General features: G+C 41.7%; 4 protein-coding genes across 6 annotated transcripts; all 4 read right to left on the reverse strand.

Moving 5' to 3' along the window:
- Window positions 1–21,246: 21,246 nt before the first annotated feature.
- pappab (pregnancy-associated plasma protein A, pappalysin 1b) lies at window positions 21,247–161,884 on the reverse strand. Of its 2 annotated transcripts, none has more exons than XM_056236508.1 (22): window positions 161,297–161,884; window positions 154,869–155,940; window positions 142,916–143,061; window positions 135,261–135,554; window positions 134,121–134,313; window positions 125,491–125,612; window positions 119,879–120,380; window positions 110,467–110,595; window positions 110,178–110,269; window positions 103,615–103,811; window positions 98,957–99,064; window positions 95,704–95,839; window positions 95,366–95,579; window positions 92,879–93,047; window positions 76,638–76,821; window positions 76,214–76,421; window positions 69,009–69,201; window positions 68,470–68,617; window positions 67,467–67,582; window positions 54,688–54,759; window positions 52,674–52,772; window positions 21,247–22,498 (listed from the first exon to the last, which is right to left on the reverse strand). In XM_056236508.1, the coding sequence occupies exons 1-22, from the start codon at window positions 161,676–161,678 to the stop codon at window positions 22,394–22,396; spliced, it is 4,881 nt and encodes a 1,626-aa protein (XP_056092483.1). In that variant the 5' UTR covers window positions 161,679–161,884; the 3' UTR covers window positions 21,247–22,393. The 2 variants fall into 2 exon arrangements, with proteins under 2 accessions (XP_056092483.1, XP_056092478.1); XM_056236503.1 differs by having other exon boundaries at window positions 68,982–69,201.
- A 43,270-nt stretch (window positions 161,885–205,154) lies between these two features.
- Window positions 205,155–206,107, reverse strand: cmlc1 (cardiac myosin light chain-1). The gene has a single exon (XM_056236751.1). It carries the CDS (start codon window positions 205,874–205,876, stop codon window positions 205,286–205,288), a length of 591 nt encoding a protein of 196 aa, XP_056092726.1. The 5' UTR covers window positions 205,877–206,107; the 3' UTR covers window positions 205,155–205,285.
- Window positions 206,108–207,889: 1,782 nt separating this feature from the next.
- Window positions 207,890–221,080, reverse strand: ak5l (adenylate kinase 5, like). Its single transcript, XM_056236676.1, has 9 exons — window positions 220,836–221,080; window positions 211,583–211,769; window positions 210,692–210,871; window positions 210,314–210,486; window positions 209,689–209,802; window positions 209,200–209,391; window positions 208,976–209,062; window positions 208,627–208,888; window positions 207,890–208,105 (listed from the first exon to the last, which is right to left on the reverse strand). The coding sequence occupies exons 1-8, from the start codon at window positions 220,893–220,895 to the stop codon at window positions 208,868–208,870; spliced, it is 1,014 nt and encodes a 337-aa protein (XP_056092651.1). The 5' UTR covers window positions 220,896–221,080; the 3' UTR covers window positions 207,890–208,105; window positions 208,627–208,867.
- A 6,648-nt stretch (window positions 221,081–227,728) lies between these two features.
- On the reverse strand, window positions 227,729–230,709 carry gpsm1a (G protein signaling modulator 1a). Of its 2 annotated transcripts, none has more exons than XM_056236772.1 (3): window positions 229,704–230,709; window positions 228,762–229,092; window positions 227,729–228,643 (listed from the first exon to the last, which is right to left on the reverse strand). In XM_056236772.1, exons 2-3 carry the CDS (start codon window positions 229,071–229,073, stop codon window positions 228,458–228,460), a joined length of 498 nt encoding a protein of 165 aa, XP_056092747.1. In that variant the 5' UTR covers window positions 229,074–229,092; window positions 229,704–230,709; the 3' UTR covers window positions 227,729–228,457. The 2 variants fall into 2 exon arrangements, with proteins under 2 accessions (XP_056092747.1, XP_056092738.1); XM_056236763.1 differs by having other exon boundaries at window positions 228,762–229,141; window positions 229,704–230,706.
- Between the last annotated feature and the right edge of the window lie 57,649 nt (window positions 230,710–288,358).

Consider the following 288,358-nt stretch of genomic DNA (forward strand, 5'->3'; position numbering starts at 1 on the left):
ACACCTAAGGGAAAGAGCTCTGAGGCTTCACCCAAGAGCTTATCCATGGTTCCAGTCCAGTTTGTGGAGGTAGCAGAACCTGCATGCCTCTCAGTTCTCTGTTCTTTGCATCCCGGCCACAAGTGCACCTTCAGAGAGAACATTCAGCCTTTGTGGTTGGATTTTGGAGGAGAGATGTAGGCCCAGTTTGTGGAGGCAGCAGAACATTCATGTGCCATAACTAGGACCATCATTACAGTACAGAGCTCTGAGGGGGTATCACCATAGAGCCTACCTATCCATGGTCCCAGCGCAGTTTGAGAAGTCAAACAGAGAAGGGAGCAGAATCATCCCAATCCCTGATTTGCCTCCCGTCTAAGACCATCAAACAAATACCAAAGATCTATAATATGTACAACAAATTTTGTATTTCTGAAATAAAAATTTAAATGTAAAAATGCTCAATGTAAAATTATTTATTTATGAAGGAGAATATACATGAACTTCATTGTTATATGCATGTGCTAGGTCGAATGGATGAATGTTAATGAATTACATTCTATATGCCAGAAATACAATCTAAAGCAGATCGCATTTAATGTGATAAAGCAGATCACATTTAATGTGATCACATGTTTTTTTTTTTTTTTTTTTACTACAAATAAAATAAAACCCATGTAGCCCATTTAATTTAATTTTATAGCAAAGAAAAAAAAATCTAGGAAGACATTTTTTTTTAAACTTTCTCATAAAAACACTTTATTCCCCCCCAACCCCCCCCCCCCCCCCCCCCCCTGCTTTTTATCAGATGGAAGTATATTCTCCTCGTGGGTAAAACCAACTGACCAAAGATAGAGTACGTCAATGTGTAAATATTACAACAGAAAGACAGTGAAAGACGATTGTGAAATGCACACCCTTCGCATGAGTTGTGTGTCTGGTGCGTTCAAGTCATCTCGTAGATCGTATTTACGAGATTAACGCACTTGAACGCCACCACAATGTCGTAAATACCAGTGGGGAGCTCGGGATTTTCTCTAAGCCCCGATCTTTCCGAATTGTGGGCGTGTCACTGAGAAACATGGCGGAATACCACAATACTTAAATATTATGCAGTGAAATTGTCAAGGTTTTCTATTTACAGCGCAGTTAAGCTTGCACAGAATATGATGGCATTATAATATAACAATGCAACATGTAACGATAAAGTTGGCAGTGGCTTCATAAATTAATTAAAAACATTAAAAAACAAAGTAGCCTACATCTGATGCACATTTCTTTGTTCTTCATTTTCTAGAACATGAGTTTAAGAACCTTACTGTATTTTTGTGTAATTAATTAAGAGAAAGTACTCCGCCATCTTACTCCGACGAAAGTGACTTGAACGCGCATGCCGTCGTAAACACGACTTCCCAGTACGTACGAACTTCCCAGGAGGACTTGAACGCATCATAAGTTACACAGACATTAAACTTCATTGCAGGGAAAATAAGTAAAATCAAGCCAGGGTAGTTTCTATAGGGTGGTTTACTGTAAAGCAATATGTGACTTCTGCAATTTACAGAACAAATATGATATTGTAGAAATTGTTTTATGTAATTTAATGTACAGACAAAGACCGGAGGTCTTTAACCCTCCTCCTGGTTACTCACTGCCCCGCAGAGTATAGTTCCAACCCCAATCAAACACACCTGAAACGGCTAATCAAGCTCTTCAGGGTCGCTTGAAACCACACAGGCAGGTGTGCAGAGGTAGGTTGGAAATAAACCTTGCAGGACAGTGGGTCCCCAGGAGCCACATTGAAGACCTCTGACATTTATCTATAATATGAAAACTTTGAAGCATCAATTAAAGTATTCACTTGTTTTGTAATAATTTCATGAGTTAAATAAAAATTCTTAAATTTACTAACTGTTGCGATGTTCTTACTGAAAAGGAAATGCCAGACATCTGCCAATACACAGTTATAGAAATGACCATGTTTCTTTTGCCTGTTAGATAGATTGATTTGTTTTAAGGTTCTAAGTGTCACAAACCCACAACTTATCTTTGTCCATATAGGTACTGATAATAGGGATCAATAATAGTCTTTATTGATTTGAATTAGTCAAGAGCAATTAGTCAAGAACGCTCGCTGCTAAGGGGCATATCTTGTGCACATTGTATATGTTAACCCAGTCACCCCCCCCCCCCCCCCCCTTTATTTTGGAAAAAATGATTAAAAGAAAATATCTTGCAGTGAAAAAGGACCTAAATCCAGATGTCTGTTTCAATCAAAGCCGCCCCAAACACAGCGATAACTTTTACAGTATCATAACATGATACAAAACAGTTTTGTAAAACATAATGACCAAAATCCTTGAGCTTGTCTTGATAAATTAAAGCAAAGTCTTAATTTATGGTATGCCGTCTCGCTCACTTTGTCATTGTTTGTGATTTTAAAGATGTGTAAAGAATCCCAAACGGATGTTGGAAAAACTAATTGCTATAAGTGATCCCTATTGAACAGCTCTAATAAGTTTCATGGAATTGTTTATGATTCATTAATGTAAAGCTTAAAGGAAAGCACCCAAAAATGTGTCCTTTGACAGCCCCTGGTCCACATCCATTTTCACTCTAAGATAGCAGTTCAGACATTTTGCTTAACATCTCCTTACAGTGTGCATTCCATGGAATAAAGTCATACAGATTTGGAATGGCATGTGGATGAGTAAATGATGACAGAACTGTAATAACTTTAATATGTGCATCAGATATTGAAATGCTTGTTCTTTACCCGTCTGTCAGTCATGGGCTGATTTCATGAATTTGAGACTTTTTAACAGGTTGGCAGCAAAGGGTCAAGAGGAATGAGTCTTCTCAGATACACTTTATACATCTATTGGATCTCCACAGGGTTGTGTGCTGTCATCTATTCTCTTCATACTTTATACAAACGAATGCCGAAGTACTCAGGATAATTGTCATGTCATTAAATACGCGGATGGCACTGGTTTCCTATCCCTGCTATCAAGTTCAAAGTGTGATGATAGTCAGGCACTTAATGAGTTTATTATGTGGTGCAGTGGAGAAGAGTTGCTGCCTGGGTGTGATAGTTTCTGCTATTTGACTTTTTTTTAAGGGTCTCGCAGGGCTAAACATGTCTATGGGGATTAAGGAGAGCAGCGAGTGATGAGGTGGTTATGATGCTGGAAAAATATGAGCTGGTAGGGCTCATTTTTGCTTTAACATTAATGCTAAAATTATACAGGGAGAACTATTTAGCAACTATGCGGGGATAATGGCCCTGTGTCTTCATCGAGTGCCAGACGAATTCTGGAAAGTAACACAATCCGCTGCAGTCCTCACAGCAGACCTGCGTTGTATTTGGGCTATTTTTCAGCAGCAGTGAATTCTGCGGGTGTAAGCATAGGCCCATAAAAACATCATATATAGGCCCTGGGTACATTTTGTACCATAAACATTATATTTCACAAATGGGGAAGAGCTGGTGCCATAGTTTTTTCTTCTTCTTGCTTTTCATTTTCACAGCCTTCATTACCTCAAACTATTACAGATTTAGAGTTTATATTTTCATCAGTGAATGTGCATTAATTCAAGAGACAGCCTCAAAGTATTAATGTTTCCATACAGTGTAAGGATCACAAGAATCTAACATGCTATTCCTGAAGCTCTCTCTCAGCATCTTACACTTAAAGCATTCTTTCTAAACATCTTTCAGTTCCCTTTCGTTGTCACTCCGAGTTCCGTCGGATGACGACGAATGGGGTTTCGCTTAGAAAGCCAATCGACTTCGAGTACTACAAAACGAGCCAATGGCAAAGAAATGCCATGGGTCTGCGGAATTTGCATAGCGTAACTCCGCCTCACCTCGTGGGTATTTAAGGAGAACGCTGGCAGCAAATGGGCATGTTTTCGCTTCGGAGCCAAGGTGATCCTTCGTTCCACAAGCCATTCCTGTACTGTCAGTTCTTCAAGACGAGCGAGATTCTCTGGTGTTGGTGTGACGCGATCTCCGGCGAGCGCGCACTTCCTGCTTATCTGTCTGTGGTTTGACAGCGAGTGTGTTTCTCCCCGGGCGCTTCAACACAGTCAGAGTTTCTTTTCTCTCACAAAAGAGCTTGCACGCGGCACGTCTTTTTAAAGATGCCTCGCCCGTGCACTTCTGGTTGCGGTAGACTCGTTGCCGACTCTGATGGGCACGAGCGTTGCATAGTGTGTTTGGGCATTGATCACGATAGAGCAGCGCTCGTGGATGACTCATGTTCTCTCTGCGGGAACATGACCATCGCAGCACTACGATCAAGACTCAGTGATCTCGCAAGAGTGAGAGCCCCCTCATCCACACCCCGATCTACTGACTCTAGAAATAGAGCTAGTACTTCGGCTGGTGGCCAGGGTGATCTGAGGGTGACGGTTTGGAACAAAGCGCCGACTATCAGTCCCTGCCCAGCCGCACCCTCTCCAGTGTTGCAACCCGTGAGTGCTCAGGGGATTCCTGCGGGATCATCTTCGGGTGTCCCGCGGGTTTCCTTTGGCGCTCCAGAGGAGGACGCGATGTCTATCGCGGCATCACAAGGTGGGTCTGAATCTTCTGGAAGTGAAGACTCATCACAGCTGCCACCTTCGGGTGTGAGCACAGTTGTGTCAGAGTCTGATCCGGAGATGACGGCCATGCTGTCTCGAGCCGCCGCGAGCATCGGGTTAGAGTGGACCCCTCCGCCCTGTCCCGAGCGCTCGCGGCTGGATGATTGGTATTTGGGTCAGGCTGCGGACCCCCGTCTGCGTCAGGCCCCGACACCTTTCTTCCCGGACGTGCATGATGAGATCTCGAAGTCCTGGAAGACCCCCATGTCTTCCCGTGACCGCTCGATGATCTCATCCGCCTTTCCTCCCCTCGATGAGGCCGCTGCCCGTGGGTACACTGGGCTCCCCCCGGTTGAACGCTCTGTTGCGATGCAACTGTGTCCTCAGAGCGCTTCTTCTCGTGGTGAGCCTAAGCACCCATCCAAAGCCTGTAGGTACTCGTCTACGTTAGTGGCGAAGTCTTACAGAGCTGCGGGACAGGCAGCCACCTCTTTGCATGCCATGGCCATTCTGCAGGTTTACCAGGCCCAGATGCTCAGGGACATGCACGAGGGCAGGACAGACCCAGGGCTCTTCAATGAGCTGCGCGCCGCCACCGACCTTGCTCTCCGAGCGACGAAGGTGACCGCACGCTCCCTGGGTTTGGTGATGTCCACAGCCGTGGTCCAGGAGAGACACCTCTGGCTGAACCTTGCTGATATGAAGGATGCCGAGCGGTCCCGGCTGACATATCCATATCCCATATCACAAGACGGCCTTTTCGGCGGTGCAGTCGAGGATTTTGCCCAACAGTTCTCGACTGCTCAGAAACAGACTGAGGCTATTAAGCATATTCTGCCCCGACGGCCCGCTGCTGCCTCCACCCAGCCGACCGGGCAGAATACTCAGTCTGTTCGCCGCCGAGGGCGCCCTCCTACGGCTCCCGCCCCTCCCGCCCGGCCCAAGCAGCAGCCTTCACCTGGGCCCGGTCGCGGAGGAAGCCGTAAGAAGGCGCCCCAGCCCTCTCCAGCCCCGCCCCCCGCTAAACGCCGGGCCAAGCAGCGCTCCTGAGACGGGCTGCTCAGGGATGATGTGCACTTCTCAGGAGATGGTAGCAGGACCACTCCTTCCCCCGGTGGAGGGCCGGGGGAGAATCTTTTGTTCTCCACTCCCTGCTGCTCACCCTCGGGTGGGCAGCACCCTAATGTGGTTAAAGAAAGAAGTGACACATTCATCCCTGAGCACACAGAGTTCTCGGACGACACGGTGCGCCGCCCCCGGGCCGTGCACCCCTCGTCCTCCTCTGTCCCAGAGCCGGATGACAGTGCGCGCCGTCCCCGGACCGTGCCGCTCTCATCCTCCTCTGTCGCCAGACCCCTGGCAGAGCAGACCCCCGTGGAACGTTCGTCCTTCCCTGGTCTCCTCTGTCAGGTCGTGGTCTATGACTGTGCCCCCACACCGGGCCACTATGCCGTCCACGTCCGGGCCAGTCATACCGCCTCGCTGCCCCACTCACGGGAAGTCTGTGGTTCGCATGACCCCGCTGGTACAGTCCTTGGGAGCCTGGCTAGAGCTTCCCAACCTGTCCCGCTGGGTCGCACGAACGATCAGGCTCGGCTACGCGATTCAGTTCGCGCGGTCTCCTCCCCGCTTCAGGGGAGTGCGCTCCACTATGGTCGGTGGCAATGCCCCTATCATGAGAGCGGAGGTTGCCACCCTGCTGGCGAAGGGTGCGATCGAGACTGTCCCTCCAGCCGAAATGAGGACCGGCTTCTACAGCCCGTATTTCATTGTCCCGAAGAAAACCGGTCGGTTACGGCCAATCCTGGACCTGCGCGTTCTGAACCACTCCCTTCACAGGCTGCCGTTCAAGATGCTCACCGCCAAACGCGTTTTCGAATGTGTGCGGCACCAGGATTGGTTTGCAGCGATCGACCTGAAGGACGCCTACTTTCATGTCTCCATCCTCCCTCGACACAGACCGTTCCTGCGGTTTGCTTTCGAGGGGCAGGCATATCAGTACGCAGTTCTCCCATTCGGGCTAGCCCTGTCTCCTCGCGTCTTCACGAAGGTCGTCGAGGCAGCCCTTGTTCCCCTCCGGGAACACGGGGTTGGCATTCTGAATTACCTCGACGACTGGCTAATTCTAGCTCACTCTCGAGATCAGCTTTGCGAACACAGGGACTTGGTGCTCCGCCATGTAGCCCGTCTGAGCCTTCGGGTCAACTGGGAGAAGAGCAAACTTTGCCCCGTGCAGAGGATCTCTTTTCTCGGTATGGAGATCGACTCGGTCGCCATGTCCGCGCAGCTTACGAGCGAGCGCGCGCAGTCACTGCTGACTTGCCTGAGACAGTTCGAGGGCAAGAGTGCGGTTCCACTGAAACTTTTTCAGAGGCTCCTGGGGCATATGGCATCCGCAGCCGTGGCAACACCGCTCGGATTACTTCATATGAGACCGCTTCAGCTTTGGCTTCGCGACCGAGTCCCGAGGTGGGCATGGCAACACGGCACTCTCCGAGTACCAGTTACTCCGACCTGCCGTCAGACCTTCACCCCGTGGTCGAACCTCAGTTTTCTACGGGCCGGAGTGCCCCTGGAACGAGCTTCCCGGCATATTGTCGTAACGACAGATGCCTCTACCACGGGCTGGGGTGCCATGTGCAATGAACGTGCTGCCGCGGGCTCCTGGACAGGACCCCACCGCCTATGGCACGTCAATTGCCTCGAGTTGCTGGCTGTACAGCTCGCCTTGCGCCGCTTCCGAGCCGTGCTCAGGGGCCAGCATGTACTAGTCCGTTCAGACAATACCGCCACTGTAGCGTACATCAACCGTCAAGGTGGTCTACGCCCCCGCCGTATGTCGCAACTCGCCCGCCACCTCCTCTTATGGAGTCAGAAGCATCTTAGGTCGCTTCGTGCCATCTACATCCCCGGAGCCCTGAACTGTGGAGCCGACGAGCTCTCACGGCTTCAGCCCCTCCCGAGAGATTGGCGACTCCATCCCCAGTCGGTTCAGCTGATTTGGGACCAGTTCGGGGACGCACAGATAGATCTGTTTGCCTCTCACGACTCGACCCATTGCGCCCTGTATTATTCCCTGACCGAGGGCACGCTCGGCACGGATGCACTGGCGCACAGCTGGCCGCAGGGCCGCAAATATGCGTTTCCCCCAGTGAGCCTTCTTGCGCAATTCCTGCGCAAGGTCAGGGAGGACGAGGAGCAGGTCACTCTGGTCGCGCCGTACTGGCCCACCCGGACCTGGTTCTCCGAACTCATACTCCTCGCGACAGCACCTCCTTGGCCGATTCCTCTGAGGAAGGACCTCCTTTCTCAGGGACGGGGCACCCTGTGGTACCCTCGTCCCGATCTTTGGAACCTCCACGTGTGGCTCCTGGACGGGACGAGGCAGGTTTGAGTACCCTACCACCAGCGGTGGTGGCTACCATCACTTCCGCTAGAGCGTCGTCCACGAGACACGTCTATGCGTTGAAGTGGAACCTCTTCGTCAACTGGTGCTCTTCTCACCGAGAAGACCCCCGGAGATGTTCGATCAGTGTTCTGCTTTCCTTTCTTCAAGAAGGGTTGGAGCGAAGGCTGTCTCCCTCCACCCTCAAGGTCTATGTTGCCGCACATCATGACCCAATAGAAGGTAAGTCCGTGAGGAAGCATGACCTGTTCGTCAGGTTCCTGAGAGGAGCGAGGAGACTGAATCCTCCTCGCTCTCCTCTCGTACCCTCTTGGGACTTCGCAGCTTAACTGCCCTGCGCAGCGCTCCCTTTGAGCCTTTGCAGTCGGTCGAGCTTACTTCCTGTCAATGAAGACAGCGCTTCTGACTGCACTGGCCTCCTACAAGAGGGTCGGGGACCTGCACGCATTCTCCGTTGACGAAGCGTGCTTGGAATTCGGGCCGGGTTACTCTCACGTGATCCTGAGACCCCGGCCTGGATATGTGCCCAAGGTTCCTACCACTCCCTTCCGGGACCAGGTGGTGAACCTGCAAGCGCTGCCCCCGGAGGAGGCAGACCCAGCCTTGGCACTGCTCTGTCCAGTACGTGCTCTTCGCATCTATGTAGACAGAACGCAGTGTTTCAGGACCTCAGACCAGCTCTTTGTCTGTTATGGTGGGAAGCTGAAGGGAAAGGCTCTCTCCAAGCAGAGGTTGTCTCACTGGATAGTGGACACCATTGCTTTGGCATACCAGCAGCAAGGTCGACCGTGCCCCCTTGGTGTGACCGCACACTCCACCCGGAGTGTCGCGTCCTCTTGGGCTTTAGCGCATGGCGCCTCGCTAACAGACATCTGCAGAGCTGCAGGCTGGGCGACACCTAACACATTCACCAGATTTTACAATCTCCGAGTGGAGCCAGTCTCCTCCCATGTACTGTCTTTTTCAAGCTAACATGGGACCCGTTAGGTGTCTTCGCTTGCTCGCCATTCCACTCCACGGACTGGATACTTGCGATATTTCCTCAGGTGAGCTTCCCCGAAAGCCCTGAGCTCCTCCAGCACTGCTGACGCTGGCGCCAGTGTCTATTGCCTGCGCGTCGGCTAGGTGCCTTCCGTGTGCATGGTACCTCATCTGAGCTACCCCCACATGTGTATTTCCACTGTAAGCCTCTCTGAGCATGTGTCTTTCCCTCGGCAAGCCACCTTGCCACCCCTGGGGTTGAAATATTCCACCTGCGGCTGGACACCCCAGTGATTCCCCATATGCATCCCTCGGGTCATATGTGTATTCTTAAGTCCCCCCCCCTCTGGGTTGGCAGTAATTGCATACTTCCCTAAAATCTGGGATATGCTCCCCAGTGTACCTTGGTATTCCTGTGCTAAATAGGAGTCCTTCGTCTGTGCTAGTTCACGACAGGGATCTCAGATTTACGCAGGGCACTGGTAGACAGCTGAGAAGGTGGCGTGATTAGACTGGTATCCCCATTCGTCGTCATCCGACGGAACTCGGAGTGACAACGAAAGGGAACGTCTCGGTTACGGATGTAACCCTCGTTCCCTGAGTAGGGAACGGAGACGTTCCGTCTTCCTGCCACTTTCCGCTGTACCGCGGGGATCGCCTGAGCTCAGTCTTGGCTCCTCAGCGAAGAAACATGCCCATTTGCTGCCAGCGTTCTCCTTAAATACCCACGAGGTGAGGCGGAGTTACGCTATGCAAATTCCGCAGACCCATGGCATTTCTTTGCCATTGGCTCGTTTTGTAGTACTCGAAGTCGATTGGCTTTCTAAGCGAAACCCCATTCGTCGTCATCCGACGGAACGTCTCCGTTCCCTACTCAGGGAACGAGGGTTACATCCGTAACCAAGACGATTTCTTTATTGGCATTGTACAAACATGCAACGCAATTATGGACTTGCCAAATACAGTTAAAAAATAATCAAATGCACATTACAAACGAAGGCCATATTGGACGTAAATGAAATAAAGGGCTCATAATGTTTTTGCACATAAAAACAACAACAATGAAATATAGTGCTCATATTGTTATTGCACATGAATTAAGGTGCTCATAATGTTCTTGCATATAAATAATTATAGCATGTCAAGGATGTTTTGTAGTTGGATGGTGTATTTTCAGTTCAAAGTTCAGTATGGTGACAGCTTCAGGATAAAAAACCTGAGCTCTAAAACACTGTGCACCCACTCAACTAAACCAAACTGAAACAAATAATAAATAAAATAATAAAAAATCATAGTGTAAATTATGCCTGAACTGAGGAAAAACTGTAATTTGCATATAAATGGAAATAAAAATGGAAAATCAACACAATTAATATTGAAATTGAAATTTTTTCACTCTGATTAAAATATTATAGTTAATATTAATCAATAAAATAAATAAATAAATAATAATCAATAAATAAAAATTTAATGACATAATTCTTATATTTTAATACTGTAAAATAATAAAACAAATGAACAAATTAAATAGATAAGACATTTAATATATATACACTACCGTTCAAAAGTTTGGGGTCGGTACGATTTTAAATACTTTTAAAAGAATTCTCTTCTGCTAACCATGGCTGCGCTTATTTGATTAAAAATACAACAAAAATCAGTTATAGTATTAAATATTATTCCAGTGTAAATCAGCTGTTTTCTGTGTGAATATATAGTAAAGTGTAATTTATTCCTGTGATCAAAGCTGAATTTTCAGCATCACCAGTGTCAGTGTCTTCAGTGTCAAATGATCCTTCACAAATCAGTATAATATGAGGATTTGATGCTCAAGAAACATTTATTATTATTATCAATGTTGAAACAGTTGTTGGTCTGTCAGTTGTACAGTTTTTATTTTTTTTATTTTTTTTGGATTCTTTGATGAATAGGAAGTTCAAAAGACTTTTGTAACATTATAAATGTCTTTACTGTCACTTTCGATCAAATTAATTATTCCTTGATAAATAAAAGTATTGATTTCTTTCCTCCAAAAAATAAAACTAAAATTCTCACTGACCCCAAACTTTTGAACGGTAGTATATATATATATATATATATATATATATATATATATATATATATATATATATATATATATTAATAAGTTTGTGTTCTCTGGAACTATTATTTGGTCATATCTAATTATGGATTATTTAGATACTGGTTCCAGCTTCACTATAGGCAAGGACTTTTCTGCCCACGTGTCTATAACAGATTATTTACCATGATTCAGATATCAAGATCATTTCTGGGTATGTAAAGTTAAATAATGACACTGTTGCACAGCAGTCATAATGTGGGCGTAAAATCCTCACGAGGTTCCAGTTTGATAAACAACCTGATGCAAATAAAGAAACAGCTACTTATTCTCATATCCTGTGGGATTGTTTAAGTTGTATTTTCACGCTAACCACCAGTCTTTAGCAGATGCAATTCCACCAGTTCCTCCAATTTATCCCAGAATAGAGCTAAAAAATAACAAGCTACACTGCTCGGTATAATTGTTCACCACCATTGCCTGAGGTCAAGTGCATTTCCAAAACTGATTTGCGCTTCAGTTTTTCCTCTTTTGTGGAATCCGGGGGAAAATCCCTCAGTGAAAGAGGGACACCTGCTCGGATTTCAGACGTCCTCTCTTCTGCAGTCGGGACTCTGGGTGACCTCGTGAGGCTGGGACTAAACTGGCTGCTCTTAAAACCACAAAGCCACAGTTGTCTCGTTCAAGCCAGTTTTACTGCCTACTCAGAGTATCCTCCGATCTCAGGAAAACACAAACACAGTTGGCTGGTGTGGCTGGGGCAAATGTGTTTAACACACTTACAACGGCCAACTGAAAAAGGATGCGTTGCAGTTTGACTGTTAATTCTACAGCAATGTAAAATGTGCCTTTTTAGGTCACAAGGACCAGCTCTCTCTCTCTATCTGAAGCATTATTTGATCTCAAGTTTCACTTACTGAACAAACTCTGCTATCAGTTCTGTTTGGACCCCAGTAGCTTGTCTGATGAAAGGGAACATTATGGCATGACACACTCTTTAAAAACAGAACAAGATCAATGGATGCCACGGTAAAAACACATCCTGTAATATCCTCGTCACCATGACAAGTAAACGGTTCTTCTGAGCGTATAACACTTGTAATAGCCACTGTTTCTGGCTAATTCGTCACCTGCTGCTGTGTCTTAATTCACACATAATCTATTCTAGCTTGCAAAATTACAGTCATAGTATCATAGTTGCCCAGAGGAAAAAATGATTGCTCAGTGGTTGCTTTCCCTAAGCTCAGAAGACTTATTTGTGATTCTCATATATCTCTCGTATGCGTTGGCATTTCAGATGTTTCTCTAAAATTCCTTAGGAGTAATAAAAATAGACACAAATGAGACATGAGAAATATTTGAGAGAAAAAGAGTCAAAACTGAGAATGTGCTGTGAGAAACATAGAACATCTCTTTACTGTCTTGCTGCAATCTCTTTCAAGACTCCATTATAGGAGTATTTTATTGCTCAGAGGTTGCTCTTTTTAAGTTTAGGAGACTTCTCTCATTTTAGTATCAACAGTGTCTCAGTTATTTCTCCTAATATTCCTTTGGAGAAATAAAAGTAGGCACAAATGAGACATAAGAAAGTTCTGAGAGAAAGGAGTCCAAAATGAGAATGTGCTCTGAGAAACATGGGAGATCTCTTTATTGCCTTGCAAAGGTTGCTCTTTTTTATTATTATTGTTATTTTTTTCAGCTTTAATGGACAGGCCAGTAGGAGGAGAGACAGGAAACAATGGTAAAGGCAATAAGGGAACAGGAGCAGGACAGTACCTTTAGCTGGGACTCGAAGTTGTGCTGTCTGTTGTGTCTCGATGTCGATGTGCTGCCCACAAGGCTATGACTCTGACAGAGGTTTCTCTAAGCTCAGGATTCTCTTATATGTCTCATTTAGGTATCAGTTTTGTCTTAAGATGTCTTCAATTTTATTTTAGGAGAAACATGTTAAATTAAAAAATATATATATTTCTAATATTGTAAATACTGAAAATATCATTTAAAAACCATTATACATTTCAGAATATTAAGGATTACTAATTAAAATGTATATTGAATGCCCAGCATTGTATATGCAGCACATTTTCCAAAAACATAAATGAGGTTACATTAACAAAAAAACAAAAAAAACTTTTGCTTGAGTCTCCTGCTTCTCACGTCACCTGAGACAAAAACTCTTAACACTCTCCTTTAAAGTTTTGGCAGAGACCTCAACATCACACACTGTGCTCAGATTTTTCTCCTCAGCTAGAGAAACTGCAGCTCTTATAGGTGTCTCTTTTAAAGTTTAGAAGAGGAGATGTCATTAGGAAGCATGGCATTAGTTTTCACTGTTATGCTGATGATGATGTTATGCTTTCACGCCCTGACGAAACTTACCAATTCACAAAATTAACGGAATGCATAGCTGAAACTGGATGACTAGTAATTTCCTACTACTTAATTCTGAAAAAACAGAGATTCTAATTATTGGACAAAAAACGTCCTCACGTAATAACCTAGAATACTGTCTAACACTTGATGGCTGCTCTGTCAAGTCCTCGTCGTCGGTTAGGAACCTGGGTGTGCTCTTTGATACCAATCTTTCATTTGAAAGTTATCAAATAATGTATATTCATTTGAATAGTATCAGAAAAAAACACATTTTTCCATCTTAAAAATATATCCAAATTACGTCATATGCTCTCATTGACGAATGCGGAACAATTAGTTCATGCTTTCATGACATCAAGGCTAGATTATTGTAATGCTCTACTGGGTGGTTGCCCTGCACGCTTAATAAATAAACTACAGCTGATCCAAAACGCAGCAGCTAGAGTTCCTACCAGAACCATGAAGTATGACCATATTAGCCGGTTCTGTCAACACTGCACTGGCTGCCTATTAAACATCGTATAAATTTTAAAATATCGCTAATTACTTACAAAGCACTAAATGGTTTTGCTCCCCAGTACTTGAGCGAGCTCTTAACGCATTATAGTCTTCACGTCTATTGTGATCTCAAAATTCCGGCCAGTTGATAATACTGTACCTAGAATATCAAAATCAACTGCTGGCGGAAGATCCTTTTCCTATTTAGCACCAAAACTTTGGAACAGTCTTCCTAACATTGTCCGGGAAGCAGACACACTCTGTCAGTTCAAAGCTAGGCTAAAAACACATCTCTTTGACCTTGCATTCACATAACACACTATAGACTTCTATAATTCAATGTTAGGCTGCATAGATTAGGTCAGCCGGAACCGGGAATACTTCCCATAAATCCTGATGTACTCGTTACATCATAAGAAGAATGGCATCTACGCTAATATTAGTCTCTCTGTTTATCCCGAGGTTTACCACAGTCCGCCGGATACATGTCTGGACGTGACGACAACACAGTCCTGAAGTGTCACCTCCATGTGAAGGCCTCCTTCCCTTTACCTCTGTACAGATAATCATTGTCGGGATAATTCTGGTACACGTGGCTACGCCGAAGCGATACAATTCTGTATTATAAATTTTAAGACCAGACAAGTAGTTTGTTGAGGGTTGTTTTTTTAGGGAAGGACTACATGCCTGCGCACATATATTCAAACGTGCAAGAATGAACTCTTAATAAGCATGCGCACGCCATCAGCGTTCTCACAGTTTCGCGTTTTTGAAGTTTGCGTAGAGTGAACTTAAGAGTTTTCTGTTAAAACGGTATCGTGTTAGCGGCCCCTAAGTTAATAACTAATGATCGTTGCGACGGAAGTGAATCAATTAAAACTAACTTTAGCTGGAAAATAACTTTATTCTAGAGCTGTCATAAAGCCAAAACAATCTATGTTACTTTAATTTCTTATTATCACTGTAAAGCAGCTTTGGAACAATCTGCATTGTTAAAAGCGCTATATAAATGAAGATGACTTGACTTGACTTGACAAGAGATCTCAACAACATCACACACTGTGTTTCTCTTAAACTAAAGACCCTGGTGGTCATATAATTGTCTCCCAAAAAGTTTCAGACATGAACTCAACAACATCACTGTCACGATCCCTGTACTGTCTTGTGTTTTGTAGGACTTTTATGTTGAAGTATATTCTTAGTTCCCCATTGTTTCTGTGTTCACTTTCTGTGTTTGGTTCCTGTTTTTCCTTGTACCTTGTTTGTCACCATAGCTACCCTCATTAGTTCCCATGACATCCGTCACACACACCTGTCTCTCGCCAGCCCCTTGTTAACCAGTCTATTTAAACCTCTGTGCTTCAGTTGTTTGTCGGTTGTTACTGCTGTTTGTGTATTCCTGTCGTTGTTCTCCAGTCTTCTCTTTGTGGATTTTACCTTTGTTCCTGGATTATTTTGCGTTTATGTTTGTCTATTAACTTGTGTTTGCATCTGGATTCCCTCTCTGCCTCGTCCCTGTTTACATGTTACAATCACACACTGTGCTCAGATTTTAGCTTAGCTAGAGACACTGGATATTCTCTGTTCTCTTAATGTGTGTCAGCATTTTAGAGTAACAATAACTTTATTTCTGCATAACTTCACTCCTAATATAAACTTTGAATTTATGGATTTTTTTGTTACTTTAGTGCTTTTCAAGTACTTGACCTGGTGCACAATTTGTTGTTCAGGTCTTTTCTAAACTTTAAAAGAGATAAATTTGAGAGCTCCTCTAGCTGAGAAAAATCTGAGCCGACGACAGTATGTGTGATGTTGTTGAGATCTTGTCTGAAACTTTGGAGAAAATTATGTGACCACCAGTGTCTTTAGTTTAGAGAAAAATCTGAGCACAGTGTGTGATGTTGTTGAGATCTCTTTTAAATTTTTGAGGAGACAAATGTGAGACCACCAATATCTCTAGCTAAGGAGAAACACGAGCACAGTGTGTGATGTTGCGGTGATCTCTTCTAAACTTTAGAGGAGACTGTTGTGAGAGTGTTATTGTTTTTGTCTCAGGAGATAAGTGTGAGAAGCAGGAGACTCAAGCAAAAGTCTCCATTTGATATTAAAGTTACCTCATTTTTGTCTAGGAGAAACATTTGAGATGTTAAAGAGATCTCATTTTTTATTTTTATTTCCTCTGGGTGGTTTCAAAACAGTACGACAAAGTTATCCAGATTGTATATTAAAGAAGCAGACACACTCTGTCAGTTTAAATCTAGACTAAAAACACATGTCTTTGACCTAGTATACACAACACATTATCAATTTTTATAATTCAATGTTAGGCTGCATAGATTAGGTCAGCCGGAACCGGGAACACTTCCCATAAATCCTGATGTACTCGTTACATCATAAGAAGAATGGCATCTACGCTAATATTAGTCTATCTGTTTATGCCGAGGTTTACCGCAGTCCGCCGGATCCAGGCCGTATCCAGATGTGATGAAGGACCAGCGCCTGGACGCGACAACAACACAGTCCTGAAGTGTCAACTATCTCTCCCCTGTGAAGACCTCCTTCCCTTTACCTCTGTACAGATAAAATGTTGTCAAATGATTCCAGTTCACATGGATACACGGAAGCGATAAAGATTCTGTATTATGAATTTTTAAGGCCAGACAAGTAATTTGTTGAGGTCAATTTGTAAAGAAAGACTACTATATTCAAACGCGCATACCTAAAGACTAAACACGTAATACGCATGTGCACGCCGTCAGCGTTTTCACAAAATCGCGTTTTTGAGGTTTACGCGGAGATACATTTTTCAAAATATTTCAGCGCTTGCACCTTGGAACCTATTTCACGGTTTGCGTTCTCAAGCCACCAGCCACTGCTGTTGTGCGAATTAAGGGTTTTCTGTTAGAACGGTGTCGTGTTAGTTAAGTTAATAACTAATGATCTTTGTAACGGAAGTGAATCAGTCAAAACTAACTTTAGCTGGACAATAACTTGATTCTAGAGCTGCTGTAAAGCCAAAACAATCTCTGTTACTTTAATTTCCTATTATCACTGTAAAGCTGCTTTGAAACAATCTATATTGTTGAAAGCACTATATAAATGAAGGTGACATGACTTGACTATGTAATACAATGTTACTTTTTTTTCTTCTTCTGTGTATTAACTTGCACGGATCCCTGGTCTCCTATTCTTTCCATTACAATGTTTAAAGAATATTTCAGAAATATACTTACAGGAAGAGCAATATTATGACAAGTACCTGCATCAGGGTTTATAAAGCAATTAAACACAAGCGGTACAATTACATTTCATTAACCAGTGTTTATTCTAAATAATACATATCAGGAAAAATAACATTGATGTATTTACTGTTAATAATGCTTGAGGATTTCATGAAAATATACAGTACACTAGTCTGCTCTGTGACAAATAATATCACAATATTATATATAAAAACAAACAAACAAACAAACAAAAACAACAGTGGCAAACTGCTCACATCCGAGATAATCATGAAAAATGGTACAAATCAATTGGTTATTAAAATAAGATTGTGGTAAGTGCCCAAAACAGTGCATTAAGTATATGGAGACCATCAGTGTAAGAGGTCAAGCCTTTTAGGTTTGTATTTGAGATACACCAGGAAAAAAACAACAAGTTTGTCATCATGTCTGGTGTTGATTTTTATGTCAGTGCAGTCGCAGAATTATTAGCAAATATGGAGACCAAACAATGACACAATATGTAGCAGGGCATTGAAAAGAAACATTCTCAGGAAAAAAACAAATATATATATTTCAAATAACATGTAACATAGTTGATTTAGATGTAGGTTTTGAAAAGAACAATAAAAACACACAGAATGAATATTCAAATGACATGTATGGGGTAAGATATTTCTCTCACTGCAATACATTTTGCTATACTACTCTGATGAAAGTAGCACACGATCAAATTATTACACCTCAGACTTTGGGAACACGGTTTTGATCATGCAACTGGGTATGAGATTTGAGAAAAACATGCTTGCTGAACTAGAGGAATATTGTGCAGTCATGTTACTGAGAGCTCTGTACAAAACCTACACAGCTGTGTGGAAATACAGAAGCTATAAAACGAAAAGTGAAATTACTGCAAAAGTCGAAGCCGCTAATCTCAGGATGCAAAGTGACCTTGGGGGAGTTTGCTCTACAAATAATAAAATGCAATATACACTGAAAACGGGTTATTCTTCAAGCAAACGCAACACTAGGGAAATCTGAAATATCACAAAACAGGACATTAATTTGCTGAGGTACAACTTTCTTTGTATTTATGGACATGAGGACGTGCCTCTTTCTGCGGTGAGGATGAAAATGTAGGGACACACATAGGATTATAGAAGGAATCTATACATGAGGCTTTCTATACGTGGCCAAACATCAGCAGCTGAGCCACCACAAGCAGTCTTTCAGTTTCTCTCACCTATTCTACTATTTACACAAAACCACACGAGCCCCGCGGCTCCAGACCGGTTCAATGTATCTACTCAGCAATTGGAAACGGAACCTCTCTGACCAATTTCCCTAGAATACACAAACATATGGAACCTAAAACATGGGTGGAAGTCAATATGGCAAAGGAACACTTTGAACGATTTTCCAAAGGTGACATTTCTATAACATTTTCCTTGTGCATTAGAGACTTTTATTTATTACTCATACAAATTGAGTGGCTGGGAAAACAGGTCATTTCTTACACCAGACTGTTGCTTTCTAACCGGAACAGAGGGACCGACAGAGAAATAAACAGTAAGGGAAAAAAAGACTTTTGATCACACCAAGTAACACTAGAGACATACAAAAATAACTTAGATGAACTGTGTAAATATAAATAAAAAAGACAACATTCTTAATAAATAATTATATTATTTACAACATTGTATATTGCTAAGAGATTTAAATTAATAAAATACTGAATAAGTAAGCAGCAAACATTACAGGCATGAGGTACAGCAAAAAAAAAAAAGAAAAAAAAAAAATCCTGTTATGCTTACAGTAGACGGTTTCACCAAACTTCATTTGATTTGATCTTGTTTTTCATGGCTTCAGAAAAAAAGGTAACGTTAGAATGCATTGAGCTTTTCTTAACATTTCCAGGGAAAAAAAGGACAGTAAAGGTGATCACTGTTTGTGTACAAAACCCCAAGATAAAACTTTATGTAAAGCTCAGTAATGGTCCATTTTCAGTGATGTCTGAAACCGGTCATGATACTGGTTCATAAGATTGCACATATATTGGTATTTGTTCTAGGCACTCTTTCCAAGTGATAATTGAATAAAAGCAGCAGTATTTTAGCATTTACTATGCAATAATAACATACAGTTTAATACTAGGAACAAAGACGTCAATAGAGACTAAATATGACATGATCTTTACATGGAAATAAATGACAACAGAGCTACTTGTGTACATGAATAAATAAGTCATCAGTGACTGTGACGACCTGCTCTGTCCTCACATGTTTATTGTTGCCATGTCTCTCGTAGGTTCGTTTTTTTTCCTTTGGATATGCTTTGATGGTAGCTGTGTTTTTAACGTCTTGCATTTTTAATTGGACTACACACATCTCTCTTTTATTCTAAATGTCTCAACCAAAGGTGGTGAAAAGAGAAGAAAATAACAATACACAGTATAAAGTACTATTCAATGATGTCATACACTAAACGACTATTTCATTTAACAATTATGATAACCTGTCTGACCATAGCAGCTTTTTTATGGTAAACCTTTTTCTTTTTTTCTATTTCATCTACAAAAGAACGGTACAAAGACAAGTGCAGCAACTGTGGTCAAACATATTAATTGACAGAGATACAGTTGAACAAAACCACCACATATAAATATACACACAAGGCCCTTCCTACCCTAAACTCTTCACTTCTGCAAAACATAATATTTATCTTCAGGCATTAATGCCATAGAAATAACCTCTTATTATGGGCTGTGACAACCATGTTGGGATGATAAAGTAGCCTGCTAAAAGTTATCACAACAGTTGCTGTTGTTGTTGTTTCCATGCTACATCGCTAATGTAATGAGAAAGACGCCATTTAGATGTATTTTTGAAGAGCTCAGAGAGATTGTGAGGGTGGCTAAAATGCTTCAAAGCCATTTTGACGTTTCTTAGATGGCAACTTTGCAGATATTAAAAGATCATGTGTTTTATGGGGTCATGCTGACTGCCATAAACTACCACACCATGGACTATAATCTCCAGTTTTACACTGGTTTTTTACAAATATAAAACTTAACAATGCCTGTTATTACACTTACTACAAAATAGCATATTTGGTGTTGTGTTGAACTACAAGCCAGTCGTTACATACACCGCTATTATCCACTAATGATGTTGTGATAGTTTAGTTTAGTTATGAGCACCTCAAAAAAGGGGAGCGCTGATGGCATAATCGAAAAAACAAGATGAAAATGGACAGAATAATGTTCTACATAGCTTAACTGCTCTTTTCTTTACACATATAATGCTACACCAGATTGAGCTAGCACAAACACCTTGTGAATGCTAAATGCTTATATTCAACAATGAAGCCTAAATTACATTCTTTGTGTCAATAAATAACTTTTTTTTTAAATTAATTTGGCAGTACTTTTGAATAGTTCTTCATCAACAAGCAAACTCAGACTGACTGTCCATTTTATTTGAATGGTTAATTATGTCTGGTATGTGCCATTCCAGCCTGTACATAATTGTATTACTCTTTTAGTCAATCATTTCAGATGCCATTGTAGTTCTAGTAGGGCTGTCAATCTATTAAAATGATTAATCTCATTATTTTTGTCAAAGTTATAATGCATAGCATTAAAGCATTGTCTATTTGAGTTTGGCAACATGGATGGCAATATCAACATAATGACACCGGATAGAGCTAAATTTATGCAACCATGCTCCTTACTCGCCTCAAAAATAAATTCTATATTCAATCTAATGTTTAATAATCATTATATTTAACAAACTGTAGTAAATGCGCAGACATGAAATGCAAAACTGTGAAAATTGAATAGCACTTTATGGACTTTGCTAATAGTTAAATTTCACCAAGAATGCAAATGATATTTGTTAAACGCTCTTTTCGGGATTGATAAATAAATTATCCATTAAGAACATCTTCCATCATTTACTGATAAAAACATGCTCTGCTGGGAACACGCAATCCATTTCAATTAGCTCAGAATGATCCAAAGTTTTTCGAAAATCTCAAAGAACAGACTGAAACAGTTATGTCATTTAGTGCATTAACTTTGACAGCCCTAATGTCTATTAAAAAAAATATGCAGAGGGGAATCTGTTAGTAGATTTACAATCATAAATCTGTTTGCACGTATATGAATGTGTTTTCATGTAAAGTTGGTCTAACTGCATTTTGACCAGAGGTCAAATCTATGGCAGACTGCACTTACATTAAACTACAAACTGTCCATAGACAGAATTGGCTTGTACGGCCACAGCAGCAAAACTAGCAGCAACAGCTGTGCTAACACAACTTCTTTCACAATCTCTCTCTCACTCTCTGCTGGGGATGTAACTCACTGATTCAACACCTCCTCTGATGATTTTTCGCCATCAGATTTGTGCATTTCTTACTGATATACAGGATTTTGTGATTTAGGGCCACAGCAGCTGCACTCGTACATCTTCCTATGCACTGTGAAACATTCCCATCATCCCTCGATGTTTCATGCAGGCGCTGAGGTCGTCAGCCAGATATATATATATATATATTAGTGAGTAACAGCAGCTCAAACAAACATTCAGAGGAGTTCAAGCCATCCGTGTGACAAATTTGGATTTGTTATTAAGGTCCATTTGTATATTTTCTCTTTGATATTTGAATTGATAAATATAAGAACACAGTGAACATTTGATATACGAGGACACATTGAATGGCTAAACTGTCATCGAAACAGTCTTGGAGGTCAGACATGAGGGGGCATCATGAAAACATCAGCGGTCCTCTCGTTCATCGATTCACTTTAGTTTGGTGGTCTTGATTTGACTCAATTTATCATCCCATTCTGACAACAGTCAAACATTAACAGCTGCATTTTTTCCTTTCCCCCTTTTTTCCTCTGGCTCTACATGGAAACAACATTGCCATGGTTGCGCTTTACAAATAATGATCAATGAAAGCAAACATAAAACAACAAAACTGTCAGTCCAGGCTTGTTTGAGCCTTAGTTTGACAACATCTATGGTTGCTATTGCCATAAGTCATTCATAAAACTTCCACTTCATATCCTTTGCAAAACCTGTTGTTGATGTGTTTGGTTGGTTGTTTGTTTTTGAGTGTCATACCCTCTTAAGTTGTTGTTTGATGAGGAAACAAGGGCATGTCGGAGTGAGGTGTGAGTGGAAAGGCCCTCTTATAAGCAGCATGTAGAGAATAATGGTTTCCCAGCAGGCCCCCTGGGTGCCACAGGGGGTACAAAGCTCAGCCAATGGACCGGTGGCGGACTCCTTTGTTGTTCTCCTGGGCATCGGGGTCTCGACATGCACAGTCTTCTCGAATGTCACATGACATTGGAAATGGAATCACCTGGCACAGACAACATATCAAGTGAGTTGAGTTCAAGAGCTTGAGATGAGCACATTTGTCATAATACAACACCGTCATGATGACAGAAGGTGTTCTATTAATTACATTTCAGAGATTCTGATCCAAGAGTGGCTTTAAAGTGACAGTTCACCAAAAAATAACATGTTTGTCAGCATTTATGACTATATTTCTTCTATGGAACATAAAAGATGTATTGAAGAATGTTTGGTCTAAACAACATTGGTCCCCATTGACAGTGTTATAATGTTGTGTGTGTGTTCCACAAGTCAAACTAGTTTTGAACTACATGAGGGTGCAAATGATGACAGAATTTTCATTTTTTGGTGAACTATCCTATTAAGTCATTAAGACGGTGTATTTACAACCAAAGCATGTTCTCAATTCCAAAGCATTATTTTCCAATTGAAAGCGTGCACCATCATTAAAATCTCTGATGACAATATTTTTCAACAAGAATTATATAAATAATCTGTAAATGAGTAGATGGAAATGTCATCAAGGACTACAAACAGTTCAAAGAACGAAAACAATGGAAACAAACTTATGTTTGTTTAAGTTCTAAATTTAGTTTTGTTTAGTCCTTTTATTTAGTTCTAAATGTTCTACATTTGGGAAAAAGAGGATGCGGAACACTGGAGCTGGAGCATATTGTTTTTGGTCAGAATGAACCAAATAGTTTGTAATTCCTGTTTGTCAGTGAGAACACCCCATGTGTCCAAACATGTCTAAGGAATAGAACTCATTTTTGAGAATCTGATCCACACCTGAGCTTCTATTTTACATGAACCAACATCAATAGTCATCTCATCTCAGCTTGTTTTTACCTTGCTGTTAAACAGAAAGTGCAGTCTTTTTATTCCCTGTTCGCTATATGTGTGCACTGTCAGATCAGTGCGAGCGCAGAGTGAAAAAAGAGAAAATGCTAGAGCATATATGCGTACAGAGGAACAAGGGAACTCTTGTGTTCGGAGCACTGAGGGAAGGAATGCCCTCTCATTGCCCCTGTGAAATACACAGGCCTTTCCTTTTGGTGTCCCCATCCACTGTAGGGGATTTTCCCAACTGTAAATCTAGTCCATTCATAGTGCCCACAAACTCTGGCTGACAACATTCCCTCCATTGCCACACTCCACATTATAACCAACCAACACTTATCCAGTTGTTAAGTGTGCGTGTGTATGTGTCTTCAAAATGTTTTCGTTGCCCTTAGCCATCCCTGAATTGTTTCCAGGGAAAACAAACAAAACACTGCAAAACAAAAATCTTTCTTGAAAATACTGTGCACCAACACTACAGTGCAAACGCAAAACGTAGTCACTGAACATTTCATCAGAATTGAGTTATAGCTGAAATCACGTGTCTTACAGTAGATCAGAGGATGCCAAGGAGCAGGGTTATTATAGTTAACTAAAACTAAAACTATTCAAAAATATATTTTCATTACTTGAAATAAATAAACATTAACAGACATAAAGTAAAATAAAAAATGTTCTTTTTTTTTAATCTAGTTGTTAAGGCGACATTTATCATTTTCAATTAGTTTAACTTTTTTTAATAAAACCAAAAACTAATAAAACACAAAACACAAAACTACATTATTACAATTCTAACTAAAATGAAAATGAAATGGAAAATATAAACTAATTCTCTATATATAAATAAAGATACTGAAATAAGACAGCAAGGACCTTAAAATATGATTTCCTATGTATTCCTATCAAGGGGTTCTTCATAAAAAATAATGGCAGCTCTATATTTTCATTTATAAATAGTGTATGAGAAATATTCCGCATGATATTATTAAGAAAACAACATTATAATTAGTGCTGGGCAACGATTAAAAAATTTAATCGCGATTAATCGCATGATCTTCTTGCGATTAATCGCGATTAATCGCATTGTTACGCGCAAAATTGAATAATGAATTCTAAAGTAGTGTATTGCGCACTTTTGATTTAAATGTACTGCTACAAAAGTGCAATAAATGTGGTTTGCAAAAACTTTAAACAAATAAGGTGCTTTTATATCAGCAGTATTCCCTTTACACAGTATCAATAAAATATTTCTTGTAAATCTCAACTTAAACATTAACGTAATCAAATAAAATATTTAAACAAAGCTATTTGCCACTGCCAGGGCATTATCTTTTATCTAGCTTGTTAAAACGAGTCTTATTGTTTTTTTTTTCTGAACAGGTATCTTGTATCAGGTAGCAGCAGAAACAGTCTATGTAGTCAAAGGGTCATGATCACTACAGATATAAGTCGACCAACGTTACTTCTCTGATAGCAGCTTAGGTTTGGTCATGGCATGCCATGGTTTCCCACGTAAGATTACATTAAACAGAGGTAAAGCCCAATTTATACTTCTGCGTCGAACTCACGCCGCAGCTGTGTAGCGCGCGTACCCTGACGTGCATCTCTCCAAAAATGTAACGTCAATTCTACGCGTACCGCAAGCGCTGTGATTGCTAGAACCGCTCGCCGGGTTTCACACTCTCCCTCTGCATGTGTAATTGCGCGTCAACGCGGACAACGACGCAGATATATAAATGAAAACCAACGCGTAGTCTATAGCGTAGAGGCTCCGGCTTAGGTCTGACGCAGAAGTATAAATCAGCCTAGAGTGAGGTGAAGTGGTCGAGCACAGGTGCAGCGACAAGCGGGTGCGTTCCTGTGAAACTGTTGCGGTCATGCTCGCCTCACGCACGCGCCCGCGCGTTGCCGAAGTGGAATTGTCTAACTTTTTGTACACGACGCGCAGCACAAATCATTGGAAGAGAGACTGATCCTCGGCTCGCTGTTTGTGAGTTTCCAGAATCTAAATAGTTATCAGGACATCAACAGGAGGGAATTCACATGGCAGAGCATCCCCGCTAAACTAAACGCAGGCTTATCAGGTAAAGTTATGTATAATTTTTATTTAAGTTAAAAAGGCTACAGCTGCGTAGCGCACAGAAGCCGTTGCCATGGTTACTATCCATAGAGCGCCTGTCATTCACTCGCGGAGCGCTGTCTCCCTTTCTGTTCACCTGAGATAACCTGCCAAAGCCTCTCCATTGCTTGTTTGAGTGGGTTATTTGCTGGCTGACCAACATCCCACCCCTCCTGTGATCATGGTTTGACTGTAGGCCTATGTGTATTCAGAGCCAGTGAGCAACGGACTTTCAAAATAATAATAAAAAAAACTCTGCGTTAACGCGCGATAAAAAAATTGTCGGCATTAATTAATAAATGCGTTAACGCGATAATAACGCGTTAACTTGCCCAGCACTAATTATAATACAACATTTTTTTTTATATAATATTATTATAAAAAAAAAAAAAAAAAAAAAAAAGCTTTTACAGATATTTTCATTGCACTAAAGCCAAAAGGAGTAATTAAAATAATATCTGAAAAATATTTATTCATATGTTCTTAAATGCATTTCATTTTACTTTAACATTGTTTTAAACTATTTTTCTTTTCACACTATTTCTAAAATAGAAATATTAAACAAAAATAATATTAAGTTCACAAAAAGAATGTAATAGCACACCTCAACAAACTGCACACATCATTTAAAATCAGTGCAGGATGCAGATGTTTAATACTAAAGGTATCAGAGTACACATTTGTCCAGCTACAGTAACTATGTTGTTTGCTTCCAAATAAATGACTTCTAAACTGACGTTAGGTGACGCCAATGCAAGCAAACTTACTTTTAATGTTCAGTTCATGCCCCTGAGACTATGACATCTGGATAGTATAAATATCAGCATTTCACGAGAGTCAGACAAACTCTGACATAAGCTTGAAAGAAGTGAGGTTGAGAAGTCTGCAGGAAGCTTTTGACAGTAAGCTGAGCTGTCAGTGCACTTTTACTTCAGCAAACCTTGCAACCGCTGAATGTTCTCACAACATCTGACCTTTTCTGTATTGATGTCATTGGGACGGTAGTAGAGGTACTGCGATTCCTCCAGTAGCCTCAGTAGGAATAAAAGCAGATTTGAGCCATCGCCCACAACGATGAAAGGAGACTCATTCAAAAATAATTTTTTTGTTTGTGGTCACACAAACATGCCAGGTTGTACAACCATGAAGTTCAGCGGTTCTCAACTGATTTTGCTTCAAAATTAAAATGTTACACTGAATATTAACTAATATACACTCACCGGCCACTTTATTAGGTACCCCATGCTAGTAACGGGTTGGACCCCCTTTTGCCTTCAGAACTGCCTCAATTCTTCGTGGCATAGATTCAACAAGGTGCTGGAAGCATTCCTCAGGGAGTTTGGTCCATATTGACATGATGGCATCACACAGTTGCCGCAGATTTGTCGGCTGCACATCCATGATGCGAATCTCCCGTTCCACCACATCCCAAAGATGCTCTATTGGGTTGAGATCTGGTGACTGTGGAGGCCATTTTAGTACAGTGAACTCATTGTCATGTTCAAGAAACCAATTTGAAATGATTAGAGCTTTGTGACATGGTGGAAGTAGCCATCAGAGGATGGGTACATGGTGGCCATAAAGGGATGGACATGGTCAGAAACAATGCTCAGGTAGGCCGTGGCATTTAAACGATGCCCAATTGGCACTAAGGGGCCTAAAGTGTGCCAGGAAAACATCCCCCACACCATTACACCACCACCACCAGCCTGCACAGTGGTAACAAGGCATGATGGTTCCATGTTCTCATTCTGTTTACGCCAAATTCTGACTCTAACATCTGAATGTCTCAACAGAAATCGAGACTCATCAGACCAGGCAACATTTTTCCAGTCTTCAACTGTTCAATTTTGGTGAGCTCTTGCAAATTGTAGCCTCTTTTTCCTATTTGTAGTGGAGATGAGTGGTACCCGGTGGAGTCTTCTGCTGTTGTAGCCCATCCGGCTCAAGGTTGTGCGTGTTGTGGCTTCACAAATGCTTTGCTGCATACCTCGGTTGTAACGAGTGGTTATTTCGGTCACTGTTGCCCTTCTATCAGCTCGAACCAGTCTGGCCATTCTCCTCTGACCTCTGGCATCAACAAGGCATTTCCGCCCACAGAACTGCCGCTCACTGGATGTTTTTTCTTTTCCGGACCATTCTCTGTAAACCCTAGAGATGGTTGTGCGTGAAAATCCCAGTAGATTAGCAGTTTCTGAAATACTCAGACCAGCCCTTCTGGCACCAACAATCATGCCACGTTCAAAGTCACTCAAATCAACTTTCTTCCCCATACTGATGCTCGGTTTGAACTGCAGGAGATTGTCTTGACCATGTCTACATGCCTAAATGCACTGAGTTGCCGCCATGTGATTGGCTGCTTAGAAATTAAGTGTTAACGAGCAGTTGGACAGGTGTACCTAATAAAGTGGCCGGTGAGTGTATATTATTATAAAGTTGCCAGTCACCGCCCACGTTTTTGATCATTTTCTCAAACATTTCATATCCCCCAGAATATTTTGTTGTATGAATATCTAAACATGCAATATATCAAAGGAAAGAACAGACCCTCTTTAAAAAAAAAAAAAAAAAAAATTCTTATTCTTATTCTGGCTTCATGCATTGTTTTTTCTCAACACTTGAACGTGGGTAAGTTTCATAAAAAAAGCAACATTTTGAGCAAAAAGCTGAGAAAAATCGCGTTTTTGTCAAAGACTACGTCTGGATCGGATTCAGAACTATGATCAAAACATAGATCGAGTAGATCAAGTCCATCAACACCCCCAACGTTTGCACAGTCCTATAGCTCGTCCTGGGTCGACATTTCATTCAGTAACATTTGGTTTCGATTTATATGCTGTTTAATGTTGATGATCACTTTATTTTACATATGCAAAGCCTTTTGGGGGCCCTAAGCAGAATTTGATTTGGGGGCCCCCTCCCACTACGCAGAGTCACCTGTGCTTGATGATTATTGACACAAATATCACGCAATAATGATACATTATAAATTAATACAGTGAGGTTATGTATTAATACAAAATAAATACTTAATAAAAAATAGATAGCCTACTTAAATAAAAAAGTTTTAACTTTTACTTTACTCTATTAGTAACTCTTTGAAACTTCTTAAAACAAACTGTCTCAAAACATATCAAATAAATTATTTGCTAAAATAATGACAAAACTGAGAAATCAGAAAGATAATAAGAGCAAGGTTTCAACAATGACAATTATTGTTGAAAACTGTAAAAATATTATTTTTTCTCAACTGTCTCAATACAGTGTAACTGTCCTCAAAATCTTTTTTTTATTATTATTGTAACAGACTTTGTTGGATTGTACATGACAGAATCCAACAAAGTCTGTTACTATAATACCGGTAATGATGTACTGACACTCGTTGTATATGTGTGTATGCAATGTATTTTTCCCCTCGGGGCTTGCCGTAGATAGGAATGGGTCATTTGCTGCACAAAACATATCGTAAATAATCATGCAAACGTACTTTTATCTTGCTCTTTTTTCTCCTCCTCTGTCATTTTCTTCTTTCTATTTTCGGCACCAGAGGGATACGTCCTTTTTTGTGACATGGCTTAACATTACCGTGACTATGCGCAGTTGCGCACGAATTGTCTATGCACGCGCGAGGTGTCTAGATTATGCACATGACTTAAACGCTGGCAGACACAGCAGCAGTTGTAGGCAGGTATATTGATCATGAAATCAGAATTCTTGTCTTGAATTATTCATTCATTCATTCATTCATTCATTTACGTCACTTGTTTAAGTCATCTAAAAAAATGTTCTATTTTTCGACTCGATTGGGGGGCCCCCTGGTGGCCAAGGGGCCCTAAGCAGCCGCTTAGTTCGCTTATGCCTCGGGCTGGCCCTGTACATATGCATATGATTACACATGATATCTGATATGATTTCTGCAACCTCTGCACGTGTTTTGATCAAGAGATTCAGTAGTCTTTAAGAAGATGCGTAATAGTGCACCCTACCGCATAACAGTGAAAACACGGAAAGCCAGAAAATTCTGTCAATGCTACCGAAATTGTTTGAGACACAAATGAAACCAGTAAATGGCCTTAAAGGGATAGTTCACCCAATTTTTTTTATTTTGTCATCATTTACTCTACTCACCCTCATGTTGTTCCAAACCTTTATGAATTTCTTTCTTCATTCTTTCAACATAAAATAATATATTTGGTAACCAGACAGTTTCCTGTAACCATTGACTTCCATAGCATTTTTTTTCCTTCTATGGAACTCAATGGGCGCTGCCAATTTTCTGGCTTCCAAATATCTTCTTTGGAAGATACCTGAGGAACAACCTGAGGGTGGGTAAGTAATGACAACATTTTTGGGTGAACTATCCTTTTAAAATCAAACACTGAAATATATTCCTATTCAACTGCACATTGACTTTATAGTTAGAGTGTTTGGTTTATAAATGTCTTCTCTGCACAAACAAAGCCTTTTTAGCAATGTAGTCTGCACTTGGGTTGCGACCCACCAGTTCAGATCCTACAACTGACCTACAACAATTTTCCCCAAATCCCATTTCCATATTGCTCATCTGTGCCCTTTACACAATGTAAGGCAATGTAGTTTCATGTATAGGGTGCAATTTTGCAGTTAAGTTTAGGATTTACGTATATTGGGGCATGCATTAGATCTGCGTTCAACAGAAATCTGGAGAACTTTTGTAGAAAATTGTTTACCGTCTCCACTAAACACATCAACTGGGAGCAAATTTAGTTCTCCCGTCATGACCTCACCTCTAAAATGGAAGACCTCATCATTACAAGGCATGGATTCAAATTCTGGTCATCCTCAAGTCCAACAAACTAATAGGATGCTTTGTGTCAATGTTGCTTTTCTGTCTGCTTGTAGCACGTCAGAGGCCCGGGTTAGTTTTTCCTAATTGCTCTGTGGAGCTTGTGAGGGCAGTTATCCTCTATTGATGATGCATTAGGGAGGAAAAGACGTTGGCTGACAACAGCTCTGACAAATACAAGCAATGCATACTAGGAGATATTGGAACACTGGATTGAAAAACACACAGTCCTTCCAAAAAAAACAATGAAAACAGCCTACCAAAGACCCCAGAAAATGACACAATTACACAGAATTCCAGTGGAAGCGTCTCAGTAAGCATACCAAATGTTGTTGTTTTCTAAATCCAATGAACCACCAAAAGGGGGAAGGATTTAAAACATCATTACAGTGCTGTCTGTAATGACCTGATATGCCCCAGATCTACAGATCTTCTTTCACGTCATTTTGATATCGTCATATCTTTGTCACACAAAATAAAACCAAAATACAGGTATATGCCAAAGAAGGAAATAAAAAGTATATTTTTATTAGTATACTAAAAATGTAAAAAGTGTAACTTTAGCAGAGAATAGCCTAAACAAGGCTTATTGCTTTGAATATATTGGAAGGTTGAAATATTCGTCTTAAAAATGCTACCTGACCATGCTACTAGCAACTGTAACCATATGCTACTTTCTCAGACAAGCTTAACTTTTCTAATGTACACTATTGTTAAAAATGTGGGGGTTGGTAAGATATGTTAATGTTTTTGAAAGAATTCTCTTGCAGTCCAAGGCTGCATTTATTTGATAAAAAAATACAGTAAAAAAAGGGAATATTGTGAAATTGAAATAACTGTTTTAATATTTTTTTTTAAATGCAATTAATTCCTGTATAGGCCAATCTGAATTTTCAGTAACAATTACTCCAGTATTTAGTGTCACATGATCCTTCAGAAATCATTCTGATATGCTGATTTTCTGCTTAAGAAACATTTGTTATTATGATCAATGTTGAAAAAGTCTCAGGTTACGACTGAAACGTCTCGGTTACGTATGTAACCCTCGTTCCCCTTCAGTCGCTCACGTTCGACGTGACGTCGACGTGACGACGTTAGGGGATCACTTCAGGGAGCCCTATCAACTTCGAGTATCTAAGAACAAGCCAATGAACGTTGGCGTGCGTGAACGCGTCACGCGCCCCCGCCCCGCAGCGCGGGTATAAAACAGGAAGCGGGCGCGAGCACCCACCGTCTTTCATTTCGCAGCGCGAGTTTCCTGTGACTGATGTCTAAAGATTCAACGCCTTTGAAGACTTCAAGGAAGATCTCTCTGTTCCAGTGTTGGTGTGACGGCGCGATCAGCGGTGGCCGCGAGCAGTGCAGCTCTCAACTGCTGTTCTCACAGCACTATTGTTTGTGTGTGTGTGTGTGTCCACACAGTGGCTACCCCTGGGCGCTTTAGCACTGTGAGAGTAATTTCCTTTTTTATTTTTACTAAAAGAGCAACACAAGCGGACCCTGCGTCTTTTTCAAGATGTCATTCCGCTTGTGCGTTTCTGGATGCAGTCGTTCCCTGGCGCCAGCAGATGGCCACAATAGCTGCATCTCGTGTTTGGGCATTCGGCATGCTGAAGCAGCTTTTGTGGATAGTTCATGTTCCCATTGCGGGAATATGACTATCACAGCACTTAGATCGAGACTTGCTTACCTCAAGGGAGGTGCAGTCCCCGCGCCTATGCCCCGATCTAGTGCTTATTCTGCCCCGCAGAATAGGCCTACTTCGGCGCATGACCAGGGTGATCTGAGAATTACCGTGAGGGCTTCCCCGCCGAGGCAATCTCCCTTGGTTTCTCGGGGCGGGCCGTGCTGGTTCTCAGTGCGCCGCCCCGGTACCTTTCTTTCCGGAGGTGCATGAGGAGCTTTCTAAGACGTGGAAGGCACCGTATAGTGCCCGAAGCCGTCCTAGTGGCTCCTCTCCCCTCGCCACCCTCGACGGCGGGGCAGCTAAGGGGTATGTGGGGATCCCCCCAGTGGAGCGGGCTGTCGCGATGCAGTTGTGTCCGGCATCCGCCTCCTCCTGGCGGGGTGACCCACGCCTCCCGTCCAAGGCCTGTAAGTTCTCGTCCGGTCTAACGGCGAGGGCTTACAAGGCCTGTGGACAGGCTGCTTCCGCTTTTCATGCCATGGCGCTCTTGCAGGTCCACCAGGCCCAGGCGCTCATGGACATGAACGAGGGTGGTTCTGACCCAGAGCTCCTCCGGGAGCTCTGTGTGTGAACCGACCTCGCCCTCCGGGCGACGAAGGAAACCGCACGTTCAGTCGGTCAGGCGATGTCCACCTTGGTGGTCCAGGAGCGCCACCTTTGGCTCAACCTGGCGGACATGAGGGACACCGATAAGTACCGGTTCCTGGATGCCCCTCTCTCCCAGGTTGGGTTGTTCGGCGACGCGGTCGAGAGCTTTGCCCAGCAGTTCTCGGCCGCACAGAAGCAGACGGAGGCCATCCGACACATCCTGCCCCGGCGGACCGCTGCTGCTCCCACCCGCCCGCCGGCCGCAGCTCCTCCGTCTACTCGTAGCCGAGGTCGGCCTCCTGCGGCGTCCTCCGCTCCCGCTAGGCCCCAGCAGCAGCCATCATCCAGGTCTCAGCATGGAGCAAGCCGCAGGAAGTCGACCCCGCCCGTCCAGGCCGCTGCCAAGCCAGGAGGCAAGCGCCGGTGCAAACATCCCTGAGACGGGCGGCCCAGAGGTGGATCAAGTTGCTCTTCAGGAGATGGCGGACGTGCCACTCCTTCCCCCGGTGGAGGGCCGGGTGGAGAATCCTTTGTTTCCTTTTCTTTTTGTTCCGCCCCACCTTTTCAAAGAAAGAGCAATTTCTGAAACCTCTGGGCCCCAAGAGGGCGCGCTTGGCAGTCGACGACGCTATGCCTTGTCACTCCCGAGCCCCTCTTCCATCGCCAGCGGGCAGCAGTGGCTGTGTCCTGGACGCACTGTCGCCTCCGCACACTCACTCTGCCCTCCGACGGAAGCAGGTACGTCTTGCACCACACGTTCAGACCCCACTCCGGGCCGCTATGCCGCCCGAGTCGGGTCCCTGCATTCCGTCACGCTGCCCCACTCCGGGTACGTCTGTGGTGCCGTTGGTCCCGCTTGCTCGGTCTCTGGGAGCTTGGCTAACGCTTCCCAGTCCGTCTCGCTGGCTCATCCGTACTGTCAGACTCGGCTATGCGATTCAGTTCGCCCGGCGCCCCCCTGTTTTCAGGGGCATCCTGTTCACCCGTGTTCTGGCGGACAGTGCCCCTGTTCTCAGAGCTACTGGCGAAGGACGCAATCGAGCCGGTCCCTCCAGCCGATATGAAGACCGGCTTCTACAGCCCGTACTTCATTGTACCCAAGAAAGGAGGTGGGTTACGGCCAATCTTGGACCTGCGCGTCCTGAATCGGTCCCTTCACAGGCTACCATTCAAGATGCTTACGCAGAAACGCATTTTCAAATGCATCCGTCCCCAAGATTGGTTTGCAGCGATCGACCTGAAGGACGCGTACTTTCATGTCTCGATTCTCCCTCGACACAGACCGTTTCTTCGCTTTGCGTTCGAGGGATGGGCATATCAGTACAAAGTCTTACCCTTCGGGCTGGCCCTGTCGCCCCGCGTCTTCACGAAAGTTGCGGAGGCGGCCATTGCTCCCATGTGCGAGCGTGGTGTTCGCATTCTCAACTATCTCGACGACTGGCTTATTCTCGCCCAGTCGAGAGAGCAGTTGTGCGAACACAGGGATTTGGTGCTCAGTCACCTCAGCCACCTAGGGCTTCGGGTCAACTGGGAGAAGAGCAAACTCACCCCCGGGCAGAGGATCTCTTTTCTCGGTATGGAGTTGGACTCGATCAACATGACAGCGCGTCTCACCGAGGCCCGCGTCCAGTCAGTGTTGAACTGCGTGAGTACGCTCAGACGCAGAAAAGCGGCACCACTGAAACTGTTTCAGAGGCTCCTGGGGCATATGGCATCTGCAGCCGCGGTAACGCCGCTCGGATTGCTTCATATGAGACCGCTCCAACACTGGCTTCACGATCGAGTCCCGAGATGGGCGTGGCAGAGCGGCTCGTGCCGGGTTCCAGTAACCCTGCACTGTCGCCAAACTCTCAGCTTGTGGTCGGACCCCTCGTTCCTGCGGGCAGGTGTTCCCCTAGAACAAGTGTCCAGGCACTCTGTGGTCTCCACGGATGCCTCTATCACCGGCTGGGGGGCCACGTACAACGGGCATGCAGCTTCAGGTCTGTGGACGGGGCCTCAACTGCATTGGCACATCAACTGCCTCGAGTTGTTAGCAGTACATCTTGCGCTGGGCCGCTTCAAAACGTCGCTACAAGGCAAGCATGTACTGGTCCGTACGGACAACACTGCGACCGTTGCGTACATCAACCGTCAGGGTGGTCTACGCTCCCGCCGCATGTCACAACTCGCCCGCCATCTCCTCCTTTGGAGTCAGAAGCATCTGAGGTCGCTTCGTGCCGTTTACATTCCGGGCCTGCTCAACTGTGCAGCCGACGAGCTCTCACGGCAGCAGGTGCTACCGGGAGAATGGCGACTCCATCCCCAGGTGGTCCAGCTGATTTTCAGGCGCTTCGGGACCGCACAGATAGATCTGTTTGCCGCCCCGGACACTTCTCACTGCCAGTTGTTCTATTCCCTGACCGAGGGGACCCTCGGCACGGATGCTCTGGCACACAGCTGGCCCCGGGGTCTTCGCAAGTATGCGTTTCCCCCAGTGAGCCTTCTGGCACAGACCTTGTGCAAAGTCAGGGAGGACGAAGAGCAGGTCTTGTTAGTTGCGCCGTATTGGCCCAACCGGACCTGGTTCCCGGAACTAGTGCTCCTCGCGACAGCCCCTCCCTGGCCCATCCCTCTGAGAGAGGACCTGCTCTCTCAGAGACGGGGCACCCTGTGGCACCCGCGTCCAGACCTCTGGAAGCTTCATGTCTGGTCCCTGGACGGGACGCGGAGGTTCTAGGTGACCTACCCCCAGCGGTAGTTGACACCATCACTTCCGCTAGAGCCCCCTCTACGAGGCGCCTCTATGCATTGAAGTGGAACCTATTCGTTGAATGGTGTTCTTCTCACGAGGAGAACCCCCGATCATGCTCGATCAGAGCCGTGCTTTCCTTCCTGCAAGATGGGTTGGAGCGAAGGCTGTCTCCCTCCACCCTTAAAGTGTACGTTGCCGCTATTGCCGCACATCACGATGCTGTTGATGGTAAGTCCTTGGGGAAGCACGACCTGATCGTTAGGTTCCTGAGGGGTTCCTCTGGAATCAGCTGAGTTAAAAATCTTGTCCTGTAAGACAGTTCTCCTGGTTGCATTGGCCTCTATCAAGAGGGTAGGGGACCTACATGCATTTTCGGTCGACGAATCGTGCCTGGAATTCGGCCCGGATAACTCTCACGTGATCCTGAGACCCCGGCCCGGATACGTGCCCAAGGTTCCTACCACTCCCTTCCGGGACCAGGTGGTGAACCTGCAAGCGCTGCCTTTGGAGGAGGCAGACCCAGCCCTGGCTTTTCTCTGTCCCGTCCGCGCTCTGCGTTTGTACGTGGACAGAACGCAAAGCCTCAGGACCTCAGATCAGCTCTTCGTCTGTTACGGAGGCCAGCAGAAGGGAAAGGCTGTCTCCAAGCAGAGGATGGCCCACTGGATAGTGGATGCCATCGCCTTGGCTTACGAAGCCCAAGGCGTGCCTTGTCCGCCCGGGTTGAGAGCCCACTCCACACACGGCGCCTCGCTGACAGATATCTGTAGAGCTGCGGGTTGGGCGACACCTAACACGTTCGCTAGGTTCTATAGCCTACGTGTTGAGCCGGTTTCTTCCTGTGTGCTCGCTTCAACCAGCCGGTAACACCGAAGTTCCCGCTCTAGTGTCGGCTTGCTGCGCCACTCCCCACTACGGAGCGGATACGTGCGCTCTTTTGCTCCAGTCGAGTTCCCCACCCAGGTGAACCCTGTGAGTTCCTCCACACCCCTTCGGCAGTTGGACGTTGCGGAGCGTCCGACGCCAGGCCTAGTGCTCGTATGCTTGTGTAACTTGTGCTAGGCTGGGTTCCGTATGTGTGATCCCTGCGGCGATCCCATATGAGTATTTTTCCACGATCAGCTCCCTGCGGTGAGCCCGTGTCTTTCCCTTGGCAGAGCTCGCTCTGCTGTCACTGTCTGGTGTAGCCTCCCCCTCCTTAGGTGGAGCCACCCCAGTGACATTCCATATGTTGCACTGCCCCAACCGGCCAGTCCATATGTGTATTCTCCACATGGTACCTCCCTTCGGGCAGGATGTGGCTCCGCAGCGTCCCTCTCCCCTGGAGAGGCACGCTTCCCAGTGTTATTCAAGAGTTCACTGCGTGGGTATGTGGAACAGCAGGTTCTCCCTCTACGCAGGTCTTCCGCCCCAGCATTGGGGGTCTGAGAGTCTTGCGTAGGGCACTGGATGTGGCAGCAACCGATGGCGTTTTCCATGGGATCCCCTAACGTCGTCACGTCGACGTCACGTCGAACGTGAGCGACTGAAGGGGAACGTCTCGGTTACTGATGTAACCCTCGTTCCCCGAAGGAGGGAACGGGAGACGTGACGTCCCGCCGCCACAGTTGCTGACCATCGCTGTACGGCCGTCATTAAACTCGGCTCCTCAGTGAAAAACGGTGGGTGCTCGCGCCCGCTTCCTGTTTTATACCCGCGCTGCGGGGCGGGGGGCGCGTGACGCGTTCACGCACGCCAACGTTCATTGGCTTGTTCTTAGATACTCGAAGTTGATAGGGCTCCCTGAAGTGATCCCCTAACGTCGTCACGTCGACGTCACGTCTCCCGTTCCCTCCTTCGGGGAACGAGGGTTACATCAGTAACCGAGACGTTCCCTGAGTAGGGAACGGAGACGTTACGTCGAAATGACGACGAAATGGGGGTTTCGCTTAGAAGACTATCACCTTCGAGTGTTAAAAAACGAGCCAGTGGCAAAGAAATGCCATGGGTCTGCGGAATTTGCATAGCGTAACTCCGCCCCACCTCGTGGGTATATAAGGAAGAAACGCTGGCAGAATGTTTCCCTGCTGAGGAGCCAAGACTGAGCTCGACGTTCCAGCGGAACAGCGGAAGTGGTAGGAAGACGTAACGTCTCCGTTCCCTACTCAGGGAACGAGGGTTACATACGTAACCGAGACGTTCCCTTTCGTAGTCACTTCGAGTTACGTCGAAATGACGATGAAATGGGGGTACCAGTCGAATCACGCCACCTCTCGGCTGTCTTCCAGTGCCCTGCGTAAGTGTGAGCTCCCTGTCGTAAGACTGGCACGGACGAAGTACTCCCACTTAACACAGGAATACCAAGGTACACTGGGGAGCATATCTCAGTGAAAGTATGCAAACCATGCCCGCCCGAAGGGAGGTCTTAGGAATACACGTATGGCCCGAGAGAGGGTAGCATACGGAAGAACACTGGAGTGTCCAGCCCGTAGGGTGGAAACTTTCAACTCCAGGAGTGGCAAGGTAGCTTGCCGAGGGAAAGACACATGCTCAAGGAGGCTTACAGTGGAAATACACACATGTGGGTCACTCAGCGGGGGGACCACGCACATGGAGGCACCTAGCCAACTGTGAAAGCTGCCGGGGGCATAACCTTGGCGTTGACGTCAACAGTGCTGGAGGAACCCAGGGCTTCTCGGGGAAACTCACCTGAGGAAAATATCGCACGTATCCAGTCCGTGGAGTGGAATGGCGAGCAAGCGAAGACACCTGAGCGGATCCTAGTTACTGGCTAGTTGAAGCGAGTACACGAGAGGACACTGGCTCCACTCGGAGATTATAGTATCTCGCGAATGTGTTAGGTGTCACCCAGCCTGCAGCTCTGCAGATGTCTGTTAGCGAGGCGCCATGTGCTAGAGCCCAAGAGGAAGCCACACTCCAGGTGGAGTGGGCTTTCACACCAAGGGGGCAAGGTCGACCTTGCTGCTGGTATGCCAAAGCATTGGCGTCCACTATCCAGTGAGACAACCTTTGCTTGGAGAGAGCCTTCCCCTTCAGCTTCCCACCATGACAGACAAAGAGCTGGTCTGAGGTCCTGAAACACTGCGTCCTGTCTACGTAGGCACGGAGAGCGCGTACTGGACAGAGCAGTGCCAAGGCTGGGTCTGCCTCCTCTGAGGGCAGCGCTTGCAGGTTCACCACCTGGTCCCGAAAGGGAGTGGTAGGAACCTTGGGCACATATCCAGGCCGGGGTCTCAGGATCACGTGAGAGTTAGCCGGCCCGAATTTCAGGCACGCTTCGTCAACGGAAAATGCCTGCAGGTCCCCTACCCTCATGATGGAGGCCAATGCAACCAGGAGCGCTGTCTTCATCGTCAGGAACTTAAGCTCCACTGATTGCAAGGGCTCGCAGGGAGCACTCCGCAGGGCAGTTAACACCACTGAGAGGTGCCAAGAGGGTACGAGAGGAGGACGAGGAGGATTCAGTCTCCTCGCTCCTCTCAGGAACCTGATGACCAGGTCGTGCTTCCCAATGGACTTACCCTCTACTGCAACATGATGTGCGGCGATAGCGGCAACATAAACTTTCAGGGTGGAGGGAGACAGCCTTCGCTCCAACCCTTCTTGCAGGAAGGAAAGCACGACACTGATCGGGCATATCGTGGGGTCTTCTCGGTGAGAAGAGCACCAGTTGACGAAGAGGTTACACTTCAACGCATAGGCATGTCTCGTGGACGATGCTCTAGCGGAAGTGATGGTAGCCACCACCGCTGGTGGTAGGTACTCAAACCTACCTCGTCCCATCCAGGAGCCACACGTGGAGGTTCCAAAGATCGGGTCGAGGGTGCCATAGGGTGCCCCGTCCCTGAGAAAGGAGGTCTTTCCTCAGAGGAATTGGCCAGGGAGGTGCTGTCGCGAGGAGTACGAGTTCGGAGAACCAGGTCCGGGTGGGCCAGTGGGGCACAACCAAAATGACCTGCTCCTCGTCCTCCCTGATCTTGCACAGGGTCTGTGCGAGAAGGCTCACTGGGGGAAACGCATACTTGCGGAGGCCCTGCGGCCAGCTATGCGCCAGTGCATCCGTGCCGAGAGTGCTCTCGGTCAGGGAATAAAACAGGCTGCAATGGGAAGAGTCGTGGGAGGCAAACAGATCTACCTGAGCGTCCCCGAACTGTTCCCAAATCAGCTGAACCGACTGGGGATGGAGTCGCCATTCGCCGGAGAGAGGCTGAATCCTTGAGAGCTCGTCGGCTGCACAGTTCAGGTCTCCTGGAATGTAAATAGCACGAAGCGACCTCAGATGCTTCTGACTCCATAAGAGGATGTGGCGAGCGAGTTGCGACATACGGCGGGAGCGTAGACCACCCTGACGGTTGATGTACGCTACTGTCGTGGTATTGTCTGAACAGACGTGCTGGTCTTTGAGCAACGCATGGAAGCGCTGCAGAGCCAATCGTACTGCCAGCAACTCGAGGCAATTGACATGCAGAAGGCGCTGGGGTCCTGTCCAGGAGCCCGCGGCAGCATGTCCATTGCACATGGCACCCCAACCTGCGGTGGCGGCATCTGTTGAGACAACAACATGCCTGGAAACTCGATCTAGGGGCACACCGGCCCGTAGGAAGCTGAGGTTCGACCACGGGGTGAAGGTTCGACGGCAGGTCGGAGTAACTGGTACTCGGAGCGTGCCTTGTTGCCATGCCCACCTCGGGACTCGATCGCGAAGCCAGTGCTGAAGCGGTCTCATATGAAGCAACCCGAGTGGTGTGGCTGCCGCTGCGGATGCCATATGCTCCAGGAGCCTCTGAAAAGCCTCTGAGCGCTCAACAGGGGGAACTCCAGTGTACCCTTTCACCGCGGCCTCATCAAGGGAAGAGAAGGCGGAGGAGGCACCGAACGATCCCGGGAAGACAACGGGGCCTTCCAGGATCTCGTGATCTCCTTATGCACCTCAGGGAAGAATGGAACTGGGGGGGGGGGGGGGGGGTGCGCTGACGAGAGTCAGCGCGTGCAGCCCCCAAGAACCAATCATCCAACCGCGAGCACTCAGGGCAGGGTGGAGGATTCCACGCTAACCCGATGCTCGCGGCGGCCCGGGAGAGCATAGCTGTCAGTTCTGGATCGGACTCGGACAATGCTGGGACCCCGGAGGGCGGCAGCACAGCTGAATCTTCATCCCCAGAAGATTCTAGTTCGCCTTGCGATTCGGCGATCGACATCAAATCCTCCTCTGGAGCCCCGAAATGAGATGCGAGGCACATCCGAAGACGGCCCCGCGGCTGCACCCAAGAAACTCACGGGTTGCTGCGCTGGTGAGGGGGGTGTGGCCCGAGGAAGCATTTCACACCGTGACCCTCAGATCACCCTGGCCACCAGCCGAAGTACCAGCTCTCGAGGAGGGGGTAGATCGGGATGTGGCAGAGGGAACTCTTGGTCATGGAGTCTTGATCTCAGCGCAGCGATGATACATGGAGAACATGATTCATCCATGAAAGCTGCCTTAGCGTGTTCTAAGCCCAAACACACAAGACAGCGATCATGCCCATCAGAGGGAGAAATGGCACGACCGCACCCAGAAATACACGGGCGAGACATCCTGAAAAAGACGTGCCCGTGCAAGCTCTTTTGTGAGAGGATGCTCAGCAGCCTGCGCTGAAGCGGCCAGGGAGAAACACACACGCTGGATGCAGACCACTGCACAGATCAGCAGGCAGGAATGTGAATCTCGCTGGAAATCGCCTTTGCACCAACGCAGATTGGAGAGCTGCTCGTCTCGAAGACACTCGATGACAGTCAGAGAAAATCAGGCTTGCAGGAGTGAAGAGGATCTCTTGGCTCCGAAGCAGAAACATGTCTGCATTCTGCCAGCGTTCTTCCTTATATACCCACGAGGTGGGGCGGAGTTACGCTATGCAAATTCTGCAGACCCATGGCATTTCTTTGCCATTGGCTCGTTTTTTAACACTCGAAGGTGATAGGCTTCTAAGCGAAACCCCCATTTCGTCGTCATTTCGACGTAACTCGAAGTGACAACGAAAGGGAACCCTGGTTCCCTGAAAAGGAAACGAGACGCTGTGGGAACGCCTCTGCGTGATTACATCGTGAAGCACAAGTGCAATCAGTTCAATGGCGTTGGTGATGTCATCGACCAGGAAACTATAAAGCATACCTGGGAACAAATCTGGGAACTAGCTTCTGAAGCAAGTCGATCACAGGCATGCAGGGAGTATAGATCCAGGTAATAAAACTTGACAAAAGTGTGCGGTGAGGACCAGCCTGTCGCATCACAAATGTCACGAAGGAAAACTCCTGAAAGCAAAGCTTAGAAGCGACAATACTCCTGGTGGAGGCAGACCGGCCGACTCATAAGCAAGTGAGACAGCCTCGACTACCCACTTACTCATCCTCTGCTTAGATGCTGGGCACCCTTTCGTGGGTGACCCAAAACAGACGAATAACTGGTCTGACTTATGCCACAGAGCAGCACTGAGGACGTAAGCCTCTAAAGTCCTGACTGGGTACGGCATATTAACTTTCTTCTGGTCTGAAGTTTGAAAGGGTGGAGGACAGAAGGCCTGCAGTACAATGGGTCCCGGAATATTGGTGGGGACCTTAGTAACATAACCCGGCCTAGGGTGAAGAAAGGTGCTGGTGCTCTCTTGCGCTGGGCAGGTCTCAGTCTCAAGGTGCCACGGAGGAAATGAGTAACCAGTGGGTCTCCCCCTAAAGATACACAACACAAAGGAGTATGGTAAACAGCTATGGTCACCACATACACCTTCAAGGTGGAGGGGGATAACCCTGCTGAGAAACGCTGCTGCAGGAACTCAAGCACTGTACCAACAGGGCAGTTAAATGGGTCCAGCTAGCGCTCTTCGCCCCATAAGGTGAACACTCTCCAATTCAGCGCATACAGTTTCCTCGTGGAGGGAGCTCTGGATTGGAGTATGGTCTCAACAACCTCGGTTAAGAGACCTGCATCTATGAGCTGAGTCCCCTCAGGGGCCAGGCCCACAGTTTCCATAACTCCAGATGAGGGTGAAAGATCGTGCCCCCTTCTTGGGACAACAGTTCCCTCCTGACCAGAATCTTGCAAGGAGAGCCGTCAAGGAGACACAAGGTCCGAGAACCATATTGGGCCAGCCAGAACAGGGCTACTAGCAGAAGACGGGCCCTCTCCAGAACTCCTGTGAGCAGTGTGATCGGGGGAAATGCATACAGACGTAGCCTCGGCCATGTCTGTACCATAGCATCCAACCCAAGAGGAGCTAGATGCGTGAGGGAGAACCACAGTGGACAGTGTGTCGTCTCTAGAGATGCAAACAGATCTACCACAGCTCGACCAAACCAGGCGTCAGCGCTAGCTACCTCACTTTCATCAATGTCTCTAAGCAGGTCAGCCTGATATGCCTGAAGGATAGACATGGTATGTAGACATGCCGCAGCCTGACCTGCTGACGAATACGCTTTACCCACCAGTGCTGAAGTGGCTCTTAGTGGCTTGGTGGGTAACATCGGAGATTTCAGGAATGATGCTGAATCAGGGGAGAGATAGCTCGCAAGCTTCTCTTCATCCCTGGGCATCACTCCATAGCCATTTTGTTACAGCTCCAGGATGTTATAATAGTTGGAGGTTTGAGGGATGATAAGAAACGGGTTTCTTCCACAACCTTGACATGACACCTCGGTGTGGAGGTCAGGAAAAAATGTCAATCCCAAATTAAGAGGTTGTGAACTAGATGATACAAATCTTTCATCTAGCTTGCTCTTTTGCTGAACCTACTGTTTCTCAGCTGGCCATTCAATGCTCAGTTTCTTTTTTATTATTATTATAAAAAATAATAATAGTTCAGTTCAGTTTCTTTTTTATTAGTATTATTTGCATGCTCCCACTCCCATACAAACAACACAGAGCTTGTGTGTATCCCCACCCGTGAGAAACCGAGGGCAGGGAGATACACGCCATTATATTGTCACATTTTTACTACGATGCAGCTCGAGTTCCCTTGAAAGAGAACAGTTTTTAATTTTTTTTGTAACATTATGTGGCGAGCAGGACGAGGTCGAGGGCCGTGGGAGGACGGCGTGAGGCCGGTGGTGTGATTGATAATGAGCGACACCTGTGCGACGCACCGGTCTCGTATCTCTCACTGACGAGTGGAAGCATAAAAGGAGGAGCGACCACATGGAGATCGAGAGAGGACAGGCCTGACCTTATGTTGTGTTTTGTTTTATTATATGTGACAGCAGTTGTCCGTGAGGGGCTGCTGTCTTTTACTTTAGTTTTGTATTAGTTTATCTTATTATTAAATTGTGTGTGGAATGTTTGCCGGTTCCCACCTCCTTCTTCCCACAACATCTAACCTCGTTACACATTACAAATGTCTTTACTGTCAATTTTGATCAATATAATGCATCCCTGCTGAATAAAAGTATTGATTTATTTTGAAAAAAGTGTAAGTCTATGGAGAATATGTGTGTTTGGGCAGTTTTGGGACATTTTCACATCTAGTTCTTTTTAGTTCAATTGTTTTTATTTTTTAAATCTTAATCTTAAGTTCAGCTAATTGAAATATGTCTCACCTTTATTGGCAAATGAACATGGAGAATATCTGTACGACGAACACCTACTTTTGCTCCAAGGGAAATTAATGTTATTAACGTCTTTCCTTTTATGTAATTATCGAGATCATTGAAGTATTGATAGTAATTAGTTCACAGTACCATAGTGAATGTATTGTAGAAACGTTAGGAACAGTTCTGTGTACTTACAGTAATAACTTTCGAATGAGTCTTTTCCCTTTTCAGTTGACTGTGAGAAGTGTTTGTCTCAGTTCTGATTTTCAATCGCTATATCATGTTACTTGCATAGTTTCTTTGAAAAAAAATACAGACAAAAAAGCTTTTCAATGTCACAATTAATTTATGATCACATAAGAAAAATATCCAATCATGACGCTCCATAAAAATGATGATTCTACAATCGATGGTATCTCAGTGAAAGAGACTGTAAGGTATCTGGGTATTTATTAAACAACATTTTTTGCAGCTAGACAACAGTTTAGTTTTTCTGGTATAGGATCAAAAAAAACCCAAAGCATCTTTAACCTTTGGCTTCAAAGAGACCTTTCCCTTTATGGGAGGGTTCTTTTGTCCAAAGCAGAAGGGTTATCTTGTTTTGTATATCCTTCTCTTTCTCTTTTTGTTAATGACTGCTAAAGGAATTAACAATATTTTTCTAGACTTCATATGGAAAAACACACTTCATAAACTCAAAAAAGAAGAAGAAAAAACAGTCCTTTCAAATAGTCAGAAAGAAGGTGGACCTAAAGTGTTAGACTATAGACTGAATCATATCTTTACAAAAATAGGTATTAATCCTATTCCCTTTATTCCTACTTCCCTTTATATTAAAATGTAATTACTTGCCTAATAGATTGCCTAAATGTCATCAGCAGGCTCTTCTTGCCTGGAAGTTACTGTTACACAATCTTTCACCACATAAAACCTTTCTATGGAAACCAACTCAGATATAATGATTACGAATAAATATATTTTTCTCTCTACATGGTTTAACAGGAATATAATAGGAATTCTTTAATTTTTTGATAAATCTGGCAAAATTTTGTCTTATGAAAAATGTATGTTTGTTCATAATTTCTTCTGTTCTTGCTCATTTATTGGGAATAAGGATGAAACACTGATCCATTTAATTTGTCAATGTGAAAAGATTTCATATAGGTAAGCACCTTGGTTCTTCCAGATCCTTTCAGTTAAAATATATAATCTGTTACTATAAAGTTACAACTAATACTCCAATGAATTACATTATTTACATTGTACATTGTTAATTTCTTATTTTGTTTGCATAAGCATAAGCAAAAACTCTCGCAACCTACTTTTTCAAATTTTTTAATTGAAATTAAAGCTTTTTTTTTAATCTCTTAGGTTGTTTAAAACGAGAAAAGTGATAGATTTTTGAAATATGATAATAATTTTTAATACCACTGATGCATAATGGTTTCCTCTGTATATGTTTATAATTTTCTTTTTTTTGTGTGTAACTTTACATGAAGATTTTTTTTGTAATTGAATTCCCATAGAGGTTCTATCTGTTCGGTCTTTTCTGTTTGTTTATTGTTTGATGCATTATAATAATAATAATAATAATAAATTAAAGCTGCAAGCAGCATTTAGCGGTGTTCAAGCAGTTAAGGCCTTTAAGGCCGTTAAGCACAAAATCATCAAAAGACATTAAGTTTTATGTAGCAAGCATTATTTACCATGATATACTACATTTCAGTGTGATTTTTCATGATTTACCATGTTCCAGTATGATTTACCATGAATCTAACATGATTTTCCATAGTTTACCTTGATATACCATGTTATAGGATGATTTACCATGATATAGCACATTCTAGAATAATTTACCAGGATTCTAGCATGATTTACCTTTTTTACTATGATTTACCATGTTTCTGGCGTTATTTATTATGATTTACCACGTTGATAGCAATTATATGAAGCATAAGAACAATTGAAGTGATAAACTCTGACAAAATATGAATGTGTTATAATAGTAATTGTTATATAAGTGATTTTATAGTGTCTATATACATATAAATGCAAAAGCACATGTGAAAAGACTATTAATAAGAAGAGTGGCCAGCAGAGGGCAGTAGAAGACCACTTATTGGCTCACTTTCATTTTCAGCTACTTTGTTTCTCCAGTATTCTCCACTGAAGCAAACAATTTTTTTCATGTTAACTCCATAATGCATGCTTACACACACACACACACATTTTTGGGATATGTTATTGTGAAAATCTGTTTTAATGGTATATGAGCATTTCACATATTTCTTTGCAATGTAATAATATAAAAGTAATTAAAGAAAATGCTTTAAGCATTTGTTTGTTAGCCAATGCTGAAAGCTGATAAAAAAGATTAAAAATGTCTAATGCTGCTGCTCCATCTAGTGGACAACAGTGCTATTACAGCCTACTTATACAATAGGCCATGTTTTTCATATCATTTAATCTACACACGCTCATTCTGATGTAGATAGAGACATTTGGAACTTCAGGAGCCAATGTGACTCAATTGTCACTTCAATAGACGATTTTTGACTAAATGTTATTGTAAATGTTAAAATAGTGAATTTATAAAGTCTAAATATTAATTATAGTTGAGTAGTGTGACAAAATGACTTTTTTTAAACAGCAGGGGGCAGTAAAATACCACTTATTGGCTGTTAGCCTTTTTCAAGCTGTTATAGCTGTTCTTGACCTTATTTTAAGAAGCTATGAGCATTTATTGAAAAGATATTGGCTTTCGGTCAAGGCTACATATTGATGTGACCCTATTATAGTCATCCAAATGAAGAAGTTATACATTTTCCTATAATTATTGTTCTAGAGAGTACAGAGCAATAGATGAATTTTGACAAAATGTGATTGTAAATGTTAAAATAATGATTTAATAAAGTCTAAATATCAATTATATATAAAAATATTAGAGAGTAGTATGATGAAATGACAGCAGGGGCAGTAAAATACCACTTATTGGCTGTTATAGCCATCCAAGCTGTTATAGCTGTTATAGCCATCCGATTTACACTCTATTATAGCCATCCAAATGAAGTAATTATACCTTTTCTGATAATTATTGATCTAGAGAGTCCAGATAATTGTACTGCACTGGTTTTAAACATTAATATATGAAAAATATAAGATCATAGATGGAAAAGACCATTTACAGCCAATACAGGCAATTTACCATAGGAAATGTATGGTTTTAAAGCTTTTCAACAGTTATAGCGCCACCTATTGTCCGATCTCCATGAAACTTTGCATGCTTCTTCAGCATGGTATGACACATATGCTCATCAATTTTTGTGAAGTTCTGAGTTTTTATTTATGATTTATAGGCTTTTGAGTGTGTTTTGACACACCCCTTTTATAAATGACCCTGTTATAGCAAAGCGAAGGGCAAAGTTCAACTTTTTTTCAATAATTATTGATCTAGAGAGTCCAGAGAATTGTCCTAGACTGGTCTGGTTCCGATCGGGCGAAAAACCAGGGACTAGTTCGCAAAAGTAGGTTTTTAACATATTCATGAATATTTAATGAACGGTTTGATTGACAGCAATGGTTCTAGAGGCAAAGTTGTTCAACATGAGGAGATCTATCAAATGATATGCATATTTTGGGGATGTGTGCAACACCACGTGATTACAGAGCCGTAAAACTCGTTAGCGCCAACTAGTGGCCGATTTCTTTCAAAACTCTTACAGACCTCTTGGGCCATGAGTCGAACATGCCCATCGAGTTTCGTTCCGATTGGCCTCCGTTAACCTCGTCTCAACTTCATTGGTCGATGGCGGCCATGTTTTTTGAGATACGCCAATGTCCTCTTACACATACATGGGGCCTTGGACCAAGACACTGCATACCAATTTTCAGGTCAATCGGACTAACGGTCAGCCCTTTATATGTTTTTTCCATGTTATAGCGCCACCTAGTGTTCGATCGTTGCGATTTTTTTACTGTGACCTCAGATTGAACTCATTCACATGTGTACCAAGTTTGGTGAAGCTATCTCATTTCCTTATCGAGTTATAGCCATTTTAGTAAAATAGGCTCCTCCCACAATGTTAATTTTGCGCCCCCTAGCGACCGAAAATCGAAATTTCAACTTTTTTTCGATAATTATTAACATTCAGACTCCAAAGAACATTTCTGCACTGGTTTGGTTCCGATCGGACAAAAAACCAGGGACTAGTTCGCAAAAGTAGTTTTTTGACAAAATTCAAAATGGAGGAAAATCTATATTGGCGGAAATTAAATCGGAGATATACGTTTTTTTCGTCAGGTGACCAGCTTTCCAGTGATATAAGACACTTGAGTCTACGACTTACGGTCTAGGAGTTATGAGCAGTTTTGTGCAATTGGTTGCTATAGCGCCACCTATGGGCCAATCGGGCTCATAATTTGATAACCTCTCCTCGATTTTTGTACTACCTACTGGCCAAGTTTCAAGTCTCTAGCACTTACGGTTTGGGCTGCACGATGCGTTTTACGGCGGAAGAAAAATAATAATAATAATAATAATTAAAGCTGCTAGCAGCATTTAGCGGTGTTCAAGCATTTAAGCCCTTTTAGCACATAAGCATTAAAGACATTTAGCAAGCATGTAACCACTGACATATTAGATGGAAAACCATTTACCATGATTCTAGCATGATTTACCATCGTTTTACCATGCTTTACCATACTTTTACCATGATTTACCATGTTCTAGTATGATTTACCATGAATCTAGCATGATTTACCATAGTTTTACCATGATATTCCATGTTGTGGTATGCTTTACATGATTTACCCTGTTCTAGCATGATTTACCATTGTTTACTGCGTTCTAGTATGATTTACCATGCATCTAGCATGTGTCAGTACAAATAAAGTGTTACACTCTGACAAAATATGATTGTGTTATAATAGTAATTGTTATATAATGGATTTTATAGTAAGCATGGATAATTTTGTTGAAACTCAAGGCTGTTAAAATGAAAGTGAGCCAATAAGTGGTCTTCTACTGCCCTCTGCTGGCCACTCTACTTATTAATAAAGTCTTTTTGCATTCATATCTAGACACACACACACACACACAAGTCATTATGAAAATATATGAAATGCTTATAGACCATTAAAATATATGTCTTTGCAAGCTATTAATCAGATTATTCAGGATTTATTCAAAAACATGGGACTACACACACACATTCTGTTGTAGATAAAGTGATCTGAACTGTGTGTCTCATTCAGGATTAACATTTATCTGTGACACAATGCTTCAATAGATGAATTTTGACAAAATGTGAGTGTAAATGTTAAAATAGTGATTTTATAAACTCTAAATAAGAATAATAGAATATTAGTAGTTAGTAGCATGACAAAATGACTATTTTAAACAGCAGGGGGCAGTAGAATACAACTTATTGGCTTAATATGCCATTATGTTATAACTTTAACCTTTTAAACTGTTATAGATGCATCATTTCTTATCTTATTTAGAGTAACATGTTCTGACTTGTTTTTAAGAAGATCTGAGCATTCATTGAAGAGATATAGGCTTTCTTGGTCAAGGCTACATATTGAAGTGACCCTATTATAGCCATCCAAATGAAGAAGTTATAACTTTTCTGATAATTATTTATCTAGAGAGTCCAGAGAATTGTACTGCCCTGATTTTGAACATTATGATATAAATATTGTATGATCATAAATGGAACACACCATTTACAGCCAATACAGGCAGTTTACCATAGGAAATACATGGTTTTAAAGCTTTTCAACAGTTATAGCGCCACCTATTGTCCGATCTCCATAAAACTTTGCATGCGTGTTCATGATGTTATGGCACATATGCTCACCAATTTTTGTGAAGTTCTGAGTTTTTATTTATGATTTATAGGCTTTTGAGTGTGTTTTGACACGCCCCTTTTTATAAATGATCCTGTTATAATGAACCAAATGGCAAAGTTCAACTTTTTTTCGATAATTATTGATCTAGAGAGTCCAGAGAATTGTACTGCACTGATTTTGAACATTATGATATGAAAATTATATGACCATAGATGGAAAAGACCATTTACAGCCAATACAAGCAATTTACCATAGGAAATACATGGTTTTAAACCTTTTTAACAGTTATAGCGCCAACTATTGTCCGATCTCCATAAAACTTTGCATGCTTGTTCATGATGTTATGTCACATATGCTCACCAATTTTTGTGAAGATCTGAGTTTTTTTTAATGATTTATAGGCTTTTGAGTGTGTTTTGACAAGCCCCTTTTTATAAATGATCATGTTATAGCAAAGCAAAGGGCAAATTTCAACTTTTTTTCAATAATTATTGATCTAGAGAGTCCAGAGAATTGTCCTAGACTGGTCTGGTTCCGATCGGGCGAAAAACCAGGGACTAGTTCGCAAAAGTAGGTTTTTAACATATTCATGAATATTTAATGAACGGTTTGATTGACAGCAATGGTTCTAGAGGCAAAGTTGTTCAGCATGAGGAGATCTATCCAATGATATGCATGTTGTGGCGATATGTGCAACACCACGTGATTACAGAGCCGTAAAACTCGTTAGCGCCAACTAGTGGCCGATTTCTTTCAAAACTCTTACAGACCTCTTGGGCCATGAGTCGAACATGCCCATCGAGTTTCGTTCCGATTGGCCTCCGTTAACCTCGTCTCAACTTCATTGGTCGATGGCGGCCATGTTTTTTGAGATACGCCAATGTCCTCTTACACATACATGGGGCCTTGGACCAAGACACTGCATACCAATTTTCAGGTCAATCGGACTAACGGTCAGCCCTTTATAAGTTTTTTTCATGTTATAGCGCCACCTAGTGTTCGATCGTTGCGATTTTTTTACTGTGACCTCAGATTGAACTCATTCACATGTGTACCCAGTTTGGTGAAGCTATCTCATTTCCTTATCGAGTTATAGCCATTTTAGTAAAATAGGCTCCTCCCACAATGTTCATTTTGCGCCCCCTAGCGACCGAAAATCGAAATTTCAACTTTTTTTCAATAATTATTAACATTCAGACTCCAAAGAACATTTCTGCACTGGTTTGGTTCCGATCGGACAAAAAACCAGGGACTAGTTCGCAAAAGTAGTTTTTTGATAAAATTTAAAATGGCGGAAAATCTATATTGGCGGAAATTAAATCGGAGATATACGTTTTTTTCGTCAGGTGACCAGCTTTCCAGTGATATAAGACACTTGAGTCTACGACTTACGGTCTAGGAGTTATGAGCAGTTTTGTGCAATTGGTTGCTATAGCGCCACCTATGGGCCAATCGGGCTCATAATTTGATAACCTCTCCTCGATTTTTGTACTACCTACTGGCCAAGTTTCAAGTCTCTAGCACTTACGGTTTGGGCTGCACGATGCGTTTTACGGCGGAAGAAAAATAATAATAATAATAATAATAATAATAATAAAAATCAGTACAAATACAATAGGTTTTCAGCACTTCGTGCTTGAACACCTAATAATAATAATAATAAAAATCAGTACAAATACAATAGGTTTTCAGCACTTCGTGCTTGAACACCTAAAAAGAAACATATCCAATCAATTTGTAGCATTTCATAAATACATTTTACTGACAAACAAGCTATTAACAAATCTCCGAAAAGCTTGTCTGAGTTAGCGACAGTAGCCAAGAGAGGTGGAGCTTAGTGCAGGGTCATCTGGATGGATGTGATAGCCATTAGATAATGAAAGAATTTACATTATTATCCCCTAAAACTCTTTAAAATGACATGACAAAGATGAAAATTATGCATTTATTGGCTCTTTAAATACAAAAATTACACAGGGTAGAAGCACTTACCCTGTGGAGGAGCTTTTGCTTTTGGCAGCTACCTTTCAGAATTCATACAAGAATATTGTAAAAGTTTATTTTGTTCTCAACTTACAAAGAAGCTGAAACTCCTTTTTTACAGCCCCTTATTAACACAATTCAGGATTGACAATGTATTGGTCAGCAGCTCAGTCTCCAAGAGGAGGATGAGCAGTTCGTTTTATTATTTGCTTGGGTAATCCTCTGGCGTGACAAAGCAAACGGCCCCCTGAATTTATACGTTTCTATATGATTTACAGCTGTATTTAAATGTTAAGAGTCCAGTTCCAACTGACGTTTCTAGACCTTTCACAACAAGTAGTGTATTCTGCCGGGAAATGCGTCATCACGCTTGCCAACATTTTTTTTTTTTGGCACTGTGCGTGGGTATAGCGATCCAGAGTTCGCTGTTGTAACTTTGGAGAAGTTACTTCATTCTTTGTCTGTCAAAAGAGAAGTTCACTTTCTCTGGCAGCCAGGAAAACTTGCTCAAGGAAAAAGCAAGGGAGGATCAAGTGAAAGAGGATGACAAGTCCATTGGAAAAAGAACAGTACACAAGCATGCAGAAAAAGCCTTTCTAGGGCTATTTACCACCCTCGAGATTAAACTCACGAATCTTTGTCTTTGTTGGAAAGTGAGGTGAACGTCCATATGGAAATGCTATATGCAACCGTTTGTTGCCATGGCTTTGGAAAAACACCCAAACATATATGTGCGTGCTTCACGTGTCTACAATGCATTGTGGATAGGGTTCACAGAGTTTCCCTCACTCGTGTGGGTGTCCTTAAAATTTTCCCTCCAAGGAGATAATTATTACAACGCAAGCCATATTTGCCCTGTCTGAATATGTAGTAACAATGCAGATTACACACTTTACAACTTTTTACTTATTTATGTACTAGTTCTTAAAGCGCAAACAAGGTATTTAACTAATTAAATGTCTAATGTCTAAGAATAATAATAAAAAAAACATACCTTTTTGGTTTTAACAGTAGAATGACAGCAGTCTCCACCATCGTAGTTGCAAAACGCTCGGTTGTTGATGGCATCGCAGTAATTATCACCAATGAACGGCTGGTGGAAAACAGATCAAATCTGCTTAATAACATGAATTAACTAAATATATATACACCAATAACATCAGTGATGAACATAATGTTATATAAATAAACTCTTCATTTGGTCGTCAAATAATAATCTGTTCCACCTCCCCATCAATAAATTAACTTGAAAGAAAGAAAGAAAGAAAGAAAGAAAGAAAGAAAGAAAGAAAGAAAGAAAGAAAGAAAGAAAAAGACAGTCATTCACACTTGCATACATCCACAACTGTGTAAAAATAGACACACAGACTTGAGTCTGTTGCAATTATGTTGCCCTGGAAAAATTGAGTTAGTATTCCCGGGCTTGTGGATGGTGGAGGCCGCTTTTAATGGGGAAACTGAAGCCCTATTAAACTTATATGTGTCTCCCTTGGGAGTTACTACACATTTCCATCTTGACAGGCACAAAAGGTTGCCCAACACACCTGTGACCTTTTCCAGTTTGGAATCATCTCTCTGGCCCAACCCAAAAGCTTTCAGGGGGCTGCTAATTAACACCCATTGAAACTGGGTCAGGATGAGTTGGGTTCAAAAGTCTGCAGCTCTGACCCGAATAAAAAATGGACTGGTCATATCACTGCGACATTAGAGCAAGACTTGTTATAAATGAGAGTGAGGTGCAGATTAATCGCACATCTTCATACTGAGCTGGAGAACACTTTCAGAGTAGCAGTGCAGTCTTTGGCAAGTAAAGTCAAACAAATATGTAGAAATTTTGGTTCACTCTTTTCAATGGCAAATAATTTTTCTAGTAGCTGTTTTTTTTATTCTCGCCTTTCCACTGCACACGACAAACGACAGCCGTCGGACCGGAAGTCATTCCTTTCCATTGGAGAGTCGTATGGGAGCTGCAGGGAGTTCCGATCATATGCGTATGCGGAAATTTCGGATCCGATTTGAGCTTTGGATCCGTTGAAATATCTGAACTTCTGCGAATAGACCGCAACTCCCTTTGCAACTCTTTAATGTTATTCTGTAAACGCTATTTCTGTAAAATGTCGGTTATTAATAATTATGGCATTAAAAAATATTTTATAATTATTAAATCAATATTTATATTGATTAGCTCTATAAAATCTACTATGTTTTTATTTTAGATGTATTGAGGGTCATTTGTTTTGTGTGGATATATTCATGCATGCATTACATTCATTAAAATCATTCATTTTACCATTGTGAATAGCCGAGGATAACGGTTGCTTCACGACCAATTTCAAAGATCTTTGCTACTGACACTAAGTGGGCAAAATGCGACAATCGTATGTAAATGTCGTGTGCAGTGGAAAGGCGGCTTCACTCAGTGATTTGAGGAAGTTGGGAACATGATACCCTCTAAATGAGGTTTCCAGGTTCTTCTAAAATGCAAAAAGAAAACAAATTGCCCTCAAAAACAAAAGTGGTAACAAATCCCTCTTGTCTGTTTTTGTTGGCCCTGTTAAACCTGACTCGGATTAGACTAGACTGGCCCAAAGAGAAAAGGAGAGGAAGACACTATAAGCACAGCATGTTTATTTATGTATTAGACTTCAAAGAGCGTGAGAAGATGGCAGAAACAACTGTTCAAGGCCAGGTTCCAGAGAACAGACCTCCGTGACTGTATAGAGCTTAAAGCTGTGGCTGGGAGATTACCTTGAAATAACTAACATGGGCATAATGTTGTTATCATGCAAACTTACAACAGAGTTCAGCTATGGTGAACAGACAAGTAATTGAATAATTAAAATAAATTCATCAAAAACAAATAAATATAATAACAAATAGACACATACTAATTAAATGCTAAAAAAATAAATACAAATATTGAAAATAAACAATAATATTAAATAATATCTTAATGAAATGAAATGAAAAAAAAAAATCTACGTAGAAAAAAGTGAGGTAGGTCTTACCTCGCATCCCTTTATGCAATGGAGGGCCTCTGGGTTAGGGTACCACTTGAGTCCCATGGTGCATACAATATTCTGTAGAAGAGAAAATTACAGAATAACAAAGTTAACAAAGTTCAACCGTTTCAGATCCATTAGTTACATTAGAGTGAATTAACTAAACAAAAAGCAGCCAATGTGAAGATAATATTTTACAACAAGATGTCAAGAGCTAGATGGCAGCCTAAAGAACAACTAATAAACTAGACTAACTACAATACATTTCAAATATTATTAAAGACAAGTACACAGTCAGAAATACAATGCACAGAAATTGAAATCAGATGTAAAATAACACTGCATTGTTATCTTTTTGTAAATAAAATATAAATTATCCTTATTAAAGCTACAAAAGTTATTCAGTCAATATCAGTGAGGGATTTTCTTTGTCCTTTGTTCTTTGTTTAACAGTAATAACACAGATGGCAGCAGGCTTATTAGGCTACTGTCACTTTAAGACCTAATGCACGGATCCAATACAGTTTGCTGTTACACAGTTCCCCTTCAGGGACTACCGCTGCGTGTAATCGCAGTGGGAACGCCCTCAGGGTGACGCGTCTGAAGCATGAATGAAATCAGTCAATGGAGAGAATGAGCGTACGGCGAGTGACGTCATCGACCAGGAAGCTATAAATATCCCCTGAGTACACAAGACGGCAGCTTTTAGTTTACTTCAGCAGCTCTGTGTGTGTCTGAATCTGTCGATTGTGTTTGTCTGTTTTGTCAGGAGTTTTCACTATATATATTTTATATAAAAAAACCAAATATGAGCGAGCAGTATAAGAAGTATGTGTGGCTTGTTTGGGAGTGCAGCAATGCCCAGTCGGCTCTCGAGGGAGTCGATTGTCAGCATTGCGAGCGTTTTCCCTTGAGAACTCTGCGCTCGCGGCGATCGCTCTTCGAGGAGAGTGATTTGTTGCGAGCTCCCCGAGGCTCGGGTCCCGCTTCTGTTGAGGCAGAGCGGCGGCGCTTGTCTTGGGGCTCGCAGATGGATCTCGCTGGCGACGTTGAGACGGGCTCCGCCCTATCTCAGCTATCTCCGACGAGATCTAGTGCCTCTCACCCGGCTCTGGAAGCACGCGCTGCGGCGGTTACTTCTGCCCGGGTGGAGGCACATGATGATGTTGAATTGAGATTTTCCAGTTCTGAGGAGCTGGATGTCGAAAGTTTTGCATCAGAGAAAACTAGTTTATCACATTATACTGCAAATGAAGAAGGTTTGATGGATGTATTATCTCGGGCTGTTGAAAAGCTAAAAAAAAAAAAAAAAAAAAACAGTATCGAGTGGCCAGCTGATAGACAGGTTTCTAGAATTAAAAGCAATCTAGATGATAGATTTCTGTCTGCACGACCTCAACCTTCTCGCCGGTGCTTACCGTTCTTCCCAGATCTTCATGCTGAGGTTTCAAAAACCTGGGTTAGACCGGTTTCAAGCAGAATTTACACAAATCAGTCCAATGCTTATGGTAACATTGTTGGTGCTAAATCTGCTGGTTATGTGACGATACTGTAGGCGGAGGAGACGCTCGCGAGCTATCTCGCTCCTGCTTCATCGTCTTCACTTAAAGCACCGGCTCTTCCACCAAAAAAAAAAATATATATATAAATAAATAAATATATATACCTCTGTGCTGGTGGGGAAGGCTTACTCTGTGGCTGGGCAGGCGGCTGCATGTTTGCATACGATGACTTTTATGCAGGCTTTTCAGGCCGACCTGCTCAAAGGAAAATCTGAGGGGGGTCCCCGCCGAGAGAGACTTGCGTTCACCTCCCTTAAGGGTGCCCTGTCTCTCCCGGCGCCCTCAGGGGCCCGTCCTACTAACCCTGCCGAAACAGGGCGTAGAAGGGTCTGGCGAGTGCTTTCCCGAGGGACGCTCGCCGCCTCTAAGGAGGGTTCTGGTGTGTTCAGACCAGCCGTTCCCTGCTGGTGCGCCGTTACAGGGCACTGTGTCTGTCACGCAGAATGTTCAACCAGAGCAAAGTTTTTCGTCGAGTTCGTCTTCCAAAAGAGCGCAGCAGAAGCGGAGTGTCACGTCTCGTGCCCCCCTGCAGAGAAACTGGAGGGACGAGGCGGGGCGCTCTCCGGCGCGGCCTTCTCGGGGCAGGACTGATCTGAGGACAGTCATTGTCGCCAGAAAGGCCGCGTCGAAAAAGTCCTGACGGGCTGAACGTCAGGACTCTGAGGGTGGTCCCCATCGGGAAAAACTTGAGTTCACCGCACAAAGACACGGTGCCCTGTCTTTCTCGATGCCCTCAGGGGTCTGTTCTACTAACCCTGCCTATACAAGGCGTAGAGAGACTCGGCGAGCGATTTCCCGAGGGACGCTCGCCCCCTCCAAGGAGGGTTGTGGAGTGCTCAGACCAGCTGTTTCCTGCCAGTATGTTACAGGGCGCTGTGTCTGTCACTCGGGATGTTCATCCGGAGGCCAGCCTCGAGAGGCTGGTTCCCTTAGTAGAGTTCCTGGCGGAATGGGTCCCCCACCCAGCAGGGAGTTAGGATACTACTTCATCGGAAAAAAAAAAAAATCCTGACGTGCTGAACGTCAGGACTCTGAGGGTGGTCCCTATCGTGAAAGACCTGAGTTCACTGCACAAGAACACGGTGCCCTGTCTTTTCCGATGCCCTCAGGGGTCTGCTCTACTAACCCTGCCTTCACAGGGCGTAGAGAGACTCGGCGAGCGATTTCCCGAGGGACGCTCGCCCCCTCCGAGGAGGGTTGTGGAGTGCCCAGACCAGCTGTTCCCTGCCAGTACGTTACAGGGCGCTGTGTCTGTCACTGGGGATGTTCAAATCAGATCCGAGGACTGGTTTGTCATGATAGATCTAAAGGACGTTTACTTCCATGTATCTATCCTCCCTCAACACAGGAAGTTCCTGAGGTTCGCTTTCGGGGGCGAAGCGTACCAATATCGGGTTCTTCCGTTCGGCCTAGCACTGTCACCCCGAACATTTACGAAGTGTATGGATGCTGCTATAGCCCCACTGTGGTTACAGGGCATCCGCTTTCTGTACTAATTAGACGATTGCTTGATTCTAGCTCAATCGGAACAACAGGCGGTTCGGCACCGAGATGTCGTTCTTGCTCATATCAAGTGACTGGGGCTGAGGCTCAACGCCAAAAAGAGTGTTCTTTCTCCATTACAGAGAACCACTTTTCTAGGTGTAGTGTGGGATTCAACGACGATGCAGGCACGATTGTCTCCTGCTCGTATTGCTTTGATTCTCGCTGCAGTAGATCAGGTCAAGCTAGGCCAGTCATCCACTGTAAAACAGTTCCAGAGACTGTTAGGTCTCATGGCAGCTGCGTCCAACGTGATACCTCTTGGCCTCTTGCACATGAGACTGTTACAGTGGTGGCTCAGGACCAAGGGATTCTCCCCGAGGGGAAATCCGCTTCGCATGATCGTGAGTTCGCGACGGTGTCATCACGCCCTGATCATGTGGAAAGATCCTTGGTTTCTGTCCCAAGGCCCTGTGTTAGGAGCTCCTTGTCATCGCGTTATGCTAATGACAGATGCCTCTATCACGGGTTGGGGGGCGATCATGGATGGTCGCCCGGCTCAGGGTCTGTGGGAGGACCATCATCGTCAGTGGCACTTAAACTGCCTAGAGATGTTGGCGGTGTTTCAGGCTCTGAAACACTTCCTCCCAGACCTAAGTGGCCACCATGTTCTTGTCCGGACAGACAACACATCGGTGGTTTCTTATATAAACCATCAGGGGGGTTTGCGTTCTCGCCCGCTTTACAAACTGGCACGTCAGATCCTTCTATGGTCCCAGGGGAAAATTCTTTCTCTGAGAGCTATTTATCTCCCGGGGTATTTAAATCAGGGGGCAGACATCCTGTCAAGACAGGGGCCGAGGCCCGGGGAATGGAGTCTTCACCCCGAGGTGGTGGAACTCCTATGGAAACTTTTCGGTCTTGCCGAGGTAGACCTATTTGCTTCTCGAGAAACATCACACTGCCCGCTGTGGTTCTCTCTCAGCCATCCAGCCCCGCTGGGGTTGGATGCGATGGTACATCCGTGGCCGAGGTCACGCTTGTACGCTTTTCCCCCGATCGCTCTGCTCCCAGGAGTTCTGGAGAGGGTTCGCCGGGACGGGCTCAGTCTCCTGCTAATAGCCCAGCCCAGTTCTGGTCGGCCCGGGTATGGTTTGCGGACCTAGTGTCTCTCCTCGACGGCTCTCCCCTAGAGATACCGATCAGGAGAGATCTGCTCTCTCAGGCGAGTGGGTTGATCCTTCACCCCCGTCTAGAGCTATGGAGGCTGTGGGCTTGGCCTCTGAGGGGGCCCAGCTCATAGATTCTGGTCTCTCGGCTGAGGTCGTTGAGACCATCCTCCGATCCAGAGCTCCCTCCATGAGGAAGTTATATGCCGCGAGGTGGAAACTTTTCACCTCTTGGTGTGGAGAGCGCCAGCAGGACCCAGTTAACTGCCCGGTTGGTACAGTGCTGGATTTCCTGCAGGACCGTCTCTCCACAGGGTTATCCCACTCCACACTGAAGGTGTATGTGGCGGCCTTAGCTGCTTACCACACCCCTTCAAGTGGAGGTTCCCTCGGGAAACACCCACTAATGTCTCGCTTCCTTCGTGGCACCTTGAGGCTGAGGCCTGCAGTTCGCACGAGGGTACCAGCTTGGGATCTGGCCATCATCTTAGAAGGTCTCTCCCTTGCTCCTTTCGAGCCCATCGAGGAAGTTTCGGAAAAGTTTCTTACTCTAAAGACCTTCTTCTCGCTATCTCATCTCTGAAAAGAATTGGAGATATTCAAGCACTTTCGGTTGCTCCCTCGTGCCTGGAATTTGCTCCTGGTTGGTTAAGGCCTTTCTCTTTCCGAGACCAGGTTATGTTCCTAAGGTTCCAACTGTTTCTGTTAGACCTACAGTTCTGCAGGTTTTCTGTCCTCCGCCTTTTCTGACGTCAGACCAGGAGAAACTTAATTTGCTGTGCCCAGTTTGGGTTTTAGATGCTTACGTCCACAGAGCTGCCCTGTGGAGGAGATCGGAACAACTGTTCGTCTGTTTGGGTCACCTAAGAAAGGGTGTCCTGCATCTAGGCAAAGGATGAGCAAGTGGGTGGTCGAGGCCATCTCACTTGCCTATGGTTCGGCCCATCAGCCGTCACCTTTGGCTGTAAGGGCTCATTCCACCCGGAGTATGGCTGCTTCTACAGCTCTTCTTTCAGGAGCTTCTCTTCAGGACGTTTGTGATGCGGCAGGCTGGTCCTCACCGCACACTTTCGTTAGATTTTATTCCCTCGATCTTAGCTCCACTCCCGGGGCTCAGGTTCTCTCGTCGGTTTGTGTCTCCTAATGACACACGACGGGGATTTGGTCGTATGGGGATGTGGGTATTTCGTTCCCACTGCGATTACACGCAGCGGTAGTCCCTGAAGGGGAACGTCCCGGGTTACGTATGTAACCCTAGTTCCCCGAAGGGACGGACGCTGCGTGTCCTGCCATACTCTCGGCATCCCCTTGGGTCGCTGCTTCAGTAACTTTTAAGCTGCCGTCTTGTGTACTCAGGGGATATTTATAGCTTCCTGGTCGATGACGTCACTCGCCGTACGCTCATTCTCTCCATTGACTGATTTCATTCATGCTTCAGACGCGTCACCCTGAGGGCGTTCCCACTGCGATTACACGCAGCGTCCGTCCCTTCGGGGAACTAGGGTTACATACGTAACCCGGGACGTTTTCTTAAACAACTGTTTACATTCACTTAAGACATAACCGACTGTGTTTACGAGGATATTTTGACATAACTTTGTTTGTATTTGTCCGTTCAAGTGCAAGAAGACACGAAAGAGAACTCAATTCAGTATTTGTGCACTATATGAGAGGTGGTAAAACCACATTAAAATGCGCACACAGGCATCGATAAGCAGAATCGAAATTTTTATTTTATAACAAGTATACGAATCCAGAATTAGTTACTTACATGTCAGACCTCCAAGTCTCCAAATCTCAACATTTTAAATGTACATCTAATTGATTTTTTTCAACCGTTTCAGCAAGCCAAAAACTGAAGTTTTTGAAAAGAAAAGTAACAGCACAGCTTCCTTTAAAAAGCCTCATGATTTGAGGTATCACAGATGTCTATAGCATGTTCAGGATGAGTTAAGAGCTAAGGTTCAGCACACTGGGTCAGGGGTTTGTTCAAATCCTTAGCTGGCAAGGAATTCAGTTTGAATGTGGAGAACCTTTGCTCTGTTTGTTGACAGATTTCTTTGCCTAACACACAGAACACAAACAAATAAAATCCTCTATGAGCCCAGTGTTCCGGTGGTGATGCTTAAATCAGCTCGGAATCAATGAAAGAGCTCGCCTTGAAGGATTACAGTCTTAAGAGTTTGGCTAAGTAGGGGACTCATTAAACTCCATGAGTGCTACCCAGCTCCCACCCCTGCTGAGGAGAACGAAAGGGAGGCGGCGGACCCCGGCAGCTCAGCCTCCTGGGTCAGCACAGGTAGAGAGGATGTTTGGAGAGGTGAAATGACGTGGTCTGGGGGAACTCCAGATGCAATGAGGAATGGAAAGGGTGAGCGTAAACAGAACATTTCCAAGAAAGCAAGCGTTCGCCCTGCTGGCCAACTGTGGCCATGCACACACACATACACACGCTTAGTATTCAGTGTCACACCAAAGACCCAAGCAGCTTGTTTACTCAAGGCCTAATTTAAACCGTCTGCTCCTGAACTTGTGCTTGTTTTTATAGTTTCTCCACAGGCCCAAGCTACATGAGTGCTACCTGCCTTTAATTAAATAGACTTTGTATCAGAGACTGCTTTAAATTTTTTCAGGCCTTTCATATTTTCTGTTCTATATGGTCAAGGCAACATTTCCTGATGGCTCTCAAGCTTGCACCCCGATATACATAAAGTGAAATCGAAGAGCAAATTTGGTGTGACGTCATTTCAAACAAAATCGGGCCAAATCTCAGTTCGTTTGGAGTTCAAACCGCTTGCCAAAGCAACATTTCCACTTCAAACACCTTTGAAGTACCATTGGTCCGTGGCAATTACGCTATAGGTAGGTGTGTTCTGAGGCTCCACCTTCTTTGACGTGGAAAACTTCTAAGGTTAATTTCTTCTGTTCAGTCTGTCAAGGTCAGACGCAAATAAAAACATTAACACACTGGAACGCTGACATGTTTAATACTGTAAAGCTGCTTGCATTAAAGCAACCTATTGTATAATAAAGTGCTAAATAAATAAACGTGACAACTTGACTGGAGTGGCAAATTGCAGAGCTCCATGATCCGGTACTTTCTTAACTTTCTTAACACAGAAACGCATTTCTGTGGTGTGATTATTTTGTTTTTAAGAGGAAAGCAGCACACATTAACATATTCATCTAAATGCATATTATATTATATTAAACGCATATTTATTCATACAGCTGCTGAGGTAATTCAAACTTCTTTTTACGCCTAAGTGAAGAATGAAAAAGAACTTTGCCATGAGTTTTTTTGCGGTGTTGTTAGGAGGACGAGATGTGTACATACAGCAGGATTTTATTCCAAGTCTCATAAAAAATATATTAAAATTGATGGAAATAATTGATCTCCATCAAATTCCATGAATAAACTCAAAAGACCTTGTCGGGTCAATCCCCCTGCACGGCTGATTTATCCTCAAGAAAACCTATAATGTGGAGGATTAGGCCTGGAGGAAGCTATAGTGGTAAATTGGTGGTAAATTTGTTTGTGCTTCCTAAAGCTCCACTACAGCTTAAACAATCAAGTAAAGAACCACATGGCACAGACCACATCGAAAAAGAATGAAAAGCATGACCACACCAAAGAACGTCCACTATAGTACAGAGGAGGAAATGCAAATATGGAATGAATAATCCAGACAACCTCATAACCACTGGCGGGCATGACGTCACCCAAAAATGTCATTCAGTAGTCCATGTATAAATGAATGACATGGTAAACGTGGAAATGGATATTCCTTGAGACCTGTCTGGCCTCTGTGACCCTAGCCGCAGCTATTGATATACTGTCATATGAAATCACTAGTTTCCACAAAGATATAGAAAAATAAGCCACACTTTTTACTCTTTCCATGAGTTTCAACGAGTCGCAAGCTGTTTTGTGGTCGCCGTCTGTCAGTAGGACACAAAGCAAAGACCTTACTGTTGAGATAAAATCACTTCTTTCTCATCGTACAGACTCGGAGGACTGTGAGAGCAAGTGTTGGTGAAAGAAAAGACCCATTCACAGGGGCGTAGCAACCGGGGGGGACGGGGGGGACACGTCCCCCCCACTTTTAGAAACAGGTGATTCTGTCCCCCGCATTTTTTTTACTCAGCGCCAATATTTCCGCCCGTGTTCTCTGATTTGTTACTTAGACTTGAGTGAGCTAACATTCAGCCAATCACAGCGCGAAGCATCTATTGGGCGCGTCTGCCATGAGCTTCAAATCTGTTGTTGCTCTTGCGAATTTTCGTGTTTGTTTCGCTTTGCTGCTTGGCCGTCTAATGCACCCCAGAAAAAAAAGCAGAGGACTACATCATTTTTTTTCAAACACACACTATTACAGTATGTCGCGATGACATGAATCACAGGTAAAGTTTCCTTATTATGATTTAACCTACTGTAACGCTGTAAGAAGTGTAAGACAACAGAACCCGTATGGACCTCGTCACGTCGCGCCGGATTGTGCCGAGTGTGTGTTAAATGCTCTCCTACTTGTTGCTTTGGATAAAAGCGTCTGTTAAATGAGGCATAACAGATTATTCCCAGCAGGCACACAACGTCATAAGACGTTGATATTTGGTTAAATTTTGGTTGCGACGTCGGGTGACCAAAATTCAATGTAAATTCAACATCTAATGTCAATGTTAAATTGATGTCCAAAACCGAATACATTGATTTAGGTTTTATTGATATATTTTTATAAAATGTCTGTTGTATAAAATTACTGTAGGCTATGATGTAATCTGTTATGTACTCATTGAACACTTTTTTTGGCCCAACTGTTAGTAAGATAAAAGTTATTGTTCAAGTGTAGTTTAACTGAAATATTGTAAATATCATAAAATATCTTTATTTCATAAAAATAAAGTATAGATGTCCACAGTTGTCTGAAAGTCCCAAGTCCTGCAATATTTTTTTATTTCGAGTATGATTTCACAAAAATAGGTGCTGTAAACTGGCATGTTCCCAAAATTGGCACTAGGGTGCTGTAAAATGCCAATTGCTATTCCATCTAGAATTTATTATTATGAACATCACCTTTCAGTCCCTCCAGAAAAACGCGATTATGCGATCGCATGATTCAATAATCAGCCAAAGTCTGCATATTTATGCGGGGGCATTTTTTCAAATACGCCGCACTTTTGCCGTATAAATTGCCGATTTCCACGCAAAATATGCGGGGCTTGTATGATTTCATAATCCCCGCATTTTTGTTGCAAAAAAAGTCACATATATCTTAGCAGAAAGTTGAAAAATGTTGCGTTTGCTTCACACGAGAGCAGCCGTTTCCCCCTGTTGCCATGGGAACGTTATGAAGTGACGTAATTACGCGACATGAACATCATTGAAAAAACAAAACTGTAAAACATGAAACATTTTTTTCATATTTTATTTATTCATTTTTACAGAAGTTGTAGCATATTCCTTTTGTAAAGCTACAGAACTTGTTTGACTCATCAATGTTTTGTAAGTTTGAGCCATGTGTTTATTAAGGTCTGAAATAAAACAAGATTAAATATTCCAGCACTTTCTGTGATGTAGTATGTTTGCTTATCATAGGAAGTAATAAGAAATAGCTCTTTACATTAAGGTAGTAGCCTAGTGCGAACAGGGTGTTGGGGAATCACTTTTTCTCTCTTTTTCATCAAACCGCAGTTTTTGCAAGTTCCCGCAATTTCATCACATAAAATTGCAAATATCCTGCATATTCCATCGCCGCATAATCAAGGATTTTTGCCCGCAACAATCACAAAAAAACTCCGCATTTTTCTGGAAGGACTGACCTTTGGGTCACATCACCACACAATTTTGTCCCCCCCACTTTTATAATGGCTGCTACGCCCCTGCCCATTCAAACGTTACAACCCACGGCCATCTGGACTATGACAATGGTTTAAACAGTCACCATGTTGTAAAGGTTAAGCATTTTTTGGTCACCAGTACTGACCACAGTTTAAGGTGTGGAGAATAACATTTGGTTTGCCTGTTCATCATACTCATTGTTTACTCCAGGTCTAGTCTGTGATGCTCTCAGGAAATCAGTAAAGGAAATATGCGTTATTACTGTCTAAAGCTTTTGTTTGTCTCTACTACATATTTTGTGACAAAAGCTTCCTGAGGGGAAGTGCCCGAGTATTAGCGATGTCCAAACACATAAATGCAGTCACATGGTCATGCTGTTATTGTACAGACGGGATATTTGTTTGTGAGTCTGACAATTATTTGCTTTGGAGCAAAATCTCCATCTTTCCTTTCTTCCTCCTCCCTCCAGTCATGCTGTATTCAAGAAATCAGGTTATGCGGGTCAGGCAACAGAAATCAGGTAACATGCAACCTTCGGTTACAAAACCTATGGAAACTTTTATATTATTATATTCTAATTGTTCGGCTTCCTAAAACACCAGTGTGAATGTAATGTAGACTGAGATACTATATAACAACTAAAAAGAGGGTTGAGTCCCGTTAAAGTTCAGGTACAAGTCAATTCACCATAATAAATAATAAATCACTATTAAAGCATAAAGCACTGTTTATTTTATTTGACTATAATTTGATTTTATTTCATACAATGTGGATCTGCATTGAAAAGGGCCTTTTTTTTGCAGTGGGACATTTTCTATATAATGATTTTCTATGATAAAAAATACACATGCAATACAACAAATGTGGTAGGAAAATGGCTAAAAAGCCATTATCATACTGCAAAGAATTAATTAAATCTTTTATTTACATTAATCTTTCGTTTTTATACATTATTTATATATTTAGAATCAAACAAACAATATAATTAATGTTCACTGAAATAAAAATTAAAAGATTAAAAAATTATTGCACAGCCACCCAGTAGGTGGCGATATGCACTAAGAATGTAAATCACCATTATAGAGATGGGATTTATGGCTCTTTGAGGAGATCCGGATCTTTGCGATCCGTTCCTTTCAAAGAGCCGTTCAAAAGAACGGCTCTTTTGGCTCTTTTTAAATATTTAGTCAGTTTAAAGAAGCCAGCTTGGGGGAATCTCAGTTTATCCTGGAAATAATCACTGGGAGGAATGATGAGGTGAGATTTGTAGTCAATTAATTAAAACTCAGATATCACACACCAATATCTGAGTTTGAATTATTCTGAAATATTGATTATTACCTCATTTGTCATGTGTGGACTATATTCCATAGGGTTGCACAACATCCCTCTGCTTAGAAAGTGATATCACTATTTTGGATTTACCTTTAGTACAAAGTATGTGTATGTGTAAAGCTATGTTGACTTATGTTATTCATACAATACCACAAGAACTTTTTGATAAAAAACAAAAACTATTTAAAGTTGTAAATATATACTGTAGATACAATAACATGAACACAAAATGCAATGTAAATAAATACAAAGCAGTTCCTTTGTATTTATTTACAAAGGAACTTAGTGTTACTTTAGTGGTTTTTTTTTTTTTTTTTTTAACTGGAGTAACCATGTGACGGCATAAGTCATTGGCTCTGCTCCTACCCAATGACAGCACGTAGGGTTTTTTCCCACTGGAGTACTCACGTAAAGGATGCAAGCGCGTGCACAACTATCATCATGCTGTTAGGCAGTAGCACCCCTGCGCTGGGTGCGCCCCTTCCCCTATAACTGAGGAGCTAATTTGTGTGCATCTGTGTGAAACACGCATGAAAAAAGAACGACAGAAAGAACGGTTCCCCTCCAGCCGCGACTCGGCTCCCATCGTTCATGTTTATGAGCCGTTCAAAAGAATCGGTTCGTTCGCGAACGTCACAACTCTACACCATTAAACCAAAGAAGAAGAAGGGAGAAATATGGTGATTTCTGGATATGGCACTCTGTTGAGAATGTTTTGTGTGTTCACTGTGAACACTGAGTTGACTGAACTTACTCCCCGCCATGTTTTTGGAACTGATAACCGATAAAGTAAGAAAGATTTGGGTTAATCGACTGAGAGCTCAGGGTTTATATTATAAATTAGCCCTGCTTTCTGGAATACCCCCTTTCTGAGGCACAGGCAAAAGGGCAAATGTCACCACTGTAAATGAGCATGTGTGTGTGGTCCAGTCTATTTCAGTTAGGTAAACATAATGATGCATTGGATTTTATAACAGCATTTATCATCCCCATTTTTGTTGTTAATGATCAATCTGAGCATTAATCTCAAAGCTTTAAGTAACAACTGCCGACTACGCTGGTATGCTTACATCTTAAGGTGTTTATTTTGACTACTTTTAGTGTTAGTTACAACCCTGCACTGACCTTTCACACAGCGGATTATTTCTGAGAAGGTACGTTATAATCGTGTGTTAAACCGCACTGCATGGTGTTAAATAATGTTACTGAATTACAGACATGTTTGAAGCTTCAGCTTCTATTATGACCAGGTCTCAAACATTTACCAATCATATTCAGTGTAACATTAATCAAAAATATGGCAAAGTTTGAAATCTGAGATAAAACTAAGAAGACAAAACATTTATAATAGTTAAGTAAAGTGAGCCCACCCAAATCTTACAACGTCTGTGCTCTCACCTTAACTTCGGGTGGGTTCCACCAGTGGTCTTTGATCACAGCTGCAACGCTCATGTTGCTGGCCAAGAGGACCACACGGTTAATTTCAGCGCTGCAGGTCACCTCACACTCCTTTCCTGTTGGGCATCACAAAGAGGTGTTATTTATCAAAACAGACCTTCAAATTCTTCAAATGTCTATCCCATTTTATTCAGGTACACCACCCTTTCAATGAAAAATACAGTATATTATAAATATTACAATTTAAAACAACTGTCTTCCAATTTAATATATTTTAAAATGTAATTTATTTCTGTGATGGCAACGCTGAATTTTCAGCAGCTATTACTCATGTCTTCAGTGTCACATGATCCTTCAGAAATCATTCTAATAGGCTGATTTGGTGTTCAAGAAACATGTCTTATTGTTATTGATGCTGAAAACAGTTGTGCTGCTTAATATTTTTGGGAAAACCGTGAAACATTTTACATACAGAGATGCACAGAAATCTTTTGTAACATTATAAATGTCTTTACTGTCACTTTTGATAATTTTAATGGGCCCTTGCTGAATAAAAGTATTAATTTCACAAAAAAAATCTTACTGACCCCAAACTTTTGAACAGTGCTGTATAGATAGCTACAAATATGCGGACATAACTTGCTCAGATTCTCTATAAACTCAAGACAGTAGCTGACCTGAATGATGAAATTTACTATATGAGAATGCAGTTTATGTTATGGTTACATAATACTGCCCCAAAAAGACTATTTTACATTAAATTTATATTTAGTCAAAGCTAAGTTATTACAAAAATCAGCTCTCCTATGTGACAGACGGGTTTAAATATATTATTTTCTGATTCAGAGACAAGAGAATGTGAAATGCATATGAAATCAATCAAAATCCAATTAAAAACATGTTGTAGTTTCAGTGGCCCTTGTGGCAATTTTGAGAATGCAGTGCATACGTGTGTGCAATGTATGTTTTGGGCCTAAGAAGTGAAAAGCAGAAAGGCAGAGACCTATGGCATGTCCATCCTTGCAGCTGAGAACGATATTTGGGCTGAGATTCTGCGGGAGGGAACACTGGCCTGTCAGGTTGGGGCAGAGACGGAAGGAGCCGGTCCAATTCCCGTCCTTTCTGCATCGGATTACATTGGTGGAAAGACCCTGCAGCAAAGACCAACATTTCTATTAATCATCATAAAGGAAGCTTACTAACCATCACAACAAACATATGTGGTTTCATGAAAGGGTGAAGGCCAAAGATAGGCATGACCTTACGGTTCTGTTTGTCCAAGTATTAGAAGCTGTGAAACTGACGAATGAAACAAAGCAAATGTAATATCTGTCAGTCTACCAGTCATGCTGCTGATGAACAGCCAGAGGGACGACACAGAAATATTGCAATGCTTAAAAGTGATTGATAGGGTGCGCATGATGAATGGAAAGTGCCAGTAATGGGAGGGGATGGACTGAGACGTCGACGGAAGAGAAGAGAAAACGAGGAGAAGAGAGAGAGAGCACGACAGACCTGCTTGCAGCGGCTGTGCTGTCTCACCGTGTGGTTAGCCCTGTTGCAGTCGATCCAGCAGTCGCTGTTGAACTGAAAGCCGTTTGTGCACTTGTAGGTACCGTGGAAAATGGGAGGAGGTGGCTCACATGTGACTGCCACACACTCACCCGACTGCCAGGTTCCATCCTCCGTACACTGCCGCTTAAACGCACGTCTGTGGTAAGTCACAGGCACTGACCTGCGACACATTCATTAACACAAAGATGCATAGATTCAGCAGAATTCTGCGCCATATTTTTTTGAAAGTGTAAAAGCTGGAATACACTACAAGACTTTTGTGTATGATGCCTAGTTCCAGACTAAAATGCATGTTTGAGCTGTTTTAACTGAAAGCAACTTGGACTGGCATATATCTTAAAATATGTCAGTGGTATTGTTTTGTCTCAAGATGCACACCAATAATGTCCCCCCCCCCCCCCCCCCCCCCAAGGCACGTTAATAAAAGCTACTGTGATGTCCTAATTGAACTAAGGTCCAATCTTAACTTAATCTAAGCCATGTCTGTGAAACCAAGCCCTAGTGTTTTAAAATTCGTAGTGCAGGTTTCCTCAAATATTGCCCTGGAAGGCCAATGCACTGCAGAGTTTAGCTCCAACCCTGATCAAACTCACCTAGGCAAGCCAATCAAGTTCTTCAGGGTCACTAGAAAATTGCTGGTAGGTGAGTTTGAGGGTTTGAGCTAAACTCTGCAGGGTAGTGGCCCTCCTTGACCGGATTTGAGGAACCCTGTTGTAGCGTATTCCAGCCATAAAACAGCTTTTAATAATTGACTGTTCTCAGAATGAAAGGTTCATGGACCACCCACAGTCTGTTCATTGACCGTCTGATGAATATTGCACATAAAACTGGCAAGTATTTAGACAAGCAAAATTACACACATGACAAGCTCAAATCTGATTGGCTGCCTTTCCACTAGTGGAAGTCATGGTCCACAGGATTTTATCAGTCTGTCCAGGAATATAGTTGTTTTGTTTGACCAAGTAAATATCCATCCATCCATCCATCCATGCATCCTTCCATCCATCTTCCAAACATCTTGTCCTATATAGTGTCGCAGGCCATAAATATCCAAAGTAAAATATATAATGACTGTATGTTGCACTCTTTTCTGAATTAAATATTTGGTATTTATTACTTTTGAACGGACAGAAATTCTCATCATAAAGTCACTAATTTTTCTGAGTAAAATGCCATGTAAAAAACAAACTAACTATGGTTGGTTTCTTTACACGTTGATTACACACTCGCTTCCTGTCTAAATGGGTTGTTTTTGGCTAGAATAATCTGAATTTGACATTTAAAGTGGACCAGATTTATGACTATAGTCTAATATCTGGCTACACGTGGCTATGTGAGTAATTGACCAACAGGGTATGGCTACAAATTTATCCAAGCTTTCAAACAATTGATACAGCCCTGAGTAGTCAATTGCCACAACATGATTAACTAAATCTGCAATGCAATGAAGTTAATGGTCAAATTTAACAATAAGGTTATATTTGTTAACATTAGTTTTTTTTTTTAATACTCTATTTTTTGAGATACAACTTATGCCAGTATAATACAACAATATCATACATTAAAAAGTTAGATCTCTTTTACGTAATAATAAAAAATTAAATATACATTAAAAAATAAAAGAAAATGGAAAACAAAAAAAAAGATAAAAAAAAACAAAAAAAAAACAGGCACAGATCAATTAGGATAGCTACACCTTAAGAAGAGTTGGTAATAATCATGCATACAAGAGATACATATGACATCTTGGGGGTAATTTAGTAAAAATAGTAAATGATTAAATGACTAATGATTTAGTAGTAATAACATGCGAGTGAAAATAGGTTGAGAATCAAGTTATCTTACCTCTTTCTAGCTCATTCATTATATTACTAAAATCAGAATTTGAAATAAAGGATATAAAGGCTTTCCAAATTGTCTTAAAAAAAGACAATTTACCTTTCAAAATATATGTAATCTTTTCCATTGACAAACAAAAGGACATATTATTGATCCACTGTACAATAGGTGGCTTTTCCACTTTCTTCCAATACATAGCTATTAAATGCTTTGCTTGAAGTATACATATGTCAATGAACCTACGAGTGCTACTACAATGTACCATATTATCAATCCTCAAAATAAAAATTTCTGGTCTCATTGGGAGATTGACAGTTACCATCTGAGAAATTAGTAAAATTACCTCTTTCCAAAACTCCTGTACCTTAGGACAATTCCACATGCAGTGCAACAGTGTGCCTTTATCAGTTGAGCATTTAATGCATGTGTCTGGAAAATTCTGATTAATTTTATTTAACCTAACTGGAGTAAAATACGTTCTCATAATCCAGTTGTGCTGTATTAATTTGAGATTACTGTTAATAGTTTGCGAATGAGCAGTCATACATATATTTTCCCATATATCTAAGGAATAGTTCATTTTTAAATCTTCTCTCCAGAGGACCAATTTGGATTCTGAAGATTCTTTAGAGCATGACTCTAACAATTTATAAAACATCGATATTAAGCAGTGGCGTCATGCCCATTCAAAGTGAGGGGGCACGTGCCCCCTCAGATTTTTCCTCCCTGATAATTTTTTTTAAATTACTTGTTATAATCAGATTCAGCACGTTGTTCATCTTCAATCCGCAGCGGCGCCGAGCAGAGCGCACGTCAGAAACAGAGGACACAGGACAGGGTGTGTGTGTGCGCGCGTGTGTGTTCATCTGAGCCTCATTGGTCTGTCACTGCTCGTCAATGTCAGAATATTTGAGATGGCCAATGAAATCAAAGGAGGCGGGCTTTATGCTCACAGAAGCTTAGCGCGAATTTTAGACTCACTCGACGCTTCAGTCAGTGTACAGTCAAGTGCGAGATGTAAGTTGCTAAAGTAAACATTTCATATTTGACAGTTTTTTTAGTTCATAAATGTTAAACGAATGACGAAAATAATCAGGCACACGAATATACTTTTGTCTAATTTCGCCATTTTGAACTGAAAATAGGCCTATGTAACGTGACTCGTAATGGCTAATAATTAGTTTACTGTCATTGTGAGGGGAAAAGCCGTTTTCCTTGTCAGGCACAAGATTAATAATGAATGTATACATATTGAGAATTAATATAGTACAATTTGTAGCCTTAAGTAAATTAAAAAAGCTCAGCTTTAGGAGGGGAAGGCAAGATCAGGAGACTGAGAGAAAAATAAAGAGTGATGGATAAGAAGTGAGAGCAGGTATTGACAAATAATCTACTGTCCGCTGACATGGTTTTAAGGCTATTTCTTATCCTTTTTTTGGCCTTCAAACGTCTTGAAATGCACATATCAGAGAAATAAAAATTTGAACCCCCTACCCACCTCAAATTTAGGACCTCTTTGATTATAAAGCCCTGTCTACGGCCCTGTATTAGGTATAAGATCAATAATGAATATGTACTGTGAATGAATTTAATAAACTTAGTTAGGCTACCTAGCTTTCCTAGTAGCTTTCAGTAACTCGTCTGAGAAAATGATTCATAAATCAACCTATCAGTTGACCCTATGTTTACTTTCTTCACTGACAGACAAAAATGGAAAGCCTATCAGTCAAAGTTCAACTTTAGGAGGGGAAGAGACAGGGCAAGAGAAAAACAAAGAGAAAAAGTGTGATGGAGATGAGGAGAGAAAAATAATCAGCTGCGTGACATGGTTTTAAAGCTGTTTGTATCCAGTTTTTTTGGCCTTCAAAACATCTTATAATGCACAGATACACATACTTTAACTTAGTCCTCAGATAGAGGAGGGTTGCTGCTAGCTCCGTTAAGGTATTTCTGTCCCTCCCAAACTGCATTGAAATAGTATGTTTCGCAGCCAGAATTAAAAAAAATTCAGGGGGAGAAACCCCCCTGACCCCTCCTAACATGATCCATATCACCCGTCAGAAAACAATTGCAACGTCTCAGATTGTGCCCCCCCAGAATTTTGGCTTGCATGACGCCCCTGATATTAAGCCTTTAGATTGGAAGACTTTGATAGTAAAATCTCAAAAGAATACTTAGTAGGTATTGTAAGCTTTGTACCTTGGTAGGAAGAAACATAGCTCCTAAACTGAAGGAATTTAAATAAATGTTTTTTGGGAATATCAAACTTCGCTACAATCTCCGCAAAAGACATTAAGTCATTTCCTTTATAAAAATCCTCAATTTTTTGTAGCCCTTTATCATACCATAGCTTAAATCCTGGATCTGATGTAGCTGGTTTGAAACTCTCATTACCCCATATTGGGGTAAAAAAAACATGATAAAGTATTTGACTGGCCTAAATAATTATGCACATCGCACCAGACTTTAATTGTATCAATGAGAATAGGGTTATGAGATATAATATCTTTGCCTTTTCTGAGAGTTTTGATATTTGTCGGATAAAGATAAAGATTAAGTGGTAATTTTGACTTTATAAAGAAAGATTCAATGTCCAGCCATGATGGTGGAGGCTTCAGAAGAAAAATAGTATAAAGTAGATCGCAATTGTGCTGCCCAATAATACCACTGTAAGTTAGGAAATTGGAGACCACCTTTATTGTATGGTAAATATAACAATGACAGACGAACACGCGGACGTCTGTAAAGTATCTCAATCCATTTAGAAAAAAATTCCCCAAACCCAAATCTTTTCAGGACCTCAAATAGATAAGGCCATTCCACCCTATCGAAGGCCTTTTCAGCGTCCAGGGATAGAATGGCTGTATCAGAAGCTCCCTTTTTAAGATATAAAATGTTAAGCAAAGTTCTAACATTGTGAAGACCTTGCCTACCCTTAATAAATCCGTTTTGATCTCGATATATTATATCGGGTAAAAGTGCCTCCAACCTCCTTGCCAGAATTTGACTCAATATCTTAACATCTGTATTGAGAGTGAGGAGTCACGTGCCGATTTGGCGCCGGTCGGCCATGATGGTAGGAGACGCTATCGGTTGCCAAGGGCAACGCCTTCAGAACTTCACAGAGGCGCGACTAAACATTCCAGAAATAGCAAAAGAGAGACAGCGCAGCTTAGTATTTGTTTACATTTTAGCGATACGCCGCAGTTTCTTTGGAAGATATGGAGAAGGAAGAGAAATGAAAGGGGTTCTATCGGGAGAGACTAAAGAACAATGCTAGCCAGCTTTATTTAGAGAAACTGCTTGTCAATAAACTGACAGCAGCAACAGCGAGCAAAGAATGATTTCAAAAGCAACACATTTCAGCACAGTTCGCCTTTTATTTAACACAAACGAACGAAATTAATACTCTGTTTTTCAACTAGAGTTGTTTAATTTGTTATAACTTAGATATATCTGTCCAGCGAAATGTTTTAAAAAGACACTTTTTTTAATGACGTACGACTCGCATTGACAGGGGAATGTCCGATCTGTCCGCTTAACGTTGCACGGCAGGTGCAAATGCCCGTATGTCCCTGGCAAATCGTTTTGGCTCAGGGCAAAGTGAAGTTTCATAACTTTATATTTTGGCTATTTTAACGTTGTATCCTGCTGTGTCTGAATGGTTTACTTTATTTATTGTCTTGTATAACTTATTATACCTTTTAGGCTACTTATACTGTTATAATGTCTCTTACTGATCAATAAAACTGAAATTTAACAAAAATAGACAGGGTTGTGTCATTTTATTTTATATAGCCTATATTTACGGTATACGGTATCTGATACATATCAGATTTATTTCCACATATGAATGAGGCCTGAAAAATAAAGTATGACTGAACTCTCGCAGTTTAACGTTACAGGTTTGGGGGTTTCTAAGTCTTGCACCCAGCCGCAGCAGAATTGTTCATAAGCTTCAGATGACTTAAAGTTTCTGAACTCTTGCATTGTGTAGGCAGTAACGTTAGGCACTGATACCATAAACCAGGTAATTGACTATGTCAGGGTATGTGAAAGGTGGTAGTGCTTTGGGTCTTTCGTCCATTCTGTAGCAGGTCGTACGAGTCCATGTTGTTGATGTTTCTCTAAATAACGCTGCTTGGTGTTGTTATTTAGTCTCTCCCGATAGAGCCCCTTTCCTTTTGCTTCCCCCTTCTTCATTTATTCCCAAGAAACTGTGCCTTATCGCAAAAATGCAAACAAATATCAAGCTACTCTCTCTCTCTCTGTCCCTATTTCTCTCGGTCTCACTGTCTAAGTAACCATGACAACGGATAGCGTATCCTTCCAAGATGTCGACGCCTTCCCACAATGCAATGCATGTGACGTCACATTCTCATTCTCAATTAAGTAATGAAATCGCCCTGAATGATTCGCATTTGGTATTTATTTTATTAGGTTTAGGAATTAACGTAATGAGAGCGTTTCTTAAGGAGTCTGGGAGCACACCATTTCCAAAAGATTCTTTAAACATGTCTAAAATTGGTGGAACCAATTTTCTTTTACATTTTTTGTAAAAGTCTACATTAAGACCGTCTGGCCCCGGTGATCGACCCGCTGTTAAACTATCCATAATTTCTTCTTCCGTTATATCCTTGTCCAGAGGCATTTTTGCCTCTTCAGGAATGAAAGGTATGGACAAATTATCCAGAAAGGCTGTTTGTGCACCCTTGTTTGAATATTCAGAGGTGTATAAAGTCTCGAAAAAGCATTTAAAAGTATCGTTTATTTTAACCAGGTCACTTGTGATATTGCCATTATTATCTTCAATAGAATTTATTGTTCTTTCAGATTGATTTTGTTTAATTCTCCAAGCTAGCAATTTTCCAGCTTTCTCACCTTGGTCATACTAATTTTGCCTTAACATCATAAGACTGGCAGCCGCTTTTTTGGCAGATACTTCATTGTATTTAGTTCTGAGAGTTAACAATTCTTGATGAATGGTTAAATCACCTTTATATGATTTTTGTGTCAAGTGCATTTGTTAACATTAGTTAACTACATTAGTTAACATGAACTAACAATGAAAAATTCTTCTAAAGTAATCTTAGCTAATGTTAATTTTAACATTTACTGATACATAATTAAAATTAAAAGTTGTATCTGTTAATATTACTTAATGGACTTGAACTAACATGAACTAACAATGAATAGTAACAAATGTATTGCTCATTGTTAATGTGAGTTTATGCATTAAATTATATAATGAAATGGGACCTTATTGGAAACGTTGCTAAGTTATTTAATGTAAGTCATAATTATGCATCCAAGTTGGTTTAGTGGTCTCTCACCTTTTAGGCTTGTCTATGTGGGGCACATGGTAGCCAGGCTTGCACTTGTACTTGCAGAAAGACCCAACTTTGAGGCCTGTTGCATTGCAGCGTTTGGTCTGCAGGACAGCGTTGGGTACAGGAGGAGGGACCGGACAGCGCAGCTCACACAGAGCTTCGGGGAAAGACCACATGCCATCCTCCATACACGTCAGCACGTTATTACCGCCTGCGGAGATGAAAGGACAAAGGAACAGGACAAGTTGACTTGTGAAGATCCAAAGTGAACCTACTTCAATTTGATGTCATATATAGCACTGTTATTTTCAATGTGTATTGGTTTTTTTGTGGGGGGTTGGTGTCAAAACCACATTTGGCATTTTACACAGCTGACCTCTCAATCCCTAGGGCTTTTTTTATTTAGGACCGGTCATGGTCTACCTACCCACAAGCTGAGCTGGCTCCCGACACTGAAAAGTGCACTTCTTGCCGTAGGTGGTACCCTCAGAGAACTCAAAGACAGCCGGGTGCACATGGTACTTGTCAGGCCGCCCACAGTCCACAGGTTCACAGGTCACCTGCTTGTTCCATTTCCCATCCGCACAGGTGAGGGTCACCGTGGATTCAGACTGTTTAGAGGAAAAAGCATTAAGGCAAGAGTTTAGACATGGGAAAAGAACATTTTGTTTTCTCTGTTAATTCACTGCAACCGCAACAATCCGTCAGACCAGACCATATCAAATAATACACATCTGTTTCAATAACACTTTACAAACTATACATAGACAAAATAATACAGCTAAATTAAATATATGTAGGTATCTCTTGGTAATAGAAAGCAGTGGGAAGCTAACAGTCTGAGTTGGTGATAATAAATAGCTCAGGTATAGCATATAAAGCTGTCAGAACTGAAGGCAGGGTGAGTCAGAGGTCATTTCTGCTGTTTTACTAAGTCATGTCAGACCTGTGTGATGTCTGCAAATACATCTGTGCTAGTAGCAGAGCCACGAACCGCACACATCCCGGACCACCATAAGAACAAAACAATTAAACTTACAGGGCCGAGTTCTTTTTCAGAAAATTCTGTCGATCACTGCCTGACATAACGGGACTTTGTTTAATGTTTCATTAGTGATTTCAAACTGATTTTCTGTCGAAAAAATAATGAACGCGCCCAAGTGCGCCAAGCCCAGCGCCATTAAAATGAGACTGACGAATCAGATCCTCGTTTTCACATGAGAGTAAAGTTACAAATCGTCATGAATTCGTGATTGATCATACACTTACGGTAAATTACAATAACCTTTGTGCTGAACGCTAACATTTATAATATACCAGCTGGTGTTTTTAAGGTAATGTTAGTAGTAGTAGTATTTCCCGCTCCTGTTCATCCACTAGCAATTTTATTTGATCTATTACAAACAGGATAGATTAATTTATTCCAGCATGGGAAATGAACCAGCCATTCTGCATAGAGAGTATGACTTTCCTCTAACCAAAATAGACACCACATATTTCAAAATGTGCATGAGAACATGCAAAAAAAATATATGCAAAATTAGCAAGTGTGAGTGTTTCTTACTTAGTCTCCTTTTCTCTGTAGTGGCAATTCCACTGTATCTCCTCTTACTATTTCCAAATGCAATCCAACAATGAAGACTTGTCTGCCTATAGTTTATTTGGACTATTTGGTTATTCTTCTCTCTTGAGTAACATGAGGGGACATTTACTGACCTATTATTGACTCGATACATAAATCACTGCAAATCAAACTTTACTGTGTACAAAGCAGAAATAACAGTCGTGAATTTGTCACCAGGAGAAAACACTGTATTCTTCTATTAGCTCCTCAATGAATCTTCAAACGTGTGAACCACGGAGAAGGGTTTATGCTTTTATGGCACGACAGACTTTTCACAGCCAAAAATATTATTTTCATCTAGCATGTGGGTTATAAGATTGTTGTACTTTTTGTGTGTGGTATTAAGTATGTATTAATGAAAAAAGTGATGTTTAACATAAACCATACCCAGCGGATTGGACACAGGCTGTAGGTGGGTATAGAGTCCAGACTGTTTCAGTGAAGAACAGAGTAAAACATGCACTTCTCCACAGAGTTTTCCTTTTGTTTATGACAAGTGATGAAAGCTGGTTGGTAAAAAAAATAAAATAAAAAGATGTCAGCTTTGTTTATTGAAACAATTTCTGTGAAGCCAAACAGTTTTTGCTGGCAAGGCACAGATTATTGTGGCAAATGTTCTTTAACTTGCATCCACAAAACAAAACATCAAGATGCATGAATAGTGTTTTTGTTGCTGCTTTACTGTGACCCAGGCCACTTTTCTTCTCTCGTCTCCTTTCTCTTTATTTGAAATTGCAGATTTAAATGGGCTGGAATGTGGTGAGCTTATCTAATGTTCTGTACCCTCTCAGGAAATGTACCAGCACCTAAAACTGAGCAAAGCAGCGGGAAGCATTTGAAATGCAATCCAGACACAGTTACAAAACACTTTTTGCCCCCTTCTTTCCCTCTTCCTTTTTTTTGCACTGAAGCTCTTATTGAAAACAGCTCACCATGGAAGTGTGAGTCTTGAATATTTGAGGTGAATATCTGAAAAACACAACAAAACAAAACAAAACAACAAAGGGAGGGAGGGGGCGATCAAAAACAAAGTAAGCACAACAATAAAACTAAGCAAATCAAAACAAAACAAAGAAAAACAAAACAAAATATGTAAGAAAGGTGTAACAAAATTAAACTTAGGAAAGCTAAAGTTAAACTAAGCAAAACAAAAAGAAAAAACAACAAATAAAAGACAAAAACAAAACTAAATTAAAATAAACTTAAGCGAAGCAAAAGCTAAAATTAAACTAAGCATAACAAAGTAAAACAAAAACAAAACCAAAAAAATGAAGCAGAAGCAAAAGATAAAAGTAAAAAAGTACAGGCAAAACAAACAAAGCAAAATGAAGCAAAGCAAAAAAACTTATTAGGTAAACAACTTACACAATACAAAACAAACAAATAAACTAAATAAAAAAAAAACAGAAAAACAAAAACTAAACTTAAGTACAAGACAAAAGCCAAAAAAGGACAAAATAAATGAAGTGAAGCAAAAGCTTACAAATCAAAATAAATGATAACAGAACAACTGTTTATAAAAAAAGGTATCCATTTCACTTCTTCATGTGAGGGCAGCAGTGTAATAAAATACTTTCTTTTTTTTTTTTACCTCATATCACTGGCTTAATAAAATCCCAAACAGATCAGCAGTCACAATCTACTCAACATCTCCCCCTAGGGTCAGAGAGGCTGCCGTCTATGTCATAATGCCATAGAGCGTGTTAGTGCACATACCTGCCTTCTTTATAAAACCTGTGAGAGGCTACAGAAGTACATAAAAGCATCATCTAATTTTCCCTGCCCAGACATCTCTGGCTCTCTCAAAGCCATTTCAAAGCTCAATAGCAGTTTAGACACAAGGTTTATTAGCCGACACTGGCTGCATTACAGGAGCAGTAAAAGAAATGACCACAGTTGCTTGCAGGGGCTGTGTGGGACGAAAAGGAAAACATAAACTGTTGTGGTTGAACTGAAGAAACACACACATGCAGGGGGCTGTTTAAATGCCCACCTGTATGGCATATAATCCGTGTCACATGCACAAACGAAAACACACACAAATACACGTTGCTCCTGCTTGAAGTTATATCACGACAGGCCGTTCTGGTTTACATAGAGAAGGGGACTGCCGTCACATTGGGGGGTGGCAAGTTGCGGAGGGGGGTGTCTGCGTGCGGAGTTTCCTTCTTTTAAAACTTTACAGCTGCTGATTCCTCCTCCACTGAGTATTTAACTACCACTGACTACTGTGCCTAATTCAACACAGATGCCTCTGTTGGCTTTTCTTCTACACCCCTGCCCCATCCTGTGTTTCTCTCCCCACGTGCGCACACACACGAATGCATAGTACACACATAAGCAAACACGCTTGAAACACACATACGCACAAACACGCAGAAGCGCTGAAAAAAACAAAAACAGGGGGTAAAGCAAACCTCAAACTCTCCGTTTCCCTTTGCACTGTTGAAATGTTGTTTGCCTAACAGTGATTTCAGGACATGCTCTGCTTTCAATAACACCTTGGCAAAAACAAGGGGCCGGCGGCCAGGAAGCTGCGGACACAAAGACATGACACTGTAGTGGTGGTTGTTGCTGTAGTTATCTGCTCACAAAACTGTCCTACGTTCATAATGGGTTGCGAGATCTTAACCCTCGATGCTGGGCTTGGCTCACAATCTTATAAACACATCTATCTCTGTCTATCTGTCTTTTTTTTTTTTTTTTTTTTTTATAGGACCATATTGGCATCCTCTCAATGATGTTACGGTAACAGGTTAATGATGAAATGGCTAATTTGTCTCTGACTAAAGCCTTTAGGAACACATATTATGAGCTCCCTGGAGATGACTGATAAGCTGTAATGACTGTGCTAGGATCAGCGCTTTTGCTATGTAAAGGTACGAGGGCTCCCTTGCCTTGTCGTCATCATCTCTCTAGCTCACACGCAAGCTTAATATGATCACATTTTGTAGGGTAAACACTGAAACTGTCATGACACAATTTTCTAAATGCCCATTTACTATTAGACATTATTTCATAGGCACACCCACACAGTCCAGATATTATTAATCTTTATTATTATTATTTATTTATTTATTTATTTATTTAATTTGTGCACTGAAAATAGTTTCAAAGAAGCCAAGGCAGGATCAACTGTTGGTTGTCTATGAAATTAGCACTCCTGGAACACTGTTCAGCCAATCTGATATAAAAACTGAATCTAAAATCTAAATAATACTCTTTAAAAGGGAAAATAAAAACAAGAATAAAGAATATATCTTTGACTGAAAGAGACTGAATTGAGAATTACTATATATTATTTTTTTTTATTTTTATTTTTAACAAATGTACATATGTATATGTTTCCTTTGTATTTTTTAGTGTGTGGGGATAAACATATACATATATGTAGTAAATTGTAAATAATGTATTAAGATGATGTAATTATAAAGCCAATCTGATGATTATTAACAAGTAGTGGAGAAGTGCATCTTCCAACTCCTTTTCGGACATGTACAAGTTAATATTGTTTTGTTTTTTGTTTAATTTAAAAAAAAAATGTGTCTTTGTTTTTGTCTATTAGCTTTTATTGTAGTATTTTTACATGTTCGAAATAAAGCCATTCATTCATTAATTCATTCACTATACAATGTTTTAATCTTCTAAAAATACATGTAATGAATGTATTATTATTATTATTAATTATAAAAAATCTGGATAAATTATTCAGCTAATGTTTTTTTGTTGTATTTTTTATTTTTAGCACAAAATGTTTGTCACATATACAGGTCCACGAAGAAGACTAGGATGCGATTAGCTAGTAAACAGCACAATAACTTTATTAAACCAATCAAAAAGAGAATAATCCAACATGAGTAGAATAATCAAAACCATAGAAGGCAATGTGGATTGAAGGCATAAACAACCAGAGCCGGACAGTAACGGAGTACATTTACTTGAGTACAGTACTTGAGTACAATTTTGAGGGATCTGCACTTTACTCAAGTATCATTTTTGGGGATTACTCATGACTTTACTCAAGTACATTTGAGAGGCAAATATTGTACTCTTTACTCCACTACATTTCTATCCATAACCGTGAGTACCCGTTACTTCTAAAAAAAAAAAAAAAAAAGGAAAAAAGAAAAATCTCGGAAACCCTCAATTTGTTGTTTCCCTCTCAAACGTGATTGGATTGTGCAGGCGCCACTGATTGGGACAGCCTATCAGCAATCACCTTCAGCTTTCCGCCAAAGTCAACTCCATGGTCAGATTTAGATGAGAGACGAAACAGGTTCAAATGTGGGTGCAAAAAATCCATTAAAACTCTAGCAGAGGTTTGTCAGAGCGTTGCCATTGTGCATTGCTTTGTGGGCAAGTGAGAAATGTTAAATAAAGCAACATGGTAAAAAGATGAAAATGACTTCCAATTCCTTTTAGATTATCAAAGGTATTAACATTAACATTTTTCATAACTCCATGTAGGACGTTTCTGTACATAAATGTAAGCACGGTTCGCGTACCTACCCCGAAGTGATAAAATAAAATTCTGCATCAAATTTATAGGCAAAGACAAGTAGTTTGTTTAGGCATGGTTTGTAGGGAATTACAAACCTGCACACATATATTCGAACACATAACTATAGAATCAATTCTTAACGCGCATGTGAACGCCATCAGCGTTTATCACAGGTTCAGTTTGAAGTCTATTTAGAGAGAACGGTGTCGTCTTAGCGGCCCCTAATTTAATAACAAATGATCATTTCGACGGAAGTGAATCAATCAAAACTAAGTTTAGCTGGAAATAACATTATTCAAGAACCGCTATAAAACCAAAACAATCTCTGTTACCTTAAATTATATGTTTATCTCTGTAAAGCTGCTTTGAAACAATCTACATTGTTAAAAGCGCTATATAAATGAAGATGACTTGACTTGACACTGTGGCAGTAGTAATGCAATATTTAGAAAATTTACTCTTGTACTCTTGATACTCAAGTACTTTTAAAAACAAGTACTTCAGTACTTTTACTTAAGTAGACAACTGACTGTAGTACTTTTACTTGTACTTGAGTAAAATTTAGCAAGGGGTATCTGTACTTTTACTCAAGTAACGAAGCTGTGTACTCTGTCCGCCTCTGTAAACAACACCAGACAAAGAACTGAGGAAACTGAAGGACTTAAATACATATGAACTAAAAGGCCAACAGGTGTGATCTAATTACTAACACAATGAATCACCATAGCAACAAATGATGAGCGGGATGTTCGGGAACACAAGACAAAGGAAGCAGGAAAACAAAGAGAAGCAAAGTAAGAGTCATTGAAAACTAAACAAAAACACAATTAAAAATGTGACATTGTTGGTACAAATTTTAGTGCAACATATCTACAAATTTTTATCTATAAATGTATATATTTAGATCTATATCTAGGCTAGAATAGGCTTATTTCACGCCGCCGTTATTTTGAATTCGAAAGCGAGGCTCCGGTGGGAAGAAAACCGGAAGTGCCGCCTTTAATCACACGAGAGTCGCGAATGCGATGGCGTATTGTTGTGTTTAATGTAGAAATGAGTTATTCTAAAACTGTACATACATTTCTTTCATACTTTAGACTATATACAGTGAAAATCATTTATAAATATTTTTTTTTTATATATATAATTCCGAAAGTAAAAAAAAGAAGCAGGAACGAACTATATACATATCCTATATTGGATATTAACATCCAATAGTGTAAATCGCGGGAGCAGCTTCAGGTTGGTAGTCCAAGGCATTGTTGTTTATCTTTACTTCCAGGGTTCTTCCCACTGGAGCCTCACTTTCGATTTCAAAATGGCGGCTGCGTGATATAAGCGAATAAACAACCAAACTATACCATCACTGCAGAAGGGCATCAAGTCAGTGTTGTTATCATTAACTAAAACAAAAACTATTAGAAATATTTTTTGTTAATTGAAATTAAGCTGAAATAAAAAAATATAAATATTAGATCTTACGTCTCAGATGACTGTAACCCTGTTTCCCTGAGAAGGGAAATGAGATGTGGTGTCTGGAGTCGACGCTATGGGGAACACCCTCAGCGTGATCGGTGTCTGAACATGTGTACTAAACACACCAATCAATTGGCCAATGGCAGTCAATGATGTCATGAGTGGATTACCCTCAAGTACAAGTGGGTGTCTGCAAAATATCTCATCAACTCTTTTGTCTGAAGCAGACGTGCAGGCAACCTGATGCATGCAACGAGATGCTGTGTCTTGATCCCCCTTCTTAGGGAGCCAGGGTTACAGTCGTAACCTGAGACATTCCCTTTCGAAGTGGAACTTTGACACGGCGTCTGGAGTTGATGCTATGGGGAACACATATCCACTCCACCATGCTGAGGAGGTGCCTGCCTCACTAGGCTGAGTATACAGACCATAGTGGGCATTAAAATAATTTGACAATACAGGTCAATCAGATATAGTGAAGGCACGTCAAGCCCCAGGCGCAAAAGTGCGAGCCATACCCCTTATTTATACTGCACATGTCTGCGGTGCATTATGGCTCCGCCAACTCACACCAGGAGCATTTCAGAAGCAAAGCAACTGGATTCGCGAGACCATGAGAATCGCCTGTCCGACGTTGTGAGTTTTTTCTTAATTTTTTGGAGTTTTTTCTTAATTTTTGGGGTTCTACCATGGTAAAGTTGGCTAAACAGTTATGTTTGTCCTGTTTAATTGTTTTTATTGTTATGTTTATTGCTATGTCCTACTTTGTTGTTAATACACTTAAAACTCCATTTCAGTTATGAACGACAAGGATAAAAGATTTGTAGCTGTGTTTTAGTCGTTTAAAATACATCCTCAACATACATCTTTTATCTATATTTCACATACAGTGCCAGTGCAGCTTGGACGCGGCGTCCGTCAAAAATAGACCAGGCACCTATCTTTAGCCAAGCAGCGGGGAGAGCCGCGGTGCGGCTGTTATAAACACAAGAATTGACTAGAGCGGTCACAATCAGCTCTGGTGGCCGTGTTGGAGCTGTAATGTGCCATAGACATGTGCAGTGTAAATAAGGGGATAGACTGCTTAGTGAAGCCACTCCCTAAGTTTTAATTTCTCTAATAGCATCAGAAAAATTCAGCTTCAATGCGCTATTGAAAGGGAAGTCCCGGCCTTATGACCTTTCCCTCCCTCGCAGGGCAGGTAAAACCTAAATGTACCAAAAGCAGAGCTCTAACACTTATCCAAAGCGAGAACTCGACTACAACCTTTGATTTACCACTACTTCTCAGGGGGAGAAAAAGGCTCTCACTTCATCAAAAGGCATGAGAATACATGAGGAGCATAGAGGAAGGGCTCTTGCCACTTCAACTCAATCCCCAAGGAAACTGCAGGGGAGCTAAATCTCTACTTATGTACCAAGTTGTCTCGTGGGCCTACACAGAGACCTACAGTACAAGCACTAAATGAGCAACTGCTGTCATAAAAAGCCATGAATCCATAGGCTGACTGCCCAAACTTGCCAGGTCCTCTAAGCATAGGTCGAGTAGAATCGTAAGCAATACCTGTAGGGGAGCGTAAAGGCCCGGGTATACTTCATCTTCCACGTTTCACTCCGTCTTGTGCACAGTTGAGCATGTAATCATTTCAAAGTATACTCTTTTGGCTGTGAGAGCGGAAAGACAAGTTCGGCGCATACACATTAACTAGTGGACGGGGTGTGCGGACGTCCATGGACCCTCCTGATGACGAAAATTACCTCACACGGACAGTGCGTGGATGGCCGAAGTACATTTTGGGCTTAACGTCCTACCTCAGGACCCAACCATTGTTGTGGAGGAACAGATGGAACTGGATTAATTAAAATTCCGTTTATCCTGCTCTAACTAAAAAGGATATCGTCAGAGCAGCGCAACGACAGCGAGCATGATTCTAAGAGGCTTTCAACCCTCAGTAACAGTTTTTAACTTTTTTTTTAATGCCGCTTTACCAAGGGGGAGCCAATCCTTACTACAATTTAGGGAAGGAGTGACATGAGAGCAATACAACATTGTTTCCTATTCTTAATACCCAGGCTCAATACCCCAAGGAGGCCGCAGGGGAGCCATGCCCTGCTTAAAGACCCCAGATAACTGGGGGAGAGCAGCTCATACCCTGCCTATGGCAAAGGCAAAATACCTAAAGAACACCCTCCCAAAGGGAAGCGCATTCCTTTCTTAAAGCTACAACTAATGGAGAGGGAGATAAATGAAGAAGTCATGCGAGTTACCCTTCCTAGATCCATTCTTCCTGCTCTACCCTAAGGGGTAAGAATGGGAGGCTCCTAAATAGCCTACAGACTACAACCTTACAACTGCTGCCCTACAGGGGGAGCCTAAGGGAAACAACAGTACAGCATTTAATAGGCATTCTACTCTATCACCACAACTCTATCACCACTCTATCACAAAACCTTGAGGGGACCACAGGGGAGCTTATATTTTACTTTAAGACCCCAACATGATTGGGGGAGATTAGCTCAATGCTGACATCAGTAAAGACACTCTATCTAGGTCCAACATATGCCTACTTATAATAACTGGAGAGGGAAATAAACAAAAAACCAAATGAATCCTATGAGTTCATCAGTATGGTTCTGTTCATCCAACTCAAATCTATGGGGTGTTTCAAGAGCAGACCAAAGCCTTATCAATTAGCCACCAGGCTACAACCTTCCTATTGCTGCCCATACAAGGGGAAGCCTACTCCTTACTCTTCTGTGGGGAAGGAGGGTGACTAAGCGCAGGGCCTCAAACCGTCTGCCCAATACACTTACCACTTTGGCTAACCACCATGAACCAAGGTGAAGACTGCATTCCCATTTTTAATAAGGAAAGAGGGAGATGCAATCAGGCAGAAGCACAACAGTTAACTCTCTGGGGTCGGCGGTCTCGCCGGCGATACCAGCTCACTTTTTTCCTTATCAGTGCAAAAGAGACTCAAATTACTCTGTTAATTTTGATCTTACATATAAGTGTTGTACATCATTCGATCCTGTTAAGTTTGTATTTTTTTTGTGGAACCTCATAATAAAAACAAAGTGTTGTGCTTTTCGCCTAATAAAGAAAAATAAACATGATGCGCGTTCTGCGTTCTCTCTGTCAGTGAAGTCCATTCTGAAACGCGTCCGAAAAATCATCTGTAACTCTGCAAATACTCAGTCAAACAGGTATACAGGCACACAGGCATGAAGCCTGAATTATCTTCTTTTAAATGAAGTAATTTATATAAAAAAAAATTGTTCTCATTTTATGTAATCTGTACGAAAAGAGAGAGATGATAGTCGTTCTCGTCTCAGCTCATTAAAGTTAATTTGACCACGCCCACGGAGCGCGCGCTCTATTCAAACACAAATGCTCTGAGGCGATCCACGCCCACATCAGCTGGATAATAACCCACCGAAAGAGACTCAGATTTACGACGCTGTGAGGAATAATAGTACTATCTTAATAATAATCCTGGAAAAAATTACCTCAGAAGTAGGCTACAGGTAGTTTCATTTGGAGGAGCAATGGATCCAGCCGAGGAAATAGGTACATTCTTTATTTTCAAGTGCTTTGTGCTAATCGCGATATGGAATAGTGTCTGTAAACAAAAAGACTGTTTGAATCGCGTTTTTGTGTGTGAATGAATGAACAGCTTTTACCTAACTATATTCCAATACTGAGATGAGTAAAAATCGACTGAAATATGTTGAAATAAAATATTTTTGTATAAGCAACGTATTAAACTGCAAATTAACATTTATATGTCCAAATCATAAAAAAACGATATGTTACATATGAAAGACAAGATGTCGTTTTTACTGTAAAATACTGCCACATCAAATAAGCTTGTTTGCTATAAGATGTTATTATAGTGTTTGTTCGATTGTAAGCTATATTCAAACTAATTAATCCGCAACTGTGAAATATGTATGATAAAATGTATACTTTAGTATATAATACAAAGAAAGATTACATTTGAAATATAGTTAAAATTTTAATTGTTGTTGTAATTGTAACCTTTTTATTAAAATAGCAAAAATATATGTAGGCTACATATAAATAAATCTTAGGTAAATCTTAAAAGCTCAATATAAGCCTCCTCTTTAAATTATTTGTATTGTGTTTTATTAGTGACACATTTGGGATACATTCCCAAACTTTCTGTAAAAACAGTATGATAATTAACTGCACAATTACTAGAAATTTTTACATTTGATATACAATTTGCAAGCACAATTTGCAAAATAAATAAATAATTGGAACTGTGAACCAATTTTGTATTATATAGGCATATATATATATATATATATATATATATATATATATATATATATATATTGTCATTGCATTCTTGTGGCTCAGTGACACACCTGAATGAAAGGGTCATTAGTATGCAGCCCCATTATGCGCTCATTATGCGGGCCCATTGTCTTCTCAGGTGTGAATCACAGCAGGTCACACCCCTGCGTATATTGCCTTTCCAAACATCATTTTTAAATTTAAACCAATCTATTGTTTTATGTGAATGATAAGACAGGATGATTTTCAGATCATTTTGAAGAAAAAACTCTAGGCGACAACATCCATTAGTCAAAAGTCTTGTGGACAGATATTTAGTATGTGTTTTGTGGCCTTATTTCAGAAACTTTAAGTTTTAGTTTTTTCAATAACTACGCATAAACAATATTCTCTCAAAAATACAAAAATGTACATACATGTTGATAACACATTATGGTAGCCCTGTGTGTGCTAAATAGAGTGTAATTACACCTTTGCCAGTAATATGTTTATAAGCAACTGAAAAAAGCACAAATGTCAGAGTATGTCAAAACATCTCAAGGACCCCAAAAACACCTTGGACCCCAGAGGGTTAATAGATTTTGAGCCAGGCTTAACCAGGACTCTTCAAACCCTATTCAGAGCCAAAGTACCTTACTCACGTTCATTTGGCAAATAAATGTGAGTAGAGCGCTTCCCAAGAGAGATACTCTTGCTTCCAGACCCAAAAGTGAATAGGGAGGGAAGATAAAAGAGATTCAGGGAGTAAGGTGCCTTAGTCTCATTTATTTTGCTCTTACTCTAAAGGTAGGCCAATATGCTACACTGACTCTGGAAGGCAAATGAAAGCAGGGCATGTAAAGGTGTGCCCAAGCTAACATCACCTAGGCCTCTAAAGAGGATGCTTCTACAGAGCACCACCGGCCTGGCCTGCTGCCACATACGCCTTACATACAAGCCACGTGGTGGTTTGGCACAGCTTTGAGGGCAAGGCTGGAGCCTTAAGTGAAGACGGCTTACTCAACCCTGGAAAGGAAAGGCACGAGCCAAGTATGGTTACTTCCAAGACTTTTCTACCTCAGTATGAAGGTCTGGCGCCAGCAACATGCTTTCTGCATGATCAGAAGAACCCACTGAGTGAGCTTCTAAATCAAGAAGATCACTTGAACTCGTCTAACGAGATTGGTAAATATTCACTACTTCGCCGAATTCCTCGGCCAGCTCAAATTGCAATCCCTACGAGTGTAGTCGTCATGCTGCCTCAGCAGCAGCAGGGCCAGAACAGCGAGGCACAGCCAGGCAATTGTTTCTCCCCCCCACCCCCTCCCCCTCCTCGAAAAGTGAGACAAACGCAATCATAGCTTTTTTACCGTGAACTTGTCACAGTGGGCACATCCAGCTCCCTCAAAAGCTGCTCGTGCTTGCTCAGGGTAGAGACAGATAACACAAAGCTTGTGTGAGTCCTCTGGTGTAAGGTAGCGCCTACATGGAGGAACACACTGACGAAAACTCTTACATCCACGTGTTCAAAACCATACCAGGCTAATTTTCATCTGTAGTCCCTGGGAGGTCGATGGTAAAGAAAAATCCACAAGTCCATAAAACATTTTAAAAAATCATGTAAAAACACATTCCAGCAAACATAAGCATAATCAGAGCATATTAACACAAATACAAAATTACTTTAAATATAAGACAGAAACAAGATACTAATCCAAATCATGAGGACCTTATTGATTATCTAATAACCACGTTTTATAGATGCAGAAAAAAGAACTAGAAGATGTAAAATGTCTTAATTCTGTAGGTATTGTATTCCAGTTATGTGCAACTCTATAATAAAAGGCTGACTGCCCAAAAGCACTTCTTCTATGGTATTAAACAATCCCCTCTAGTAGTGGCTCTAGTAGATGAGTTATAATTTTGTCTAATAAACTCATTAAGTGGAGGTGGGGCCATACCATGCAAAATGTTAAACACAAGTAAAATATCTGCAAGTTTAATCATATTTTCCCTAGTAAAAAATAAATATACTAGAACTATTAAGAGATGAAATTATCATAATGTACTTTAGAATTAGTTATCTAAAATTCAAAATAGGAGCATTACAATTTATAGGTGTAACTAAATAATTTAAACCAGGTACTTTATGAATCAAAGACTTATAAAATAATTAATAAATGCTTCTGCCACTTGTCAAATGCTTGACACTGGTCAAGCTGAGGGCGTTCCCCATAGCGTCGAAGTTCCACTTCGAAAGGGAACTTAAAAAACGTAATTGAAAATTAGAAATGTTGTTTTGGCAACTAACTGAAAAGAAGTTTAAGTACTAAAATTTCTAAAACTGAAATAAAAATAAATGAAAGCTAAATAGAAATATTTAAAAAAATATATATGGGTGGGATCATGAGTGCATTTTAAAAAGATACAGTAAGTGATGGAGAAAGCAGTGCAATGTTATTTCAGAACTCTTTTTTCTTTTAATTTTACAGTGTAGTGTTGTAAATGTAGCACTACTACAGTTCCTGTAACAGCCGTGGCCATCTTTATGAAAACTATCCCCTCTTACCTTACATAACCGGACTAAACATTTCCCCAATGGCCCCTGAAGCCCCCAGCCCTGGACCCCAATGTGCACCGCTGTTAAATAAGCTGAGCCCTCCCAAAAGCAGAGAAAAACTGCCTGCTGGCTTTCCTTCCAAATGCGTAATAACTCACAGGCCAAGCTTCTCAGTCGACTGCGGCTTCTGGCAGAAACCCACCCAACATACAGTAGAGCCCAAGTGCTTACAAAGAACACACAGCACTTTCTCGTCTTTTTTTTAACGTTAGTATTTTCCCCTTTCTTTCTTCCCCTTGTTCTCCTTCTGTCAATATCACAAGAGAACAAGCGCTGGAAAACAGAACAGAGTTGCTTGAGCAGCAAATGGCCCAAAACGTTCTTTGTTAATGGGTGGGGTGAAGGATGGCTGGGGGCTTGTGGAGTTAGTACAGTGCGAAACACTTGGCCAGGTGGAGTGGGGTAAAGGATTGCCATTGCCACCACTGGCCTTTTGTGTGGAGGACCGAGGTCAACGGGTTGCAGTAATCGCTGCCCGTTGCTTAGCAAGAGCGTACTGGGCTGGCAGATCTGCAGTGCCACTGATCCGTGGCTGTGCCTTAAAGTCTTCGGGGAGAGTGGTGGCGGTTGAGCATGGCGCTCCACTATTTTGATGTCAAATAGACTCGAACAAATTGCATCCTGACTGACTACACTCTGACACTTTCTTCACACGTTCAAACAGCGGTGAACCAGAAAATGTAAGCTCAATTAACAGATGTGCAAGGCACACACACGCAAAACACAAGCATACCCTCATGAACAGGTATGCAGAAACAAGACAGAGCCTTATGGGACTTGTGAATGGACACCAATGATTTGCTAGACATTTTTATGACATCAGAAGACAAAAATAATTAACTAGTAAACTGTTCTACGGCACCTGGTCTGGCAAAATATACCTAATTAAATGGCTGAATTCAGTGGGTGAAATCAAACTGAATTGGTTAAACTGATTGTCCTCAACTCAATGAATCACACTTTCTGACTAATAAATGAGCTGAGAGTTCTGTTTAACAAGGATTTTCTGACTGGTATTACAGTACACAAGTGTTCAAAAGTTTAGGGTCATTAAGATTTTTTTAATAGACATTAATACTTTTATTCAAAAATAAAAGACATAAATACTTTTATTCAAAAATAACACATTACATTGATCAAAAGTGACTATTTACAAGTAAATATATTTATGTTACAAAAAAATTATGTTTATGTTAAATTAAATACAATTCTTTTGAAACTTCTATTTATCCAAAAATCCTGAAAAATGTATCATGGTTTCACAGATAAATTGCAAATAAGTACAGCCATTAAACAATCTTACCAACTCTAAACTTTTGAATGGCGGTGCATTTTTTATGTCTACTATTGCTAATATATATATATATTTTAAATATGTAAATGGGACAATTATTTGTAAATGTAATATTACAAAGAACCAAACAGAAGAATCAAATTTGTTAGGAAATTTCCAAAAGCAAGATAAACTCACTGGATGTGAGTACAAAAGGATGCAGCCATATGCGGAAGAAAAAAAAAAGAAAAACGGAGTGTGTCTGTGTTAGCCAGACAGTGATTTCTGGAAGGAAACTTCCTTTCCATCACTCACAGATGACTTTTGAGGTTTCTGTTCAGTCAAATTGTTTTTCTAGCCTATTACAATAACAACAGCAACAACAACACAAAAACTTCCAGTCAGAGGGAAGGGAGAGAGTGAGAGTAATGTTTATGAAAAATCTACAGCTTCTTTTTTATTTGAACCACATGGGGAACACATCCAGCAGTTCCAGGCAGAGAGAAAGACATAAAAACAACATCAAGCCAATAACAGAGCCCACTGGCCTGAGCGCCAGCTATTGTGACCATTCACTTACCGTCTCACAGTTTGGTTAGCAAACCCTACGTGAGCCATAAATCTTTACTGCTACTTTCTCTGTATGTGGTCAGGGCATGAGTCAATGATTATTGTTTAAATTAATATAAACCGCTGTGTGTGCGAGTGTGGCTGTGTATGTTTGTGTTGTGTGCTTCTCTATGAAACCTGGTCAAAATACTGTAAGACATTTTATTGCAGGAAAAACACAGAGTGAGCACACACTTACACACACAGTGTACCGTAACATCCACAAAAAAATATACAAAAAGGAATTAATGAAACTGTATTACCTGTGTTTTGATGATATCATCATCACGGTGTATTTTCAGCGTATATCCTCGGTTGCAGGTGATGGTGCAGCGAGCTCCATTGAAGTATCCAGGACTGTTACACTTCATCTCTGCATTACTGACCATCGGCTTCTGACATTCAATGGCATCACACGAGTAATGAATGCAACTGAGGGATTACAGAAATTACCATGTATTATGATGATATAAAGTTAAATGACCTTATCAATCCTACTGGGTAAAATGTCCTTTTACACAGCAATTATATATTTTACTTTAACCCTCTATTGCTTCTATTAAGTTGCGGCCACATTTACCATTATTCTGCAAATTTTCGTGGGGGAAATCCTGTCAATTGGATTTCCCCCCTGTCAATTAGATTTTCCTGTCAAAAAGGAATTGTACAAGCTGGTCACGTGACAAACAGAAAGCTTGGCATCACAGGCTGGTTGAATTAATGAATCGCATGAAGGAGAATAGACTGGAACAGGCTTTAAAGGGGTGGTATAATGCCCTTTTCATAAGATGTAAAATAAGTCTTTGATGTCCCCAGAGTGTGTATGTGAAGTTTTAGCTCAAAATACCCCACAGATATTTTTATATAGCATGTTAAAATTGTCACTTTTTGAGGGTGAGAAAAAACGCACAGTTTGTGTGTCTGTCCCTTTAAATGCAAATGAGCTGCTGCTCCCGGCACAGAGGGCGGAGCTACAAGAGCTTGTGTGTGTTAGCAGCTCACACAGACATGCACTGAAAATTTCAAAAACTTTTAGCCTTTTAAATTCAAACCGGAGTCAGACAATGATGGAGAGACTCAAGTAAAAGTGACAACATGTAGCTACAGGAAATGGTTAGTTAATGAATTTATGTTGCTGATTTGGAGTTAACTAAGTCATTGGTTAACATATTCTTTCATGATAATCTATAAATCGCGTTCCCGGGGGCAGGGTTTATGTAAATTCTAGGGTAAATTTAGTGATGTCACTAACCCGAAAGGAATGTCGTGTAGTCCCCACCAGCCGTTTGTTGTAGTCCTTAAAAAGCAATTTCTTTAAAAGAAAATATCTTCCTTTGCTTTGAACTTTGAGCGTTTTAACTTTGCAGATGTTGTTTATGCTCAAACAGCAACATTACACTCTAACTAAAGTTAGAAAAGTGAAATCATAATCAACCACCCCTTTAATGATATACTGTATACAAGGTACACATGGAGAAACACAACAAAACTCATTTGTAAACGAAGACGGACAGAGACTAAGGTAGAACTCAGGGTATAAATGCATTGATCAAACAAAGGGAACTAATGAGATAATTATTATGAGACAATAGAACAATCAAAGGAACTAACTAGAAACTGTCACATGAAAAAGTAAACTTTACACTTGGACTGCTTCCAAAATCGCATACTCTTGAGTAAATACTTATTTTAAATAAGCAATTACTTCACAACAGCTATAGAAGTATGTTCTATATAGTATGAATGTAATCTGGACGTACTACATTCGCCATGTTGTAATTATCATGTGACCTACCAGCGTCAGTTACGTTGCTTCACTGCCATTCATAAATCCTCTCCCGTGGCTTTATGGGTATCGTATGCACACTTATAAATCTCTCCGGAAGTAGTAGGTAATCCGGGTACTTTTTGCCTACTCTTTTATGAGTACTGTGAATTCGGACATACTTCTTTAGTCACATGCTATTTTCCCCCCTACTATAGGGAAGTATGCGATTTCGGATGCAGCCTTGGTTTGAAAATGACTACTGTGTGAGCTGTATACTGTTGACAGCAGAACATTTTCGCCAATGTGACAGCACCTTTATGAAAGCAAAACTGTGCAACAATGGAAATGAATTCATCAAAGAAATCTTTACTAACTATTACATGCCAGAAAATTGGCCCCCATCTTAAACTATTTTGTTTTTAAATTTGACTAAAATGTTAAATAGATACAGCATTTAACTGTGATTACAACTAATAAAATAATATAGATAAAAAAAAGAAACAAGAAAATTTTTTTTTTTTAAATGATTTAACAAGAAAACACATTTGCAATCTCGCATACCAAACAAATAATTTATATCACTATTAATGTGTTTAAATAAAGTTTGCTCACTAACAAATGTGAATCATATTTTTAATGGGTGAAAAACAAAAAGCTGTCAGGATGTAGCGTGACCAAGAAAAAGCTTTTTATTGTTCAAAGTCATCCCTTCATTATTAATAATTTTATTGCCATCTTTCATTCATCATGTGCTTGCAAAGTGAAGAAAATGTATTTATTAACACACATTGTGCAATAGAGGATTAAAAAAAAATGTGTCATCAACGTATCTTCAGAAACTGTCACTATTAGATTAGACTTATAATATTGTAATATCTGATCTTAGACCACATCTCAGCGCTAGTTAGATATGCTGTGGTCTGGCAAAACATTTACTCTCTACACTGACAAGAGAGGGAGCAATGGTAGATTATCTACTCACCTTTGGCCCATGGGGTTATAGATTTCATTGCTCTGGCAGCCGCTGATAGTGATGGGGTCAAAATATTGAAAGGAGCGCAGCCCAACACCTGAGATGGCCACCAGAGGAGAGCCGAAGCTCACTATAATCGCTTTTGTCCGGTAGAAGGCAACGCTTAGGTCGTGACTCACAGGAATCACCATTGGATTGTTCCGGCAGCTCAGCCTCCAGTCCCCTACAACCATCCAGCCATTTCACAATATACAAAACAAAATTCACCTTCCACTTTTGTTTTCTAGAAACACACAGCTTGGAGTAAAAAGAGTGTTAACATTTTATTAAGATGGGGTGAGACTGACCAAGAGGGTGGGTTTGCTCCTTAGTGTCCACCAGCTGAACAGTAATGTTGTGTTGTCTCTGGTCGATATCCGCTGTTCCATCAGCGGCCAGATGGATAATGACAGCAGCAGCCACCATAGGATGGGCGTAATAGGCCTTTTGAGAGATGAAAATATGCTCACTGACAGTCATTTCTATTGCTTTATTGGTGATTGTGACTTCAAGTAGCATTTGCTCCTGGATCAACATCTTTTATTGATTAAACGGTCATAAGCCTATTCTTAACTCTAGTCTTAAGGCCAGTTCACACCAAGAATGATAACAATGAAGATGAAGTTCTAAAAAATTATTACCAGAGTTAACACCACAACTATAATGATAACATCATAGAGGAACGATATCGTTGGAATCACTTTTAGAATGATTTTTAATAACAATAAAAACATTGATGGACAATCAGAACCCATCCTGCTTTAAAGAGCTCAAGCATTTAAAGTGGCAGATGACAAAACGTCTCAGGTAACAACTGTAACTGTAAGGGAACAAGATGTTGCGTCGGATGTTACACTGCTATGACCAGGAATCTATAATGCGTATCCGGACCAAACAATGTCAGCATCTGATTGGCCGAAGCAAGTCGATCACAGGCATGCATGAAGTATGGCAGGGCGATGCAGTGTCTCGTATCCTTTTCAGGGAACCATCGTTACAGTTGGAACCTGAGAAGCTCCTTTTCAAGGGAACTCACACTGCGTTGGAAGATAAGACGCTATGGGAATGTTAATACCTACTCCACAGTACTGAAAAGTGCCTGTCTAGTGTGAATCCTGGCAAGCACAACCTAGGACATGAGCACCCAAGACCCCGGTGTGGAGTCCAAGTCTAGGTCGTAGAACCTCACAATGTGTGTGGAAAGGACCAGCCTGCCATATCACAAACATATTGTAGAGATACCCCTGACAACAAGGCTTTGGAAGCTGCCATACTTTAGTTTGAATGAGCTCTGACAGCTATAGGTGAAGGCTGTCCACATGCCTCATATGCAAAAGAAATAGCCTTGACTATCCACTTGCACATCTGTTGCTGGGAGCCTCGTCTAGGTAACCCGAAGCACACAAACAATTGATCAGACTTTCGCTACAGGGCAGCTCTGTGGATGCAAACATCCAATGCCCTGCCTGGGCATAACGAGTTTTCCTTCTCCTGGTCTGACGTCTGAAAGGAAGGAGGGCAAAAGGACTGCAACACTATAGATCGCGCCACATTGGTGGGGACCTTAGGCACGTACCCTGGTCTAGAGTGTAGAAAAGCTTTCACCATGCCAGGTGCAAACTCCAAACACGAACGGGCAACCAACCGGGCCTGAAGGTCTCCTACACTCTTTAGAGACAGAAGAAAATGTTTTCAAGGTTAAACATTTCTCTGCAACGGCTTTAAGGGGCTCAAAGGGAGCCGTCGACAGGCCTTCCACGACAATGGGCAGATCCCAAATCAGAGCCCTCCTGTGGTTTGCAGGCCCCAGTCTCAAAGGACCATGAAGGAAATGTAACACCAACGGGTTTCTCCTCAATGACTCCCTACCCAAAGGGGCAATTTCCCAATGTGGAATCTCACATAGAGAGCCATTGAGGAGACACATCAGGTCTGAAAACCATACTCGGGCCGGCCAGAATGGTTCTATTAATTTTAAACGGACTACGTCCCGGCAGACCCTCACTATATAGCTCCCAGGAACAGAGCGATCAGAGAAAAGGTGTACAGATGCAGCCTTGGCCACCTCCGTCTACACCATGGCATCCAACCCTAGTGGGGCTGGATGCGTGAGGGAGAACCAGATCGGACAGTGGGTTGCTTCTTGAGACACAAACAGATCCACGTCCGCCTGGGTAAACTCCCTCCAAAACCCCTTCCACGACAGGATGTCTGTTCCCTGATTCCGGCACCCAGGGATGTACACTCCCCTTAGCGAGAGCAGCTTGCCCTAGGACCACAATAGGATCTGTTGCACCAATTTGCAAAGGGGGCATGACCACAGACGTAGGCGATCACCGATGTGTTGTCTGTCCAGATAAGCATATGATTACCCCTGAGGTCTGGAAGGAAATGTTTCAAAGCCAGAAAAACAGCCATCATCTCCAAGCAATTTATGTGCCATGAGAGATTGCAATCCTCTATGATTGCTCCACAATTTGTGAGGGAAGCATCTGTCATAAGAGTCTTGCGATGAAAAGGTACTCCCTACATGGGACCCTGGGATAAGAAACAAGGCTTCTTCCACATCACCAAGGTATGAAGGTCCTTGCATGTAACCTTGATCATGCGAAATGTGTTAACCCCTCATGGTGGTCTTGAGCCACCACTGCTGTACGGCAGGACAAAAGGTATCACGTTGGATGGAGCTGGCATCAAACCTAACAGTCTGTGATTGAGTTGGTTAGCTTTATCTTGTTTATGGCTAAAAGGAACGATTCGATACGAGCAGCAGACGTGCCTACATCATCGTCGAGTCCCATACCACTTCGAGAAAAGTGGTCCTCTGTAGTGCTGCGTCGACGTAAACAATTATGTCGATTACTATGGGACAAACAAAACCAAATAGACAGGCAATTTTGAACACAGAGAGCTTGCTGAAGGCACAGAAGCTGACATTGTTTGGTTTTGGGTGTGCTTTATAGCTTCCTGGTCATGATGTCACGCGCTATGGGATGACGTCCCACTATGCCATTGGACTGATTACGTTTCCATAGTGCCTTAACTTCAGACACAACACGAGTTCCCTTGAAAGAGAACTGCAGCGCATGCTTAGAATAAACAGAATGATATTGTTCGTTGGTATGGACACTTATACAGTTATCGTTATTTTTATAGTCCATGCTCTTGGTGTGAACAAGCCTTTAGTCCTTACCATTAACTACTTTTACATTTGGAGAGAAATTAATTCCTCATGACTCTTCCAGTCATTTGTGATTACAGTATAAATATTTATTTTTCTTAGTAATTGTGCTTATAAAAAGCAATTTCTAGGTAATGAAATATAAGTTTTCCATGATTCCTATTGGAAACCTGTAGATTGATAATAATGTTGTATTAGTTTCAAACTCTAACCTTAAAATCTGATTGGTTTATAAGATTGTTGTTTCAGGAATATGTATTACTTGGTGAAATATTGGAAAGTCAAATCATTATATTGATTTATGCACTTGATGCGATATTACATAAATCTATTCAACTGAAAGTAAAAACAGAATTACACCACACTTAGCCATCTCTTACCTTTAGCCAATATTGTGAAGTCCAGCTGTGCTGCTGAGACTCCTCACAAGGAAACCAAGCATACTGAGACACACCATGTGACAGGTCAAACACCTTCGACTGACAGCTCTGAGTGAACAAAGACATTATATTTTTACTGTTTTTATCTTTCTTATTGAATGCAGCATTTAAATTGTTGAATATTTTACATTTGGCAAATAACTGAGGACAAGTGATGTGCGTCCAAATTGCATGTTTCCAAGAGGAATCCTGTAAAAATGTATAACAGTTTCCACAAAAATATTAACAGTACACACTGTTTTCAACATTGATAATAATATGATTGGTTGATGTTGCATCACTGACCAGTGAGCTGTGGCTCAACATTCAAACAAATACCGGTAGTGTTGCTGTTAGCAGTCGCCAGCACGCTTTCAGAAACCCTCCACCTTCCCCCAGCTCTGATCTGCTACAGGTGTTAATTCATCTATGTTACATGTGCAGCAGCAGCAGCATGTCTGTGAATGTATTGGCAGTAACAAGCCTCGGTACTTGCTCTGCCAAATACATTAAAGTCGCCATGAAATCAAATTTTACAATTCGCATTTTTATATGTAATATTGTAATGTTTATTATAAATGATTTATCTGTGCACTTCATTAATAAAAAAAAAAAATCATGTACCCTTATAATCTTTAACCAAATACGTTATCCTTCCCTCCCCCCTCGAAACAACTTATCTTCTCTTCCTGTCATGTGCTATGGCGCGAGGGCGTGGCAACTCCCCTCAAACCATTAGTCTGCTATGAGCGAGAGATGGAGAGGAGGAGCGCTAAAGTAAAACCCTGCCCTCTATTCAATATTCCGTTTCACTTGAAAATACGTCACAACACTGGAGAAAAGTCGTTTGTAACTTCCGGTTCACAGGGGCTTTAACATTGCCATATCCATCACCATGCCAATCTCTATTACCATACCAATTTCCTGAGAGTTGACATGACAGAAATACAATTATATGCTACTGATTCTATGAAAAGGTCATTTAGACCATCTTTAAGTTTACAATTAGCCCCACAAGTGGCCAGGTTAAAGTGCCACTCCAGATCAGTCTAAAAGCCAGTGAAATCCGAGTGAACAGGGTGAACTGACCTACTACTCTCTTTTCTGAGAACTGTGAGCACACCGCAATAGGATTAGAACTGGCCAGAACTCTATACTTTCACGACTGTTGAGTTTCTGAATTACCCACATTAACATTTTTAATGTAAGAATGAAGTTCACCAATCATTCAAGCTTACAGGGAGGGTCATGTTGTATCCAAGGACAGACTTTTAGGACAGAGCAAAAAAAGAAATAAACACCAGGTACTCTTCTATGTTACATTTTGTTTATTGATTTTTCCCTCATTTCTATTATGTCTTGATTTAGATGAAAATTCACTAATATTTCATGTAAAAGCCGTTTTTTTATTAGCTCATTTTAGATAAATACTGATCTAAATGCCTTTTCTAGTGGCATTTTAACTGAACAGCTAATTCCTAGTTGAAGTCTTCTAAACTTTACGCCCCTGTTTCACGGTGAATTGTGTCGAGTGTATTTCATTTCACTGTAGAATAATGTGACAGAGAACCTCACTGAACCCCTTGAACCCAACTGTGGGGTGACAGTGTTGCAACGCTAGGTGACACTGGTGAGCTGCACGCTTCCTCACAGAGTGAATGGCACTAATTATGTGTTCGATGTTTGTGTATGTGCAACAGCAGCGGGAGCAGATCAGGGCAGCAGTGGTATCGCTTGTGCTGTCTCCTACCACTGCACAATTTGACGTCCCCAGGATTTTTGGGGTAGTATATCCAGAGGGTATTTTCTGCTTGTTCAGCAGTAAAGCTGTGCTGGTAACTGTTTGGCCTTTACATTGACCGCATTTCCCCTCCAAACATTTATCTCCGTTTAACATCAACAATAACTTCAAACTTCAGTTTTTTAAATTAATTTTAACTTCTACACATACATTTATGACTCAAATTACGTACAGAAAAATTTGATTTTTATTTTCTGTAATTAATTTGTCTGATTTGCTTCATTAAATGAGAAATAAATTTTTCTTTCCCCATAACAAACTTTTTTTTCTTGTTTTAAGCATAAACTTCTCAACATTTGGATTATTAATATTATAAATATATTTGACATTTTTTTTCTGTGATTTTCAAGTAAATTGTAAATATCAATCTTTTTTTACTGAGAATAAGTGAAAACTTTTGCAGATTTTTGCAGTGTAGGAAACCAATATTAATACAGGTCATTCTTTGTTAGTGTCATCGTTTAATTTTTGAAACAATTAAAAACATTTCACCAGCCATTCTTACATTTCGTATGGACATAATCTTTCTAGACAGAAATGAATTTGTCTCTCAAAGTGGAATCATTAGTTCACAGATCTAGAGGTGATGTAATATTACATGAATTAGATTGAGAGACCGGCAATTCACTTCATTCAATACTCTAAGACAGCTCTGCGGGGAGAGAGCTGACTGGAGCAGGGGGATTCATAACATCTTTTTCATCTCTAAATGCCTTATAAAATTTGAATGAAACCGTTACAAAATTAGCTGCAAAACTAGAGAATTCTGATGTAATGCTTAAAAGAGACTTAGAAAGGGAGAAATGGGGTGAAAAAAAAGAGAATGAGAGGATATTCGTTTCTGCGCTCCTCGATTCTCTCTCTCTCTCTCTCTCTCTCTCTCTCTCTCTCTCTCTCTCTCTCTCTCTCTCTCTCTCTCTCTCTCTCTCTCTCTCTCTCTCTCTCTCTCTCTCTCTCTCTCTCTCTCTCTCAGCACTCTACAGTAACCTCAGTGACACTGTTCCCCATTCCACCACCACCCCTCCATTGAATCAAGTACACTACTGTACGCAGTCCGACGAGTCTGTACTGAAACTCTGTTGGCTGCTGTGCCACACAACAAGTGAAGAACATTGATCACCAACTGATTCACTTAAGCGGCAAGTCTGTTTCCAACTCGAACGGATTTAAATTCATATAAAAAAACATTGCAAGACCATGAAGTGAAAGTACAAACTCCACAAAAAGGTTTATTGGCAAGACTAACTATTCAAAGTCATTGTAACCTGTGTGCCACCATATCCCATTATGAGCCACAATACGCATTTTCAAGCAACAATGAGGTTCAAGCTCAACTGTGAAAAATGGGCATTTCTCAGTGCCATAAATCCTTAGGTTGCGCACAGCGTGATAGGAATAGTTTTGTGACATGATTAATTCAGGAGCTTGCACGATTTCGGGCGCAGGAGACTCGCGCTCCACAAACATCATGAGAGGGGGGAGAGGAGGAAGAGAAGTGGCCAATAAAACTGTAAAATTACAAATGTATCATGTTGAAATATCCAGGGAGTAAAACAACACAGTTTTTTAGACGTCCCTCAGAAAGAGCCAATTCTTTACTACTTCCATGTGTGAAGGGTTAGAGCAATATCTCAAATCTCTCCTTAACAGAATGTGCTTCTCAGCCATTTATTGTGAAAAACTGCACATTTCAATCTGACTTCATTGTCAATATAAACACAATATTTTAGATCTGAGATTTTTCTGTTCACTTCAGTTCATAAATAATAGCTGCTCATTTCAATAAAGCACCATTTCTCCTTGAAAGACCACATAAAATGGCTTAGAAAGTGGTTTCCTTTCCTGCGTTTATGTGTTTTCCTTACTTCACAGGAACTTTGAATTGGACTTTTTAAAATATTCATTGGCCTTTAGTTTCATTGCAGCCATGCATAATGATTTGCTTCTTGCTATTCGATTACAGGTGATATTAGTGGGAGGGACATTCTCAATCTAGAGAGCATTTGTTTAGTGGAAAATTATGCATAATATTTAGTTTTAAACAATTCCAGTTGTATTTAATTTAATATATTTTTGTAATAGTTTTCATTTTAGTTAACGTTAATAAGTTAACTAAAACTAAAACTTTTTTGTTAAATGAAATACAACTAGAAAAAAAGAAAACTTAATAATATTAGATTTAAAAATGAGAAATGTTAATTTTGCAACTAACTGAAAAAAGTTTAGGTTTAATCATAAAAATACCAATTAGATAATACAAATTTTAAATAATTAAAAACTAAATCTGTACTAAAATGAATATTAAAACAAATAGTAATTTTAAAAAGAACAAAACAAAATTGCAAAAAATGAAGCTCAAATTAAAAAGAAAGTCAATTAAAAATATAAAAAATAAGCCAATTCAAAATATTAAGAACAACTACAGTAGTATACAAAATATACATACTATACATAATACAAGGAAAAAATAATACACTGACATGATGCCATCAACATTTTTTGGAGTCTTCAACACATCCTACAGGGTGTACAGTATTTGCACATGTGAAGGTATGCTTGTAAAAGTTCATCCCCCGGTTTCACAGACGTGGCTTAAGCCTAGTCCCGGACAAGCAAGTTGCACTGACACATCTTAAAATATGTCAGTGCCATTGTTTTGTCTCAAGATGCACACCAGTAATGTTTATATCTAAGGCATGTTTATATAAGCTACTTAAATGTTCTTAAATGTCCAGGCCTCATTCTGGTTTAATATAAACCCTGTCTGTGAAACCAGGCCAGTGTCTCTTTAAGCATACGCAGTGATATGTGGTCTCACCTTCGTCACTGCAGGATATCCGACAGCCACCTCTGCTGGACAGTGCATCTTCTCCTCATTGGACACCTGCACCTCAGTGGCCCATTGATCCAGGAAGCCGCTTGGGGTAAAGAGACCACAGTCCCTTACACTCGCCTCCCGCTCAAAGTCCTCACACACACCATCACCGTCGTAGACGTAACACAAGCTGGGCTCATCTTCAGAGGAGAGAGGCAGAGATGAACGGGTATGAGAGCAATACTGAACCACTGTATACAAATCCCATTTCAAATGCTTAGATAAGCAGACTGTTATAGCTGGTAGCAGTTAATCCCATCCTCAGCCTTAACCTTAACCCAGTGGTTCTCAGACATATTCAGGTGGCGGACGACTTGCGAAACTCTTTTCAGACCATCTAAAACCCTCTACTCATCTGCCTCAAAACAATTATGTACAGCTTTATGTAATGAAAAATCTTGATTTATACCCATTTGAAATAGTCTAGCTGTTTTTGTTTTGTTTTTTTGTTTTGTTTTTGTTCTGTTTTTGGAAATTTGGAACAGTCACTTGCTATTTTTTATTGTTATCTGCCTTGGATTAAGGAATGATTGTATTTTACTTGGGAAAAAGGTTCTGAAATAATATGCAAAAAAATGTTGATAAATAAATACTTGTGTGGGTAAGTAATAACTAGTTTGCGTTGTAAGTTTAACAGTTTAAAATATTGATGTTAAAAGTGCAGTTTTAAAATGATCTCACTTACTGTAGCCTGTCATAAAAAAGTAAAAACAAGAAGAGCTTCAAGCTATTTTAATAATTGAAAGGGAATGCTAAATAAATTACACTTTAGCAATCTGAAAAAAAAAGCAAATAAATAAATCATTTTTAAATAATCAATTATTGCAATAATAATAATAATAATTTTAAAGAAGTGACAATATAACAGGAGTAAAACATTTTTCCTCTTAGGATTAAAAAACAGCTGATTTAAGTAAAGGACATTCTTTTTAGATTGTCATAAAGATTGTTTAGAGCACTCATTGTTTTACTTGGCATTACTTCACAGTGTTAATAAATGCTCTTTTTTTTACTGGCTTTCAAACAAGGACAGTCATAAATCATCATTCGTGATGACAGATTGATTATCTTTTATGACTGTACTTCATGTATCAGCAGCCTAGACACATTTCCAGCAAACTGATCCCCTCAATTAAAATCCCACTGCCATTATCAGGTGAAGGTCTTTTTAATAAGAGGTCTACCCTTTCGAAATATTGTTTTGTGTTGTTTGTTCTTTGTTTTGTGCCCTGATATGTCCCATCCCTGCCTTCGCCCAGGCCCTGAGGTGTCAGCAAAATTTGAACGAGTATAGCTGACACTAAGGGAACTGCACCGTTCTGTCACCTGTTCAGTCCAGCCATCCTTGTACTCAACAGCTACTAGGTGTCAATCAATGCTAACAGCAGTCAGGAAACATGTTTGCAAGATGTTCACTTATCAAATCAAACACTCTTTCCCCAGCAGGCTCCAAAGAATATTAACAAGGACAGACTATGTAAAGTTATAGGCATCCTCAGGCGCACAGCAGCCACAGTACATCATTCAAAGGAAGCTACCATGTGTAAAGGGCAGTAAGATCCATGCTGCACCTTGTCACATCACTTCCTGTACTAAAAAAGAACTGTAATAACAATGTGTTACTGCGTACGGTTCGCGTGACACGTTAAAAACAATGCTGGAAAATATAAGCGTAAGGCTGACGTAACCATAGATCTTTGCCCTTCTGCTTGATCAGAGTTTTGTCTTGGGGTTCGTTCAACATAAATGCGAGTCGTATTAGCTGAGAAGCTGTGATAAGACATTTTATTTCTGTCAAGCGTTCTGCTATTTTGGACAAAGCAACCAACCAAAAATTGAGGTCTACGTTGTTGAAAGTGACATAGAGAGCTCCAACTTTCCACACAAAGATGTAGAAAAGCAAGTAGAATATGCTGAAAGTCAGTGGCTATTATTTAAAGTGATAGTTCAGGCAAAACCAAAAATTCTTCATTGACTCACCCTCATGCCCTTCCAAACATGTATAGCTACATTTTTTTTTTTCAATGGAAAGCAAAAGTTTTTTTTTAACAATGCACTGGTTGACCTACTACTAACGGCCAAGATTGTGTGAAGTGTTCATACGATGGGCACTTTACTATCCCATGAGGCCACGGGAGAGGATTTGTGAATGGCAGTGAAGCAACTGGTAGTTCATATGACAGTGACAACATGGAGAATTTAGTATGTTTGAAATACATTCATAATACTACACATATTTATACTACATAGAGTGTACTTTTGTAGCAGTTGCGAAGTAATTACTTATTTAAAATAAGTACCTATTTAGAGAGTATGCGAGAGTATCCAGCCAGGATATATGGGGTCATTAAATCAAGAATTGTTTTTGGTTTTGTTCATTTTTGAAAAGTGAGTGATACTCAACAATATAATAGACAATACACATTTCATAGACTGAAGATTTCAAGCTTCAAAGTGTCATAAAATGTATCCATGCCCTACTAAAAATCCAGCATTGCTGGTCACCAGCAGATTTGTTTTGCATACTGGGACCAGCATGGGATTTTGCCAGCTCAGTTTTGCTTGAGCACGATTATGTTAGTCCTCAGCTTGACCAGCACGATTCCAGCTCTAACCAACATAAACCAGCCTGGACCCAGTGACACCTGCAGCAGTATAGCGGTGCGGTAATTAATGGCGTTTTATTTTTTACATTCTTTTTGAATTGATTATTAATCTATCGGTGTACACTCATGATATTGAGGAAGCAAGAGAGAATGAGGATACAATTAAGGTGTGCGTTTGTGTGTTGTAAAGTCAAATGTGTGCAATGTGTCTACATTGGTGGGGGATGGGTGAAAATAAATCTGATTGGCTAGTTTAGTTTGGTTTCATTGGCGAAAAATGACATTACAGATAGTTCATGTTTAAAATCAGGCTCAAAATGACTAAACGCCCTTGAAAATAACTAAACTTGATTGCAACATCTACAAAAAGGCCTAAAACTATTGAGTAGGGATGATGGAGAAATTAAGCTTTTCTCTGATTGTTTCGGGAAAAGATTCGAAGCATCAAGAGTGTCGAAAACAGTGCCATCTTGTGGCAGGTCCGTTGAGCACAACTCCGTTGTTTTATCCATTAAGCACAAATAAAAGCCTGACAATGCTAAATGTTAAGTTTTCTGATAATATAATTCACATAATAAAGTGTGGCAATAAATTAAATGTAACAGCAACAATAATTATAATAATACTATTTACCAACAGAGTTGTTTGAGGCAAGCAAACTGTGCTCTAATTATTATTATTTTTATACTGTTTACTGTTACTGATAATGTAATATAGGCTTCTAAAAAAAGAAAATGGACTTAAACTTCCATAAACCCAGTAGTGGTCTGGGTTCAAACAATCCGACACACAAAGTGAAGCAACGTTTTTCGTTGATCACGTGTTTCACTGAAAACAATATGCGCTCCAGGACAAAGCCGCGCAATGACTGGAGTAACGTAAAAAAAATCACAAAGCATCTTTCTCCACAATCAGAGTGCACAGATTCATGCATCCGATTTTCGATTTCTCATCGATTTGCATCAAAGCAATAATTGATTAAATTGCTTTTAAAAGACAGCCAGGAGTGGGGTGGGGAGAGGGGTGTGACTCATGAGCTTTATTTCAAGTTTTCTGAAGCCATGTGATAGAAAACGAATGTGATGTGACGAACAGACTGAAAAGTCGTTATTCACGGAATATTTTCTAATCCAGTGAGTTAACTGTTGTGAGTGAGATGACTTCAAGAATATGGATCAGTCTGATGTATAAACAAATCATTCAGACAATGTTTGTAAACTGAATTTACAGAATAATAACAGAAAAATTATAAATTGAAATATTACAACTACAACAACAATATTAACTCATATAATTTGTCTCTGTGATTTTTTTCTTTTGTGCATTTTTGATGTAAATGACAAAATTTCATTTTGTGTCAACGGTTTCTTTAAGGCAGCCAAAGATGCAAACTCATTGAACCTACATACCACCCCGCCCACCCCCACAAAAAAAAAAAGCCGGAACTGCCAATTAAGCACTGTCGGGTACTAGTGCAACCTCAGACTTCTAGAGGTGTCCTAGAGGTCAGACAAGACTTCAGCTAGATGAATGTTGGCTACATTCAACAGCGAACTTCAAAAGCCCTTCTTATCTGTCCTTCTTTGCCGTCTCTTTTCTTCTCTCTGTGTTTTTTTACTCCACTCCAGTTTTCTGTCCACACGTTTAGAATAAAAGGGGATTGTTGCATTACTGCTAACAGGAAGTGCCACAAAGGTCTGCTAGTGCTCGTTAGGCAGATCTTAGAGCTCTACAGCAAAGAGTAAAGTCTTTTGTGAGGGGACTTAAATGTCTGTAAGAGGGTCCCAATTATGCGGCCAATTGTTTTGACAGAACTGATTAGCTCACAACTTAAAGCACTCCATTAACATCACAACCAGCTAACACGTTTTGTGCTATAAAGAGATAGCACGACAGAACTTCTTGGTCTTTCACGCATTGTCAGTGTAGGACACTATGTGACACTGATGACAGGCTGAAGCCATGAGATTGATGGCAGGACACCCGGGTAGAACTGACATCAATAGAGCGCTGAGAAGTAATGAGCAATACAGCTAAATGGTGCTGGAGCAAAACTTCAATCAAACTGATGCTATACGCTTTATATACTTTATTATACATCTACTTTCTTGTACTTTCTTGTTGAAATAGTGATAAATAAATAAGCATTAAAAGAATATTTCACCCCAAAATGAAAATTCTGTCATTATTTACTCAGCCTTATGTCATTCTCAACCCATATTTTCTCAACCCATTTTTTTTGTTTGCCGTACACAAAAGGAGGTATTTTGAAGAATCGTTATCCATATCTTTTCCATACAATGACAGTTATAGAACTGTCTGACCACGTCTCTGTCACGGGTTGTGTTGGCAAAGGAAGAGGATGAGGCAAATGGTTCCACTAAAAATACTTTTACTTACAAATCCAAAAACAACAAACAGGTGTAGACAGGTGTAGACAGGCAGAGGGTTAACGCCCGTTTCACACATACTCCGTTTGCAGTGCGTATGCGGTGCGTATTTTTTTCCGTACCCATGTTAACAGGTTAGAGCTTTCACACTGCACGCGGATGCGGTCCATCGCTCCGTTCCAGTTGCGGTGCGTATACAGCAGTGCAGAGATCGTTTACGCACCGAGTCTATTTTTGCTGTGCTGCAAACGATGAATTAAAGTGACAGCGCACGGTTCGTGGTCAAAATGAACACAGACTGACCTGAATATGTAGTAATTTCACCATAAATGCAGTTAATTCAATAAAATGTAGTAATCTCACCATCAATGTATTTAATTAAATAAAATGTAACCATAAATGCATTTAATTAAATACTACTTTTTTCACAGTCATCTTTTTACTTTAAGACCGGGGTAAATCAAAGAAGGCTACAATTTACTTCAACAAGGCCACATAATGACCGACACTCGTCTCATTCGTTGAGGTGGAAAAACAAGTTATTTGTGACATGCAAGATTTATTGTATACAGATTTGAATTATGCAAAAGAAAAGGTATGAGTCTGCTGTTTTTGTCAATTTTACGTTTTAATTTAAAATGTTTGCGATTTTAATATAAGTACATGGTTAAAAATGTTACCACTTGCTTGAGCAACTTAATATATAATCTAGGCCAATATAAAAGTAATGCATTGAATAATACGTTGTTTAAATTGTGTTTTAAACGTGAATAGGCCTACAAAGAGAATTGCACTGGAGGCAAAAACTTTTGCTGCTGATAACTTGATTTGATTGATGATTTTTTGAAATACAAATAGTGAGTAAATGTGTTTGTGGTACAGCCGCGGATCAGTTGCGCACTGCAAACGCACGCAGCATATGTGAAAGCACTATAGTGCGTGCTGCTCCTGTACCGCATACGCACCGCAACACGGACCGCATACGCACTGCACACGGAGTATGTGTGAAACGGGCGTTAACACTCACGAAACATAGACGTCGTAACATCGACAAGAACCGACAAAGACAGACTGAACAGAGATAACTAAATACAGACACTAATGAACACGAGGTGAGGACAGGTGACACAGATGATGATGACGATGAACAGGTGGGTAGTTGAGGGAGTGAGTTCAGGTGTGGAGACAAGAAGGATTCTGGGAAGTGTAGTGAAGACGAAGACAGACTGGTGCAGACGATGACTGTGACAGTCTGTCAAGTTCCCAAACCAAGGGGGGAAAAAACTAAAAGTGTTCTGAAGCCTTCGGAACGTCTTTGAACGTCACTGAACAGAAAAGAGCTGTGCATAGACTTTTCAAAAATGTTCCCTTCGTCCCCCCCCCATACCCCCCCCCCCCCCCCCCCCCCAAAAAAAAAAACATATATGGATTGGAATGACAAGAGGCTAAAAAAAGAAAAGTTTATGGACTATTCCTTTAACATTTCTACCTATAGTTTACGGTCACATACCAACACAGTTGAATAACGGCTCTTTCTTGCACTGGATTGAGCAGCCATCTCCATTAGCGAAGTTCATGTCATCACATTGCTCTCCAAGATATCTGAAAGGCAAACACATTTAAGTCATTAAAAGAGTTACATCACACAATTAACATAACTGCTACATTGCAGATAGTTGCATTTTTTTATTTTTTTAAATAAATGTATTATGTTACTGCATACTTGAGAGAAAAAAAGTGTGTAAGCACTGCATTCAAGTTCACTGCATATGCAGTGAGAGTAAAGAGAGTGAACTGACTTTTGGATGAGTCCATCTCCACAGTAGGGTGAGCCCAGCTGGTGAGAGAGAGGTGGAGATGGTTCACTCTCTGCTCTTCTAGATACTGTCAGCACATGGTAGGTGTACGTTTCATCAGACTTTAAGTCCCTGGAACACATAAACAAGAGCTATTAATATGGTTTTAAACTTGCAAATTATGGGGTGGTTTATGGAAGCCTGCATTCCAAAAAATGGAGTTGAATAAAATGTTGCGGGGGCCTTACATATTCATTTTTGCATACAAATTTGAAACGCCTTTATTCAGCTAGTTGGGGACACATTAAACTGATAAAAAAATGACAGTAAAACATTTATAATGTAATAAATAATAAATGATTTTATCAAACCTTTAATAGCAATCTGCTTACCCTGACCTATGTTTGTTAAGATAGTAACACTGTTTAAATATTTACAGCTGAGAGATTGAAAATTGCTTTTGAGTGTTTATGGGACAGTTTAGTGTTTGCCATTATATAAGTCAATAAGCACACAGTCCATTTAATTTAAGGGATTTTGTGCAAAGCAAACTCTCCTTTCATCCTCAAGAACCAACAATTAGATGCTAAGAAAGGATGGCTATTGTAATGTGACCCTATGTAGAGTACAAAGCGTGCTGTACTCGGCACTCGTCATGACTGTAATACAAGCCTTCAGGTACATGAAGCACAAGACTCAGCTGAAACAGCGCAAAGTAAAGCTCCAGTCATCATCTGTGCCGGGATCTACACTGATCCGGATACATTTGAAAACATCTTTTCTCTACATTTTGGCCTTCTGTCCACACAGAGATGGCATTTTAGTCCAGAAAATACTGAGCGTTTTGAAGAAGCTTTCCCAAATGGTTAATGGCATTTATGGACTGTGAAAATGGAGGTATTTGAATACGATGATGCAGGTATAGTCATCTGACGATAGAGGTATATTGTGTGTTTATGTGCCTGGTATGTGCTAGTCACATTTAGCGTTGTTAAAGATAAATGTTACTTTGTACAATCTTCATATTACACTTCTCCAATTGCTGTCCTGCTGTAAAGCACGAGGGCAATTGCGTTTTAGGCCATGCATGGAACGGCCATTGAGTGTGACCTGGACGCAGCAGTAAGTCATGGGATATATTTAGCTAATTAATCGATAACTTTAATATGTCTGGTCTCTTGAAATCCTCTCAATGAGTTTTTATTATGCTTTACACAATGAAAATGTCATTTTCAAATCTATACAGATTAATGAAGGCATAGCCTAAGCTCAACATTAAGCAGCGTAGGATTCGGCATGCAGACCACCCAAATAACCCAAGACCCCCTCATCCCATAAAATGCATTTCCTCTCTTAATCTATTTATCTTCACCTCACAATGAAATAACAAGAATAGAGCAACGGAGAATGGCGGTTAAGGGAGCGCAGGATCAATTGGGGAGGCAGAGGCGGTGGTACGGTACTTTTCTCTCGGACAATACGCCCATCTGTCTGTATTACCAGTCCTTAAATCTTCCTGCTATCGACCCAGCCGCTCATGGGGCTCGGGTTAACGAAAACATTTTAATCGCGACTCAGATCAACCCTTAAACCTCTGTCTGCACATATGCTTCTCAGATCCTTTACACCGCTTTAACTTCCCGCCTGCAGGAACACAAACTTGGAGGGATTGCGCAGTGTGCGGAAAGCCTCACAGCTGGTTCAGGTATATTCGACTCAATCAGCTCCACCATGAGGCTCTAAAACCCCACAAGCTCCTCCAGCTGCAGACTTCCCAAACAGTCAAATATGGGTCAGAGAGCCTCAGTGGTGTGAGAACTGCCGAGTGCCAGAGGACACTTTGCTAGAACTGCACGCGGAGTCTGAGCCAACCCCCAAAGGCAGGAGCTGGAAGATCTTGGCCCGCAATGTGGTCTTGTGGCTGTGTTTTTCTAAGACATGTTTGTTGTGGAGAGGCAGAGCAAAGCTAAAAGAGTACTGCTGCTATCCTTAACAGCCACAGTGACTCCTGAGGTAGACCGTTGGCTCGGCTTCCACAACGAGGAAAGGATATTTTGCCCGTTAAATCGAGTAAGTATCAATTTAGCCATCAATATCTTGTGGCTACATTACGAACTTGCGGCGAGGCTGTTTGTTTGTGAAATCATAATCATTTATTTGAGCAACTGGAGCTTTTGTGCATCACTTAAAACACTCAGAGGAGATCATTCTTAAAAATAAACTCGTTTTATATCAAAGAGACAGTACATGAAATGTTGGAAATGAAATCAACGTTCAAATGAAAGTTTATAGTCACAAGAGTAACAATTCCGATGTTGCAATCTGTCACAGCACCTTCCTGTTGTCGTGTTTAAGGACGATAACAACATTTTTCAAGCCTCTGCGCTGGAATTTGTGGTAGCTCATGACATCATCGCTATTCCCATGAGGGATACCCCACAGTAGTGTGGGAAAACACTGTAGCTAGGAGCCCTTCACTCTTAAGTCAATAGGGTGGGAGCGTGCAACACTGACAATGTTCAGGAAGCACACTGGCAGTTAAACAAGACAGTAACCAGACACTAAAGCAGCTCAAACCTCTGGGTATAAATATGACCAGTTTCACTTCCTGAAATCATAATGGGTTAGTTTCTAACCTCGTAGGTTTTCATCTGAGTTTTTTTTTTTTTTTTTTTTTTCAAATTACCATATGGGTTAATGGCATATAAAGGGCCTTTCACACAGAACACATTCAGTCATAAGCAGTGGAATGAAAAACAACAACAACAAAAAAACCTGCAAAGTCTCGAGACGCGTTTTTAAAAGTTGAACTTATTTTTTAAAACAAATATTTCACGAGTTCACATCTACATATAATTATTATGGTAAAGGTTATGCGTACTTGGCGTGCTGTCCGGGTGGAGGGCTCCGAGCTCGGAATTTCTGCCCGAACCCAGAGTACTCCCCCTCGTTGGTAAGAGTAGATGGAACTAGAGATGGAACTAAAAGTAAGGAGATGGGGTGGAGGTGGGATGCTGATAAACTGACAAGGAACAAAGGCGGGTTCTGCTGTTATTTATCTTGTCCTGAGTTGATTACTGATTGATCTCCACTTGTGCTGATTGGGTTAATTATCTGCACCTGCTCCTCCCGAACATTGTTAAATAAAACATCATTTGAGATCTTACAAATGTACTCTTTGTATTCATAGAAGTTTCATTTTGGTTTTGAAACATGTTTATACTATTCTCATGAAAAGTTGGTAACACTTTATTTTACAGTGTCATTGTTACATAGTTACTTTATTAATGACAATAAATTATGCATAAACCAAATAAAAAACTAATCTTAACCCTATAGTAAGTTGCAGTTACTTAATATTACTCACTACTTAAATGAATGATTTCAGCAAAACAAAGACACCTTAAAATGAAGTTTAACTGAAAAGTCCCGTGGAGTAATCATCAGGTAAAAACACTTTATCACATGAGAGTACACACATCTTGATCATTTTCAAATCACTTTTTTCTTTTCTTTTACAAATTATTAATTCATAAATATATAAACTATAAACATCTTACAAACTTAACTACCTTCAAAATATCTTATATTTAAAAAAAAAAAAAAACATTGACACAGTCATGAGGGTCTGCAGGGGTCCTCTCTTATAATGTAATTTTATTGCTTTTATTTTTCTGAATATTTCTGTATGAGTTTGTTGGTTGTACCACATGGCATTTATTTGGTTGTCAACCATTTTTTAAAAGTATTAATAAGTAAAGCATTTCAAATGTTTTTCTAAAAAATGATTAAAAATATATCCCAAATTACTCTTCTTTTTACCTTTTAAGACCGCCTATGCCGAGTCCGAGTCAAGACCGAGTCTTGGAAGGGTCGAGTCCGAGTCGAGTCCGAGTCGAGTCCGAGTCGAGTCCGAGTCGAGACCGAGTCCGTTGGTTTTCAAATACAGTCGAGTCCGAGTCAAGACCGAGTCTTTGAGGAAGCAAGTCCGAGTCGAGATTTTGTCTCGACATGTCAGTTTTGATATTCATGATTTAATATCACCCCAGTTAATAATCAACAGTTAGGCCTACATACTAAGCTAGATTGGGAATTGTTTAGAGGAGCAGTCTTAACTATTGATGGGGACGAGACCGCCTATGCCGAGTCCGAGTCAAGACCGAGTCTTTGAAGGGTCGAGTCCGAGTCGAGACCGAGTCTTTGAAGGAACAAGTCCGAGACGAGTCCGAGAAAGCAGAAATCGGTCTCGAGACCGGACTCGAGTACTACATCACTAGTTGTATCACCCTGACATTCTGACTTTATGTCTCCCAAAAAAAATCATAAAATTAACATATATATCATAGGAGAGGTGTAGAGTATTAATGTTATTTAAAGTCAAAATTAAATCCTGACTTTAAAGTCAGTTGTTGTTGTTGTTGTTGTTTTCGACATGCTAATCTGAAGTGTGAATTATGAAAATGTCTTTGCACGGACTAAGAAAATAAATGTCATCTAGCATATAAAATATGGAATGAAAACTGGTATGATTTTTTTGTGCAATGTGGTCTGCACTTCAATGCAGCTGGACTTTGAAACAAGCTACACAGAAGAGTGAGATATATAAGTCTGTCTTTTCTGGTGCTTGTAATTGAGCTCTATAGAGGAGCACACACATACTCCTCAGTGACACCATTCTTTCTGAAGGTACTCCTCTCTTTCAGCCCAGATGCTGGAAAAATCATATTATAGTATTCGCTGTATACCTTCAAAAGAAATCAAAGAGATGCAACTCATAATGCTAAGCCCTCTGTGCAGCTGCTCGCTGCTGGAAGGGCTTAGGAGGAGAATGATGATCTAAAAACTTAATTACTTCAAAGGAGTGAAATAATTTGTCATTTAAAATCAAAATCAGAGTTCACATGGCTAAATAAAACAACAACACAACCTCAATCGTATAATTTACCAAACCACAGCTGTTTGGTCATACCGCAACTCCACCCAAGAGATCCATCAAGTGGTGCTTACTATACGCTGTGTATCAATGAAAGAGAAACATGCTGCTGGAATCCAAGACAGCTAAAAAATGTGAAATTCTTGCAATATTGACCTTCAAGTAGGTAATACAGGAAAACAACAAGACACCACACAAAAACAGATGTCTAACACAACATGTCTTGCTTGTGAAGATACTTGATGAAAATCCCAAATAGCTATTCTGAAGTCTCTGCTTTAGTGCCCTGTTATTTTCAACGGAAACTAACTTCATGTATGCATGCAGCAGCTTTTAAATCAATTATGCACAAGATACAATTACATTTGCATATCCTGTACATGCTGAGAGAATGCAGCATACATTTGCAGGTCATGTGTTCTTTTACAACAATTTGTCTTGTTGCTGTGTGACAATCATATTGATAAAATTGAAAATGAAAACAGTATGGAGGATCTCCGAGGCCATGCTGTTTAATCACTCTCCATACTATAACAGCGGTGATCTATAGCGGCTGTTCTTTGGCTGAGATCTGATATTACAGCACATTCCCCTGCCACACTGAAGAGCTCTCATTAGGAAGCCTGCCTCTTTTAGCCAGACACCACTTTGATTTGGGCTGCTTTCACTGGTCACAATGAGTGATTGCCTGCCTCTATTGGAGCCAAACTAGGCTTGCACCTGGAGGATGAAATGGCCATGTAATTTTGTGCCACTCTGGAGCTGACAAAACATTTTACGGCCCTTGTTTTCCTGGACGATATGAAAACGATCTCTAGTTAATTGTCACACAGCGATGAAGGATCAGGACTGTGTGGACTCAGCAAAGGCCACCCACATAGAGGGCGGAAAAAGGAAGAAGAAGGGTGAAAAACAGATAGTGGATGATAACAACAATGGGACTGACAAGAATCATGTAATGCTTTTCATTTCAGGTATAGCAAACTGTTTACTGATCAAGCAAACCTCATCAAATGATTACTGTAAAATTTGTAACTCCCAGCCTTCAACTCAAGTACATAACATGACAAGAATAATTATGAGTTGTTCTACTGTTTTTGTCCTGCCACCAGTTTTACTGGCTCTGTAAAAAATAATAATAATAAAAAAATATATATATATATAGAAATAGTAAATAGATATATAACTTTTTAGCAATGTACTACTATATCATATCAGAAATAATAATATTTAAAGAAATAATATTTACATTTTTCTACCGTTCAGCCTTTTGGGGTAATTTCTTTTTTTAAGAAATTAATACTTTTCTTCAGCAAGGACGCATTGATGACGTTACAAAAGTCTGTTTCTATTCCAAATAACTGCTGTTCTTTTGAACTTTCTATACATCATACAATCCTGAAAATAATGCATCACGGTTTCCGCAAAAAATATAAATCAGGGCAAACATTTTAAACTTTGGGCACATTTTCTGGAAAATGATGTCACAGTTTTGACAAAAAACTTGTTAGTAAAGTAAATAATGTCACCTTGGTGACAAGTTGAAGTCACCAAGTCAAACACATGTATAAGGTCAAATAATGTAAGATTTAGGAGCAGCACAACACAGTTGTTTCAACTCAGAGTGACCCGAAGCCATCAGTCCATACAGAACTTACTGTTGAGCCCTGAATTACATGTTCATACTATCCAACTACTGCAGTGAATTCCTTTAGACTAGCCTCAGTGCAATAAAATATCAGTACTCAAGAAAAAAAAAAAAGTAACTCATACCCATAAGGGGAATTTATACGAACTCGAGGAATCACTTGTTCTGGTCCTGAATAATGAATTTGGCTTTTAGCTGAAGTGAAATATCTGAAATATCTTTCTGAAATATCCTGTGTTACTCCTCAAAACAGCTTTCTCAACAGCACTTTAGCTTTGTGTTAATGAATTTCAAATGAGTTAAGTTTTTAGCTGATCCCAAAGCGGTACAAGCCTGCTGATACACTGACTAAATTACACACCATCTGGTGCAGCATTAATAAAACAAACCTTTAAAAAAAACACACAAAAAAAACCACATTATCTGAGTAATGAACCGGGATAATTTGCTAACACACCTTGGACTGTGCAACTACAATCTAAACACAGCTTTAATGTTTGGATATATCAGTATAAATACTACTTTTTAATTCTGCAACGAATTGTTAAGACTCTTTTCTATTCTAAATATATATATATATATATATATATATACTGTATATATATAATATCTAGACATTTATTTGTTAAGATGAAAAGACCTCACGTCTTTTCCTAATGTACTACTGCTGCAGCTGTCACTGTATTCACTGTAGTTTCACTTGTCAGACAACTTTTTGGAAAAAAGAAGAGACACCCAAAACAGCCCAGAGTTAGGACAGTGAAGTTCAGCGGGTTCACGTTGGGTCTTGTTTATATGCACTGATTTGATTTTTTGTGAAAGCTAATGTACATTATTGGCAGCCTGCCGACTGAGGTGTGGTCTTGTTCTGCCGGAGAGGCCAGCATTCAGAAACAATGAAGAAGAAAAAAAAGGCCAACACAATTGATGCACAAAAGGAAACAGAGACAATGCCTGCCTACTAAATGACAAAAGTCTTCATTAAAGTATTGTTAATAAGAGGCATGTTTGCCAGAAAAAAATAATGGGTGCTCAATAGGCGTTTTTACAGCTTTTAAGAAGCCCTTTGAAATTGGATCCATGTTTCATGTTTATAGTTATTTCAAGAAAGTCTCCCAAATTAATTCGAGAGGTTCACAACAAAGGTTTGGAGAAAAACAGACAAACATGAGAAAAGCCTGCAATTAATTGGAAATGTCTTTCCACCTAAATACCCTTGCATACTGCACACCATCCATCCATCCTTCTATCTATCTATCTATCTATCTATCTATCTATCTATCTATCTATCTATCTATCTATCTATCTATCTATCTATCTATCTATCTATCTATCTATCTATCTATCTATCTATCTATCTATCTATCTGAGGTGGAATCTATCTGTAAGCCTGTCAAACTGTCGACCTGTTTCTGCTGTCATCAAAGAGGCAGAGGCTCTTCAAACGCTCTCCAACTGTTTTGAGGCCACTCCGAATTTATGAGTATCCCATGAAGTTAAACTGCCTGGGAGCACATCGGCATGTATCTCTCAGAAGACAACAAGCTGGCTGTGAAATTCTTTGAGCTGACCTGAACCCCCAGCCCAAGGAGTAAAGGCTATGCCTGAAGACCTCACACAAAGTACCTAAGATGTCCATACAACGGCAAAGCACATCAACACATGGCTTTAGCAAAGCAACCATGCGCTAGTGCTCCTAGAAATGTCTTGAATAGTGATCATCTTTTGTTTATGCTGCCAGTCATGTTGACACACAAAAAGGAAACATTTTTAGCGCCCCTTTAGGAGTTCATGCATCTAAGTTTGCCATTACAATTGTATCAATACATCAATCAAATGACTAATGATATGTACCGATGTAATGCATAAAAATATACATTTTTATACACCTTTAGATACACCTTTTTTTGACATTTAGATTCTACATATTTACTTCATAGCGCGCATTTTCTTTTAAATTCTACAGGTGGAAGATGATCACGATGCAGCAAAAAAGCAGCACTGTCATAAACGGCAACCAATGTATTCAGCCGAAAGACAATGCATTCTGTTCTGAGAACAGAAGACTGAAAGGCTTTCTTGACTGTTGTCATTGTGTTTCTCATTGCACAACCCAGTGATGAGCTGTCATCAAACAATTGATGATTTAATGTGTAACTTGATCCTTTTTATAATTTACTTTTCTAAGGTGTATTTTTTGTGATGCATGTTATGTATATGGGACGCAGGATTTTCAATTTTCAGTGAGTTATTTACAATTTTCAGAGAGTTCAATGAAATGTTCATATTATATTTTGGTTGCATTTGTGGGTTGAAAAACTTGAAGGATGAAAAACTTATTTCAGTTAGTTGTCAAGGCAACATTTCTAATTTTGGTTCAGCTCAAGTTGAAGCACTAAAATTATTAACTAGAAATTAAATAAATAAAAGCTAAAACTGAAATGAAAACACGACCTGGGAGGAATGTGGTGTAGTCCCTACCCGCCGTTTGTTGTAGTCCTTAAAAAGCAATTTCTTTAAAAAGAAAATATCTCCCTTTGCTTTGAACGTTGAGCGTCGTAACTTTGCGGATGTTGTTTATGCTCAAACAGCAACATCACACACTAGCTAAAGTTAGAAAAGTGAATTCATAATCAACCACGCCTTTAACTAAGATTAATAAATGTTGAAGAAGTATTGTTCATTCCTTGTTCATGTTAAGTAAGGTAGTTAACTAATGTTAACTAATGAACCTTATTGTAAAGTTTTACCATAAAAACTATAATAGTATATAATTATTACTAAAATAACACCGTATTGTAATGAAACATTAGATTCATACTCCTAATCCTTACCTGTCCACGTATTTCAGAGTGGGTTCCTGAAGGATCAGCCCGTGTGGTGAGTGTGTAAACGGTGGCTGGCGAATCAGTCTATAGTGTAGAGGATGACACGACTGGCACAAAGGATTGTCTGGCTTTGAGGCGAGCATTGTGGCGTCGATTTCCAAGTGCTGCTCCATGGTGAAGAACTGCACCCCATACACCTCCTCCTTCACGTCTAGCTTCAGCGTTAATGGTGTGTCACAGAACGCATACTGTGGACCCAGCGAGATGTTGTTACCACTAAGGGTCAGCAGAAGGATGTCGTGGATTGCAGGCAGTCCAGTCTCCTCCAGAGAGAAGAAGGTGACCCAAACAATGAGGGAGTCAGGTACTAGCGGAAAGGCAAACTCGAGCTGGAGCATACAGCCTTGGGGTGGACAGGACGCTGAGCCAACACTACTCGAGTCTAGGCCGGCGTTTGGGCTCCAAGTGCTGACACTCGCTTCGCAGGCCTGCTCTACATCTGGTGGACCTAAGGACGAAAGCAAAGGATGAAAACCAAGAACATGTCTCAAACTTGGTAGCACACACATACCATTTTTCATTTTCTTTACCCTTTAATACAATTCAGCAAATTTATGGTAAAAAATGTCAGCTGTGGTTGCCAGAACTTTACCGTAAACAAATATGGTACCAACATTTTAGGTTTCACGGAACAGAACCTAAATTTATGGTAAAACCCCTGTATATCATTAACTGTTATACAATTACACCATACCACTCTGTTTTGTACATGTACAATATACTGATAACCAACTCAATAATGCAGGTGGTAAAAGAAACAGATGATGAGTATATTGTATATTTTTTTATATTATTTAAAACGTGTATTTTGTGCTGTGAAGGTCCCAATTGGGGCCATTTTTAAAGTAATTTTCATCTCAAAGTCAAATCTGTGGATTAATATATTTTTTTTAACTGGTTGTGTAAAATAGGCACACACAATTGTAATTCACTAATAAGGTGCACAGTACACACAAATACAAAAGAGTACAACACATGACACTAAAATAATGTAATAAACATTAATTAAATAACATAAGATGTGACATAAAACCAGAATGTTTCATAACTGATAACAAAAACTAACAAGAAACATAATTATTAAATCAGTTATGGATTTTTCCTATCTAAATTATAAAATGATTATTTGTTTTAATTCCAAAGTCTGAACATTATTTTACTATAAATCTACTTAAAATGGCCTGTTAAATCTATTAAAAGTGTTTACCGTATAAGGGAACTTTGACAGTAGCATTTTTTTTACACTATTTTACTGTTCTTTTTTTTTGTTTTACGATGTAGCGTGCTTGCCAGGGAATTGCTATGGGATTGAAAACCCTTAAACCTAAGAATAACCAATAGTAATACTGATATTTGCCTTAGCAAGCACTGCTAATTATTTACAGATGAACATAAAAGACTGTAGAAACAATCCTGAATGATATCAATTGCACTGCGTTCTGTTATTACATATGATTATTGGGTTCTTGGATTAATGAATGACATTTCCAAAACAAACAAAGTTTCTAAGATGGCCAAATGATGTTCTTCGGTGAGATGGCAGGAGGTCATGGGGAGAGTTCTGGCCCTGGGCCCAGTTTTTCCTTTATAGAAACTGTCAAGAGGTCATTGTGAGGCATCTGAAGGGGGAGGGGAGCGGAGAGGGGGTGAGCTTGACAGGGAGGCCCCACTGAAGCTCTGAAGGAAAATGTGCTTACAACGGGACCTACAGCAGTGGCTAACAGCTACAAGCTTGCTGTTATACTAAGTAAAGATAATAATTATTTTATATTATAATGATGAGTTTCTGTGGAGCATTATTTATTTGATTCCAGCCACCTTTGTTAGCATGCAGAACAAAGTCACTGTGGACAGTTTAAATACTCAAGCAGATTATGGTCCTTCATCCTGCATGAGTTGTGTCAGAAAACCTAGGCAACTGGCTTGTTGTCTTACTGCTGTATCAGTGAGACATGCGAATATTTAATTACTACAATAGTACTTTCTTGCTAGAAATGACATCAAAAGTGGAAAACATTGGTAAAAAAAAAAGTACATTTGGTCAAAAATGTACATTTACAAACAAACTGCTCACCAACCGCAACTTTCTTTATTTTTCTAGCTCAACTGTCACAGAAGGGAACGCACAGGATTGTGGGATATCAAAGGCAGAGAAGGATACATCTATGCTGCCTTCAAAAATTTATCAAATGAAGGTATCGGGAAGTTAAGCTAACATTGGATTCTGATGTGCCTTTATGCCTTATCCGAATGCAGCATTTTTAAGCTTTCAGATCCAGCCATGGATTTTTTAAACACCACTAAAAAGATGCAAAAAATAACTTTTAATAACTTTCAATAACTTTTATGCAGTGTGTATTATCCGAACAGCATATAAACTCAAAAAGTATTTGGTTGCATTGGAAATGAAAATACCAAACCAATTGGCATCTGTAAATAAAAATTATGCTAGCCTTTCCTGAACCTTTTTGAGCAACTGGTGATCCATTGATTTTAGTGGAGGTATGAAGTTAGTTCTTCTCAAGTTTACATGTTTCCTAGAAGAGTAACCACAGGTTTAGTGGTTAGTTTAGTGGTTTAGTTCACATATGAACATGATTCACTAAGGCCAACGTAACCACATCCAGAAAGTTTCCAAATGCTTTTTTACCCAAATTTTGAACAGCACATCTAGTTTTTATTATTTATTTATTTTTATTTGTTTACTTTTTATTGTTTAATTAACTAAAATGTGGATGGATCAGGCTAATATTCTCAAATATTTTCTCGAATTTCCCTGTGGGGAATTCCTGAAGATGCCCAGTGACTCATATTATGTATACCTTTGTATTTTATATCTAAGCTGCTTTTATTTATTTAGTTAGTTAGTTAGTTAGTTAGCTTAACCAGCGTAATTAGTTGAATGTAATCTTTATCATTGTGCATCTTGTGATTAGAAAAATGTATAAAAACAAAATTAAATTAAAAAAACTACAACCAATTTTTTTAACTTGTTTTGTGATTTCAAAAAAATATAAAAATATTAAATAAAATATTTTTTGATATTTTAATAATTTTATTTAATTTCATGACATTTATAGATTTTTAAGTGTGGCTTAAGCGTCCCATTTTGGGGCCACTGTTGCTTTTATAATTTTGGACGAATGGAAAAAAGGTGAGGAAAAAGCTTCTTTAGTGTTTATTTTGGTTGACCTCCGTCAAGCAACATTTGTAGTCTGACGACAAGTTAAATGACAAATGGAAAAATAGTTGGGCAAAAGTTTTGTAAATGTTTATTTGGTTGACCTCGGCCAAGCATCTAGGTAACCTCCCTCACACGTCTGACTCTGATATCACCATTTTTCTAAGGTGGGTATTTGTTGCTCAGTTAGATGGCCAAAACAAACTGGAATGTTCTGAAACTAGATGCATTTTCATAGTATCGAATGCACAAATTTTTGGAAAATGTCTCCCACATAGGTCCCCCATGTACCTCAGCTGCTGATCAAGGGAATATTAGAAGAAATATTAGATGGAAATGGGAGAAAGGACAAAGCTAGAAATAGTGCAAGCCATCAAGCAGAACTAGACTTTCCAAAACAAACCAATAAGTTATAATCACAAGCCTTGCATTAACTCGCATCAAGCAACCCAAACATTTTCATCATCTTAAAAAAAAAAAACATCCACTTGAAGATTATTGATAGACATACTGGAAACATTTGCCGATCATTAACGCTTACTGACATAATCAGTATCTTAGCAATGGAGACACAGCAGACAAATGAAGCATTGAGGTAAGAGTGGGACAGAGAAACAAGTAATTCCTAGCATTCCTTGGTTTTGTGCCTCACTTTCATTCTCGTCTTCTTCATGTTTTCAGTCAACTCATGAGCCTTCTCATGAGCACTAGAAACCACAGAGTAATTTGCGTAGCAAATCGAGTTGACTTTGCACAGCACTCATCCATCTATTTATTGTGCCAATGTTGTTCTTTTCTTGAATTCCAGCAACACGATAAGGGCAACCCTGCCATAATGCTTGTTTCCAGAAAGTCAACTAAGGACACTTGAACAGGGGGAAATGGCTTTTTTAACCTAGATGATTGAGGACAGGGGGTATGGATTAGATGAGGTGTGCAATGCAGGCAGGTGATTTTCTGAGGGCGGTAAAGGGCAGAGGTTTGAGCCAGCTGCAGGACGTCAAAGTCAGGTTTTTTATCCGATTGTAAACAGTGGAAGGATGGCAAGGGCAATAGAGTACATCAGGGAATCCATCCAAGTGCAAAGCATAGTTAAAGCGATGTGGCCATGGCAAGCCTGGGCATGCCTTCTCAGCTGACTGCGTGTAGCCACTGCTAGGCCAACTTGGCTTTGAGGGATACAAGCATGCACTTACGGCCGTACACGCCACAAGTCTGACTCACCCATTTTTAAAAGTAACCCAAATGAAGTGATTAAGTAATTAAACAGAAAAACAGCCGGCCTCTGGAATGTAGGTCTCTGAAGTTGTTTTCAACATTTCAATGTCAAGACCAATTCACTTTATCAAGAGCTTTTGCGGTTTGAGCTAAAATAGTGGGCATATGTCATGGCTGTTAGGCCCTAGAGCTTTTCCTGATTGCTTAGGTAAGTTATACAGATATTTCATACTTTTAATAAAATACAAAAATAACAACCACAGAAAAAGAAAAAAATCCTCAGAATTCCGATAAGAATAGCCTGACTATGGCAGTTTGGCTTCGTTATGTGATACCGGATCAAAGGTTGAACTATGAGGGCAAGATCATTGATACAGCACAGGAAAACATGACTCATTCCCCGTGGTAAAAAACATTCATTTATGTGCACAAAGCTCTATGGACCAATTCTTCCATATGTCCACATTTTTCTAGCCTTAAAATAAACACATGAGAAAATCAAAATTTATGACAACCCCTATGACTAATTTTTTCCACACTTTTTAGTTCTTCTCCTCATAGATTACTTTGCTGTTCCATCCAATATTGGCCTCACTTGGCATCGTGCATTGGGTGCAATGCTTTAATCATTTATCCCACTCAATAAAACTGCAACATTAATGGTTCTGAATGGCACTCACCAATTAAACACAATTTCCAAGTGTCAATTGAAACAGGTTCCTTTCATTTTGCCAAAGCAGTCAGCTGAAATCCAACAGGAATCCTCCTAAAACAATTCAAGTAGGCCACTAACAAAACCATTAAATGGCCTGTAAGTCTCAACGTATGCAATGTGAATTAGTATGGCTTAATGTCATAGTAAAGTCAACCGTTAAAATCTTATTATGCTATTGTTATGTTCCAGAGCATATTGTGGACAGCACTCAAATAAAATGATAAAAACCTGATTGAGTTAAATCAATAAAGCATTGGTTCTTTTAAAAAAAGAAAAGATTCTACCTTTGATCTTCCTGGACTGGTCAAGAGGTTTTTTTGTAAGGTTTCTGCTTTCAAAAAGTCTTATTTCAAATTGCATATCAGTCAAACCAAGAAGCCATCCGTTGTAAGGCTTTTGGATAATATTTTAGTCTAAAGATTCGTTAGAGTTACTGAGTCTTACCTTCGGCTTCACGGGGGCTCCAGTGGCCAGAGGGGGCGCAGGGTCTGGGAGAGGACGAGTTCGAGGCATACTGAAGGAGCACCCCAACTTCAGTACATCTGTCACAAACTGATCCCACTTCTCTAGGAAATCAACAGACAGCCAAAGTAGCAACTTAGACACAGCAACACCACAACTTTTTTATAACCTCTTGATGCCTTTAAGGGTGTGTTCACACTTGTTGTTTGGTTCTCTTTGTTCGTCTGGTCTGGACAAAAAAAGAAAATAACACATGTAGTCTTGGTTTGCTTAGCGTTCACACTGTCACCGAACTTAAAGTAAAAAAAAAAGACGTACATTTTGGGACAGGAACATCCAAAACAATGCTGTGTGCTGGGCTAAATGCGCTCGCTGTATGTGCGTACATATAATAGGACAGTTTTGGTCAGAATTATTGGCACCCCAGGTAAATATGATCAAAGATGGCTATAAAAATAAACCTGCATTTTTATCCTTTTGATCTTTCATTCAAAGGGGGGGGAGTGGGGGGTCACATTATGAACAATGTTTTTCTCCAAAACACGTTGCATGGCCACAATTCTTGGCACCCCTAGAATTTTTTATGAGTAAAATATCTCTTAAGTATAATATTAACTATTTTTTTAGCATACAAGGGTGGAACATGAAATTGTCTGGCTATGACTTCTTGTTTTACAGGAGTATAAAAATTAGGAAACACAAAGGCCAAATTCCCTTAGTCATCCACCACAATGAGTAAAACCAAATAATATAGTTCTGATGTGCAGCAAAAGATTGCTGAACTTCACAAAATAGAAAGTACCTGTAAGAAAAAAGCTAAAGCATTAAAAATTCCCATTTCCACCAACAGGGCAAAAATTAAGAAGTTCCAATCAACTAAAGATGTTAAGAATCTGCCTGGAAGAGGATGTGTGTCTATATTGTCTCATTGCACGGTGAGGAGGAAAGTTTGAGTGGCCAAAGATTCTTCACAGATTTGCAGAGATTAGTTGAGTCTTAGGGTCAGAAAGCCTAAAAAAATAATCAAACAACCCTTACATCACCACGTTGTTTGGGAGGGTTTCAAGAAAAATCCTCCTCGCTCATCCAAAAATAAACTCCAGCATATTCGGTTGTCAGACACGACTGGAACTTCAAAAGGGACTGGATTCTATGGTAAAAAAAAAAAAAAAAAAAAAAAAAAAACCTTTTTGGCAGCAAACCCACCAGATGGGATAACAAGTACCCCATCCCCACAGTCAAATAAACTCTGGATCTTTAGTGTTGTGGGCCTATTTTTTAGCTGGAGGTCCTGGACATCTTGTTCAGATACATGATATCATGGATTCTAGCAAATACCAACAGATAAAAAAACAAAACCTGACGGCCTCTGCTAGAATTCTTATAATGGGCCATGGTTGGATCGTGCATCAGGACAATGATCTAAAACAAACATCAAAATCAACACAAAAATGTGTCACTGAGCACAAAATGAAGCTTCTGCCATGACCATCCCCAGTTCCCTGACCTGAACCCTATAGAAAATGAGTGGGCTGAACTGAAGAGAAAAAGCACCAACATGGAGCTGGGAATCTAAAGGTTCAGGAAAGATTCTGTATGGAGGAATGGTCTCTGATCTCTTGTCAGGTGTTCTCCAAACTCGAGAAAACTCAGAGCTGTTATCTTGGCAAAAGGAGGTTGCCAAAACTATTTAATAAAAGGGTGCCAATTATTGTGGACAACGTGTTTTCGAGAAAAACATTTATTTCATAATGTGATTTCCCCCTACTTTCAATTCTTTTACTTCAATGAAAGGTTAGTTCCCTTTCGAGGGAACTCTACACTGCGTCGAGAATCGACTCTTTGGGGACGCTCCCTTAGCGTGCGCCTCTGAAGTATGAATGAAACTATTCCAATCCTGATTGGTGTTGCGTCATGATGTAACATGTGACGGCATAACCGGATGCATAAAAGCGACATCGGAACAAACACAAACTAGCTTTCGCTCTTCAGCAAGCGCTCTGTGTTGAAAACTGTCTGTCTTATTTGGTGTTGTTTGTCTATCAGAAAGTTTGATTTATGGCCAGCGAACAATTTAAAGCTTGTGTGCACCCTTGCCCTCGTTTTATCACGGGTGGGGACACATGCTTTATGTGTGAATTGTTTGGGAGCGCAGCATGCACGGGCAGCTCTCGAGGGAGCTGCTTGTGTAGACTGTGAAGCACTTCCCATTAGAGTGCTGCACTCCCGGCTGGCGTGCTTTGATGAGCACGGTCAGGCTCGCGTTCCCCAAGGTTCTGGTCCCGCGTCCGTTGAGGCGGCGCGGCGACTGAGATCGTGGGGTTCGCAGCGGGATCTTGTAGATGAGATTGAGACTGCTGAGGCACCTTCTCATTCTTCATCTGAGGATCCCGTAGCCCCTGAGAGTGGTGCAGGAGCCCGCATCGCGGCTTCTCCTGCCCATGATCAGGTCCCAATGCTTGAGCTCTCTGCTTCCGAGGAAGTAGATGTGCTTAGTATTGATGCGGATGACCGTGATCTAGGCGCGCCAGTTCACGGCCAAGGTTATGAGGAGCTGGTTGAGGTTGTGACTCGTGCTGTGGCCAGACTTAACATCAGCTGGCCACATGATGAGCAGGGAACGCAAGTGAGAAGCAAACTTGATGAGCGTTTCCTGCAGCATAGGTCACAGCCTCAGCACCGGGGTTTGCCGTTTTTCCCCGATCTCCACAAAGAGGTCTCGAGATCGTGGGATAAACCGCACTCGTCCCGTGTCTCCAATCCCAGTATGGTGGATTACAGCAATGTTATGGGGGCACGGGACATGGGTTATGGGAAGATGCCTAAAGTGGAGGAGGCTCTAGCGGGCTATCTTTCCCCTGAGTCAGCATCTTCTCTAAAAACCCCGGCGCTGCCTAGTAAGCCCTGCAGAGATACATCTGCATTAATAGGCAGGGCTTACATGGCGGCAGGTCGGGCTGGTTCATGTCTGCACTCTATGGCACTCTTGCAGGCATACCAGGCCGACCTCCTGAAAGATTTAGATGAGGGGGAGGGGCCAACTCCTGAGGATATCGCAGAGTTGAGAAGAGCCACAGATCTGTCTCTCCGGGCCACAAAAGAGACGGCCCGCGCCATTGGCCGCTCTATGGCAGCTATGGTGGCCACGGAGAGACATCTGTGGTTAAATCTATCCGGTATAAAAGAAAAAGATAGATCTTTTCTGCTGGATGCGCCGCTTTCGCCTTCTGGCCTGTTCGGCGACGCCGTTACATCGGTCGTCGACAGGTTTCAGGAGGCAAAGAAGCAATCTGCGGCGTTCCAGCAGTACCTCCCCCATAAGAAGTCTAAATCGAGTAGGGTGGGGCCAAGAGATCAGCCCCAGCCATCAGCCAGCTCCTCACACCGAGCAGAGCAGAGAGAGAGCGTTTCCTCTAGAGCCCCTCCTCCTGGAGCTTGGCAACAGAGGAAACACTCTCAGAAATCGAAGTCCTCCGGCCAGAAAGGCGACCTGAGGGACGTCATTCAGGCTAGGAGGGCTTCGGGGAAGAGGTCCTAACCGAAGTGGTAGGACCTCTGAGGGCTGTCCCCTCCGCTGCAGAGCAACCGAGGTTGTTCTCGCAGCGGAGCCCTCTAGGAAACGATGTGTGTTGCCCGCCGTCAACGACGCTTCAGGCCGCATCTCTTTCCAGCGAAAATATTCTAATAAAGAAAAAGCATCAATTGTGGTCACAAGAACCGTATCGACTACACCCTGCCGGTATTCCGCTTCAGGGAGTCGAGAAAGATGCTCAAAAAACACCAGAGGCCAGTCTCGAAAGGCTGGTACCCCTAGTAGATTTTGTACAGGCATGGTATCATCTTCCCAACATATCTGCATGGGTCCTGCATATAATAAAATCAGGGTACAGACTGCAGTTCGCGCGCTGCCCCCCCAGGTTTTCGGGGGTGGTGCAGACTACAGTGGTTCCAGAGCAGGCTCAGGTGATGGAACAAGAAGTACAGACTCTGCTGCTAAAGGAAGCCATAGAACGTGTTCATCCTTTAGACAGGGAGTCCGGGTTTTACAGCCGGTACTTTATAGTTCCAAAGAAGGATGGGGGGTTAAGGCCAATTTTAGATCTCAGGGTTTTGAACCGGTCTCTGAGGAGGTTCAGGTTCAAAATGTTAACCATTCCTGCAATCGTGAGTCAGATCAGATCCGAGGACTGGTTTGTCACGATAGATCTAAAGGACGCCTATTTTCACATCTCCATCCTTCCATGTCACAGGAGATACCTGAGGTTCGCTTTCGGGGGCGAAGCTTACCAATATCGGGTTCTTCCGTTCGGCCTAGCACTCTCTCCCCGCACATTCACCAAATGTATGGATGTAGCCCTTGCTCCACTGAGACTTCAAGGCATTCGTATATTGAATTATCTCGACGACTGGCTCATTCTGGCTCAGTCTCGAGAGATGGCAGTTCGGCATCGAGATGTCGTCCTTGGCCACATTCAGAAATTGGGGTTGAGACTCAACACAAAGAAGAGTGTGCTAGAACCATCCCAGTGCACAATGTTTTTGGGAGTCGTGTGGAACTCGATTACGATGCAGGCACGAATGTCTCCCGCACGTATCGAGTCAATTATGGCGATGGTATCCAAGATAAGGCTAGGCCAGGCCATCACTGTAAAGCAATTTCAAAGAATGCTGGGCCTCATGGCAGCGGCATCCAACATCATTCCTTTGGGCCTTCTACACATGAGGTCCCTTCAGTGGTGGTTAAAAACCAAGGGGTTTTCTCCCAAGGGGAATCCGTTTCGTATGATCAGAGTAACGCGCAGATGCCTTCGTTCTCTACAAATATGGAAGAAACCTTGGTTCCTATCCCAAGGGCCAGTGTTGGGAGTGTCATGTCGCCGGAAAACCGTTTCGACAGACGCCTCCCTCACTGGCTGGGGCGCGGTCATGGACAGCCGCTTTGCCAGGGGTCTGTGGCAGGACCATCATCATTCTTGGCATATAAATTGCCTAGAGATGATGGCTGTGTTCAGGGCTTTGAGGAGCTTCCTCCCAGACATCAAAGGTTACCATGTCTTAGTACGATCAGACAATACGTCAGTGGTAGCCTATATGAACCGACAAGGGGGACTCAGATCGCGCCCTCTGTGCAGACTGGCGCATCAGATTATTCTTTGGCCCCAGGGGAAAATACTGTCTATCAGAGCAATGTATATTCCCGGGGTTCAGAATCAGGGAGCAGACATCCTGTCGAGGCAGGGGCTGAGGCCCGGGGAATGGAGACTTCACCCAGAGGTGGTGAAGTTAATATGGGAGAGGTTTGGACCGATGGAAGTGGATCTATTTGCGTCTCGAGAGACGTCCCACTGTCCACTTTGGTTCTCCCTCTCACATCCAGCCCCACTGGGGTTGGATGCCATGGTACAGGCCTGGCCGAGGCTTCGCCTGTACGCATTTCCCCCGATCGCTCTGCTTCCGGGAGTCCTGGAGAGGGTTCGTCAAGAGGGCATCAGTCTACTTCTGGTTGCCCCAATGTGGCCGACCCGAGTATGGTTTTCAGACATAATATCACTCCTGATAGCTCCGCCATGGCAGATTCCTCTGAGGAGGGATCTGTTGTCTCAGGCGGAGGGCACAATCTTCCACCCTCACCCAGAGCTGTGGAAGCTGTGGGTCTAGCCTCTGAAGGGGTTCAGTACCTAAATGCTGGTCTATCAGCAGGGGTGGTTGAAACCATACTTAGCTCTAGGGCTCCGTCTACGAGGAGATTATATGGCCTCAAGTGGAATGTATTTGTCACTTGGTGTAGAGAACATGAGTTAGATCCAGTCAACTGCCCGGTGGCTTCAGTTCTGGAATTTCTTCAAGATCGTTTCTCTGCGGGTCTCTCCCCTTCCACGCTTAAGGTGTACGTGGCTGCCATTGCGGCTTTCCACGAACCAATAAGTGATGGACCTCTGGGGAGGCACCAGTTGGTCATTCGGTTTCTCCGCGGTACTTGGAGGATGAGGCCGGCAACCAGGTCCAGGGTTCCTGCCTGGGACCTAGCAATAGTTCTGGAGGGGTTATCCCTGGCCCCCTTCGAACCTCTACAGTCGGCTTCGCCTAAGGATTTAACGCTAAAAATGTTTTTTCTCTTAGCTATTACCTCACTTAAGAGGGTGGGAGATCTCCAAGCCCTGGCAGTAACACAGTAAAAGCGTTTTTGCACCCGAGTCCGGGCTATGTGCCTAAAGTTCCATCTAATACGGCTCGGTCTACAGTCCTTCAGGCATTCCATCCTCCACCTCATGTGTCGGCAGAAGAAGAGAAGCTTCATTTGCTCTGCCCCGTCAGAGCTTTGAGCGTGTACCTTGAGAGGTCCTCTTCTTGGAGAAGGTCGGACCAATTATTAGTATGTTTTGGGTCACCTAAGAAGGGGCTCCCGGCATCCAAGCAAACTATTAGTAATTGGATTGTTCAGGCTATTACTGAGGCTTACAAGGTGCGCGACTTGCCTTCACCTTTAGCCGTGAGGGCTCATTCAACTAGAGGCATGGCTTCCTCTAGGGCCCTTCTTTCGGGAGTACCTCTACAGGAGATCTGTGAGGCAGCCGGTTGGGCTACTCCACTTTTATTAGGTTTTACAGTCTCCACCTTCCTAGTACACCTGGTGCACATGTGCTCAGTCCTTGCTGAGTGCCTAAACAGTTTCACTCCGGGACAGGCCTATTTCGGTGCGTGGCCTAGTGGGCACTCGTTCCCCAAAGAGCCGATTCTCGACGCAGAAAGGGAACGTCGAAAGGGAACGTCTCGGGTTATGACTATAACCCTTGTTCCCTGAGAAGGGAACAAGACACTGCGTCGTTCTGCCACGCCCCACAGGGCCTGAGAGCGGCTTGCTTCATCGCTAGGCTAGTTTGTGTTTGTTCCGGTGTCGCTTTTATGCATCCGGTTATGCCGTCACATGTTACGTCATGACGCAACACCAATCAGGATTGGAATAGTTTCATTCATACTTCAGAGGCGCACGCTAAGGGAGCGTCCCCAAAGAGTCGATTCTCGACGCAGTGTCTCGTTCCCTTCTCAGGGAACAAGGGTTATAGTCATAACCCGAGACGATTTTTGCTATTTTTTTTAATAAAAGATCAAAGGGATAAACAAAGGAGATTTATTTTTACAGCCAGCTTTGATCATATTTACCAGGGGTTCCAATAATTCCAACCACAACGGTGTATGATGGATCTGACAACTCGTGAAGAGCTTATAAAATGTGTTAAGGAGTCAAAACAGTGGCAGGAATCCCTCTGTCACACACACAAATAAAGATCTGCTGCAAGGAGATGTGGTTCTGATGCCTGTATCGAACTGTGATGTATTCATGAGCATTCTGTCATTTTTGGGTCGCATCTTGTGACACATGTCCTGTTTTTGGTTTGTTTACATGTCTTTGGTCCAAGTTGCATTCATATTTCAATCGAAATCCATCTTTTCAGCGGTCCCGGGCGCTTCTTTGGTGCGCTTATTCAAATGAACCGAGGTGCGCTTATTCAGGTTCACACTTATTCAAATGAACCGGACTAACAGAGCAATCACACCAAAGTTAGTTTTAATTGAACCAAACATACCAAGTGTGAACACCCTAAAAATCAATAAAACTGTTGAAAGAAATGCTATGGTGATGGGAGAGAAATTGGTACATGACTCGAACCTCTCCATCAGTCCACTACAACTTCAATCTTTTGATGGCACGTACATTACTGCACTACATAAACTTTAATCGTTATTGACATGATTGTCCTTGACTTGTTTAGCATCTCGCCAACAATTTTTATTGGGGAACTTACACAATATAAATTTCTGGAAAGAACTAATAAAACCTAATGAAAATTATGAAAATTAACTACTGAAACAAGTCTTGGAGACACTCAAAACATCACTATCTCATTGTAGTGTACATAATGTTGTATCAGGTTTCTCCTCTCTACAGTGATTATCATTTGTTTAATATTAGGCACTTTTTATTATAGAGGGTGTGAATTTTTTTTCCCCCTTTTCAATTAATGTATACGGAAGGAGGTGCTTAACCTTCATACAATGCTGATTTTCAAGGAGGTCAATATAACTAAATGTTATATTTTTTATTTCTTTTCATTTTCTTTGAGATTTATATGAGAACGTTTTTGTTGGGGCATTTTTATATACAGTTTAAAACTTTTTAGTTTGCTTTTTTGTGATTTTATAGAAATAAACATTAATATTCAAAATTAGCCTAATACAAAAATGAAATAAAAAACATAATTAAATAATAAAGTATTTTTTAAAACACCAGATTGGGTAACAGGTTTTTCAAATTAATAAATCAGTAGTAGCTAGCTTGTTTTGAACTAAATGTTGTAAAAACAAATCTTTTCCTAAAAAAGATTTGTAGGATATTTTTTTTCTTAATACATTCTTAATGTTCCAACACCAAAAAAAAAGTTACTTCTTGGGTTTCACAATTTTAAGAAATGTTAAATTTTTCATAATGGGGAAAATTATGCATTAACATTTTACACCAAAAAAAAAGTTACTTCTTGGGTTTCACAATTTAAAGAAATGTTAAGAAAATTATGCATTAACATTTTAATACTTGTTTTAATAGTTCATTTCACCTGTCTAAGTAATGGCCAGTGAGGGCAGGGAACCATTCCAGGGTAAGGGAGTCTTGGTCCTGCGCTGTTACTCGAGGAGGTAGAGGAACAGGAGCTGGTTTACTGCCAGGTCTCCAAGACTGGTAGATCAGATCTAGGTAACAGTGCATTCGAGCCACTTGGTTCAGCGTGAAGGAATCTGTGCAGTCATCATCTTTATGGGAACAAAACAAACAAAGAAATCATAGACGTTACACTAATTTTAAATCCATTTCACAAATTTCCTGCCAGAATCAGCACAGAAAATGCAAAAAAAAAAAAAAAAAAAAATACTACAGAAAATCTTCAACTCAACAGACATTGTGGGCCCTATTTTAACGATCTAAGCGCATGGTCTTAAAGCGCAGGGCGCAAGTGCACGTAGGTCGTGTCCACTCTTGCTAGTTTAACGACGGAAAAATGGTCGGCGCACCCGGCGCATGGTCTAAAAGGGTTATCTCTATTCTCTTAATGAGTAATGGGTGTGTTTTGGGCATAACGTGCAAAAAGCCAATCAGAGTGTAATTTCCTATTCTCTTTAAAAGCCAGTTGCACGTGCGTCATGGCGGATTCGCTATTTGCATGGCGGAATTTGCAAGCGGAAAGACTGAGCGCTTCTCCAGAGAGAAACGGATAACCTCTCGCACAAGCAGACCATCTACGGGACAAGGATTCCACCATATCTTTATGTACACAATATTCATCTTTTACATTGTAATGCTTTTATTTTTAATATTTGTCTAGTTTGCATGCTGCTGGGCGTCCCTGTGTGTGTAATAAGCAGAGTGTACACGTGTTGTGGACCCGCCTATAAGCGCACATTACTAACGCGCTCTTTAAATAACAAAAAATATTGCACCATTGTCTTTAGACCAGGTTTCAGTTGATCGATGGCACAGTCTATTTCAGTTGCCTCAAAAGCAAGGCGCCAACATTGCGCCTGAACACACCTCTTTTTTAGACCAGCACGACCATGGGCGGACAAATGGGCGCAAATGTATTTGCTATTTAAACAACGTGGCCCAGGATGTGAAAATGATAACTGTCAAGCTGAAACTAGCAAAAAACACTTGCGTCACGGCTTGTATGATAGGGCCCTGAGAGTTGATATATATGTCTTACCAGCATAGCTCATGTAATTGTTGAAAGGGGTGTTTTTGAAATGACGTCTGCCGCAGGTATCATTTCCTGGCTCAGGATCTCTGCAGTACTTGTACTTGGGTGTGGGATTGGTATCTGCACACAGATCTCCAGTCTCAAGAGAGGGCTCAGTCTCCAAGCAGGCATCGTTACAGGACTCCACCTCTGAGATTCCTCTGAAGACATGGTACAGTCCGAGGCTGTGGCCAATCTCATGGATCATGGTGTGAGTGTGGCCAAACGTACCATAAAATGAAGGGTTTAATACAATCCCACCTCAAAAAAGACAGAACAACAGGTATCATAAGCATCATCTTTTTTGGTACCTGTTCATTTTGGAACGTTTTCTGATGACAATAAACGTTGACAGGAAATGACAATTCAGACTCAAACCTGTGGGAACACTGCAGCCTTTATATGTCATGACGTGTGTGCAACCATTGTGCCATAGCTCTGAAATCTTTTGCCGATCTTTTTTGATCACCGCTCTTTAAAGTGCCCCTATTATGCTTTTTCGCATATTACCTTTTAATGCAGTTTGTACTATAGCTATTTGTGAATGTAAAATGTCTGCAAACTTTAAAAGATCAAAGTGCACGACAAACAAAGTCATTGTCTCCTAAAAAAAAGAATCAATTCTGAACTGCCAAAACGAGTCGTCAGCAATTCCAGTCTCCCTTCATGTTATATACCTATGTATCAATGTAACAAATTTGCATAATTCCAGCCTAAGGTCATCATTGGCTGCCCGCGAACAACATCTACTTTGACCTGCCCTCAAAAAATGTAGTTGTAGCTGAGGCATGGAAGAGTTTGGTTTGGGTTGTTGACATATTGAGAAGACACTGTTTTCAGCACTGCGAATCCACTTTGTATGCTCTTCAGAAGGACTTCATGCGGACTTGTGCTGCAGTTGATACAGAAAAAAACGATACTGGTTACTAAAGTAACCTCGGTTCTCTCTAGAAGAGGGAACGAGTATTGCGTAAGTTTAGCTTACGCTACGGGAAATATTCATCTTCTCGAGATATTGAAGCAAAAAAAAATTATCCTTAATTTTGTATATGTTGTCAACGCAGTGCAGCAGCTAGCAGACCTAGAGCGGGCATTCTAGCGCGCTCATAGGCTGCCCTGCGGGAACTGCACAACCTATCAGTGAGCCCGGCGTGACGTCACGTCCAATCGCGCGTCCTAGCCCGCCAGAATGGGCGTGGCTTAGCGTATATAAGCGGGGCTCGGAGGCTGATTCTCTGGTTTTCATCGACTGAAGCGAAATAGCGCTTGTGGCGTCTAGCACGGCAGGTTACGCAATACTCGTTCCCTCTTCTAGAGAGAACCGAGGTTACATTAGTAACCAGTATCGTTCTCTTACGAGAGGTTCTCTCGTATTGCGTAAGTTTAGCTTACGCTACGGGAACCCCTTGTCCACGCCGTGCGCGCCCGCATCCACCTCATGAGTCACAACACTTCTGTGAACCCAGAAAGTGGGAACAACACGCATGTACATAAGCGCGAGCATAAGCGCGAGTACTATGAGCATATAAGCGCATGTAAACAAGCACTGACAGGCAATACAGAGCGGCCGTGTGTGGCCGGTGTATAGGCATATATAGCACATAACCTGAAACAGCGCAGCTCAACCAGAAGAGCTGAATTCACGTGAGGGTAGTCTGCGCATGATAGTATCTGGACAGGGCTAGCCTCTCACTTAAACAGACAGCAGTTTCGCCTGCAGGGCGGGAACTTCTAGGTTATAAAACCTGACAAAGGTGGACGGAGAGGACCAGCCCGCCGCCACACATATGTATTGAATGGAAATTCCGCTTGACCATGCCCACGACGAGGCCACGCCTCTAGTGGAATGAGCCCTGATGCCCAAGAGGCACTGCAGACCTTTTGCCGTGTAAGCGGCAGCGATTGCGTCTACTATCCACCTGGACAGGCTCTGTTTCGAGGAGGCGAGACCCTTAGTGCGCCCGCCGAACGAAACAAACAGCTGCTCAGAGCGCCTGAACGGGGCGGAGCGCGTAATGTACAATCTCAGAGCTCTGACTGGACAGAGGAGATTAACATCACTTTCACTATCGGATGCTGGCAGAGCCGATAGAGAAATGACCTGTGCTCTGAATGGGGTGCCAACCACTTTGGGAACGTAACCATGTCTAGGCTTGAGGATGACTTTAGAGTCATTCGGGCCAAACTCAAGACACGACGCGCTTACAGACAGCGCGTGTAAATCCCCTACGCGTTTGACTGATGACAGTGCGATCAGAAAAACAGCTTTGAGCGACAGGTATTTCAGGTCCGCTGTGTCCAGGGGTTCAAAGGGGAATGCTTTCAGGGCCTCTAGGACCAGTGAAGCCTCTAGGGTTCATCCTTCTGGCTCCCCTGAGGAAGCGGATGATGAGCTCGTTTCTGCCTATTGACTGGCCATGCATTGATTCAGAGAATGCTGCGACAGCCGCCACATAGACCTTGAGCGTGGAGGGGGATCTACCCCTATCCAGCAGCTCCTGAAGGAAACTGAGCAGCCGCGGAACCCCACACGTTCGCGGATCCAGGTTCTTGCTAGTGCTCCACCTAGAGAACACAGACCATTTGGACGCGTAGAGCCTTCTGATAGAAGGCGCTCTAGACTGCGAGATTGTGTTCATTACTGCGTCTGGCAGGGATACTCGTTGGTCACCCACACGTGTAGCGACCAGCGCTCCGGGTAGGGATGCCAGATCGAGACGCGCGCTTGAGAGAGGAGGTCTGCTCTCAGCGGGACAGGCCATGGGGCTGTCTGTGACAGTCGCATCAGCTCTGGGAACCAAGTCTGGTTCTCCCAACGCGGGGCTATGAGGAGCACTGAATGGCGCGTTTCCCTGATTCTCTTGATCACCTGTGGTAACAGAGATACAAGAGGAAAAGCATATAGCGGACGGCTGGGCCACTTCCGGGCAAGCGCGTCCCTGTCCTTCGAAAAAGAACGTCGGGCAGTGAGCGTTGTCTTGTGACGCAAAAAGGTCGACTTCCGCTTTCCCGAAAAGGCGCCATAATAACTGGATTGTTTGGGGGTGCAGGGACCATTCTCCCGGGGGAACGTTGTCCCTGGACAGTCTGTCTGGGCCATCGTTCAGGTGACCCGGCACATGTGCAGCTCTCAGTGAGCGCAGATGGTGCTGAGACCAAACGAGGAGGCGTTCCGCCAGATTGCAGAGATTCCTGGATCTGACGCCGCCCTGGCGATTTAAAAAGGACACCACAGACATGTTGTCCGAACGGACTAGAACATGGTGGTCCTGAATGAGCGGGAGGAAGCGTTTCAGCGCGTTCTCGACCGCTATCATTTCCAGACAGTTTATATGGAGTTTATATGGTTTTTCCCGGTCTGACCACAGGCCGAAGACTGGTCTGCCCTCGAGGGTGGCGCCCCAACCTGTGTTGGACGCATCCGTCGAGATGACCTTCCTGTATGAGACCGCCCCCATAGTCACTCCCCTCGGGTACCAGTCGGCCGCTGACCAGGGCTGCAGAGCTGTGATACAGCTCTGAGTCACTCTGATCCGCTCGCGACCCGACCTCCAAGCTCGGTGTGGCATACGCGCAGCCAGCCAGTGCTGTAGCGGGCGCATGCGTAGTAAACCTATCTGGAGTACCGCCGAGGCTGAAGCCATCAAACCTAGCATCCTCTGGATTTTTTTCAGAGGGGAAACGCTGCCCGCCGTGAATGACATGGCCAGACGCCGGACACAGCGTGCGCGCTGTGTAGACAGGCGAGCCGTCATGGTCACTGAGTCCAGTTCTATTCCTAAAAAGGAAATTGACTGACTGGGCAGTAATGAGCTCTTGGTCCAGTTGACCGTGAGACCTAGGCATTTCAGATGGCTGAGAAGCGCAGTTCTGTGAGATAATAGCTCTGTCTCTGACTGTGCTAGAATCAACCAATCATCCAGATAGTTCAAAATTCGCACGCCCTGAGTTATCAAGGGGGCGAGAGCCGCGTCCATGCACTTCGTAAAAGTACGGGGTGCTAGGGACAGGCCGAACGGCAGGACGGTCTATTGATAAACCCGATCGTCGAAGGCGAATCTCAAGAATGGCCTGTGACGGGGTATTATCTGAATCTGGAGATAGGCATCTTTCAGATCGAGAGATATAAACCAGTCCCCCTGGCGAATGTGCGTGAGGAGTTGTCTGGTTGTAAGCATTTTGAACAGTCTTTTCATTAGAGCTTTGTTCACATGCCTCAAATCCAGAATGGGTCTGAGTCCCCCGTCCTTCTTGGGCACGAGAAAATAACGGCTGTAAAAGCCTGACTCGCTCAGAGAAGGCAGTACCGGTTCTATGGCCCCTTTGCACAGCAGTTTTGTTATTTCTGAGCGAAGTAGGTGTGCTACTTCTGCTTTCACTGTCGTCGCGGTCCGCGCTCGAAACCGAGGGGGACGGCGAGCGAACTGTAACGCATAACCCTGCTTTATAGTGCTTAGCACCCACTTCGATACCCCTGGGATGTTTTCCCATGCTTTTATATGTGCAGCTAAGGGTAGAATGGACTCCGGGCTCTGGTCGCCGTGCTGTGCGGGCTCGAGAGACTGAACCGGAAGAGCGGGCGCAGTGCGCGCGCTCTGTGTGCTTATGTGGGGCGGCTCGCTGAAAACAGTGACAGGCTGTTTCATATGTAGCTTCCCGATTACTGTGAATGGGGAGCTTTGTGATCACATTGTGATGCGCGAGCGGCGCCTTGAGAGGCGTGCAGGCTTGTAAGCACGGGCGCTCGTGGGCGGACGCGTGACTTACAATCAAAGATTGACCGGCATGAGCTTGCGCTTTGTGGCGTGTGTTAAGCAGCACTGGCGAAGCGCGTGTTAGTAAGCGTGAGCGCTTGTGAGCGGGCACGAGACTTACGTTTATATTCTGGCTCATATGGGACTGCGCACTGTGGTGCGCGCGCGGCTTTATGTGAAGCGCGCGGCTTGGCCGTGTGACAGAGCGGACAGATAGGAGATGTGTGGACGTGGGCACATCTGCTATGGGCAACACTCGAGCAGCATTTGCCTGCTTCATGAGAGAGGGCTCTATGTGAGACACGGGAAGTGTTGTGTTTACATGTAGGGGTGAACACTGGGTTGTGGGCACTTTTACTACACATAAAACACCTTCGGCATGAGCCGGATAACCAGATAACTTGCTCTTTATGAGATTTCTCTGGGTCGCCCTGAAAACGGCGTTTGTGTGCAGGCGAGCGGGTTGTGTAACCGACTCGTTGACTGCTAAATGATCCACTGAAGTAGCATGAGATGAGGGGCCACGGTGGTCCGGCCGCGGCGAGACACAACCGTCTTTTTCCTCCTGATGGTGCTAGGAGGGCTTCACGTGCTCAGGTTTCAACGCGATCCTCGGCCGAGGCCCTCGTGGGGGGTGCGGCCTGCTGCGGTTAGCTGAGCGCGATCTAGGGCGGCCGCCCTGTCGCTGCGAAGACTGGCTGATCTGTCTGGGCTGAGCTTGGCGCTGCGTGGGGGCTCGTGCAGGCGGCTGGTCACGTGAGCGACCTGCAGCGGAGCTAGCGCGACGCGGCAGGAACAGGTTCATGGCTTGCGACGTTTTCTGCACCTCAGAAAAACGGTCGACGATCCCGTTCACTGCTGGGCCGAAGAGCCCGGAGGGTGAGAGAGGGGCGTCAAGGAAAACGGATCGCTCAGACTCTCTCATGTCAGCCAGCGTCAGCCAAAGGTGCCTCTCAGTTACAGTTAACGAGGCCATGCATCTCCCCAGGGCCTGGGCCGCAGACTTGGTAGCGCGAAGGGAGAGATCCGTGGCGCTCCTCAGGTCCGTAACAGCAGCTGGGTCCCGGCCTTTCTCGTCCCACTCACGGAAGAGATCGGCTTGGAGGATTTGTAGAACAGCCAATGAGTGCAGGGCGGAAGCTGCTTGTCCGGCGGCGGCGTATGCGCGACCGACAAGGGCAGATGTGGTCCTGCAGGCTTTTGATGGTAGGGCAGACTTTGAGCGCCATCTCGCGGAGGGCGGGCAAAGATGCGCTGCGACAGCTTCCTCGACCTTAGGAATGGAGCTGTATCCCTTCTCGGCGGCGCCGTCCACTTGGGAGAGCGACGCGGAGACAGAGGAATGAAGCCTCGCGGAGAAAGGGGCATTCCACGATTTAGCCAGTTCTGAGTGCAGCTCAGGGAGGAAGGGCGCGGGCCTGGAAGCGGGCGCTTGACGGCGGCGACTCTGAAGAAAGCAGCCATCAAGCCTGTTGGGGGCGAGCTCCTGAGGCGGTGACTACTCGAGCCGAGGCGGTCGACGGCCTGTGACAGGAGGCGCATCAGTTCGGCTTCCGCTCCAGCAGGGTCCATCCGCGTCGTCCTCAGACTCGACGGCAGGGCGGGCCATAGCCGGCGGCTGCGCGTTGGTGAGAAGAGGTGGGGAGGGCGTCGGCGAGGCTCGAGGGAGGGACTCCGGCGAGCGCGTCGCGGCGGCGGCAGGCTCCTGCAGCCTTTGTGAACGGCGCTTCTTTTCCCTGCACGGTGCAGCAAAGGGCGGAGAGATAGCTTCGTTCTGGAAGGCTTCGAGTCGAGCCCGCAGGGTCGACATCGGAAGATACTCACAGTGCTCACATCCTCCCGAAGAGAGGGCAAGAGCTGCATGTTCCTGTCCCAGGCAGAGAGCGCATATAACGTGGTGGTCTCCGACGCTGAGAGGGGCACTGCACGAGCCGCAAGTGGACCGAGGCATCTTTAAAAAGACGCTCGTGCTCTTTTAGACGCTCGGATAGCAATGAGAAAAAAGTATACAACGCCGGATAGCGTAGCTCGCTTCGGAAGGCTGAAGGTGGCGAAGGCGGCCGGCTTCCTCAGTCACTGTCCTAGCTGGCTTTGTCGCTGTTTCGACGGCGGCGGAGATGAAAGAGATGAAAATCAGAGAATCAGCCTCCGAGCCCCGCTTATATACGTTAAGCCACGCCGATTCTGGCGGGCTACGTGACGTCACGCCGGGCTCACTGATTGGTTGTGCAGTTCCCGCAGGTTGTGCAGTTCCCGCAGGGCAGCCTATGAGCGCGCTAGAATGCCCGCTCTCGGTCTGCTAGCTGCTGCACTGCGTTGACAACATATACAAAATTAAGGATAATTTTTTTTTGGCTTCAATATTTAGAGAAGATGAATCTTTCCCGTAGCGTAAGCTAAACTTACGCAATACGAGAGAACCTCTCGTAAGAAAACTATGCCATCATTACTGTTCATATCACTGTGTTTCAAGCGCTGAGGAAGCCTCCAGAGCTGAGATATGATAATAGGCATTTCGTTTCCGACACGCGTTGTAAGACTAATCACAACAAGACTGGGTCATCTGACCAATCAGAGAAGAGTAGGCTCGCAGAAAGGAGGGGTTTAGAGAGACTAAATCTTTGACCAAAAAAATAAATAAATTAAACTCTTTGAGAAATGAAGTGATGTGCCATGTATATTACGTGAAAATTTTGACCTTGGATGCGTGTTTGTAATCCTATTGTAGGAGTCCTCCAAAACAAAATAAGAAACCTTTCATATAGCATACTGTAATAGGGGCACTTTAAAATGCTTAAAAACTGCTAAATATATGATGCTGATCCAATTGTTGTAATTTATTTTTTAGTGGTCCATGTATTTATTTACCCAAATGTGTTAAAGCTTCTTTATCCCAGGGCCAAGTGCCCACACCAGCCACGTCTTCATCAGATGAGTTAGCAAAGAATATGTTCAAGTGTGTGGATCCATCCAAATTCAAAACCTCTTTCAGCTCCTTCACGTTCATGTAAGCCCTGTTGAAAAAAAAGAAGACTTTTAACACCACTTGTTCAAAACAGAAAGAAAATCTCAAAATCAATGGGATGTACGATATCACGATTTTAGATAGTGAATGATTAAAATGTCTCCACAATTGAAATATTATGCTACATTACACATTCGATCAGTTGCAGTACTTGCGCCCCCAGATACAGTCCCTAGTATAGGTAGGTTTAGGATTAGGTGTGGGGGTGGGGTTAGGATTAGGCAATTAGGTATTGGCTTCAATTTACGATTTACGATCCCTTTATGAACTTTTTGAAGCATCGAAGTGGTAGTTGCATAGGCTCAATGTAGGGACATAAAGCTCTCAGATTTCATCAAAAAGATCTTCACCGAAGATGAACGAAAGTCTTACAGGTTTGTAACTATATGAGGGTGACTAATTAATGACAGGATTAAAATTTTTGGGTGAACTAATGCTTTAAACTGTTGAATACACAGGCTTACATAAACACAGTCATTTATAATTTAAATGAATGTAAACAGTTCAGATGTGTATCAGTATATTAGACTGTGCATTCGGTCTTAAAGTGACAGCACCCTAATAAACCTGCTGCCATCTGTCATTAATGTTAATCAAACAACAACAGACAAAGAGAAAATCACTCACTGCTATTTACAGAAAAACTTCAGTAGCTTAAATAAGAATCTGTGTATATTTAATTCATACAGAAGTTTGAAAAGAAGTCATTCAAAAGTTTGGGGTCAGTAAGATTTTTTTTTTTTAAAGAAATTAAAGAAATGTATACTTTTATTCAGCAAGGATGCATTACATTGATCAAAAGTGACAGTAAAGACATTTATAATGTTAAAAAAGGTTCTATTTTAAATAAATACAGTTCTTTTGAACTTTCAATTCATCAAAGCATCCTGAAACAATGTACACAACTGTTTTCAACACTAATAATAAATAAAAATGTCTTGAGCAGTAAATCAGCAAATTAGAATGATTTCTGAAGGATTTCCCCATTTATAATCAAATAAATGCAGCCTTGGTGAGCATAAGAGACTTCTTTTAAAACACTAAAAAATCTTACTGATCTCAAACTTTTGAGTGGCAGTGTATATCTTCGTGCATCACTGGATATGCAAACGGTACATTTTTGGATTCGGTTACCTAAATGTCCAATTGAAGGGTGAATATAATTACCACATTTTGAGGAATGTTTTATTCATGAAAAACCACAGTCTCAGGACAGATGGGAAAGCCCATTCAGAAAATACACGAAGAGCACGTGTGTGTAAATGTTTGTCAAGAGAAGCAGTGCTCTGTAATTTAATGGCCCTAGTGAGGCTGTCACACAGAGTTTGTATTTGGAAGGAAACCTGAGCCCCGCTCTGCAGCCAGCGCTGAGGTCAGAGGTCATTGGCCCTGTCTAGTTAGGAATGCATTGTGTCATTTGGATAGTTCCAAAGACGGCCCCCTTAAAATGCTTATTATTTCACCTCAAACACACTGGGTATGTTATTCCCATGCAAGCCTTTCCCCTGGAGTGATAACTGTCATGCAAGTCAAACAAAGACAAGCCTCTCTGGAGTGATGAATGCTGGCTTGCTGGAGACATACATTTCCATAAGTACAACAGCATGTAACCATGCATATATTCATATTTGAGCAGACGTATAGTATTTCATATCGCCTCTCTGCTAACCTCCTCTGTCTTTACGGGAGCCCCTGCTTAATCCTCTTTTGAAAAAATGCTGGAACAAAAATGAATACAAGCGGTGCTGAGCTCCTACCGCCAACACTTTTAAATGTAGTAAACACCCACCTCCACTATTCAATGGGGGGGGGGGGGGGGGGGGGGGACCCCACCAGGTCTCATTCCTCATCTTAAGATCAACATCTGCTAGCCAGTTCACCGTGAGGACCAATCAAACACAGTATCTGTTGTCATGCTGCTAAACCCAGGGTTAGCCTAGACATTATGAAAATGAATGTATTACTTTGTAGTGCTTTTTGATGTATTAACCTTCTAAGGAAGACACAGGCTTAGGAGACAGGATGACCATTTCCTGGTATTTATTTTCGCGTAAGCCTTATACCATGGCAATATGTCTTGTAAAGTCATCACTCACTGTCATAAAAGAGAAACACTAGAAGCCTCATGACAGTTCAAAAGAAAAGTAAGTCTAGTAAACACACGTTTGCATTTAAGTACTAGACCCCATTTTCAATCAAAAACAAAATCTACTTATAAAGCATGTTGGTTATTGTACATCACATTTCAAAATAACAACACTAATCAGGCACAATATGCTCAGTCCAAATATCTAATCATTTTGGGGAGAATAAAATTCAGTCAACATCTGGGTCATTTCATTGACCCATCTAATCCCCCTTCTGTGTGAGTGAATGGAAAGGACAGAGGCGTGATAATGTTGCACAAAATTGAACAACCAAGGCTGAGGGTGTGATGTTCTCTAGGCAGAACATTGATGATTAGTTTTGGTGGTGACGTTACAAGCCAACACAGCTGCCAATGAGATGCAGCACAGCGTGGAAACATCTTGTGTGGTACAGGTCTCAAATAACCTGCCTCATTCCACACATATTCAGAAAACAACTCAAAATAGAATAGAACATTACAAGGAACATTACTGTGATAATCATTTCAACTTGTTATGGGTAAAGAATGAGCACTTTGACTCTCTTATGATAAATTTGACAAGTATATCACTGGTTTATCTTGATCTAGAGTCTAGTTTATATAGACTAGTGAGCTATGATTAAAAAACGAATTCATTTTTCTTATTTTATTTATCTTACCTTATTATTTGAGTGTAGAACGAGTAAAGATGTTTGTTGTTAGGATGACAAAGTTTTAGGCTGATTAAATTTTAAGGCTGCTCTGCCTCAGCTGTCTAACAGTGTTTGTCAATTTCAAAATGATCGAGATGGCCAATCAAATCAAAGAAGTCTTACTGCATTTTGAAATTATTTTGTGTGTATTTGACTGTTTAAGCACAATAAGCAGCGAAAAAGAAAATGGGTATTGATAGCGATTCAGATATTTCAGTATCGATATATCGACATTTTTGACAACACTACATTACACTTAGTTTATTATTTCAGATGTCTATTTAAAAGCCTACAGTTGAAAAATGTATATATTATATCTAAAATTCAACCCTGCAAAGTGGCTAGTAAGAGGGACTGCATTACATGGCACTGCTAAAATCCACCCGTATTTGGCAGGTGTTAATGTCCAGCCCTGTATGCAGGGCTTAACATTACGGTAACTTTTTTGCTCATCAGCCACTGTGGCTAGTGGTTTTTCAAAGTTACTCTACTCCGCATTTTCACTGGCCACAATTTTGACATCAATACCATAGGGAAAAACTGCCATATAGATATTTTTTATATTATCTCATTATTTGGCAGCCGGTATATTAGGCTGCTGTTGCTTTAAGACATGATGCACGGACCCATTATACTGTTTTAAATAGCCAATAAACTTATCTTTATGTGCCGCACTTTGGGTGTGAGCACAAAATCTGCGGGAATGAGTACAATTATCCTCAATATGCGCAATCCCTCACCCTGTATCCAACAATATTCATCCGGAGCAAATTAAACGAGTGAGTAAAGGGACGCGGGTTTGTGTGTGTCAACCAGATTGTAAAGGGTGTCAACTCGCTAAGAGTTTCAGATAGTTCAGTATCGATATGTATCGGAAAATCTATAGTTTTGACAACACTAGATTGCACTTATTTTATTATTTCAGATGCCTTTTTAAAAGACTAAAATTGAAAAATGTATATTAGGCCTATATAAAATTCAGCCCGCCACAGTGGCTAGTAGGAGTGACTGCGTTACACGCCACTGCTGAAATCCACGCGCATATGACGGGTTGGCGGGTGTTAATGTCAAGCCCTGCCTGTATGTATATGTATATGTATATGTATATGTGTGTATATAAACCTATTGTAATACTTAGAATGATGTCATCCTTTAGAAGAAAAAAAAAAACAAGAAAGACAAAGAAATCAAAAGGCGGCAGAGGTTCACTTGTGAAACCGTGGAAGCCAGCTCAGGAGAACAGATGATATAAGGTTTCCCTCCTAATAATTTCAGGAATTTCATTATTTCCTATGAAAATATTTGGCTGGCTTTTTGGCTGTGCAGAAGGGGGAAAGGGGGTCAGGGAGTTTCATGATGAGATTAATAAGTCAGCTATAGAGTAAGTGCAAAAAGAGCTTGTTTTTTAAAATGCAGGCCTCTGCTTTAATAAAAGTTCCACTACTGTAGGTCAAAGCCACCTAATCTGAGTTCAATTAAGTTTAATCCACTGGCTCACTTACAAAAACACAACACAAATCAGATGTGGACGTAGGCCTACTACATAAACAGCGTGGCCAAAGTATGCATATGTCCAGCCAAAGTGGTCATGTATTGCACAATGCTGCTCAGGATCATTTGAGGGTTTTTTGCTGAGTAGGGAAGTGGGTGACACTGGCAGTACAACGTTTGAAGCAACATAATGAATCACTAGGCTGACATTAGTGGTGATAAACCTTCATGAATGCCAGAATAGTCTGGTGCCAATCTCACAGGGCAGAACGTCTTAAAAGAGGTCAGTCCATTCACATTTACATATCAACATGTACAGTACAGGCTTGTATCATGGGAATGCTGTCCATTATACGAGCAAAAAAGGGGGGAGAAAGCGCAGAAGTCACTGCTGATCAGTTCCGCCTGGCTACACTCAGAGTGCTCCAAGTGGTGTGTTGACGCATTTATATTTAATGCCTATTAAATGCGTGATTATGGCTTCATCCATTTACACCCATGTATTATTCATCTGAATCAGTAAAGACTGCCTTACATCCAGATGTACTGAGTGTGGTTTTGCGTAGAGCTGCTTGGGGCGGGTTGGCATGGCAGTGTTCACCAGTTGGCTGAGAGGGCTATAATTTTCTCAGCCTTTCAGGGATCTTTTCATCAGCTCCAAGTACATAAGAGGAGTGATCAATCATCTATACAATTAGCATCATGCACAACCAGGCGTGAAGTTCACAGACTCGTGGGATAATTTGTAGCTGACCTCTACAGGAATAATATAATTCACAGACAGTCACCATAAAAGGGACTAGAAGAGAGGAGGACTCGTTTATGCAAGGTCTTATCAAAAACGGGGGCTGTTTTATATATGAAGAAAAGAGAACTAGATAAAACATTAGAAATATTGGATGAAAAGAATACAGTAAACACTGTAGCCTCGCAGAAGTATGAGCGCAAGAGCTTTGGGTATTCCTATGTATGTCTGAGACAGTTTTCCACAGGAAACACCTGCACAAAGTATTTAAAAACATATTTTTTGGGGAAATAAAATTCAATCAACATCTGGTTCAATGACATACTATATTAGAGTGTGCACGATCTGTGTGTGTGTGTGTGTGTGTGTGTGTATATATATACACTGTATATCCCCATATATATTGGCTTCATCACTATGTCTCCTCTCCACCAGTAAGCTGGTATGTGGTGGGCGTTCTGGCGCAATATGGCTGCCGTCGCATCATCCAGGTGGATGCTGCACATTGGTGGTGGTTGAGGAGATCCCCCCTTCTATGTAAAGTGCTTTGAGTGCCAAGAAAAGCGCTATATAAATGTAATGAATTATTATATATATATATATATATATATATATATACACATATATACACATTAAATAATATACACAATTATTTTCCGCGAATCAGTTCAAATGGTCTGCTTTAATGAATCACCATAAATCATTTTAATATTTCAAAGTGCCTAAATTCTCTCGCAAAACTTTTGCATTTACTGTTTTTGCGAACAATTCCAAAGTTTCTCTGGGGAACGCAACACTTTCACAAGAGAATGCAAAAGTTTGGTGAGCGAACGCAAATGCACTGTAATATAATTTTTCATCCAATCTATTTATCCCCCACCATAGAAGCTCAGAAAAATACACTGTGAAAAACATGTCTTGGTTATTTTTAATCAGATATTTTGTGCTATACATTAAACATTGCAAACGTATGTGGCAACATAAGCTGTTTCAAACTGATTATTTTCTGATAAAAAAACAGCCATTTCAGAGCAAATACATAAATAAGGAGATATGTATCGACTATTAAAGGCTGAAAAACATTGAGAGCTGTATCCTCAGGACTACATTCATGCTGACTCAACATGAGTGGTGTACCATCACATTTGATGCGGACAGCCAGACACACAAACACCGACGCTGCAACAAAGCATCAGCATTATTTGGTTCTCATGAATCCCTCGCTTTATTTTAGGAGACAAATATGTTTGAAATACGATTGAAACTTTCTCTTTGAAATGTAATAAGGTTGTGTGTCCAGTGATGCTAATGTGGTGGAGTGGAAGTCCCCAGTGAAAAGGCCTCCTCACACAAATGAATCAGCTGGTCTCACAGTGGCATGTTAAAGGACTACTTAATTGCTGCAGTTTAAAAAGAGGAAATCCTTCTGTCCCCAGGGCTTAACTCTTTATCCAAACCTACTTCTGAACACTAGGGGTTGGACCTTGTGGTTGTGTGCCTATGTGTGTGTGTGGCATTGCATGCGATGAATAGGGAGACAGATCTCAATCTCTTTTTTTAGGTTGCCACTTCTGTAGGCTTGTGGTTTCTCAAGCCTCCAGAGGAAAAAAAAAAAGGTGCTAAGAGCGTCCAGATCCTTGATAATAAGGTAACCAGCTATTAGCCAGCTTAGTTTACAAGCCAAGTGACTTAGATTATGTCAGCGAATGAAGTTTCACTGCTAATTGAGATCCTCTTATTTTTGAGTTGGATCCCCTTTTCAAGGACAAAGCAGGGGGCAAAGAGAGTGCACAGCGGTACGACATACCTTTGACTACTCTGAGACAAACAAGTATGCACTTGAGATATGCAGTAAGGAAAGCTATGCATTTTCTTTCCTCTCTTGAAGTTGTTGTGACCTTTGAATCATCAGTGATCAGTGAAAGCCCTGCCCTGAAGCTAAATACTGTCATCACTGCCAGACTGAGCACTTAATCCAGTTCCATACACAGATAGTTCAGTTATTTATGAGAGTGGCAAACACAATTCAATTGAATTTACTCCTGAAACATTCCGGTTTTTATAAAATCAGCATACGGTCTATGGAACGGAAACCGAACAGCTAGCTATTAAAGCACTGATGATGTCACTATCTTTTTGACACTGAGAGCTCGTCTCAAGTGCTTGAAAATGAGCCAAATACTGGTCTTGACTCATGCAATTATACTGACTCATTTTTATACCGTCTTGTTTTTTATGCTGTCTTGTCTACCATAGTTTCTCACCAGGCCAGCAGTCTTAGGGTGACCCCATATCATGTCACATTTTATCATATATTGTACATATATGCATCAGCTTAAAGTGCATAATTAAAAAAACATGATGTTTTTGTCATTGCTAGTTTACTGGCAATTGTCGATTTTGTTACACTGCTGCCATCCATTTTTGTTTACAGCCACAAAACTTTGTGGTTGTTTAATCATGCACTACTGTTTTTAATTAAATTGATATTTTTATTATGCAATGATGCATTAAATTGATCAAAAGTGTTGGTAAAGGCATGAATAATATAACAAAATATTTATTTTTCGAATAAATGCTGTTCTTCTGAATCCTGAAAAAATCATGGTTTTCACAAAAATATTAGGCAGCACAACCTCTTTCTATGTCTCTCATAGACACATTAAGAGAGAGAAAAGATGCATATACTACGAAAAGATTGATAAAACATAGTGCTAGGTTTAAAGGCATGAGCCATGCAGCTACAGCACAGTATAGCTAGCTACACTCTCAGAAAAAAAGTCTGCAAAAGCTGTCACTGGGGCAGTACCATTTCAAAAAGTTCACCTTTGTACCTAAAGAGTGCATATTAGTACCTCAAATGTATCGGCACCAAAAGTGTACATGATACATATTAGAACCTTTTTAAAGGGTACTGTCCCAGTGACAGCTTTTGTGCCTTTTTTTCTGAGAGTGTATGTGTGTTAATGTGACTAACCTTTGTGGATACGATGTCTCATAAAAATTTACTGTGTCGACATACGTAATCAAATTCTATTACAAGGGTCCGATCTACATGACACGTAAGGACATATATATGTAGTAGTATGATAAAAGGCTTTTTTAGACTGTTTTTAAATTTGTCGAGTCAAGTCAAGTCTGAAGTCATTTCAGGTCGAGTCCGAGTCGACCTGAAATGACCTGAAGTCTTTTAAAATGCGACTCGAGTCCGCGTCACTAACTTAAGTGCCCATCTAATACTACTTTATAATAGCAACCTGTAACTGAGATTTTTCTGTTTTAAGATAAAAGCTTATTATTAATTATTAGCTAAAACCCAATTCAATATATCACATACATTACAGAAAGAATACAGATATGAAAAAAAAACAGGATTAATAAAACCCTGACGTTTTTAAACTTATTAATTAAAAGGACTGTTGAAAATGGCTAATTTTAAAGTTGACATCTGCATGATTCGTAGGCAAAAACATAGCCTATTCACCACAGCATTTGATTTCATTGTTCTGTTCTTGCACAACTCTTTGTTCATGCATTCTTGTACAATCAAAAAGGAATGTCAAATCACTTCGTTATGCAGCCTTCGGCAAAGCTCTCCAGACATACCATAATCAAATCAAAACAAGCTACAAACAAGTTGGAGTGCTCTCCGCTTGACCACAGGCTCTAGTCACATCTCACACACAAACATCAACAGGACAAACTGCAATTACAGCAACCAAAAAACAACTACAGTGAACTAAGGATCTGTAACCACAGACGGACAGGAAGCAATATGATTATGTAATTTGCGAGCGGTTCCACAATGCAATGAGGTTATGAACCTGGAACCAATAGGCTATTTTAATTTATAGAACATCTGAAAGGTTAGCGATGCCTTTTATATTTAATTCGTTCCGATTTACAGATATTAAATATGCAATCATTCAACCCTATTCAGTTTCTGTTTCCAGAGAATAAAACTTTCATCTTGGACTTGGACCTTGACATGACTTTCTTTCTTTTAAAAAAAATCTGGCACAGATCCCTAGTTGTCCTTAAATGTCCTTGTTTATTCTGATTAAATACACTAAACTGCACTAAATGATAATCAGCGGTTTTGCTTTCAAAAATCTGCTGCAGACATAAAGAGGGTTTCAAAAGAGTCCACCTGTGAAAATGCTTCATTTATTACATTTATAACAAATTGTGTATATTATCAGCATGATTTGAGTGAAAAGTTGTATTAAAAATGTAACATTAATTTCAGAAGGTTTTAGTATTGTCCCTTTTGCTTTATTGACAGCACTTCCAGATGATCATGTTCTCCAGTCTGATTTGAGTCACATGTTCAATTACTTATTTGATTGGAGAGTGGCGAATCTTAAATATTTATATTCACTATAACATTTATTCATAATGTTTCTTTGTTTACTTTTTTCAAAATTCTAAAGCTTTGTTTATTTCCAGATTTAAATCCAATTTTTAATTCCAGATTGTCATCATCTCAGACTTTTAAACCTCAATGTATCCAGAGAACAAAACCATCCAGAGAACAAATACAGTGCTTTACCCCAACAGTATCCAGTGCCCCCACAACCTCAACATATTTCTGGAAGGTTCTTTTTCCTGAGCAGGACTCCCAAAAGAGTCTCTAATGCTGTAAGTAATAGTGTTGGAGATTCTGCTTTAAGCTGTGATTGGCTCCCCTGCTTGTCCAGGGGGACATAGTTTCCATTCCCACTTACTCTCTATCAAATCACTTTTATAAGCTTACAAAAAAGGAGAACTATGTCTAGAATCTCCTCAGTCTTCACATCTGGTCGCCACGAGAGTAGTTCATTTCACCCACAGAGTAAAACGTGATTGGTTGCTGAGCTCTGAATCAGTGCCAAAACGGACTCTGGGGATACATGAAACACAAAAGCACAGGCCTGAAACTCACTAGTACAGACACACCAAACGGTGCGCACCAAACCATAGGGCAGAGACTCATCCTTCATGGTGTTTTATTGTCCCTCAAACTGCATCCATCCCTGTATACATTGATTCATGCTCCAGAACTCCTGACTCTGTAAGTAAGATGTTTTCAAGACGTCACGCCATAATGCATTGATGGAACGGAATTAAAATAGCTGAAAGCTTCACACATAGGAATGAAAATTATAGTGCCCTGGAGTTCCCTTCCAAAATCTTTAAACAGGTATGAACTTCTAACCTTGAGCTTTAAAAGAAGAAGAAAGAACTGTTGTACAAGGTTCAATGACAAATACGAGTGTCTAAGATAAAGAAAGGGACAAATCCAGTTGTGCCATTCATGTTGGATTCATATGGTTTTGAAGATAACATTTATTACATGACTCTAAAAATGTCATGTGGTGTAACCATCAACTAAAAAGTAGCATTTCCATACACCCTGAATACATCTGACACATTCATATTTTCAAAAAGGTTTTTTAAATATTTTTTTTCAAGTAAAAGGAGTCGCACCACATTACATTTTACAACATAAAAAGGTAATTCCAATTTATTTCTTTTAATGAGGCCTTTTTTTCTTTATAATGATATCAGGACAGTCTCACTCTGAAATGTTTTACTTTATGCCTAAAAAAAGTAAAGAAAAGGAAAAAAAATCTAAATTCAGAAATTAAAAACATGCTCATTATAGAAGAGTGTATGCATGAATTGCATTTTAAAGTTGTTGTTTTTTTAATTAATAGATGTTGGTGAAAAATGCCTACTGTAAAGCCTACAGGATCAATTTGAAACACAAATTTCTGAAGCCTCTAAATTATGAACGGGATCAAAACTTTGCTGAAAAACCTGTTGAACACAATCTACTACCCTCTGTCATCTGAGTGACCATTGACACTTTTTAGTAACTTTTAGTACAATTCTAAAAATGTCCCCCTTCTGGTCGTGGTATGCATACATACTACAGAGCTTGGATCTTAAAAGTAAGCAGTTACCGGTAAATATCATCCTACTAAGAAATAATAATTGGGAGATATAAAGTGATAACTGACATGCATTTTATGTTAGTAGTCTGCAATACTGTTATAAAGATCTCAAAAACACTTTTTTTTTTTTTTTTTTTTTACAAATCAGAAAATAAATAAATATTTCTGACTATTATTTCATATGTCATGCTTAACAGGGTTGATTTTTGCCCATAAATTAGGGCCAGATTTACTAAACAGGGCAAATTAGTGTGAGAGCGCAATTCCAAAAAAAGCGCAGATGGGAATGGAAAGTTCTGCACATGATCTACTGATGACATGAAAATTAAAGAGCACAGATGCAGCCGGTCATTTCCATAATGACCATCGCAATCTACCAAGAGCAGCGCAAATTAACGTCTGGTTAAAGACCAGTGCTTAAAATGCTTTTTTGGCAGTTAAATAATGCTGCAAGTACCAGTTAATTGACTAGCGCAAACCTTAGTAAATCACGTTGCATGATTCATTAAACATTCTCCTATACATTTTGTGTCTGAAAGGGAAACTCCAACAAATGCATATGCAATAAGGTCAGATGCAAAAAGAACTGTATGCATCCCTTTTCAGAGCTAATGTTTCACTGGGTGTCTTCAGGAAATCCTGACAATAGTTTTTTTATGCCAAAAGAGGGTTTGCGCTGGTGCAAGCTGTTAGTAAATCTGGCCCATAGTCTAATATTTGCATGATTAATGCATAATATAACTAACTCATGCAATATTCTGTGTTCTCTGAATAGGTTTGAAATAGCAGTTTGTGAATTACCTGAGGGGTGACGCAGGATTAAAGCAGGTCTTCGTGACATCAGTGGTGTTAGGGTTGCAGCAGTCCCCATGATCGTAATAGAAATTGTCCCAGTTACACTCTGGGTCGCAAACCCCATTCCCCTGCTTGTATTCGGGACAGCGAGCGATTTGCCTCTTACAGTATCCGGCATCGAATCCCGTAAGGGTGTGGTTACATTCTGGATCACACTCTTCATCGCCCACTTTGCTGATATCACAGTTGGCCAGTATTAGGCGATTACGTAAGGACGAGTTGTAGACGTTGTGAATGGTTCGCTCCCAGGAAATGTTGTAGACGCGGAAAGCGTTGTTCAAGTGCTGGTGCTGAAGGTTGATCTGGTGTTCGGTAATCGTCGGCCAGTGTCCGTCGTCATCGTAAACGTTTATCACTCGATAGCGCACAGTCTTGGGCTTGCGAAAGCTCCAGAGCTGGTAGTAGTTTGTAATCACCTCCACGTTGTCACACACGGTCTGTCCGCAAGGTGGAGGTTTCAGTGCGGTGTCACTGAGGTCACCCGCCAGGCTTCGGTCCGAGTGCTCCAATCGGGGGAAGTTACCATCTTTCACCATGAGCCACCTTCTTGACATGTTCTCAAAGTTCTCATGGATGACTAGCTGAGAGAGGTCACCAAACTGACCCAAACTGTGATCCATGTATCTAATGATCTCACGTTGAGTCAGAGCCCGATGCCACAAGCTCAAGCGTTCCATTGTACCCCTATAGTTGTGGTTCAGCGCATTGCCACCGATCATTAGCACCTTGCACTTCTTGGTAAGTGGGCTGAAAATCTCACCGGATTGGTCTCGGCTTACAGCAACCTGCGCCCCGTTAACGTACAGCTTCATAAAGAGACCGTTGTAGGTCACTGCGACGTGTGACCATTGGTTGGGAGTGTAAGGTACATTGGAGGTAATCGTGGTGAGCTTGTGGGCTCGGTCTGTCTTGAGGGAGAAGAAGAAGCGAGGGTCACGGTTGGCTTGGTCACTGACTGCTTTGATGCCAAACAACCATCCTCTATCACTGGACGCGTAGAAACATTTATCATAGAGACCTGCAATAAAATGACATGCATTAGATTCATGAATAAGCAGATTAAGTACAATGGGGTCCAAAATAAACATCAGTTTTTAATTTAACGCATTTTTTTCATAACCTATATTATCAGCAAAACTATTTGAGTTAAAATGGGAAAATTAAAGATTTCTTTTGTTTCTTATGCTTTAATGACAGTACTCAAGCTGCATGAACTCCACAAGTTTGTGTAAAACCTGATGATCATGTTCTCCAGCATGATTTAAGATGGATCCAAAAACATCTTGAGCTTCAATAGTCACGAGTCACATGATCAATGCCACTAATTTGATTAGTAAGTGACCTAAAAATAGAGCAGAATTTTACATATTTAGTATACATTTTCATCATTTTGTTACTTTATTTCAAAATTTGTTTACAATTTCTTTACACTTTTGTTCAAAATTTGGGGTCAGTAAGATTTTTTAATTGTTTTTCAAATAAACCAATTCTCACCAAGTTTGCATTTGATCAAAAATACAGAAACAATATAGTAATATTGTGAAATATTTTTACAATTTAAAATAAATATTTTCTTGTTTAATATATTTGAAAATGTAATCTATTCTATCTTTACTCCAGTCTTCAGTGTCACATGATTCTTCAGAAATCCTTATAATATACTGATTTGTTCTCAAGAAACATTTCTTATAATTATCAATGTTGAAAACAACTGCTTAATAATTTTGTGGAACAGTTTTTTCAGGATTCTTTGAGAAAACGTTAAAAAAATACAGAATTTATTTGAAATATACATGTTTGTAACAAATTAAAAGTCTTTACTGTTACTTTTGACCAATTGAATGCATGCTTACTGAATAAAAGTATCAATGTCTTTCCAATTTGTTTAAATATTTTAATTTTTTCATTATATTTTTTTCAATTTCCCTAAATACTAAAACTTTCTATTTAGATTTCAATTAGCTTTTCAATTGCATGTTCTTTTAGACTTGTATCTTTTATCAGTACTGATATTTACAAGAGACACAATTAGCAGATATTGATTTCTCCTGAAGTATAATAAAAGGTGCACAGTAGTAATTCAGCAAACTGACTGACGCAACAACACGTAAGTTACCGCAGCCTGATGCGGAGAGTGACGAAAAACGACGTGTTTGTCCAGAAAAGTGGGGAACACAAAGTAGTTCCCATGATCAAATCGTTGCAACAGTCCAGTCCTAGGACTACAGGCCTACGAGGAAGCATCTGCTAGCAATCAGGCCCAGACAGTGTGGTCTTGTATCAACAGAGCAAAGGTTACTTGAATTTTCAGTCTATTTTCTTGAAATGTGCCTCAACAGTAGGGATGTTTGAAATCAAAAATTGTCCTTTTTTCGGCACAGTCCGTATTATGATTGGGGCTCTAAAAACCCTTTCTTCCTGTTTCATTTGGAAACCATATGCTGAGCTCCAGAAGGAAACGTATTCTTAAATTTAATGGGTACGCATCCTTCATAATCATCCAGAGTGCGTAAAAGAGGATTTAATTTGAATCATTGTACTTCAACACTGCAGAAATCAGATACAGTGCATATTCTAAAATTTGAACTCTAAAATGTAACCCGAAAGCCCTATCCACACAGCAGTGCTGCTTAATCCAGTAAGTTTGCTGAGCAATGAAACCTGAAGTCAAAGACAGAAAGTGAAGATCTAGTGACCCTCATTAAGTCTTCTGCATGTGCATGAAATCTCTCATCTCCCACAGCGGTGTTTGTTAGAGGTAATTGGTGAAACTCAGTTAGGGCGAATAAGCAGTAAAGCGTTACCAGGGTAGCAGAGGAAAATATAACTATACCACATTACTACTTCAGTACACACAATATGTAACATAACTCCAAATTTACACATGCCTCTGCAACAGGGAAATGCATTTGGACGGAACTGCTTAAAACCCTTAAGTGAAGCTGGAAGCAAGAGGATCTTTTGACCGCTAGGATTGACCACTTTAAAGAGATCATTCATTCGGTAGCGCCTTACTAAAGAGCAGACAGGAGCATGTAGTTCCCTCTCACTTCTAGGCTGCCAGCAGAACCACTGCCAGCATCTATAAAAATAAATTGTGCCATAAAACTGAGGAAATTACAATCTGTGAAATCCTGGAATGAGACCACTAAGTGGGATATAACAAACAGGTACGATTCTTGCCAGCCCCGAACTTTAGACATGCAAGGGGCTCAGTGTAGGGAGAGGGATGGGGGTTCAATGAATGGATGGATGGATGGATGGACACTCTAGAGAATGCTAATTTTATATTGATCACCATAGAGATGTCACTAAAAACAACAGTCCACAACTTTAAATAGTTTAAATATAATGCATTAAATACTAATGTATGATAAATAGAGTGGAGAAAAAGTCCTGCACACAAATATAATGTAGCTTGCTTTGCGAATTAACTTTATGAAATCAATCCAGTCATTGAACTAAGTACATGCTGAAGTTGAAAAAATTAATTTTGGAAATGAATGCAGTTGGCTCCTTGTGCCGAATATGGCATACCTTGTAATCCTTTCCAATATTTCATGAAAGCATCCATTTTGAGTTCATTCAATCTCAGTATCCAGCACCATGGACAGAGCACTACAAAGTGAGCATTACGAAATGAAAGACACAAGCGCAGCAACTGTTTAGAAAAGTTTATATACACCTGTTCTGTCTATGGACCTTTATTAAAACATCTAAGGCTAGAATTAATTTTTAGACTAGTTTTCAGTTGACTATGGGGTCAGTATATCCTTCTAAAGTAAAATAAACAAAATAGATTGCAGTATTTTTTTATTATATTTTACCTCATGCATTATAATTAAGACAAACTGTTATTTATCAGTACACATGCATTATTATATATATATATATATATATATATATATATATATATATATATAATATTTTATTATTATTATATAATATATTTTTATTTATTAAAATAGTTGTATTATATACATTAATTCACATCTTATAAACCTCCTAAAGGATCTAATACATTACAGAAACATAAAATACCTGTTAACAACGACATTAGCCAAACATAAATCATCCTGTTTGGTAACATGATAATTGAATATTTAAATTTTTATGGCCATCATTACAAACCTCTAAGTGGTGCTATTGACAGTTTTATGAGGTGCTTATTAATTTATTGTAATGTGCCATAAAATATCCCATCCCACTGTGTACTATAAGACCTCAAAGACAACAATGAAAGAAAAAGTTAAGTGTAAACATTTCTATTTAAAATCAGACTGCGTAAAATTTCAGATGAACAGTTGCCGCCGCCTAACGTCAGGAGACATGCTGTAAAACTTCTAGTAAAAAGGCATCTGTCTGAGATAGGCTCAGTGCCTCTCTGTGTGCTCTGCGTTCTTGCGTCTGAGGATCTGATTTACTGCACTGCCGAGTCTATTCCATGATGTTTTGTGGCAAGGACTGTAATATCTTTACAAGAAGAAGCAATAACAAAACCACTTGAAGAAAGGATGGACAAGGCACTAATTTTATAGCTTCCTCCATCTGGACTGACACTTAAAGCATTCCCTTCTCTTATTCCTATACCTGAGACTCCTGATTACAAAAAAAGCACATGTGTGGGTTAAAACCTGACAGTCAATATGAGGGCCACAACTTAGTTGCATGGACCACAAACATTTAATGCTTTGTTTAAAGCGAAATTTGCTGAACATCTGTATTTGATGCGCAGTAGAAGAAGCTATATAAACTCTGCCAGCGCCCCCTCGTTGCTTCTTAATGTTACTGTGACTAAGGAGATCATTGTGAGGACAGAGGAGTGGACTAATTTTAGATGACTCACTGACAAGATGTATTCAATCAATCCATTAACATGCAGCTCTCTGGAGATATAAAGCTTATTTAAAGACAATGTACCCAACTGTATGTAATAACATTCATTTTTCACTGTCCTGAGTCTATGATTTGCAATTTAAATAATGCATCTTGAAATCTACCACTGAATTGCATGTAGGTGTCTCATTAATTAAGAATTATTTATTTAATTATTTATACAATTTTAATCTTGTAATGTTTTTTTTTTTATTAAATACTTTTTTAATTTAATTTAAATAAGCATAAACAGTGGCATTTTGAAACTATTAGAGACCAGGGAGCCTGGTAATTACAACTAACAAATCTATTAATTTACATACATTTTCAACAACTACACGTGGCTTTGCTTTTTATTTAGACTTTTAGTGACCCCCAAGCATTTTAGAGAGATAATAAAAATTATTTGATTTGTGTCATTACACTACATTTTCGTTTATGTTCCCACAAAACTGCGTGCTATAGGGGTTCATAGGGTGCACGCGGGATTCATAAACCGACTCCACGGGTATTACGCTCTCTGTTGGCTGGAGAAGGGATGAGGGGAAAAAAAGAAATCACATAGATTTGTTTGAAGAAAAAAAAAATACAACCGAGCAACTAACACGCCCACCTATGCTACTCCATCCTCATAAGAATAATGCGTAATGTGCTTAAGTAGATATTTTTCAAGAAAAATAAACGTACGAATTTTGTTATTCGATTATAAACTATAAGCGCTTCGTTAGTGGGAAATACATAGCCTACTTGAACACTCAATTAAGAATAAGCATACATTGTGCCTAAAGAAAAATAAGAATCCGCTGTAATGTCAGTTTGGTATATGGGTGTATAGTGCAGAGCAGCGCACGTAAGAAGCACAGTAGCCTATGCATCAAAGGGATGACGTATTTGTTTTAAGCGATTTCTGACACAGACATTTAATCATACAGCATCATAGAGAAAAATCTACAGACTACGCCGCTATGCAATTTTCTCGCAGACAATTTGCAGTTTTAAAGATGTAAAAAAAAAATGAAAATAAACAAATAAATAAACAAATACAATTCTTAAAACGCAATTCGTAACATACTTAAACATCAAACCAACATACTGGGGTATTGCAATTGCTTCTCTCGATATTACAACGAACCGTCCAAAGATTAATAACAAGAAACGCAATTTAAATCAGCAACGTTAAAACTATACAAGATGCTATCAAAAGTTGGGTGGCGATAACCTGCCAATCGCATGCAAAAACCCAAGAGAGTTTTTGCTAGTAAACAACAGAAAAGGCGCATCTCCATATGCCGTCTTTGGAGAGGTCAGTTATTGTGAACTATTCTCGTGGGCTACATGCTCATAAATAGTCAAAGTGATATAAAGAAGTGTTAGTGGCAAGTGTTTATGCAACTATTCGAAAGCTGGAGGTGATTTATGAAGCGCAGGCATGCTACAGTTACACTATGAAATGATGTCTGCAGTGAATAGAATGCTAGTCATAATTAAGCAAATCAAACCTCCGATAACAGCTGGAGAGCGCTGCCCACCCTCAGGTTTTATCCACATTTCCAGGGTGAAATTACCCCGTGGCACCTCTGCATTGGGTTTCAGACGCAGTTGGTCTCCTCGACCGGTAAAGTAAACAGCCCTCCGCCGACCTGGGCTGTTTTCCCCCGCCTGTGACAGGCGAGGGGAGCGCCGATCTATCCCGGGAAGTGAGCGTTTGCCCCGAGGCAGGCGTGTGGCACAAGCTCCTGGGAAGGTACTTCTGGCTTCCCTGATGCGTACCAAGTCTCTTTTGGACCTTGCAATTCGCCGTGGAGTCCCACACTCAGATCCCAAGCACACGATAAAAAGCAAAAGGCATAGGAGCCAAGTGTAAATGGGCAAAAGTTTCATTTTCAAGTGGAGAGAAGAGATTTTTTGTCAATGGATAGGGGATTTGATTATTTCAAAATACTAAATAGCGCTCGTCTTTGGAGATCTTTCCCGGTCTTTTGCTTTTACAAAAGCCTGTCAAGACGCGTATTCAACACCAACCAAGACGGCAATGCTGTCTTATTTTTTCCCTTTATAATGTTAAGCCACGACCCCCTTTCCTTGCCCCTTTCAAAGACACTTCAACACAGATTGAGGGGGGAAAGGAATATGTTAATTCATCCAAGTGCTCCACCTTCCCAATTGAATGGATCCCATTAAACTGCATGGATGACTGAGTAATCAATCAGTGTGGAGAGGTCAAAATCATTTCCCTTTCACTTTTTTCTTCATCCGCATTTCAAATAAACTTGGTAAAACGCGTTTCTTAAACATATCACATGCACAACTCTATACGCGTATACATGTGTGAGTATTCGAACGGGGTCACTGGCAAGACCGCCCGGCATGAATTTCTTCAGAGGAATTCGCGTAGCCTAAGTTGAAATGACACATAATATTCCCGGTCTTAATCGCCTCGTACGAATGGAAATAAAAAGATATGATTTGTCAAACATAATACTAGATGTTTCAGGCAACTCGTCGTTACGTCACACTGTTTTTATTTGGCCGAAGGGGCATAGCCTATAGTGCGAATAGCCGGGTTCATTCTGACAGGAGTCGAAGGTAACCTGCTCTGCTCGCTGTTGTGTTTCTCCGTGCATATCTGAACCGGGACGGTGTTTTTATTTTGCGCACCGCTGCGTTGAGAACCCTCTAGCGGCTACACGATGAACTCTCAATAAAACCACAAGAAAACACAAAAATATGGTCAGGCACGTTAAATATTTGTATTGTTCTTTCCTTTGTCCACAACGACCTATTAACGTGCGCAGCCCTGGCTGGGGAAGCAGACTGACAGAAAGACAAACACAGGCTGCTGATCGGGAGAACGAGAAGCTGACAAGATGATCAAGATTTCAAGAAAAGGATGCTTTTTGTGTGCATCATACAAATATAGGCCTATGTGTGAATAAGCTGGCACTAAGGGAAAAGACGACATCCATCAAAATAATAATAATAATAATAATAATAATGGTAAATATTAATGTGTTTTTTTTTCTTTCTCCGTGATGCCTTTTTGACCAGTCCCCAGTAAATATTTTCTATTTACTTTCCCTATATATTTGGTATATGATCTATAATTTATTTAAATAAATAAACAAACAAAAATATTATCCTTTCATGATGAACTCTGAAGGACAAGCACATTTCTTTTTCTTTTTAATTAATTATAATCGTTCTAAAAACCACCTTGTTGCGACCTTAAAAGACAAGGATAATAATGGATAAATGAACAATAAAACTGTCTTTAACTCTCTTACTTTAAAAAACAAAACAAAATATAGCATTAACACTTAACACATAGCAAGACATTCTTTGTCTGACTGAATAAATTCAATGTTTAACTTTTTTTAAAGCATTTTGTGAAATGACACATGAATACACAGATGAATTTAGGGATCATAGCACTGATGAATAATAGGAAGCACATACAGTAGGGAATAGAGTGACAGATCTGAATACATATGTGACACCTATAACAGAGTATCGAAGCATTTCCAGCCAGAGTCCTGCTGCACCCTCTTATTGCTTTTCCTTATTGAATGTCAGCAGCAGAGGGAGCCTGGAAAATGACTAAATGCACTTCCTACATCGTCTGCTCCTGATCTCAGTGTTCTGGTTCTCTCAGCTGCAGAGGGACTCCTTGCAAACATGTGACGTCAATACTGCTGAATATCAATGGACACTGGTGCTAAAGGACCAGCGGGAAACCTGGGGTGAGCCACTTTAGAGCCCCTCATTCGGCAGGTTCTTACCTCAAAGTTACTTTCAACCATTCTTATTCAGCAGGATGTCCAAATCACTTTAAGCTCTTTGCTCAGGAAGGTTTTACAATGATACTCCAAAATACCTTATCTCTTATCACTTGAAATGGATGCAGCAATACAACTCATTAAAAGGATCAGGAGGAGAATTGTAATTCAATTATCACTGAATTACAAAGATATTTTTTGGGGTGCATACAGTTAAGCACAATACGTCCTGCCTAAATTACGGTATAACTTGTTACACTGTAAAAAATTATATGATCAATAAGTTATGACAACATATGTTCATGTACTTTTTTATGTTATGCAAGGTTCAACACATTTTTAAAGTCAGTTTAATGTAATTTAAATTGAAATGACTTCTTTTTACCTGTCCAAAGCTATTTAATAGTCCATCTCAATGGTTTCATAATTCTTTCATTTATTTTCCCTGCTATAACTGATCTTAGAGCAACCTACTGGTTTTACTGGGCAGAAAGACACTGCATTTATTGTTCATTATTTGCTCTTTAACATCAACAACAAATAAAGGGCAGCAGGAACAAAATGTTCAGACTAAAAAGAGTGTGTTACTGAGTTTAGAGTGTTCATATTTGCTAATGATACATGCACATAAAATATAATATATAGAAGTATACACTGATTGCTCCGTCGCTTTGGGTGAAAGCATCTGCTTTTTATGTAAATGTTCTTATTAACATTATTCTCAGTAGAGTTCTCCATATCTGACTTAGCAAAATCTGATTTTAGTGCCTTATCTATTTTATCAGGTTGTTGGTAAAAAAGTTAACATGAATCAGGTGCTAACATAGGCTTTTATCACATCGAAACAATTGTAAAAACTAGTTGAATATCCAAAATATATAAAGAAAAATATTCCTTAATTCTTTGTGATTAGTCTAAGGAGCCCCTAAAGGGAAGACCACCACAAACCTATATGCCATCTTTTGGTGACACGTAATACGGAGCCCCTAAAGGGAAACTTTGCAAAAATTAAAATATACAGACTTTCACATGCTCACGAGAAACTATCTCTTGCGCACGAGAAACTATCGCATGCGCAAGAGAAACTATACATATAGGTTTGTGGTGGTCTTGTGAAAGGATTTGTGCAGTCAATTATTATGTTATCATTTATCTGCTCTGATTTTGCTATTGGACTAGAACACTGACTCACGGCTTTACATTCAGCATTTTTAGTAGGGTGCTCACTGCATTAAAGAAATTAAACTTTACAAATCATTCAAAGATAACATTAAGAGAGCTCTGCGCTTGTCCTGTATTGTGATTAACAGCAGGTTGCGTAGACTGAAGATGTCATCAATGACGTACATATCCCAGTTTTTACTCTCTGCTTACTCCCTCATCCGCAATCAGGAAATGCAAGTCAGTTAATTTGAATTGATCTTGGCTTGTCTCCTACCTGGAGACCTACTACAACTAAAAGTCTAAGAGCAATTAACCAAACACTTAATCTTTCTGCTGATGCTGAGCATAATGATTCCGTAATGTATTTGATGCTCACTCAACACTGGAATTTTTACTTGGTCTTTTATACCTTGATTTTCTCTTTTTTGGCTTTGCCTTCGCTGCAAATACATATGAATAATCTTTGTGGAATTTTCCAGCACCTGCACAGAGGGCTGGCTCAGATAGAAGCTTAAACATTGTATTGTGTAATAAAAATAACTGTCATTTTTGTACTTATGGACCATTACGAGTTATAATATTCATTGGTAGTAAAAAAAACAGCTTGTCCACAAAAGCAAAATGCAAATGCATTTTTGAACAAGCACATGTGTGAACAAGTGCGTGTGAGAACAAGTATTTGTGTGTGTAGTAGGGGAAATTCCACCTGGTGTTTATTGTACCCATCTTTCAAAAGATAACAAACATAAAAATGGGGTGTGATGCATGTTCTGACATCTATTGTATCTGATCCAATAAAGGAATATGGGCATTTCTCATTCATTCCAGAGATCAAGGTGTTCCCCCAACGGAAAAGATCAATTTGTAGTTAGGGACTTTGGAAAAACCCTGTACTCAGTCCAATGCAACATTTTGTAGTGAGTGATGGAACAGAATATTAATTTAATCTCAGCTGCATGAAGTGGTTGTCACTGGGATGGTGTTGGCAAAATAATCAAAATGAATGGTACGGTCATGAAATTGGTATTTGTTGGCAAACTCCGTTTATATTAACTAAATGGAAGATTCTTATATAACCAGGCCCAGACTGAATCTGTGATTTATTTACTTATTTAACATTTTGCATTTTCTGCATTGTGGTGGAAAATGTGGCATTTTTTCAAAAAAGGATTTGAACGTGAACATGTTAAAAAAAACATCTTAAACCGCTGAAAGCCACTACACTCATTGGTTGCCATAAGCATAGCCAAAATTTGCCAAAAACAAACAAACAAAAAACAGAAAGGGTATGGGATGTGTATAGAATTTTGTGAATTCCATTTCTGTGAAAATCTGTGGAGCTTTCCATGGAGCTTTTGCAGATGCAGATTCCATTTGGGCCTTGGTACAAATTATATTGTGACAATAAATGTATGGCTATAAAATGTCATTAAAGTTTCTCCATTAGTGATGTCTGTGGCATTTACACTACCCTTTGAGGTCAATAAAAAATTCTGTAATGCTTTTAAAAGAAGTGCTCACCAAGGCTGCATTCATACATACATAGGCCTACATAATCTACACACCATGCACCATAATGCCAAAGCAAAAAAAAAAAAAAACATTTATTATAAATAAAAAACTTAAATAATTACATTGCATAAGCATTTATACCCCTTTCTGGGACACCTAAAATTTAGCTCAGGAGGAGCATTCCAATTTCGCTCGTAGATGTTACTACACTTCGAGTGGAGTTAATCTGTGGCGAATTCAATTGAATGGTTAAGATTTGAAAAGTCACACACCTCTCAATAAAAGGTCTAACAGGTGAAAATGCATATCAGAGCAAAAACCAAGCCAAGAGGCCAAAAGAACTGCCTGTAGAGCGCAGTGACAGGATTGTGTCAAAACACAGATCTGGGGAAGACTACAAAAAAAATCTGCTGCATTGAAGGATGACAGAAGCATGTAGCCTCCATAATCCTTAATGGAATAAGTTTGGAACAACCAGGGCTGTGTTTCTCAAAAGCATCGTGAGCTAAGTTGATCGTAGAGACCATTGGTGGCAATAGTTCTATGATCTACTGCTTACGATGCTTTTGGGAAACACAGCAAAGAATTCTTCCTAGAACTGGCCTCCTGGCCAAACTGAGCAATTGATTGAGAAGGGCCTTGGTTGGAGTGGTGACCAATAAGCTTATGGTTACTTAGGTTGAGCTCCATTATCATATATGAAGATGGGAGAAATTTGCAAAAGGACAAACATCACTGCAACACTCCACGAAACCAGTTTCCCAAAAGCATCGTAAGTCTAAGTTGATCGCAGAAAAATTGCCACCAAAGGTCTCTACGATCAACTTAGGCTTACAATGCTTTTGGGAAACGCAGCCCTGGGCTTTATGGCAGAGTGGCCAGACTCAAGCCTCTCCTCAGTGAAGCCACATGAAAACCCACTTGGAATTTGCACAAAAGGCATTTAAAGGACTCTCTCAGACTGTGAGACACAATATTCTCTAGTCTGATGAACCTCAGTTCTAAGCATCATGTATGGATTAAACCAGGCACCGCTCATCACCTGCACAATAACATCCCGACAGTAAAGTGTGGTGGTAGCAGCATTATGCTGTGGGGGTGTTTTTCAGCAACAGGGACTGGGGTACCCATCAGGGTAAAAGGAAAGCTCAACACAGCAAAATATAGAGTTAGCCTTAATGAAAACCTAGTCCAGAGCATTCAGAACCTCGGACTGAGTAGAAGGGTCACAACAGGACAACAACCCTAAGCAAACAGCTAAGACAATGCAAGAGTGGCTAATGGACAACTCTGTGAATGTCCTTGTGTGGCCCAGCCAGAGCCCGAACTTGAACCCAATCGAACATCTCTGGAGAAACCTGGAAATGTCTGTCCATCGACAGTCCCAATCGAACCTGACAGAGCTTGAGAGGATCTGAGGAGAAGAATGGCAGAAAATCGCCAAATGCAGATGTGCAAAGCTTGTCACATCATACCCCAAAAGACTTGAGACTATAAAGGTTACAAACATTAACTAGGTACTGAGTTAAGGGTTTGAATACTTATGCAATGTACTTATTTCAGTTTTTCTTTTCAAAATAAATATGCAAAGTTGTCAGAGATCTGTTTTTTTGTTGTTGTCATTATGTGGTATAGAGTGTAGATTGATGTGAAAAAAAAAGTAATTTAAAGTAGTTTAACATTAGGCACATTTGATGAATTTAATGTGTCCTTGCTGAATAAATGTATTAATTTCTTTAAAAAAAAATTACTGACCCAAAAACTTTGCATGGTAGTATATCAGAATCAGAATCAGAGGTTTATTGACAAATTTGTTTGCACACACAAGGAATTTACCTTGGTATTGAAGCTTCCAGTACACACATACACTGAACAAAATTATAAAGGCAACACTTTTGTTTTTGCCCCCATTTTTCATGAGCTGAACTCAAAGATCTAAGACTTTTTCTATGTACACAAAAGGCCTATTTCTCTCAAATATTGTTCACAAATCTGTCTAAATCTGTGTTAGTGAGCACTTCTCCTTTGCCGAGATAATCCATCCACCTCACAGGTGTGGCATATCAAGATGCTTAGACGGCATGATTATTGCACAGGTGTGGCCTGTGCTGGCCACAATAGAAGGCCACTCTAAAATGTGCAGTTTTACTGTATTGGGGGGGTCCGAAAACCAGTCAGTATCTGGTGTGACCACCATTTGCTTCACGCAGTGCAACACATCTCCTTCGCATAGAGTTGATCAGGTTGTTGATTGTGGCCTGTGGAATGTTGGTCCACTCCTCTTCAATGGCTGTGTGAAGTTGCTGGATATTGGCAGGACCTGGAACACGCTGTCGTATACGCCGATCCAGAGCATCCCAAACATGCTCAATGAGTGACATGTCCGGTGAGTATGCTGGCCATGCAAGAACTGGGATGTTTTCAGCTTCCAGGAATTGTGTACAGATCCTTGCAACATGGGGCCATGCATTATCATGCTGCAACATGAGGTGATGGTCGTGGATGAATGGCACACCAATTGGCCTCAGGATCTCGTCACGGTATCTCTGTGCATTAAAAATGCCATCAATAAAATGCACCTGTTTTCTTTGTCCATAACATACGCCTGCCCATACCATAACCCCACCGCCACCATGGGCCACAACGTTGACATCAGCAAACCGCTCACCCACACAACGCCATACAGTGGCATACACGTTGTCTGCCATCTGCCCTGTACAGTGAAAACCGGGATTCATCCGTGAAGAGAACACCTCTCCAAAGTGCCAGACAGCATCGAATGTGAGCATTTGCCCACTTAAGTCGGTTATGACGACGAACTGCAGTCAGGTCGAGACCCCGATGAGAAAGTACATAGAAAGTCTTAGATCTTTGAGTTCAGCACATGAAAAATGGGGGCAAAAACAATAGGGTTGCGTTTATAATTTTGTTCTGTGTAAATATAACAAGACATATAATAAAATTTAAGAAGTATAAAGACACAGATAGGTTTAATCAGAATAAACATTTATAAGGATATTGCACAAAAAAGTGGGGTATTGCACTTGAAAGGCATTTAATAATAATAATAATAATACTAACAATTCATTACATTTATATAGTGCTTTTCTCTGCACTCAAAGCGCTTTACATGGAAGGGGTAATCTCCTCAACCACCACCAATGTTCAGCATCCACCAGGATGATGTGACGGCAGCCATATTGTGCCAGAAAGCCCACCACACAACAGCTTACTGGTGGAGAGGAGTGATGAAGCCAATTAGTATATATATATATATATATATATATATATATTTATGGGGATGATAAGGAGGCCATGATGGACAGAGACCACTGGGCAAATTTGGCCAGGATGCCGGGGTTACACCCCTACTCGTTTCGAAAGACATCCTGGGATTTTTTGTGACCACAGAGAGTCAGGACCTCGGTTTAACGTCTCATCCGAAGGACGGTGCTCTTTGACAGTATTGTGTCCCCATCACTACACTGGGGCGTTAGGACCCACACAGACCACAGGGTGAGCACCCCCTACTGGTGCCTACCTCACTAACACCTCTTCCAGCAGCAACCTGGTTTTCCCAGGAGGTCTCCCATCCAGGAACTAACCAGTGATGATTTTACCTGCCCTTCCTCCCTCTGGAAGAGTACAGGTCCTCTCCACAGTCCCCAGTCTGTTGTAGTCCCCTGATGTCTGATTTGGTGGCTGAACCAAACCAGACAGTTATAGATTAACGCAGGACAGACTCAATGACGGCTGAGTAGAACTGTGTCAGCAGCTCCTGTGGCAGATTGATCTTCTTCAGCTGGCAAAGAAAGTACAACCTCTGCTGGGCCTTTTTCACAATGGAGTCAATGTGATTGTCCCACTTTAGGTCCAGAGAGATGGTGGTGCCCAGGAACCTGAATGACTCCTCTGCTTCCACAGTGCTGCTCATGATGGTGAGTGGGGGGAGTGAAGGGCTGTTCCTTCAGAAGTCTACTATCATCTCCACTGTTTTGAGCGTGTTAAGCTTCAGGTTGTTATGACTGCACCAGGCAGCCAGTTATTCATAAGTCCCAGGTATGTTCAGAAGTTACAGGATATTAATGCAGTCCCATGTTAACTGCTTGTTTGTTCTGTAGGCAAACTGAAGAGGATCCAGCAAGGGTCCAGTGATGTAATTCAGGTAGGCCAACACCAAACTACTCCAAAACTACTTCATGACCACTGATGTGAGAGTGCTCTGTTATGTTTGGAATTGGAATGATAGTGGAGAGTTTGAAGCAGCAGGGAAATTCACACTGCTCCAGTGATCTGTATATGCATTGTAAAAAAATATTTGCGGCAACCATAATGATGAATCAGCTGCTGATTAATCAGACAAAGTGGTGTCAAATATATCCATCCTTATTTGTGGAGCACAAGTAAAGCCTTCTTTGTGTCCCCTCAGAATGTTAATCTGATAAATTATTTGTTTTTCATATTAATAGCCCATCACACAGCTACTTAATTTTATTCACTTTCAGTTTAATTCAGTGTCCCTGTCCCAGCAGAGAAGGACAAAGTCAGCCACCTGTAACTCAAGCATCTGATGTAGATACATATTTAACAGAGCCCAAGTTAAGAGCTCAGTTAAAACAAAAGTGGGCAGCCACAACCTCACAGTAATGCTGTTAAAAATCAAGCTTAATTACATGAAATCAGCAATGATCAATATATATACTTTTTTGTCATTGTATGTTAAGCTGAAATTAGCTTGTCGATTCTGACTCAACTTTAAGATTAAATGGGACACAAATAAGCTTAGCAGGACCAGCATTTAGATTTCATAATCACATTCTGACAGTAAGAAACAAAAAATAGACATTTCCCTCAGGACAGTTGCTTTGCTTGGGATTCTAATTACTGCTGTAATTGATCTGTGTTTCTAAGCAACGAAAGCTTTTAATGAATCAAATAATTTCTCTCAACTTCTGAATCAATATCTCACCACTGAGCCATTGAGACAAGCATCTGCTCTACCCATTTCCTTTTGCAAAGTTGGCAAGTTTGATTTTTATTTATTCTCTGTGTACGGAAGGAGAGGAAAAAAAGAAAACGGTAAGTGACATCATCTCATTTCCAGAACATTTACTCAGTCTTTTTATATTGATTGAGCAGAAGTAACACCTTTTAGGATAGACTGGGGCAAGTCATCACATTGGGATGTTTTAAGTCAAACATCCAATTACACAAATGTGTGTTTACTTTAGCTTTAAATTTGTATGGTGGTTTCTATTTTCAACATCCAGTGTATACAAAAACGTCTTAAATTAGAATGTTTGTGAATTGTTATTACAATATCATACTGTTGTAATATGAGATTAAAGGTGGGTATGTTGTCACACTTTTAATCAGTTTTAAATTTTGTATTTTTATACAATTTACCATTTACAATTTCTATTGACCAAAACAATGATCAAGTATTGAATAAACCCACAATGAAAAATAATCCCTACAGTAAAAAGATTGACAAATATCCCCAAAATACCATACATATCCCATATTATTTTTATTTCTGATTTATGTTTAAGATAATTTGTTCACAGTTTAAAAGAAGGAAAAACTTACAGTATGCTTTTAAGTTTCCAGCTTCTTATATACACACACACATCAGGGTTTGATTATATGACAAAGAATTTTGAAAAATAATACTTAAATGTAGTTGCCAATTAACAAGTTGACCGCTGACGCTGAACGGCTGAACGCTGACAGACCTTATTAAAGCAACACTAAGTACGAATTTTTACCTTAAAATAATGTTTTCAAAATCGTTTCAGTGGTTCATCAAGTCGTGACATGGTGAAATGCACTTATGCCACCGCTTTGCGGTCCTTTATCTGATATTTCCACGCTATGTAAGATTGCCAGATCGGGTTGCGTTTCTGTAGTGCGATTGAGACCTAGGAAAACTACAAATTTGACTTGCTTTACGGCAAGCGTTACAATTGCCGATAGGTGGAGCGTACTCGACAGTAGACTACAACTACACTTTCATAAAATCATGCATCATACTCTACCTTGTCTGTGGCCATTGTTGATTCCAAAGCCGGTTCTGGATAAACAGAGAGCATGTGCGTGCGACAGTAGGATGCGGTAGGCTAAATTATCTACGACAGCAGTAATGGACAATTCCGCTTCCAACCTGTAGGGCGACCGCAGAGGAAAAGTTATTGGTGTTGCTTTAAGTCCTCGAAGTGACAGAAAAACCTCACCTCTGTACTGTTTCATAGTTTGAACACCCCATGTGACACTATCAATACCGATTCCCAGAACGAGATAATGTACACTCTGATAAAGCAGCAACACATGCCGTTAAAATTCAACAGGGAAGCTTCATGGTGAAGTAATGGGCACACAGCATGTGAATGTGTTATATTCTGCTTTATGCCACAACAAGGCCAGTCAATCAGCCCTGAGGGAGGAAGGTTGATAAAGGAGACCAGCAAGATTGTGACCAGTTCCTGGAAATTCCTCCTCTTAGGGCCTGTTTCCTCTCCCTGCTGCCTCTAATGCACAACTCCCATTATACTCACACAGTACTATAGTAGGTGTGTTGCCCTCTAAGGTCAGTTAGTTTCAGACATCATCATAAATTCTGACAAGACACTCAAAGGTACTTTGGATTTAGGGGTGTCACGATTCTCCAAATCCTCGATTCGATTAAATTTTCGATTCTAAGGTCACGGTTCGATTCGATTCTGGATTTTTACACTTTTTTTTTTAAAGCCGAAACCGGCCAATCAGGATGTTCTCTGTTTTACATGCGCTTCATGAGGCACACACGTCTCTCGCTCTCTCCCTCTCTGCCGTGCGCACGCTATACGGTTTGGAGCACAGTTTTTTCTGTCTCGCATGCGCGTTCTTGCTCGATCACTCTAGATTCCAGGAGATTTGAACTAATTTGCGGGCATCAGGGAGCCGCTATCAATTCCGCGAGACTTTGGATGTCTGCAAACTGTGGCTTTTTTGAAGCGCGAAAGTTGTCAACATAACTCACTGGAAATCAAAAAAACTTCCACACCTGCGATTTCAATGAAAGAGGAGGGGGTTCAAGTTCTGTCGATGGGTCTCCTGCATCCGCAGTTGCCATGCTATCTTTTGAATGTCTGTAGCTAAGTTAGAGGTGGTTGACCATAGACTCGCAGCACTTTAACACACGTGTTTTTTTCCGCTTGGCACGCCGACCTGACGTGACATGGGGGCGTGGCAGCATCGACGATTCCATTTTTTAATTCGAAGTTCGAGATTGTGACTTAATTTCGGTCGTTTTCGATTTAAAAAAGAAATCGTGACACCCTTATTTGGATTACATCATTACTCTTGCAAAGTGTGATAAAGGTCTTTTCTGCATTTCACCATGCAACAGTCAGGTTTATTATTATACATTTGGGTTTTATACACATTTTTTTAATTGAATTTTACTTTCAATTTATTTTTATTTTTTATTCCATGACTGTTCGTTTTAGTTATTTGCAAATCTTCCATTTATGTCTAAAATACTAGAAAAAGTTGTGTCCGCCAAATTGTGCTCCTTGCAAAAAAAAAAGGGAAAAAAAGGGGGAAAAAGATGATATCTATGAAAAAAATCATACAGGATTCAGGCCCCATCATAGCTTGTTAAAATTACAAATGACTGACTTCTAGCTTCTAAGGCTGCATCTCAATACTATTCTTATTTGATCTTAGTGCTCTGTTTGACACTATAGATAATGCCATACTCTTAGATTGATTAAAAAATTTCACTGAAAATAGCCTCTCACGGAGACTTCAGATGCCCCAACGCCTGTGATGAGACGACTCGACGCCTGTGAAGAGACGACTCAACGCCGGCGATATGTTATGCCCTAAATTAATACATGATGATTAACTAACTATATTCTTCTATGTACATTTCTGAAATGCACTTTCTGTAAAGCTGCTTTGAAACAATATGTATTGTGAAAAGCGCTATACAAATAAATTTGAATTGAATTGAATTATATTGAAATTCAAGAACAGGCATGTCTGTCTGTCACCCCCCTTTTTGAGAATGGACACTAAAATGCACTATTCAAACTTAAATGGTTGTAATTCAAGAATACTTTGGAATATAGACCTAAGTTTGGTTTTGTTTTAAAGAAAACACTCAGCAGAGTATTGCTGAAGTGAAAGCACTTAAAAAACGAAAGTATGAAAAAGTTATGGAAGTTTAAATTTACAGTAAATCAAATATACTGTACTTAATATTGTTTCTTTTATATAAAATATATATTGTACAAAATGTTTTACTATAAAATTACTATAAAATCAAAGCCATATATCTAACAAAGTTGTGTTCCAAATTTAAAGTTGATATCACAAAAATTGAAGTTCCAATGAGATTTTGGGTGTTTCTCAAAACCAAGAATGCAAAGAATGGACTTGTGTTCTTGGGGAGAACGCTCTTGCTAGTTGTTCTTGGAAGAATGAACTCACAAGGTGACGAGCACACAGAACGCTGCTGACAGTTTGAGACAATGTGTTCTTGCTGGTATTGCGCAATAATACCCCTGCACAGACGCCGTCTGCAGTACCCAAACATAACGAGAATTATTGACGATAACAGCCAGGCTTTATCGCACAAGCCTACCCTCAGCTCAAGGGATTACTCTACAACTGTACACTACAATGTAATGTATATTCATAACAATAAAGCAACGCCTGTCTCCTTTCATTCTGCTTCTGTTGTTTTTTTGTGTCCATCACTAGCCAACGGCGGGAAAAAAAGGCCGGTAAAGGCTGTCGTCTGCTGCAATGGTCTCTTGACTGTGGGGTAAAATGAGTCTGTGAGCAGACTGGCCAGTTGGCTCGCTAGCTAACTTAACACCCGCAGGCGCTTCTGGAGATTCTCACTTCCGAAAACGTTTGAGCACATTATCGATTCACCATAAATTTTCATAAAAATGCCAATATTTGAAATCTACACAGTTGATTTCTTGCATCAAATGTTCTCAGAAGTGAATTTAGTGAAGAAATAGCGTACGAAATTGTAGAAAAACGACTTACTGTATTGACCTGAATGCTGGGATATTCAAGCATTCATCCTTGAATGCTGGGATATTTCTGCCGTCAAGTTCACACAAGTTACCAACCGATGCATCCTCGGTAAAATGGGCATGTCAAGAACACTTCCGGGATTTTTAACCGTTCTTGCCAAAATGCAAACTTGTGTATTGGGACAGTACTTGGGCCACAAAATATGACATTTCACAAGAACACAAGTACAGACAAGAACACAGATTGAGAAAGGCCCTTTGTTTAGGTAAAAATTCCAAAAATAGCCACCGGGTGACATACATTCCATTGAATTTAATTGTATGCATTCTGCCAATTAATACATTTCTGTCCAAATATCACTTCTGTCACAAAATATGGAACCTTGAGACCCAGACCTTTCTGACAATATGTGTTTTGTCAAGATTAGAAAAGGTTTTGATCATAAATTATGAAACATGATGACGCCAAAAAGGGGAGGAGCCCGATAAAATAATTTAGAGTATCGTTTCTATGGTAACCCAACATCCAATTTCAAAATGGTTTTCACGGGATGAATTCTGAGTTCGTAAGTTTTCAAATGATACCTAATTTATGATAACGTCCTGGTTGCGTATGCAACTCACCGTTCCCTGAAGGAGGGAACGGAGGACGTAGTCGACGTCAACTGAATGGGGATCACGCCAGGGAGCCACTCGCCTTCGAGCACTGTTGAACGAACCAAAGGGAATTGGCGTGCGTGATGACATCACACACTCCGCCCCCGCAGTGCGGGTATAAATACGGAAGTGGATGCACGCACTAGTTGCTTTTCGCTGAGAAGCCGAGCGTAACTCGGAGTCAGCGGTGGTCTAGCGGTAGTGGCAAGGGGATTACGTCCTCCGTTCCCTCCTTCAGACGTAGTCGACTGAATGAGGATAACTATTGAAAACGCGACTAAAGCTACCACCTTCCAGTGCCTAGACAAAAGCCTCCAGATCCCCCGCAATTTCAGGCGGGGAAGGGACAGGGCTTAGGCCAGGGAAGTCACTGCTGTTCCTACAGAACCACTGGGAAAGCGTTCCCTGTACATGGAAGGAAGGGACGCTGCGGAAGCCACATTCTGCCCGAAGGGAGGTGTAGCGATTCTTAGCTCAAATAAAGGGAATATAATTTTAATAACTGGTCATGAATATGTCCAGTAATCGCATACATAGATTAAAATTACCCGTAAAGGGAATAAGTTACCAACAGTCTGTATGGACAACTGAATACAACAAATTATAATCAGTTCTCCATACAGGTAGGCAAAATTAGATCAATTGTATATATCAATAATCAATCACAACGAATTATAATTAAATATTAATATGTCAATTGTCTAGGATAGATCAATTGTCAGGATAACCTTTCATGGGGTCAATTTATTATCGAATAATCTGCTTTGTCCAGCAAAACTGATAGTCCGATCTTCATCAAACCTCATTAATGTTATTGTAGACGTTCAAGAGAAGTTATTCTCTGGCCATGAGTATTAACTTTCCTGTTCTATAAGAATACTATTTAAGTATCGACAAATTTGTAAAGCTCGTAGCTTGACCGAAATTTAAGGGACCTCGTAATATGAGCAACAGACAGAGTCAATCAAATGGATATAATGTATTTAATAAAGGAAAACTAAGTATACAGGTGAACTAAAGTTACATGGAATAAATGTATATACAACAGATTAAAGCAACAAAACAATGAAAGAAAATGAGAGATAAAAGAGGTAGAAAGTGGTCAACAGTATGGCAAAATCACAGAGAAAGGAACCTTGAGAGAGAGACACCAAGATATCAAATCACCCTAAATGGGGTAAACAAATCTTAAACGCTTTGAAAGCTTGATAAAACGAATACTTGCACATATGGTTCTCTTATGTTGCTGAGTAAGGAAGACTGAGAATGGTTGTCATTCCTTCTGAGCGTCACGCGTTCTCCGTGGTTCTCCCGGTGTACGGGGTGCGGCGGATTTAAAGGTCCCTTGAAAGTGAAGTTGCTCAAAGAAAAATAATTCAGGCTAAGTTCATTTCACTCGTCTGTGGAAATGAACAAAGTAGAATACGAAACGGGAAAACAAAAGAAAACTAAACTAACGGACTGAAGAGAAGATCTTGAAGAGGAAGTTGAAGAGATAATAATAATAATAATAATTCGTTACATTTATATAGCGCTTTTTCTGGGACCTCAAAGCGCTTCACATATGGAAGGGGGGAATCTCCTCAACCACCACCAATGTGCAGCATCCACCTTGCACCAGAACGCCCACCACACACCAGCTTACCGGGATGCCGGGGTTACACCCCTACTCTTTTTCGAAGGACATCCTGGGATTTTTTAATGACCACGGAGAGTCAAGACCTCGGTTTAACGTCTCATCCGAAGGATGGTGCTCTTTGACAGTATAGTGTCCCCGTCACTAGACTGGGGCGTTAGGACCCACACAGACCACAGGGTGAGCACCCCCTGCTGGCCTCACTAACACCTCTTCCAGCAGCAACCTGGTTTTCTCAGGAGGTCTCCCATCCAGGTACTAACCAGGCTCAGCCCTGCTTAGCTTCAGTGGGCAACCAGTCTTGGCGCTATAGGCGTTTAGAGTTCAACTAACGCAACTAGAAAGTCATAACTAGGCTATTATGAGCTAGAAAACATGCATATACACAGGAACGTATCATATACAGTTGGCAATGGCTCATATTCTGAGTTTAATGTAAAAGTCTGTGTGTGTGCGTGAAGAAAGGAGCTTTCTCTTCGATGACCTGGCATTCGTTTCTCCGCAGAAAGGGGGTGTTAAGGAGATACTGATCTCTTTGAGGCTCAGGTGAGTTCTATTTTATTGGTGTTTGGGTAAACACTCTCATGCCGTAAAGGTGTCAATGGGCAATTTTAACGCAGACTCTATGGTGCCAGGCCAAAGTTACGGATAAGAGTCAAAGGGGTTAAAAGCATTTTCACATGTAGAATTGAATGAGTCATCCTGACACAGTCCAGATACGCTACAAAGGTAACATGTGGAGAATACACACATGAACTGGGCGGATGACCGGGCAGTACAACATATGGAATGTCACTGGGGTGGCTCCAGCCTATGACAGGGGGGAGACTCAACTGGACAGTGACGGCACAGCAGGGAAGACACGGGCTCGCCGCAGGGAGCTGTCCCATGGAAGAATACACATATGAGATCGCCGTAGGGATCACAGCATATGGACCCAGCCTAACACAGGTTCCACCTGTCCATACGAGTGATAGGCCTGGCTTCGGACGTTCCGCCACGTCCGTTGCCGAAGGGTATGGAGGAACTCGACAGGGTTCGGCTAAAAAAAGGGAACTCAACTGGAGCAAGAATTGCGCACGTATCCAGTCCATAGGAGGGGAATGGCGCAGCAAGCCGACACAATGAACCGGGCTTACAGTGAAACTGGCTTCATGTGAAGGGAGCCCACGGGAATCAACAGTTCGACACATAGGCTAGTTTTCTAGCGAACATGATGGGTGTCGCCCAGCCCCCAACTCTATTTAACATCTGTTAGCGAGGCAACTCTGTGTCAAAGCCTAGGAGCGAGCAATACCCTCACTTAGGAGGAGCTCACCACCCAGGTGGGCACGTGCACCTTGGGAAAACTTTCTCACCAAGATGAAGGCAACCACATGTAGTGGGCCAACCTCTGCTTGGAAACAGCCTTCCCTTCTGCTGGTTTCCGTAACAGACAAGAGCCGGTCTGAGGTCCAGGCATTGCATTCTGTGCACGTATAACCGCAATGAGCGGACGGACAGAGAAAAGCCAGGGCTGGGTCTGCCTCCTCCAGGCAGTGCTTGCAGGTTCACCACCTGGTCCCAGTTTAAGGGAGAGGTAGGAACCTTGGGCACATATCCAGGCCGGGGTCTCAACTCGTGAGAGTTAGCCAGCCCGAATTCCAGGCACAAGTCGTTGACCGAAAGCGAGCAAGTCCCTACCATCTAGTAGAGACCATGCGAGCAGGAGAACTGTTTAAAAACTGAATTTTTAATTCACTGCCTGCAGTGGCCCAGGGGCGGTCTCTGCAGCGCAGTAGCATCAGAGATAGGCCCATTTCCATTGCTCCCTCAGGAACCTGACGATCAGGACGTGCTACCCATGCTTCTGCATCATGATGTGGGTCAAGAAAACAGAGGCGACATCATTTTGAGGGTGGAGGAAAACAGCCTACTCCAACCCATCTTGCAGGAAAGAGAGCACTGAAATGACCGAACGCTCTCAGGATCTCCTCACGGATAGAAGACTCACTCAATGAATAGGTTCCACTTCTCATAGCGAAGCACAACTTCCTCTTTTTAGGGGGTGCTTGCAGAAGTGATGGTAACTACCACATATTCCTGTGGTAGCCACCTGAACCTCCACGTCCAGTTTTTTGAACGCGGGTGCCATCATGCCCCGTCCATGAAATGTATTCAGGGGAAGTCAGGAAGGCTGTCGAGGGAAATAGGTCTGGTTGGGCCAAAAAAGGGGCAACTATCAAGACCTGCTCCATTCCTGATGTAGCACAGTAGGTGCAAGCGACATGCGCGTACAAGGCAGGAGCACTGCTCAACTCTAGATGTGAAGATCACTGAGCTTCAGGAGCATCTCTGCTCAACACCTAAGTGTGATAAAATTCACTGAGCTTCAGGAGCATTTCTGCTCAACACCTAAGTGTGATAGAAATCACTGAACTTGAGCAGGCGCCAAGCGACATGAATCGCACAGCCGCTTTCTTAGAAGGCTCACTGGGGAACGCATTTCTGCAGAGTCCCGGGGTCAGCTGAGAGCCAGTGTCTGTCCAAGGGTTGTCCGCTCAGACAGGAACACAACTGGCAGAGGGCAGAGTCCGGAGAGGCAAACAGATGTAACTGTGTGGCCCGAAGTGGTCCCTGCTCAGCTGGACCGCCAGGGGATGGAGTCTCCACTCTCCCTGGCCAAAGCCGTCGTGAGGCTCGTAGGCGGCCCGATTGAGCGGGCCGGAAGAAATAGTGGAATGAAGCGAACTCAGAAGCTTCTGACTCCAAGGAGGAGGTGACGGGCGAGTTGTGACATGCGAAGGAAGCTTAGCGCAATGGTCGCGATGTTGTCTTTTCAGACCAGCTCGCTGAGCAGCGGTGGCTCAAATACCAATGCAGTCGGAGGTCGCCCAGGCCTCCGTTAAAGCATGCCCTTTATACATGGCCCCTCAGTCGGTGTTAGTGGACCTCGTTCTAGGAACGGTTTGGCCCGGAGAAATGAAAGGTCTGATCACAGGTTGAGGGTTTGGCGGCAGTCCGGGGTGATCTGTTGTCACACAGGGCGTGCCGCTCTGCCACGGTCACCTCGGGACTCGATCATAAAGCTAGTGCTGAAGCGGTCTTCGCATGGAGGAAGCCATAGCGGCTGCGTCTGCCATATGCCCCAGGAGCCTCTGAAAGTTCTTTCAGTGGGACCCTTTCTAACTTCAAGCACCAGCCGAACACACTCTTCTTGAAGATACTTGTTGGACCGAGTCCTTCTCCTGAACTGAAAAAGAGATACTCAGCCCGTGGGTGAGATTACTCTTTCCCAGTTGACCTGAAAACCCAACTGGCTATGGAGCACTCGAAGGGTAGGACTTGTACTGATACTTCGCACCTTCGAACGCAAGAACACAGAAGGTCTGTGGAGTGGAAGGATAGAGATCTGAAGTATTGTCCTTCAGGTCGAACGCTGCAGGCCAACCTTGGGGAAGGAGCATTTGAAAATGCATCTGTGTTAGTAATTGAACGGAGGCTTTCGAAAAAGGGCCCGTCTCAATTGACGCAGGTCCAAGAAGGCCATAACCCACCACATATCTAGGGTACAATGAAGTACGGTTAAAAGAAACCGGTCTTCATATCGGCTGGAGGAAGAGGCTACATCACGTCCTTCGCCAGTAGGACTGCGATGTGCGCACACAGGACAGGAGCAACGTTCAACACGTAGGTGTGATAAATATCACTAATCTTAGGAGCATCTCAGCACAACACCTAGGTATGATGAATATCACTGAGCCAGGGCGAAAGCCAAGCGAAATGAATCGCAAGCCGAGTCTGCTGGTAGTTTCGGGGCCAGGTGGAGCGGTAGAAAGCATCTTTAGGCTTAACACACCGTGCAAGGGACCAGAGAACCACAGACATACCCGAGGTGGGGCAGCGAGGTTGAGGACAGGGACCCGGCTCGGAAGGCCCGGAGGTGGCCCGAAGCAGGGTCTGAGTGTGGTGCACGACACTTGCCTGTCTCCACGAGACGGCCAGGGATGCATGAGAAGGCGAATGACCGGGTCCTCGAACCGCACCCAGGTGCTGTGCTGGCGAACAAGAGGGGGCTGAGGGATGCAAGGCTTTACAGGGTCGCACACCGCCAGACTTTCCCTCTTGGGACCCAGGAACAGAGGAATTTGCTCTTTCTTTGAAGTGTGGGTACCGCTTACTCCGCTTCTTTTGGGAGCCAGCGGTGGAACAGACACACACACAAACAAAGACTCCACCCGGCCCTCACCCAGGGGGAGGGAGTGGATCAGTGACCAACTCCAAGAGCATCCTCCATCCCTGAGCGGCCCTCTCCGGAATGCTTTCGCTGTCGCTTGCCACCTAGCTTGGCAGCGTCTGGAGCGGGCTGGGCGTCCCTACTGCGGCCGGCTCCATGCTGAGGCGACGAGCAGGCGGAGGAACTGCCACCGGCAGCAGGGTGGAGGCAGCAGCGGGCCGCCGGGGCAGGATGTGCCGGATGGCCTCCGTCCTGCGCTTAGGTGACAGAGAACTGTTGGACGCAGTTCTCCGCCGCGTCGCAGACCAGCCCAACCTGGGAAATTGGGGAGACCAGGAACCGAACCTTGTCCGCATCCGCCATATCAACCAGGCTGAGCCAACGATGGCGCTCCTGGACCACTAAGGTGGACATCTCAAGACCGATCATGCACGCCACGACACACGTGCCCTGGAGGGCGAGGTCGGAAGCACTGCGGTGCTCACCTATGACGGTCTGGGCTACCCTCGTGCATGTCCATGGGTGCCCTGGTCTGACAGACCTGTAGCAGCGCCATGGCACGCAAGAGGAGGCGGCTTGCCCACAGGCTTTGTAAGCTCTGCCCGTCGGAACGGACAAGAACTCACAGGCCTTAAGGGGGAGACGAGGATCCCCCCCAAAAGGCAGCGGCCGGACACAGGTGCACCTGTGTCGCGACAGACCGCTCCACTGGAGGGATAGCCTCGCAACCCTTTACCGCTCCTCCATCAAGGGTAGTGAGGGGGAAAAGCTACTCAGGCAGTTTCTGGCAGAGAAAGGTGCCGTCCACAACCTGGTAAGCTCTCCATGCACTTTGGGAAAGAAAAGCACTGGGGCGGCGAGCTGAGAACCAGCGCGGCCCGCCCCGAGATACCAATCCTCCAACCGAGACTGATCGGGACACGGTGGAGGTTTCCACTCGAGCCCGGCAGCCTGGGCGGCCCGTTTAAGCATAGCTAACATTTCTGGATCTGGCTCGGGCAACGTTACACTCCCAGAGGGTGATAACATAATATATATCTAGTTATTTTTAGCTCAGTTATTCGTAACTACTCTGCATTAACTTCATATAGCCGTCATACACTTTTGGACATCAAACTTCGCTGTACAAACATCGCAGTGATACAGAAACATACCTCCAACTGTTACCCCCGGAGCTATTCCGGTCCCTGGACTCGAGTGAGTCAGCCAGACTGACAGGAAGTGCACGTCGCCGGCGCTGTGAGCGTAAACAACGAAGGGGTAAGCGGAGCGGTCTGCGGGCTAGGCTAAAGCTCAACCCACATCGCCAAAGTCTACCTAGCATCTTTCTTGCTAACGTACGGTCTTTGGCAAATAAGGTAGACGAACTACGGCTCCGGATCACTCAGCAAAAAAAGTTTATGGACTGCAATGTTATGGTTTTCACGGAAACTTGGCTCAATAACACCATCCCAGCCAGCGCGATTGAGCTACAAGGACGTAACATCTACAGAGCTGACAGAACAGTCGCAGACTCCAGTAAAAGCAAAGGTGGGGGTGTTTGCATTTATGTAAACAGAGCGTGGTGCACCGATGCTGTTATTACCGAATCCCACTGTTCGGCTGATATTGAATATATGTTCATCAAGTGTAGACCGTTCTACCTGCCCCGTGAGTTTTCATCTACAGTATCATAATTACTGCAGTTTATGTACCCCCGGATGCCACTGCTAAACTAGCTATGAAAGATCTCTGTTCTGCTGTTAATAAGCTGCAGACAGTGCATCCAGATGGTGCTTTTATCATTGCTGGTGATTTTAATCATGCCAATTTGAGGTCAGTACTGCCCAAATTTTATCAAAATGTCTCATGCCCTACAAGAGGTGCTAATACTCTTGATAATGTTTATACAAACATCTCTGATGCCTACAAAGCTATCCCCCAGCCCCATGTTGGACAATCTGATCATTTATCTCTGCTCTTACTGCCCAAATATACCCCCGTTATCAAACGTGTGAAACCTACTGTGAAGACTGTAAAAGTGTGGCTAGAGGAAGCCGACTCTTTATTACAGCAAGAATTTCAGAATACAGACTGGAATATATTTGCTCGTCAAGCTACTCTGGTCTCTCACACAGACATTAATATCTACACAAGTTCCATTCTGCATTACATCAACAGGTGCGTTGACAAAGTATCCACCCAAAAAATTATTAAAGTATTCCCAAATCAGAAACCCTGGATGAACAAGGAAGTTCGACTCCTGCTAAAAGCATGTGATGCTGCCTTTAAAACTGGCGACAGGGATGCCTACAGTTTATCCAGAGCCAATCTGAAAAGGGGTATCAAAGCAGCTAAACATAATCACAAACTTCGGATCGAGGATAAGTTTAACAACAACGATCCTCGTCGTATGTGGAGAGGCATTCATGGTATCACTGATTATAAACCATCTAACAGCATCTATTCAACCAGCAAGCCTACTCTTCTAGTCGATCTGAACGTTTTTTATGCTCGCTTCGATTTGGAAAACACAGAATCTCCTATCAAAGCTGAGCTCCCACCTGATCATCTGCCGCTCACACTTACCACCGATGATGTGTGCTCTGCCCTGGGCAGGGTGAATGCACATAAAGCGTCTGGCCCTGATGGCATTCCAGGCCGAGTGCTTAGGGTATGTGCTGAACAGCTGGCAGATGTCTTCACCAATATTTTTAACCTCTCTCTGGCCCAGGCCATTGTTCCGACCTGTTTCAAAACAACCACTATTGTGCCAGTTCCAAAACATGGAGCTGGATTGGCCCTTAATGACTTTCGTCCTGTTGCCCTCACGCCGATTATCGCTAAGTGTTTTGAGAGGCTGGTTCTCTCCCATCTGAAAAAGTGCCAGCCCCCAACACTTGACCCATTTCAGTTCACCTATAAATCCAACAGGTCAACTGAAGATGCCATTGCCTCAGCTCTCCACACTTCTTTGAATCACCTGGATAAAAGCAATTCATATGTTAGAATGTTATTTATTGATTTTAGTTCTGCTTTTAATACTGTGATCCCATCCAAGTTAATCTCTAAGCTCACTGAATTTAGCATCAGCCCTTCCCTCTGCAACTGGATCCTGGACTTCCTCACTAACAGACCACAGTCTGTTAGGATCGACAACCATCACTCCTCTATTCTCGCCTTGAACACTGGTGTGCCACAGGGCTGTGTTCTGAGCCCAATCCTCTACTCTCTCTTTACCCACAACTGCCAACCTGAGCATGTCTCAAACTCCATAATAAAGTTTGCAGATGATATCACTGTGGTAGGCCTGGTCAGCGGTAATAATGAAGATGCTTACAGAGAAGAGGTTCAGCACCTGGTAGAGTGGTGTGCAACCAATAATCTTATACTCAATACCCAGAAAACCAAGGAGCTGATTGTGGACTATCGGCGGACTAAGAAAGGCTAAACACACACTCCCATTTATATTAATGGGTCTCAAGTGGAACGAGTGACTAGTTTCAAATTTTTGGGTGTTCATATTTCTGAGGATTTCACCTGGACCATCAACACTTCTAGTCTCATTAAAAGGGCACAACAGCGCCTCTACTTCCTTAGGAAATTAAAGAAAGCCCATCTGTCCCATACTATACTGCAGAATTTCTACCTATGCGTAATTCAAAGCATCCTAACAAACTGCATCACAGTGTGGTATGGCAACTGCACTGTCTCAGACCAGAAAGCACTCCAGCGTGTGGTCAAAACGGCCCAAAATATTATTGGTGCTAAATTGCCCTCGATGCAAGACATTTACCTTAAGCGATGCCTACGAAGGGTAAGATGCATTATCAAAGATACTTCTCATCCCACCCATGGACTATTCACTCTTCTCCCATCTGGGAGACGATATAGGAGCTTTCGCTGTCGCACGAGCAGATTCAGGAACAGTTTCTGCCCATCTGCGGTCAAGATACTTAACACTACACTAAACATGAGAAACACTACATCTAACTCAGACCTTGTTTAAAAGGGAAATAGGAGGCAATCATTTTTCTCTCTTGTATCTTACCATCTGATGCCATCTTGCACTACTGTGGTCACTGGCCAGTTACATATACTCCAACCTCCAAGTTTGAGACATTGCATTGAGCTGGTCTCTGCAACTGTACTTTATTAGCTTTTTTAGAAATGTTTATTTTTAAATTATTACTACTGTTTGCATTCCTGGTCAGATGCTAACTATGTTTCATTGGCTCTGTACTTGTATTTTGTCAATGACAATAAAGTGAATCTGAATCTGAATCTGAACACAGCCGAGTCGTCATCTCCAGAGGCCATCTCACCCTCCGATGCTGCTATCGACATCTTATCCTCTGGGGGAACCCCAATTGAAACAGCTGATCGGTCCATTACAGAGGGACTAGCACGTTTAACAGGAATTCCATCGGCTGCGGTATGATGGAGGAGTGAGGAGCCCACAGGGAATGGTTACCGGGCGAGACATCCATTACTATCCTCCGATCACCCATCCCACACGGCACCCGGGGGTGGGGCATGGTAATGGGCACTCGCGCTTCGCGGATGAAGGCGAGTCTCGATCTCAACACAGTGACAGTCATATTCGCACAATGGGAACATGAACCGTCCACAAAAGCTGCTTCAGCGTGTTGTAAGCCCAAACACGTGATGCAACAATTGTGACCGTCAGAGAGGAAAAGGGAACGATCGCATCCAGAAACGCACAGGTGGAATGACATCTTGAAAAAGACGCAAACGCACCTGTGTTGCTCTGTCAGGAAATAGGACCCATCACCAGTGCCGAACACACAGGGGAATGACCGCTGAACAGTGAACTGAAACAGTGAAGCACTCACTTTTCCACCCTCTAACCAGCCGTCAACACACACAAACATTTAGAAATTTGTTACTGTTAAAACAGCAGTTGAGAACTCAAAGCTCGCGAGTGTCCACTGTTTTGCTGATGATACTCACAACCAGATGAAATCTGTCAAATGTTCTATACATATGATCACAACTTGTAATGATTGCTTTAACAAGCTCATTGTTTCTGCCTAAATAAATACATGTTAGCCAACTGCATGATTTGTATCATCTTAGAACTGTACATTTCTGCCATATAAACATTACTTTGACAAAGTCACTTCTGATAACAGATTACTCAAAATTGTAATCTAGAAACATCCATTTTCTGTAAAGCTGTTTTGAAACTATATGTATTGTGTAAAGCGCTTTACAAATAAATTAGAATTTAATTTAAATGAATAGTTTAGTTTGTGTTTTCTAGTTTCTGTATATTTAATTTAGATTCAGTATTTTATGTCTGGCAAAGTGGCAATGGTAATGTGTTAATGTGTGATATCATTTGACGTAATTTTCCTGTTTAAATTAATTCATTTTAAGAAAAACGAATTATAAATAATGAAGACTAAAATAAATGTGTGGTCTTAATTTAATTTAATTGAGGGTTAAGTTAATTTTGTAGTCATGCAAATTTCAAATAACTGCAGCACATGAATCGGCCGACCTAGATTGTGTTTGCGCACAACTAGTGGCTTCTTCAGGTGTTTGGAGTGAAAAGCCCCCTCATGTGGACAAATGAATATTTCAGTTCTTTACATAAGACAGTCTCTCCGAGGGCATTAGATGTCCCCACTTCAGAGACCTGTGTCCTTTGCTCTGGAAGACGTAAGGGAACGCATGAGTCAGGATGTGTTCCTCTGTGTGACAGTTATACTGCTTGGGTACAACGTGGTGGGAACATTCAGAGCCCAACTCCCTCAGGTCACCCTGCAGTGCGGGTGACAGGTTATCCTTCCGTAAAGAGAGCATCCCTGTGATGTGAGTATAGTACAGATTTTGTCTGAAAAAAAGTCGAGCCAACAAGAAAAAGTGAGCTAAGTATCTTGTAGAAAAAGAGATAGAAACAGAATGTTTAATATATACCATTTAGACAAAGAAAACAATTTTAAATACAAGATTTTTTTAGTGTCTTATGCTCACCCAGGCTGCATTTATTGTATTTGATCAAAAAACAGTAATATATTGTGAAATATTATTACAATTTAATATGCCATTTTTTAGCAGCCATTACTCCCGTCTTCATTGACACCGGATCCTTCAGAAATAATTTCATTATGCTGAAACTTTTTATTGTCAGTGTTGTAAACAGTGCTGCTTATATTATTTTCATGGAACCGTGATACTTTTCCCCCCAGGATTCTTTGATGAACAAAGTTCAAAAGAACAGCATTTATTTAAACAGAAATCTTTTAAAGGGGTGGTTGATTATGATTTCACTTTTCTAACTTTAGTTAGTGTGTAATACTGCTGTTTGAGCATAAACAACATCTGCAAAGTTACAACGCTCAAAGTTCAAAGCAAAGGGAGATATTTGCTTTTAAAGAAATCGTTTTTTAAGGACTACAACAAACGGCTGGTAGGGACTACAGTACATTCCTCCCGGGTTAGTGACATCACTAACCCTAAAATTTACATAAACCCCGCCCCCGGGAACGCGATTCATAGATTATCATGACAGAATATGCTAATCAATGACTAGAAGTAACTACACATAAGCTACATAAATTCATCAACTAACCATTCAGAGACGTCCTGTTGCATTCTACATGTTGTCACTTCTTCTCGAGTCTCTCCATCATTGTCTGACTCCGGTTTGAACATAAAAGGCTAAAAGTTTTTGACATTTTCAGTGCATGTGTCAGGTAAAAGGACATGAGCTGTTGTATCTCCGCCCTCTTCTTGAAAGGGAACATCAGCTCATTTGCATTTAAAGGGACAGACAAAAACGGTGCGTTTTTGCTCACCCTTGAAAAGTGACAACTTTAACATGCTATATAAAAATATCTGTGGGGTATTTTGAGGTAAAACTTCACATACACACTCTGGGGACATCAAAGACTTATTTTACATCTTGTGCACTCAAAAAAATGGTTTTGTGGCACTGTTCTTTTTACCCAAATATTTTATGTTAAAGTAACACAGATATATTTATTTTAACTCCAAAACACTATTGTATTGCGTTTAATTAAAGGTGACCTATAATTCAAAATTGAATTTACCTTGGTATAGTCAAATAACAAGAGTTCAGTGCATGGACATGACATAGAGTGAATCTCAAACTGGACTGTTTTCGCGTTCTCATTTAATTCACGTTTATGAAAAACACCCCTGAAAAACGGTCGGTTCTCCACACAACACCGACTGTGACGCAATAGTCGGGATCATTAATATGTACGCCTCCAAATATTTGCATAATGCCAACCCATGTTCAATGCCAGGCGGAACTGCGCAGCCGAAGCATGGCAGTTGCTCAGTGTGGATGTACACATGAACACAAAAGTATTTTTAGTTCCTTCATCTGAGCCTCTGAAGAAACAATGGGTTAATTTTATTTTCTCTGGAAATTTCCAAACATTTCACCGACGACTGTTTCCTCAACTTGGGCCAATACAGAGCTGGCCTCGGATCGAGCTACCAAGCAACACTTTCTGATGTGTAATTGTTCAAGTTCAGACAGGTAATCTTTCTCTCAAAATCGTTCAATACTGTTTATGCATCAGTAAGTCAAGCCAGTGACTAAAATATCAGCTTCACATCGTTTCTTTTAGTAGGATGAAAATAATCGTATTTAAATTGTGAACAAATTATATACAGAAAGCGATCAAAGAACAATCTTTCCACACAGCGCGAGTTTATCTGGACACTTGCCAAACTCGTTATGAAATCAATGACGCACGTTACTGCACAACGAAGCTCTTACTGTATTTACATCATCGTGTTTGCATTGGTGAAAGCAGAGAGAGTGCAGAAACTGCTTTGCAATGATAAGATCTTCATTCTCGCGATCAACACACTGTCATCTGCTCAATGCTCATCACGGCAACATTTTATGTGATGGGAATAGATCTAAATACTTTAAAAACAGCTCACGATTCGTTAATCTCGATAGCTGTTATAGTAAAAACGTATAATAGCAGTAGTAAAAGTATTCGGGAGAGTGTTTCACATGTAATGCGTACTAGCTATTTCATATGCAAGCATGTCAGCCAATCACAGCAGTGGCCGCGGTTACACTGAATCCCACAGCAGACACGCCCCTTCAAACAGAGTGTTCAAATCAGAGGCTAAAAGCAGGCTAGGAAAAATGCCATTTATTTCTAAATTATGATTATTTTTTATCTAAAAAACATACTAACATTATAAGGGTAACCCAGGAAACATTATAAAATAATAAAAAAAAACATTCTAGGGCACCTTTAACTTAACCTTTATAATTTTCGACTATGCTTAATTATCAATCGTTAAACTAATGTAAAGGGTTTAATTTCACGATCCAAAAAAAAAACAAAAAACGATGTGCTGATTTCCAACATATTGAATGAAGATGGCGTGCGAAGAAGGTAGAAAGTTGCATGGTGTTAGAGCTAGAAGTCAGACAGATAAGAAAATATAAAGTTAATCTAAAGGCAAAGTCTTTAATTTCTGTTAGTATTTCGTAAAGTCTGTTCTGGGATGCTTTTATATTGCACAGAAGAAGAAAGAAATGTTGGCTGCTTGTTCAAATTTCTTAATTCAAATGAGCTTAAGCAACACAATTGCTATACATTTTGTCCAAACTTAATTTGATTGTGTTCATCTGCTTAAATATATGTACAATTTAAATTTACTTAATCCATTTGTGTTGGATTACATGAATGATTTGTGTTGTGACTGAAACTGGGCGGTGCTTGTTAGTTCCCAGCATGCTTTGCATATAGCTGAATTAAGAGAGAATAAATGTTGAAATTAAGTGTTATTTTATGTGTTTTTGAGAAAATGAGAAAAGAGGAAGACTTTATATTGTGTAATTGTGTTTAATGTTCAATTACATTGGAATTATTAGAACCATTTAAATTACAGTGGGTCACCATTGTGGAGAAGAGTGGAGCATGTGGTTAGGTTGTGGACTGATTCAAATGAGTTAAATTCATATGGCTGAAGGAGCATATTTTAGCATTTAATATGTTATTAGATGCTATACCAGCAAATAGCTATTCTATATTTCTAGAAGTTCAATTGAATAATCATGTGAATTAAGCTCACTTTATTCTTTCAGTGCAGTTTTAAATAAAGCATGTTCACTAAACTTAACCAGTTTAAGTTACAGGGAAGCAATTCCATTGATTTGGTTGGACATTACTATTTTACATTGATTCTTTCTCATTCAGTTGTGTTGTCACAACACAAGGAGCTTACATAGATAAAAAAAAAATCCATTAATGTTAATATAAAGTAATTTACTTGTGTGGAACCACTGTCCATAATTAAATTGAGTAGCTTTAAAGAGTAATTTTTTTGAGTGTGAAAAAGGGCATTATACCACCCCTTTAAAATTATAAATACAATATTATAATTATTTAATGCAACTTTTGATCAATATAATGCATCTCACTGATCCCAAATGTATTTATTTTTACTTATTTTCTTATAAATTATATTTATATATAAATTGTAAGGAAAATTAAACAGTTGAGAGCTACTCCCACAAAAGATGTGCTAATATGACTAATTCAACATACAACATTGCACATAAAGTTTCAATCAGATAAATAACTTGCATTCCTGTAGTTTACATAATTCATACAAAATTGTTAGTTCCAGATTTGTCCTGGTTTTGATCTACGGTGTAGAGGAGTGCAGGTGCGCACATATGCTTGATGCTCGGGATTATGTATCTTCCACACAAGTAGTACCCTGGGGAACTGTTCCTCACGAACCACGAAACTACAAATAATGGTCATCTTTGTTTTTATATGGCTATGAACTTTTTACTCTTATCCTCCTGCTAGGACTGATCCCTTTAAAGTACATTATTACGATACATTAGCCTGTCAAAGATGCTGACATCTTTCCATCAAGAGCAGCATTCAACATTACCTCTCATTCATCAATCACAGTCTTTTCATCGCTCTCCTGGACTGACAGAATATCAGAGAATGATCAAACAATGTGGACGAAGATGATGACGAAAAGGAGCTCCTTTAGAAAAGAGGTACATACTTGTAAGAACTGGGTCAAGGACAAGGACAAGGAAATGCTTCCCATGATGGCAACACATGCAATTGGTAGTGCACAGGCCAATGAAAACAGTTTTAAACCAGATTTAAAAACAGACAGGTCTTATGTTAATGCAAAACAACAGCCTGTGGCTATATTGTATATAGAGACGTGTTGGCTACATTTAAAAGTTGTCAGATTTTGAGGCAATTTACTGGTTTGTGCAGTAAACTGTTACAGAAACAAGTAGATTTAAAAGTCAGTTGTGTAATTTTGCTTATACAGTAGTTGTGCAGGTTTTTTTAAACCCGAGAACAGGTAAAAATAAAATACAGTGACCAAATGACATGGTATTTGGTTGTTAGCATTCTTCCAGTGATGCAGACAGAACACTGAACTAAAATACTGAGATGTTTCCTGCATTACTGTTCAGCACACACAGCTACTGAATCTACAGCACATTGCAGTGCAAACCATGTAGTGAGATTCAACAAAAGACTCATGAGCCAATTGTTTTTAGTCAATCAAAAACGCAAACCTCCTTCCCTCTCAAGATGACGTCTGTTCTCTATGGAAGCTTGTTTCTGCCACAGAATTAAAAAACAAATAGATAATTGTGACTCTCTCACGATTCTAACTTATTTTCTCACAATTGTGAGTTTACATCTCGCAATTGCGAGTTATAATGTAAGAATTGTAAGATATAAACTTGCAATTGCAAGATTATGACATTTTTGCACAATTGCGAGTTCATATCTTGCAATTCTGACTTTTTTCTTGCAATTCTGACTTTTTTCTCGCAATTGCGAGTTTATATCTCGCAATCTGGACTTCTTTTCTCAGAATTGTGAGATTAAACCTCGTGATTGCACATTATAAAGTCGGTATTGTGAGATATAAACTCGCAATTGAAAAAAAAGTTAGAATTGCAAGACAAACTATAGAACACGCAATTACGACTTTATAATTCAGAATTGCAAGCTTATATCATGCAATTCTGAGAAAAAAAAGGCAGAATTGTGAGATAAAGTCGCAATTACCTTTTTTATTCAGTAGAGGAAACAATCTTGCATAGTTGCATAGTTCTCAAGCTTGCATAGACGTTCTCAGTGGAGGATGGGACTAAATATCCTCCATACCTGACTGCAAACTGGCATTCAGATCTGCCTCCATTTAGTTAGCAACGGCCAACTTCTTACAATTCAATCAGTTCCTAAAGGACACAATCAAGTTCCGTCCTCCATTTTTTTTCTCATTCCTCAAGCCGTTTTACTCGGACATACGTCACAATAGGGAAGAAAAGGCTATCACATCTTCTGTTTCATGCCGACTTCAAGAAACCGTAATCATTAAGAGGAATTGAATCGAAAACATAATCATTAAATTTGTGATGTTTTCCATCCCTATAGCTACATTTTTATGCCTACTTACCATTGCAATGGCATCAGTATAAAACCTAATTGTACATCTAATCCTCTCAAAAAGCTATTTTATATTATATTATAAATTGAGTTTAGCAATGTTGGTCTCCATTTACTGAGTCATAGTGTTCTGTTTAACTACAGAGAACTGCAGAGTGAGCATGAAGTAATTAGAAGTATGACATAGCCAAGAATACACCAATAAAATGCAGTTACACAAACAAACACTTTTAAATGCTAAGAGGAACATAATCAAAGTGTAAGTGTTTTTTTAACTTAACATTTCAAGTAACAGCTTGTTTGGAGTGATTATTTGCTAGTCAGTGATCTATTTCTGGAAGTGTGGATCTGATCTTTCTACCAGATCTGAAGCTCCTCTCAGACAATGAACCAAGAGATGAAATTAAACTGGAGCTGTACAGTAGGAAAACTAGTATCTCTCCATAACATTGGTGCTTTAGTAATGTATTTATTTGCTGAATGGAAACTATACTTTTAAAATATGAAACCATGTTGCTTTAAAGTCGGGGGCCAAGTAGCTCAAACAGAATCCATGAGAACTTAAGTGGCCGGTATTAATGAGGGTCATACTCAAACGCAACAAACAAGTGGTCCTTTTAGAGAGCAGCACAGACTTTGTCTGTTTCTCCAACCCTAAGAAGACGGCATGATGGACCTCGGCCAATTTACACAAAGTTAGTTCCCCCCTGTGGTCTGGAAAGTGTACCTATAGGAAACTGTAAAGACCTTAACCTAAGCCTCCAGCCTGAGCGCAGTGCAGGACAGCTCCTGATTTCTCAAATCAAACAGACCACATAAAAATGAAGGATATACCAGTTCCATATGGAACCCCAGGAATGACATTTAATTCAAATAAACAGTTTCCCCTTTGCAGACAGGCAGATCTCAGCTCTACAGCCCAAATAGAGCAATGTGAGGAAACATTTGTGCCTGCTGAGGGTAGAGATACTGTTACACTCGTAGCCCTGCTATTAACTTCACCTTTAAAACCCCTCTGTTCCTTCTCTCCTGCTCCCTTTACTTAGTTCTCACAGCTTTAATCTTCTCTTATTCTGTTTATATGACTACCTCTAATCTTCAGATTTACACTACTAGTTTTTGCTTTAATTGTTGCATACAAATGAAAAATGCTTTCTATTTTTATTGCCAATTCATGTTTTTATTGTTATTTCTACACTGATTCTGTAATTATTATTATTATTACTGGCCATTCTTGCATGTGGCCTGAGACACTGGGATAGGCTCCATCATCGCCGGGGCCCTACAGAGGATAAGTGGTTTTTAGAATGCATAATAATAATATTAATATTATTAATAATAGTAGTAATAACAGTAGTACAGTAGTAGTAGTAGTAGTAGTAGTAGTAGTGCATGCATGTCACAAATACTAATACTACTACTACTAATAATAATAATAATATAGTGCATTTCACAAATACTACTACTACTACTAATAATAATAATAATAATATAGTGCATTTCACAAACCTTTCAAATGACAGAAAACAATGGTAAAAGAAAGAATATAAAAAGAGACAAAAAAACAAAGATACAAAGAAAAAAATATATAATTATTTTGTGCATTTCACAATTATTATTATTAGGTGTTTCACAAACAGAAAACAACTGAAAGGAATATATATATATACAGAATAAAATAGTAAAATATTATTTTGTGCATTTCACAAATATTTTATTAATAATTATACCAACAATAATATAAATCATAATTGTGGTTATAGTTATATTATTATTGTTCTTATCATTATTATGCATTTCACAAATCCTTCACATGACAGAAAAATGAAAGAATATAAAAAATAGACAAAAAACATAGCAAACAAAGATACAAACGAACCAATTTAATTAGTTACAAAAAAGGAAGTGCATAAACATCTCAACAACAATATGTGAACAGTGCCTTTTCAATAGAATTTTGAAGGTGGGAAGAGATGAAACTTCACAGAGATAATGCGGGAGAGAATTCCCGTGTCTATAGGGGTCACTGAAAGACCTACCACCCATGGAGGACAATCTTGAACCGTGAATAAATTGGCTCCGGAGGAATTAAGTGTCTGAGCAGGAGAGTAGGATGAATAAGATCTGCTAGATACTGCAGTGCAGGACCATGAAGGGCTTTAAAAACTGCAATTAGAATTTTTTCTATATGCGATAAGCCAGAGGAATTGGCAGAGCATCTCTGTTGATTTTGGTCTCATAAGAATAAGATGTTTTTTTGTGGTTAAAAAGTTTAACGAGCAAGTCGACCATCATCATACTGGTTAAATGATTTTGATGGTGAAAAGTTAGACCAGAACACACGCAGTCTGGACCAGTTTGGAAATTCACACGTCTTTTCCGCAGAGATGGGAGTGATTTGCTGACTTTTTAATCAACTTAGAAGTGAGTAAATGTATGCATTATGTAATGATAAATTGTGTAGAAGTAAAAAGGACAGAATGAACATAATTGGTCTTGCCACCTAACTACTGTAATTTTGCTGATGAAGATGGAGGTTGTTATAAAGGAATGTTCTTTAATTTGTGTATTGCATTTCAAGTCAGTGGGGGAGTGAATCGAGAAATAAAGAGGATTCATATAGCCATCTTTCAAACTGATGAAAGAGCTCAGTCTGCCAACTGATCAATTGATGAATGAGCTCAAGGGACAGGCTGCTCTTTTACAGCGACACACAACTAGTGTCCTGCCAAATGCAGTATGAGAGAGAACAACCTGCTCTCAGACCGTCATAAAAAAAACAACTTTAACCCATTTCAATGGACAATGAACTGATCAAATCACTGTGCGTCAACAACAAGATCTGTAAACACGCTCCATACAATGCGTGTTCTCACAAACAAATATAATATAGAAATTACTCAAATAAATTTCAATTAAAATCAAGATTATTCAAGGGGAAAAAGAAATACCATATTAACAGATCTACGCATCTGAACAGCTGGCTAATGAAAGGTCTGTAATCTGGGTCTGTAAAGGTGTTTATGGTTTACTGGTTTTGAGAATGATACACTTGGCATTTCTCGAGGATCTGGCGAGAGATCCGGCATATCTTTGACGAAAGAAATTAAAGGCTGTAAAGGAAAGGTTTTGCGGAAAGCCCTTATATGAAGATGGTTCGGACGTGTTTTATGCAAATGACTATCCTCGTGCGGGTAGCCGCTCATTTAGAATACTACAAATTCACTAACATTAGAACGAGATTACGAATAAATTCATGTGCGTAAGCAAGTGTTGTGAATTAGGCCGAGATTTTTCATGAGAAGTTCTCCTGTGCGTACAAATACGAAATAATCCACACAATTATTAGTGAATGAAACCCAATACCTGACAGATGTGAGTGAGAAGATATAGAGATCACTTGTCCACCCTGATAGAGGTCAATCAATGTTCTCCCTCGCTCCTCCTGAAGGTATTGTTCATGACGCTTAGTCAATGGGTTGAGGTTGACATCAATAAATTAATTAATTTTACCGCAAATTGCATTTCAGGCTCTTCTACTCCTCCTGAATGCTTTGCATCCCAGCATTATGTCGTTTGTGTATGCCAAATTGTGATACGTCATGCATGTTTAAATGTTGCTAGCTATGTTTCCAGCACCCTGTTTTAACGCAAATTTTAATGTATTGCTTTAGAAACAAGTGATGGAAATGCCACCAAAAAAAAATCCCTTAATTCGCAAAAAAGTTTTTACGCTCGCTTGAGGTGATTTTTGACTTGTGCGACAAATAGTTAATGCGAAAAGGTTTGCGTCACATTTGGATGGAAAACCAGCTACTGTCATTTTCCTGCAAGTATTGGTAGCTTTTGATTCATTACGTGATTATCTACTACAGCTATAAAATCAGGGGACTGCCATTCTCCATTGTTTCTGCTTCTACATTCTTCTTTACATTTAATGCTCAAGGTATTTACCCCAGGTGGTAAACAGATATTTGACTCAAATGTAAACATTTTATCATTTACTCACGCTCATGTTGTCCCAAAAATATATTTACTTTCTTCTGTGGAAAACAAAATATATTTTTTGCCATTACAATGATGTTTTGGACCCCATTGACTTCATGTATGGACAAAAACAGAAGAAAAAAAAAAATTCCAAATATCTCTTTCGTGTCCCAAGAAAATAATACATGTAAACGATGAGTAAATGATGCCAGAATTTTCAGTTTTGAGTAAACTATCCTTAGATGTGAAATCAATGTCTCAAAAATTACTCAATCTTGTGGTGACAGCCCCAACCCTCCACCTCATCCCATCTTCAACCTCCCAAGATGCTCCAAATCCCCTCCTCCACCCTTCCACTGACTTCAGACATCATACATCCATTCAAGTTGACCTCTTCAAATTGATAGTTGTCTTTCTTTTGTGTAGTAACTACTTTCAAATATGTCTTGGTGTGGGCAACAGCAACAATGTTCAAACTTTATTGAGTACTATACCCGGTCATATTTTAAACCATCCACAAAGTACACTCTTTGATATAATTAATGTCTTAGCAGAGAACAAATGCAATCTAATATAATGTACTACTAAATTTGACTCCTTAATTAATTGAATCTTCATATAATCTTTTTAAAAAATGTCACACTATACTTTGTTGAATACCGGTATATGGTATGTGATTTTAAATTTTTGGATTAAAATTCATTTATCCAAGCCACTGGGTTGTTGTTGTCAATGTTTCTCCGTATTCCAGCATGTGTTGTTGTATCCATAGTTACTCCTAGATTGCATCCTAATTTGCCAGGCATTCTCATGAGACCACCCACTTCAAACATCCCCCTCCTGCGTTTTTCCAGAATATTGACCCCTGTGCCCCACTCCTCCATGTTGGCCCCTTCTCTTTCCATACCCCCATTACCTTCCGCTCAGACATGAGGCTTGGCATGGGACGTCTCATTTTCAAATCAATGCTTTCTGACCCTGCCCACCTTTAACGTTAACAAAAATGCATGAAAACAGGGGTTCCACTCTCCCACACCCTAAAGCCACTGACCAAAACAAGGCCTTCAAAGTATTGTACTGCCAACGCAGACTAAATCCCAACAAGTGAGAATTTTTCTAGCTCCAACTTTAGTAAACATTAAATTCTTGGCTTAACACCTTAAAGGGATAGTTCACCCAAAAATGAAAATTGTCATCATTTACTCACCCTCGCTTTATTCCAAACCTGTATGAGTTTCTTTCTTCTGTTGAACACAAAAGAAGATAGTTTAAACTTAAAGAATGCTGGTAATCAGACAGTTGAAAGTAGCAGTTTTTTTTTTTCCTACTATGGAAGTCAATGGCTACCGTCAACTGTCTGGTTACCAACATTCTTTAAAATATCTTCTTTTGTGTTCAACAGAAGAAAGAAACTCAACAGAAGAAGGGAAAGTGAACTATCCCTTTAACAGCATTGCATGTTATAAGTGTCCTGTTAAAATTGAGCAATATCTGATCAATTTATGTATTTTTTTATCAATTGTGAATTGTTTCCAATATAATATCTGCAAATAGTTTGTTTTTCCACTCGTCTTAGTTTTCTAATGCCATCAACATCCTTCAAAATATGACATGGTTATCACACCTACTATGTTATTGGTTTTTCAAAAAAAAAAAAAAATTCTGACTGACAGAAATATGAAACTAAATAAACAACAATACAGACAGAAGACTGATTCCTTAGAAGCTGTACTTCCTTGTCCATGTTAAAACTTGAGAAAATTATATGTAATGATTAACAGGAAGAACAAAGAACAGATTTTAGGATAGAATAACAACTTGTTAGAAGGAACATGAAAATATTACATTACAAAACTAACACATGTGATAGGATGACTGACATCTACATTAATTAGATTCTTAAAAGCTCTTAGCAAGCTAAACTTTCCGGCTAGCTGTCAGCTGGAAAATATTGCTCAGCTTTCTGGAATGAGCACTAATTCAAACGTTAGGTTAGTTCAACCAAAAATTCTGTCATCATTTACTCACTCTCATGACATTACAAACCTATAAGAAGTTTGAACTTCTTCAAAACAAAAGTAGCTGTTATTAATTTTAATAATACCTGAGAGATTTCTGTGCCACCATTGAAAGTCCATTCTACTATTTCATTCTACATTCTACTGGTTTCAGAAAGAGGCGTATTCCCTTTATATGATGAAGAGATTTAATTTAGGAATTTCTTCACATATAAACATTGATAAACGCACATACATAGAACACATCAAATAATGGTAAAAGGAAGCTCAAACATGCTTGCATGACAGGACGAAAATACCTCACTGGCTCTTGCATTAAGCAGCATGTTTGAGCTTTTGCTTGTATGTGCATTGATCCATGTTTAAAATCCTAAATTAAATCTGTTCATCATATGAAGTGATCGTGCCTCTTCAAAATACTTTTTGAAGCGCATCGCTGGATCAGACTTTCAATGGAGGTTAAAATATTTAAAATGATCAAATTTCATTAAAATATCTTAATTTGTATTTCAAAAATGAACAAAAGTCTTTAGTTAAATTTGACCATTTTCATTTTTGGGTTAACTATCCCTTTAAACTAATACTCAGTTTTAATGTATACTCAGTTTTAAAAGTCCCTCAATATCAAATTGCTAGGTTTTTCACCAACCTCCCTCTGGCCTGCTTCTACAACATCATAGTAAGTTATCAATCTGGCGCTGCTTGTGTGGGATGTTATGTCATTGAGGATACAACACCTACTAAACTGGAAGTCCACATATGGTTTGGCTTAGGGGGTAAAATAAACACTGTGATCTGTTCTTGATCTCCTGTGAACATTAATTCACTAAACTATATCCAAATAATCATATTCAGCTGGCATTTACTGTAGGTGGGGTCCCATATCAAATAAAAAGTGATGAATTACTCTAACAAAAATTGCCCCTGAACCTGCATCGGAGGTGCTCAAAACTGCCAAATATGCTACGCAAAACGAGATTAGACAAACTTTAGCATAAAGCAAAGCTTGTTTATCCATCATTCCCTTTTCACTCAAGTGCAGGAATCTCAATGAAGCAGCTGCACCATCATATCTGTTTAAGAACTGACTTTGACAACCCCCCCACCCACCCACCCAAACCTGCTGAAATGGCACAGCAGGCTGGAGAAACCCGTTTCATCCTGGATGGTAACATAACATATCGATTGTTCTGGGAGCAGAGTGCATTGGCGGTGAGCTGGAGGACCGTGTGTAGAGAAGCAGAGGAGACACCTGACTGGGAAAGATTTTAATGGACTCTGGCAGGTTCCTGTGGCCATGTCATTGTGCATAAAGTCAGCCTGCCGAACCGCTCATCTACCCACAGGAGCAACACTAGACTCCAAATCTGACTGACTTCAACCATCACTCTGTGCAGTCTTCAAATGCTTGATTCATTACGCTCTGTGTGGCTTTTATCAATTGGCTGGCCATAATTTCTTCAGGGTTTGAACAGAGATTCTCAATCATGATACAATGAGTCCTAGCAAATTCCATATACATGACAGTGAATTTATGTAGGTCATGACCAGGTTGGTCTACTAAGAAACTGTAAATCTTGGTGCAAATGCACTGTAGCCCAGGTTGTAGCCCAGCCTGACTGAGCATCTTGGTTCAATCATTTTAATTCTGGTGACCAGATGCCTGAACTAATGTAGAACATGTGAATGTATGATTACTGACAAGTTACACAATGGATATTGTCTGCACAATCCCAGATGTTATGTAGAGAGAGAGAAAGAAATATTTTGATATTGATGCCCCCTAGTGATGCTCCAACAAGTAATTTTCTGGTCCTACAACATTGACATTTCAGCTTCTTAGTGCTGCATTTCTCTAGCTACCGGTTTAGGCTATTATCACATATTCTGTATTCTGCTGTATATTGATTTTAAGAAAGCATCTGCCAAGACAGCATATATATCTATACATACATACAGTAAGTGTTGGGGCAGTAATGCCCCCTAGTGATATCACATGCCACCACATCAATTTTAACACCGAATATGTGCGTCTTCAAAGTGTAAATGGATGTTTGTTCTTGTTTGTATCATAATATTAATAGTCGAATGTGGCTGCAAGTCATTCCTCACGTGGTCATTAGACAAATTTCGTCCTTCTTACAAGGCAAAATCTCTGCAACACACAAGCACAGCACACAACTCCAGCCGATGATGTCATCTCTCACTGACCCATCCCCCATCAGTGAAGAAGATTTAGTGCAGATCTGAGGGCTTGTGCACTGAGATACCTCAATAGTACTGATTAAGGTAGGCTGGGAACATCCTCTCCTCCTTTTCGCAGTAAAAGCGGCCCAAAAGGCATTTATTTTAAAGAGACTAAGGAGGTGTATGTCGCTTAAAAACAGAGCTCTTATAAATGACTTTTGACATTTTATTTTGACATATTTATGTAAAATATGCTAAATGTCATAAATATGAATGTCAGATATACTGTATTAATGTAAGATATAATATCAAAAGACATTTGTAAGACAAGGGAGGCTTTGATTCCATCTAAGCTTTCTCTATCATCTCTCTCTATATTCGTTTTTTTGGTTATTTATTATATTATATATTTGTATTATATATTTTGTTATTATCATGATCGCCAAGTCTGAATTTATTGAATCAAAATTTTAAAATAACTGTTGATTTTTATATATTTTAAAAATATAAATGGTAAAGCATTATTACTTCAGTCTTCATTGTGACATGATCCTTCAGAAATCATTCTAATATGCTGATTTGGTGCCTAAGAAACCTTTCTTATTATCAATGTCGAAAACAATTGTGAAGCTTAATATTTTTGTGGAAACTGCGATACATTTTTTCAGTATTCTTTGTTGAATAGAAAGTTCAAAATACAGCGTTTATTTGAAATATATATTTTTTGTAACAAATATCTTTACTGTCATATTTTAAATGACAATCAGTTTAACCAACTTGAATGCATCTTTGCTGAATAAAAGTATTAATTTGTTTAAGAAAAATAAGTTAGAAGAGTACCAACTTTGAACTATGTATAGACTCGTGCCTCGTTCTTATTATCTATATTATGAGCATTTAATGTGTGAGTGAAATAAAATAAAGACTGATGACTAGAAAAGAAGACTCTTTTGAAACACCTTATACCTTATATCTTTTGAAGTCCTTCTCCCAATGTACAGTAAGCTTCAGAGATCAGTCTTCCTTAGCACTCTTAGTTCTCTGACATTTAGGATGATATTTGCACTGTGTTGAATGTAAGCCTATCACCTCATGTCTCTCTTCGGGCCGTCTGAGGAGAAAGTCTCGCCTGTGAGAGGTCTCTGCTAAAGGATCCTTTTGTTATTTCTCGGTGAACCCATGTGCTCTGAAAGAATAAAATATACGTCTGGACATCAATGAATAATAAACTGTTGTTTGAGATAATAAAGATGCTCGAGCTCAGTCTTGAAGGCCACCATTCCTTGATCATGTGCCAAACATCCCCCAGAATCGACTACAGTTTCATGTCTATAGGTTTCTTGTGAACTTAAACTCTTCTGCCATATGTATATCCCAACGTGAACCACATACACACACAAAAAGAGTCATTAGTTGGTCAGACGTTGTCTTTGGATCCAAACTCAGCTTAAACTGTTATCTCTGTCAGTGGTCTTTATATCTTGAAAGAACATATAAAAACAACCATACACATCTCTAAAATAAAACATACTTTGTCTCTTATAGATGAAAAGAGACAAAGCTGGTTATAGCTCAGTCCAGCCAAAGAAAACAGCCTTTGTGTGTGACAGATTCACTTTTGGGCCTATAGTCCAACCTAGAGAATCAAACTCTGCTGTTCAAATCTGAGAGGCTTGTCAAAATGACAAACTATTTAATCCAAACTATTCGACAAACAAGAATCAAACTTTGAGGTTTCGTCTCACACTTTGGAAAACTGGCCACCTAGAAGCGGAATAGACCAAATGACTCACAGGATATTTAACATGAGAGATGTGGCATATGAAAATGGAAAAAGACGCATGCCTGATAGACATAATGTGTGTGGTGACAGGAATGAGTATCTGATTGATGGGTGGCTGCTTTTCCTGGGTTTGTTTGGGATGTAACAGAGGGGAAGTACAGATGTGGTGTCATCCGGGCCTGCCAGGGCATTACCTGTCACCATAAACAAACTCTCCTCTCATAAACAATGAAATAACATCCTTCCTTGGACTTACCTGCGGTTCTGTTTTTGCTCTCCTGATTGAGCATAGATGGGGAAAATCCAGTGAGCTTCAAGCTGCCAAAGCTGTAAGCAAAAGGGGGTTGGTTTACTGGGTAAGCTGCCATTATAACTGCAAGCAGATATAAATCGCACGAAAAGCGAATCTCATGGATTCACGAGCATTTGAATCTTGGCAAAACTTCTAAGCATCTAAATTACTCAATAAATGCAGTTATAGATCATGAAGAATGTAGTTATGCAGAGAACATCACAAAAATGTCAGACATGGGAAGACCGTGGAGGAATCCCGCCAAACATAATGTTATAATATGAACGGCTTGTGTTTATTTTCACAGCATATTGATGATTGATAATGGGGAAAAGGTGGATTTACAAGAACAAGATGCATGACAACCGCAAGGAAAATGGCTCAGGTATTTTTCTGAGGTTCAAAGCTGCAAAATCGGCCTTTTTATCGCTCATAAAGTTAGGAATTACCCACTCGCCCCCCTCCCAGAGTATTACACACTCATCTACAGCTTCAAGTACAACATGTACCCTACTTAGCCAATCAATGTTATAGTCACTATGTCCTAAACTTAATTACATTGAAATTGAATGCAGGGCCCAGAACAGCAGGGTGTCTGTTTAAGGATGTGTGCTGATGGTCTGCATTTTATAAATTTGATATGAATCATCTGAAAGAAAATACAAATTTCAAGAATTAACCACACAGTGCTGCTCTTCAAATAGACCATAGCCATTATGCACAAGAGTATACTCAATATCAGAATAGCCATTATGTGCTGATAAAGTCCACAAGTTTGATAATTTATTTTACTTCAAAGTGCTAACCTTAGCATTGCATAAAAGGTTCTTTGTAGTGGAAAAATATTCTTTGGACTATAAAAAGGTCTTCACACACTCAGTAATATAAAAAAAAATTAAGCAATATCACACAAGCAGTGCCGTTTTCCGAATTTGGTTGTGATAGCCAACACAAACAAACAGCCGTGTAATACAACAGCAGCATGATAGCGACTGCAATCTTGTTTTTATACAACGGTTAAAAATATATATTAATGTTCATTAACTTACCTTTTAGACACAACAGTGCCAGTTACTTTGACTGTTTTCCCTCCGACAACTGCGTTGCATCTCCAAGAAACAGCGGGTAACTTCACAAAATGAATCAGTGTTTTTTGATTCAGTGACTCATTCAAAAAGCAGTTGAATTAGTCGACGAATGAATGATTTTACTATTTATTGCACCTTGTTGTTCTTCTAGTTATTTACCTATAGCATCTAATGTATCAGAAATCTCGCACATTCACAGAAAAAAATAAAATAAGTGTGAAGAAAACGTGAAGAAAAAAAAAACAGACAAGCTGAGTGATACAAACAGTATCCCAGTGTTAGAGTTGACATCTCTTTGAACGCAGCTCAGCCAATCAAATTCGAGTTAGGCCTAACTGTTGCATAAGGTTGCTTTTAGAAAACTAAGAATAAATACTTTGTAAAGGGCATCTTTGTCAAAACTCCTTTTTGCTCTTTGCTGGCTCCTTTATTTTTAAGAGTATATAGCCTACTGTAGAACAAGTAGTTAAAGCTGTAACTTCCTTCTCTATAACATCTGAATTTGACAACTCAACAACAAGATTTACAGAACAAAAAAAAAATCTCAGACGAAACAAATTTGGATAGTTTTTATTTGATGCTTTCCAAGACATACAGACAAGACATATTTTCTTTCCAGTGTTTTGACAGTTGCCATTTAGAGTTCCAATTTCATTCAGCAATCTTTGCAGCTTCAGCTCACCCAGAGAGGATGTGCTTGATGAAGGACGTGTAGTTAATGCAGCCGTTGGCGTCTTCTTGTCCGGCCATCAGACGGTCCACCTCATCTTCTGTCATTTTCTCCCCAAGTGTTGCCAAGACATGACGGAGCTCAGCACCCATCACTGTTCCATTTCCTTCTTTGTCAAAGACTCTCAGACCCTCAACAAAGTCCTCAAATGTCCCCTGGTCTTTGGCTCTTGAGATATGCTGCAGCATGGGCAGAAACGTCTCAAAGTCCAGGTATTTGGTGTTCATATCTTCAGCCTTGGGCTTCCCCAGCACGGTCAGCACGTCAGCATTGGTAGGGTTGTGACCCAGGGCCCTCATCACGTCTCCACACTGGGAATACCTTATCTTCATCTCGCCCATTGGCGTCTCATCAAAAAGAGTAAAGGCATCCTTGAACTCTTCGATCTGGTCAGCGGTAAATTCCAGCGGGAGACTCTTCAGGTCCAGCTCGGGCTCTTTGGGTGTCTCTGGAACCGGGGCAGGAGCTGGGGCTTCTTCTTTCTTCGGCTCAGGTTTTTTAGGCTCTGGTTTCTTGGGTTCAACTTTTTTTGGTGCCATAATGCCGATGCTGAGAGTGGAGATGGGAAAAGCTGGGAAATGTGTTGTAAGAGCCCCTGTTGGGTTTTTATACTGACATGTCAGAGAGTGTGATAAGGCTTATCAGAACTGGAATAGTGGCAGACTATATAAGGAAATGAACTGGGTTAGGGTTAGTGTTACTCATACCTTGTTGAAATGCTTTTGTCCAGTAGATAAGACCAGACCAACCACCCCTTTACCCCAGTAAAATTAACAAATTCCTTAAATGTTCTTAAATAGAACAGGAAAAATATGTTAGCTTACACAGGAACAGACTTTAAAGTAATTGTTCACCTAAAAAATAATATTTGTTTATTCACATATGATAACTTTATGTGAGGAACAGACCAAGATGTAAGTCATTGTTCACTGATAATGTTCACTTTCAGGTTGTTGACCACTGCATGTGACTGGATTGAGTGAGTTGAACTTGAGAACTGGATAAGTTTGATTCGTGAACAACGAATCATTCTGTTCAGTTTTGATAAAGGGATAGTTCACGTAATAATTTACTTTATTTGGAAGAGTATGGGTAACCAAACAGCAGATAGTCCCCATTGTTTTCCATAGTATGGAAAAATAAATAAATAAACAAACAAACAGACTACGGAAGTCAATGGGGCCCATCAACTCTTTGGTATACCGACATTCTTTAAAATATCTTTATTTTGTGTTCAGCAGAAGAAATAAATTCATTCAGGTTTTGGAACAACTTGAGGGTGAGTAAATGATGACAGAATTTTAAATATTGGGGTAAAATATCCCTTTAACTAGATCAACCAAAAAGATTAGTCTAAAAATTATTTGTTGCTTCTTCTTTCATAACCATGCCAAAGACAGGGTGAATGTCAAGTTTTTCAGGAAATACCAACTTAAAAGCTGTCCAGCCTATTAAATGATAACATAGTTTTCATTTGTGGGTGGACTAACTAATCAAACAGTTTTGGTCTGATCATTGACATCAATTGTATGGAATAAAAGCAGTGTGACATCTCTCGAAATATCTTCTATTATGTTCCACAGAAGAAAGAAAGTGTGCAAAAAACAAACAAATAAAAACACTATTTTAAAGGAGCATTATAGTCTCAGCCCCATTTTAGAGGAAAAGTTCAAGAACTTTGAGAGTAGAGAAACATACCAAGGTTTTAGTGTTCAATGATATAATTCTGTTGGCTATGTAACATGAAGAACAACTTTCAGAACAAAGTGCATTTATGTCATATGATGCAGAATTCAAAGTTGTAAATTTCAAACCTGAAGCATATATTTGAGTATAGAGGAGTCTCCAACTCGTGCCACTAAGAGCTGCAAGAAATTTGCCAGACAGGTGATAAGCTTGAATCTATTCTGAGAGCCAGCACATACCATCACTCCATCACAGTGATGCTGTTTATAACACAGTATTTTAAGCACACTAAAGATACAATTTTATTTTTATGGTAAATGTTATTAAGTCTAGTTTAAAGCGTACTCAAAGCCAACTTTTTTCCAAGCATTTTTTAAAGAAATTTTTTTTTCTTTATTAATCAATTTTACAAAACTTAAAAATTCATAATATTAATTTGTTAAAATGGAATAAGAAAGTATTTTTGTAAATGGCTATGACATAACTTTCCAACCAGTGAGGATAATGAACAAATGATTTTTAAAGAATAAAAGTCTGCCATCTAGTGGCTTAAATGTTATTTAGTTTTTTTAGCCAGAAATGTCCATCTACATAGCAAAGTGAGTGTAGAGATTGTATTGCAATTAAATGATACTTAACTTTACCACTTGTTATTCCACTGTGAATCATCTTTCAATAAGCGTGTTTCTATTCTCCTCTGTATTTAAAGTAACAGTGTTTTGGCACTTGGTCAAGGTCTGTCAACAAGGGCAGAAAGTCTGTATTCACCGAGGTCCCACTGTAAGAATGTGGCACAGCTGGATTGAACATCTATTAATGAGAACACAGCCTGAGGACACGTCTGTTGCATCTCTATTATTTGTCTCTATCCAGTGCGTTCATACTGTGGTGTAAGATGAAACCATGTCCTCAGAACAGCAGAAACACTGTATTAATCAGTTATCATTTAACCCATTTTAATGCTTGTTGTAGGAATAGGTAAGGTAATTTGTTTGAAAACAGTTGATGTTGTTGCATTTGACATTGATATTGAATTTTACTTTGGTGCATTTTTTAACAACTCATTATTTCTGGCTTGACCTCTAAATATACACTACCGTTCAAAAGTTTGGGGTCAGTGAGAATTTTATTTTTTGGAGGAAAGAAATCAATACTTTTATTTATCAAGGAATAATTAATTTGATCGAAAGTGACAGTAAAGACATTTATAATGTTACAAAAGTCTTTTGAACTTCCTATTCATCAAAGAATCCAAAAAAAAAAAAAAAAAAACTGTACAACTGACAGACCAACAACTGTTTCAACATTGATAATAATAATAAATGTTTCTTGAGCATCAAATCCTCATATTATACTGATTTGTGAAGGATCATTTGACACTGAAGACACTGACACTGGTGATGCTGAAAATTCAGCTTTGATCACAGGAATAAATTACACTTTACTATATATTCACACAGAAAACAGCTGATTTACACTGGAATAATATTTAATACTATAACTGATTTTTGTTGTATTTTTAATCAAATAAGCGCAGCCATGGTTAGCAGAAGAGAATTCTTTTAAAAGTATTTAAAATCGTACCGACCCCAAACTTTTGAACGGTAGTGTACATTAATAAAATCAGGTCAAAACAACAAAGGTCTCTGCTTTAAAGTCATTACTGCAAAAGACGTACAGAGAAAATTCACAGTGAAATACAAATAGAGGCAACAAATAAGTGTAAGTGTCCCTTTTCACTGATCCTGACCCTCGAGATTATTGATGAAAAATAGTGGAAAATTTTGAAATTACATTTAGGATTTAATAGGAGCAACTGTGGGTTTGGATGTGTAGACGTCCCTCTAAAGATCCTCAGTACTGCTCTGCAGGAAGAAAATAACTTTTATGAAGCAAAAGCAAAATTTTAAAACAAATTGTAGAATATAGTGTAACTTTCATTCAAAACCTACTGCATTCGTGTCACAAGGGAACAATCTTTCCTCTACAATGGCACAAATATCTGTGAAAATATCGTCTTCTTCTCGATCCGCATCGACCTGACCAAGCAGAGTGAGACAGAATTGTGTTTCACAGCCTTAAACTGGAGATTATTATTATTATTAAAAAGCACTTGCTTTCAAAACCAGCTGAATTCAACAGTTAACATAAAAATAAGAAAAGAACAGCATCTTACCCTTACAATAAGTCCTCTCTCCTGGTAGTACTTGGCTATGAGTGTGATATTGTGTTTGAAAGTATCTAGTCTCTTCTCAATTGCACGAGTATTGTCGTCGGGGCGGCCCTGCTGGGACGCTCTTTTCTCTAAACGCTGCCGGAGTTGCTGATTAGAGCAGGCAAGCAAGATCACCAAGTCTGGAGAGCCGATCTGAGGAACCATGAGTGTCATTTACTGTACATCAGACATTGCCATAACATACTAAGACATGTATTATGCAGGTTATATACTGTATAGATCCTGTAGGGCCACTGTTCTGCAGAGTTTAGCTCCAACCCCATTTAAACACACCTGAACTAGCAAATCAAGGTCTTATTAGGCAATAGGCATACTAGAAATTTCCAGGCAGGTGTATTGAGGCAAGCAGGAGATAAACTCTGCAGGACAGTGTACTCCAAGAGCAGGTTTGGACACCCTTGGTATAGACCATCTGAAGGAATATCTGACCTGCTCCTCAAAGGTGAACGTCTGTGAGATCTCTCTGGGGAATCCATCCACAATGAATCCTTTAGCATCCTGCTTCTTGATAAACTGTTGTTTCAGCTCTTCAATAGTCGTCTCCTAAAGGATATCATGTCAGAACAAGACTAAGCATGAGGTGACCTTCTTCATTTAATATTGTAAATAAACTACTGAAAAGTTTGAGACATTTATTTAATCAGTAAAACAGTAATATTGTGAAATATAATTACAATTTAAAATAACTGGTTTTTATTTCAATATATTTTATAATGTAATGCTAATTTTTCAGCAGCAATCATTCCAGTCTTCAGTGTCACATGATCCTTCAGAAATCATTCAAATATGCTGATTTGGTGCTGAAGAAACATGTATTACTAATATTAATGTTGAAAATAGCTGTGCTGCATACATATTTATTTGAAATATAAAACTTTTGTAACATTATAAATGCATTTACTGTCACTATTATTTTTACACATTATTTTTTAAATCTTACTCATCCCAATCTTTTGAATGGTAGTTTATGAAAAATCAACATTGACAATCAAAGCAGTTGTGAATACACCATAGCTGCGAAAATTCACATTGTTTGGTGGTCAGATTTCCAAACCTGAGGTGCCAGTTCTCCATTTGCAATGATCTGAGCAATCAGCTCCCATTTCCTGTCACTGGGGGCATGATGCAGCAACTGGTTCCTTAAAATTTCCCCTACGGACACATGCTCGAAATCATAGCGATGTGCAATTTTAGTTGTCTGAGTGCCCTTCCCACTGCCGGGTCCACCTGGAAAATATTATAGCAAATCCCACTTTACATCACAAAAACAGCACAATGGAAATGTTAATTTAAAATTAATTAATTCAATGTCTATTGAATTTTATTTCATCCAGCTCATAGAGTTGGAATTTAGAATGAGATGAATTCAGAAAAAGATGACTGAAACAGACCGAAAATGAGAAATGACCAGCTGACAGTGATGATCACTCACCTATGATGAATATGATGTGCGGTCGTGGTTTAGATGGGTCAAAGACATCATACTCCTGTATGAGCCCTGAGGACTCAGTCATATCTGAGTCACTTTCTATGGAGAACTGGGCTTGGATTGGTGGCAGCCTGTCATATCGACGGTAAGGCCCGGGACCAGGACCAGGACCAGGACCACTGTCTGTGGAATGAAACAGATTACATTTATCAGTTCTATATGACCTCAGATTCATTTTTAAGGCCAATAAACACCACACCGACAAACGCAGATAGACAGCAGCACACACTTTGTCAGGTTTTGTCAGATCAGTGTGTTACCCCTGTCGGAGTCTGTCGCCGATTCAAACACTGCGTTTGTCGGGTCTTGGAATGTCTGAGAAATTACGTACTGCAAAGACTTTCGGCATTGATAGTGTCTGTTGTAACTTGGTACAGTGTGAATTGGCCTTTAATTCACTCATTTGATAAGAATCCACACAATACTGTGTTTTTAGACATTCATTATTGAGATATTTGGGTAATTTTAACACTTGAACCATCTTTAACCTTCCTAAATGTCTTTGCAATGTTTTCATTTTCCGTCCTTCAGATTTAAATCCCTGAATAATGGTTACTTAACTGCTGGCTTTTTATCTAGATAATGTGGTTATTTTTGTGATTTAAAGAGAGAGGCAAACAACAAACAAGTAATGCATTAATAAGCATAACAATTTCACACACAAAAAAAAAAACATTGTTCAATGTATAATTCAGTAAAATGAAAGAACTGCTAAAAAAGTCAATGAAACTAAAATGCAAGTGTCATTTTAAAGTATATCCATAATGTATATCCATCATGTACACAACTAACTGTTTTATTTCTAGCTAAGATTAATTTTTCTAGCTAAATTACCGAGTTTGCAGGGGGCTTTCTTCCCCTGTGCTGGGGTGATTGGTGGTAGAGGTTTTCGATCAGGTGTAATGAAAGTGTCCCAGGCCACACATTCAGGACCGCCGAGGTCACGTGTTTTCTGCAGGCAACTCTCCAAGAATGCCAAAGGGTCCTCAGGCCTGTGGTACATCAGCCCTGTTAACATGCTCTGTGAGATACACACACACAGAGTTCATATCATTTTGTTATATGAAATGCTTAATTGACATGAGTGTTTCACAAATATGAATCTGTATTTCTTGTAAAGTGTACAATTCCAGTACATCTATTTGAGTAAATGAGTTCTTTCATCATGTCAAAATTGTATACAGTATCACTGACAATTTTGGCCTTTGAGATATCAATCAGAGTCTTTCCTTGCTTTTTTCACCTAAAAAAAGAAGAAGAATATGAGCACATTTTTCGTTTATTAGCCAAACTCAGCTAAACGATTTCTGGATGGAAAGACAGAGGGAAACAATGAATAACAATCTAGGTGGGAGAAAATAATAATTGCAAATTGTTGTTCTATTCATCCCACACGTGTTAGCAGTTCGAACTCCGGACCATTCAGAGGGACAGGAAATGGAAAATCTGAGCTCTAAATAATCAGCTGTTTGCTTCTTTTGATGCAAATAAAACTGCTTGTGAATTTACATCTCAATCCTCACGGGTATCAAACGGCTAAAGACACATTCAACTGCTGAATAAAGGAACAGTGTCTAAAAAGAAACGAAACAAAAGGCTGAATTTGCTAAAGGTATCCGTTTAATAACAGACCGCAGCATTTTTAAGGACTAATGCAGTATCCATACGGATAAAGAGCATTACAAACAAACTAAGCTTCACTGTAAAAAGTAGCAACCTGCAATTGTCACCTTCTTAATTTATAAACGTTTAATTTTGTTGCAGTAACCTAATGTATTTTGGTTGACTCAATGACGTTAAATAATATTTCTGATATAAAAATAATTAATTTAAAATGAACCCTAAAGCATACTGTATCATAGTTTATATGCAAATGTCTAAAATCTCTAAATTATCAACATGATCAAAATTTGCAGAAAAAACTGTTGTACACAATTTACCACTGTACATGCCTTCTGTCATCTAATAGATTTATACTGATTTTTATTAAGTAAACGTATAGGAACAAATTGTATGTAATATTTCAAGTCAAACACTTACTGGACTAAAAGCAACTCTTTTTTTTTACTTGATTATTCATACATCGTTTTTTTTTTTATTAGAAAAAATAAATCAGGCTATTGAGGAATGTTATTTGTACATAATTAAAGAGCTTTGATCATAAAACTTTAATTACATAATTGAAATATCAGCCTACTTATTATTGGGAGATATTGTCACGGACACAATCGTCAGCACCAGACCTCCACACTCCGCCCACTCGTTCAGCATCCCCTGAATACTGATCACCTGCACCTGTCTTCATCACCTGCTTGCAATCTGCACTCACTTCACCCTCACCTTAAAGGGTTAGTTCACCCCAAAATGAAAATTCTGTCAGTAATTACTCACCCTCATGTTGTTCCAACCCCGTAAGACTTTTGTTCATCTTCGGAACACAAATTAAGATATTTTTTTATTAAATCTGAGAGCTGGATCACTCCTCCATAGGCTTTTTAAGGGATCGAAACTGGCCGGCCCATAAAAGTTAAAGACATCATTAAAATAGTCCAAGTGACTACAGTGGCTCAATCTTAAGTTTATCAAGCGACGAGAATACTTTTTGGGCGCAAAATCAAACAAAAATAACGACTTTATTCAACTATTCATTTCCTTCTCTGTGGGCCTCGAGATTTCACGTAGTGAAACTGCGCAAAGCTTCTAGCTTGTACGTCACACGCATCACACACATGACCAACGTCGGCCAATAGTGTGACGTGCAACACAGAAGCTTTGCGCAGTTTCACTACGTGAAATCTCGAGGGCACGTGAATGGTATTGTCACTCAATCCCTCGTTAACTTCATCGGCCATTTCCGTGAAGTGTTTTCACAAGCCTCAAACTCTCTTTCTGTTCATGAACAATTATTTCGTTTACGCCAAGGACAAACATCTGTGTCAACATATGCATTGCAGTTTCACATTCTGGCAGCTTCCAGCGGATGGGATGAGTTGGCACTTATCACCGCTTTTCGCCAAGGTTTAAACCATGAGATTCGTTTACAGCTCGCCATTTACGATGGCGTCATTGGTCTAGAAAACCTCATCCAACGTTCCATTCGAGTAGACCAACGTCGCACCGCCTGCCAGCTCGATAGCCCTGCACTGACTCCTCCTCGTCCTTCATTCTCTGCCAGCCCTTCAGCACCAGAACCCATGGAACTTAGTTCAACTAATTTATCAGCAATCATCGTATTACCAAATAATCTCTGACTCTACTGTGGAACAGCCGGTCATCATCTCATCACCTGTCCAGTCCGTCCCCCACGACCGACGGTGAGTACTGTAAAACTTCCTTCACCTATTTCCCATATGAAATACACTCCTTTTCTGGTAACTTACCTCCAACGATCTCTTCCAGCGAAAGCGTTATTTGACTCCGGCTCCGGTGGCAATTTCATCTCTCTCCACAAACTTCAAGCCCGTAAAAAAACTCTACATATCCAGTCCATCCTGGGAAAACCGCTCGGTCATGGGTAAATCTGGCACTGCAGTCCCACCATCACTCTGAAAATCGGCGGTCTTCATGAAGAGGAACTGTCATTTCTGGTGCTGGAGGGCTCTACAGCAGATATCATCCTGGGACGCCCGTGGCTGGAACTCCACTCGCCTAACATCTGTTGGACATCGGGTGAGATGTCAATGGGGAAGAGACTGCTTTTCACACTGTTTATATTCTGTCAAGAAAATTCATCGCTCCCCATCAACTCCGGTGAAGTCACAATCTGCTCCACCTCAGTCGAGAGTCCAGGCACCAGTGAACAACACGAGATACCGGCCACCTATCGGGCGTCCCAGGATGTCTTCAATAAACAACTGGCAACAAAACTTCCTCCACATCGGCCATGGGACTGTGCGATCGACCTGCTGCCTGGGGCTGTTCTACCACGCGGTAAGATCTACCCGCTGTCCATCCCGGAACAGAAGGCCATGGAGGAGTACATCGAGGCTCTTCATCAAGACTACATCCGTCCATCTACGTCCCCTGCCACTTCCAGCTTCTTTTTCGTCGGTAAGAAGGACGGAGGCTTGCGCCCCTGTATAGACTACCGAACCCTCAATAACTCCACAGTCAAGTACCGGTATCCCCTTCCTCTGGTTCCAGCCGCTCTGGAACAACTACGTGGTGCTCGGATATTTACTAAACTGGACCTGCGTAGTGCCTACAATTTGGTGCGAATCCGGAAGGGAGACGAGTGGAAGACGGCATTCATCACCCCTGCTGGCCACTATGAGTACAAGGTCATGCCCTTCGGATTGTCCAACGCTCCCACCGTCTTCCAGGGCTTCATGAATGAGATCTTCAGGGACTTCCTTCAACAGTTTGTCATCATTTATATATCCTCATATATTCTTCCAGTTTATCCGAGCACCACCACCATGTCAATCAAGTCCTCCAACGTCTGCGCGATCATCAACTCTTCCTGAAGCTGGAAAAATGTGAGTTTCATCAAGAGACTATCCAGTTCCTGGGTTATGTGATCACTCCTCATGGAATTACCATGGATCAGAGGAAGGTGGAAGCTGTTTCCAACTGGCCATTACCCACCAACGTTAAGGAACTTCAACGCTTCTTGGGCTTCGCAAACTTCTATCGAAGATTCATCAAAGGATTCAGTCAAATCAGTGCACCCATCACCTCTCTGTTAGGTAAAGGGGCCAAGTCTCTGTCCTGGACCACCGAAGCCACCAATGAATTCGAGAAGCTCAAAGCATCCTTCAGCTCCGCTCCTACTCTTGTCCATCCAAACCCAGATCATCCATTTCTTGTCGAGATGGACGCTTCTATCACCGGAGTAGGAGCGGTCCTTTCACAGTGGCAGGGGAAGCCTCCCAGACTCCATCCATGTGCCTTCTTCTCCAAGAAACTGTACCCGGCGGAGCAGAATTATGACATCGGCAACCGGGAACATCTGGTTTGATGTCACCGCTTTGATGTCATCACGGATCACCGCAACCTGGAATACCTCAGAGATGCCAAACGACTCAACACCCGTCAAGCATGCTGGTCACTCTTTTTCACCCGGTTCAACTTCAAAGTAACATATCGCCCTGGAGACGAAAACATCAAACTGACTCCCTTTCCCGTCTGTATCAACCTGACTCCATCACCTCCAACCCAGAACCCATCCTCCCTCCAGCCTTGATTGTCAGCCCTATTCAGTGGAGTCTGGACGACCATATTGTCGATGCCACCCGATCAGAACCTGCTCCGCCGGGAGGTCCTGAGGGACGGACCTATGTTCCATCACGTCTTCGTCTGTCCCTCATGGACTCAGTCCATACATCTCCGGGCTCTGAACACCCAGGCAGCCAACAAACCCTCTCCCTCGTACAACAACTCTACTGGTGACCCAATATGACCCAGGGTGTCTCCCGGTACGTGAAAAGCTGCTCATTCTGTGCCATGGCCAAAGTTCCGCGACGCCTTCCGGAAGGCAAACTTGTACCTCTTCCAGTACCCACAAGGCCTTGGTCCCAGCTCGGGGTGGATTTCATCACTGATCTCCCTTCCTCTGACTCACACACCTGTGTTCTGGTTGTCGTTGACCACTTTTCAAAAGCATGTAAACTGATCCCTCGGCCTGGTTTACCCACAGCCTTCGAGACTGCTGAAACACTATTCTCCCAAATATTCAGACATTTTGGTATACCTGAAGACATTGTATCAGATCGTGGTCCACAGTTCATCTCCAGGGCATGGAGAGCATTCTTCAACCTCCTGGGGGTTTCAGTAAGTCTCACCTCTGGGTATCATCCCCAGTCCAATGGCCAGACTGAGAGGAAGATACAGGAAATCAGGAGATACCTGCGGTCATATTGCCATGACCACCAGGACTGCTGGAGCCGCTACCTACCCTGGGCCGAGTATGCACAGAACTCTCTCCAGCAATCCACCATGGGCCTCACGCCCTTTCAGGGCATTCTCGGCTTCCAGCCGCCCCTGTTTCCCTGGTCAGGAGAGCCATCCGAAGTTCCAGCAGTCCATCATTGGATCCAGGAGAGCGAGAGGGTCTGGGACTCAGCACACATTCATCTGCAGAGGGCTGTTCATAGACACAAGAGCCAGGCCGAGGCAAGAAAATCAGCGACCCCTTTGTCACGGACACACAATCGTCAGCACCAGACCTCCAAACTCCGCTCACTCGTTCCGCATCCCCTGAATACTGATCACCTGCACCTGTCTTCATCACCTGCTTGCAATCTGCACTCACTTCACCCTCACCTTAAATACACCACCAGTTCCCTCAGTTCAACGTCTGGTCTCGTCGATACGCCATCGACTTCCTGACTCTCTGCATTAAAGACGATCCCCAAGTCTTCAATCCACTTTACCTGCTTCGAATACTTACCTGCTCTCCTGAGATCCCGATCTACTTTCCGGTCCATTTGTCTGCAAACCTGTCTGCCATCTTCTGCCTCGATCCTCGCCATCCTGCCTGTAACAGATAAGAGACCCGGTCATATTCCATTCATCCAGTTCACATACATTAATTCCTTCATTTCAACTTACCTGCCGTGACTGTTCCTAAGTGCCATTAAATAAATATCCTGTTTAACTTTACCTGTTTGTGTCCTTCTGATCTGTGACAGATATAGAGTGATAACTTATATTTACTGATTTATATCCATGTTAAGTTAAAGATCTCAAACTCTCATTTCATCTTCATTTTTTGGCCATATAAATTTCCACAACTGCACCAAATTGCATACTTCTGCTCAGGGCCTCTGAATAAAATTGAGATTATTTTGTCCCCCTGTCCCCCTTCTTATTAGTTTTATAATTAGGTGTATTTTTACATTAAATCTCTGTATTTCTGGATACAAATATAGCAAACTTTTTATTACATCAAACCTGTACCTCGTCTGTTTTTAAAGAGTACAAAGCTGTACTGTTCTTTGGGATGAAACTTTCAGGCCTACTCAACAGATCGTCCAAATTGCTTTACAGAAGAAATTAATGAATAGAGATGAGAAAATACACACATATCTACAAGCTGAAACTGCCCAAAAACTATGAACTACCTACTGCATAAAAAGTGTGTGAGAGAAACCCTATACTGAGACATTTGAAACTAGAAAAAGCAGAACATAAAAGTATGCCTGAAAGTACTGGAATGTATCCCAGCATGCAATTTGTGAAAAACACACATTCAAATATTTAGAATTGTCATTTTGTCAAATGTGCATGTCTTTGTATTGCGGAAAGATCTTGATGTGAGGTGACAGTATTAACCACTGAGCCATCATGCTGGTGAGAAGTTCAACATTTTAAGTTTACATTGTCCCATTTCACGAATGCTATAACGACCTAACCACTGCAGTCAACAGCTTGAAGTATCTATGCTTCTAAATAAAATCAGTAGACAAATGTTGTAACTTGTATGCAATTATGCCAGTGTTTGCATATAAGTGTTACTGTGGACAGAGGATTAACCAGCAGGTTGTGTGACACTGCAATACAGTGAAGGGCCGGATGCAGAAAATGCCACAGTTGTGTGCACAGCTGGCATTTAGGCATAAGAGTGCGGTCTGAATGAAAGGTCAGGGATTTGTTAAAATGCAAAAGGGTCATTACTGGTCATGTGAATGTAACTGTAAGTCACAAGTATAGCCAAACCTGTACACACACACACACACACACACACACACACACACACACACACACACACACACACACACACACACACATATAAGATTTGCCGTGATTTTGCCAAGTAAGACATGTATCAGAGAGAAATGATAGGTTAATAGTGAATAGCACAGATGTAGAAGCACCTAACCCTGGTTGTAACTTGTAAGCATATCTGAAAACACCATTTGACCAATTAATTAAATGTAACAGCCTTCAAAGAAAAAGAAAAATATGCATTTGTAATCTTTCAAATATATATTTTTTGTATAGCTGCAATGCTATTTGCTGTCTCTCCGTGTTGCTTTGAGCGTGATTGGTTAATCTGACCGCTATCCAGGAATCTGGCCAATGAAAACTCTGCGTGCCTTTTTTTGGTCAAGTTTGAATACGTCTGTTGGAGTGGGCATGTGCTGCTGCTCGGCATCTGCAGTAATACTTCAGTCGGTCCCCCTTTTTTTTTAAACCCCATGCATGCACCAATGATCCAGCCATTTGGAGGAATATTGCTCTTTATCTGCTGTGTCTGTCACTTCTGGTGCAGAATCATGGACCTTTTGTTGTATGTTTTGATTTTACTTATAATTAAACTCATATAGCTAGAAATGCCATTTTTAGTTTTTCAGTTGGGGGCTCTGAAGAACTTTTTGAGAATAATTTGTTGATAATATAAATTTACATCTGAATAGTAAAACAGTTTTAGGATAATATGGTGTGATTGAATCAGTGACAATCTTGAAGATTGATCAGTTTTGTATTTCAGTTTAAGTTGAGAATATTTCATTAAACTTTTATTACATTTTAATGAAACTGTTAATCAGTACAGTATTTTAAATGTGAAACGTATTTCATTTAAAATTTGTACTGCATTTCTTCAAAAACAGAATTATTACATTTTGTTTTATACAGTATTTGTACAGACTTTTTATTTTGTCTTCCAAAATAAAACTGTCCATTTACCATCTTGAGCAACACTGTTGAAGGTAATTTTTACTAAATGTTTTACAGGAAAAATCTGTAAAAATAAATAAAAGTGTTTTTCTCTAAAACCTTTAATGATAATTTCTGTAAAATTATTGTTTTTGCACTTTATTTGGATTAAGATATTTTACTTTAATTTTACAGTTTTTGTTTGGCAGCCACTGCTGCCAGTCATTTTACCTTTTTTTGCGATTTTGTTTTTTACAGTGTTTGAGCTCCATATTCTACTGTTATTCATATGATATATCAGGCTCACATTTGTTTTATATTTTTATATATTTTGTCTAATTCAGTATATTTCGTCTGGTTCAATAAAAATAAGTCTGGTTTTCAAAAAAAATGTAGGTTTAATTTTAGGTTAACGTTTTTTTTAGTAAGTCTTTAGTAAGTTTAATAGACTGACATACAGTAAAAACTATTACCATCAAGTTAAAAAGCAATACAGGGAAACAATATATTTTAGTCATATTTTATTGGAAAATAATCTTTAAAAAGAACAATGTCAGCAGCTTTGATAAGTTTAAATACTAGTTACAATTAAATAATTTCCAATTAAATACAATTAAATAATAATATTAAGTTAACTACTTTACTTCCACCTTTCTAAATCCTTGCACTGTCTATATGCCATATCTTTATGTGCATTCGGTCACAGATGGAGGAGTTTCAGAGATGTATATCTAGAGGTATGCACATGAACTTAAACCTGCATGTTTGCATTCCCCAGTGAGCTGCGTGTTCGGGCACATGCAAAAACAGGACTGTTTCAGTCCTTCGCTCTCCATTGCCCACATTTCCCAAGTCACAAGTAAATATAAAGTATAGCTTGTTGCCTTGGTGACAGCCAAAAGTGTTGATGTTCTGAAACTCATGTTTACAACCTTCACTCTTTCTGCCCTGCATATATTGTGCTTCATTATATGTAGTATCAATTTGGAGATGGAAAGCTTGCCAGAAGTGTGTGCAATGATCCTCCATGGACACAGTATTTTGTATGCAACTACATATCTCCCACACAAGCACTTGTTGATGCTGTCTGAGGAGAATCTTCCCTCTTTCTGACAATCTTGAGACACTCTGCTTTGCCATTACAGCACCCTACTTGAGGATCACCATAGTGACACTTTCAAGTAGGCTATCTAATTTGCCATGTAATTGTGCATTCTAAATAGACACAGAGTTTTTGATTAATGATGTTCATCTTTAGTGAGGCCAGTTTCCCAATAGATTCTTGATGGAAAGAGTGTTGACAGTAGAAATAGGTAGCCTAATACTAGATATATAATTTATCATATTCTCTGAAGAACTCTGAGCCTACAGTCACCTTGATAATCAGATTTCAGACACGCAGATGTTTCCAGATGTGTTATTTGCTATAATAATATTATTAATGCTATATTAATATAACAATGCTTCTCTTCTGGGTGATCCTTACCTCAAAAAGGTGTGGGATCTGTCGTTTGGAGAGGTAATCCTTCGCGTCGTTTGTGTTCATTCTTTCCGGTTATCCAGAACAGCGTTTGTAAGTCAGTAGAGCAGCAGCTGTGTCTTGTCTATCTGCTTATCTGTTGCGTTTAACCCTCAGAGCAGCTGTGCTGTGTTGCACCATCCCATCGAGCTGTTCTCCGCTGCTTTGACGCCGATGACCTCCGGCGATGTGTTTCTATTCAACATTAGTCACACTCATGCTGAACTCAAAGTGACACTTAGCAACGCCGCGTAGTCGCGAGTAATGGTCTAATAATCGATATCGAGTAGTCCATCTTTGTAGCTATAGGCTACCGCAGTACAAAAAAGGGTTATCAGATGCCACAATAACAAATTTTTTTCTCAATGTGTTTGATGAGATACTTTTTTTTAATCTAATTTGATAAAATATAGCTTAACCCAGCAAAGTTAGTTTTTTTAAAGCTTCCTGATTATTTAAAAATCCCCTGTGGTGAAAATCAAGTTTTTAATGTTGTTTAGGCTATGTCTATGTGGTGTTTTTAATATGCTACAAAACATGTGCAAATTCATAAGTCAACACAACTGTTGAGTATTTTCTCCTTAAAACGAATCGGTTACCTAACGTAACCTCGGTTCTCTCTAGATGAGGGAACGAGTATTGCGTAAGCTAGCTTACGCTGCGGGAAAGATTCATCTTTGCTGAGAATTTGTAGCCAAAAAATTATTTCATAATTTGTATCCATTGACAACGCAGTTCCTCTGCGGCAGACCTTGAGCAGGCTAGCTAGCGGCTCATTGGTTCGCTCAGAGAGAACTGCTTAAGCCTATGGGAGAGCGGGGCTGAACCCGCTGCCAATGAGAAGCGCCCGCGCGCTCATTGCGTCATGGCCCGCCAGAATGGGCGTGGCTATGGTGTATATAACAGTCTCTCCCAGGCTTATATGTTGATTTATTTCAGCGTGAAGCGAAACGCTAGTAGCGCAAGCACGGCCGGGAACGCAATACTCGTTCCCTCATCTAGAGAGAACCGAGGTTACGTTAGGTAACCGATTCGTTCTCTTACGAGAGGTTCTCTCGTATTGCGTAAGCTAGCTTACGCTGCGGGAACACCTGGTCAACGCCGTGCGCGCTATGAATCCACTCATGAATCCCGGGGAGATACCGGGGGATTCTTAACGTGGAGTGAATGTAATATGAGGCCGGCAGAGCGGGCACATGAAGTGTATACATAAGCATCTAAGGGGAGCACAAGGGGCGAACCGGTTGTGTGAGGGACTCCCAGTAATGCAGCTTCTTAGGGAGCTGATCGTTAGACGGCTAGTACTTTTGCCTGCAAGGCGGGAACTTCCAAGTTGTAAAATCTGACAAAGGTGGACGGGGAGGCCCATCCCGCGGCCACACAAATGTCATGAATGGAAATTCCACAGGACCATGCCCACGATGAGGCCATGCCTCTAGTGGAGTGAGCCCTGATGCCCAGAGGGCAGGGCAGGCATTTAGATGCGTAAGCAGAGGCAATCGCGTCCACTATCCATCTAGACAGCGTCTGTTTTGAGGCGGCCAGACCCTTGGTGCGCCCCCCAAACGACACGAAAAGCTGGTCAGCGCGTCTGAACGCGGCAGCGCGCGTAGTGTACAATCTCAGGGCCCGCACCGGGCAGAGGAGATTGGCGTCGCGCTCACTATCGGATGAAGGTAGAGCTGATAGGGAAATAATCTGAGCCCTGAACGGGGTACCAATCGCCTTCGGGACATAGCCATGCCTAGGTTTGAGAATGACGACAGAATCATTCGGTCCAAACTCAAGACACGCGGCGCTGGATGAGAGCGCGTAAAGAGCCCCCACGCGTTTTACTGAGGACAGAGCCGTCAGAAAAACGGTTTTGAGCGAGAGGTATTTTAGGTCCACAGACTCGAGCGGTTCGAACGGGGGTGCTTTCATAGCTTCGAGAACTATAGAAAGATCCCAGATAGGAACCGAATGGGGGCGCGGAGGGTTCATCCTCTTAGCTCCCCTGAGGAAGCGGATGACTAACCTGTCTTTGCCCAGGGACTGAGCGCGTCGGGGTTCAGTGAACGCCGCGACGGCTGCCACGTAAACCTTGAGAGTGGAGGGGGACCTGCCCTTGTCCAGCATCTCTTGAAGGAAAACAAGCAAAGACGGCACCTCGCACGACCGTGGGTCCAGATTTTTGTCGGTGCACCATTTTGAGAACACAGACCATTTAGACGCATAGAGCCTTCTCGTGGAAGGTGCTCTAGCCTGTATGATAGTGTTTCTTACTCCCTCTGGCAAATCGACGAATAGTCGTTGATCACCCATGCATGGAGCGCCCAGCGCTGTGGATGGGGGTGCCAGATCGTGCCGCGAGCTTGAGAGAGGAGATCTGCTCTGACTGGGATGGGCCACGGGGCTGTCTGTGACAGCTGCGTGAGCTCCGGAACCCAAGTCTGACTCTCCCAGCGCGGGGCTATGAGGAGCACCGAGTGGCGTGTGTCCCTGATCCTCTGAATTACCTGCGGTAGCAGAGCGATCGGAGGGAATGCATAAAGCGGGCGGCGAGGCCATTCCTGGGCTAGCGCGTCCTCGCTCCTTGAAAAAAATATTGGGCAGTGAGCGTTCTCCTCTGACGCGAAGTGGTCCACTTCTGCTCTGCCGAATAGCCGCCACAGTATTTGGACCGTTTGTGTGTTCAGGGACCATTCTCCTGTGGAGATGAGGTTCCTGGACAGTATGTCTGGACCGTCGTTCAGATGGCCCGGCACATGCGTCGCTCTGAGCGAGAGCAGGCGGCTCTGAGACCAAACTAGAATGCGGTGTGTCAGCAGGAAGAGATTCCTGGATCTGACACCGCCCTGACGGTTGAGATAGGAGACCACAGCCATGTTGTCTGAACGGATCAGGACGTGGTGTCCCCGAATGAGCGGGAGGAAGCGTGAGAGCGCGTTCTCGACCGCAAGCATTTCCAGACAGTTTATGTGCAAGGGGCTTTCCTGAGTCGACCAATGGCCGAAGGCCGGTGAGCCCTCGCAGACCGCACCCCAACCCGTGTTGGATGCGTCTGTCGAGATGACCTTTCGGCGGGAAAAGGTCCCCATCGTGACGCCTCGCCGAAACCATTCTGCTACTGTCCATGGCTGCAGTGCCGTGAGACATGTCTGCGTAACCCTGATCAGCTGGCGGCCCGTGTTCCACGCGCGGTGGGGTACACGGCTTTTTAACCAGAGCTGAAGCGGGCGCATGTGCAGAAGGCCCAGCTGAAGCACAGCGGAGGCTGAGGCCATGTAGCCCAGCATCCTCTGAAAAGTTTTCAGAGGTGTGCGGGTGCCCATCTGAAAAGAGGCGGCTAGTCGCTGAACACTGCGCGCGCGCTGTGTAGACAGGCGAGCCGACATTGTGACCGAGTTCAAATCTATTCCTAGGAAGGAAATCGATTGACTGGGTTGAAGGGAGCTCTTTGTCCAGTTGACAGAGAGGCCCAGCGTTTTCAGATGGTCGAGGAGAACTGCGCGGTGCGACAGAAGCTCCGTCCGTGATTGAGCCAAAATCAGCCAGTCGTCCAGATAATTCAATATGCGCAGCCCCTGGCTCCGCAGGGGGGCGAGCGCCGTATCCATACACTTCGTGAAGGTACGGGGCGCCAGGGATAAGCCGAACGGGAGAACGGCGTATTGATAAACATGACCCTCGAAGGCGAAACGTAAGAATGGCCTGTGACGGGGATTTATCTGGATCTGAAAATAGGCGTCTTTCAGGGCTAGAGAGATGAACCAGTCCCCCTGGCGCACCTGCGCGAGGAGTTTCCTGATAGTGAGCATCTTGAACGGTCTCTTCATGAGCACTTTGTTCAAAAACCTGAGATCTAAAATCGGTCTGAGGCCGCCGTCTTTCTTGGGAACCAGAAAATAATGGCCGTAAAACCCCGACTCGGTCATAGATGGCGGGACTCTCTCTATAGCGCCCTTTTGCAACAGCGTCGCAATTTCTGAGCGGAGCGTGTTGGCGGCCAGCGGGCTGACAGTAGATTCGAGCCGAGCGCGCGAACGAGGCGGGCGGCGGCGAAACTGTAGCAGATAGCCGTTCTTTATAATGCTTAGCACCCACGGGGAAATGCCTGGAATGGCTTCCCACGCTTTGGAGCATGCGGCTAGTGGCCGAATGGCTATATCGCCCTGATTGCTGCACATAGCGGGCTGGACACAGTGTGTGGGCGCGCTTTGAATGTGTGTGGCAACGGGACTTACACTCAGAGAGGAGTCTATGGGCCGTGAAACAGAGCGAGCAGAGAGGGGACACGCGCATGAGCTCGTGGGCGTGTTTATGTTCTCTGATACTAGAGCGGGCTGTGCCCGCTTCATGTGGGGGGGCTCTGAGAGAGACACGGGATATGTTATGCTTGTGTGTATGGGTGAACACATGATTGTGGGCACATTTTCTACACAACTGGCATATTTTCTCTTTTTGAGATTTCTCTGGGTAGCCGTAAAAACGGCTTTTTGTCCCGCGAAAGTGGGCTGGGACACCGGCTTGTTTGTGGCGGTAAACACTACAGCAGTCGGCGAAACAACGGGGACTGGCAGAGGGTGAAGCTTTGACGGCGGTCCGGCCGCAGCGGGAGAGCGCCGTCGTTTTCTTAACTGTGCTAGGCAGACTTCTGATGATGAGGCTTCAGCGTGATCTTGGGTCGCGGACCCCGTGGGGGCGGCGGTCTGCGGCGGCTGTCAGAGCGAGAGCGAGGGCGGCCGCCCTGTCTGCGCTGGGCTGTTTGAGTCTGCGGAGGAGGGCGCTGTGGTGGGGCTCTGGCAGGAGGCTCGCGAGAGCGGCCTGCGGAAGAGCTAGCGCGGCGGGGCAGAAACAAATTCATGGCCTGAGTGGCTTTCTGGACCTCGGAAAAGCGATCGACGATCCCCGTGACAGCAGATCCAAAAAGGCCCGTCGGGGAGAGGGGCGCGTTAAGAAACGCGGCGCGCTCAGAATCTCCCATGTCGGCGAGCGTGAGCCATAAGTGTCTCTTGGATACACAAAGGCTGGCCATGCATCTCCCCAGAGCTTGTGCGGCGGCTTTAGTGGCGCGAAGGGCGAGGTCCGTAGCACTTCTCAGATCCGTGACAGCGGAGGGGGGGGTTCTACCGCTCTCGGCCCACTCACGGAGAATATCGCTCTGTAGCACTTGGAGGACAGACATAGAATGCAGCGCCGCGGCGGCCTGACCGGCGGCGGCATAGGCGCGAGCATGAAAGCTCGAGGTCGCTCTGCAAGCTTTCGAAGGAAGCGTGGGGGAAGAGCGCCATCTAGCAGAGGGCGGGCAGAGGTGGGCGGCGACCAAGTCCTCAACGGGCGGCATGGCTGAATAACCTTTTTTGGCGGCTCCGTCCACCGAGCGCAGCGAGGCGGAGATATCGGAGCGGTTTCTTTTGAAAAGGGGTTTCAAAGTGCAAGTTTTCGAAAACGGTCTCTGTGTAAGCAACGAAAATGCGAATCTCTGAAAATGATGACGTCATGCACATGCGTATTACGTGTTCAATCTATAGTGTTTCATCCCCATCTAATGGCAGCAGAATACAGCGTTTTTAGTCGTTTTCGCAGATCCTTGTGAATGGGGATCGTTTTGAAAATTGCGTCGTCTGTATGCAGAAAACTCAAAGGAAAAACTTCTACGTTTTAAGCATATCGTTGACATGTAAATGTACCCTGAGGCATGAATAATTTTTTTTTCACAGGAAAAAAACATTTAAATATGTAATTTTGGTGATCAAAGGTGAGTTTTAAGGGATACAATTATTGACTACTGGGGGAATTTAAACAAACCAATGTTGTTGGGATAGGCCAGCCTATATTTATGAGAAGTAGTAGGCTAAATCTTTAAACAAGTGAAAAATAATGACATTGAGAAATCATCAAAGAATTTGTTCCCTCTACTGATTCTCTCGTTTTAGGTAAATCCCGCGATTTACCTAAACCGAGGGAATCAGTAGAGGGAACAAATTATTTGTAGTAGGCCAAGTTGTAGCTTACTAAATCGTTGCCTCGGTTTGAGTTAAATCGCGGCCACAATTAAACTAAATTATGGAACGATGTGCGAACAATGTGGCCACGAATGAAAGGGATAGTTGACCCAAAAATAAAAAATTTTGTTATCATTAGGCTACTTACCATCATACGGAGCCCCTAAGGGGACATGGTGGTGGGAAAAAAAATGAGATGGGAGGAAAAATAAGTCAACGTTTTTGGGTTCTCTCGCAAATGTTTTGCGTTCCCCCCCATTAGGGGCTCTTTACCCTCAAGTTGTTCTAAATCTGTATGAGTTTCTTTCTTCTGTTGAGCACAAGATATTTTGAAGGATTTTGGTAACCAAACAGTTGCTGCCCCCCAATGACTTTCATAGTAGGCCTATATTTTTTTCTATGGAAGTCAATGGGGGCTAGCAACGGTTACCAACATTGTTCAAAATATCTTCTTTTGTGTTTAACAGAACAAAGAAACACATACAGGTTTAGAACAACTCAAGGGTGTGTAAATGATGACAGAATATTTGTTTGGGTGAACTATCCCTTTAAAAAGAACGATTCAACTAAGGGGAATAATTAATAAAATGTGGCCACAAATAATTTTTCTTTTCATGTGCAGGGCTCCGTACAAAAATTACTGTTTTCAAACAAGCTTCAAATGAAAATAAACCCACCCCAAACTCACAAGTTAGACCAGTCTTATGTCTGCTCAAATAAACAGAATATGTTTGCTTTTGGTGCCACTAGTGGCGCAGATTATCAATAATTCCTTAATTTCGTAAACACCAAGATTTTGAGGAGGAGATCCTTAATTCATTATGATTTTGCTGTAGTAAAAATAACCATAAAAAATGTAAAGACATACTGAAATCATACTGAAACATCATTTTTATTCCAATGAAACAAAAATCCATGTTAAACAGTGCACCTTGAAATGAGTCTATCCACTTTTCACAGACTATGCACCTTTTAATATTAAAGATGGATTTAGCCTGTCTTAAATATTCTAAAGGAAATCTATTACGATTAGTATTAGTTATATTACTTATCAGCAGAATTAGACCACCGAATGAACTGATACATGAGCCATATAACTTTAATATAACTGCTCCCATCTGTTGGGAATCAGTACATTCATATTCAGTGTATGCTGAAACTCACTTTCCACTTGAGTTAAATGAATACACACCTGCTTGAGGATTATGCGCTGCCTTTGTTTGTCACACCGATTTATATTGTGTTGTGTGACAGTTAGTAATATTATCCTTGGAAAGCATCAGTGTGTTAATAATTTGCCATGGTGTTGTTTTACTTGAAATCTGCACAAACATTTTTGTGAAAGAACAATTATTGGAACATACAAACAGGTGAGTGTTTCCATTCCCTTTGAATCACATCCCGAGGCCACATTTGGACTCACCGTGACCTTAGGGTAAATTGACTGCAAAAATATGAAAACATTCAACATCCTACTAATTAAAATAAATCTATATTACTCCCAACTAACCCCATCTGTGGAAGATCTCACAAAATGTGCAGCCAGAGAGTCAGAGTTTGCAGAAGAATTTTGTGGAAGTCACATCAGAAATGCCACAGTCTCTAGCTTGAGCCCTCAGAGGTTTTGGACTTATGATTTAAGTCTGTTTCATCCTTTTCATCAGAGTGAAAAGAAACCCGTTGTTCATCCATTCGTTTGGATTGCACTCTCTGAATTAGGCTGAAGAAGTCTTCATCTGGGTCTGGCGCTGGGGGCAAAGAGCACCTCTGATCATTGATTCTGGAGGACTGGAGGAGGGGAGAGGTGATAAAGTTCACAACATGCAAACAGAGGAATTCTGAGGAATGTAAGTGGACACATTTGTACATCTTGTATTTGATATTGAATTTCAATTACTATCGTTACCTGATACTTTATGACCATGTTGAAAAACTCGTCACTAGGTTCGTGTGAACTACATGCCTCACACAAGTGTTCCACATTGTTCTGTGCTATCCTGATGCCCAGTCGGTCCCCTATACTGGCTCTCTGGTCATCCAGTCTGCGGCTCTGGGAACTGGCTATCAGGTCAAAGAACTCCTCTGTCTGGGTAAGTGAGATGAGGGAGGAGGCTCCTGACAGTAAAGGGGACTGAGCCATGGAGGACTGGGGCCCAGTCGAGGCCTCTTGGGCCTGGGCATTGGGCTGTTGAGGGAGCTGGCAGCGCCGGTTCTCCATGCCGCTGCTTCTGGGGTCACTAAGCACAGTGAAAGGGCAGACCTCATTAGAGGTGACTGGGACTTACCCTTAAAAAAGAATACAGAGCAAAAGATGAAACATTTAATGAAATGACTAATGATCTCTTATTTTGAAGCACATGGTGACCAATCTCACAACACGATAAACTTGATCAAGATGTCAGTAACCATTTTAGCCAGTGTGGTTACGTTTGAGGTTTACCCAAAATAATGTAAATATATACTAAAATCTATACTGAGATTATGAGACACGTTTAAACGTATCAACTTTTTCTCAATTTCTGAAAAATTTGTTCACTAATGTGTGAAAAAGGTCTGGGATAATAACTTATTTTAGAGTTAGCATGATGCATAAGCTGCAGTCCAGCAAAGTTGGAATGAGTGAACAATTTAAATTAAAAACACATTTTATTTCAGTTTGTTCCAGGTGTTAGAAGTTGCACAAAAGAATAATATTAAATAGTTTAATCTAACAAAAAATAATAATAAATTATAAAAAGTAACAAAAAATATAACATGTAACCACATAGAACAATTTAGAGATTTTATTATAAATGCAGTATTTAAACATGACATATTTCACATATAACAAAGTTTTAAAATGACTTACAGTTTTATCCTTTTCAAAAAATCCAAAAGCAATAAAGTTCACAAAGGCGCTCTCTACAGGGACTTCATCTGAGAATAGCCATACACCAATTGACACTGCCTCTGGCACTGAATAATTTTCTTGGCAGACATGTCAAGCAGACCTTTCTCTCCCAAGATTGAAACGTACATGTTACTGAACAGCGTTCGAATCTTCTCTAACATAAAAAGAAAATAAATTCAAGAAAAAATGCCTTATATTCCAGCAAAAATGAGGATGACTTCCCTATCTTCTACACCCAGGCTTCCTATGTGCAGGGCTGTCTGTTTTTTCGAGGGGGAGAGGGAGAGAAAGGGAGAGTGAGGGGGAGAGATAGAGAGAAATGGGGCGCAGTTGCCCCTCTCCGCTTACATCATGGTTGCTATAGGAACTGGAAATCGGCTTCCAAATCTCGCTCCTGTTGTTCACTCAAACACAGACATATGCACACCAACAAAAATACACACTGTCTGGTGCACACACACACACACGCACACACACACACACACACACACACACACACACACACACACACACACACACACACACACACACACACACACACACACACACGCACACACACACACACACACACACACACACACACACACACACACACACACACACACACACAGGCTTGCATTCCTGCATTGTTGAGTTCCATTCATTGCCTCCTGGGGGATCATTTGCCTCTCTCTTTCCACAGTCAGGAAAACTAGAGCACAATTAAACCAGGATACAGTGGCCAAGATTACTGATGTATCTTGTCATTTTCATGTCTTTGTTTCAAGCGATGCTGAGCCACTGTCAGCAGAGCACAAGGAGGAGGGGTTGCTTGGAAGCTACCATAAGGAGGAGGCAATAACCAAAGATTCTGGGATAAACCAAAGCAACATAATGTTGCCTGGGGCCCTTTGCCTGAAATGAATGGATGAATTCCACTCTATTCAGAATTCCCCAAGGGGATAGAGCAGTCTTTCTTGGGATTCCCTCCAGTCCAGCTCCATGTGCCAGCCAGCAGGCAGCTACAAGAACAAGTCCAGATCATCAGTGTTCAGCACCTCTCAACTACTCTCTACTATGGTCCACCACATGTGCAGAAGTAATAGGCAGTTCATTGACAGAATGTATATATACGTATATAGATATAGATAGATATATGGAATGAAAGTTTGTAAGGAATATTGTCATAAACAATATCTTGTTTCACAGACAGGGTTTAGATTAAGCCGGGATTAGGCCTTAGTTCAATTAGGGCATTTAAGGATCTTTTATAAACATGCCTTAGAAAAAAACCATTACTGATGTTGTACAAAATTCCCTTCCACACGCATGCGCAAGTCAAACTTGTTCAGACTTGTCTGGTGAATGTGCAGAAAGTTTCATTTCGGCAGTGTCCAGTAGCAGAGTTATATGGAGTTTGCTGGCTTATTTGTTCATTGCTTAAAAGTCAGTTTTTCCTTGTGTGGTATTGCTGTGCATTAATAACTCCAAACCACATGTATGTGAATATCCACGCAAACCTGTCTATGCCTTGGAATGTTATGGCCTAATAAAACTTTTAGATCGGCCACATTCACTCTGGAGTAGCTGCAGTTCTTTCTAACCGAAGAATTAGGCCAGTTGAATTGCCATCCATCCAACCATCCAACCGTCCAGACCAGTTGAGTTGCCAACCATCCAAATACGTGCAGAATATCCCACAAGTTGGTCTTTCGAGCCGGATCGGGACATCAGCTCCGCTATGGCTACATCCAGAGATTACTACGAGGTAGAACAATGTGCCAGATCCATGTCCAAGTCGTACCCGGCAGGTGCCCACTTACTTGGAGGATTATGTGCTTGATTATCCACCTCCCCGGCATGGTCATCCTTCACCAGCAGATGGTGCTCGAGGAAATATCTCATGCAAACCTATTAGGGGCTATATTACTCCTGCTCCTAGGGACAGAAACTTTGAAAGTGAAAAGCTGCATCACTTAGAGGCCCGGTAGAGAGATTTAAGCTGTGAGATGAGAGAGCTTCAAATACTGTAAGAATGGTCAGTGCTAGACAGGCTTCTTTTGCATCTAGATCTCCTGCTATTGGACACTAAGAGTCTTCCTCAGATTGAACTAAGTAACACTGAATTAGAACCCTCTGTGACTGTGGCACCATCCCCACAATATGAGGAAACACTTTACCACGAGTCCTCTATGCAGCATCAGCAGCAGCAACCGCAACCAATCATACAGCCACCTAATATAGCTAGTGTATCTTCACTGCCAGGGTTACAGCCTCAGAGGCCTTGCTGAACTCTGACGATCAGACTCATGCCCCCCCACAGTTGCTCAGCCTGTTCAACCTGCCTATCCTCAGGTACAGCCACAGCATCAGCCGACTCCAGTGCAGCCTGCACCAGCCCGCATGCAGCCACTGTATCAATTAGCTGCTGTACAGTTCACATTCTTATGTGCAACCCCAATGTCAGTTAGTTGCTGTACAATTTGCGCCAGCCTCACAGCAGCAACAGTACCAGCAGACGGTGCCAGCCCCAGTTCAGCCTGTACCAGCGTAATCAGCGATGGATCCTCAACACCCTTATTAACCACTACCTCTGCCACCAACTCCTTGGCCTGGACCACAACCACAGAATTGTTATCCTGTCAATCCTGTGGTACCTGGACTGATGGAAATGGTCTTTGCGTCCTCCTATGGCATACCCAAACCAAAGCTGGCAGTCTTCTCACCAGGGAAAGAGAGTGATTTCTTGCAATGTGGCTCCCAAGTTGACACTCTACTGACCAAACTGCCTGTCAGCTACAGAGACTCATTCATACAGTACGGTCTCAACCAGCAGTTCCAGGACTTACACATTGGCAGAATTTGCTGAGTGGATGGAAAGGAAGGCTGAGGCCATTCAGATATCTCAACGTGTAACAGGGCCAGTGCATACAGAACCCTTTCGACAAGAACAGAAAACTCTTTCTCATCCCAAACCAAGTCTGCCATGATTCTCACTGGCAGCGAATAACCTACAGCCAACAGTCCAACCACTCCAACAGTCCAACACTTCAAACAATAAGACACAAACTTGTTCAGCTGAGAGGAACCACATTCTCCTTTGAGGTATCTGCACTGTCACACCTAAGTGTAAAACATGGACACCTCAGGGACATCCCCTTGCTAGAGTTCGCTAAAGTGCAGCAAACCTTTGCTACTCATTGGATCGGATTATCCTCAGGTGATCACACCAAACTGCGCAATCTGTATGGGTCCGCTTGGCAGGCCTATAGCGGTACACATACTGCTTGTCTGTACAATTTAAGGGCCAACAATCTTTCTCTAGCAACCTCAAATGTAAGCTCATGCCTCCACACCACATTCCTTTCTCCTATGCAAGAGTTAAGTCAACATGCTGAGCGGTAGTGGCAGCTTAACATATTTCCACCAAGAAATGAGAAATAAGTAGTTTGCTCCATACAGGGTAAAGCTGCACTTGCCATGTTGGAGGAGAAAACTATATGTGTTACAGTTGATGGTGCTACCTGCTCTTTCACTTACAAGCAAATGAGCCTAAACAATAATCTACACCTTAAGTCCACCACTGTTGGGAGTCCTACTCAGGACTATGGCGTTGCCATTAGTGGAGACATGTTTCAGCAGATCAGACTGCTACCTGAAGACCTTCCACTGCTCCGCTTTCTCTGGAGAGACATGGAAAGAGATCGGACCCCAGACATATATGAATGGCGAGTGTTACCATTTGGAACCACCTTTAATCCAGGATGCACTACATATGCCCTCCAGAGACATGTCAGAGATAACAGTGAGGGCAATGAAGATGTAGTTGAGTCCATCCAGCAGTCTTTCTATGTGGACAATTGCTTGCAGTCTCAGCATCAGGCTAAGAATCTCATTGACAAAATGAGACCATTGTTGGCAACTGGTGGCTTTGACAGTGGGCTGGCAACGTTCCTGTGGCGAGCAGGACGAGGCCGAGGGCAGTGAGAGAATGGCATGAGGCCGATGGCGTGATTGATAATGAGCGACACCTGCGCGACGCACCGGTCTCGTATCTCTCACGTCTGAGGATTGACCATCATCATTTCTGGTCCACGGGAGTTAATTGTTTTGGTCCCTACATTGGCAGAATTGGCAGACGGCAAGAAAAGAGATAATATTTAAATGTATCACTACAAGATGCATACTTCTCTACTTGTTATGCAGCATGGATGCAGATTCCTTTTTGTTGGCCCTTAGACGCTTCATAGCAAGGAGAGGCGTTGATACAGACACAGCCAAGTCTTCTGGACCCAGTTCCTTAGAAAATACAGAGCCAGTCTTCAGCTTTGACAGAAATGGCAGAACATCACACCAAACTTGGCAGTTGATCAGGTTGTATTGATTGCAGACTCTCAACTTCCCAGAGCCCAATGGCCAGTCAGTAAGATAACCAGAGACCTACCTCCGCCGAATTCAACTTTCGCAAGGGTGCTAGAAGAGCGCACGTTATCACCTCGGAGAAGGGGAAGGCGCTAATGCAAGCACTACTCCCAGCCAGTTTGTCAAGACTTATCTGGTATCACCAAAAACCTCAAGATAAAACTGGCTCCATTCAGAGATTATAGAATCTCACGAAGGTGTAGGGTGTAGCCAAGCCCGCAGCTCTGCATATGTCTGCAAGCGATGCACTGTGTGCCAAGGCCGAAGTGGCAGCGACACTGCGAGTGGAGTGAGCTCTCACTCCCAGCGGGCACGGCACACCTTGGGCCTGATACGCCTAGAGAATGACTTCCACAATCCATTGGACCATTCTCTGTTAGGAGACAGCCTTCTTCTTCTGCTGCTGTCCGCCAAAGCAGACAAAGGGCTGTTCAGATTGTGTAAAACTCTGTGTTGGGTCCAGATATATGCGCAAAGCGCGCACAACAGGGACAAGGCTGGGTTACCATCATCAGGAGGGAATGCTTGCAGGTTCACCGCTTGGTAGTGGGAACTTTGGGCACATATCCAGGCCGGGGTCTCAGTGAGAGTAGGCCGGCCCGAATTCCAGGCACATCACTAACTGAGAGGGCTTGTAGGTTCCCCACCCTCTTTAGCGATGTGAGCGCAATCAGGAGGGCCATCTTCATAAAGAGGGCACTAAGGTCCACTGATTGCAAGGGCTTAAACGGATCTTTCTGCAGGACCTGCAGGACCAGAGAAAGATCCCAAGAGGGGATGAGGTGTGGTCTCGGGGGATTCAACCTCCGAGCTCTTCTCAGGAACCTAACTATCGGGTTGTGCTTTCCTAAAGACCTGCCATCCATAGTGTCGTGGTAAGCTGCTATTGCAGCCACGTACACTTTCAAAGTGGAGGCAGACAGGTGCCTCTTGAGGCCCTGCTGTAGGAAGGAAAGCACTGACCCGAGGCCACATCTCCATGGGTCCTCACCTCCGGAGGAACACCATGCAGTGAAAATGTGCCACTTCAGGGCGTAGAGCTCTCAGCTCTAGCCTGAGAGATGGTATCTATCACTGCTGGTGATAGTCCCCTGAGTTCCTCCTCGTCCCGTCCAGGGACCAGACGTGGAGGAAGTCTAGTTGGGCCAGTAAGGTGCAACCATTAGGACTTGTTCCTCATCCTCCCTTACCTTGCACAGAGTGTGCGCGATGAGGCTCACTGGGGGAAACACATCCAGGAACTCAACCGCAGGAACTGAGCGTGCTGGGGAATTGGAGGTTTGCGGGGATTTACCCAGCGAAACACTGCCATTTTGCCCCCCAGATCGTCCTCAGTGCTCGCCGCCAACGAGGCCTACGTAGGTAGAAGGACCAGGACCGGAAGCAGCTGTGAAGGCTCTGGTTTTTTTTTAAGACATAAGAGAGTGAGAGCATGAGCCACCCACACATGCTGCTTCATCGTGGGCACAATCCAAACACTGAACACAGCAAGCGTGTCCGTCAGATGGGGAAAGGAATCGCCCGCACTCAGTAGGATACAGACGGAACGGCAAAAGACGCGAACTTCCGTGTATGCTCTTTTGGAGGAAATGTGCTGTTTCAGACCACTGAAGCACCCAGGGGATCATCTCACACTTATCTGTGCAGACAGGAGAAGAGTGACGAACGTGCCGTATATCCAGTGGATTTTCAGTAGAGGTGACTGGAATGCTGCTTCTCACAAAGAGACACGCTGCTTAGGCTCTGTAGAACAAAAGTGAAGTGCAGCCTGCATGCTGCCGACCTTATATACCTGTGTGTACGGGTGTGTCCTGGTATACAAATTCTGCACGCCAATTTCATTGGCCTTTTCTGATATTCTCAGACGTGATTGGTACTCCCAAGAACTAATCCCATATGTTGGTTTCGAGACACGTTGAAGTGACCAACAGAAGGGGAACCTATATTATGTTCATTCATATTCAATTTCTGTAGTATTTCTTACCTGAATACTACTGTTAGACATATACCTGAAAATCTAAAAACCTAAAATCGTTTGACTAATATATATATATATATATATATATATATATATGTATGTGTGTGTGTGTGTGTGTTATACATTTAATTACAACATTTTTGATGTAGATGTTCTGTATGGGTTAAGTGAGACCTGCACATTAAAAAACGCTCTACCTGTGGTTTGGCTCTCATAAAATGAATATTTGTGAAACCTCATGTTGCTTTTAAGCCAACAAGGTCTTTACGGTCTTTAGACGCACTGCTGGAGTGAGAGCAAACATCACTCTTCTTTGTAAATGCACTGCCATAAGGAAGCTTTTCAACCCTCCATTAGGTAAGTGCTCTGCCAAATAGGAAAATCCATCAGCTTTTGTCAAAGCCATTAAGTCACACCTGTCCATTCAGCTATCACTCTCCATTCATACATAAAAGTATCGTAGATAAACTTTCCTGTTTGCACACAATATGTGATACAGCATATGTGTTGCAGCATTGGCAAATAAGTGCCTCACACAATCTATTTGAGAGCATGCTCAGTTAGTGTATCAAAAATTAGAAAGTCAAAATGACTTGGCTTACTATGAAAATAGATTCTGTGCTAATATTGAAGGGGCTGTAAGGGCAAGAACACACGTTTGTTGAAGCACCCAGCATGACTGCAAGCAGGATGCCTGCACTCATGCACCTGGGTTCTCTCTAATCAGATGCCTTTTACATCACTGTAGTTCTGCCAGACAAAACATGTTGTTTTTGTGTTAAAATAGTTTTAGTCATCTCAAGCTAAATTAATCAGCCGGGTTAGGAAAAATACTAATCAGAAGCATCCCAATCACATTCACCCTCTCTCACCCCTACTTTGATCTTTAAGCCCCCCAAAACACAATTTTCTATTTTTCATTTATTGATTTGTTTGTTAATTTAACACAATTCAAGATTTAAAACAATATACTATGTGCAAAAAGCCTATATAAAATATTTGAATGCAGACTGGCCTAATCAAAATGGCCATATTAGCATGCTAAATAAAATTACTAGATTTTGTTGATTTAGTTTGAAAATTGGTTTCGCTGTTGTTATTTTTTTTTTTGGTGCCAGTTTTGAAGAATGCTATAGAGATCCTTATGGTTACCAAACATTTAAACATTTTACTTAAGAAAAGTCACAATGTGTGGAATAAGGTAACATCCAGGCTGAGAATGTGTGGAATAAGGTAACATCCAGGCTGAGAATGTAAGGGTATGTGTGCACGACGATGATGTTTGTGTTTTTAACCGTATGTATAAACGGCTTGCGTGCTTTAAGACCTGTTTGTTTCCCTTTTAAAATGACGCAGCAAAGTGTTGTGTGAAGAAGAAATGCAAGTCGATCAAGTTGGAGTGTTATATGTGTGCGTGCATCCTATAAAGTGAGTTAATTCTTATACACACTGGATACGATCATAGAGAGCCTAAGTCCCTCCCATTCCGGTCGACCACCATGGGACCTTATTTCGGAAAAATATTGTATGGGAGTCAATGGCGAGAGACAACAAATATTTTGATCTCGTTTGAATTGTGCCCTGAATTACACATATAATTACACATATGTTTGTCAATTTAAAAGATACATTTTAAAGTCAAGAAAGTCGCAGTTTTATGTAAAACTGTTGAGGTATAAGACTGTGAAAATACGTAATTACAAAGACTACAAACCCAAAAGGCGCACATTTTCTCTCAATGAATTTTGTTGGGCGCACATTTTCTCTTTACTGAAGCTAACGTCTTTCATTTTTTCTATAGTCTTACGTTATAATTGTAACGTTACGCCGTCATGCCTGAGTGTTTTGCACCAGACTGCACACATACGAGCAACAGATCTTGCTCGTTGTTTCGCTTCCCGGGAGATGTAGTTCATTGAGCGATTTTCACATAAAACTAAATGTTACTCTTCTGTTTTATGACAAACTGCTCCTTTCTTGACTTTCATAATTATCTTTTAAATTGACAAACATCATATGTGTAATTCAGGGCACAGGTCAGACGGAATAAAAAGATAAGTTATCTCTCGCCATTGACTACCACACATATTTTCCGAAATAAGGTCCCATGAGCCGGAAGCGGAGGGGAGGGACTTAGGCTCTCTATAGACATAATAAATACATAGACGCCCTAGACGCCCTATTGGCCGCTGGAGCGTACGTCAACGGTGCCGCCATATTGCGGAGGGCAACTTTCTCATACTTCTCATAACGAGAATTGAGAAAAATGCCTGTTTCGTGTGCTGCTTGGGGCTGTACAAATCGCCACACAATTGAAAACAGGTCTCGAGGAATTATCTTTCACAAGCAAGACTGAACATTTGTTTCTGGTTGTATTTGGTCATGATATAATTAGTAATAGTAACGTCCAGAGGAGAAAAGCCGCGAAATTTAAAAATACTACTGTTATTGTGTCACGAAATGTAGTTTTAATAGTTTTTCAGTCTACAATGTTGTTTAAAGCTCAAATCTGTGGTTTATTTATAAAGATAGCGCCTATTTAAAAATTTGATCTGACGTTTTCGAAGTTGTGAGATCCAGGCGTTCACCGGGCGCTCAGCGCTCATGTAAGTTACCCCGCCTGGAACAGCCTTACCTCAGCTAGTGCTTCTGACGTTTGCCGCTGGCTCTGATGTCTCTAGTCTAGTGGTTAAACATGAGATATAATTCGTCTTGTGTATATCTAACTTTGGTCTCACAAAAAGAGACAGGGTTGTGACATTTTATTTTATATAGCCTATGTAGGAATATTTTAAAATATATAAATTATTTTATACATTCTCTTCACTGTATGTAGGCGGATATAAAATAAAATGACACAAATCTTTTTGTTAAATGTCAGTTTAATGATCAATATTATAATGTTTCATATTTTTTTCATATTGTCTATATTCTATATTGTCTATATTGTCAATCACAGAAAATGATTTTTCCACAATAAGAAAACTTTATTTAATTTAATGTAAAAATTAAATTATATCTTCACAATTCTTATCCAAGAATAAAAAGCCAGATAGCCTACATGACAAGCCTGAGCTTTGACAATTCCTTATTAAAAAAAAGGTTTTATAAGTCTAACTATCGAGATTTTAAATAACTAGAGATGGAACTTTTTGTACACCACGTACAAACCACTGAAATTAGTTGATAAATGTAATTTTGTTTTTATCCAGAAAAACCGCAGCTCACCATTTACTTGCATTTGATTACAGTGCAGTCTTGCCCTCAGCAAAATGGTGGACGCGTTGACGTATCGCAGCAACATTCCAAAGCGGCCAATAGGGCGTCTATTTATTATGTCTATGGGCACGATCGTAGACATAATAGAGAGTAGACGCCCTATCGACTGCTACTGCCTACTGGCGCGGACGAGCCGTGGGGCCGCCATCTTAGACCGGTCACCCGCTCCACTCAGTGTAATCTGTTTGGCAGGTACAATGAGCTGTCAGCGCATTTAATTAATCATATCTCACTGAATACCAAACTGATTTTCACACGGGTTTTTTTGTTGCAAAGTTCATACATGTAGCTATAATACAGGACACATGGTACAAATACAACCAATAGTACGGTAATGTTAAATCTTACTTGTGAAAAGTAATCCCCCGAGCCCTATTTGTGATGGTCCGCCGATTTGAGCAGGAATATGCTGCACAGTGCTCTGGCATCTTAACTGCACCAATAGGGCGTCTAGCTCTATATTATGTCTATGCTGCCCTACAAAGGCAAAATACCTTAACTCGCTAGAGTGTGGAACTGAGAAAAATGACTAAAGATTTTTAGTTGTCCCGCCAAATTAAATATAGGTAGGGCGCTGAAAATCTGGCAATTAGATGTTTAAGTAATGAAAATTATCTACATAACAAAATTTTGAGCTCAAACTTGACTTTTGACCACTATTTTAAAGTTACTGTACTCTGCCTTTGTATTTTCAGCAAAAAGTGAGAAGTCATGCCAAGGCAAAAGGCAGTAACTTCCACATTATCAATATTTGGTTGCTGATCACCATTAACAAAATCATTATAGTAACACCTGTATAAAATCTAGTGATCATGGCATTTATTTTGTATGATTTACAATTACCTAGCCTTCTATTGTCCTTTGGTTGCATTCTGGTGGCCCTAATACATTAGACATCACAAAATACCTCCATAGCGGTAAAGACTAAAGAGTATCTTCAAGTGGTACCGAGTGGGATAAGACTTGCTAAACACGCGTTATAATGTAATGTAATGATCACGATAAAACAGATCCTCGCGCACATTCAAACCGGAGACTGGTTTATAGCGGTGCGTGGATCTGATAGACGCATACTTTCACAGGCGTTTACCGAGATTCGTGTTCGAAGGTGTCACGCTCCGTTCACGAAAAGTAGCCTATGCAGTGCTTTACCCCTTAGGACTCAGTAGGGAGCGCGTTCTGGACTACTTAGACGACTAATGCATTTATAGCACAACCTTCTGTGTTCTGCGTCTTTTCAGTATGCGTTGGTTTCAGCTGTCTGCCCTATTATTGTGCGTGCACTTCGCTCGTCCCGCGGATTTATTCCGGACGCTGTGTTTTGTATGCATGCTTTACCACAGCTGTTCTGATGTTGAATGCACCAGGACTTCTTGCTACATTATGATGTATGCGCCTTGTTGCTTCATTATTATCACTCTGTGATGTATTAGTCCCGCGTCGGCTCGACCGTGTTCAGGGCGGAGCTGAAGGCGCCGGCGAAGTTTTGGCACTCTGCCAGCTAGATGCATGATTGTTTCTACTAGGTCCGGTACCCGAACTGGGTGAGGCGGGGCTTTAGTTCTTTGTTGTATTGACCTGCTTCGGCATGTGTAACATTTTTCTGTCAACTCTGCATATATCCTTCGCGATCGATATCGCACGTTTGTCGATGGAGCGGGTTAAGAGCATACTAAATGTTCTGACCGCATTAGTACAGGACAAAGCTCTGAGGACATCAGAAGTTACAGGGACGGATGGTAGCTGTACAAAGTACACAGGCTACATCGTAATTTCATTTTTATTGGAGAGTAAAACAAAGGCAGAACACCGTATAATCTGATAGGTAGCATTATTTGATAGAACGCCAGCACCGTAACTTCATATTGACGTGCGGCTAAACAAAGGCAGAGTGGCGTAACTCAATATGAGCGTTCCAAAACTAAGCCAAAGAGCCGTTACGGTGTTCTGCCTTGGTTTCTCATGGGCTTTTGGAAGTTACGGTTAAGACAAACTATTATTTTCTCGAAAAAACAACGGAATTGACTCAAGATACTTATCCACATGATAAAGGAGGTCTTGAATGTGCCAAAAATATCAATAACTCATTTTCGACCAAAAACGAATTTACGGTCTTTTGCCTTTGCACGGCAGTATGGGTACGATATGCTTGGAACCTCAACAGAGGTGGTACCATTTAAAGCGAGCCGTACCGAGCCGTTCCATGCAGTGGAAAAGCACCAAAGTGAGCCGTACCAAACGGTAACATGCAGTGGTAAAGCACCAATACACATCTGCCATCAGATTATGCGATCACTTTGATTATACTGCTGTCATATTTTATGTTGCGATATATTGTTGTTAATTGTTTTAGATGTCTGTAGTAAATTGCAAGTATAAGTGTGAGTTGACGGAGATTACAGTTAAATGGTTTATTCAGAGGATAATATGGCTAATCATGGAGCTAGAGTATTTCACACGTATTGCAACTTGCAAGTAATATTCCACACTGATTGTATTATTGTCTGTTATATTCTTAAATAATTGGATTCGAAGTCTGTATTATTTACTTATTGCAATTGTTATTTATATTTTATACAGACCACACAAACATATTTAATTTTGCATCAGTAAAGTCGTTAGAGTTCCTGGGTTCTGACAGGCCCAGCAGGGCGAGTGTTTCTTATCCAACAGTCCTTAAGAGATAAATTCTAATTTCCAATTCCAAGTCCCACAAATGGTCCTTCGAGCCAGAGTTCACTTCCCTGGATTAAGATGTCAGCCACTTCTGCACCAGTAAACCCTTCGGTTCGCCCAAAGCACCGTCCTAACTATTTACAAGATTATGAGGTGGATTTCCCGAGCCTTCAGAAATCAGCATCACCAGTTAGTATGAGAGAACAAGCAATGGAGTCATCTGATGATGATTACTTTTCATCACACCGCTAGAGGACCACACAGTTTACCTGTTTTTTCTCCCGCTTCGAGGCTGACTGTCAGGGATGAACATCGTGCCCTCCAAAACCTTCTACAGCAGCGCATTTCCAACTCTAACCCGCCAGTCATAACCACAATGTCCCAATCGACAGCTATGGTCAGAATCCAATGCAGAGTCCCTTCCCCTTGGTGATGAAGGGGATGGATACCAGAGCGACCAGTCAGATGCTAGCTCTATAAAGTTGCAAAGGATCTCAGAGGAGAATTCCAGACTCCGTGAAACACAACAGGCCATTCAAGCTGACCTTAAACGAATCGAGACAGCCAAAGACAAGTTGATTCAGCTTTTAGACAGATCTTGTAGTCTGCAAACGCCTTTATCTACTTCTAACACCCAGTCTAATCATCCATCAGTTAAATTCTGTCATGCAGCACATGTGAGTGATGGAGACTGGCCAGAGCCTCCTCCACCCATCGCATATGATGAGCCAGCAATTATAAATCAGCATAATGGCAAGCAAAAGCTTTACAGCAGTACAAGGGCCACGCCAACATTCACTCCCCGGCTCACTTCACTGGAAAAGACTATGGATTTCCGCCATCCAAGTCAGTATGATGACCAGCTGAGGTATGGCCAGTACCCTGCCCAACCGATAAGTCCTTTGGGATTCATCCACACGTCCTAATCCTGGACATCACAGAATGGCATCCTATAATATGTCACTTCCCATGGCATCTATGGATCTGAGTGAGAAATATTACAAAGCACCATGCCCCACCATTCCCTTTTTCCACAACAAAGATCCAAGTTAGTTTGCCCGATTAAAAATAGCCTAAGACAACCTCTTGCCACCTGATAGGACTGAAATCTTCAAATATCAAGTCCGGTTTGACCATCTAAAATTGGACGATGCTTGTCTAATAGTAGACTCTTTCTTATACTACTCCTTCTTGCACTACACCTTACAGAGACACCATAATGACCCTCAATAAACAGTTCGGTCAGCCTCACCATTTAGAAGAATTGCTACAATTCTTGATTCTCCTGATATAAGCCGCAATGACCCATTAGCATTTAAGAAGTTCTCCCTTCAAGTGCAGTCTCTAGCTGATCTGCTAAAGACATTAAGCCAGGCGGGTAGCATTGAGTTTCAGTGTGGGTTGCATGTTGCACGCCTCCTCAGTAAGCTGCCACCTGAAAGACGGGCATGTCTCTGCGACCTATGTCATGTTACATAGGCCCGGGGGGACTCACTAAAGATCAGCTCTTAGAGTGGATACGCACCAATAGGAGATGCTGGCGTTGTGGCCTTGCTCATCAGGCTGCCCACTTTGGTCTAAAGAAACCATGTCTGCTTTGTCAGAAAAAGCATCTACGAATCCTCCATGAGGTAAATGAGAGATCGGATCTGAGGACCGCTCTTCAGGCGAAGAAGACTTCGGCTCAAAAAAAAGAAAAAAAGGTCCTGTTCATGCATCAGGCCTGTGAGGACAGCCCCGACCGAAATAGAGCGGTGTACACCTCATTATACGGTGCCCGTTCCATTTCGGGGTCCTCACGAGCCCGTTCTGCCAACCCTGCCACCCTCGGTGCTTCAGGGCGCAGCGGTCTCCAGCGAGTCGCTGATGCTATGCTGCGGCACAGCATCGGTTTCGCGCCCTCTGAGGGGGGCTTTAGAGCGGCCAGTTCAGGTAGTCCCTACCATTATGTTTCAGGCTCCGGAATTGGCTGTCTCGATAACACCAGAGACCAGCCTCGAGAGGCTGGTTCCCTTAGTAAATTTTCTGGCAGCGTGGAAGCTTCTGCCGAATATTTCTCATTGGGTCCTGCAGATTGTAGAGAAAGGATACAGAATCCAGTTTGGTTCTCGTCCTCCTCGTTACAACGGGGTGCTGCCCACAGTGGTGCATCCCGAGCAGGCTCTGGTAATGGAGCAAGAGATAAAGGCCCTGTTAGCAAAGGAAGCTATAGAACAGGTGTACTCACCCGACAGAGAGTCGGGTTTTTACAGCCGTTATTTCATTGTTCCAAAAAAGGATGGGGGGTTGCGTCCCATTTAGATCTTCGTCTGTTGAATCGTTCAGTACAGAAACTCAAGTTCAAGATGCTGACACTCAAACAGATCGTGACTCAAATCAGATCCGAGGACTGGTTTGTCACGATAGATCTGAAGGACGCTTACTTCCATATCTCCATCCTCCCTCAGCACAGGAAGTTCTTAAGGTTTTCTTTCGGGGGCAAAGAATACCAATATCGGGTTCTTCCTTTCGGTCTAGCTTTATCACCCCGCACGTTCACGAAATGCGTGGATGCAGCTCTAGCCCCTCTCAGGCTTAAGGGCATACGTATTCTGAACTACATCGACGACTGGCTGATTCTGGCGGAATCAGAGCAGTTGGCGGTTCGGCACCGAGGTGTCGTTCTCGCTCATATGCAGATGTTGGGGTTGAGGCTCAATGCCAAGAAGAGTGTTCTTTCTCCAGTACAGAGAACCACTTTCCTTGGTGTGGTATGGGATTCAGTGACGATGCGGGCCACTCTATCGCCCGTTCGTGTAGCTGCTATCCTGACAGCCACCAAAGAGCTAAAGCTAGGCCAGTCACGCACTGTGAAACAGTTCGAGAGACTGTTGGGTCTCTTGGCGGCAGCGTCCAACGTGATACCTTTTGGCCTGCTGTACATGAGACCTTTACAGTGGTGGCTAAGGACCAGAGGGTTCTCCCCGAGGGGAAACCCACTTCGTATGATCAAGGTCACGCGGCGGTGCCTTCGTGCCTTAATTATATGGAGGAAACATTGGTTCTTAACCCAGGGTCCGGTATTGGGAGCTCTTTGCCATCGTGTTACGATCTCGACAGATGCTTCCCTCACCGGCTGGGGAGCGGTAATGGAAGGCCGCTCGGTTCAGGGTCTGTGGAAAAGTCATCATCTTTCGTGGCACATCAATTGCCTGGAGATGATGGCTGTCTTCAATGCGTTGAGACAGTTTCTCCCAGACCTGAGGGGCCATCATGTGCTTGTACGAACAGACAACACATCAGTGGTCTCTTATCTGAACCGTCAGGGGGGTCTGCGGTCGCGTCCGCTTTGCAAACTGGCGCACCAGATCCTCCTGTGGTCTCTGGGGAAGGTACTCTCCCTGAGGGCAGTGTATATTCCTGGGGACCAGAATATGGGGGCAGACATCCTGTCGAGGCAGGAGCTGTGGCCAGGGGACTGGAGACTCCACCCCGAGGCGGTGGAGAAAATTTGGGAGTTTTACGGCCAAGCAGAGGTGGATCTGTTTGCGTCTCAGCATACGACGCACTGTCCACTTTGGTTCTCCCTTACTCACCCAGCCCCCCTGGGGCTGGATGCTATGGTGCAGACGTGGCCGAGGCTACGTCTGTACGCATTTCCCCCTGTTGCTCTGCTCCCAGGAGTTCTGGAACGAGTCCGCCAGTACGGAATAAGCCTACTGCTTGTAGCACCACGCTGGCCGAGTCGGATCTGGTTTGCGGACCTGATCCATCTCTTAGACGGTCCTCCCTTGGAGATCCCGATCAGGAGAGACCTTCTGTCTCAGGCCGGGGGCACAATATTTCACCCTCGACCAGAGATTTGGAACCTGTGGGTTTGGCCTCTGAGGGGGCCCAACTCATAGAGAGTGGTCTCTCAGCTGAGGCTGCTGAGACCATCCTAAGCTCCAGAGCTCCAGCTACTAGGAAACTTTATGCGCTTAAATGGAGAGTTTTTTCTGTATGGTGTCACCGACATCAGTGGGATCCAGTTAACTGTTCTGTGAACACAGTACTCGAGTTCCTGCAGGAGCGCTTTACGTCAGGTCTATGTCCTTCCACGCTCAAGGTCTACGTGGCGGCCATTGCGGCTTACCACGCCCTGGTGGGGGGTACATCGTTGGGTCGAGACCCCCTGATTACATGTTTCCTTCGTGGCACATTGAGGCTGAGGCCTGCAACTCGCTCTAAGGTGCCAGCTTGGGATCTTGCTATAGTACTAGAAGGCCTGTCTAGGGCTCCGTTCGAGCCCTTAGATTCGGTTTCAGAGAAATTTCTTACCCTCAAGACTATCTTTCTGCTAGCTATTTCTTCCCTAAAGAGAGTTGGAGACCTTCGGGCCCTTTCGGTTTCCCCCACCTGCCTTGAGTTTGCACCGGGGAGGGACAAGGCATTCTTATATCCGAAACAGGGATACGTCCCTAAGGTGCCGACCTTGATTCCGAGGCCTATTGTGCTGCAGGCTTTCTGTCCTCCTCCTTTTACATCTGCGGACCAGGAAAGGCTGAACCTCTTGTGTCCAGTGCGAGCACTGGATACTTATGTTCATCGGACATCTTCAATGAGGAAGATGTCTGTAGTAAATTATTTATTTGCTTTGGATCACCTAAGAAGGGTCTTCCTGCTTCTAAACAGACGGTTAGTAAGTGGATAGTCGAGGCTATTTCACTTGCATACGAGTACTCTAACCATCCGTGTCCCTTGGTGGTCAGACCTCACTCTACGAGGGGTATGGCGGCCTCTAAAGCCTTGTTATTTGGGGTTTCTCTCCAAGACGTTTGTGATGCGGCAGGCTGGTCCTCACCGCTCACATTCGTCAGGTTTTACAGTTTGGACCTGGATGCTGCCCCAGGTTCTCAGGTGCTTAGTGCTTAGTTCCAACAGACTGACATTCAGGTACTTGGAATTCTGGCGTTTTGGGTATTCTCGTTCCCAAAGCGTCGATGACGCATCGCGAGTGGCGCAACAGCCCCTGCTGCGCCACCTCTGCCTTACAATGCCATCTGAGAGAACATAGCCAATCCAATGAGGATGTGAGGTTCTCAATAGAATGGTGCTTCTAAGTTGACAATTGCTTGCAGAGCTTGTCATCACCAGAAGAGGCTAAGCAATTGAGGCTAAGACAAGCTGAAGAAGCTGTTAGCTGAAGGAGGCTTTGAATTGAGACAATGGGCCAGCAATGTTCCAGCTGTCATTCACCATCTTCCACGTAAAGCCAGATCGCCACACAGTTCTTTGGACAGACTCCACGACTGTGCTGTCCTTGATTCAATCAGAGTCCTGCCATTTTTAAGTTTTAGTTGGTGACAGAGTGACTGAAATTCACAAGCTTACCAACCTCACTGCCTGGCGATATGTGGATTCAGGTCAAAATCCAGCGGATGACCTTACCAAGGGGAAAGACTCTAAAAGACCTTGCTAACCCCAACAGATGGAGTCAGGGCCCCCCATCCCTGCTCCTTCCACCAGAAAGTCGGCCAGCAAACCCTGCAGAGCGCCCTGAGATTGACACGTCTAAGTTTAAAAAAACTCTGCATTCTGTGGAGTAGTAGCTGTAGATGTACCAACTGGCAATAAGTACAGGACATGGACAGAATTGGTAAAGGCCACTGCACAGTAGCTACATGGGGTGGCTGGACAGTCAGGAGAACCTAGAGCAAACTAGGGATGTCATGAGAACCAATACTTCGGTACCAAGTCGGTATCAACATTTTAAAATCCTGACAGTAGTTGTTTTTCTAAAGTACCGTGAGTACCGAACATTTATGCACTATAGCATGTAGGTTGAACCCAAACAGATTATTAGAGCAAATCAGTAATTTTAAAACTTTATGTGAGATGTAATTTCACAAACAGTGAGTGATTCAGCGGTACCGCGTCTTACACATAAACATTCAAATACACACAGTTATGTCAAAATGCCCATCTTGGCGAATATTCGCGTCGGTTATGTGAATGTGAACAGCATGTGTAACTGCATATTGTCTCCGACCATTAGGTTTTAATGACAGCAGCCTTTAAAACCTGCTACTGTCTACTATTGGCTGTCTGTATTATTATTAATAATCAAACAACAATACAAAAGCTTTAATAAGAATTAATCTATATTTAACTGTATTTAACTATATTTAAGATGATGTTTTGGGGATTTTCGTGGTTGAACTTGGTCTAATAACTTACGTACTAGTAGACAGATATATTGTTATTTGAATGTTACTGGATTGAACAAATGATTAACTTACCAATAAATTCTGACATACATAGGATCTGAACTATGTGGATATTCAAAACCTATGAGTTTGGTGAAAAAACAAAACAATAAAATGCCTAAATAGTATACATATGATTTTTTTTCTCTGGTTTCCATGGAAAAATTGGTACCATTTACCATCTGATATAATGTCTGTATGGAGCTAATTTTCAATAATTAATTATACTTTATTTATAGACCCCTTTCTGTAATAGTTACATTCTCATTCTGTAATATAATGTTACAGTTCCTTTGTGTAATGCAATCTGTAGATATTCTTTCAGAAACAATGATGCATGAAGACACTTCAGTGCACAATGTTTGATTTTTATACTTTGATTAACCTTTAAAGAATCTCACCTTTTTTCTGTCCCTAAAATGTTTTTTTTTTGTATGAAATATTTAAATCCCATTTTCAGTCCACTTAGGATCATGTCAGTGTGTGACTCATCTACCGTACCACATCCAGGACTCTTTGAATAGTTGATCCGAATAAATATGTGCAAAAAGGGGTTTTGCAAAGAGCATTTATCAGACAAATCCAAAGCCAATGCATCAAAGACACCTCACCTTCTGCAGACTATGAGTCATTCTCAAAAGTTTCCACAAGATGACACTCTTTCTCCAAAATTAGAATCACTGTTTTGTGCAGCGCTTTTGAAGAAGAATTTACCAACATCCAAAGCCTTACACAGTCTACGAAGACCCAGCAACAGAAACTGAGGAGAGAGACTTGAAATACAGTATCTGTGGAAAAAGATCGTCAACATCTTTCCAGAAAAGTTTTCAGGGTGACAAACAAAGGACTGCATTGTCACTGAACAACATTACGGTAGCCTATTTACAAAGAACTGACAAAAAAATATTTAGGAAAAGATGTCAATTAGATGACTTAGAACTTCTGTGTTAAAGTCTGTGTTAAATTAAAATGCAATGTAATTTGAGGTTATCTCTTTCAGAAGCATCACCAGGTACAGGTAGACTGCCTGTTAGGAAAAACCCTGTAAGCTGTTTTTCACCCAGTGCCGACCACCAAAGATCTGATCTCCGGGGTGAGACTATTTAATAGAATGCTTTCTGACCCAGAATACAATATAAAAATGTCTCAGAGGTTTCAAAGCACCTTGGCCTACTTACATAACAGAATATAGCAATTCAATTAAGCATTAAAACTACAATCTCAGAAATTGTTTTAGAAAAATTGCACAACAGCTTGTCACATATAGTGCAGTACCCTCAAAACGATATCTTTGTCCCTTATTTAAGTCAAGTCACATTTATTTATATAGCGCTTTTACAATACAGATCGTTTCAAAAGCAGTTTTACAGAGATAACAGAAAAATAATGCAACAAATGTTGTTTCCAGAAGAAAATAGCGTCACAGTCCAGCTTAAGTAAGTTCAGTGATGTTTCATTTTTGTTGCAAAAAGTTATTAATTTAGTTAATTTATACAGTATAGCCGCTCTGGAGAAAAACGTGATGTCATCGTTCAGCTCAGTTCAGTTCTAATTTGGTGTCAATGCAGGCAGATCAATATTATTGTTAAATATTATATTAAATGTTAAATTTAATGTCCCCAACTAAGCAAGCCAAAAGCCAATGGCAACAAAGGTGAAAAAAGGCGACAAAGGCAAAAAAGGTAACAGTGGCAAAGAACCAAAACTCCATCAGGTGGACATTGGGTGAAACGTACTCGGTTACTAACGTAACCTCGGTTCTCTCTAGAGAGGGAACGAGTACTGCGTAATAGCTTACGCTAGGGGAAAAACTCTTTTCCGCGAGATATTGAAGCCAAAAATTATCCTTAATTTTTTATTAATGTAAAACGCTTTGCAGCAGCAAGCAGACATAGGCGAAACAGCTCGCGCGCCAATTGGTTGCTCTGCAGCAAATGCAGCAGCCTATCGAGAGAGACTCTGCGTGACGTAATGACCAATGGGGGCAATTCACGCCCATATCGTCACGTCCCGCCAGAAGGGGCGTGGTCTCACCCTATAAATATGCTCATTAGGCTGATACAAGCTGGTTTTTATCGCTGAAGCGAACCAGAGCGTATTCCAAGCACGGCAAGATACGCAGTACTCGTTCCCTCTCTAGAGAGAACCGAGGTTACGTTAGTAACCGAGTACGTTCTCTTACGAGAGTATCTCTCGTACTGCGTAATAGCTTACGCTAGGGGAACACAATGCAACACGCCGTGCGTACAGGGATCCAACACCAAAGTCCCGGGGGCCGAAGCCCAGGGCTCATGTAGTGCATAATCACCATAAACTCACATAGAGTGGAGGAAGAGAGGCTGGAAGCGTCATTCCCTATAAAAAAGCACCCAGCGGGGCTATCATATGACAATAAAACGCGCAGCCAGGGTGAAAGCTTTCAGCCTGATATGGGTGGCCATACGTGTGTCAACACTCATGGGCTGCAGTAAACTCAGCATCTGGGCCGCACAGCGGGGCAGATAGCACTGAATTTTAGACCGCCAAAAGCTTAGCTTGTAAGGCGGGTACCTCCAGGTTATAGTATTTTATAAATGTAGACGGCGAGGCCCAGCCCGCGGCCGTACAGATATCTTGCAGGGAAACCCCGCTCGACCATGCCCACGAAGAGGCCACGCCTCTCGTGGAGTGCGCCCTGACACCCAAGGGGCACTGTAGGCCCTTCGCAGAGTAAGCGAGCGCAATGGCATCCACTATCCATCTGGATAGGCTCTGTTTTGAGGCAGCGAGTCCCTTGGAACGCCCGCCAAACAAAACAAAAAGCTGCTCCGTCTGTCTGAAAACAGACGAGCGTGACACATAAGCTCTCAATGCCCTGACGGGGCAAAGGAGACTCGCATCCTCCTCCTCACTGAGAACCGGAAGGGCGGACAGGGAAATTACCTGGGCCCTGAACGGTGTATTGAGGGATTTCGGGACATACCCGTGCTTTGGTTTGAGAATGACCTTCGAGTCATTAGGCCCAAACTCCATACACGACGCGCTTACTGAAAGCGCCTGTAAGTCCCCTATGCGCTTCACTGAAGCGAGAGCCATGAGAAACACTGTTTTGAACGACAGGTGTTTCATGTCCACCAGCTGGATTGGCTCGAACGGGGCGCCTTTCATGGCCTCCAGGACCGTGGAAAGGTCCCACGTCGGGACTGAAGGGGGCCTGGGAGGGTTCAGCCTCCGAGCTCCCCTAAGGAAACGCACGACTAAGTCGTTTTTCCCCAGCGACTGGCCAGACACCGGTTTTGCAAACGTTGCTATGGCCGCCACATATACTTTGAGCGTGGATGGGGTCCTGACCTTATCCAGTAGCTCTTGAAGGAAGGAAAGTACTTCCGAAACCCCGCATTCCACAGGTGAAAAGCTCTGGGCTTGACACCATGCAGAGAAAACAGACCATTTCGAGGAGTAGAGCCGCCTGGTAGACGGAGCTCTAGCCTGCGCGATCGTGTTTAACACTCCTTCTGGGAGGCTAGCGGGTACCCGTTGATGGCCCATGCGTGCAGGGACCACAACTCCGGGCGAGGGTGCCAAATCGAGCCCTCCGCCTGAGAGAGGAGGTCTCTCCTCAATGGTACAGGCCATGGGGCAGTGCTGGTCAGCTGCATCAGGGCAGGGAACCACGTCTGGTTTGTCCAGAGCGGAGCTACGGGCAGCACTGGGCATCCGTTCTCCCTGATTCGTTCCAACACCTGAGGCAGGAGCGAGACAGGAGGAAAAGCATATAGGGGGCAGCGGGGCCAAACATGAGCCAGTGCGTCCTTGCTTTTCGAGAAAAACTCCGGGCAATGAGCGTTTTCGTGGGACGCGAATAGGTCCACCTGTGCTCTGCCGAACGTTTTCCACAGCAGCTGGACCGTCTGCGGGTGCAGCGACCATTCCCCTGCTGGAACATTGTTCCTGGACAGTCTGTCTGGTCCCACATTCAGGTGACCAGGCACGTGCGCTGCTCTCAGTGAGAGCAGGTTGTGCTGAGCCCAGACCAGGAGGCGTTCCGTCAGCCTGTGAAGGTTTCGTGACCTGACGCCGCCCTGGCGATTTATGTATGCCACCACTGACATGTTGTCCGACCGGACCAAGACGTGGTGGCCTGTTACCTGGGGACAAAAACGCCGTAGCGCTTTGTCGACTGCTATCATCTCCAAGCAGTTTATGTGAAGGAGCTTTTCCCGTTCTGACCACAGGCCAGCTAGCGGTCTGCCCTCGAGCAGCGCTCCCCACCCCGAGGTGGAGGCGTCCGTAGACACCACCTTCACACTCGAAGCGGTCCCCAGACTCACACCTGACTGATACCAGTCGGTTATTTTCCAAGGTTCCAGAGCTGAAACACACTGAAGGTCGACCCTGAGGCGAAACAGACCCGCTGTCCATGCCCTGGGTGGAACCCGCGCTTTCAGCCACATCTGCAGTGGGCGCATGCGGAGCAAGCCCGACTGGAGTACAGAGGCTGCTGAGGCCATCAGCCCCAGCATTTTCTGAAACCTTTTGAGCGGAACTATCACGCCGTGGCGGAAGGATTTCGCGCCGCGCTGAATATTTAGCCCGCGCTCTGGTGACAGGCGTGCTGTCATGGACAGCGAGTCCAACACGGTTCCCAGAAAGGAAATTTTCTGACTGGGAGACAGTGAGCTCTTCGCCCAATTGACTGTGAGGCCCAGCTCCTCGAGGTGCTCGAGTAATGCGGCCCTGTGTTCTATGAGCTCCGATCATGATCGAGCCAGAATCAGCCAATCGTCCAAGTAGTTCAGGACTCGCATGCCCTGAAGTCTCAGGGGTGCGAGTGCCGCGTCCATGCACTTCGTAAATGTACGAGGTGCTAGGGACAGGCCGAACGGCAGGACTGTGTATTGATATGCCTGGCCCTCGAAGGCGAATCTCAAGAATCGCCTGTGATGGGACGCTATTTGTATTTGGAAATAGGCGTCTTTCAGATCTATCGACATAAACCAGTCCCCGTGGCGCACTTGCGCGAGGATTTTCCTGGTCGTAAGCATTCTGAACTGGCGTTTCACAAGATCTAAAATGGGTCTGAGACCCCCATCCTTTTTCGGTACCAGAAAATATCTGCTGTATAGGCCCCCTTCGCTCTGAGCCTGAGATAAAGGTTCTATAGCCCCTTTGCTCAGTAGTTTCGCTATCTCGGCACGAAGTAGATGAGACACTTCATTTTTCACCATAGTTTCGACACGCGCCGTATAACGGCGCGGGCGTCGAGCGAATTGTAGCGAATAGCCTCTCTTTATAGTGTTCAGCACCCATTCTGATACCCCGGGAAGCTTTGACCACGCATCTGCGTGAATAGCTAGAGGCAGAATGAAATCCGGGCTCCGGCCGCGACAAAACGGCAGCTCGAGAGCCCGGGCATACTGGGAACACAACACCGTGGTTACAGCGTTCGAGGCGGGGGGCGCGCTGATCACAGCGGGCGGCCTGGCCGCGCTCAGCTTTTTTATGGCAGATTGTGCAGAAAAAGCGAGCGGGGGAGATCCCGTAGGAATCGGCGTGTCTGTGAGAAAATGTGGGCGCGGGGCTGCGGGCACATTTATTACACTGAAAACATTGTCGGTCATGGCCGACTGAATGTGTGTTGGTTTCGTTTTTACAGAAACCAAGGGACACGCAGCATGTAGTGTGAGCGGGCATGGTGACATGGTACATTGTTTGCACAATCGGCCTGAGTCGATTTTATTTGTTCTAGCCCTGCACCGTGGCGGGCTGTGTCTGGGTGTGGGAATGGGCACTGGGTGGGCATTCTTACAACACTCATAACACCATCGGCCGTGGCCGGATTGTTTGTGCGAGCCCTGCATTTTTGCGGGCTGTGTTTGTGTGTAGAAATGAGCCCTGGGTTGTAGGCATTTTCAATACACTCATAACACCATCGGCTGTGGCCGGAATACCAGAAAATACACCATTTATGTGATTTATCTGGGTCGCCGTGGGAACAGCATTTGTGTGCAGGCAAGCGGGCATGGTACTGGCTTGCTTACTGCAAAATACACTGGAACAGTCACATTTTCTGGAACTGAACGAGCGAAAATTTCAGTGGAAGTCTGGCCACGGCGAGACTGAAACACCGATTTCCTAGGAGGCTAGGAAGACTTGTGTTGGTTTCGTTTTACAGAAACCGTGGTAGTGTTTGTGGGCACTGGGTTGTGGGCACATTCACTACATTTAATGCACAATTGACATGCGTCGATTTCATTTGTGCGAGCCCTGTACCGTGGCGGGCTGTGTTTGTGTGTAGAAATGAACACTGGGCTGTGAGCATTTTATTACACTTATAACACCATCGGCTGTGGCCGGAAAACCAGAAATACAAAGATTACATGATTTTTCTGGGTCGCCATGGAAACGGCCTTTATGTGCAGGCAAGCGGGCCGTAGTACCAGCTTGTTTACTGCAAAATACACTGGAACAGTCGCATTTTCTGGAACTGAACGAGCGAAAAGTTTCGGTGGAAGTCTGGCCGCGGCGAGACTAAATTTGTATCTGCTGCGAGAGCCGGGATCGAACACGGGTCTCTCGCGTGAAAGCTTCAGGTTCTGCCACTGGGCCACAGGGAGAACTACACTATCGCAAGCAGATAAGAGAGCGTCATCACAGTTTTGTGTGTGTCGGCGTTTGTATGCAGGTGTGCGTGTTATACAACAGGCTCATTGCTGCAATAATGACATTTTCAGCCGCTCAAACTAGGAGCTGAGAAATGTTTGAGAAATGGAGATTAGTCCGGCCTCGGCGGGGACTAAAACACACTCTTTTCTCATTTGCCGGTGACGCACGCCCATGGGGGGCGGGGTAGATTTCTTATAACGTAAAGAAAGCTAGCCGCGGTTTTTAGGGCTCGCGGTCTTGATGCTGGCCCGTTTCCTTGACGACTCGCGGACAGAAGGCGGAGGTCCACAGAGCTCGCCTGTTGCGCGGCGGTTGCGCGGGCGCCTCCCAATCGAGGCCGATGCTTCCCACGGCCTGAGAGAGCAGACGCATCAGCTCGGTCTCAATGCCGGCTCTCTTACCAGTGGTCTGGCGGGAAACGCTAGCGGAGGGGAGATCCACGGAGCTCACCCAATCCTCACTATCGGATGCCAGAAGAGAACACGCCTCGGTGGGTTCGTCAAACTCGTGGATGGACGCGGCGGCAGGCGGCGGCCGTTGTCCGTCAGTGAGCGACTCGAGCGAAGCCGGCGAAGCTGGCGGGCGAACCGGCGAGCTTTGGCGGGCTGGAGAAAGCTCGGGAGCGCGCTGGGCGCGGCGCTTCTTGCGGCGCGGCACCACGGCGGGCTGGTGAAGGCTCGGAGAATGATGCCAGGCGAGTCCTCAGAGTCACCATGGGCAAAAACTCGCAATGAGGGCATCCGCCGTCAGCGAGCGCGAGAGCCGCGTGATCCTCACCCAGGCAGGAAACACAGATGACGTGCCGGTCTCCATCGCTGAGCGGGGCGCGGCACGAGCCACAGGAAGGCATCTTTAAAAAGACGCAGCTCTTTTTGTGAGAGAAGTGTGAGTCGCGTCAAGTAAGCGAGCAAACACTCTCAACAGAGTAAATACACACAGAGTATGAAAGGATATAGAACGCCGGAAAGCGCAGCAGGTACGGCAGTTGAAGGCGGCGAGGCCAGCGACTCCAGAGCTCGTCCCGCTGAAAGGCTTGCTTCGACGGCGCGGCTTCTCACTCCGGATCCAGCGATGCGTGTGCTTCGCTGAAGAGGTAAAAATCAGCTTGTATCAGCCTAACGAGCATATTTATAGGGTGAGACCACGCCCCTTCTGGCGGGACGTGACGATATGGGCGCGAATTGCCCCCATTGGTCATTACGTCATGCAGAGTCTCTCTCGATAGGCTGCTGCATTTGTTGCAGAGCAACCAATTGGCGCGCGAGCTGTTTCACCTATGTCTGCTTGCTGCTGCAAAGCGTTTTACATTAATAAAAAATTAAGGATAATTTTTGGCTTCAATATCTCGCGGAAAAGAGTTTTTCCCCTAGCGTAAGCTATTACGCAGTACGAGAGATACTCTTGTAAGAGAACCAGACTCAGTCCGGGGGGGGCAGTTCTCCTCTGGCCACATACGAACAGTGTATGATTATGATTCAGGCAGCATTATAGGTCAGAAGTCAGATTGGATTGGAACAAACAGAATATTATACCCCTGGCCTAAAAGGTTCATAGTAGTATCCTAAAGTTACATATACTACTCTAACACTTGTGAAAATAAAGTACACTTCAGCATACTTTCAGCATATTTAATGCAATTAGACCTTTTTATATGTATAATTAGGCCTACTTATATTGTTTGAAATATGGTTAAAGTTTGCTGTGAATCTTCTGACAAGCATTTATGTAAAATATACTTTAATTTCTATTTCTATTGAAACATGTGTTTGAATGACACGTAGTTAAATATATTTGTAATTACACATTAATGATAAAGTTACAATTTGGCATATTTGAAATATGTGATGTCAAATAACAAATAACAAAATAATCAAATACTTTACATGTCGTTACACACATCAAAATAAGAGTACTTCTTTAAAGCATGACAAAAGATTATTAAAGGAGTCATATGATGGTTCTAAAAAGAACATTATTTTGTGTAGGCCTATTTGGTTTAAAGCAATGTGTTTAAGGGTTTTAGGTAAAAAAAAAAAAAAATCATTATTTTACACATACCGTACATTATTGTTGCTCCGCTATGCCCTGCCTTTCTGAAACGCATCGATTTTTACAAAACTCATCAAGCGCGGTGTGCTTTGATTGGCCTGCGATCCAGTGCATTGTGATTGGTCCGAAATACCTTAAGCGTGTTACGGAAATGTCACGTCCCTTACATATTTGGAACATCAGCTCCCAGAGCAATAATGACAGGTGATGTCGGTACTCCCTTATCAATTCAAGCCCGAATCTGATCCGGAAAATGCAGATGAACAAGCTGATCGGTCAACTTTGCCAGTGCGACTGGACCAGATTGGTAAGGTTTTATTTTATTGTGGACATAATTACTGATTATAATGACTTAAACTGTCTTTTTCCACATCGCGCCGCGCCACAGGTGTGAGAACACTATGTAAACATAAAGCCATGTCTGCATTTGTGGATGTAGAAACGACAAACAAGTGCCAATCTGTACTGTTCAAAACTCTTGTTTGAATAGTCAGTAGTAAATTCTTAAAATATGAAAACATACTGACAGGCTGTGAGTCAGAAGCACAATGTACTTGCAAATATGGAATTGCCCCACTTTTTAGAATCAGCCTTTGTACACAGCCGGTGTGGTGAAGTGTTGGGTCACACTGAAGTGTTGAGTCCCGGCTAAGGACCCCAGCAATCCGATTGGTTCAAAGCACGTTTTATGGGTAATCGCTTTAGTGCCTGGTTACAAATCAGAGAAAATCACTTTATTATAGAAGACGTTTGAACTACGTTATAAGTCATTAATGTTTTAACTTATTTGTTTCATATACTAGTAGCCTATATAAAACAAGTCATTAATGTTTTTTTTTAACTTATTTGTTTCATATACTAGTATATAACCGAAGCTATAGATTGTAAATTTAAACATTTCTCGTTCTAAGTGTTTTTTTAGTTAGCTTACATAGTTAGCATAACATACAGCTATCGGATGATCGTGCTAGCTGAGGTGTACCTGAGCTTATACTGCCTCACCGTATTCACAGCGATTCAAAATGCAATTTTATGTCATTATTGAAATTGATATATGAAATTCTTCCCATCCCACACATGAAAAATATACATGACGTGTTGGTGATATCATATTATATATATATATATACACACTCACCGGCCACTTTATTAGGTACCCCATGCTAGTAACGGGTTGGACCCCCTTTTGCCTTCAGAACTGCCTCAATTCTTCGTGGCATAGATTTAACAAGGTGCTGGAAGCATTCCTCAGGGAGTTTGGTCCATATTGACATGATGGCATCACACAGTTGCCGCAGATTTGTCGGCTGCACATCCATGATGCGAATCTCCCGTTCCACCACATCCCAAAGATGCTCTATTGGGTTGAGATCTGGTGACTGTGGAGGCCATTTTAGTACAGTGAACTCATTGTCATGTTCAAGAAACCAATTTGAAATGATTAGAGCTTTGTGACATGGTGGAAGTAGCCATCAGAGGATGGGTACATGGTGGCCATAAAGGGATGGACATGGTCAGAAACAATGCTCAGGTAGGCCGTGGCATTTAAACGATGCCCAATTGGCACTAAGGGGCCTAAAGTGTGCCAGGAAAACAACCCCCACACCATTACACCACCACCACCAGCCTGCACAGTGGTAACAAGGCATGATGGTTCCATGTTCTCATTCTGTTTACGCCAAATTCTGACTCTAACATCTGAATGTCTCAACAGAAATCGAGACTCATCAGACCAGGCAACATTTTTCCAGTCTTCAACTGTTCAATTTTGGTGAGCTCTTGCAAATTGTAGCCTCTTTTTCCTATTTGTAGTGGAGATGAGTGGTACCCGGTGGAGTCTTCTGCTGTTGTAGCCCATCCGCCTCAAGGTTGTGCGTGTTGTGGCTTCACAAATGCTTTGCTGCATACCTCGGTTGTAACGAGTGGTTATTTCAGTCACTGTTGCCCTTCTATCAGCTCGAACCAGTCTGGCCATTCTCCTCTGACCTCTGGCATCAACAAGGCATTTCCGCCCACAGAACTGCCGCTCACTGGATGTTTTTTCTTTTTCGGACCATTCTCTGTAAACCCTAGAGATGGTTGTGCGTGAAAATCCCAGTAGATTAGCAGTTTCTGAAATACTCAGACCAGCCCTTCTGGCACCAACAATCATGCCACGTTCAAAGTCACTCAAATCAACTTTCTTCCCCATACTGATGCTCGGTTTGAACTGCAGGAGATTGTCTTGACCATGTCTACATGCCTAAATGCACTGAGTTGCCGCCATGTGATTGGCTGCTTAGAAATTAAGTGTTAACGAGCAGTTGGACAGGTGTACCTAATAAAGTGGCCGGTGAGTGTATATATATATATATATATATATATATTAAAATAGTCTTACATATGAAATAAAATGACACAACCCTGTCTCTTTTTGTTAAATTTCAGTTCTCTTCCGAGAGGTTTTCTCGTATTGCGTAAGTTTAGCTTACGCTACGGGAAAGATTAATCTTCTCGAGATATTAAAGCCAAAAAATTATCCTTAATTTTGTATTCATTGTCAACGCAGTGCAGCAGCTAGCAGACCTAGAGCAGGCAGTCTTGCGTGCTCATTGGCTGCCCTGCGGGCATCTGCTGCAGCCTACCAGTGAGCCCGCGTGACGTCACGCCCAATGAAGGGCGCCCGCACCTTAATAGCGTCATAGCCCGCCAGAATGGGCGTGGCTTAGCGTATAAAAGAAGGGGCTGTAGGCTGAATTCCCTGATTTTCGTCTCTTCAGCGAGCTCTTCGCATCGCTGGATCTGAGAGAAGCCACCGCCGCCGTCGAACAGTGAACAGCCAGCTTGGGACAGCGCTGAGGAAGCCGGCCGTCTTCGCCACCTTCAGCCATCCGTGCGAGCTACGCTATCCGGCGACGTATCCTTTTTACCTTGCAAAACCTATTCCTAAAAGAGCGCGAGTGTCTTTTTAAAGATGCCTCGCACTTCCTGCGGCTCGTGCCGCTCAGCGTCGGAGACCGCCACTTGATCTGCGCTCTCTGCCTGGAACATGCAGAGCTTGCCCTCGCGTCCGGGGGCTGCGAGCTCTGTGAAGCGCTTCCGCTGTCGACCCTGCGGGCTCGACTCGAAGCCATCAACCCCGCAGCAGTCGCTCCGCCCTCTGTGGGACCACGCAGGAAGAAGCGCCGTTCCCTGAGACAGCCGGAACCTGTGGCCACAGCGACGCGCTCGCCGGAGAACCTCCCTCGAGCCTCGTTTTTCGCCTTCCCGCCTCCCCTCACCGACGCGCAGCTGCCGCTCACGAGCCTCACTGCCGTCGCATCTGAGGATGAGGCCGAGAAACGAGCACGCGGCTAGCTCTCTTTACGTTACAAGAGAGCTACCCCGCCCTCGTGTCCCCGTTCACGCGTCATGCAGAGCCCTCTCGAGCTCTCTGCATGACCCGGACTGGCATCATCTGTGTCACATGTAGGTCCCGTGCCCACTACTTGTGCGCGCGCCCTCATACAAACACTGTTCCCAGTTCTGCTCGACCAACGAGCACGCGGCTAGCTCTCTTTACGTTACAAGAGAGTTACCCTGCCCTCGCGTCGCCGTTCGCGCGTCATACAGAGCCCTCTCGAGCTCTCTGCATGACCCGGACGGGCATCAACATACGCGACTTACTGGATGCGTGGTAAGAGCAAAATTTTATACAGTTCTGTTCGACCAACGAGCACGCGGCTAGCTCTCTTTACGTTACAAGAATGTAACGCCGCCGTCGAAATGTCTCGCCCCGTCAGTCCCCTTAGATAAGGCTACTGCAGCGGTGTCACACGGCCAGAACAGCCTCATACATGTCAGGTTAAGAATGTAAATTACGTGCCCGCTCACGAGCGCTCATGCTTACTAACAGACACATCGCCTTAAAAAAAAACAAAAAAAAACGTGCGTGTCCCGCTGCGGCCGGACCGCTGTCAAAGTTTATTTCCCTGTCAGTCCCCTTCAAACAGACTACTGCAGTGGTTCAATTAGCAGCCAACGAGCCGGTTTGTTTACCCTCTCGCCTGCACACAAACGCCGGTTTCACGGCGACTCAGAGAAATCTCAAAAAGAGTATAATGTCTGGTCCGGCTCATGCCGTCGGTGTTGTAGGTGTAGTGAAAGTGCCCACGCCCCAGTGTTCACCCCTACACATAAGCACTCCGAATCTCGTGTCACTCACAGAGCACACTCTCATAAAGCGCAGAAAAGCCGCTCGAGTGTTGAATGTAAGAAATGTGTCCACAGGTCTGTGCCCACTATCGCCCGCTCTGTTACACAATCAAGAAAGCAGGTTATGAAAGTAAGTCTCGTGCCCGCCAGAGTGCGTTCACGCTTGCTAACACAACCCTTCCCCCGGGCTCTGCCCGCGCGTTTAAGTGTTATCACAAAACGCAGGGCATTAATAAAACGCTCCCCATCCATTATGATCGGGGCGTCAAATACACTTGTAAGTCTCGTGCCCGCGCTCACGCTTACAGGAAGCTTTTCCGCCCGGAGCGCTGCTCGCGCGTCAAAAAGTGAAAAAGAATGTTCCCCATCCCTTATGATTGGGACATCTCACATTAAAGCTGCTGTCCGTAACTTTTTTGGGTTAAAAATTATCCAAAATAATAATAATTAAAAAAAACATAACCAGCCAGTGTTCAAAAATATCTGCTTGCTTTTGCCCGATTCAAAACGGTTAGCTTGTAATAATGATTTTAATTCCAGTGGTACTGGTGGATTTCCGCGGGAAATTCGAGCATGTCTTTGCGTCATTACGTCACATCTGTACACATAAAGAAGGCGTCCCGGCTAGTCGGCTATATTGCGTGAGGATGTTGGAGGTGGACATTTTTAGCCTTTTCTCACAGCATTAAATAATTAAACTTATGGCGGATCCAGAAAGGTTCAAACGACAATCACCAGTGACAACTGGACATTCACCACTTGTAAAACCCCAAATAATTCGGACTTCGGAGTGGGTAACGTTAGAGAAAAAAGAGACTGCAACTGGCCCACGCGAAAACAAGGATAAACATCGGTTCAAAACGGACGCAGAGACGGCTTTTTTTCTTTTAGGACAGGTAAGACATTTCAATAGTTCAATCGTGTAACAGTAGCACACTTGTTCGCTTAATTCACACAGTTACGGAGTTTCCTGTCTTTATTCGTTTAGCTATTATGGTAAATATTTTGTGCTAGCTATGAGAGGGAGCAATTCACCTCTACTCCAAGCAAACCAAACCGGCCTCCTCCGAAATTATATATAGTTTTAAATATGCATCGGATTACAGATACGTGTTTTTTTTTCTTTTCTTTTTTCTCAAAGAAAACCAGTAAAGAAACATTAATTTATTGGTATGACAATTAGAAATTAGACTGCACAGAAATAGAAACTGAACTACAGGGTAATCATAATACACTTTAAATGTAGTCACAATGCTGATGTTGATAATTTGAGAACAAAGTATAATTTGAAAGGTTTGACGCGATCGTTATATTTAATCAGCACGATTTACTGCAAGGCTTTCCCCCCTTAGTTGATGTGGATGTTACTTACTTGTTCAGGTGACATTTTACCGATGAAAATTCGTATGTTGTCATGGTCATACTGTAGGCCTACTTCCAAAAGTAGAATGTGTGATTCTGAATGCCAGTTTCCACATCGGCGCGGTGACTGACAGACTCGCAGTCTCAAAACATTGTGTTCATCCGCGCTGTTTCATGCCGATGTGCAACTCACGCAAAGTTAATAATTCCGCGAATAACTGCAATTACAGATTTCAAACAGAGATGGCGACAAAGAGGAAAAATGCCGGACTGCAGCTTTAATCAGCCGGTTTCGGTTTTCAGCGAGCAGCCAATGCCCAGAACCGAGAGCGCGCGCGCCGCGCTTTCGGCTCCGGTTCAGTTTTACATAAGAAAGCAGGTTATGAATGTAAGTCTCGTGCCCGCCAGAGTGCGTTCAAGCTTGCTAACACAAACCTCCCCCCGGGCTCCGCCCGCGCGTTTAAGTGTTATCACAAAACGCAGGGCATTAATAAAACGCTCCCCATCCATTATGATTGGGACATCTCACATAAATCAACCGGTTTCGGCTTTCAGCGAGCAGCCATTGCCCAGAACCGAGAGCGCGCGCGCCGCGCTTCGGCTCCGGTTCAGTTTCACAAGCCCGCAAATGGCGGCGATCTGAACTCGGAGACCATTCGCCCCCTAGCGGCTCACATAGCTGCGTGGGAAACTATCCCAGGGATTTCAGAATGGGTGCTGAGCACAATAAAGCAGGGCTATACACTTCAATTCATTCGCCGTCCCCCACGCTTTCAAGCCCGGACCGCGACGATAGTGAATGCGGAAGTAGCCCACCTACTTCACGCAGAAATAGCAAAGCTGCTGTGCAAAGGGGCTATAGAAAAGGTACCGCCTTCTCTGAGCGAGTCAGGCTTTTACAGCCGATATTTTCTCGTACCCAAGAAGGACGGAGCCTTCAGACCTATCCTAGATCTGAGACATTTGAACAAAGTGTTTGTGAAAGACCGTTCAAAATGCTTACGACCAGGAAAATCCTCGCGCATGTTCGCCCGAGGGACTGGTTTATGTCTCTAGATCTGAAGGATGCCTATTTTCAGATCCAGATATTACCCCGTCACAGGCAATTTTTGAGATTCGCCTTCGACGGTCAGGTATATCAATTCACCGCCCTGCCGTTCGGCCTGTCTCTAGCACCCCGTACATTTACGAAGTGCATGGACGCGGCACTCGCCCCCCTGAGAACTCAGGGGCTGCGAATAATGAACTATCTGGACGATTGGCTGATATTGGCACAGTCAGAGACGGAGCTGTTATCTCACAGAACAGTGCTTCTCAGTCACCTGGAAAGCTTGGGTCTCACGGTCAACTGGACCAAGAGCTCATTAATGCCCAGTCAGTCAATTTCCTTTTTAGGAATAGAACTGAATTCTGTGGCCATGACGGCTCGCTTGTCGACACAGCGCGCGCGCGCCGTGTTCGCCGCCTAGCCGCGTCTTTCCAGAAGGGCAGCTTTCTCCCTTTGAAAACGTTTCAAAGGATGCTGGGCTGTATGGCTTCAGCGACAGCGGTGCTCCAGCTGGGCCTACTGCGCATGCGCCCGCTCCAACGCTGGTTGAATGCTCGCGTGTCTCGCCGAGCCTGGGTTTCTGGCGGCCAGAAAATCAGAGTGACTCAGACCTGCATAGCGGCTCTGCAGCCCTGGTTAGTAGCCGACTGGTACCAGCAGGGAAAGATGATGGGAACCATCTCTTATCGGAAAGTCATTTCGACAGACGCGTCCAACTCGGGTTGGGGCGTGCTGTTCGAGGGCAGACCGGCCTTTGGCCAGTGGTCAGACCAAGAGAAGTGTTTTCACATAAACTGTCTGGAAATGATAGCGGTCGAGAACGTGCTGAAGCGCTTCCTCCCGTTCATACAGAACCAACATGTTCTCGTCCGCTCGGACAACATGTCTGTGGTTTCCTATGTAAACCGTCAGGGCGGTGTCAGATCCAGAAACCTCTGCAATCTGACGGAACGCATCCTTATTTGGTCCCAGATGCACCTGCGCTCGCTGAGGGCGGCGCATGTGCCAGGCCATTTGAACGACGGCCCAGACAAACTGTCCAGGGACAACGTTCCCCCAGGGGAATTGCCCTGGGGGAACGTTGTCCCTGCACCCCCAAACAGTCCAGAAACTGTGGCGCCTATTCGGCAGAGCGGAAGTCAACCTATTTGCGTCAAAAGACAACGCTCATTGCCCGATGTTCTTTTCGAAGAACGAGGACGCGCTGGCCCAGGTCTGGCCCAGCCTCCCACTGTATGCTTTCCCTCCAGTCTCCCTGTTACCACAGGTGATCAAGAGAATCAGGGAAACGCGCCACTCGGTGCTCCTCATAGCTCCGCACTGGGAGAATCAGAATTGGTTCCCGGAACTAGCACAACTACACATGCAGCTCCGTGGCCTATTCCGGTGAGGGCAGATCTCCTCTCTCAGGCTCGCGGCTCGATCTGGCATCCCCATCCAGAGCACTGGTCTCTGCACGCATGGTTGATCAACGGGTACTCGTTGCCCTGCCAGAAAGAGTGATGAACACGATCACGCAGTCTAGAGCTCCTTCCACGAGAAGGCTCTACACGTCTAAATGGTCGGTGTTCTCCAAGTGGTGCACCGACAGAGATCTGGACCCGCGGACGTGCGAGGTTGCGCATCTGCTCACTTTCCTACAAGAGCTGATGGATAAAGGGAGGTCCCCATCCACGCTCAAAGTTTATGTGGCGGCCGTGGCGGCGTTCGCAGAATCGACGCACGGCCAGTCACTGGGAAGACATGAGCTGGTCATCCGCTTCCTTAAGGGAGCTAGAAGGATGAATCCGCCGCGCTCCCCGTCGGTTCCTATGTGGGATCTTTCCTTGGTCCTCGAGGCCCTGAAAGCCTTCCCATTTGAGCCACTAGACTCCGTGGAGTTAAAATACTTATCACTAAAAACCGCTTTTCTGACCGCGCTGTCATCAGTCAAACGTGTGGGGGACCTGCACGCGCTGTCAATCAGCGCGACGTGTCTTGAGTTCGGGCCGAATGACTCTAAAGTCATCCTCAAACCTAGACATGGCTATGTTCCAAAAGTGATGGGCACTCCTTTCAGAGCGCAAGTCATTTCACTGTCGGCTCTGCCAGCGTCAGACAGTGAGACAAACGTGAATCTCCTTTGCCCGGTCAGGGCGCTGAGGTTTTACACTACGCGCTCCGCCTCTTTCAGGCGCACGGAGCAGCTGTTTGTTTCGTTTGGTGGGCGCACCAAAGGTCTCGCTGCCTCGAAACAGACTCTGTCCAGATGGATAGTGGACGCTATAGCGGCCGCTTACGCGTCAAAAGGTCTGCAATGCCCTCTGGGCATCAGGGCTCATTCCACTAGAGGCATGGCCTCATCGTGGGCGTGGTCCAGCGGGATTTCTATCCACGATCTGTATTCCCTATGTGTGCTTATGTACGAGTGATGGCCCGCGTGGCTGGCCACCTTATTTTTCCACTTATTGGGTTCCCCGAGAAACCTCGGCGACTCATGGGTGGTTGCTTGGCGCGCACGGCGTTGACAAAAAGTTCCCGTAGCGTAAGCTAAACTTACGCAATACGAGAGAACCTCTCGTAAGAGAACGTACTCGGTTACTAACGTAACCTCAGTTCTCTCTAGAGAGGGAACGAGTATTGCGTAACCGGCCGTGCTCGCGCCACGAGCGACTTCGCTTCAGTCGACGAAAACCAGGGAATTCAGCCTACAGCCCCTTCTTTTATACGCTAAGCCACGCCCATTCTGGCGGGCTATGACGCTATGAAGGCACGGGCGCCCTTCATTGGGCGTGACGTCACGCCGGGCTCACTGGTAGGCTGCAGCAGATGCCCGCAGGGCAGCCAATGAGCACGCAAGACTGCCTGCTCTAGGTCTGCTAGCTGCTGAACTGCGCTGACAATGAATACAAAATTAAGGATAATTTTTTGGCTTCAATATCTCGAGAAGATGAATCTTTCCTGTAGCGTAAGCTAAACTTACGCAATACTCGTTCCCTCTCTAGAGAGAACCGAGGTTACGTTAGTAACCGAGTACGTTTTATTGATCAATAATAGCCATTATTAAAGTATAAGTAGCCTAAAAGGTATAAGAAGCTACACAAGTCAAGAAATAAAGCAAGTTAAAAGATTCAGTCAAACATAAGTCAGCAGGCTACAACGTTAAAGTTAAAGCTACCGTCGGCAAATTTTTTTTGATCATATTCAGTGAAATCGACACTATAATCTGACAGAACAACATAAATAAAGTGGTTTTAGAAAAAAACCCGAGCTTCTAACTCCACCTGGAGCGTGTTATTTGTTTTGCAAAAATCCACAGCTCCCGGATCATCGGGTCCAATCAGTGCAGGGGGTTGTGAGATCTGACTGTCAATCACAGATCGGACACACGCCACCCCTCGCGCACGTTACAATCACATGCACACGCCTGAGGTTCGCGCAGTAACGAAGAGTGATGGCGGAAAATCAAGTAAGCTCATTTAGAGTTTAAATGACATTAGCAATTGCAATCTATCGGTAGATTAGCCAGGACAGCATACCTCCAAATAATCCATGGTGTTGATGGATGCTGAGACGGGCGCGTTCACTGAAAATCTGGTGCACACGCACTGACGAGCATGAACTCGGTGGGAGGGTATTCGTTGATAGTGGGGGAGGGCCATGAGAGTTGTAAACATTCAAAATTTTGCCTAAGTCCACTCAATCTGCCAGACTTGCCGACTGCAGCTTTAAATAGCCTAAATATATAAAGTTATGAAACTTCACTTTGCCCTCAGCCAAAACAATTAGCCAGGGAACAAATCATAGATTAATGAGACCAAAGATCACCCGTTAGATATACACAAGCCGATTTATATCTCATGTTTAACCACTAGACACAGAGCCTGCGGCAAACGTCAGAATGACTAGCCGAGTTAAGGCTGTTCCAGGCGGGTTAGATGAGCGCTGAGCGCCCGGTGATCGCCTGGATCTCACAACTCCGAAAACGTCAGATCAAATTTTTAAATAGGGCTTGGGCGTCGTGACGTTATTACTTGGCATGGCCGCCATGTTGATAGCTTCGCGAATGTAAACATACAGCAAGTCGAACGAGGAGAAGCAGCAGAGTTGGTAGAAAGAAAAGAAAAAAGATGTTAAAATCCCTAAAAGGATGTGGAATTTACCGGGATTCGTTAAATAGGGAACGGTATGTGGACAAAATGTCGGCACTTTTAACGGTTTGGATCCATATGAAATTTCCAACAAAGAGTCGGCAAACAGTGGGAACACAGTAATCCGGACAAAGGTAAGCTGCGCTCCACCTAGCTGCTAGTTTAGTAACCGTTAGTGCTAACAATCATTCACACACACATGTACTTTTAACTATGTGTTTCAAAAGTGTAGTTAGTAACGTTAGCTGTCAACCCTCCCGTTTTTTCCGGGTTTCTCACATATTTGAGCTCTTTTCCCACTGTCTTCCCGTTTTAGTATTTTCCTGTTAAATATCCCGTATTTTAATACTCTCATAACATTAACGTTAGCCCTTCCATCGGACCTGTCAGTCTCTGTACTGTTGTCCTGTTGCTACCCCCTTGCCCTAAGCATCGTTTTGCTTACTAACTTAAATTTTGCTTAAAACAGCTACTAACTACACTTTTGAAACACATAGTTAAAAGTACGTTACATGTGTGAATGGTTGTTAGCACTAACTGTTACTAAACTAGCAGCTAGGTGGAGCGCAGCTTACCTTTGTCCGGATTAAGTTACTGTGCTCCCACTGTTTGTTGGAAATTTCATATGGATCCAAACCGTTAAAAGTGCCGATTTTGTCCACATACCGGTCCCTGGCATCCCTATTTAACGTATCCCGGTAAATTCCACATCCTTTTAGGGATTTTAACATCTTTTTTCTTTTCTTTCTCCCAACTCTGCTGCTTCGCCTCGTTCGACCTGCTGTATGTTTACATTCGCGAAGCTATCAACATGGCCGCCACGTCCCAGAATGCAACGCGGCGCCCAAGCCCTATAGGCGCTATCTTTATAAATAAACCACAGATTTGAGCTTTAATCAACTACATTGTCGAGTGAAAAACTCATAAAACTACATTTCGTGACACAATAACAGTAATATTTTTAAATTTCGCGGCCTTTCTCCTCTGAACATATTTAGATCAGGCATACTATTGGCATACTAATGGGGTCCTTAGCTGAGACTCAACACTTCAGTGGGACCCAACACTTCACCACACCGGCCTTGTTCTCTCCCAGGTTCTGGAAACAGTCCTCCGAAAAATGTGCAACACACAGTCGAATATTTTGATTCTACTGTTCTGGAACACTGTATTAAATTAAGCTTAACCACTGTTTTCCAATTGTGTCCTCTTTTGGAAGGCCAAACAAAGTAGCTCACTTTCGCAACGAAAAACACAGCGTCTCCACGACATGGCGGCGCCGGCGGCAACAATAATACAGAGAGAATAAAAGTTACGCCTCCTTTCTTTGCGTATACATTTGGGTGGTGTTCTGAAACTCTGCCCCCACAGACTGACGTAGATTTGTGGCGGCATGTTTGAACGAAGCATTTTAGGAAGGCGTGGCTGAGCCTTAACTTTTACAAAGAATATCTCTTTGGGTTTGAGACTTTAATCTTTGTAACTCTGCAGATCTAATACATGCACAAACAGCTATATAACACACTAAAGCAAAAGGAAAACAAGAAATCGCATCATATGACCCCTTTAAATCATTAATTATTTATTTGAAGCGGCCTGTTGTTTAGTTATTATATTATCTGCAAGTAATTTTATTTTAAATACACTTTTAAGATTTGAAGTACAATTAAGCATGCATGCCTCTTTTTCACAAGGGAAGCAACTAATATGCACCATTTAGGGTAGATAAGGCACAAAGTTGTCCCTTTCAGGGAACTGCCCCAGTGACAAGCTGTTATATATAATGCAGCAGAGCATTCTATACGTATATCCGCCAGGAGGAATGCCCATGGGCTTTTGAAACTAATTTTGAACGTGCACTGCTTTTTCACAGGCTGAAAGAGTCTGCATTAAGGGCAGGCATTAATTCACTTGAATTAAGTGGGCTCAAAGAATCAGACTCTGCATCTTATGCATGCTTATATCATATTTATCTGCAATTATATGCACCTTTGCATTGTTTTAAATTTGTCTAGTTCTCATGCACTTTCTTTACAGATCAGAATGAGTGGTCAAACAAAAGGGCTCCTCAACAGCCTGTTTTAAACGCTCAACCAAATGGAGACCAGTGTTCAAACTAATTTAAAAAGGAAGAGATCATCTGAGAAGCATGCAAACCCCTTATGAGACCAAGCTCAAGTCTTGTGCATCAGCCGTGCAGCTTCTTCATGCCCGATAAAAGACATTTAAAAGATAACAAGACCACTGGCAGGTAAAGAAAATGAAGGTCAAGCGAAATCAAACAGGCGGCCAAGACATAATATCCAAAATGTGCGTGAATACATGCATCACAAGGCCATTGAGAGAAGGAAAAAGGGGCTTCAAATAAGGAAAGAAGTAGAGCGAGAGGATGAGAGGTATAAGGAATATGCATGAAGTTGTAAGGAAACAAAGGCAAGCGCTCCACAAGGCCAAAAAAGAACAGCAACACAAGTACAACGTATGTAAATGAATGTTGTCTGGAAAAAGCCATAAGCAAATGTTCTTAACTATTTAAGAACTCAAGGGTAACCACTTTCATGCTGTTACAATAATGGAATATAAATGTGCACTTACACAGAACAGAAGCGGTTCCGAGGAGAAGAGATGTGCACATGTAGCTGACACAACTGAAGAACAATTGCCTGCCTTTCCTAGAAAGAACCAAAGTGTGACAGTGTGAGTCTACTGCAGAGCCCATTGCTCCCTTTATCAGCCTCAAGAGGGCAGTGTTGAGTCAGCAAGTAGTAAAATCACAGAAATAGACACTACACACATACATGAGCTGCGTCCCAATGTGCATACTATCCATCCTAAATAGTATGTGACATTAGTAACTGTCAATACTATTTAGGGCATAGTATGCACATTGGGACGCAGCAATGGTCAAATGCACGTGGACATGAAACACCACACCCAAATAAGCCTGTTGAACATTTCATTTGACTTTCATTTAACATCTCAAAACTTTTCTATAGATGTTGGAATATGCTGTGGGAATTTGCTCCCATTCTGGGTTGTTTAATTCAGAAATGAATTGATAATGCCTTTTTAATTCCAGTTCAGTTCCTTAAAGGTACAATATGTAAGATTTGTGTAATAAAATATTCAAAAATCACTTTCACAGTGTGATATATTTCATGCAGCTGTGTACTTACATTATCCCAAAAGTTCCCAAGGATTTGTAAATCCAGAGTTTTGAATCCACAATTTGAAAGAACTGTTTTAATTGTAATTTATTTTACTCACGTGATGGCAAAGTATTTTAAAATATTTCTTATTATTATTAGTGTTGAAAACTGATTTTTTTATTAGGTGTTCAAGCACAAAGTGCTGAAAACCTATTGTAATTGTAAGGATTTTTAGGTGTTCAAGCACGAAGTGCTGAAAACCTATTGTATTTGTACTGATTTTTATTAGGTGTTCAAGCACGAAGTGCTGAAAACCTATTGTATTTGTAAGGATTTTTATTAGGTGTTCAAGCACGAAGTGCTGAAAACCTATTGTATTTGTACTGATTTTTATTATTATTATTATTATTATTATTATTATTATTCTTCTGCCGTAAAACGCATCGTGCAGAACAAACCGTAAGTGCTGGAGCTCTGAAACTTTGTCAGATGGTAGTACAAAAATCGAGGAGAGCCTCAGAAAGTATGACCACGATTGGCCTATAGGTGGCGCTACAGCAATCAATTGCGCGAAACTGCTCATAACTCCTAAACCGTATGTCGTAGACTCAAGTGTCTTATATCATTGGAAAGCTGGAGGACTGAAGAACAAAACGTATATCTCCGATTTCATTTCCGGTATGCAAATTTTTCCGCCATTTTGAATTTTGTCAAAAACCTACTTTTGCGAACTAGTCCCTGGTTTTTCGCCCGATCAAAACCAGACAAATGCATACATGTTCTCTGGAGTCTGAATATCAATAATCATTGAAAAAAAGTTGAATTTTCGATTCACGGTTGCTAGGGGGAGTAAAATGATCGTTGTGGGAGGAGCCTATTTTACTAAAATGGCTATAACTCGAGAAGTAAATGAGATATCTTCACCAAACTTGGAACACATGTGTATGAGTTCAATCTGAGGTCACAGTAAAAAAATCGCGTCGACCTAACACTAGGTGGCGCTATAGCACACAAAAAACCTAAATGGGGCTATGACCACCTGACCGTTAGTCAGATTGACTTAAAAATTGGTATGCAGTGTCTTGGTCCAAGGTGCCATGTATGTGTATGAGGAAATTGGCGTAACTCAAAAAACATGGCCGCCATCGGCCAATGAATTTGAGCACCTATTAGACGAGGTTAACGGAGGCCAATCGGAACGAAAATCGATGGGCATGTTTGCCTCATGGCCCAAGAGGTCTGTAAGAGTTTTGAAAGAAATTGGCCACTAGTTGGCGCTAACAAGTTTTACGGCTCTGTAATCAGGTGGTGTTGCACACATCCCCAAAATATGCATATCATTTGATAGATCTCCTCAGGCTGAACAAATTTGCCTCTAGAACCATTGCTGTCAATCAAATCGTTCATTAAATATTCACGAATATGTTAAAAACCTACTTTTGCGAACTAGTCCCTGGATTTTCGCCCGATCGGAACCAAACCAGTCTAGGACAATTCTCTGGACTCTCAAGATCAATAATCATTGAAAAAAAGTTGAACTTTTGCATTTTTCGTATGGTTATAACAGGGTCATTTAGAAAAGGGGCGTGTCAAATACACACAAAAGCCTATAAATCATAAATAAAAACTCAGAACTAAACAAAAATTGGTGAGCATATGTGTCATAACATGGTGAAGAAGCATGCAAAGTTTCATGGAGATCAGACCATACTTGGCGCTATAACTGTCAAAAAGCTTTAAAACCATACATTTCCTATGGTAAATTGCCTGTATTGGCTTTAAATGCTGATCTCTTGAATGAATGCTCAGATCTTCTTTAAAAAAGGTCATCCCGTCATTCATTTCAACCGTTTATGTAGGCTGTAAAACCGCTGTTGTCCACTAGAGGGAGCAACAGCATTAGACATTTTTAATCTTTTTAACCAGTTTTCAGCAATGGCTAACAAACAAATGCTTAAAGATATTTAGTATGTTGGAAATAATATTTATAATAAATAATATAATATTAAATAATGATTTATTAGAAAGTTTAATATTTTTACATCACAAATAAATATCTGAAATGCTTAAGGACCACAAAAAGAGATTTTCACAATATCATAACCCAAAATTGTGTGTGTGTGTGTGTGTGTGTGTGTGTGTGTGTGTGTGTGTGTGTGTGTGTGTGTGTGTGTGTGTGTGTGTGTGTGTGTGTGTGTGTGTGTGTGTGTGTGTGTGTGTGTGTGTGAGCATGCATAATGGAATTCACATTGAAAGACTGGTTTGCTTTAGTGCACAATACTGATTAAACCAAGTAGTTCAAAATAAAAGTGGTACTATAGCAATAAGTGGTCTTCTACTACCCTCTGTTGGACATTATACTTATTAATAGTCTTTTCACATGTGCTTTTGCATTCATATATTTAGACACTAAAAAATAACCTTATGTGACAAAATACTATAATAACACAATCATATTTTGTCTTTCAATTCACTTTACTGTTCTGAAGCTTCACATAATTGCTAGCAACGTGGTAAATCATGGTAAATCACGATAGAAACATGGTAAATCACAGTAAATAATATTATTACATAGTGTATCATGGTAAATCATGCTAGCAATGTGATTAATCATGGTAAAGCATGTTACAATCCTGGTAAATCATCCTATAACATGGTAAATCAAGGTAAACTAAGACAAATCAAGGTAAACTATGATAAAGCATGCTAGAATCATATTACATCATAGGCTACTAGAATGTGTTCAATTGTGGTAAATCATGCAAGAACAGGGTAAACCATGGTGAATCATACTAGAACTCGGTATATCATAGTAAACTATGGTAAATCATACTGTAACATAGTAAATCATTAACAATCACACTGAAATGTTGTATATCATGGCAAATCATGCTAAAACATGGTCTATTCCATCTATGATGTTAGTGGTTAAATGCTTGCTACATAAACCTTAAATGTCTTTTGATGCTTTTGAGCTTAACTGTCTTAACTGTCTTAACTGTCTTAAATGCTTGAACACCGCTAAATGCTGCTAGCAGCTTTAATTAGGTGTTCAAGCACGAAGTGCTGAAAACCTATTGTAATTGTGCTGATTTTTATTATTATTATTATTATTCCGCCCTAAAACGCATCGTGCAGACCAAACCGTAAGAGCTAGAGACTTGATATTTGGGATTAAGGTAGCACAGAAATCGAGGAGAGGTTATCAAAATATGAGCCCGATTGGCCCATAGGTGGCGCTATAGCGCAAAAAACAAAAAAATGGCACTATTTTCCTTAAATCTCAATAACCCTGTGTCCCAACATCAAGTGTCTTATATCATTGGAATCCTTGGCTCAAGCAGAACAAAAATGGCCTCAAGGATTTCATTTCCGGTATGCAAATTTTTCCGCTATTTCCGGTTTTGTCTAAAACCTACTTTTGCGAACTAGTCCCTGGTTTTTTGCCCGATTGGAACCAAACCAGTGCAGAAAGATTCTCTGGACACTGAATATCAATAATTATCGAAAAAAAGTTGAAATTTCGATTCACGGTTGCTAGGGAGTGCCCAAACGTTCGAAGGAGGCGGAGCTAATTTTACTTAAATGGGTCTAACTCGTGAACGAAATGAAATATTTTCACCAAACTTGGTACACATATTTATGAGTTCAATCTGAGGTCACAGTAAAAAAACTGCGTCGATCTAACACTAGGTGGCGCTATAACATTAAAAAAACATAAAAGGGGGTGTGGCCACCTGACCGTTAGTCCGATTGACTTGAAAATTGGTATGCAGTGTCTTGGTCCAAGGTGCCATGGATGTGAAAAAGGATATTGGCGTATCTCAAAAAACATGGCCGCCATCGGCCAATGAAATTTGAGCACCTGTGAGACGAGGTTAACGGAGGCCAATCGGAACGAAACTCTATGGGCATATTCGACTCATGGCCCAAGAGGTCTGTTAGAGTTTTGAAAGAAATCGGCCACTAGTTGGCGCTAACGAGTTTTACGGCTCTGTAATCACGTGGTGTTGCACACATCCCCACAATATGCATATCATTTGATAGATCTCCTCATGTTGAACAACTTTGCCTCTAGAACCATTGCTGTCAATCAAACCGTTCATTAAATATTCACGAATATGTTAAAAACCTACTTTTGCGAACTAGTCCCTGGTTTTTCACCCGATCGGAACCAGACCAGTCTAGGACAATTCTCTGGACTCTCTAGATCAATAATTATCGAAAAAAAGTTGAACTTTGCCCTTTGCTTTGCTATAACAGGGTCGTTTATAAAAGGGGTGTGTCAAAACACACTCAAAAGCCTATAAATCATAAATAAAAACTCAGAACTTCACAAAAATTGATGAGCATATGTGTCATACCATGCTGAAGAAGCATGCAAAGTTTCATGGAGATCGGACAATAGGTGGCGCTATAACTGTTGAAAAGCTTTAAAACCATGTATTTCCTATGGTAAAGTGCCTGTATTGGCTGTATATGGTCTTTTCCATCTATGATCGTATAATGTTCATATCTTAATGTTTAAAACCAGTGCAGTACAATTATCTGGACTCTCTAGATCAATCATTATCAGAAAAGGTATAATTAATTCATTTGAATGGCTATAATAGAGTGTAAATCTGATGGCTATAACAGCTATAACAGCTTGGATGGCTATAACAGCCAATAAGTGGTATTTTACTGCCCCCTGCTGTCATTTCATCATACTACTCTCTAATATTTTTATATATAATTGATATTTAGACTTTATTAAATCATTATTTTAACATTTACAGTCACATTTTGTCAAAATTCATCTATTGCTCTGTACTCTCTAGAACAATAATTATAGAAAAATGTATAACTTCTTTATTTGGATGACTATAATAGGGTCACTTCAATATGTAACCTTGACCGAAAGCCAATATCTTTTCAATAAATGCTCATAGCTTCTTAAAAAAAGGTCAAGAACAGCTATAACAGCTTGAAAAAGGCTAACAGCCAATAAGTGGTATTTTACTGCCCCCTGCTGTTTAAAAAAAGTCATTTTGTCACACTACTCAACTACAATTAATATTTAGACTTTTTTAAATTCACTATTTTAACATTTACAATAACATTTAGTCAAAAATCGTCTATTGAAGTGACAATTGAGTCACATTGGCTCCTGAAGTTCCAAATGTCTCTATCTACATCAGAATGAGCATGTGTAGATTAAATGATATGAAAAACATGGCCTATTGTATAAGTAGGCTGTAGTAGCACTGTTGTCCACTAGATGGAGCAGCAGCATTAGACATTTTTAATCTTTTTTTGCTATCAACTTGGTAAATCATGGTAAATAACGCCAGAAACATGGTAAATCATAGTAAAAAAAGGTAAATCATGCTAGAATCCTGGTAAATTATTCTAGAATGTGCTATATCATGGTAAATCATCATATAACATGGTATATCAAGGTAAACTATGGAAAATCATGTTAGATTCATGGTAAATCATACTGGAACATGGTAAATCATGAAAAATCACACTGAAATGTAGTATATCATGGTAAATCATGCTTGCTACATAAAACTTAATGTCTTTTCATGCTTTTGTGCTTAACGGCCTGAAAGGCCTTAACTGCTTGAACACCGCTAAAATGCTGCTTGCAGCTTTAATTAGGTGTTCAAGCACGAAGTGCTGAAAACCTATTGTAATTGTAAGGATTTTTATTATTATTATTAGGTGTTCAAGCACGAAGTGCTGAAAACCTATTGTAATTGTAAGGATTTTTATTATTATTATTATTATTATTCTTCTGCCGTAAAACGCATCGTGCAGACCAAACCGTAAGTGCTAGAGACTTGAAACTTTGTCAGATGGTAGTACAAAAATCGAGGAGAGCTTATCAAATTATGAGCCCGATTGGCCCATAGGTGGCGCTATAGCAACCAATTGCGCAAAACTGCTCATAACTCCTAGACCGTAAATCGTAGACTCAAGTGTCTTATATCATTGGAAAGCTGGACTCCTGACTTAAAAAACGTATATCTCCGATTTCATTTCCGTCATGATAGATTTTCCGCCATTTTGAATTTTGTCAAAAAACGACTTTTGCGAACTAGTCCCTGATTTTTTGCCCGATCGGAACCAAACCAGTGCACAAATGTTCTGTGGAGTCTGAATATAAATTATAATCGTAAAAAAGTTGAAATTTCGATTTCCGGTCGCTAGGGGGCGCAAAAAGAACGTTGTGGGAGGAGCCTATTTTACTAAAACGACTATAACTCCAGAAGTAAATTAGGTAGGTTCACCAAACTTGGTACAGTTGTGCATGAGTTCAATTTGAGGTCACAGTAAAAAAATCGCGACGATCGAACACTAGGTGGCGCTATAACATGAAAAAAACATATAAAGGACTGACCGTTAGTCCGATTGACTTGAAAATTGGTATGCAGTGTCTTGGTCCAAGGCCCCATGTATGTCTATGAGGACATTGGCGTATCTCAAAAAACATGGCCGCCATTGACCAATGAAGTTTGAGCCCCTATGAGACGAGGTTAACGGAGGCCAATCGGAACGAAACTCGATGGGCATGTTCGACTCATGGCCTAAGAGGTCTGTAAGAGTTTTGAAAGAAATCGGCCACTAGTTGGCGCTAACGAGTTTTACGGCTCTGTAATCACGTGGTGTTGCACACATCCCCCCAAAATGCATATCATTTTATAGATATCCTCATGGTGAACAACTTTGCCTCTAGAACCATTGCTGTCAATCAAATCGTTCATTAAATATTCACGAATATGTTAAAAACCTACTTTTGCGAACTAGTCCCTGGTTTTTCACCCGATCAAAACCAGACCAGTCTAGGACAATTCTCTGGACTCTCTAGATCAATAATTATCAAAAAAAAGTTGAACTTTGCCCTTTGGTTCACTGTAACAGGGTCATTTAGAAAAGGGGCGTGTCAAAATACACTCAAAAGCCTATAAATCATAAATGAAAACTCAGAACTTGACAAAAATTGATGAGCATATGTGTCATACCATGCTGAGGAAGCATGCAAAGTTTCATGGAGATCGGACCATAGGTGGCGCTATAACTGTTAAAAAGCTTTAAAACCATATATTTCCTATGGTAAATTGCCTGTATTGGCTGTAAATGGTCTTTTCCATCTATGATCGTAAAATTTTCATATCTTAATGTTTAAAACCAGTGCAGTACAATTATCTGGACTCTCTAGATCAATAATTATCAGAAAAGGTGTAATTTCTTCATTTGAATGGCTGTAATAGTGTAAATTGGATGGCTATAACATTTTGGATGGCTATAACAGCCAATAAGTGGTATTTTACTGCCCCCTGCTGTCATTTCATCATACTACTCCCTAAAATTGTTATATATAATTGAAATTTAGACTTTATTAAATCATTATTTTAACATTTACAATCACATTTTGTCCAAATTCATCTATTGCTCTGTACTCTCTAGAACAATAATTATCAGAAAATGTATAACTTGTAATGTATAACATTTGGATGACTATAATAGGGTCACTTCAATATGTAGCCTTGTCCGAAAGCCAATATCTTTTCAATGAATGCTCATAGCTTCTTAAAAAAAGGTCAAGCATGGCTAACAGCCAATAAGTGATATTTTACTGCCCCCTGCTGTCATTTTCATCATACTACTCCCTAATATTGTTATAGTTCATATTTAGACTTTCTAAAATCATTATTTTAACATTTACTATCACATTTTGTAAAAATGCATCTATTGGAGTATTATGGACTGCATTTATTTATTTTATTTATTACTCTTTACAATTGTGTCACAGGAAGGCTGAAAACGAAAGTTTTTATTTATACAACTGTTTATAGTCTGTAATACCACTGTTGTCCAATAGATGGAGCAGCAGTATTATACAAATGCTGAAGGAGTATTGTTCATTCTTAGTTAATGCTAACTAATGTAGTTAACATTAACTAAGAATGAACAATACTCTTTCAGCATTTGTTAATCTTTGTTAATGTTAATTTCAACATTTACAAATACTTTATTTAAATCTTGTTAACATTAGTTAATGCACTGTGAACTAACATGAACTAACAATGAACAGCTGGATTTGTATTAACTAACGTTAACAAAGATGAACAAAAACAGTAACAAATGTATTGCTCATGGTTAGTTAATGTTAATTAATACATTAATGTTTAATAAATTAACCTTATTGTAAAGTGTTACCGACATTTTTAATCTTTTTTTTAATCAGCTTTCAGCATTGGCTAACAAACAAATGCTTAAAGCTATTTTTTTATTAAAAAAATACCAAAGTGGTATTTTACTGCCCCTTGCTGTCATTTCATCATACTACTCCCTAATATTGTTTTATAATTCATATTTTGAATTTCTAAAATCATTATTTCAACATTTACAATCACATTTTGTCCAAATTCATCTATTGGAGTATTATGGACTGCATTTATTTATTTTATTTATTACTATTTACAATTGTGTCACAGGAAGGCTGAAAACGAAAGTATAACGTTGGGCCACGCCCCCCAAGGACAAATTCACTCATAACTCGAAAACAGAAAGTCGCTGCACGCTCAAATTTTGATGGTAAGGTTCTCTCGGGGTTCTTGATCCAAATCTATCGTCGCGGGGCTCGGGAACGCCCCCAATCTTTAGATAATTTTTTCATTATCTCGTTCCCGAGATATAAGTGAAAACCAAATTTCCATTCATTTATTTCAACTGTATATAGTCTGTAATACCACTGTTATCCAATAGATGGAGGAGCAGCATTATACAAATGCTGAAGGAGTATTGTTCATTCTTAGTTAATGTTAACTAATGTAGTTAACATTAACTAAGAATGAACAATACTCCTTCAGCATTTGTTAATCTTTGTTAATGTTAATTTCAACATTTACAAATACTTTATTAAAATCTTGTTAACATTAGTTAATGCACTGTGAACTAACCTGAACCAAAGAGTATAGAAGAACAAGAGGCGAAACTCCGATGCTTTTCTGGTAACAGCCACTAGGTGGCGCGGCCGCCATTTTGGGGTGAAAATTCCAACTGGAGTTACTGGGCAACAGCACAGATAACAGTTTTTTAGGTAGTTTTTCTTGCATTTTTATGCAACTTTACACATTTACTACTATTATTAGTTACCAACTCCACTAGGCCTGAAATATATTTTGTACGTTTTAATCCCCTGGATCGTGCTACAAACATGATGATCTTAACATGATGCATTGGTGTGTCCGTTATCTGTGTTTTTTTGTTTACATAGGCTTGCTTTAACGGTCATTAATATAAAATAGTACTGCAAAAAAAACAGTTTACTGTAAAGCTATTCTATTGCTGTTATATATTTATTGTCCAACATTTACATTTTAGTACAATTACATTTATTTGCTGAATTCATTTATTTCATTGAACTTATTTTTGTATGTAAGGTTATGTGTACCTCCTGGGAAACGGTCTAACGTTATAACTTTATGAACTTACATCACTTTATTCTTCGTACCTGTCAAACTTAATGTAGAGATTAATATAATTAATTAAATCCTTGAACTTCCCTGTCTCAAGTTATGTGGGGGAAAAGCCTAGTAGCAACTTCTTTTTAACGGATATAACGTTAACTGTTGTGAGTTAAAATAATCACCTAATTATTTCAACCTAAAAATGACCTCTGCACTGGACTAAATATATGTATAATATATGACTGCCGAGTCGCTTTCACCCCAAAATGGCGGACGCGTAGGGCTGCTGCTGGGCGCTGGTGTTGCAATGGAACGTTCTATTGGCTTTCACTTCTTGTCAATATACGTTCTTTGCCTGAACTAACAATGAACAGCTGGATTTGTATTAACTAACGTTAACACTAGAAGTGCCAGAATTCCATAACTACTAGAACTGCCACAAGCGGTCATTTTGACCGTTAGATTGCAAACTCTATATCTTTAATGATAAATACCCAATTGAGAGATTAATGCATTTGTTGTATTAGGATATCTTTTAAAAACAAAACAACACCAAACTGTACATTTTAAAAAGTTTAATTATACATTTATAAATAATAATATCAGTAGCCCGTAATTATCGCATAGGGCCTATTCACAACAGAGCTATATTTCCATATCCCTTCAACATAACTCAGAACAAGATAATAACAACTAAAAGTATCTTATTTAGATATTCTTTTGACAGTGAGAGAGACAATGTCACGGTTTATGAATTCGCTGTCTCCTTTCTCGTCTTGTTGTGTGTGTGTGTGCGTGGTCGCTGATCAATGCAGCTGATCAGCACGTGCGCTCTGATCAACGCGCCAGCTGCAACTGATCAGCGATTCGACCCTTTTCAGTGTTACTGTTCTCGCCTAGTCTTTGGGTGTTTCTCAAAACCAAGAATGCAAAGAACGGACTTGTGTTCTTGGGGAGAACGCTCTTGCTAGTTGTTCTTGGAAGAATGAACTCACAAGCTAACGAGCACACAGAACGCTGCTGACAGTTTGAGACGATGTGTTCTTGCTGGTATTGCGCAATAATACCCCCGCACAGACACCGTCTGCAGTACCCAAACATAACGAGAATTGTTGACGATAACAGCCAGGCTGCAATGGTCTCTTGGCTGTGGGGAAAAACGAGTCTGTGAGCAAACTGGCCGGTTGGCTCGATAGCTAACGTTACACCCGCAGGCGCTTATGGAGATTCTCACTTCCGAAAACGTTTGAGCACATTTTCGATTAGCCATACATTTTCGTAAAAATGCCAATATTTGAAATCTACACAGTTGATTTCTCGCATCAAATGTTCTCAGAAGTGAATTTAGTGATGAAATAGTGTACGTAATTGTAGAAAAACGAAATACTGTATTGACCTGCCTCTCCTTCCTCGAATGCCGAATTGAATGCTGGGATATTTCTGCCGTCAAGTCAACACAAGTTACCAACCGATGCATCCTTGGTAAAATGGGCGTGTCAAGAACACATCCGGGATTTTTAACTGTTCTTGCCAAAATGCAAACTTGTGTATTGGGACAGTACTTGGGCCACAAAAGATGACGTTTCACAAGAACACAAGGACACAAGTACAGACAAGAACACAGATTGAGAAAGGCCCTTTGTCAGATCGTTGTGGATTTTTCCTGCGTGTTTGTTCCCTGCCTGTATACGTTTTCCGTGTGTCATCCCGTGTTCAGCACTCCTGGTTCAGCACTCACTCCAGCGTCCCTGTGCTGCCAAGGGCTTCATACCGGACATTTGCACACCTCAACTCTCCCAGCATCTGACCAGCTCTCAATAAACATATCTGTCATTTTGCAATTGAATCTTCTGATTTTTTCCTAATAGACAAAGGTCAACCGCGAGAAATGTAACAAAAGAATACCGCGAAATTCAGTGCGGTCAATATGACCGTCTATGGCCGAAATAGGTAAATATGTTCATTTGTTTGTTTGCCTTATGTGTAATTTATATTAAAAACATTTTAAATGAAAATACAGACACTTTTAGGAAAAGTCAGGTACCAGCAGGATTTTTTTTTTTTTTTCAACAAAGTTATTGCAGATATAAAATTCAAAACGGTCAAAATGACCGTCGTGGCCATTCTAGTGTTAACAAAGATGAACAAAAACAGTAACAAATGTATTGCTCATGGTTAGTTCATGTTAATTAATACATTAACTAATGTTTAATAAATGAACCTTATTGTAAAGTGTTACCGACATTTTTAATCTTTTTTATCAGCTTTCAGCATTGGCTAACAAACAAACGCTTAAAGCAATTTTTTTATTAGTTTTAATATAGTTTTATATTATTACATCACAAAGAAATATGTGAAATGCATGCTTATACACCATTAAAAGAGATTTTCACAATAACATATCCCATGTGTGTGTGTGTGTAAGCATATGTCTACATATGAATGCAAAAGCACTTGTGAAAACACTTTATTAATAAGTACAGTGGCCAGCAGAGGGCAGTAGAAGACCACTTATTGGCTCACTTTCATTTTGACACACTTGATTTTCACCAGTAAATCACAGCACTAAAGCAAACCAGTTTTTCCATGTTAACTATTATAACACAATCATTTTTTGTCAGAGTTTATCACTTCATTTTTATTGGCCCTTCACATCAATGCAGCAATGTGGTAAATCATGGTAAATCACGATAGAAACATGGTAAATCATAGTAAAAAATACTATTACATGGTGGATCATGGCAAATCATGCTAGCAATGTGATGAATCATGGTAAATCATGCTACAATCCTGGTAAATCATTCTAGAATGTGGTATATCATGGTAAATCATCCTATAACATGGTAAATGATGGTAAACTGTGGTAAATCATGCTAGATTCATGGTAAATCATACTGGAACATGGTAGATCATGAAAAATCACACTAAATTTGGTATATCATGGTAAATCATGCTAAAACATGGTCTATTCCATCTATGATGTCAATGGTTAAATGCTTGCTACATAAAACTTAATGTCTTTTGATGCTTTTGTGCTTAACGGCCTTAAAGGCCTTAACTGCTTGAACACCGCTAAATGCTGCTAGCAGCTTTAATTATTATTATTATTATTATTCTTCTGCCGTAAAACGCATCGTGCAGACCAAACCGTAAGTGCTAGAGACTTGAAACTTTGTCAGATGGTAGTACAAAAATCGAGGAGAGCTTATCAAATTATGAGCCCGATTGGCCCATAGGTGGCGCTATAGCAACCAATTGCGCAAAACTGCTCATAACTCCTAGACCGTAAATCGTAGACTCAAGTCTCTTATATCATTGGAAAGCTGGACTCCTGACTTAAAAAACGTATATCTCCGATTTCATTTCCGTCATGATAGATTTTCCGCCATTTTGAATTTTGTCAAAAAACGACTTTTGCGAACTAGTCCCTGATTTTTTGCCCGATCGGAACCAAACCAGTGCACAAATGTTCTGTGGAGTCTGAATATAAATTATAATCGTAAAAAAGTTGAAATTTCGATTTCCGGTCGCTAGGGGGCGCAAAAAGAACGTTGTGGGAGGAGCCTATTTTACTAAAACGACTATAACTCCAGAAGTAAATTAGGTAGGTTCACCAAACTTGGTACAGTTGTGCATGAGTTCAATCTGAGGTCACAGTAAAAAAATCGCGACGATCGAACACTAGGTGGCGCTATAACATGAAAAAAACATATAAAGGACTGACCGTTAGTCCGATTGACTTGAAAATTGGTATGCAGTGTCTTGGTCCAAGGCCCCATGTATGTCTATGAGGACATTGGCGTATCTCAAAAAACATGGCCGCCATTGACCAATGAAGTTTGAGCCCCTATGAGACGAGGTTAACGGAGGCCAATCGGAACGAAACTCGATGGGCATGTTCGACTCATGGCCTAAGAGGTCTGTAAGAGTTTTGAAAGAAATCGGCCACTAGTTGGCGCTAACGAGTTTTACGGCTCTGTAATCACGTGGTGTTGCACACATCCCCCCAAAATGCATATCATTTGATAGATCTCCTCATGGTGAACAACTTTGCCTCTAGAACCATTGCTGTCAATCAAATCGTTCATTAAATATTCACGAATATGTTAAAAACCTACTTTTGCGAACTAGTCCCTGGTTTTTCGCCCGATCAAAACCAGACCAGTCTAGGACAATTCTCTGGACTCTCTAGATCAATAATTATCAAAAAAAAGTTGAACTTTGCCCTTTGGTTCACTGTAACAGTGTCATTTAGAAAAGGGGCGTGTCAAAATACACTCAAAAGCCTATAAATCATAAATGAAAACTCAGAACTTGACAAAAATTGATGAGCATATGTGTCATACCATGGTGAGGAAGCATGCAAAGTTTCATGGAGATCGGACCATAGGTGGCGCTATAACTGTTAAAAAGCTTTAAAACCATATATTTCCTATGGTAAATTGCCTGTATTGGCTGTAAATGGTCTTTTCCATCTATGATCGTAAAATTTTCATATCTTAATGTTTAAAACCAGTGCAGTACAATTATCTGGACTCTCTAGATCAATAATTATCAGAAAAGGTGTAATTTCTTCATTTGAATGGCTGTAATAGTGTAAATTGGATGGCTATAACATTTTGGATGGCTATAACAGCCAATAAGTGGTATTTTACTGCCCCCTGCTGTCATTTCATCATACTACTCCCTAAAATTGTTATATATAATTGAAATTTAGACTTTATTAAATCATTATTTTAACATTTACAATCACATTTTGTCCAAGTTCATCTATTGCTCTGTACTCTCTAGAACAATAATTATCAGAAAATGTATAACTTGTAATGTATAACATTTGGATGACTATAATAGGGTCACTTCAATATGTAGCCTTGACCGAAAGCCAATATCTTTTCAATGAATGCTCATAGCTTCTTAAAAAAAGGTCAAGCATGGCTAACAGCCAATAAGTGATATTTTACTGCCCCCTGCTGTCATTTTCATCATACTACTCCCTAATATTGTTATAGTTCATATTTAGACTTTCTAAAATCATTATTTTAACATTTACTATCACATTTTGTAAAAATGCATCTATTGGAGTATTATGGACTGCATTTATTTATTTTATTTATTACTCTTTACAATTGTGTCACAGGAAGGCTGAAAACGAAAGTTTTTATTTATACAACTGTTTATAGTCTGTAATACCACTGTTGTCCAATAGATGGAGCAGCAGTATTATACAAATGCTGAAGGAGTATTGTTCATTCTTAGTTAATGCTAACTAATGTAGTTAACATTAACTAAGAATGAACAATACTCCTTCAGCATTTGTTAATCTTTGTTAATGTTAATTTCAACATTTACAAATACTTTATTTAAATCTTGTTAACATTAGTTAATGCACTGTGAACTAACATGAACTAACAATGAACAGCTGGATTTGTATTAACTAACGTTAACAAAGATGAACAAAAACAGTAACAAATGTATTGCTCATGGTTAGTTAATGTTAATTAATACATTAATGTTTAATAAATTAACCTTATTGTAAAGTGTTACCGACATTTTTAATCTTTTTTTTAATCAGCTTTCAGCATTGGCTAACAAACAAATGCTTAAAGCTATTTTTTTATTAAAAAAATACCAAAGTGGTATTTTACTGCCCCTTGCTGTCATTTCATCATACTACTTCCTAATATTGTTTTATAATTCATATTTAGAATTTCTAAAATCATTATTTCAACATTTACAATCACATTTTGTCCAAATTCATCTATTGGAGTATTATGGACTGCATTTATTTATTTTATTTATTACTATTTACAATTGTGTCACAGGAAGGCTGAAAACGAAAGTATAACGTTGGGCCACGCCCCCCAAGGACAAATTCACTCATAACTCGAAAACAGAAAGTCTCTGCACGCTCAAATTTTGATGGTAAGGTTCTCTCGGGGTTCTTGATCCAAATCTATCGTCGCGGGGCCCAATCTTTAGATAATTTTTTCATTATCTCGTTCCCGAGATATAAGTGAAAACCAAATTTCCATTCATTTATTTCAACTGTATATAGTCTGTAATACCACTGTTATCCAATAGATGGAGCAGCAGCATTATACAAATGCTGAAGGAGTATTGTTCATTCTTAGTTAATGTTAACTAATGTAGTTAACATTAACTAAGAATGAACAATACTCCTTCAGCATTTGTTAATCTTTGTTAATGTTAATTTCAACATTTACAAATACTTTATTAAAATCTTGTTAACATTAGTTAATGCACTGTGAACTAACCTGAACCAAAGAGTATAGAAGAACAAGAGGCGAAACTCCGATGCTTTTCTGGTAACAGCCACTAGGTGGCGCGGCCGCCATTTTGGGGTGAAAATTCCAACTGGAGTTACTGGGCAACAGCACAGATAACAGTTTTTTAGGTAGTTTTTCTTGCATTTTTATGCAACTTTACACATTTACTACTATTATTAGTTACCAACTCCACTAGGCCTGAAATATATTTTGTACGTTTTAATCCCCTGGATCGTGCTACAAACATGATGATCTTAACATGATGCATTGGTGTGTCCGTTATCTGTGTTTTTTTGTTTACATAGGCTTGCTTTAACGGTCATTAATATAAAATAGTACTGCAAAAAAACCAGTTTACTGTAAAGCTATTCTATTGCTGTTATATATTTATTGTCCAACATTTACATTTTAGTACAATTACATTTATTTGCTGAATTCATTTATTTCATTGAACTTATTTTTGTATGTAAGGTTATGTGTACCTCCTGGGAAACGGTCTAACGTTATAACTTTATGAACTTACATCACTTTATTCTTCTTACCTGTCAAACTTAATGTAGAGATTAATATAATTAATTAAATCCTTGAACTTCCCTGTCTCAAGTTATGTGGGGGAAAAGCCTAGTAGCAACTTCTTTTTAACGGATATAACGTTAACTGTTGTGAATTAAAATAATCACCTAATTATTTCAACCTAAAAATGACCTCTGCACTGGACTAAATATATGTATAATATATGACTGCCGAGTCGCTTTCACCCCAAAATGGCGGACGCGTAGGGCTGCTGCTGGGCGCTGGTGTTGCAATGGAACGTTCTATTGGCTTTCACTTCTTGTCAATATACGTTCTTTGCCTGAACTAACAATGAACAGCTGGATTTGTATTAACTAACGTTAACACTAGAAGTGCCAGAATTCCATAACTACTAGAACTGCCACAAGCGGTCATTTTGACCGTTAGATTGCAAACTCTATATCTTTAATGATAAATACCCAATTGAGAGATTAATGCATTTGTTGTATTAGGATATCTTTTAAAAACAAAACAACACCAAACTGTACATTTTAAAAAGTTTAATTATACATTTATAAATAATAATATCAGTAGCCCGTAATTATCGCATAGGGCCTATTCACAACAGAGCTATATTTCCATATCCCTTCAACATAACTCAGAACAAGATAATAACAACTAAAAGTATCTTATTTAGATATTCTTTTGACAGTGAGAGAGACAATGTCACGGTTTATGAATTCGCTGTCTCCTTTCTCGTCTTGTTGTGTGTGTGTGTGCGTGGTCGCTGATCAATGCAGCTTATCAGCACGTGCGCTCTGATCAAGGCGCCAGCTGCAACTGATCAGCGATTCGACCCTTTTCAGTGTTACTGTTCTCGCCTAGTCTTTGGGTGTTTCTCAAAACCAAGAATGCAAAGAACGGACTTGTGTTCTTGGGGAGAACGCTCTTGCTAGTTGTTCTTGGAAGAATGAACTCACAAGCTAACGAGCACACAGAACGCTGCTGACAGTTTGAGACGATGTGTTCTTGCTGGTATTGCGCAATAATACCCCCGCACAGACACCGTCTGCAGTACCCAAACATAACGAGAATTATTGACGATAACAGCCAGGCTGCAATGGTCTCTTGGCTGTGGGGAAAAACGAGTCTGTGAGCAAACTGGCCGGTTGGCTCGATAGCTAACGTTACACCCGCAGGCGCTTATGGAGATTCTCACTTCCGAAAACGTTTGA

The sequence above is a fragment of the Rhinichthys klamathensis genome, unplaced genomic scaffold (genome assembly GCF_029890125.1).
Source record: "Rhinichthys klamathensis goyatoka isolate OS25496 unplaced genomic scaffold, OSU_Roscu_1.1 h1tg000019l_1, whole genome shotgun sequence".
NCBI lineage: Eukaryota > Metazoa > Chordata > Actinopteri > Cypriniformes > Leuciscidae > Rhinichthys > Rhinichthys klamathensis.

Coding starts and splice junctions, on each gene's coding strand:
- cmlc1 (XM_056236751.1), bottom strand. CDS start 205,876: ATGGCACCAAAAAAAGTTGAACCCAAGAAACCAGAGCCTAAAAAACCT.
- ak5l (XM_056236676.1), bottom strand. CDS start 220,895: ATGAACACAAACGACGCGAAGGATTACCTCTCCAAACGACAGATCCCA. Junction 210,487..210,691: donor GCACATCATATTCATCATAG/GTGAGTGATCAT, acceptor AATATTTTCCAG/GTGGACCCGGCAGTGGGAAG. Junction 208,889..208,975: donor TCCCTTGTGACACGAATGCA/GTAGGTTTTGAA, acceptor TTCTTCCTGCAG/AGCAGTACTGAGGATCTTTA.
- pappab (XM_056236503.1), bottom strand. CDS start 161,678: ATGAAACTTTTGCCCATTTACACTTGGCTCCTATGCCTTTTGCTTTTT. Junction 120,381..125,490: donor GAGCCCCCGTGAAGCCGAAG/GTAAGACTCAGT, acceptor TTTCGTCCTTAG/GTCCACCAGATGTAGAGCAG. Junction 95,840..98,956: donor CTTCACAATATTGGCTAAAG/GTAAGAGATGGC, acceptor ATCTCTCAAAAG/GCCTATTACGCCCATCCTAT.
- gpsm1a (XM_056236772.1), bottom strand. CDS start 229,073: ATGGAGAACCGGCGCTGCCAGCTCCCTCAACAGCCCAATGCCCAGGCC. Junction 228,644..228,761: donor ACATGGTCATAAAGTATCAG/GTAACGATAGTA, acceptor CCCCTCCTCCAG/TCCTCCAGAATCAATGATCA.